This window comes from Mastigoproctus giganteus, chromosome 2, assembly GCF_048544385.1.
Source record: "Mastigoproctus giganteus isolate SK-2022 chromosome 2, ASM4854438v1, whole genome shotgun sequence".
In the NCBI taxonomy this organism is placed as follows: domain Eukaryota; kingdom Metazoa; phylum Arthropoda; class Arachnida; order Uropygi; family Thelyphonidae; genus Mastigoproctus; species Mastigoproctus giganteus.
Genome location: NC_143576.1, coordinates 34196488 through 34457054, shown reverse-complemented (window position 1 = coordinate 34457054; position 260567 = coordinate 34196488). Strand labels below are relative to the sequence as shown.

Here is a 260567-nt window from a genome sequence, read left to right as displayed (position 1 = left end):
TTAACTTCTTTAGACATGAGGTCCGTACATTTTTAATATGATCTAGGAAATTTAACTTGTTGTCTAGGATTAATCCAAGAAATCTGATGTTGCTGGTGACTGGGACAACGATGTTGGAAATTTGAAGTTCGGGATCTGGATGAAGTTTGCGTTGTCTACAGAAATGGATGGCAACTGTTTTCTGCTGTGAGAGCCGATACCATTGAGGCTCGCCCATTGTTGAATTTTATTAAGTGCTATCTGAAGCTGTCTTTCAATAGACCTCATGTTTTGAGAATGACAGGAGATCGAAAGGTCATCTGCATAAAGGTAAGTCTCAACTGTATTTGGAAGCTGCTTAGTGATAGAATCTATTCTCAGAGCAAAAAGAGTGGCACTCAGTACTGATCCCTGTGGAACACCTTCTTCCTGGATGAAAGTTGTGGAAAGGGCATGTTGGTATTGAACTTGAAATGATCTAGTATGTAAGAAGTTCTGAATAAATATAGGAAGGTTGCCTCGTAGTCCGAGAAGGTAAAGATCACTAAGTATACCATACCGCCAGGTGGTATCAAAAGCCTTCTCTATGTCTATTGAAACCATTACTAGATGTTCACGTTTGACAAAAGCATTACGTATGGCAAATTCAGCCTTGACCATAAGATCTAAGCATGACCTGTTTTGACGAAAGCCATATTGACTATGGCTCATTAGCTGTTCCGACTCTATGATCCAGACGAGTCTTCTGTGGATAATTTTCTCAAGAATTTTGCTGAGGCAGCTTGAGAGAGATATGGGTCTATAGCTATTCGGGTTGGATGGATCTTTTCAGGTTTCAGGAATGCCAAAACTGTACAGTGATGCCAAGAAGCTGGAAAAACATTTTCTAAAATATGCGATTGTAAAAGACCAGGAGGCAGCGCAAAGCTTTGTCATCAAGATGTTGTAGCATGACATAATAAATCCCATCTGGCCCGGCAGCACCATTGCGGGCAGTTTTAATGACATGTAAAAGTTCAGAATATTGCAGAGGTTTGTTATATGGGAGAAGACGGGCAGTTTGAAAATGAATAGCATGCTTTTCTTCAGTGTTTTTAATTCTTTGGAATGAGGTAGGATAGGCTGTTGCTGCTGAAATTTCGGCAAAAGTATTTCCCAAAGCATTAGCTATATCTACTGGATTAGAGAGATCTTTCCCATTCCAAGAGAGGATTGGAGAAGGTATGGTAGGAAACTTACCAGACAGCTGTCTAATTTTTTTCCATATTATTTTGGAATCAGTATTTCTGTGAAAACTAGAGGCAAAACGGATCCAGGATTCTTTCTTTGCTTGCTTTTGTATGAAGCGTGCTTTTGCCCTTAATTTCTTATAGTTAATAAGATTGACTGTGCTCGGACATCGCCGAAACAAATTCCAAGCTTTATTTTTTGCTCTCTTTGCTGTGGTGCATTTGTCATTCCACCAGTAATTATGATGCTTTCGGCCCGGGGGATTTGATAGTGGTATTGTATTTTTAGCCACATTTAGAAGATGCGACGTGATGTAATCTGTGGCATCATCAATATGTTTGGAGGCGGATTTTTTCCTCATCAAGGTCGATTGACGATTGAAATTTTGCCCAGTCTGCTCGGACAAATTTCCACTTTCTGCACGGTTGAATTGAAGGAGTCTTTGCTATCAGAAAGTTGCATACTATTGGAAAGTGGTCACTGCCCATGGGATCATTTATTACATTCCACTCTATGGTTGGACTAGTACTGGTGAACAAATTGTGAGGTCTATTGCTGATGTGTGTCCTGCTGGGAGCTGTACGTGTGTCGGTGCACCAGTATTGAGTATACTGAAATTTAGTGCCTCTAAAAAGCTTTCAATTAGTCGGCCACGTCTATCCAATTTGGGAGAACCCCATAATGGGTGGTGCCCGTTAAAGTCCCCTAATATACAGAGAGGTGGAGGTATCTGTATAAACAGGTCTTCAAGATCTCTTAAAGAGTAAGAACGGTTTGGTGGTAGGTAGATTGAGATAAGTGTTATTGCACTATGGAGAGTTATGCGAACAGCAACAGCTTCTATTTCAGTTTGGATTGGGATATGTCTAGTTGGGATCTTCGAGTTTACTAGGATTGCTACCCCACCATGGGCAGCATTAGCGGTATTTCGATCTCTTCGATAAAGGCAATAGTTCTTTATCGAAGGAGAAATTTGTGAGGTCAGGTAAGTTTCCTGTAGACAGAAGGCAGCTGGAGAATATCGGTTAATTAAGTATTGAATATCGTCAGTGTTGCAACGAAAACCTCTGCAATTCCATTGTAAGATACTGTGGTTCATTTAGGTTTAGTTGAGGATGATTCATCAGACTGTTTTTTGTTTGAGCACTTTTTCCGGTCTTTTTTTGGGAAGCTGGGGCGCCCAGTATCCATAGTGTCATTTGCATGAAGTTCTAGTATGGGTTCCTCAAGATCTGAGTGTACATCTACTTCCATACTATTGGTGGATGATTCAGGTTTCTTGTTGTCTTTGGTAGTTTTTAATTTTTCTTTATCATGCGAGACTGTCCGATTATCAGTTGGGATGCTGATTGGAGTGTTGGTCGATTCACTGGTTTTAGTTTGATGTGTGTCTTTTCCTGAATTAGATAGTGTATTTTTAACCCAATTAGCCATAGATGTGCTGGGGGGTATTGATACATCTGTTTGTACTGCTGTTGAAATAAAGCTTCGAGTGTGAGACGCATATGAACGACTGGGCATGGTCAACATAACCTGTCTGCGTGCCTCAGGGTATGTGACTTTGTGTTCAATTTTATACTTTTGAATTTTCTTCCCTGTTTTCCACATTTCACAGGATTTTGAAAATGCTGGGTGACTTTCTTTGCAGTTAGGGCAAATGGGACTTGATGCTGAACAGTCTGCTTGTGTATGTTCCTTGGAACCACAAATAGGACAAATAGCTTCTCCTCTGCATGCTTGTTGGGAATGTCCATATTTTTGGCATTTAAAACAACGAATCGGGTTAGGAATATAAGCCCGAATTCGGCAGTTTAAATAGCCAGCTTTTACTGAGGATGGCAAATCTGGGGTACTGAAGGTTAAAATGATTGACCTAGTTGGGACGAGATTTCCATCTTTTTTGGTCATTATGCGTTTGGCGTTGGTTACTTTTTGATTACTCAGTTCTTTAACTAATTCCTCTTCTGATATTGTAAGTAGGTCCCATTCGGTTATAACGCCTTTCGAGGAATTTAAGGTGTTGTGTGGAGTAATAGATACTGGCAGGCCACCGAATGTAGTTGTTTTGAGCAGCCACTCGGAATGTTTGGAGTTGGCTGTTTCAATTAATAGGTCTCCAGATTGCAGTCGTTTAACCATTTTTGGTGTTCCAGCAATCGATTCCAGAAATCTTTGGATGACGAATGGTGATAATTTGCCTACAGGTTGGTTGGAGAGAGAGTGTATCACCAGAAAGTTTGGCATTTCATTGCACTGAACTTCTCTTCGGAGCCTTTTTGCTTGGTTCACGTCTTCATCATTAGGTTTGTCTAGCCTTGAGTTTGAAGGCTCTAGAGGTGGATATTCATTTTTATCCATCGTTGCTCCTTTTAGCCCTGGGGGATAACTTTTCCCCCAGATTACCGGCCCCGCCACGGGGAGGCAGGAGCAGTGCCGCTCGGAGGCCAAGCGGTTGAAGTGTTAGTTGGTTAATAGAACAAGAAATATAGGAAAAAGAAAGGTGTGTTTCCTTTCTGTGTTCTAACTTGTGGTTTTCAAGTATAGAACTAGTTATAAAAGAAAGGCTTTTGGTAGAAACGTAGGAACTTAAAAGGAAATAACTTCAATCACTTTAGAAGAGCGCTCTATATATCACCAGAATATCGCTTGGCCTCGAAATACGCTTGGCACCCGGGGCCTCAATAGGAGGGAGTAGGGGACGTTATAACGTAGTAAGAACTCGTGATAGGGACGCCAAAAGTAGTCACGCACGCCGTCTCACAAGATATCACATGCGATCGTGGACACGCCGCGCATTATTCGCAAATGGTTAAAAGAAAATCCACATTAAGTTCTGGAAATGCTTCTTCCCATAATGGGCAATTTCGTGTGTGTGTGTGTGTGTGTGTGTGTGCGCGCGTTCCTTTTTTTTTTTTTTTTTTTCTCTTTTTCTTCGAACACCATTTACTGCATTATTGATGACCCCGAAGTGTTTGTGAATTACGTTACTCCGTGTTACCAATGGAATCTGAAATGGTGGTCACATCACTCCGAATAGCATATTTTGTTTATTTTAATTTAGGCTCTGGGAATTTCGGAATTTTGTATCGATGCTCCAAAACTGGTTCACTAATAGAGTTAGTTAAAAAAATAAAAAATAAAAAAAACAATATTGCACATAACTACCAACTTGGTGACCAAACATTTTGCAATAATGTATCTTTTTCTTTGACAAATCCTCACCTCTGTATTGTCTGCATTTTGGACATGTTTCTGTGGCAGTTAAATCATCTGCCTCAACCTGGTACGAAGACCTTCAAGGCATGGGCGGTGCTTTCTGTTTTGAGAAAATGCAAGCATACAGTCACGCCCACACCAATCTCACCAGCAATAAATCTGATCACTCTGAAGGGGCTTTTCGTCTCCAAACAAGAATTAGTTAGGGTCAAAGGTCTTTCCATAAAAGTGCACGTTAGCCCAGACAGATTCCTTCTATTTATTATGTATATCTGTAGTCCTTTACCTACCACACACGTTCTCTTACACATTTAAAAAAATATGGGACGACTGCCTTCGCATAGGCCTGGAAATGGCATCACATTGAACCAATATAGAAAGCATAAAAACCGAGACTTGGAAACACCACAACAAACCTAATACAAGGCAAATTTTCTATTTTATACTCCGGGATGAGCACACGGTCAAAGGAGTTCACAAAATCCAGAGAATACAAGAAAAAGCACTTAGTAGCCACGGGCTTGAACCAAGGTCACTCAAAGAATGTGTATTTATGAACCTTCTCGCCTGACCACTCGGCTACGGCAAAATATCTGCAGGATTCAAGCAGCTACAAATATAAAATCCCAAATGAACATTTTATCGCTAGACATGAAATCTGCCAGTTACGAGATAGCAATTCAATCGTTCTTTCAATCCCTGGAATGCCACTGTCTTATTCCACTGCTATCACATTTCTGCATTAACTATTAACGAAGAGATTGACAATGATTCAAGAAGACATTAATTACGCACTTTTTTCCTCTCCTCTTTAAGAAGAGTGGGGAACGTACTCCCGAATTTTTTCTGCTCCGATCCTTGACCTATTCTTTACATTCCACATCCTTTTTCCTGCACAAATTGCTTAAAAAGCAATCAGGCAACAGCGTTGCCTCACGTAAAGTTGCACTGAGATTGAATTTCTTAGAGCAGGCTTCCAATGCAATTAACTAATCTTGAAATCCATTAAAAACAGCACAATATCCTTTCTTTAAAAAAGGGAAAACCATAAGAAAGATAAAAATCAATGCATAACCCTCTCACATCCATCAACGATAAGACGAAGTCACGCTCAAATAATCTGATTTCCAGTGAGAAAGGCTTATCCCAGCCATTCGAAGATAAGGCAGAACAGGAACATCCATTCCCAAATGGACATTCTATCTCTAGAAATTAAAGCTGCTAGTACCAATTTCGCAATCTGAGAGGTGTTTCAATCCCTGGAGTAACACTTACATTTCTGCATAAGTTATTAATGGAAACAAACTTTCGAAGATAAGTCGGGCTTCCTCCCTTTATAGACACCAGTGTTCCCAATTATCCCAGAATTCAATTTTTGAATATCGCAATTTTGCATTTAATACGAACCAAAACAGTATGCGGTGTTTGTTCTCGATTTCGAAGTAACCTGGGATGACCACCTCCCCTCACAACACTTCACGATAAGAAAAATATTAGCAGCCCTGTGATGCACCAGACAAGAATGGAACTGCTTCTGGAACCTGGTGAAGAAATACATCCTCAGGTTTCCCTAGCAACACTATATGCTTCGGCGACATGTCCATCTTAAAGTAATGGATTTTCAGGTGGCTAAATACTAAGCTCAAACTCGGTCCTCCCGATACATGGGATGTTTCCAGCCAATGCAACAGATATCCTAAATTACGTCCAAATAGAGTGTTATAAATTCTGTTATTATAAGTCCTACAAAATTGATATTTTACAACATCCGACTGCTAGAGACTTCTCAGTCCAGCATATGTACCTTGTTAAATGTAAATTGCCTTCAGTTCTTATACATTTAATTATAAGATTGTTTGTGACAAATATTCCTTTAGTTGAAACACTGATAGGGAAGGACATATAGAATGTCTAGAGCCTTGAACCGTTAGCGTTTCATTATTTGAAAAGTATCTCTGATTAAATTCGGCTCTGTAGGGAACCGAACGTACCGATATTTTACTTAGGATCAGTAAATTTATAACTACTGAATAGCGATTTTATTTCTCTGTCAAATTGCAAGGAATTTTTATGCAAATTAATTATCTAATTTACCCATTCCCCTTCCAGTTTATTATACTGACCAAGAGGAGGATGCTGATTACTACTAGCTTCACGCGAATACAGGGTCGGGTCGTCAAGAAGAGAACGGTTTTGAATGGCTCTATTTTTTTATGTTTTGAGTTTGCATTGGTGGTTCGGTGTTATTAAGCACTGAGAACAGAAGTGTTTTTAGCAGTTAATGATGTATCAGGGGAAAATTATGTAAATAAAGACTGAGTACACTACTGGGTGCTCTTTAAGCGAAAAATTGTTACATCTTTGAGTTCAGAGTGATATTTAATTGCAACATCATTGAGGTAGCCATACAATATCAATCACGAATAACTACATTCTCCGATAACCGTCTTCTTCGTCTTCCTTTTCATTCAGAGCTACGTGGAGTGGAAACCTTTTTTGCATGAACAAATTCCAAATGGATTGGACTTGCTGTGAGTAGGCCCTCGCCGAAAATTTCTCTAAAACGCTAAACAGGGGGGCAGCTAACAAATACCGACGATTAAAAATGTTCCACACCAAAGTTACGATGGCAGGCAATCCCCACATGTTTCCTACTGAGTCGCAGTTGTCTTCCACTCACGGAACCACAATTAATTATATCTCAGAAGTGCAAATGATTAATTGGAGAAATTCTAAAAAAATAAGAAAAAAATAGAAGTGCGATGTTAATTGCGACAAAGAAACCAGGATATGGTAGAGGTCCCATTTTGCTTCCCGGTGCTAAACAGTGGTGTACTACAATACTTAACTAGTACTCTTTTAGAGTTCATAAAACATTCTTTCTGTATAAGTGGCTTTTAAAGAGGAACCCGCTACTCGAATATCGCTACTAAGTTTGTTTCTTCCATGATTTTATATACATAATCCTACCCAAAACCATGAACATTCGTAGTTCCGCTTCAATGTACCGTGGAAGACTAAAAACTTCTGGTAGAAATCTGGTGTTGTTTTCCTTTAAAGCATTCGTGAGCTACACAAACGAAGGACGTTTTTGGCTTTGCCTTATTTCTGCATTCCAGTTCGCCTCAACGCTCTGTTCTGGCCACTGCAATACTCCGATATCATTCTCTTCAAACCATATTCACATTTTTTGTGGAGCGCTGTCGTGCTGGAAGGTGTAAAGTTTGCATCCATAAAGTTTGCACAATGCAACACACACAGAATTGTCGAAACCATCGACGTAGGACGTAGAATTCATCGTTCCACTGACTGTGACCAGAATGGACCTAATCCATATCGCGAGAAATATTGCAGACCATGATGCCCTCTTTCAACTTCACAGTTTTGATTGGTTGTTTGGGTTTTTTTTTTTTTTTTGGCACATCAGCGACTAAGGCGATATTATGCGCCAAAACCAGGTCATATAAAAGAGATTTATATTCCTAAAAAATTAGGTCACTTCGTCAAGATGTACAGAAATAAAGATATGTAAAACCTTTATAAAAACGGTTAACTTTTAAATACGTGTAAAAATATTTAAACTTTTAAATTTTAATAACTAAAAACAGGTGATAAATCCACATTGTCGGTTAAAATCTAACTTAGTGTATAAGGCTCAGTCAGATGGCTAAAAGCAGTAAAATATAAACGACGTTCGTGCCCGTAAAGTGGGCACTCGGATAAAATATGTCTTATGGTTAAAAATATGTCACATTGCTCACACATAGGAGAGTCATCCGCCCTCAGCACGAACTAATGAGTAAGATGACTGTGTCCAATGCGGAGGCGAGCTAGAACAACTTACTCTCGGCGGTTCCTGCGCAGACTCGACTGCCATAGTTTAATTACAGGCTTTATCTGATAGAGCTTGTTCGTGACCTGCCCGTGCCAAGGTTGTTGCCACTGTTAGAGTAATCTTTTGTGTATTAATTACCTGTAGTCTGTATAGGGACTAACAGGCTACGGTTGTTCTGGGGTCGTGACCTGGCTGCAGCATCAGTCAGTTCATTACCCTTAATCCCAGTGTGGCTAGGGATCTAGCAGAAACGGATGTCAAAAACGAGAATGTGACATCCACTGAACCCGGGTCAGGAATGGGTGAGGATTATATTTCATCCCTGATAAAGCCTCTAGTATGCTTAAAGAGTGTGTATACTATACACCTTGGTAATTGTGGGTTTTAATGTGGTCCAAGGCTAACTCAATTGCATACAACTCTGCTGCATTCGTCGGGTATCTTCTTAGATATAGTGTTATTTGGGAAGATGGTGGCAGACCAGACTGATAACTCCAACTTTGAGCCATCAGTGAAGACAGGCAAGAAGTCAGCGTATTTGGATCGGTGGGCAGCATAGCGTTTGGGTAGACAGAGTTCGAAGTGATGGGCTTTCCTCACTTGTTTCACAGTTTGACTACACACTGAAGTAGTAAGCGTTCTCCAGGCATCCTCCATAAGAAAACACATCCATCAGACCGGAAGAGTTGAAGTATGACTCGTCGATCCACAGGGCAGATTTCAATTGATTCATAGTTGAGGTTTGGCATGTCATGCGCCAATAAGGTGTATATATGTGTTTTCGTTTCTTCTATCAGAGGCTTGTGAGCTAAAGCTCTTCCGTGGAATTCATGGCAAGCAGCTTCGTAAATGTCGTGGGCTCCCAGATTTGCCCGAGGTCGCTCTCAAATTGAAATCGATATTCTCTAAGGCCTGATTGAGAGATGAGGTAACTAGCATTCCGTATGCGCGTCAGCTCCAGTATTTGAAGCCTATCTGCACGTTTCTTCTGCCCGGTAACTTTGAAGTAACATTTCTTCAACACATTATCAATTATCGACTCGGGAATATTTATGTGATTAGCTTGGCGCTGGCAACGGAGCAGTTCATTGCAGTAGTGGGTACTTAAATTTATAGATGTGTTTAGTTTCCTACGGATATCGATGTTCAATGGCAAAAGTTTAGATAATCAGTCCTTGCAAAAGCGAGGAAGAAATAATGTCGATGTCAAACGAAAACAAGCGACAAGCAAAACAAAAAAATAATAATAAAAAAACTTCGATTATATCCATACACATATGAGAAACATCTTCAAACTTTACCCACTAGTGTAACTAACCACTCCGTTGTTACAGCAACGGACGATAATGCACCATGTCGCAAGGCCAGAATTGCACGGAACTGGTTGAAGGAACATGAGTAAGTTCAGCCTGGTACATTGGCCTGCCAGTCTCCAGATCTTAATCCAGTTGAGCACCTGTGGGATGAGATGGAACGAGTAGAGCTCAGCAGCCACCCAATTTTTGAAAACCGTGGTAAGAAATTAGGTCAACATGGGCCAATATGGTGATTGTGAAGACTATGACAAAAGCCTCTACATGCAAATGGAATGGGCAAGTAAGCGTCAATGTCTTATTATGGGTGATTTCAATTTGCCTCTAATTGATTGGAGTAAATGGGAAGGAAACTCGACATGGGGAACAACATTTTTAAATCAACTAGATGACTGTTATTTGTATCAACATGTCAGGGAAAGTACTAGAGAAAAGAATATCCTAGACCTCATCATCACACATGAATCAGATGACATAACAGGGCTGACAGTAGAGGAACCAGTAGCAGGAAGTGATCATGGAGTTCTACGGTGGATGATGACGAGAGAGGTAGCAGAAGTAAAAGGCAAAGGAATGGGTTTTAATTTCAGAAAAGGAAATTATGATGCCTTAAGGTACTACATGGCCTCTATTAACTGGGTAGATATCGCTCAGAGAATGAATACAATTGAACTGTGGTACGCTTTTAAAACATTAATCACAGATGCCTTGAATGCGTATATACCATTAAAAAAATACTCCACGAGAAGGGTTCCAAGTTGGATGAATAGTGAAGTTGCCACATTACTTGAGCAGAAAAATGTGGCATGGAAAGGTTACAGAGCAATAAAAAGTACTGAAGCCTATAACAGCTACAAGGTGATGTGTAATAGAGCCACAGAAAAGGTTCGACAGGCAAAGGCAGTTTATGAGAAATCACTAGCAAACAGAGCAAAGAGGGGGGATAAAGAATTCTTCACATATATAAATGCCAAGAAGAGCAGGACAAACCAGATCGGACCTTTACGTAAGGGAAAGGGGATAGTAATAAATACACCAGCTGCCGTTGCAGATGAACTCAACAGTTATTTTGCATCGATATTTACAAATGAAAAGCCTTTTGTGGCAATGGGAAATTGTGGGAGCGAAGTTAAAAAATATGTAATTAATGATATTGAAATTTCGCAAGATTATTTAATGAAAAAACTTTCGAGCCTACAGACCAGTAAGGCTCCTGGAGTTGATGGAATATACCCTATAATCTTAAGAGAGGCGGCAAGCGAGTGCATTGAACCATTGAGGCTAATTATGCGAGCATCACTAGACTCTGGGGAGATTCCCTTGGATTGGAAAAGTGCAAATGTATCTCCCATACATAAGGGTGGCTCTAAAAGTGAAGTGGGTTGTTGTTGTTGTTGATTTGGGTTTTATTGGCGCACTAGCAACTAAGGCTATAATGCGCCAAGACCAGGTAATATCTAAAAAATTTAACATCTCGGTGACCTAATTAATTAGGCCACCATGTCCAGATCTGAAAACATAAATAAACAACAATAACATATAAATTTTAAATACGATTAAAAACCTTTATTGCTTTTAAAAAGCTAAAAACAGCAGACACATTGTCATTGTCGGATAAAATCTGACTGAGTGTATAAGGCTCAGTCAGATGATTAAAAGCGGTAAAACGGGTACTGCTAAAATCTGGACAGTCAATTAAAAGGTGTCTGATCGTTAAGATTGTGCCACAGGACACACACATAGGAGGGTCATCAGCCCTCAAGTGAAGTGGGAAATTATCGACCTGTCAGTCTGACTTCAGTAGTAGGGAAAATCATGGAGGCAATGATCAAGGGTGGAATTCAGGATCATTTGGATCGAATTGAAATTCTCAAGGATACTCAGCATGGTTTTGTAAAGGGAAAATCATGTTTAACAAATCTGGTTCGCTATTTCGAAAGGGTCACTCACGAGCTGGATTTAGGGAATAATTTCGACATTGTTTATTTAGATTTCAGCAAAGCTTTTGACTCAGTCCCACATGAGCGGTTGCTTTATAAGCTGGAACAGGTTGGAATCACTGGGAAAATCCTTAGATGGATAGAAGGATGGCTTCAGGGCAGGAGGCAGAGGGTTGTGATAAATGGCTATTCCTCAGATTGGGTTGATGTAAGAAGTGGGGTTCCCCAAGGATCAGTATTAGGACCACTGTTGTTTTTAATTTTCATAAACGACATTGATGAAGGGATAGAGGGCGTGATGTCTAAATTTGCAGATGATGTTAAAATTGGTAGAGTAGTTAATGATCACTGTCAAGCTGAGCTTCTTCAGAGAGACCTAGATAGACTTCAAGAATGGTCAGAAAAATGGCAGCTGTGCTTTAATCCAACAAAGTGTAAGGTATTACACCTGGGAAACAGTAATCCCAAAATAACTTATTCACTTGGTGGAGTTCAACTAAACCCAGTACTGGAGGAAAGGGACTTGGGTGTTACGATACGGTCAGACATGAAATTCTCTGAGCATTGTAAACAGGTTGCAAGGAAGGCCCATGGTGTCCTATCGATGATCTATCGAACTTTTGCAAGTAGAGATAGGGACGTGATAATCCCATTATATAAGGCTTATGTTAGACCACACTTGGAATACTGTGTTCAAGTATGGAGACAACACCTAAAGAAAGACATCGAGCTTCTTGAAAGGGTGCAAAGACGGGTAACTCGCCTGGTGAGATCGGCAAAAGGGCGTCCTTATGAAGAAAGACTTCGAATATGTGGGTTGCAGAGTTTGGAAACTAGACACCTTAGAGGAGATTTGATTGAGGTGTTTAAGGCTCTGAGAGGCATCAGTAAAATTAATGAGGACGAAATTTTCAAGATTATAAATGATGCTAGAACTAGGGGACATAAATTCAAGTTACGGGGGGAAATGTTTAGATTGGACTGCAGGAAGTTTTATTTTAGCCAGCGAGTTATAAATTATTGGAATAAGTTGCCTTCATGGGTGGTAGAGGCCGACAGTTTGGGGAAATTCAAAGGTCATCTGGATAGTACTTTCGGGTAAGGGAAGCGCATAGGATGATAGGATTAATTTCCTTTTTATTTATTTTTTATTTCATTTTATTATTTTTATTTATTTATTAATTATTATTATTTATTTAATTTTTGTTTATATCATTGTTTTGTTCGGATTTTTTTTTTTTTTTTTTTGGCTGGTGCAGCATAAGCCATAGGCTTTCTTGCACCATACGGCCGTTACTAATACTAATACTAATATCCATGGGAGACGCTTTCAGTATCTCGTTGAGAAGAATACAGGCTGTTCTGAGGTCTGGAGGGGAGGAAAAGACGTGCTCGCCATTAAGTAGGTGTACTTAATAAAGCGGCCACTCGCATATATTGATGAATAAGGATTGGTGAGGGAACAAAGGGATCCTTTCTTTAAGAAAGGCTAAGTTCTGCAATTTGCAGTGTCTGGAGACTAGGCACCTGCGAGGTGATCTGATTGAGGTGTATAAAGCCTTGAATGGGTTGAGAAGGCTCACTGCTGATGGGATTCTTCCTCTTGCTCAGATTACGAACCTGAGCGGCTATAAATTCAAATGGAAGAAAGACAGTTGTAGGATAGATGTGCGGCAATTTGCCTTTAGCCAGCGAGTGGTTGATTGTTGGAACAAACTTCCATCTGTCGTTGTGAAGGTTGACAACTTAAATAAGTTCAAGGCAACAGTAGAGAACATTTGGAGTGAATGAATGGGTGAAATTGGAAGGATTTTTTTTTTTTTTTTTTATTAAAATTATTTGAACAGGTGACTAGTTTTCTATACGTCCAGAAAAAAGTTTGAAGTATTGTGTTCACTATACGTACAGCTTCTTTCTGCAGTCAACGAATCTGTATTTTAAAACCGAGCTCATTATGAACAAATAAAATTTCATTACAAAAATAAGCGCCATCTACAATCTCAGTTCGCTCAATTCTCCAGATCATGTTCTAAAAGAACAAATGATACCCCAACCATCTAACAGACCACCGAAGTTTATTTCCTATTTGTCAAGACTAGATAATCCAACCATACACATAACTAATTACCATAACGTTATCTGCGTAATTATTTAATGAAAACTGGAAAATTTAAACTTCCACAGTGACGCCCTTCGCATGGAGCGGTCGGCTGGCTTTGCAACATTAACATTTCAGGCCATATGGCCGCAATGTATTATGTTTGAGGCCAATTTGCGTAATGTGCAGCCTGAAAACTCCAGAATAACTCAGAGAAAGGAGTTTAATGGAGACTATTCTCCATTTTTAAAAAGGGCCTTTAAGATATCCTCTAGTCTTCAAGGGGACTTGAACTTACCTGAAGAGTAAGAAGTAGCGAAACCACTATATGGTCGGGTAGAAACATATAGAGTGACAGACAACTGAAGCCTTAGGGTTCTCCTGAAGGATTCGATAACAATCCTTCCCAAGTGCTCCACGTAATGTTTGGCCAAAAACTATCACTTTATCTACATTTTGAAAGAAATACTATATTGTTTACTAATTAAAATAAAAATATTTTTACTTATGAAGCCAAAGTTTCTCCATTTTTGTACAGAAAGAGAATGAACGAAACAAATTTTGTTTGGATTCGGTGATACGCAAACTTCTTGCCCATTTCCAGTGTTCCGTTATTCAAAAATGTTTTACGAAGTTATGGGGTGGGGAAAGGTAGAATTACAACGTTCGTTCTCTCACAACCGAGACTTCATTACAGTAATGTACAATTAGAAATTAATTTGAAAGATTTCTACAAAATAAATTATCCGAATAATGAACCACACTTAAACACTAAAATAAGGGATGCCGAATGCATACCTCAACGGAGCATTCCGAAAGAATTTTGGCGTCAATTATAAATGAATAACTGTACGTTTGCTTATAAAATGCCCTCAACACAAACTCAAAATAACGTTTTCACATTTTGCCGATATTCTCCTCAAATCTCCATTCTATAGAATAATCTCCAAAAGCTTCTCTTCCAAAGTTAAGAAATTATTTTTGAGCTGATAGAAAGCATTTTATTAAAGCGAATACCTACTCGCTGCATTACACAAATATCGGTTTTACAATCAGTGGATTTTGAGACTGTTTTTGGGAAAGTATTTACCAGTCTCAGCACTGGTTTTGCTTAATGAAAGAACAGAAAAGCTGCCTGCCGCGTCTGATAACAGGTCATGAGAATTTACTTCAAAACGATTTCTTTATTCACTTACCTTATGATAAAGGCTGAAATTGGTTGCTGAGGTTAACCAGACACTTTTAAACTTTGCCTAAAACTTTTATCACGTGTTGAAATTATCAAAATAAGATACGGACCTTCGTGACGGTGAATTTCAACTGTATGGGTGGTTTCCGAAGTGTCCCCTCCACTTGTGGCAAAAGATGTGCAAGCGGTGGCGCTGTCTTGTAGGCAAAAGTAGGTGGGTTTCTCTTGTCTTCGGTTAATGACTCCACAAAAAAAATTAATTCAGATAAATATTTTTATTTTAAAAAAGACAGTGATACGTAAGAAATTATATCGTATTTTGCCAAAATATCTACCACATTATTACGATACCTAACGACTGAATATTAATACTTGATGTGAATCAACCGAAAGAGCAAGCAGGCTTTAGGACAGGATTCTCAACTGTGGATCACCTTCACGTAATATCACAGCTAATGGAGAAAGCAAATGAATATAAAACACCATTATGCCTGGCATTTGTGGATTATGAAAAGGCATTTGACTCCATACAGCATAAGGCAATGTTTCGGGCACTGGAAAGACAAGGCATAGATACCCCATATATTATAATTTTGAAGAAAATATATGAGAATGCTACCTCCTTTATCAGACTAGACAAAGACAGTAGCAAATTTAAAATCGAGAAAGGAGTTCGACAAGGAGACACAATATCTCCGAAGCTGTTTACTGCTGCCCTTGAGGAAGCTTTCAGAAGATTAGACTGGTCGCAGAAAGGAGTCAATGTGAACGGAGAGTACCTAAACCATTTACGATTTGCAGATGACATTGTGGTCATAAGCCACGATCCCAAAGAATTAGAGGAAAATCTTAACCAGTTATGCACAGTTAGTAAGGATTTTGGACTAAAGTTGAATATGGATAAAGCAAAAGTAATGATGAACAAGTATGCCACGGAAAGGAAAATAATGATTGAAGGAGCAGTAATTGAAAAGGTGGAGTCATATACTTATCTGGGACAAGTTATTAGCTGTAATAATGATAAATGGTTGGAAGTCAAGAGAAGAATAAATTTTGGATTGATAGCATTCAGGAAATATAGTCACATACTGAAGAGCAATATCCCAGTTTGTCTGAAATGTAAAATAATGAATCAATGTATTCACCATGACATAAGTCAATTTGACATGGTCCCCAACCATGACTTATGGAGGCGCATTATAGCCAAAGTAGCTTATGCGCCATCAAACCCCCCATATCAACAACAAAAAACAACATGACTTATGGAAGTGAAACTTGGGCACTCACCAAAAGAATGGAAGAGAAGCTGAGAACTACGCAGCGAAGAATGGAACGAATTTTATTGGGAATCAGACTGTTAGACAAGAAGAGAAACACGTGGATTAGGCAGCAAACTCAGGTAAAGGACATTCTTATCAAAACTAAAGAACTAAAATGGTCTTGGGCAGGACACATAGCTCGAAGACATGATGACAGATGGACTAAGAAAATAACGGAATGGTACCCAAGAGGAGCTAGAAGAAAACCTGGAAGACAACGGCGGAGATGGATAGATGAAATTCATGAGTTTGTGGGTGGTAAATGGATGCCATTGCACAAAACAAAACGAACTGGAAAGTTGCTGGAGAGGCCTTCATCCTGCAGTAGATTGAAAATGGCTGATGATGAACGACTGATTGTGCTAGATTTAATTTTTTTTTTGATACCTTACATTATAACTTATATCTCCTTTATATTCTGTCACACGAAGATAAACCAAATTAAAATTACACGCCACCAGGGGCGCAAATTTGGTGATTGGTACTGATGCTTCTACCGAACAAAAAGCAGTATTATTCCGTTTTGATAGTAGATGACATCTCTCCAGAAAACATTCACCCAAGTATCAAAGAAGTGTACTTGAACAACCGAACGCCATGCTCATAAGCGGCGAATCGTTACTGCAAAACAGAAAAAGCGGAGAATAACCCTCGTCTAGTCACACAGCTGTCACAGAAGAAATTGCCACCTAGAAGTCATCAAGGTGGACCCGTGCACGACAGTCAATAATATGGGAGATGGTATCAGTCGTGGTTCTGCTTACACTGTTACCCACGCTGGATTGCAGTACAGGAAGGTCTGCGCATGGTGCGTTCCCGAGTGTCTTGCCAATGAACAGAAATGTTTGTTAATGGGATTATGTATGCAGCACCTAATGCGATATGAAGAGGAAGAGAAAAGCTCTTTGGTTGCATTCCTCGTATATGGGTGGATTTTGTACCACAGACAGGAAGACAAACGACAAAGAATGCAGTGTAAACATCGGTCACGATCGAAGAAATCCATACATTTTGAAAGCAACAGAAAGGTTATCCTCATGCTGTCCTTCGACTCACAGGGACTGCTGCCGTGCCATTCCACACGTAAAGGTGCTCACAAAATTGCACACGAATCATTAAAGTTTATCTGCGACGTGTCATCAAAAACAAAGAGATCCGAAAGCGTGATTTACTGTGTCATTTTGTTGTATGACAACAGGAAAATATATGGTTTGCATACCGAGTGGCTCAGCACTGAATGAAAACCATACGAAAATGCACTGAAAAGTCAATGAGAATCTTCCGTATAGTCCTTTTGTCTCCCTGAGATTTTCACGTTTTTAGAAGACATTAATAAATGAGCTGACAAAGACTTGAATTCCACATGACCGACGAGGTGAAGGAATTCAATGTTATTAAAAATATATAGGCATCGATATGAGAGAACTGCCTAAAGTTTTTGAAAAAATTAAATACAGTACCAGTGATTTGGTAAAAAAAAAAAACAATTCTATCTTTCATTTGAAACCCTCTTATATGTGTGCATCAATAAGTAATGCACATTACTAATCGAGCTAGAATCGGACAATACCATACCATACTTAGACACCTTTGTCCGACGCGAGTGCACGCGCTTGAAAACAACTGTGTATCGTAAACCAATGTGTGCTGGCCAATTTACCAACTTACGATCAGCACACACGCGCAGCCATCTTCTTGCCACTGCACGAACCTTGCTAACCCGTGCCTGGACCCACTCTAGTTCTGTAGATGAGAGGCGCACCAAGATTGCTAAAGTCAAGGCGGATCTTGCGAGGTGTGGCTGTCCCACACCTCGCAAGATACGCCTTGGTACCCTTGACAGGTGTGACCTACAGACACATGACCACGTAGCGACTAACAGGAACATCCAAGGTAATGACTCAACCGCGAGCGCCTTTATCCAATACTACCCAAACCTATCACAACAGGTTTCTAGGGTCCTAAAATCACACGGGATAAAATGCGTACAACTCCCAGGCAGAAAGTTACGATCCCTCATCTCTAAAGTGAAAACACCGGTTCCCACCTTACTACGAAGTGGTCTAGTCTACCGCATCTCTTGCCGTGACTGCACTAGCTGCTTCATTGATGGAAACTGGGAGACGGCTCGGAAAGCCTCTTTCGGAACACGAAAGAGCCATCCGCTTAGCGGACAAAGAACACTCGGCCATTGCCGAACACTTCTGGTCAGCCCACCACAACATTGACCCACACCGCGATGTCGTGATTGTAGATAGGTTTCGCCACTACCGGCGAAGCGCCTGGTTGGAGTCGTTGAACATCACATGCTCTAATACCTCAGTCAACAGGAGCAGTGGATGTCGTGTCCACTCTATCATTGAAGCAACCATTTTGATGAATGACAAACGTTGGCAACGTTCACAGGCGTCAACATCCAACAATTAACCATCACATCACGCAGTTCATATACATGACTGGCAGTAAGTGCCCTCATAACTGTCAGTTTGACTGATGAAGGTTAACCATCTAACCGAAAGCTTTTGTATGTATCTAATTTAATATGTGTGTTTTCCAATTAATATTAAACTTGTCATTATTTATTCAGTCTCCATTTCGCTCTGTGTCCGCAATAATCCACAATAGTAATAATGAATCCAGTGCGCACAGGCCTCTTTAATCGTAAGTAATGCACAATTACTCACACAAGCACATGCATAAGGATGAGAGGGGAATTTATGATGTACTCTTGTTGTACTACTAATTACCCATTAGCACACTAATATAATTTTTATAACATTTTTAGATCCGAAGATATTGATGGACAACCTATTAGCCGTTTTTGGCAACGGTGTATGATGAAGTTCCTGCTCAAATCAAGTGATCAATTGGCCACATGTATCCATCGAAACCTCCTGGCAGTCTATGGGGACCAAGCAAATGTTCGAAGTAATGTCCAGAGGTGGCTCCAAACCTCAGCTATGGTGATTTCGATATAAAGGAATAACCAAGAGCCAGAAGCCCGACGTCTGTCACAAACAATAAAAACGAAGAACTCGTTGACCAGCTCATTCGAAATACAGGTGCATAACCACCAGACGAGTGATGGACGCTGCGAAAATGGTCATCATCAACAAACTAAAATACAGAAAAATCTGTTCTCGGTGGATGCCAAAGCTGCTCCCAGGAGAGATGATGGCTGCGAGGAAAGAGATCTGTGAAGATCTTCTGGAGAGTTTGACGCTCTGAGTGCTTTAAAGGAATCAACACATGTCATGAAACATGGCTCTTCCATTATGACCAACAAACCAAACGACAATCCATGAAATGGGCACATCCGACATCACCTGTAAACAAATAACTAAAACTTTCCAAATCATCGACAAAATGTATGGTCACCTTCTTATGGGATCAAAATGGCATCATTTTAATCGATTTCTTGACAACCATCAACAAAGAAAGGTAACTGCTAGTCCCTGGAAAAGCTTAGAGACCTGAAATTAATCGCAGGTCAACAAGTTTCGCCAGAATAACGCAAGGCCGCACATAGCACTGTCAAAGATTGCCCAGCTGTGGGGAAACATAATGCCTCACCCACCCTATAGCTCTGACATTAAACATTGGTGTAAACGTCAGTTTCCTGATTTCCACCAAAGCGCATTCACTGCCTGGAAAGAACGCTGGACAAAATGCTGTGGTCCATTTTGCTTCATTTGTAGAGGGGGAAAAAAACAGTTTATTCGTACATGGTATATGAAAAGGAAGTGTATATCTGAATCTGTATAGCTTTCTTAAAACATATAAAGTATTTTTCTTAAAAATGTAAAGTTTCATATACGAGGGTACTTCAAATATGAATGAGAATTTTTTTTGTTACTTATACATTAAGAAACACAGGAAAGTCAACCAACTATAAACACATCATTGGATGGAGAAGTGAACATTAGTTACAACCGGCACCAAAAAGCTATTTTAATCGGTAGCTGGCATCATTCTGTCATTGATAAAGGTTTCTCTCTGTATGTCGGTTTTGTTCGATGAAAACTTTATAACAAACTTAAAACGGAGATGAACGTTCGTCGTAAACATGTGGGCAATCGGTGCAAAGCCTTTGGTGAACGTTGGAAAACCAGACAAATGAATACTGTCCTCGAATGGCTGGGATGCAAAAGATGTAGTTCCTTGTAAGGCAGAAATCTATTAATAGGACCTGATAACACAAGTTATTGAGGAAGATGAAGCCAGTAACGTTGACAAAGACAGGGGTTCGCATTCAAAGGCCTTTTTCAATACCAACCCTAGCACAGTGCGATGACAATAAATACCCTGGGGATCTGAAATAAGAGGTGATCTCTCACCCCCTCCCTATATATTCCGGACTTAGCACTTTCTGATTGTTTGTTTGTTTGTTAGGGCCAATAAAAATAATTCTTAGTTGGCGAAAATTCTGTTTCCGATTACCACAAATCTTCCTCCAGTAAACTTACTCAAAAACCATCAGAATGACCATCGAAATATTTAAATAAGAGCAGGAGATTATCTGTAGAAGTAATGATGTTCGTATTATTGATAATTAATAAAGAAATATAAGATACTAAATAGAAAATATTTGCGATTTAAAATATCTGAATATTTAATGTCTTGAAATCCATACAAAAGGGTTAAACAATTTCTTTGGAACATGAAGAACCACGCTAAAAATAGCTGGAGAGGATCTTCTCCTTTGGCATGCCATCTCGGAGTATAAACAGTTATATTAACTTTTTTTATTTGTTTATAAACCTATTTATTTTCGTGGAGTGTAATAATCAGTGTTTCCATAAATAAAATGAATATCCGATTTTATTCAACCTTCCCGACAAGCTTTAATGTAATCTCGAGAAAATAATTGAAAATTTTGTTGATAAAATATTGACAAAAGAATCCGGCAGGTTTATCTGTCAGATGTACCTAAATATATAGAAATCTGAAGCGATATACAGTACTCTGGTTTAAGCAGAGACTCAAATCTGCTATGTGGAACACTCAACAACGTTTTAATAATTTAAATAGGAAGGAAGCGCTGATACGTTTTCTGCCTATAATGGAAAGAAGAAAGCTAATGCAATTATATACATAGTTCATTCAACATATTCGCCTTTCAACTCCACACACTTTCTACAACAATATTCCAGTATTTGTAAACATTCTCAAAGAGAAATCGGAAAGTGCTCCCCAAAGTAGTGTGCAAGATCTGATTAAAACGGGGAATGATGAAGCCGGAAGCCTAGTTCAGTCAATTTGTAATGTGTTAAATGTGTTTGGTGTGTGTCGGAGCCTTGTTCTGCAAAAACGGCATTCCTCGGGTGAGCTTCCCGCTGCGTTTTGCCTTCAGTTCTTCCTTCACTTTGTCTGGAATGAAGAATAATGCTCAGCAGTTATCGTTTTACCCCTTTCCAGGTAGTCGATAAACAAAATCTTACCCTTGTCCCATATGACAGAGGCCATGACCTTCCCAGTAGACTTCTGTGTTCAGAACTTCATTAGACGTGAGGAGAACCACTGTGGATCATAATGAAACTTGTTGCATTATGATCCACATCATAAAATCATTGGCACCGTGCTCAAAACGGTGAATAATGGCGGTGGATGACAAGACACCCTGTCGCTTTTGATCAGCATTTGGACATTTGGGGATCCATTTGGTAGAAAACTTCTGCACGTCCAAAATGTCACCAACAACATATCCAAAATGTTCCCTGAACACGCCTAGAGTCTTGGTATCAACTCTTTCATGCACTTTCGTAGGAACTGGTATCCTGTTCTCTGCGCTCTTAAGTGCCAAAAAAAAAAAAAAGATTATTTTGAAAATCGGTCGTAAAATTTTACTTAATTTTCTTCCCTCCACCTATTGCAGAAGGAATCACGTCAAAAGTTTGTGTTATTCAAATTCAAAGAGCGTTCCGGAAGGAGGGACATAAGCAAATTATTATAAAGATAATTTCCACACGTCTCAATTTCTTTTTGAAACGTGGTTATTTAATATTCATACCGAACATACAATTATATCAAAAATTTACAATTTATGTTTAAAAATCTCCAAAGGATTGAGAAAAGTAGACGTTATTTTTTAAACATTCTGAGAAGTAAACTGTCAGTCTCTCGTTTCAATTAAAAACCTGAAAAACAGATTTTTTTTTCTGTTTTGGAACTATGGAGAACTTCCTTTGAAGTTTAGTTCACAGAAATAACCCAATTTCCGACACCTATACCCAATTTATAACATCATAGGGGCATCGGCAACTTAGGCCATAATTGCCAAGGATAATATGTCTGTAAATTGCTTGTGTTCCGTCGTGACGAGTCCTCGTGGGTTGCAAGCACAGTTGGTAGAATCACAGTCCTTCCCACAACGGGTGGAAAACACATGACTTCCAATCCCGTCGATAACGGGGGAATTTTTTATGGGCCCTTTTCACAATGTGGCTAAGTTAAGTCGGTCTCATGCGAGGATAGCATGGTCTTTTCTCCCGGAAACTTGGGTTTTTCGTCCAACAGACAGAAAATCGACTACAGAGCACACGCGATTTACAGACAGTATACACGGAGCAATGTGGTCTTAGTTTATCCTCCTAAAACCCTACCACAATAACTGTCGTTATTTGCTATTTGCTGGAAAAAAGCCTGAGGTTTTGGGAGGAAAACTATGCTCCGCCTGAGACTGACTAAGTCAACCACGTTGTGAAAAAGACCCATAATATTCCTCTAGTCATTGAGGATTCGAACTCAGGTCCTTCCACCCATTGTTGGGAGGACGGTGATTATATAGCTGCTACCCACGAGGGCTTGGTTAGGATGGTCACATAACAGATTCAGTCGACTCCTCCAAAGAGTATAAATTACGCCCATTTTGTTTTCGTGAGTGAGCTGTGGTTCTTACTCGGTAACTCATTTGTCACTGTCCGTGTTATGTATTCTTTCTAAGAAAAAAAAAAAAAAAAAGGGATCCAGTCACGTAGATCATTCACATTACTACTCTATGTATGCATCGACTGAGTGTTTGATCAAATACGTCTGAGAGTTTAATAATAAAAACGTAGACTAAAACGCATATAAGAAACGCATTTTAAAAAACGGATGAATAGACATTTTTGGTGACACGTCGCCTTTATCAACCATAAACTATTCAAGCGATGCAATCAACTTAAAACATATCAACATGTCTCGGGCGCTGTTTCTAAAGCAATACGAAAGTGGCTCAGTAAAAAGCTTGACGTCTTTGAAAATGCAACGATTAGGTTATAAATGAAAGAATACCAAAAACCTCGCATGTGTTTATCTGCTCTGTATGTAATTTCATAAAAATAAAATGTAGTGACACTTGGAAAATGTTTCCAACTTAAAAGAGAATCAAGTGTTCAGAGATCTGCTTTTCATTTCAAGTTAGAAATGTTATTTTTTTAACAACGTCAGAGGTTTGTTTGTGGTAATACATGAGCGAATCCCTGTTGCCTATTAAAAATAGCATTCCTCAACATTAATTAAATATTTTTTAGCGCGCACTGAATATTTTTGAGTGGCAATGATTGTATCCTTTTAACAACCCTGATACCTTCAGAACTCTTCGACTTCATCCGTGTAATTTATACACATAAACAAAGTATTAACGGTCACACCGAATGAAAATGTCAGCAAATACATCAAATAAATACCGAACCTAGCGAGCGTCTAGTGTTTCTATTAATTTTAATACGAAGTGGGAAACCCATATAGATCATGTACGCAACGAATTATATATTCTCACCGAGGTACATTATACATAATTCATAAAGCAGTTCGATACAAACTGCTTTATGGACTATTACTTAGATGGTTTAACAGTAATAATTGCTCGCCAAACAGATTATTAAAGGTAATGAATATCCTGACCAGGATCATAAAACAGCAGCTAAATTTCGTTAGAAAATATTTAGAATATAAAATCGTGGTCTAACAGTGTACTTGGAATTGGATATTTTTGCATTAAAACAGGGTTTGCAACGAGGACAACTTTAAAATTCTGGTTAGTTTTGGAATGGATATTTTTTTAAAACTCTAAAAGAGAGGAAGGACCCCATATAATTTATATTATATTTTATTCTTCTAGAATTTGAATGCTATTCCGGGATGGATATGACCTTTATTAAATAAATAAAATTATCACTTTTAAACCAAAAGTGAAAAAAAGGAGAGGACCATGAGTATGGTTTGTAAAATAAATACCGACCAAGTTCTGCTTGGTTACTCAGCCCAGCTGCCGAGAGAAAAACACTTGGAGAGATCTTCGCAGACCTTTCTAAGAAACGTACTCACAGATCCAAACTTATTTGATTAATGAGTTCTGGATGACACTCATCAATGAGATCAGTGCACCGTGAACACAGCGATGAACAGAAGCTTAACATTGGCTTTCTAGAAGTGTCAGAAGCTACCGCCAAAGCAGAGAACTAAACATTACAGCCAGATGGAAGGACCACTCTCAGACATCGTGTGGTAATTAGCTAAGGTGAGCAAACGTACTCAAACACGTAAGTGAATCGTAACTTTGGGGCTGTTATTATTGTGTATACGTTTGAGAATTGATTAACTCTCATTATGATACTCTCATGGAGATTTATTATAATTAATTTTTTATTAATTATCCTCTGTACACTTAACGATCAAAATCTCTCACCCATTTCTCTGCACAATACAAGTTACATACTGTATGAGTATATTCATATATGAGGAATATGCGTGTATATTCATCGCTCAGTGATATGCATTCATTTCATTATCGCGGTTTCCTTTATTACCACTGAAGGTAACTTTTCGTCCAGGGCTTCAATGTATATTGTGTTGATAATGACGATCCTCATAACTGTGTCCGTGTTACTGTTCCAAAGAAAATTTCACACACACTTTTAGACGTAGTCACATTGAACATCTTTACTGAAACAACTACATACATTGCTGTACAGTGTACTGCACATTACATCACATTCACCTGACTGCTTACCCATGAGTACACACAATGAAGTTGGTTGGGGTGGGGTATGGACGTAACCTGGAGGTTACGTGACTAGCAAACATTATAAACCTGATCGGGAATACACTAGATAGACAACATGATAACTATCTACCTCCATTGGCTTGAACCAGGTGAAAATCTACAGATCGTTCGACGCAAGTTGACTAGGACCCAGTGACAGATGGGATGTGAAGAAAACCATAAATAACAAATGGCGACACTTGAACGCTGTGACTGATCATTAATCACGTGCAGTTACTTGGCATTCTTGATGTAGGAGGCATTTCCGGTGAGACACTTCTCAAGAGTAGCAGTCTTCCAAGATTTTCGGCGACTTCTCTTAGAAAAATGTTCTCTTCAGTTGGTATTTGACAGTCTTCGGGTCTGCTTAACCCAAAGTCAGTATTCTAAAACGTTCACAGAATATAAAGACGGGCGTTTTTTTTTTCTTCTTCTTCACCCCTTTTCAATATAACTTCTTTAGGAACAAAAATGTCTTAAATATCCCGAACATAACTTCGTACTTTAGCAGCGATTGTAAGAATAATGTAGTATCTATTTACAACATTATCTCAAACTATTCATTGGAGCCATCATCTTTCTTACTGTCTCTTTCACTGTGCAATGAAACGTATAACATCGTTCTGGATAAAACTCGTACGTTACTGTGGCGAGGATAACAGAGGACTCACATTATAAGGATTTCGACCAGCTCAGTGCGAAAATGAAAAATCAATGAGTATCAAACAAAAATCTGTTAACGTTCAACTACTCGGATTCTCTTGAATAAACTGATTCGGCACGCAATCTCATTTCGAGTTACTTCCTTCGTAATAATTCGGTTTTCGAAGAAGGCCGATATATTTTTGATTGCTACTTACACCAAACAGCCATCTACAAAATACAGGTGGAGATATTGTTGCCGAGCAACAGGATACACTAATAATCAGGATTATACCGGCTATTGTACACGCTTTAGGCCTATTTACAGGCAAAAACGAAATTAATGAGTGGGTGGGTGGGTTCGTTTCCAGACAGAATAGATTTTTACATTTTCTAACGGGCTTTCAGAGATCCTACAAATTTGGGAATATAAAACATCTTCGTTATAATCTTCCATAGAGCGTACTGGACTCGAGGGACTGTGTGGGCTTTTTTTAAATAAATTAATACACGCTGTTAATTGGCAGAATAATTAAGGAATTAAAATATCGGCTTGTTAACTTAGGAGAGAAAAATAAACGCGCGTAATAAAGAGACTAATGTGTTCTTCAGAGTTAACACATAACATTATAACTAGAATCTAACAAAGCTATCAATGTATTTTGTTTCCTAAAAACCTATCCAACTATCTCACTTACTTCTATGGCAGTTAAGTAGTTCGTATAAAGTTTCTTCAGTCGGTGCATTTAGGAATCTTCTGAGAGGAAAGATTGAGCTGTTGTAGACTTTGACTAGTACCTCGATGATAATGGTTAGAATCTCCAAAGAAAACGCATTCTTTATTTATTAATGAGACAGTGGTTATTTTTTAAACTGGAACCCTTCAATCATGGACTGGCATTGCTTTTTTTGTGCATCTTACTGGTGGATTCATCATTTCTAGCAAGTATTTTAAGTCTTAAAATTCTCGGTCCATTTCGGGGACAGTTGCCCTTCATCGGTGGGAATTCAAAGTGTAAGCGATTACAGCCCAGTACTAAAATATTTTCAAAATATGAGAGATGCCAAAGGGTGTATATATCAAACATTTGCAGCCTTTCGGGGAAATTTTCCATAGACGCTAGCATTTAACCAATTTATTGTCAAAAGAAACAAAACCGCTTTGTTAAGATATATCCTTTACTACTTAAAGGAAAAGAAAGAGTCGGGATAAACCTTAACAGATCTAATTAAGTCTCACGCAATTCAGAGCAGCTTTGTTTAATTGGAGTTTTATTATAAGAAAAGCCAAGAAACAGCACCTAATTTGCCGCTACACTTTAAGTGTTCGGAACAATGGATATAAGTCGAAGTGCTACCAATTATGTAGAGAACTACTTAATATTCCTGAAAAAATTTGGCTCAAGCTTCCAGTGCTTGGCTCTGCTAGGAATACGATAATATTCATAGAAGCAATAACATTCTTTGTTCAGTTCTTCCAGCGATACAGAAATACAAAATGTTACACAATCATAAAACAAATGGATGATGGCCAACTTTGGTTCATAAATATAAAGCAATTTGTAACCAAAGACCTCAGGCATCGTTGCAAATCCACTTTGAAAGAAGTGGATAAATTTACTTTAACCCCAATGACTGTTAGTTAATCTAACTGGATGACTTCTTTACATGTAATACGTCTGTCACAATAAATTCGATCCGAGTTAAAGGCTGTTGTTGGTTCAGAATTGATTTACCAATCTCTCAAATGCATTGCGTTAAAATTACATCCCAAATATCGATCTCATTTTATATGCGGGCATTGTGGAAATTAAATTACAGTATCTTCTTTTAAAATTGATGCTGCGTATTACTCATGATTTTGCAAAGGTTTTCCCACCAAGATTAGAAATTTAAGAAATAATTTGGACAATAGAAGGTTGAAAGTTTTGATAAATGGTAAAAGATTTTGTTTTTGCATATTTAAGGGCAGGGTAACGATAAGATAAAGTCGTTTTCATTGCACCTTTATTTTCGCGGAAGGAATCTTCTGAGAAAAGTGCCCTCAAAAGGAAAAGCATCGAGGTCCCAGACCTCAGACTTTCAAACTGCGACTCTTAACCTCCCTTTTTGTGCACCGACTGAAGAATCTTTGGGAAGGGGGGCAAGGAAGGATATAAACATGAATAGTGGCTGACGCGTTAGGCATGCATACATCAATACGTACATATACAACGGACGTTAGGTTTTGCAGTTTCTCTGAGTAGACCCACGGAGGGTGGGGTTCGTACACCTAACTGTATCTCTGTACCGGCTAGGTCTATGCTGGGCTGGAGTGAGTAGCTGTAGTAAGTGGGTGGGTGGTAGCTATGTCTATTTGTTCCCTGGCTCGCCGTAGTTGACAAGGCTCGAAATTACCGCAAGTTAAAATGGTCTGGAGCGAGGAGTTAGATTGTCCATTCGGTTTTCTAGACAGGAAACTTGGTAAAGGAATGCTCTTTGGTGATTTATAAATGGTCCCCTCTAAATCAATGGCGCTATGCGTAGGTAAGTCCAGCGACGTTGTTACCCTGTGTAGTCGTTTAGTCCTTGAACTGTGGTCATCAGTAATTTCGAGCCGACAACATCTGAGCCGTAACACGGATTCAACACATCACATTGGGACGCCTTACAAAGACATGACGGGACCAGGTGTTCTGTCCGTGGGAAGGTGGTACACTTCGGCCTTCTTCCTTTGTGCAACAGGACGCGAAGGTCATAAATTTTGGCGTCGGCTGCTGCTACATCGTCTTGTCCTTCACCTAAACACGCTCATGGATGCGGTGTGCTCCAGAGCTTTCCGTCGTAGAGAAGCGATGCTCGTGCCGCGCCATACGTCGCTTGTGTCGGGTCCTGTAGCGTGGCCCATGCCGCCCATTCCCATACTACAAGCGGCAGCCAATTGCGGAGGGGACGACGAGCCGGAATTGGGCGGAGTAGCGCCGGAGGCGGCAGTCATACCGGCAGCAACTCCAGCGGAAACAGGCGCGAGGCCCGGTGGTGGAGCTACGCCCGAGGGAGCGCCGAGGGAATTAAGGCCGCCGTACGGAGACTGGTAGACAGCGCACGCGCTCGTTGTGATAGACGGCAGGGAGTTTGGAGATAGCGGAGACGTCACTTGGTTGATGCCGCCCATCGCGGCGGCGGCAGCTACGGCCGGTCCTGACAGTGATTGACCTAGGCCGGCTTGGCGAGAAAGTGTAGGACCAAGAGGTAATCCTGGGCCACCCATCTGAGACATGCTGGCCGTCATGGGCCAGCGGGTGTCTGGGGACGGGCCAAAGGAGCAGAAACCGTCGCCCATGGATCCAAATGGAGGCAGACTGTGAGATGGTAGAAGAGCTCCCGGACTGCGGAACACATTAGTGGTCTTCTTGCGTTTTTTCCACTTGGCTCGGCGGTTCTGGAACCACACCTACAAGAAACAAAAAAAAAAACAAAAAAAACAAAAAAAAACAGCTGTTTAGTATCAGGTTATTCCAAAGTTTAACAAAATTTACACGCATTATAATTCTCAAAAGTAAAAGCATGTTGAAAGAAACATAGAAGTTCACAATAATTTCACAGCAGAAAACCCAAAAATGGAATCGATTATCACATTTAAATATATCTTGTGTCGCGAACTATTCTAACAAAGATCTTCACTTCAGTATAATTACAGGGATTTATATGAAAATGAACATGCGAAAGATTTTGTCATTTACATAGTGGAATGTAGTTATTAAAGGTGTAAAACTGGTGAGAACCCATACCTATTGGATTACTTTTGCAAACAGAAACCAAATTGTATCGATATTGGTTTCAAAAATTCCCATACTTATTGGGCGTTTCGTAATTCTACACAGGGGAAGGGGAAACACAGAGACCGGAGACTAGATGAAAAGGCGTTGGTGGTGGTGGTGGTGACGGGCTCAGAGCCACATGAACAGTTTGCTGAAATGTGCGATAGTCCGAAGACATTTAATTCTTTTGCAGTCTTGTGACGGTCATCGAAGAATACTAGAACTCTGCCACCGCTGAATCCACAAGATAAAGCCGTTCTCACAATAACACAATACTACCCTGCAAACAGTGTAAATTCTTACGAAACTCATTCAAATCTTGGAAAACTTCCTTTCTTCACGTCTTTGTTCTCGCTGTACGTATCGATGTATGCCAGACACTCTGGTAACAAGCAGGAAGAAAACTGTCACTTGATCAAATCAAATTTCCACATCATGAGAGTATGTAATCATTGCTTTAGATATGAATAATCTCATCGATCGGCAGTTTTTATTTAATTTGCATCTTCCTCATCGCAGTAATCCTGACGTGGTTCTGATGGAAGGAAATGCCATCAAGTCAGAATAATTCATCATACAGCGGAACTCTAATCAAAGCTTGCCTGACGTAACACCAAACTTCAGTGATGAATTTTTTCTGCGTTTATAGCTGCAGAAAATACGTCGCTTTAATTGGGAGGAACTCGATTTCATGGAGACGTTCTCCACATGAAACGGAACTTACGTTCGCTAATAATTTTACTTTTCATTTTCACAAAACGCCTTAACATATTTAAACATACAATCACAAATGTTGAAAAATTAAACTATGCTCCTTTAAATGTTTTTCGAACCTGATATTGTTCATTAAAGAGCAAATTGTGGAAAAACAGGATTTCCAAATCGATACACCATGGTTTTTTTATAGAGCACATTTGCCACATCACCCGAAAAATCCTGACAGAGTACTTTCAAGGATAAAGCATTCTCAGGTTGTCAATGATCACCCCGTTCATTGAATTCGGCGGTATTTAAACTATGGGGAGCAATAATTACCCGTCCCCCCCCCCCCTTCGCCAGTGAGATCGAGGAGAAACGAAGAAATATTTCACAGGAGGAATAATTTTACGTGCTTCCTCAGAAACCTTTCATTCTTCGAAATACGCCTCAAAGATATCCGTGATCAGAAAAGATGCACGAGAGCTGTCTGTTGGACACAGAGACAGATTCTGCGAACCGAATAAACTGTTTCTGTGATTTATCAGCCATCGACGTGGATAAATCAGAAAAATCAGGTCATAGTAGATCCTCTACGGCAGTTAGAATCATGGTTTCTCCACATTATTTATTTATACCCACTTACATACAGACACCGGATAAAATATTAGTCACCTGTGTGATTTTTCAATTAATGATATGTAACTCTCCTTCAGCATGAATCACGTCTTGGTAGGTATTCTAACAGATCCCTTAAATAGTATATATCAATATTAAGCCATTATGAAAAAACTGAACCCGGAATTCATATTCAGGCTTCGTGGATACCTTGTTGTGTTTTCACTTTCCGTTCAAGATAATTCCATACGTCCTCTATTTGGATGGCAATTTAAATGTCCTACCATTCCCTCGAATGAAATCACGAAGTGACCAAACTGTTTCTCAAATGTTCAGCAAAAGGCACGACCTGATCATCGTATATATCCAGCCTGATTCATCCCGGTTAGTGGGGACCTGCTTTATAATAATTAAAACATCACGAAAGCATCACTGGCTCACCACACGAAATGTGGTGAGCTTACAAAAAATGTTGCATTCAGTCTGGATGAAATGCTTTCATTGCTTCTCCTACTAACTTGGTGTCTTAAATCATTAAAACCATATCTCAGCTTTCTAATGAACAACAGCCCAGTTTTTATAACTTTTAGCCCATAGTAGCAGGCTTTTTTTCAAGCGCAGCCGATGTCGACATTGGTCTTTTTCGGGGACTCGACTCCAGATATATATGTTATGCAATCCTCTTCGCAACGTCCATTCAGAAATCGGCTGATGATGTTCTTGGTTAACTGTTTGCAGCAGTTCTTGTCTTTTTTTAAATGATATTTTGTTTACTAGGTGGGATATTCGTTGCAGATCATGACTTCGACTCGCACCATTCCTTAAAAACTCTTATTAATGTTCTTTCTGAAATGCTAGCAAATTCAAATTTCTTTTACAGGATACTACAATCTTTTTGCCGCTCACTAACATCTAACTTCTACCCTTTCGACCTTTCGTGGTGAAAATCCTTGACTCTTTAATTAACTTTAGTCAAAGCTGGTATACCTGTAAACAGAGAAAATAGGATAGCCTTTATACTCTAATTTCCATGCAGACAACCGTAGAAGATACATGAGTTCAATCTTTTATAAACCACAAATATCACGAGTGTCTAATTTTATGTCCTGTGTCTGTATACAGATATCATCAAGGACCTCTTGTGATATACATTTTTTTTCATACGTAATTCAAGTTGTGTTGTTTTTAAATAATTAATGATAATTATTATGTGCACGGCTCCCAAGCTAAATATCTGTATAAGTACATTATTTCTGTAAAAGTGTGTGTTCACTGGCTATTTTCATGTTGTGAGCAATTAAAAACTCGAATAAATCACGAAAACTTTTTTCCCTCTGTGATCAGTGAAGTACACCCTCAATTGAAAATTGAGGCTGTACTGTGAAACACAAATCAAGCAAAATTAATAAAAAAACAAACGTATGAACGATAGGATTAAAGAATCAGTATGACAGAAAAATATTGCTAAATAACAGAACCATCATCAGCGGTATTAAAATTAATAATAAATCGGGTGGCACTGTCAGACTTTTGAAACACGAAGAGAAAATGTAACACCTACTGCGCATAACTAAATAGATCCCAGCAACCAATGGTGTCATTCAGAAGATGCAGTTCAAACGAATAATTTAAATTTATATTACAAACAGCTTACATCGAGTGAACAAGTCACTTCTACTTTTAACTCATAATGGTGAAGTTGTAGGGCGCCGTCTTTTCTGCAATGCTACGAAATTTTCAGCTGTGCTGGAGAAGACGAAGTTAAACTGGAATGTAGTACAGCTTTAATAGTTACTGTTGTCAGCACCGAGCTCATTCATTCGCTCTTTCCGGTTATGGCAATACTCGCATAGTGAAGTAATTACACGTAAACAAATAACTCCATTACTTGGCGTCATATGCGGAAATGCAATACGTTTTATGTTGGGAGTGTTAATGCGGGTGAAACGCTGCTTGGGTTTCTCTGTTTCTGCAACATTTCAGACGGAATGAGAGCTTTTATTGTCCTACAAGTTAATACAGCAGGCAGATGAATTATACGAGCATTTAAGGCGGTTAAATATTCAGAGAACTTGTCACCAGGACATGGATAGATGAAATTTTCTCGTAGGAGAGTGAAAAATAAAGGAAACAGCTAGAGAGTTAACTGTCACTTCCTTAGAGCCTCGCAAAATTCGCATATTGGCCATTAAAGGGGAGGAGGGAATTACAGAATTATGTTCATTCAGTTCTTTTCATCATTAGTTACACGTGGTAATAAACACGAACGTACATCTCTGAACGATTTCGTTAAATTGAGGATGGGAAGATGATTTCCTGCTCAGTTTCGCCTTTTCAATGACACAAAATACCATTCAGGTGGACACAACCATCAAGATCAATTGAAAACGTAAAATATATGTAAAAACTTTTTCCAATTTCGGTTAATTTTTAAGGAGTTAATACTGCCACTATCGAGAATAAATAAACCGACCGAAATTCGCGTGTTTATTTATATATGAATACATGGATCTTCACCGGGTGTTTGCAAATTTATTTTTAAAATTAAGACGGGCTGTTTCTTGTAACAATATCTACAAGGATCCAAGGGAAAAGAAGACGTACGTAATCAAGAGAAATTTCTTTCTTTCTGTCATCTTCATAAAATAAACACTAGTAATCGCTTCAAGCATATTTTTCCTAACTTTGCAATTACTGGAAATCTACGGCCACAACAGATATCTTGCAATATCGCCCTTCTTAGCTAAAATGTCAGAGGTTAACATGATAGGAATTAAGACAACCTCCTAGGACTAAGAGTAAAACAAACATCATTTGGGAAGAGGGTAGGGTTTAATTAAATCTTCTCTTTCAGTTACATCTCTTAACTAGAGAATTCTAAATTTTCAAAAGTTATTGAGCGATTTATGAACCCAACAAACAATTACACCGATTTTAAATATTAAAATTAAAGGATTTTATAGAGAAAAGTTCAAGTCAGTGGCATTTACGATTTTAGGCACTCCAGCTTTAACTACAGTCGCTACTTATCGGTAACTACTAACTTCTAAGATATTTCCAATTATTATTCAACTGTGTGGATGAATTATACAAATAAAGCAAACTAAATGAATATTTCTATTATTATTTGTTATAAAATTACTGTCACCAGAATAAACAATGTGACGCCTCTAAACTTACGCATAAACATCATTAGAAAAGGCAAACTATTCAACCATGAACATCGGTTCAGATTTTCATGGCTAATGGCTGACATTGAACACGGTCGATTTTATGGAAGCCCCACTCCCTAACAGTCAGCGATAAGAATGAACGGCACGATGGAATAAGACTGCGCCAATGCACAGGACAAAGATCAATAAGCAATTCCCGTATATTCATGGTTACCGGGATGGCCAGCCAAGACTGGCGTAATATTTACTTATTTGTTAGCGGTTTCGTAATGTAACTTAAACGCTATTTTAATCAGTCCTAAGCAAGAATTAATGCTAGCATTTCTCTCTTTATTATGAAAGAGATTCTAACGTCCAACTCTCTCTGTTTGGTCTTTAAAGCACTTGGGTTTGTTTGTTTTTTTTTAATACTAACAGAAAATTGCATTACGTACTGGTACAAATGCATACTCTCAGTTCAAGAAGATCTAAAATGGAAAAATTGATAGGAAAATGTAAGGTATTAATGATTAAAATAGAGGCCCATCTCCTGAAAGATAATCTCTGTGCGTATTTTAACAACTTCCTTTCCTTCACAAAAAAATCCATTTTCATAATGGAATGGAAGATATCCAGTGTCTAAGAGACTTTTTACAACCTTGAAACAAATTTCATGCATAGCGTTCATATCGCATTTCTCTCTCTCTCTCTCTCTCTCTCTCTGAAAATAATAGAATGCCCGCCCTTTAATCTTCCATAAAGCTGTGTAGATGATGACACAAAAAAAAAAAGGATGGGAAGTGTGCCAGCTGTAATTTCCAACAGCTGACTGAAAGGATTCTAGAACTTTAAATCAAATAGCCCTACCGAAATGACCCTCCTAATAAAAAGGTCACTTATATGCAGTTGTACGGGAGCGCGCATAAGTATCAGCCCTTCTCTAAGTGACCATAAGTACTTCTGTGAATGATAGTACCACCGTGGCGAGATGATTTCCGGCATAGCATTAGTCATCGACAGTGAAGCCAATGCACATTTATTGTTATCTATACAGGGTGTTTCAATTAAAAGACACCGGGGTCTACACGCTTATTTTCGGATTTGAGCCATGTTCCTGACCTTTTCACTCGTTTATAGACTGAAATTTTTGAAGATGATGGTGAAACTGGTCTGAGTATTACCATTTGGACTTTACAATTTCTAAATTTAAATTTTGCCTAATCTGCTTTTGTTTGCCTTTCTCCTCCCCTCTCCTCAATGGAAAATTTGTACACCATACGCGGTTCAGTCTGAAAACTTCATCGGTGCTTCTGTGACAAATACTAACCAATTTTATATGTGATGTTTGCTCATCAGTACACGCATTTAGCTATGTAGAACTGCTGGCTAGCTTTGCGAGTGCAGTTGTATCGCCCGAAACCATTGTATTTGTGTTTCATTCAAATAAATAAGTTTAAATTCACTTTGGATGTACATCAATGACATTTTCAGATTAAACCGAGGATGGGTAAAATATTTTCCATTGATAAAAAAAAAACAGTTTAGGCAAAATATTTAAATTGTAATATCTAAATTATTCAGCAGTTTCTTAGTGGTTTTTCATAATTTTTCTCTTATTTTATCAAGTCTTGCTTAAAAACTCGGAATAGATCAATAAGCAATGAAACTGTACCAGAGCATTCCCCGTACATTTAATTAGTACCTATGAGTACTGTAACTCATTCGATGACCTAACTCTAGAGAATTTCTTTGAAGATGGTGTAATTAAGAAAGAGGTTATAAAGTACATAAGTGAAATGTCTCAGTTTTAATGGCTTGCAGTCCTCGTGAGCAGCAAAGTTGCTAGGATAGCAGTCCTCCTCACACCAGATGGGAAAGACTCGGGTCCCGAAGAATTGTTATGGGCCTTTTTCACAACCTGGCTGAGTTAGTCGATCTCAGGCGAGAGTAGCATAGTTTTTTTCTCTCGGAAACTCGGGGTTTTCGTCCAGCAAACAGAAAATCGACCTCAAAACACGCACTATTTACAAACAATACAAACGGAGCAATATGACCTTAGTCGCTGATGCTCCTAAAACTCTACTACAAACAACAACGATAATGTCTTGCCTCAGAACCAACAAATAAATCTCGAATTAGACAAATTTACACCTTCCCACTTGCTACTCATTCCAAAAGACATTGTTCAAAGGAGTTACTTCTTATATGAGACTCGACTTCACCTCCTGCTGATTTCATCAGGCTTTCTGAAAGATTATTTGCAAACACTGGCAAAATACGACTGAACAACGAACCTTACAATAGAAGTCTGTTCGTTTTTCTGTCAGTAAACGTTGTTGAAGGCTAACGAATTGATCAGATAGAAGATCGTAAAGAAAGAAAGAAAAAAAGGGATTCAGAGTTTGGTATTACGCCTCCACGATGGTAAAAAGCACACGTTTTAATTCTCTATAATTAATTTCCTATATTGTGTCACGGGGAGACCCCGAAGTAACCTGGTTGTATCATGTTTGTAATTAAGTGTATTCCCAAGGGTTCCGTGCATAATCCAGGCTTAGTCCTTCGAGGGATATTTCTTTCTCGCTGTGAAAGGGTAATGTGCTTCACGTTACCCTTTCACAGTGGATAAAGTTAGATCTCGGTGGTAGATATTACAGCACTGATAGAAAACCCTCTTGCATTTCCACACGCAACAACACTTCTTTTCACGCGATGCTCGGATTCCATTATTAGCTTTCAGCAATCATGGAATCATTCCGAGCTAGTCATCATAATATGGTGCATGCACGATTCAACACTGGTGCCATGGAAAATTCTTTCGTTGAATTTGCGTGGAAGGGCCTCATTATGTAAAACTAATACACTTCTCAGTAAGGCATGCCCTCTTTTTCCCAAAACAATTGAGCGTGTCTTCTTTTAGTGCCATATATGTCATATTCCATGCCAGAATATTGCGTGAAGGACGCGTCACACCTTTCCTTCTAAAGGTGTGACACGGAATGGAACTTATACGCACCGATATTTTCAATATCAGAAAAAAAAAAAAAAAATCTAATAAAATGTTCGTTCTACGGACAAATTTTATTAGATTTTTTTTCTGATATTGAAAATATCGGTGCATATAAGTTCCGTGTCGATTTTTTTTCGAAAAGCTTCAAAGAGCGGAAATAAAAATTAATTAAGCGAAAAGGCCAAATTTAAAAGTTCAAAGTACCAACGACTACTTCTCAGTTTGGTGTTTTTGGTGTGTCTATTTGTAAAGATTAAATTAATGTAGTAATCAGATGTATTTATGCATTTAATTGTTTCTGTAACATTCTCCATCTAGTGGTGATGTCTTTTCTGTTCACCATCATGATCAGCTATGAGAAAGAGTTTCTTCCCGCTATGCATGCTGTTAACGAAGCCTGTCCACCAACTGAGGTAAATCTTCTGATTTCAAGAAGAAACTCGTCGTTTACGATTCGTGACCTATTCAGATGCGAGTCTCCCTTTCTCCCAAGACGAGATTCTTGTACTTGTAGAAAGAGATCGAAGAGCAAGCGACATAGCTTCTGCAGCGATCAGCCACCTGGGAACTCTTTCTCCTCTCGGCTAAACCATGCTGCGAACTGCACTGTCTCGGTGCGATGGGTTTTGTTAAATTAACTTATTTGGTTAAATATCAGCAGTTTAAAAGCAAAATGTTTCCTCTTGAAGATGGGACAATCGCTACCAAATCTAATGTAATCTTTTTCAATGAAACTTGGCTTTCTGAGAACCACGTTGGTTTAACTGAGCATTGCTTACAAGTTACAATTGCTTTATTAATAACAGGATCATCGCCAATGACTACCTTGGTTAAATCGGAATGTTTTGCAATTAAAAAAAAAGTTTGCTACTTTCTGCCTAGTTTCAAGCTTTACACGTTGAAGTGCTGTGCGTACAGCTTTAATTTTATCCCTCAGTCTAACCTTAAAATGTATAACGAATTTTCAATATGGTTCATTTCTTCTTGTAACTTAAAATTACCTACTCTAATACACGAAGACTTCAATCTTGTTTTATCCCTGTGTCATCAACTTTGAAATCTGATTGACAACGGATTCAACTCTCTAGGCTTACTCCGAACTGTCAACTTTCCTACAAGAGAAAAATCAAACTCTTAACCCTCTTTACACTAATATTACATTCATTTGCCCTCTCGTAACTGACGTCGGCTTTATATTTGATCATTGCCCCCTTTCCTTTATTTTCCACATTGAAAAAATCCACCTCTGCTTCTCTCGCGTGTCAGGATGTCTCTCGAAGCCAGAAAGGAAGAGAATTTTCTTTCCTAAATTGGCAAGCATTGACATGGCCCTCGATCTCTTTCAACTCTTCCCCTGGGATCTTTTCTCTTCTGCTTCTATAGATTTAGCACTGGCATTACTATCCATCTGGCTATCTTTTATGGCGAAAAGACCGTTCCTCTAATAACTTGTATTTCTGCTATCTCTAATTTATGGTGGGATACAGAGCTTAACGAAGCCTTTAAAATTAAACAGAATTTTTGGAACAAAACAGACTTCGAATTCACCGTGATCCAAAATTATTAATAAGGAAATTCTAATTACTCCAGTTTTAACAATGATAATCAAGAAGAAAATGAACGGAAACAGTCAAGAAAACCAAGGGGTTTATCAAATAGATATTTTCAGGACGATTGAGAGAAGCTGCTTTCGTAATTTTTAATTTATCAGATGATCAGTTCAATTTTAATTCATTGCAGTTTCAGTTGACAAATTTTCTTGCTTACATAATGCAGTTTAGTTGGTAATAAGAAAGTAGTTCCTTTATATCAGTATGCTTATTTTTTATTAGTGTGTATTGCAATGATCATAAAATGCAAGAAATCCAAAATAAAAAAAATCCAGAAAAAAACTAAGTTTTCTCAAATCCTTACATTATTTCTAATGCCAGAAAGGGCTCATCCATTCAGTCCCATCTCGAATATTGCCAAAATATCCTCCTCAATCACCATGATAGGTAATTTATTCCAATCATCTATTGCCTTCTGCATTTGTACCGCCGCTATAAACGATGTTGCCTGTATAGGGAAGACTCCAGTTGTTTTTGAGTTTTAAGTCCATTAGCGAATAAGCCCAAAATGCGCCACTGTGTGCTATGTTCCCGCAATTGGGCCGATTTCTTGCTGTGCGAGCTGAAAATCCAAAATAATTCACAGGGATCCTCCTCTCTCCGCCTAAGATCGGTTAATTACAGCCTCGACTGAAAAATCCTTTAGTCATCAACGAGACTCGAACCCAGACGTTTCCAAACGAGTGACAAGGGGCTGAAACCACTATACTGTCATGGAGGACTATACTGGGAGGAAAAGAACTCCGGACTACTAAAGAAGAGCCCCCACACTTAGGTCGCCTAACTGAAATCCAAATGAAAAGGCCGTCAGAAATTCTTCCAGTTTAAGAAGGGAACCCAGACCTTTTGAAACTGGTGGCAAGTGTAAGCAATTGTACTGATACGGAGATAACGTGACTGCATAGATAGTAAAAGGTAGGCTGAATTTTGGTGTCAAGAGTTCTCAAGGAGCAGTGCATTATGGGGTATAATGCATCAGCTATAAGGCCTTTTCACGCAGTGAAGAACTACCTGTACCAAAACCACCGGAAACTTATAATTTGGATGAAGAAGAGGAAAACCACATGATTTTCAGTTTGATGAGACTAAGAATGACTATGGAGAAGACGAGCAAATTAGTGACCTCGCATATGAAGTGGCATGTTCAACCTAGGAACCACACTTAATATCGCAAAAGGAACTAAATGATCCGGTTTGTGATCTGAACTTTCTAAATATCAAATTGAACTTTTGGCTTCTAGAAAAGAATGGAATCTCCTGCAAGAGGACAACAAAATATGCTATTTTCGAACGTCAGCAAACATTTACACACATTTATTTTCTCAAGAAGGCGATTGGTTTACTGCAGTGATGTAAATTCTCTAATGGAAACTCCAGGACACCCTCACAATCCAGCTGAATGGCAGTTATTCATCGATTCCTCAAAAGCGAGTTTGAAAGCAGTGTTCCTCCATAACGGAAATGCATTACCATCAGTACCCTTAGCATATGCTGCATAAATGAAAGAAACCCATGATAACATGAAACTTCTCTTGACAAGCATCAAGTAAGAGCAGTTTTCTTGGAGTATCTGTGGACACCTTAAAGTGGATTCTCTTTCGCTCGGCTACAACTTGGTTATACCAAATATTGCTGCTATATTTATGAATGGGACAGTAGAGATAAGAAAAAACCATTATGATAAAAAAAACAATGACCTCAAAGAAAAGAACTGATTCCAGGAAAGAAAAATATAGCACATAAACCATTTGTTACTCCTGATTAAGTTTTATTACCACCATTGCATATTAAACTTGGTTTAATGAAAAATTTTGTTAAAATCAATGGATTTAAATGGAGCAGGTTTTCTTAACCTGAAAGAGAAATTTACTGTAGTCATGGAGAACAAAATAAAAGAGAACATTTTATGGGATTTCAAATAAGAAAACTGATGAAAGATTAAGACCAGTTAAATGAATTTGAACGAATTGCAGGGAGCTCACTTAAAAGAAAAGTTATTGAAAAGTTTTTAGGAAATTTCAAGGGTGAAAATGATCAAGAAACAGTCAGAGCTTCTCAAGGCCTGTGAAGTTATGGGATACAACGTGTCCCTAAAGATCCATTTTCTTGGATTCACATTGGCACAAAAAGTGTTGTTGTGTCCATATTTTAAACGAAATAACGTCAAAATTGTGGATGATGGTCAAAAACTGATTTACTATTTGAAATCAGCACAAAAATGCTCTTAAATTCACTTACTTTTATTTGTGTGACATAAAGTATTTTCTTTTGTTTATCAATGTCATTAATGTATACAGAATTTCTGCTTTAAAAAAAAAACAGCTGTTTAACAAAATTGGAACGAGTTTATCTCGTATACTTCAATAACTGTTTACTCCAAGTCGCCACTGAAAACATTTTTTTTGTGTGTAAAATTATGATATAATTTCTAAAACCGTAATAATATAAGCAAGATGATGTGTTTCCAGTGATGGACCGGTTTAAGTTTTCTCGAATGGACCACTGGCGAATTCAAATCTTACACTCAGCAACTTGATTAGTGAAAAATATAACGACAGCTTTGCTTATTTTAATTGTTATTACGCTTTTAACTGACATCACGAGTTCATTCATTGATGACAACGTCATAACCTACCATATACACTAAGTGATCACTGAATTATGACCACCTACCTAATATACGTCTTAAGTCCTGCCCTTTTGCTCTCAGTACAGCAGCTATCCGACGTGGCATTCATTCAACAAGATGTCGGAAGCGTTCGGGAGGTATGGCCAACCAAGTTGTGTGCAATGCGGCTATGGAGGTGGTTGGTGTATCCAGACGCCTGATATGCCTTTCCACAGTGTCCCACAAGTGCTCTATGGGATTGATATGGGGGGAGGGGAGTTCGGAGGCCAATCGATATGCTGGAAATCAGAACTGTGTTCCTCAAACCATTCCTGCACATCAAATGCCCCATGGCTCGGCGCATTGTCATCTTGGAAGACACCATCGCCATTCGGGAAAAAGTGTAACAGAGCGGGGTGTACACAGTCAGCAAAGCAGTTGACGATAGCGGAGACCACTGATATGCTGTTCCACATGCACGAGGGGTCCAAGTTCCTGCCAGTGAAACATGCCTCACACCATACAACCGCCTCCACCGGCCTGCACTTCTGGTACCATTCACCATGGATGAAGGGTCTCATGTTGTTGACGCCAAATCCGTATGACGTAACCATCCATTGTGTGGAGTAAATAACGTGACTCATCCTTCCAGCACATCTTCTTTCAGTCTTCTAACGTCCAACTTTTTGCATGCTCTTTGCACCAGGCGAGTTTTTTACGCGATGAACCTTGGTTAGGAGAGGATGCTGTAGGGGGTCGTCTGCTGGTATAGCCCATACGTGCGAGCGTGCGACGCACGGTAATGCCAGATATTGTTCCGGGTTGGCCCACGTTGTATTGGGTAGTCAACTATTCAACAGTGCTGCGCCTGTACGAGTCGTTGGACCTGGCGCTCACCTCTAATATCAACCTTTCGCTGACCTTTGCAGTTCTACCGCCGGGTCGTTGTTTGACCATTTTGACGCCAGTCCCGGTACACTTTAACTATGGCGGCTCTCGAACACCCCACCAGTTCATCCGTTTGGGAAATCGAGGCACCAGCTCGTCGAGCTCCCACAATCTGTCCTTTATCAAAGTCCGATAAATCCTTCCTTTTACCCAACACGTTTACTACCTACTGAACCACTGGCAACTTATCTATGCTACGTAGGCCGACTAACTGCTCATTCTCGTAACTCACGTGGTCAACGGGTCGCATTCAGTTTTCATAGGGGGTGGTCATAATTCAGTGATCACTCAGTGTATATGACAATGATATAAGTCAATGATTTCAAACCTGTGGGCAGTCTTCGATGAATTCTAAGGTTATTAGAACTCATCGAAACATTAATGTAATTTTAAGCTAGTTAATATTAAAGGTTCAAAAATGTAATATTTCCAAAAATAGGTTTATTGAAAAATTTTTTCCCATTTTCCAGAATTTGCACAATTTTTTAGCTCAGAAAATATTTTTAATCTTGATAAACATTGTTATGCTTATTATTTTTAGAAGCAATGCCTAACTATTCTTTGGTTACAAAGGGGAATTCATTCAAAAATAAAAACACCAAGGAACATCGGAGTTTTGCTTGAGGACAAAGTAAAAGGAGAAAATTTCTTTCGCCCATTTGGCATAGGAAGATCTCGACAACAAAGACAACCTTAATCTCAAAACTAATATCACATATATGATGAATAAAATTGTAGAGTATTTGTATATGCAACAGAAACGTGTCCATAAATGTTAGTGCCAATACATAAAGTAATATATATAATATTCAACAGCATTTAAAGAAATAACAAAATCATATGGACTGGTTTCTGGCGGAAATTGAGGGTGGAAAGGGCAAAAATGGAATTTGTTAGGAAAAAAAAAAAGGAATCATATCATGTCACAAAACGTGCACAGAACCAAAACCGTTCTGGTAGCAGGTTTTAACACTGATGTGTGTGTGTGTGATATGCCTTTCATCAATACTCTTTTATCCAAAGACGGCAACTATGGTACCATACCAACAGCCTACCACACAGTTTACTTCATTACTCCAAGAATTTCTCACTTCTGACGTATTATTGCATGTTATGTGGATTCTTTGTGATCGGATGATTTCGATGGATTTCCGACTGCCTCTACCCTTCACTTAAAACTCCAAGACTTTTTTTTAAAAATGTACCTTTGCAAACAAACTCCCACAAGCAGAAACGTAGAGATGTGGGGGGAGAAGCTGTTGAGCTGCCCTAGGAATGATAGACAAAAACCGAGGGATTGTTTAAAATTACTTTACCATAAGAACTTTCACACTCAAGATTGAAATTAGCCGGTCTCCAGCGCAGATGTAGAATACTTCTCCTGGATTTATTCATTTTTTCATCCAGCAAACTTACAAATCTACTTGGGAACATACTAATTTCCCGGATTCAGACATTTCACATGCTAGTATAGAGTCTGTATGGTGTGAGATAGTTGGAAACAAAGGTACAATGCGAGTAGGAGTAATCTATAGACCAGGTGATTGTGAAGATTGTGACGAAAGCCTCTACATGCAAATGGAATGGCCAAGTAAGCGTCAATGTCTTATTATGGGTGATTTCAATTTGCCTCTAATTGATTGGAGTAAATGGGAAGGAAACTCGACATGGGGAACAAAATTTTTAAATCAACTAGATGACTGTTATTTGTATCAACATGTCAGGGAAAGTACTAGAGAAAAGAATATCCTAGACCTCATCATCACACATGAATCAGAGGACATAACAGGGCTGAGAGTAGAGGAACCAGTAGCAGGAAGTGATCAAGGAGTTCTACGGTGGATGATGACGAGAGAGAGGTAGCAGAAGTAAAAGGCAAAGGAATGGGTTTTAATTTCAGAAAAGGAAATTACGATGCCTTAAGGTACTACATGGCCTCTATTAACTGGGTAGATATCGCTCAGAGAATGAATACAATTGAACTGTGGTACGCTTTTAAAACATTAATCACAGATGCCTTGAATGCGTATATACCATTAAAAAAATACTCCACGAGAAGGGTTCCAAGTTGGATGAATAGTGAAGTTGCCACATTACTTGAGCAGAAAAAGGTGGCATGGAAACGTTACAGAGCAATAAAAAGTACTGAAGCCTATAACAGCTACAAGGTGATGTGTAATAGAGCCACAGAAAAGGTTCGACAGGCAAAGGCAGTTTATGAGAAATCACTAGCAAACAGAGCAAAGAGGGGGGATAAAGAATTCTTCACATATATAAATGCCAAGAAGAGCAGGACAAACCAGATTGGACCTTTACGTAAGGGAAAGGGGATAGTAATAAATACACCAGCTGCCGTTGCAGATGAACTCAACAGTTATTTTGCATCGATATTTACAAATGAAAAGCCTTTTGTGGCAATGGGAAATTGTGGGAGCGAAGTTAAAAAATATGTAATTAATGATATTGAAATTTCGCAAGATTATTTAATGAAAAAACTTTCAAGCCTACAGACCAGTAAGGCTCCTGGAGTTGATGGAATATACCCTATAATCTTGAGAGAGGCGGCAAGCGAGTGCATTGAACCACTGAGGCTGGTTATGCAAGCATCACTAGACTCTGGGGAGATTCCCTTGGATTGGAAAAGTGCAAATGTATCTCCCATACATAAGGGTGGCTCTAAAAGTGAAGTGGGAAATTATCGACCTGTCAGTCTGACTTCAGTAGTAGGGAAAATCATGGAGGCAATGATCAAGGGTGGAATTCAGGATCATTTGGATCGAATTGAAATTCTCAAGGATACTCAGCATGGTTTTGTAAAGGGAAAATCATGTTTAACAAATCTGGTTCGCTATTTCGAAAGGGTCACTCACGAGCTGGATTTAGGGAATAATTTCGACATTGTTTATTTAGATTTCAGCAAAGCTTTTGACTCAGTCCCACATGAGCGGTTGCTTTATAAGCTGGAACAGGTTGGAATCACTGGGAAAATCCTTAGATGGATAGAAGGATGGCTTCAGGGCAGGAGGCAGAGGGTTGTGATAAATGGCTATTCCTCAGATTGGGTTGATGTAAGAAGTGGGGGTCCCCAAGGATCAGTATTAGGACCACTGTTGTTTTTAATTTTCATAAACGACATTGATGAAGGGATAGAGGGTGTGATATCTAAATTTGCAGATGATGTTAAAATTGATAGAGTAGTTAATGATCACTGTCAAGCTGAGCTTCTTCAGAGAGACCTAGATAGACTTCAAGAATGGTCAGAAAAATGGCAGCTATGCTTTAATCCAACAAAGTGTAAGGTATTACACCTGGGAAACAGTAATCCCAAAATAACTTATTCACTTGGTGGAGTTCAACTAAACCCAGTACTGGAGGAAAGGGACTTGGGTGTTACGATACGGTCAGACATGAAATTCTCTGAGCATTGTAAACAGGTTGCAAGGAAGGCCCATGGTGTCCTATCGATGATCTATCGAACTTTTGCAAGTAGAGATAGGGACGTGATAATCCCATTATATAAGGCTTATGTTAGACCACACTTGGAATACTGTGTTCAAGTATGGAGACCGCACCTAAAGAAAGACATCGAGCTTCTTGAAAGGGTGCAAAGAAGGGTAACTCGCCTGGTGAGATCGGCAAAAGGGCGTCCTTATGAAGAAAGACTTCGAATATGTGGGTTGCAGAGTTTGGAAACTAGACACCTTAGAGGAGATTTGATTGAGGTGTTTAAGGCTCTGAGAGGCATCAGTAAAATGAATGAGGACAAAATTTTCAAGATTATAAATGATGCTAGAACTAGGGGACATAAATTCAAGTTACGGGGGGAAATGTTTAGATTGGACTGCAGGAAGTTTTATTTTAGCCAGCGAGTTATAAATTATTGGAATAAGTTGCCTTCATGGGTGGTAGAGGCCGACAGTTTGGGGAAATTCAAAGGTCATCTGGATAGTACTTTCGGGTAAGGGAAGCGCATAGGATGATAGGATTAATTTCCTTTTTATTTATTTTTTATTTCGTTTTATTATTTTTATTTATTTATTAATTATTAATTTATTTATTTTTTGTTTTTATCATTGTTTTGTTCGGATTTTTTTTTTTTTGGCTGGTGCAGCATAAGCCATAGGCTTTCTTGCACCATACGGCCGTTACTAATACTAATTTACAGAGATATTACACACAAAATTTCAACCAGTCTGGTCTGCATTCGAGCCCAAGCCCGTTTCCACAAAGTAGAAAAGACAACGGCATAGCCAATGTGCCACCAAAAAGGGACACTGGTATGTGTGCCCTACATTCGTAATAGGATATCACCGTTCATGCAAGTTTCAAGGATGTTCAGTTATAATGCATTAGCCACTAACGTTTTCGCATTCCCTACAGAAGAAGACTCCCTCATGTCTCGCGATGACGAGATAACAGTCGTCGAAATGATTGCCAATAATTGCATTCTTTTCGAATTCAAATAACAGTTGTAAACTTTTGTAAACTGAAGGTTTTATCCTCGGCCTCCGTGCAGGCTCTCTATCTCCTTGTCTATAAAGGGAAGAAAATGTTTATAAAATTTAATTAAATTCTGAGATTCTGCCTCTGATGAAGCGACAATGGAGACCCAGGAAGCCTGTAATAGTTTTGAAAAATGAATTTATTTTATTAAAGAATGTGTTATACGGATTAATTATTCTAGGGGATGTGTAAATTTAACTAGTGTACTTAATAATTCAATTCAATTTTCGTATTAATGCTTGATTAATAGAAACATTAATTAACGATTTAATTATCTAATAACGAACAATTTGTGCTAATGAGAGAATAAGCGCCCAAATTAAGTTTTTGAATGCATTATTCTGGTGTGTGTGTGTTTAAAGCAGTAACATTTCAGTGCATACTCCAAACAAATAATTCTTAATTGACATTTTAACTAAATTGAGATTTCTAATCATGAAACGTAAACAAATTCCATCATGACAGGATTTAAACCCATCAAACTTCTCCCTCACTTTACTTCTAAAAGCTAATTCCGAACAGTGTTTCAATCAAGAGTGGGGAGGTCACAAATCTAGCTAAAAGGGCTTCTCTGTCTAAATAAATGATGATCAAAGCTTAAATACTACACAGACAAAATGAAGGAAAGTCAAACTTACTTTTCCTAATGGGAACTCGTGGCACATCTCCCGCAACCTGTTTTGTGCGGACTGAAAACCCCAAAAACACATGCTAAAACACTTTCATGCGTGTGATTATTTTAAGTAAAGCATTTCCGTGCTTTTTTTTTTTTTTTTAAATCGACACACCAGGCCTTTCCGTCCGAAGAGCAGTTTTCTGAAAATTATTTCTGAATATTAAAGTGGCGCAATCCCACAAAAGGTCGCATCCCCTATCCAACTAGATTATATCGACAGTTCAACAACATTTTGCATATTTGAATCAGTTTGTGCAGAAAGACAGTTAACGAAAATTATGCTTGAGACAACGCTCTCACTCGCAAATTCCTTTCATACCATTCCCATCGCTGCTGTTTTCCCTCCCTTTTGCAGAAGCACCCACCATAGGTCCCCAGGCCGGCACTAATCACAGTCTTGACTTGAAAAACTTGCGTTTGGTAGATCCTCCTCGGAATCACATCTATTTTATATGTTTTCCACCACTTCCTTCCCCCATATACACCTTGGTCGTTGGTCCTCTCGGCAATGCGCTGGCAGAACATACAGTTCCTATGTGAGCCACAGTTTTCACGCCTGTTATTCTGTATAGACTCACCTGCTTTGTCTAATAACTGTCTATTGTTCTTTCTTCAAGTAGGAATTTAACGAAGAGCTCATTCCAGTGTTTATAGCTTTCTAACCTGCTGTCCGATGATCTTCTCATTCTGAATCTATTAATTAATTTCGTAATTATTATTTTTGGATAACTTTGCTAAACTAGAAGGCAGAGGCAGCTGAGCTGGTTATATAGTGGCATTGCCATAATAAAAATACCGTTTTATATTTTGGTGTTTATTACTGGCTTATATTCATTCGTTGGATAAGCATAAGAATCCTGTATAGTTTCTTTACGTTGAACTATGCATAATTCAAATCCATCATCACAAGTTCGTCCTGACCTTGATCAGCTTTAAGCACCTTATTATAATTAACTTATAGGGTAAAATGGGTATAGATGCCCCACTTTTTGTAAAATGGGTCCTGCCGAATTTCTAATCAACAAAATTGATTCAACTTTTAGCCAAGTATTTTATACCGTCTTCTTTCTCTACTGAGGAATTTTCGAGAAGTAATTTAAAAATTAATATGAAATGATGCATTAAACTAAGGCCAGTGGAATGTCATCCTTGCCCATATACTGACCAAAGTTTATTTATTAATCTATGCTAATATTCATTTACCATTAATAATCCACAAGTAAATCTTGCATAGCCTTAAATTAAAAATTACTGCGGAATGATCTGCCAATTATATTATAGCAACTGTTTATTTGTTATTATGAAAATATAACAACACATATTTATTGTACAAATATTAACTGATGTTAAAATTTAACGGCTCGTTACATACATATTATTTTCAAAATATATTTTTGCTAAACAAATTGCAAAGTCTCTGGAAGTTGACGCCAAATTCTACAGCTTAGAAAATAATAGAAAATGAGGAAGAAGACTCATTTTGATTACGAATCCCAAGATCAGCCCATCTGTAACCCAAAACTAAATTTCAAAATCAATTTACAATATTATCTTTAAAAGAAAGATTTACGATACTGAAAGAATATCATGGTCCTTTCAGTGTTTAGATGAGGTATGTAATTTGAATAATTACGATGAACGTGAACTATTGCAACTATTAAAAATTTGCAATTAAAATTGACTGATGGACATAGTAAGGAATGTGATACTGATGGTCGCTTTGAGTCGTTCCCATTATTGTGATTAAAAATTCTAATTTTATATTTATTATTGAGAATTAAAGAATATAGTAACTTAAAAAAATATATTTGAGGAGAAGGCGCCTTTTTACTAATTCGCACAAAGGCGACGTATAGGCTAGTGGCGGCCCTTCTTCATTCGTCTTCATTTAGGTTTACTACAAATGCAGGTTCTGGAATGCAATCTGAATGAGGCCTATATGGAAATATTCCTCTGGTGTGGAAAGCATTATCTATATCAGCTGGCTTCTCCTATTAACCTTCCAAAATTGTCATGTAATTTTTCTTCATTTATTAACCACAAACCACCTGTTGCTAGCCTGATTTAAAAATTCCCCTCAGAGACCTAAAATGCTTGATCAAAAGTGACTACAAAATGCCATCCATTGCAATGCATTTAGATGCATAATGCAGTAATTCTTATACATTTGTGTTTGATGCGTGATCAATAATTAAAATAACTTTTGTGTGTGGGATTGAAGTGTTCTTTTAACCCCTTTTGCAAATGAACTTTGAAGTCATGTATACGATTATTAATTCAAATAAACCGCTTGAGGCATAGCTTCTTTCAAGTCTTGTTTTCCGTTTACAAGGAGGCAAACAAAATCTTCCTACATTGCATCAAGTATTAACTGTAATTGTTTCTCCTTTACTCCTTTACCAATCTATAAACTTCTTTCTTTCAGCTGCAAGGACTTCCCAACTTTATTAATCATATTTAAAAAATAAATAAAAACGCAAACGGTTTATCAAACAGATCCTTTTCAGTCGTTCTTCTTAAAAGTAGCGCAAAATAATTGGGCGAAATATGACGACTGCTTCTTGCTTGAGAGCGTGGTATACGCGGACCCTCAGATATCCTAATTAATCTCTAAATGTCTTAAAACAAAGGATCTGGAAGTTTATCTAACTTTCTTTTTAATTAACCTACATTTGTACTTTCAATTAATCAAAAACCATTAAATTAATTAAACAATATACTACATTTATTGTACTCTAAATGTCCATTAACTTGTTTTCAAATTATGTATTAATTAAAATGTAATAATCGTAAAATTAAAACGTTTTGTTTGATCAAAAAGAAAAGCAGAACAAAGAATCATGGAGCATCTTCCACCACGTGATTAGGCCTTCACCTACAGCTGGTGAAAATATGCCCAAGGTGGTCACGTGATTCAATACTCAGTTTTTTCAAATGCATCTTCGTGTATGTAATGTCACAAAAAAACTCGAGGCCCCTTTAAGCACCAGTGATCTACCAGTGGTACAGGAATCCCTGGGTGAGAGGAGAAAGCCTGTCTCTTAGACCATTTAGTGTAATTTAACTTTTTTTTTGACATTACGTACACGAAGATGCATTTGAAATTGAGCCAACACGGAATCGAATGATACGCTGCCTGCTTTATGGAATTAAAAGGTAAAGGTGGTTATACTTCATTTGTGAATGAGTTTTCACTAAAAACCAAAACGAAGCAAACCATGTGCTAGACGTGGACTTGACTGCGTACTAATCCAACATCTGTAGTAACGATGTCTAGTACACAAAAAGGTCTAAAATCTTTCAGACCAATGACATTTCAATAATATTATTTGTTGTCGTTGTTATTAGAGGTTTTACGAAGCAAGGACAACCAAAAGCTATAATGCGCTAATGAAAGGTAGAAATGACATTTCTGTTCGATGACATTTCTGTTTATGTTTAGTATCGGATATTGTGGAAGGGGAGTTGCGTTAACTCTCATTTATCACCCAATAGGGTGATAAATGCAGGGTAGAAGTGAATTGGGGGCAGTTTGCTTTAATATGAACGCAACCTGACCAACTCTGTTGGATCTATTTACGCCAACCGCAAGCAGCACGCATTCTGAGAATGGACAAACTTGTGACATTTAAAGTAACGTGTTAAGGTTTGGAATGTTACTATACGAGTTGGATAACCTGATTTGATGGATGTTAGAGGTATGGGCGTACGTATCAAAGGTCAAAGTTCCCGGAGCCAGAATATCTACTTTGGTAAATATGCTTTTTATATGGACAATTTCTGGTCCTGTAGTCAGTTTTCATCTTATTTTCTGTTAAGATCTGGTGTTAAATTCAGACGGTGATTTTTGGAGCTGCTTTGACTGTCTTTCCTTTAAGACCTCAGCAAGCAAGTCGCCACACCTCAGACGTTTTGTTGATTTAATTTAGGAGGGCCTATTTGGTTTTTGGTTTTGGATTTTAAAGGATGGAATGCATTAGAAGTTACATGGGAGCTCTTGATTCAATGGTGTCGTTTCTGATGTTTTGCACTGTGTGAGTTAAGGGTCTTTCTTTCTAATGACAGTCTTATAGAGCAAAAGAGTTACTCTACATTTCGAAGTAAAGAAAAATTGTATTTAAAACTAAATAGATTTGATTCACTTTTCAAAAGCGCTACCAAGATCCATGCTAAAAGCTTGACCACACTAATAATCGCAAGGTCAGCGGTTCAATAAAACAATCCTCCTAGTTCCCGCACTTTGTTCAAAAATGTTTAGACATTTCGAATTTTCCCTTGGTTACTTAGAGACATCTGATGGTCAATATGATAAAGAAAGAAACAAGGTTATTAGTCCCAGCTAACGGAATGACGCACAACTTATAATATGAAGGTATTATTTGCCTTTAATACTCTGATTGCCCAATCAAAACTGTAGTAGCGTTTCTCAAACAGGGGGTCTACAGAAGTATATCAGATAGTCTACGCACTATGGCTGCAATTCGTTATAAAATAAGATAAATTTTCTGTTTATACTCCTGGATGACCACATACAGCCAGATGAGTTCAAGAGATCGAGAGAATACAATAACATCGCCATATTTAGCAGTATTTTTTAAAAAATTAAATTCGCAACATAAAAACAGTTACCGTCAAATGAAAAAAAAATCTCGTTAATTTTGATGAAAAATTTGTATTCTGCTACGATCAGTTTAATTAAGAAATATAAAATCACCAGCCAATCGGTGTATCACAACAAACGACAGCACCAACCAAATAGAACTTAATGACAAAAAAATAGATGAAAACATTGTTCATCTTGAGGTCCTTCAAAGTTTTCATGATTTTAAACGACAGTCTTAAGGTCCTTGCGGTTTCAGTATTGTTAAATACATTCAGTTAAAATCCATTTAATTGCATGTATTTGACTATCTTCCATCAAAATATCCTTTAATAATTTACTATTGATTGGTTGGAAGTTTCTTTGGACATGGACGACTTTGGTCAGACTCCGAAATCATATGGCCCAACATACGACCTTTTTTTGTATGCACGATGTCTGTACAAGTGTTCGTGTTTTCGCCCATTTTCATGTTATGCGGACTGAAAAATTCGGAATATAAGACAGGAAGAAAACTTAATCTCTCCCTCAGTCTGAGATCGGATAACTAAAGCTCCGATTCAGAAAACCGTTAAAAATTCCCACAGTCTTCGACGGGATTCGAACTGTAGCCTCCCAAAACGAATGACAAGTGTAAAACTCGCTATATTATTATTATTATTATTATTTATCCCTGATTGGGGGTTCCACCTCGTGACGGGTATTGCTACCAACCAGCAATACAGGCGGTTGTTGTTATGTCTGGTGTTACTGTTGGTCGAGGAACTCTGACTATCCTACAGGTGCTCAGGATTGCGACTTTCTAGAGTTCCTTGTAGGTGTTCGCTGGGAGACCTATTGCTGCTAGGCTGTTATATAGGGTCTTGGCACCATACCTGTGGTTGACACGATGATCGGGATGGTCGTTACTTGTTGCATATGCCACATCTCTTTGATCTCCTGTCTTATGTTCGTGAACTTCCTGATTTTTTCCGCATGGGTTTTCTGCAGGTTGCCAGTGTTGGGCACCGCTATGTCAATCAGATAGGTAGCCTTTTCCTTCTTGTCCACAGGGTTATGTCCGGTCTGTTGTGCAGGATTGTCCTATCCGTTATTATGGCGCGGTCCCAGTACAGCTTGTGGGTTGGGGTCTCTAGTACTGCCTGGGGTTCGCACTTGTAGTACGGTACACATTCTTCGATTAACTGGTATTTCCTTGCTAGCTTCTGATGTATTATTCTGGCTACCTGGTTGTGTCTATGAGCGTACGGTACTCAGTCTGGGTGATCACCTTGCATCCCGCAATGATGTGTTGGATCGTTTCTGAGGCCAGGTGGCATCGTACACTTCGGGTTACTTGGCGATGTATTTTCTATAGTTTCTGGTGTTGATTACCTGGTCTTGGATGGCGAGCATAAATCCTTCAGTCTCGGGGAAGAGTGTCCCTTTCGTAAGCCATGCACTGGAAGCAATTTTATGTGTGATCTTGATGGAGATCATTGTAGTGTCTTCTCTGCCCATCTTTCTAGCTTCGTTGGTGCCTCCTGGTTGGGAGGGGACTCCTCGCTTAGGTTGAGCGGGGTATACCGCTTGTCTTTCTTCCTTATGGCCTGCCTGGTGGAGTGCTGCTGTGTGTTTCTGAAGTAATCCTTCAGGTTAGCAATCGCTGTCTTCTGTTGCTCAGTGAGGTCTATCAGGCTCCTTCCTCCTTCTTTCCAGGCAATTGTCAGTCTCTCCACGGCAGATTTCCGGTAGTGTTGGCGGCTCTTGGTCATCGTTGTCCTTCTCATGATATCCTCCAGCTCGGTGTTAGTCCAATCTATGATCCCGAAGGAGTATGTTAGCACTGGGACCGCATAAGTGTTTATGGCTTTAACTGTGTTCCCTCCGTTCAGCTTTGCTTTTCTCTGATGGTATTTTTCGATCAGGCAGATCTTAATTTCCTTGTGCTGTAACTGCTGAGCCTGCATCATCCCCAAGTATTTGTAGACTTCTCCCTCTGCCATGGCTTCGATCTCTTTACCAGTCTGCAGCTGGTTGTTCCGGTTGACTAATTTTCCCTAGTGAGTGCAATCCGTGGGTCTTGCATTTATCTAGACCAAATTCCATCCTAATATCATTTCTGAATTCTTCGGTGATCCGGAGCAGTTGCTGGAGTTGCTTCTCGGTTCCCGCGTAGAGCTTGATGTCATCCATATACATCAGATGGGTGAGGGTGTACAGGTTCTTCCTTCCTTCTTTGAGGTTATATCCGTACTTGCTGCTGTGGAGTATGGTGGATAGCGGGTTAAGTGCTAGACAAAACCACAGTGGGCTTAGAGCATCTCCCTGAAAGATTCCTCTCCTGATGGGGATTGGCCTGGTTGTGATGTTCTCGATTTTAATGGTGGTACTCCATCGTTTCTCCTAAGAAGTTTGTCACTATCGGATTGACTTTGTAGATGTTCAGCGCCTCTATTAGCCAGCTATGAGACACGGAGTCGAAGGCCTTGCAGTAATCGATGTAGGCTGTGTACATCGGCGTTTCTTGTAGGCTTGCTCTATAACCGCGGCATCTATGATTAATTGCTCCTTGCATTCTTTGCTCAGCCACTTTCATCCTTTCTGCTGTTCGGCCATTATGTCCTGGCTCTCCAAGTGGTCTGATATCTTCCTAGTTATGCAGCTGGTCAAGATCTTGTACATTGTTGGGAGGCAGGTGATTGGCCTATATTTCGCCGGGTTTCTTGTATCTTCGTTTTTAGGCTTCAGATATGTGATTCCTTGAGTGAGAAATTTAGGGATTGTCTTTGGGTGCCTTATCATTTGGGTGAACTGCTCTGCCAGTTGCTTGTGTGTGCAAATGAGCTTCTTGTACCAGTAGTTGTGGATATTATCTATTCCTGGAGTTCGCCAGTTGTGAAAGTTCTTGATCGTCTGTTTTACTTCTTCCCGAATCTCCCACTCCCTCATCACTTGCACGTCCTTGATTTTCTTGTGTTCTAGTTCTATCCAGGGGGCTCGGCTGTTATGTCTTACTTCCCTTCTCCATATGTTTCCCCAGAACTCCTCAATCCTCTTCTGTTCGGGTGGTCCGTTTCCTTCTTTCCCGTCTTCTCCGAGACTCCTGTAGAAGACTCTTTGGTCCTCGTCGAAGATTCGGTTGTTTATTTTCCTCTGAGAGCTCTCTTTGTATCGTCGTAGTCTCTTGCTGAGTGCGAGAAGGTTCTGCTTCAGTGTGTCCAAGTACTCTCCTATTCTCTGATTTTTTGTCTCATGTTTTCTGTGGACGCTGTCTCTCTTGAGGAGGCTCTTCACTTTTCCAATCAATTTCTTATTCCTATTACCCCGCTGGTACTGGGTCAATTGGCCTATCTTGACTCAATTCTTAATTTTCTGCTGAAGGCTTCTTTCCCAAGCCGGTGGTTCCTTCTGTTTTCGGTTCTTCTGCTGCTGGTCTCGTTTCTCTTCCTTTAATCCTAGTGGCTGCTATGGCAACACAATACACGGCTGTGTTGATGGCCTCCAGTGTTGCATTGGAGGCCATCAACACATTATTATTATTATTCAGTTATTTAAGCTTGATTTCATCCCCTGTACAGCTGGTTAGCTAGAAGGGTATATTCCCACGGGGAACATAATTAATGTCGGAAGTGAAATTAATACAATGGATGTAATAGCATTTTGTACAACTCTTATTTTCCCTTTATAAGGCACGCTATATTATGTGTACATTTTTCATCCGATCGAATTTGAAAATATTGCACATTATAATTGTTTTAAATAAATGCATAATGCGTGTCACTTACAAAGATTGCAATAAATATATTGAAATTCATGTAACTGATACAAAACAGGTATTTAATAGAAATATATAATGGATTTTGAAATATAAATATCTTCATTAAATATGTTTTGCCTTTCTTTTAAAATAATGTCCGAAATAACGGAAAGCTTCAAAATGCTAAATATATGAAAAAAAAAAAAAAAAAAAAACCTATCCATCGGAGTAAGAACCCAGCATGCAGGGAAACTCCTCTATAACAACACTAGATTTCAAGAGAAATCATCTTCAGCTTTCATAACCTATCAAGATTTTCTAATTTATTAAAATTTAAAAATTTTGAAAGTTATTAAAATTTGAATTCTTGAAATCTCACAACTTCAACATTTATGAACTTCCAGTTCACCAAGTAGTCTCTGGATCTTTCTTGATGGGCATTTTTTCGTGCTCAGCCACGAAATACAACATGGCTCAACCAATAACGATAATGATGATCGCCATAGTAATGACCATTGGTTTCCCGTGAACTTTAACTGTGAACAAGATGCGTTCGGGTAATTCCTGTCCAGGTCGCGCTCTTGGTAAGTGAACTTGCGCATTAGTTTAAGTTCCGAGAGGGGACACGACGCTGAAGGGTCGAAAGCAGAATATGATTCAAGGTGTCCGGGTGATAAATGCCGAGAAATAAATATAAAAATCAATACTGGATCGATTGTCTTTCGGGTCAACAATAACTGCACGAGTTCGGGCAGGAGATTCAGCTTGAAAAATCAGCGGCAGTCCTTTGTCAACCAATGGACAATTTAGGTCAAGCTGCAGCGGATGTCGCAGAAAGCAACATCCCCATAAAATTGGAATGAGGCTGAAATTAAGACCTCTTCAATTTAAATGGACATTACGTTATATAACAAATATTTTTCTGTTTATATTTAACTGTTTCTTACATGTGTTTTATGTGCTTAATCAATGGTGTCATTTATTTTTTTCGTGTCATGATTTTGGTGGCGTTTGAAGATTTTGTGATATTTATTTTTATTTTATTACGTGCAAACACCTGACAAGAAATTATTGACCGGTGTGTTTTTTCAATTAATAATGCGCAGCCCCTCCTTTACCAAATCAACCATTGAATTCTCATTGAAGGAATTCAACAAGATCCCTTAAATAATTTAAATAAATATTAGGCCATTCTTAAAATAACCGTTACACGTAATTCAAGATAGACCCATACTTTGTGTACAGGATTTAAATTTGCTGACTTAGTTTGGCCAATATTTGAATAGCAGTCTGATTCATCCTGGTTGGTATTTCAAGTAGGAGATCCAGTTTTATTCATAATAAAATGCTCATAAAAATTCTTCGCGTCACTGACGATATTCGAACTCTGGTCTTTTCCACCCGGTCGGGGGGCGACTATACCAGCTATGCATTTCTCGTCAAACCACTGACGCTATGCAAAAGCTAAGGTGAGATTCGGAATCTTCCCACACAAAACAGAACCTTATGAAAATTTGCATACATATAGAGTATATGTATGCAAATTTTTTTGCATACATATATTTTTAAAAATTTCAACATGCAGATTAATAGAATCTTTTTGTATTAAGTCAACTTAATACGTTGCCTAATGAGGTAACTTATACAGAAATGAAAGATTCAGACTAGAATTGTGACATTGAAATAGACCGGGGCAAAGCATCACTGGTGTAATCATTATTGGCTGATTGATTGATTCATTCATTTATTTATTACAATAATCAATTGAAAACTAAATAATGAATAGAATGCATCGCGGTTCCCCTTAAAACTGACAGCTCCATGTACAATTATACCCATTTCATCCATATTTCTCCAGCTGTAGTCATTTGAAACATAACTTAATTATTCATTCAGAAATTACTGTTGAATATAGTGAATATCAACAGCAGGTTATTTCCACATATCTGCGGCATGATATTTATTCTGTTCTTATTTTCACCTCTGTGGCGGCGAACATTTATTTTGAAGTGGATAGTTACTCTGTCTTGGATATTTTACCAAAAAAGTCTTAAAGATTATTTATTCAGAAATATCACTCGAAGTACAAACTTCTAAATATCCTATTCGGTTTAAATATATCTATTAATTAGATTGCACTAAGGAAGTTTTAGGAAAATAATACAGCCATTGTTAAGAATAATTTTCCTTATTAAAAGAAAAGGAATCTGAGCAGATTTTTTGGGAGACGTGTAGTAGTCACGAGTTAATGATCGTGATGGCTGACCTAGTTACTCGCTCTAGGAAGTTGCCTTGTTCCTTTCAAGCTAAAGGAATCCTTCCTTCATCTTTCCTGCGCTTAAGAATTGATGCCAATGCATTCTTCCACTTACGCTGATAACCTTACCAAAGAATACTTTAGATGAAATTTTAAGAAACTCCTCTCTTTGAATCGATGGAGAATTTGAAACCCTGCAAAATACGCCGCAGGATGGGGGACAGCATCGTGGGTGTGATTTGAGGGCTTAGCTAGCACTCAAAGGTTGGCAATGAATGAGTTTACATTATAACAAATACAAACCCTTCTATGTGGTTTTCCCGGAGTATATATAAACAGAACATTTATTTATTTAACTCTGTTTTCACTCCACTTTTTAATCAAAGAAGAAAAATAAATAATATTATCCATCATTCGCAAGGGAATAATTGAATAGCCAATATTAAGCGATGCATTTCTAAATTATATTCTAAAAGCCTCATGAGAGTTATACCTCATGGCGATACACGCATGCGCTGATGTTCATTGCTTCCAGTCCACCTGCAGACTAACTTGGCAAATGATTTGATGAACACTGACAAGAGTAATTATGGTATTTTTAAGTGCCACAACGTTATGTTTTCTATAGTACTTTTGTATATTATACGGTATATATATAATCTTCATAATCGCACAAGGTTTTAAGAAAACTGAAAATCATATTTTACCCATGAGAAAAGCCGGGTTTCTCTTCCTCTAACCACCATTTTACTACGTAGCACGAGTGATATCATTCAAGGGTAGGAGAAGCATTAAAAGCAAGGCCTAAGAACTCTTCCATTTCTGACTGCTACGCATCGTACTCTCAAGGATATTCCTATCCTCAGACACTAGTGTAGATCCCATCCTATATTCAGTATAGAAGCAGCTATAACAATGTCGAGGAAGCACCACAGATATCGATAGTAGTGGGTATGGGTCACAATGCAGCTGAGTTTCAAAGAGTTTTGAGAGCCGGATGTCGTATTAGCCATTTATCATTTCGTATCATTGCTTAAGCCTCTCAAAATCAGATGAAAAATGTTTTCATACAAGAGCTATGAAAAGAGATCCTGTAGGCCAAAAGTTCATGGAGAGTGCGGTTATGTACCGCGATAGTGATCTTTGCAAACAATGACGTCAAAGGCCCAGGCTTTAGCACGTCTGTCTGAACCTACTATCCCTAGAGATTTGCACAGTTCACAAGATCAACATAATGCCAAAAAACATTGCTGTGAGTTGTGGGTTGTCGGTAACAAGTCTCTATGGAGGCAACGAGCAATACTACACAATTGTTGAACATCTACCAAATTCTCTCTCGTTCTGAGCATCATTTGTCTCCTTTAGTTTCTGCCGCACTTCCAGAAGATCATGGTGTGGGGGTGGGGTTTTATCTTATATGTTTATATTTATTATTATTTTTTGTTGTTGTTTATATTATTACTATAGTACTTATTATTATTTATATTCTTAAAATTCCCCACTTTGCATCTGACTTGATATCTCACAGAAGAATTCCGGTTCTGGGGGAGTTTCTATATTAGTGCACTCCTCCTTTGGGCTTTGCTGTGTGTTCAGAAATGACCTAACACTATTTTCATTAAGTTAGATACAATTAGTTTATTATACATACTTACAAATAAAAGATAAGACAAATCATTACACATTATTCACTTCATAAATAGGTACAGGGCATGGATCACGTTCCTGGTCATTAGGCTCTCCCATCCATCTTCTTCTTACTATACGCCCACTAACATCTCGTACAATCAGTTTAATTTAACTTTTTCTTAATTACAATTGACATTTATTATTTATCTATTTATATCATTCTTTTTCATACCTATCTAGCACAATCCTACATTCTTCTTCATGGTTGAAACAATTCTTCTTCTGGAATTATGTCCACTCTATAAACTATTCTATTCTATTCTCTCCCCAGCACTTTAAAGTTACATGTTAATGGAATATACATGGGATTATTTGTTTCTTCATTCCCTCAGGTAAACTTCAGCATATAGCGACTAATATCTCTACTTCAGTAACATTATATAAATAACATACAACTGTACCTGCTCTATAGGCTAACCCGTCCAAAATTATTACTTTTCCTCCATTGATTAATCAGTAAATAAATCATAACTGTAAACCATCCTTCATTAACTATTTCTATGATATTTCCTTACTTATCTATACCTTAACTTAACTCTTAACTGTATGCTTCCCTAAATCTCACTTAATATTTATCTAATCTTCCCTGCAGTCCTTTGCAATTACATAGGGGTAAATTCGTTGTTTAACCACTTACTTCTGGGGATTTGGATCTTACCGCTAATACAACGTGTGGCCAGTGACTTTCTGCTCTGCATCGGGTCCTCCATTGGTTTGGGAACGTTCATCTGGAATGCTAAACTCTGCCAGGGACACTTTTCGCTTTGCCGATCATCCTAGTCTCGTATCCTTCTTTGCTGTGCCGGATCATTCAGTAGGGGTCGCTTCCCATCACTTTATTTCCGCAGGACGGTACGGTGTTCTTCTCGCTGTCCTCCTTTCAAATATATCTCTCGGTGGACGCTTTCGGACTTCTATGTTTCATCTCGAGAAAGTTCCCCTTTCTGTAACTCATCTATACTTCATTAAAACTATCAGAATTTAGTGAACTCACCATAACTGGTTCTACTGGTGGATCGCTTCCGGGGACTGTTTCCTGGGCCTATCTTTCCAAAAAATCACTCTCGACGAAAACTTTATCATCTTCCGAAAAACTTTATTATCTCCAAAAAAACTTTATCACATCTCGAAAAATCATCTCCGAAAAACTTCATCACATCTCTCTTTTGCGCGCGCTCTTCCCTTTTTATTTCACAAATCACGTACGCCTCTCCTTTCTTTCAACCAATCACTTCTCTTTGACCACCATCATCTTCATTCTCATTTGCCTGTGACCCATGACACGATGGTCGAGCCCCTTCCGGTGTAGAGAGGACTTCCGTTTCTAGAGAATTCTCGAATATTCTGGAAGGTGATCGAAATTTCGGAGCTCAGTATCATCCAGAAAACACCTGCGCCCATTTACTTGATTCGTCTCGCCACGCCCGCTCTGTTTGCAGTAAACAAGAGCGCCCCCGCTGGTATCCCTATTGTCATCTCTGGACCAAACCGTCCCTTGCCATACTATCAGTTGACCCCCCACTGTTCCGTCTTGCTATCTTCGCTTGCTGTTTCCGGTGTGGGCACTGATTCAAAACTCTTTCTAATGTTTATTTCCACGGTATATCTGCCTTTACATTAACTTTAACCTTCTCTTAAATTAATTCCATTAGCGCGAGACCCATTATCTTAAACAATATTTGTGACTGAGTGTTTTCTTGTAAGGTCTATAATATCGCTCTATCTAGCGTTCTATCATAAATTATATAGACTTTTAATTTAATTTGTAAGACTTTGTGTCTTACAATGGGCAATTCCCACTTTATACGCCACTTGAACTGGAGTAGCATTTAATTTTACCTAACAAACAACAGATTTTATAAAAACCTTAGTTTAAGAACTTGGCAGAAGCAAGAGTAGAATAATTCGCTTCATAAGTGGGGAAACCATGTGTAACGAACTCACTCCAGCGATATACACATTCTTCATAATTATGAATACCTCCCTGTAGCACTACGATGGAGATCCACGGCCTTCGATAGGTAAACACAAAGTATCCAAAAATTGTTCACCCTCATATGTCATATCTCGGTACTTTCAAAGTACTGTGGACGATTGCATTATACAATCTTCGCGCTCATCACAAAATGCCTAACTGCCACATATACCAGAGGTTCACGTCACTTCGAGAATTTAATGAAAGTATTTCCCCCATTAAACAAGCAATAAAAATTGTAGAAATAAATATTGAAAATTTAAGAAAGCATTGGGCGTCTATTTGCAGAATTCCATCCGGATTTTCGTCTTCCTTAATCAGTTTCCAATCATTTGACATATCCAAACCAATTTATATGAACTAAACAAAATAAAAACAAACATATAAAGGCATGCATGAAGTAGTCCTACATTCACGTGATTAAGACGTCAGAGGAGAATAAATAAATATATTTTCTGTTTTACGGTTCTTCACTACTCAAGTAGACTCGGATAAATTCTCTGTTCATACTCTGGCTTCACAGGGACTTTTCCCAAGACGGAGTCTACAAGAATATTACCGTATTATGTGAATTCGAACTCGCAGCGAGCTTAACTCTGTTCTGGTACACTGACCACTCGTCTCCTACTGTACTGTTATTCCATTCCGATAGATTAGTGGAGTCCAAAACAAGGTAGAAGAAAAGGCCAAAAAAGTGAATGGAGTCCACTTTTGGTATTATGAATGTGCAGTGTGGAATTCCGAAAATTATATTTTCATTCCTTCTAGGATGAAAATTTATAAGAAGAAACTGCTATCTCACCAAGTAATAATAAATGCTTTTATAAAATAGAAAAGAGAGCCTCAGAAATTAAGGATCTTGCACTGCGAAAAATAGTTTTAACGATCCAGTAACCATGACAAAGGATTCTTTCTTTTCACCTTGGAAACAACACCAATAAAGCAGTAGTGCGGAATTTCCAAATATCTCTGCTCTAGGTAAGGATTGAAGGATTACGAAAAACGAATTATAGTAGTACCGATAAAAATGAAACACATTCCAGGTGTATGACAACTGAGTCTGAAACTGAGAACGTAGATTTTATTAAATTAAACATGAACTCCTCCAAGTCGTGTTTATTTTTATAAAATCTGAGTGCTGTCATTTTTTTGTCATGCAACGAATCCGTCCTATCTCCAATTATAATCAAAATGCTATAATTAGTCAGCGATGACCAGTTCAAATAAGACTTGTTAAGAAGGTGGTCAAAAGAAGTCCTGAGAACAGACTGTATAAAATATATGAATAAAGTATAGAATAGGTTAGTTTGATAGTTTAATTTTTTATAAAATAACAATATATATGTGAATGTCCTATGCAGTTCTAAAATTTAGTTCATGTTGCAAGGTGGAAGAAGAATAAAAAAAAATCCAGAAAATGTAGCATCGTTCAGTAATCAAATTTTTTTGGGAGCAGAAATGTTAAAGAATATCCACGCAGGAATGACTGGAGTATTCGGGAAAGAATCATCCAGTTATACTGATGTTGCAAGAGTTCAAAAGAGAAGGGAATCAGTTGAGGATGATGCAAGGTCAGCCATGGTTGGCCATCGAAACTGCGCATCAATTCTGAAACAACTGCCATCGCTGAAGAAAAAACTTGATAACAGAAGAATAACTTGAAAAAAAAAAAAAAAAAAATACTTAGTATATCCAATGGAAGCATTTAACAATAATACATGAGTATTTGGGCATGACCAAAGTTTGTGTAAGATGGATTCCCAGAAACCTTTCCACTCGTAACAAACACAAAGGGTGGAGTCATTAAAAGAGAATTTAAAATTATCCCTTTCTAATCCAAAATCTAGAAAAAATACTATTGAACTCTGGCCGCAATCTCACCATCTCCTCCATTATGCCTGTCACTACACAATATACAGCAATTGTAATTGGAAACTAGCTATCCAGTACGAAGGATTTCGGTTAGAAACAATATCATTTTGAACCCAAATTACCTGCTATTAAGCAGGTAATTTGGGTTCAAAATAATCAAATATTTTGTTAAATTTTTCTAGTAAAATTTAGTAGCAGCCGAGGAAGATTTTTTAAGTTTAATTTGTAGTAACTTATCAGATAGTAAACTGTTATTTTGATGCAGACTGATTATATTATTATGTGGCGATTACAGGATTTACTCGTATATACTGCCATATTGTGATGATTGCGTTAGTGAACTGAACGTTGAATTTATGACATATTTCGTGGTTAAAAATATTGGAACGAACTAATTGCTTTAGATTAATATTTTTAAGGAGACTGAGATATATACTATTTTATGAAAAGTATGGAAACACTCATATGAATAAAAGCACTATTTTAATATGGTGTACTATTTTAATATAGGTCCATATTTTACTTTATTATAACAGATATTGTAAGTTCTAATGGAAATAATTCGCCATTCTTCACGCATTAAACATTTTAACGCAATTTGTGAAGTCAGTCCCCATAGTCGATTTTTCAAATGCTTTTCCAATGCATGATCAATGGGATTAAAACTAGGATTATAAAAGTGGCATTCTAGTAGCAGCACTTTACGGCAAGAAAAATTTCACCAGCACAGGAAGTGCAGCATTGTCTATATCGCAGCAGGACAATTAATTCCCTGTTCAGCCTATAAAAGTCATTGACCCAATGCCATACCAGAGAAAGCATGTCCATACCATGCTTCCACCACCAAGGTATATGCCAGAAATACGATTCTGTACCCACCACAGTGGGCATGGAACCGTTCTGACTCGCGCCAGATTCTTCCATCACACATTGAAAAGTGTACACTATGATTCACCGCTCCAAAGAAAGCATTTTCTATATTCCAATGTCCAATTTCTCTGTGTGTGGAGGGGGGGGGGGTACCGCTGCGATCACTGCTGAGCAGTTTGTGGTCATGGGTTTGTACAGCACCCTCTTGTACATGGAAATCATCTTGCTGCCATGTTCTGCAGGACCAACATAAATTCCCTACTCTACAAACTTTTGTTATAGCAGTTTTTAAACGCAGGAAAATAATGTACAATAAGGTAAATACCAATTTGAAGGCTAACTGTTCCCATTAATGATGCAAATGGTAATGATACCATTAATTTCAAATAATTTTGATTTGCTATCATTAAGCCGATCTCGCTGTCTTTAAGCTTATATTTGTTATCTTTAAACATTATTTATGAGTTTAAGTTTGTTACTACTGTTTTTTAGATGTGGGGTAAATGATGAAAAATTCTGTTTATGGGGTCCTTAGGAGTTTTTTTTTATAATACACCCTCCCCTCTCTCTGGAATGGGCCCCCAGAGAATTATGCTTCACCCACTGGTATGGCACTACTTCTTGTGGATTTAGTTCGTCTCAAAATTGAGACCCTGAGAGCTATCTGCTCTCAGGGTCTCACTCAGAAGCAGTTTTCCAGCAGATTGCTGCCAAGTGGCCAGAACATCACCCAAACAACTAAATCACACGCCTGGCCCATTGACAATAGTACTATACTTCGCAGTGACACCAGGCAGAGTTGAACTGACATTCTAGGAGCCGACAATTTCAAAAACACATGTCCGCTTGGTATCACATTGAGTCTGTCGGCTTACGCTCTTGGACCTCTGAATCGGTTTGCTACAGCTGTAGCGTTTGACCGTTCTAAGGCTCCTTTCTGTAAAAAGACGCAATCGACCACTTTAGGATTCAAATTTTCGCATCTGCTTTCGTATGATATTCCAAACAGTGGTCAGTGTGAACCTCAAACTCCGAAATGTATTTACCATAAATTCCTACAATATGGCACCCACCTATTTGTCCTTTGAACTCATTCAGCTCACCTTCGCGTAGAATTTCACTTGAAACTAAACACAATGCATTCTGTAATTTGTTGATACCGTACTATAACATTCTCTACAGCACCTTTGTTATTTTGCATGCAGTACCAGGTAATTTTCAAGAATTTAAGTGGTCAGTTCACTAGATTGTGGAGGATACAAAATCCAATGGGCTGTGTCCGTTCTGGCCAATTTTGGTTTGATCGATTATCATTTGTGTATGATGATTATCCTATGAAGTCTCGATAATCTGTATAACCTAAGTTATGCAAAATGATGAAGTTCAATTTATTGTTATTGTAGTTTTTAGCGGTATGCAAAAATTACTTCTATAGGATTCACATATCAAAGAATTAAGAAGCAAAATTAATATGTTAAACAAATAAGTAATATTACAATCAATTTCAATAATATTTGATTCTTATCAGTAATTCTTTTGAACCGAAAACTATGGTTTCAAGATGAAATTCTTAACTATTAAAAGATCATATACTTTTGTCTCTTTTTTTAATCTGATTAAAGTCAGTTATTACAGTTTTAATTGCGAAGATCGAATTTCTGTAACCTTCTGAATGCTTAGCATATTTTTTTTATTATTCAAAATTTCCCATACCCAAAAGACTCCTTTGGCAAATAGACGAAAACATTGATCAGAAAAGTTTTGAATTCGTCTAGATAATTGAGTTTTCTTGCCTGCATGCTTTATTCAGTAAATTTCCACCAACAAATTATCACTCTTTATTGATCCTTCTTATTACGAACATCAGTGGGGACACCTTATCCCACGAACTCAATTCACATACTGTATGTTTTACGATTTTTGAAGTTCAAGAAGAATAAAGTTTTGAAACACATTTTCAAGTCTTCGGTTCTCTAAATTGTGGAGGATACAAAATCCAATGGATTGAGTTGCGTTAATTGCTGACAGGCTAGCAGACGAGTACAGCCTCGTCCTATAAGAAAAAAGTTATAAATTCTTTGGACTACTACCGAAATTGAACCATACCAGACCAATGTTTTCTAGTAGTTTCGTTGCAACATGTTTTCCTGAACCTTTTACGTCCTTACCAATTATAAGCTCCTGATTAGAAACGTTAAGTCAGTAGATCCAAGGTGGCTTGCCCTCATATTCATATTTCTTATAATCTGAAAATTCCTCTGACCCGCCTGTGATACAGGAAGATTTATTTATCTTTTCATATGAAAAAATGAATTCATTAATTGCTATAATTAACATTAATATTATTGGAAAAATAATACAAGGGAGTAAAGCTTACACAGCATTATAAGACCCCCCACCAAAAAAAAACGTTTCCCCCCTTAATTTGCACATTCTTTCTAATAATTTTTCCAAACCAAAGAAACTTATTTAAACACTCACTTTCACAACACCAAGTGGAAGTTTATTCCAACAATCATTTACACTTTGTCCGTACATCTCTTCTGCAACAACCAACCTTTTTCAATAAAAAAATTAATCCAACTGTATGCGTCATCTGTGAAAGATTGAAGAAGCATAAGCATTTAGTTCATTAACCATTTGAAGCCTCGTATACTTCAGTCAGGTAACGATACAAATGCCTAGTTTCCAGACCGCAATTTACAGAACTCCAAGTCCTTCTTTGTATGACCCAATTAATCGTGTTTCCCTTCTTAGCACTGGTTCTAACAGTCGATAACCTTCCTAAAATGAGGTTTACGAACCTTTACATAGTATTCCAGATGTAGCCCCACTGCCTTGTGGGATAATCACCTTTCTGGCAGAGTATATCTGTAATGCCATTGATAAGCCCCATAAGCTGTCCTATCATCCTGTCTGCACTGATCACAGAACTTCATGCGATCAGATCAGAAAACTTCAAATATCTACAATTATTTCTAGCCCTTTTACCTTATTAAATACTTGCCCAAATAGTATGTTATTCTAACATCACGTACTTCCACCCACATGGAGTATCCTACCTTCATCAATGTTAAATCTCAATTGCCATTCTTCGGCCCATCCGCCTAGTTTATTTAGATGTTGAAATGTCAAACTGTGATTAACGTCATTAACCACCCTGTTCACCTTTGTATCATCAAACTTAAAATTTCTATATAAAATATCGTTATATCATTTTAATATAATAATTTTTGCTTTACAGTTCCCTTCTCTCTAATTGGCTATCCAATTCGGCCCATAATTTTGTTTAATTCATTGTATCACATAGGATATTCAATTCTTTCCCACGCCTTCAATATCTCCAATTCCTGCTATCCTTCTCCTATTAGTTTTGGCATTTTGTGTAATTTAATCTTCGCACTTTTCAATAGATTTACTACTGCCCCATATATATATATATATCAAAAATAGTAAGTGGAACCACCAAACCGAGCTCTGTGGTTGCTTCACTCAGCATTAGTCCATGAAGAGTAGAGGCCATTCATAAGAACCCTTTGTATTCTACTACTTAGTCACCTCATCCAGAGGAGTAGCATGTCCCTAATGTCACACTGATCAAATTTATAGAATATTCGTTCTTATGGAATTGAATCAGGCTTTTCTGAAATCTAAGTGTATAATGTCAAAATTATTATTTTTATTTTATTTATTTTGCATCCTGTTGCATTGTAACGATCTCAATACAGCTGCTAATCAGATTGATCAAGCTTCGGCTATCTAAATTCAAAAATAGCAAAAGCTTAAATTTCCAGTACTCACCTTTGATCGATCTGAAATTGTTATGGTTTGAATAATAAGAGATTGACTAACTTTAAGGTGATTGGTTTATTAAAAAAATTAAGGGGATGAATAAGTGGTAATTACGATGGAAACGGGATTAAAATATGCACAAGGAAGTAGAAGTGCACGAACTCCGTCCTTGGTTGTCATGAAGTTGATTAAAGTTGAAATTCTAAATAGTGAATAAGCCAATAGTCGTAACGATGAACTTTCGTTAAAACGTCTACAGTTGGCAAGTTAAGTGAAAGGGAACGCGTACTGTATTTTAAGAAGAATTTTGTAATCCCGTGATGCACTTTTCCACTTGCGGGAATCTCAGATTGGTGAGATTCGAAGCCGGAGAAAGATTGAAGGGGAGTTTCGCATTTAAAATGTTTAGATCGGAGTGGTGACGGAACCATTCTATAATGAGGGCTTCGTATTGCAAGATTTTGTAACTGTTTTTTAATTTTAATATGTTGATAACTGAATCAACTAGGGGGTATGGTTGTTGGAGCGTACGTGTAAAGTAAGTTCAGTGCTGGATCGTCCTGTTCTGAAGCTATTGTAGTGATAATAAGCTCTTGTATTAGATGACTGGGTTGAACCGAATTTGGTTGTAGTACAATTTTGTTGACATTTAATTAAGTAAATAATATTATTCATTTCGCTTGTTGGATATTTATGTGTTTCTTTATATTTATTGAAAAGTGATCCAAGTTTATTGCAGGTAGAAAAAATAAGTGTAATGTCCGTGCCTGCAAATATTCGCCGAAATTGGCCTACAAGATAAGGTAGAGATATGGTAAGGGAGAACGAGACGTGTTTTTCTATTTGTAATGCGTTTTATAGGGTTGTTAATATTATTTTTTACGATGAAAATAGTGTGTTGAATTAAGTGTTGTGAGTAATTTCTGGCTATGAATTTTTTTTGTGAGGTATTGTAACTCTTTGGATAGGTCATCTTGTGAAGTGCTGTTTTTAATGGCATTGTGGATTTGGTTATAGAGAACAGATTGTTACGTTAAGAGGGTGGTGTGATGTAAAGTGTAGGAATTTCCCTGTATGCGTATGTTTTCTAAAAATCTTAGTTCCTAGTTTAGTACCTGTTTTATATATGGTGAGATTGAGGAAGTTAATTTGTTTATTAGTTTCTATTTCGAATGTGTACTTTAGTCTGTCGTGAATTGAATTAAATTTTGTGAAAAGGTTATCAATTATAGTTTTATTTCCTATTATGAGTATATCATCGGCATATCGCATGTATAGCTTTATCTCGGAAGGATAAGGTTGTAGGATCTGATTTTCAACTGTAGCTAAGTAAATTTCAGATATGGGGCGGAAATGCTTAAGCCCATTGGTAAACCGAATGTTTGTTGAAAACTCTCATAAAATCTAAAATGTCTGGCGTCTAATAATAAAGAGGCGAGTTCTAAAATATTGTTTATAGAAAGGGAGGTACGGTTGATAAGAGTATTGTCGGTGGTTAACTATTCATGTAGGGCTTGTAAAGTAAAAGGCATATGTACATTGGTGTATAGTGATACAACATTGAAGGATGCTAAAATGTCATTGTCAGTGATTATGGTAGTATTAATTTTCTCAAAAGCTTGGTTGGCGTTACTGATTTTAAATTTAGAAAACCTGGTAGTGGGGGATATGATTTTAACTAGAAAGGAAGATAAGTTTGCGAAGGCGGATTTACTGAAAGAGATTATCGGTCTTAGAAGGTGGCCTGGTTTATGTAGTTTGGTGATTCCAAACATATCGGGGAGAATATTATTTCGTATGCCAATCTGCTGTAAGGTATGTAGAGTAATTTCTTTGTTAGCCCTAAGTTTCCTAAGGATAATATGTCAAGCTTATTTTTAGTTAGTTCTTAGATTTTTAGAAAACATACGCATACAGGGAAATTCCTACACTTTACATCACACCACCCTCTTAACGTAAAAAAGTCTGTTCTCTATAACCAAAATTCACAATGCCATTAAATACAGTACCTGACAAGACGACCTATCCAAAGAGTTACAATACCTTAAAAAAAAAAAAAAAAAATTCATAGCCAGAAACTACCCACAACACTTAATTCAACACAATATTTCCATCATAAAAAAATAATATTAATAACCCTATAAAACGCATTACAAATAGCAAAACACGTCTCGTTCTCCCTTATCATAGTAATCTTGCAGGACAATTTCAGCGAATATTTGCAGGCACGGACATTACACTTATTTTTTCTACCTACAATAAACTTGGATCACTTTTCAATAAATATAAAGAAATACATAAACATCCAACAAGCGAAATGAATAATATTATTTACTTAATTAAATGTCAACAAAATTGTACTACAACCAGATTCGGTTGAACCCAGTCATCTAATACAAGAGCTTATTATCACTACAATACTTTCAGAACAGGACGATCCAGCACTGAACTTACTTTACACGTACGCTCCAACAACCATACCCCCCTAGTTTATTCAGCTATCACCATATTGAAATTAAAAAACAGTTACAAAATCTTGCAATACGAAGCCCTCATTATAGAATGGTTCCGTCACCACTCCGATCTAAACATTTTAAATGCGAAACTCCTCTTCAATCTTTCTCCGGCTTTGAATCTCACCAATCTGAGATTCCCGCAAGCGGCAAAGTGCATCACGGGATTACAAAATTCTTCTGAAAATACAGTACGCGTTCCCTTTCACTTAACTTGCCAACTGAAGACGTTTTAACGAAAGTTCATCGTTACGACTATTGGCTTATTCACTATTTAGAATTTCAACTTTAATCAACTTCATGACAACCAAGGACGGAGTTAGTGCACTTCTACTTCCTTGTGCATATTTTAATCCCGTTTCCATCGTAATTACCACTTATTCATCCCCTTAATTTTTTAATAAACCAATCACCTTAAAGTTAGCCAATCTCTTATTATTCAAACCATAACAATTGCAGATCGATCAAAGATGAATACTGGAAATTTAAGCTTTTGCTATTCTTGAATTTAGTCCAATAAAACAGTACTTTAAGACATTCTATAACTTCTAAAAGCTTCAGCTATCTTCAACAAATCCGTGCTGTGATTGCCTTGTCTCCATTCCTATCAAGCTGATCCCGCATTACTTCTTTAACTTTTGACTGCATTATTTTCCTCTAACACAGAAGTCAAGCTTACAGGTCTGTAGTTACCTTATGAATAGGAAATGCATTTGCACATCTCCAATCTGTAGGGACTTCCCATTAATCCAAGGTTGCTTCCAATATTGATATTATTGATTGGACGTTATTGCAATATTCAATGCAATCTTTTCTTTCAATAAATCCCACATCAATACACTATGATTACTGCTAACTTATTGGTTCCTTTCCTTGAATGACATCTGCATGTTCCATTCTGTGGCAAACACTGGTACTGTTTGTACCAGTTTTCTAAACATGGTACCATCAGTAGATAATATCAGCACTTGAAGACAAACATTACTTCAAATTTTTCCAATTTATTTACTACAGAATACTTATAGCATTAGTGTGCAGGCAAGCAAGTAAATTGCCTGTTTTTGTTTACCTTCTTAACACACAGCCCGTATAATAGCCATTCCCATGTGAATACCTCCAGCAGTTCATGAAACCGTCCCTATTTCCCAGGCTACTCATATCCCAATACAAGCAATGCAAGAATTAATCAATCTATGCTTATCGTGGCTGCCATTAATTATCAAGCGTTCCAACCCCCTTCTGTTCAAGTGTAAACCAGTCCCGTCTGTTAACAAGCACAGGCCACGCTGAGAAAATTTCTACCGTCTAAGTATGAATTGATTAACAAGGAGTACCGCTACTATCACATCTTGTCAAAATTCGTATTTTCCTATAATTCCTTCATTTTTAAGTGAATTAATTTACTCCATCTCAGGCTTAAACTTTAAAGTAATAACGTTGCTAAGTTTCAAGGATACTTAGCTGTATTCCTTGTAATCTATGCTTCCAGGGCTTAAGGTTGAGGTTAAAGTGCAACATCCATCGATCTCGACCTAATGTAAGTGTAAAGTGTGTTCGTGTCAAACGGCACCAGGGGTTTCCCCCATCTCCGCGTGGTTTTCTTTGTGGGTGTAACAGATCACTGTTAAGGCCAGAGATTTAAAAGTGTATGGGATTTGGAAGTATTGTGTTGTGTATCGTTGTTCCTCTGGCCATTTAGCCGCTAGACCCCTGCTGGGGCCCAACGTTGCCCACACTCAGCCCCGTGGAGGCAGACCAGGTACACCCAGCATAATTATTTACTCTGGCAGGCCCTGCCACCTAATTTCCTGAGATTTCAGTGGCTAGGGCCTAAAAAAAAAAAAAAAAAAAAATAGTAATAATAAATAATAATAATAACGCGATTTTAGGGGGTGGTTCGCTAATGAGGTTAAGTTTCGGAATTGATGCACGATTTGGCTTATAATTTGGAAGTTTAAGTTTTTGTCGTGTGGGGCGTACACTGTGATGTATAGAGAGAGAGAGTGGGGGAAAGACTGAAGACTGGAGGGGAAAGACAGAAGTATGAGGCCAATAGGGTAGACGACCCCAGATATCAGTGTGGCATGCCCATGCCGCACCAGGAGAAGTAAACGGGGGAGACGGGGGAGGGGACGGTCCCGGCCCCTCCCACCGCCAGGATATGGAGAGAAAGTGGGCCAGACTAGGTGTCCAACCCAGATCGCCAAAAGGCGAGGCAACAGCGTAGCTGCAGTCACAGTCATGGTTTTTGGATGTTCAGTTCAGTGTTGCTTCAGGTGGGTCACAGTCTTGGTTCAGTCTCACTTGTCTCGTGTTCATCTTATGGGATCAGGAAGAGGAGTGATGACTCTGGTCAGTTTGTAGTACTGCTTTGATGTCAATTCAGGTAGTCATATTCGTTGAGAGCATCAGTCCTGGCCATTTGCACCAGGTCATGAATGGAGAGTTATCTTTGTTGGTAATTTCTTCTGATCGGTTGTAGTCATGCGGTATGTTCATGCTGTAGTCTTGAATGTCTCCTCCTTGGTTAGTTTCAATGGAGTTCTTCTATTCAGATGTTTCCATATTGTTGCGGATAGCGATTTCTGTTCTCCTTCTGTTAAAGATGTCCTGGGCGTAGCGGCTGAACGCGGTGTACTCGTCTTCCGAATCCAGGAGGTGATGCTCATTGTCTTTTGGTACAAATTTTATACTGGTGATGAGTACTGATCTTTGTTCCTCATAGCATTCACATTTGTGCATGATATGTTGCCACGTCTCCATATTGCCACAGGTGCAAGTTGGGTCCTCGGTCAGTCCGAATGAATTCAGTTTTGCGTTAAAGGGCCCATGGCCCGTCAGGAGGAAGGTGGTGTTCAGTCCTGGGTAGAACCATTTGGGGGCTTTTGGATAGGTCTTGTCTACGTAGGGTATAAATTTCCGTGTGACTTCACCCTTGGTCGTCTCTTGCCATCTCCTCTGCCAAGTTTCTTTCAGGTGTTCCATGATTTTCTGTTTTTCCATTCGGTGGTTGTTTGTAGGGTCCAGTGTAAAAGTGTCAAACGTGGTCGGTGTTCCCTTTGCCAGGTAGTACATCAACCCACATCTCGCCACCTCCAGGTCCAGAGGGAGAGTTCCCGCCAGGACCTGCAACGCACAGGTACTCACCGTGTTACACGCCCTGGTGATGGTGAGGAGTATTTTTCGCTGTATTGTATCGAGGATTCTTTTATTTACTGCAGTTCTTGCTTTGACGTACCATATTGGGGCTCCATAAGTAATTGCTGGGACGAAAATTGCTTTATAGTAGAGGGATAATGTTCTTTTGTTTAGTCCCCAGTCTCTGCGTGTTACTCTGACTACTAGTGCTGCGTATTTTCTCAGCTTCTCCTTCAGATATAAGAGGTGTTGTTTAAAGGACAGGTTGGAATCTAGGATAATGCCTAGGTATTTCATCTGTTTTGCCAGTTTGATTGTGCTTCCCCTTACTTTTATCTGGGGCGGCCGTCTGATGTTGAGTGTTCCTCTCAGTAGAATTGAGTTCGTTTTGGTCGGGGAAATCTCCAGTGTATGCAGGTTTGCCCAGTCCTGGAGCACTTGCAGTGCATGGTTTGCACGGGCTTCTAACTGTGATCTAGAGCTCGCTGCCACCGTTAGGACGAGATCATCCGCGAAAGCTTGTGCGTTGACATCACCCAAGTCGAGTGCCAGGAATTCATCAAAAACAATGTTCCACAGGAGCGGCCCCAGGACAGATCCCTGCGGGCAGCCCCTGCGGACCGATCTTGTCAGGCTCCGGAACGGTGCCATTACCCTGATTTTTCTATCTGAGAGGTAGGATCTAATGCAATTATATAAATTCATGGGGATTTTTGCCTTGCGGAGTCTGCCCAGGACGCTCGGCCACCAGAGGGTGTCGAACGCCCCAGCGAAGTCGACCGCAATTACCAGGAAGTACTTTTCATTACATTGTGCTGCGCTTTCTAGGAGGTTCCGAATTGCTTCAATCGTGGAGAGTCCGGGTTTGAACCCATATTGTCTGGGTGACTCTAGGTCAGCTTCTTTGTAGTGGCTGAGTATTCTTCGATGTAGTATTCTCTCCAGGAGTTTACTTAGTGTTGATAGCAGCGCTATAGGACGGTAAGAGTTTGGTTGTTCAGGTGGTTTAGTTGGGTTTTTCAGGATGAGCTTGAGATGTGCTGTTTTCCAGCTAGTTGGGAAATGGCCCACTCTGAGGCAGCAGTTGAATAGGTGCAGCAGGGGTTCCGGTATGTGCTCCACCGCCCTCTTAACGAGTTCTGGGTCCAAGAGGTCAGGGCCAGGGCATTTCTTGTTGCGCATTTGTGTTGCAGCTTCCTGCAGCTCATCCATGGTAATTGGCGGCTCCATTTGTTGGGTGTTATAGGTCTCGTTTGCCTGTATGATAGCTTGTTGGTCTTCCGTGAGTATATTCGGTGGGTCTTTTATAATGGTGTTCAAAATGTTGGCCACCGAGTCGTCCCATGTTGTGGTGAGGGTGCGTTGCGGCGTTATAGTTGCTGTGGTTATTTCCCCCCTGGGGAGTTTATTTGTTGTGATCTTGTAGACCACTCCCCAGGGATTCTCATTACCTTTAGTTGAGACCAGTCGTTCCCAGGAGGACTTTTTACTTTTCTTTATACTCTCGGTATAAGTATTTCTCAGTACTGTATATTGGCGGCGCAGGTAAGTGACCTCAGCGGGTGGCCACGACCTCCGTGCTCTCTGATATTCCTTCCTTTTTTGTTGGACTAATCTCCTTTGTCGTTGCAGCTCTGGGGTCCACCAGGGCATGGTCTTGCTCGAAAGCGTTTTTCTTTTTATGGCAACTTCAGCTGCCTTGGTTATGATGTTTGTTATTATTTGTTGCAGTTCGTCTGGGTCCTCTCTTATTTCTTGGCCATACTGTCTGGTTTGCCCAATTCTATCATGTTGGGCTCTACTAATAAGCTGTTCTCGGTAGAGTTCCCAATTGGCTTTGGAGATTGCAAATCTGTTTAGCATCGTCCTTTCTGTTGCGATTCTTGCTGTGGTTCTCTGTATCCGGTAGGTGATGGTACGGTGATCCGACGTGGTCCAAGCATTTTGCACCGTCCAGTCGGTCACGTGGGAATCGATATTTCTTGTGATTAGGGTGATGTCAATGGTCGCCTCCCAAAGTGTATTACAGAAGGTTGGGAGGCAGAAAGGTTGATTTTTAACCGTCAATATTGAGTTAGCCAGGAACTCTTCCAGTCTTTGGCCGTTTCTGGTGCCTTGCCGGTCCGGCGTGGCGCTGTGCCAGACTGGGGATCGGCAGTTGACGTCGGCACCTATTATGATCCTCTGTCCTGCTAGGGTAGTTTGGACATCCTGGAGATATGTAATGGCGAAGTCAATCTCGACGCCAGGTCTGCAGTAGAGAGAGACTGCATATAGGCAGCCGACAGAGCTGATTATATGTGCACATGCTGCCCATGGCGTGCATAACTGTGGGACCTTGGTTACTGTTATTTCTGGGTTGCGGACTATAATTGCTGCCCACGGTGTATCTTCGTCACTCTGTACTATTTTAAACCTGAGCGGGTATCCCCTAACCTTCTTCATGTGAGTGTAGGGCTCTTGAATAAGGATGAGATCAGCATTGTCTTCTTCTGCTTTTAGGCATACTTGGGCGACCACTGCTTTCGCACGTTGCGCATTTATTTGGTGAATTTTTAGCACTCCATCGTTATATTTTTTACGTTGCGTACCCATAATCGGTTCTGAGTTGATATATACACTTGAACTTTTGATATGTCGGACATTTTGGATCTCTTATGGAATGCGTATGATCTAGCCTTAGTAGCTTGCAGTTGACGCATACAGGGTCTTTTGCTTTGTTTGGGCAGCTACTGAAGTTGTGCCCCTTTTCGGAGCAGTGGCCGCAGGTTGGTTCCATTTGATTACATGTGTGTGTCGTGTGCCCATATTTGCAGCACCTAAAACACTTTACTATAGCCACGTGTTCTCTGTACCTGTGGCTACTCCACTCTATATAAATTGATCGCTGTTCCCGAAGGACTTGCCAGGCCTCTGGGGCCAGCTCCACTACCCAGTTACAGTTTCCGCTGCTTCTGGCCCTTGTTTTATACTTGGGCATTACCATTAGCTTTTCATCCCTCTCTGGTAGTCCTCTCTGTAGGTTTTTCCTATAGATTTCCCCGGTTAGAGTCTCGGGGGTGATGTCTTGGTCCACGTCAAATATTATGACAGATGGCCCTTTTCTTCTTAGGGTTTCCGCAGTAAGGCCCAAGGTTGGGATCTTTGCATTGGACATGATTATTTCCGCTTCTTCCTTGGTCTCCGTTTCTATTACAATCCCTGGGTTTCTTGTTTTCCTTATTGCTTTAATTCGGGTAGCTTCGAGGTCTTTCCGCAGGTTTTCCATTACCACCTTCTTTATTTCTTCGCTTGTATGTTCATCTTGTCCTGTTGACTTTAGGATGACTATGTTGGGTGTTGGTAGGAGTGTTCTTCTCGAGGACACTCTTGCAGGTTTGGCAGCAGGTTCATTTATGTTTGCAGTGGTGGTTTTGCTCCTCAGCGCTTCTGAGAAGGTCGGGGCACGCTGTGGCATTTCTCTTGCCCCGCCTTGCAGGTATGCCTCTAATGTGGCGTTTATTTTTTCGTTCTCTATGTGGGTTTTGTACAGGATAGTTTCCAGTTTTGTCCACAGTGAGACAATGTCTGCTCGAATCGTTGTTGTAACTCGATTGTTCTGCTTTGCAAAAATTTCCTCCAGTGCAGACCTGAGTATGAGAATCTGGTCTGGTACTGGGCCCCCTGGTAAGGTGGGGTCTAGGGTTTGCGTTTCTTCAGTCATCTCAGTCAGTTGGTTTTGTTGTTCCAAATTACTTTTGCTCAGGTCAGATTGCGACCTGGTTTCCCGTTCGAATTTCGGGACGCCCGGTTTCTTGTTCCTTTTTTTTGAAAGTGGGGTCGGTTTTTGCTCCTCGGTGTCGTCCCTATTGCCATCAATCAGGATGGGTTCTGGTTCTTTTCCGATGTTTTCTTCGGTTTGGTTGGGGTTTTCCGAAGGCATTTCTGGCCAGATCGGAAAATCGGAGTATTCGGATTAGCGGGGTTCTGTTTATATATTCTTGTAGCTGATTTAAAAAGACGAAGTTTGGTGGGTCACACAAGTTCGTGCGTTGTATGGTTGTCACACAATACCCTGGCAACGATTTCAGCTATCCCCAAGGTCAAATCATTGGGGGGGGGAGTCAAGTGTTAAAATGCCCCTAGAGCAGTGGGATTACCTCCGCATGGGGTTTCCTGTGACATCTAAAATATTGAAATAGGCACGTGAAAGAAGATTCCACAACATCATGGAAGTTTATGGCGGGGGGGAGTCACTAAAAACATTATTCACTGTCTTTTAAAACAGTTGTAAGCACAGCTTGTTAGAGCAGCTTTTGCTCTGGATATATCACAGATCGTGGCACCCTCCCCAGTCAAGTACAAGGTACCAACGTGGCTTCCGCGTTAAAATCGGTGCCTCTCTATATCCCTGCTGCCAGCCACATGGTGACCAGTGTAGGTCTGGCAAACAAAGGAAACAGATAAAAAACGCTGGTAACTTGCAAAATTCCAGTTAAATACTCAAAAGTTCCTCACCTATAGAGTCCACTGTAGTTTATAAATCACTGGACATACTTTTCCTGAAATAAAAGCACTAAGAACTCATAATTTAATCCATAAATCGCAGAGCGCTGTTTCAGCGTGGCAGTAACAACGGCAGCCATATTGGCGATCTCGACCTAATGTTCGGTTTGTGCATCACTTTGTTCAGCCACTATTTAGCTGACAAGACCTGAATTTGTTGAGGTGGAGCCGATGACCATATAACTGCGCCGTACATAGCAACCGGATGAAAACGCCTCTCCCTGTATGTAATTATTAAATGAGGCTTCGTCAGTCCTGTCGGGTCTTGTTTGATAGCCCACCAGGCTTTGTATAAGTTTCTCTTTAATTCCTCTATATGCTTGTTGAAGGAAAAAGTTTCGAGTCCAAATAAGGCCTTGATCCTTATGGTGGGAAATCCTATCAATAAGTTCCCCATTGATTTTTACTTGGAAAACAGTTGGCTTCTTAATATGAAAATATTCCCTAAGAATTTGCCCAATGACATCAGAATTAACACTGTCACAAGCTGATAACACTTCCAGAAATACCACATAGCACCGTGCTTTTTAATGAGTGCCGTCTAGATCATTTTAAATATTGCCAGCAGATTTTTAGTTGTGGATCTATCCTCTTTCACTGAATGAAGAGGTTGTGGTAATGTCAAAAGCAATGGGCCGTGAGCGCCGGCTTCATTGCTTTTTCCAAGATTTTTTGGCAGAGAATTACTAATTGATATTGGTCTAATATCTTTCATTTTGCGGCGTTTGATTTTTGGAATGAGTATAACCGCTAATTTCGTCCACTCTGGTGATTAAGAGCCACTTTCTATGCGCTTATTAAATATACACTCAGTGATCACTGAATTATGACCACTCCATCCGTTATTGAGTATGCCACATAGCTTGCAGTATAAAAAGCTGAACAGCTTTGTATGCTAGAGTAATTTGTATCCGGTCTTGCAAGTCAAAGTGACAAAGCAACTAACTACGAACATCCACCTTGCGTCGGGTGCTTCCATATCGGAAACGGCACGTCTTCTCGGTTGCTCACGACCCATTGTGCTTAAGGTGTACAAAGAATGGTGTCTAACAGGTCAAGCCACCTCCCAAAGGCAGAACTATAAAGGATTACGCAAGGTTCGTGGTGAGCTAAGGATGCAGCGCATTGTACGGGCTCAGCAGTAAGTCACTGTGCAACGGTTGACATCGCAATATAATATGGAGAATACAAGAACAATATCCTAAATGACGATGCGCCGCACACTGCGACGTATGGAGTCCAACAGCAGACGACCCAAGAAATACCCTCTCCTCACCGCTGATCATTGTTGTCGGCGAATGCTGTGGTGTCAACAACATGCTGGCTGGACACTGCAGGACTGGAAACAAGTGTGTTGGTTGGATAAGTCCAAATAGCTGGTGCAACACGCCGACGGACCCATCGTGTGTGGCGCAAGCATCACAAATCCATGGACCCATCGTGTACTGTGCCTACTATCCAGGCAGATGGCGGTGGTTGTTAACATGGGACATGTTTTGCTAACAAGAACTAGGACCCCTGGTGCGCATGGACCAACGTTTCACTGGTGCGGTCTAGCGGCAGCTCTTAAGGGACCATGTGCACCCACCGTGTTGCATTTTCCTGGACAGAAACGGGATCTTTGAAGACGATAATGAGCCGTGTCATAGGGACCACATTTTGCACGAGTGGTTCACAGAACACAGTGAAAATATCCTCCATCTTGGTCGGCTTCCAGATTCTCCTGACCTCAATCCAATTCAGCACCTGTGGGATGTTTTGGAACGGGAAGTGAGTCTTATGGACACGCAACCATCATCTATTCTGAAACTGCGGAATGCCTAGGCAAACAGCAGCTGTTATCCGTACGAACGGTGGTCCAACACGGTATTAGATAGGTGCTCATGACTCAATGATCACAAGTGTATACAGTATAATAATATTTCTGTAATGAATGGACTATAGATCTTTATAATAAATAACGAAATCTTGTCGGATCCTGTGGTTTGCTTATTTAGCAGTCCGTTTATGATTTTAATCAATTGTTCTTTATTTATATTGATGGATTACAAAATAGTTCCGTTTTGATGTTCAATTGCAGGCATGTTGCATTTTTTTATCACTCAATTTCTTTTCCCTGCTAGCTGCTTCAATCCACATTGTTATTAGGTTCTGGTAAATACATTGTTTCCTCTCCTCTCTTTTATCTGTAATTTTTCTCGATTTACATAGCCTTATATAAACGTGATTATTTAATGCCTGTCTTCTAAATTTAACTCTTTTGCTTCTTATATTCCGTTAGATCCTGAACGTTGTTTGTTCGGTTCCACTGTCGATATGCCCTTTCTTTTCTCTAAATTGCGGCTTAAGCGAGCGCTCTGGAGAATCAAGGCGTCGAAAACTGCCCAATATTGATTAGCTTCGATGCTCCTCTTCTTGCTATTGCTGCCATTTCAAAAGTTGGTAATTTGATAGCCTCATGAAGTTCCAAATGTAGGAGACTTTCCCAACTGTAGTTACTTAACATTGATATAATAACTCCTTGGTTGAATATACCCTTTTCAAATCCTTTTCTTTTTCTTCTATTTCCACGTCCATACAAAGCATACTGGCCCGTGGTCTGACTTAAATTTGCATTGTTGTACCCTGACTTTATGTTTGGAAAATTATGAAAGAGGAGATTGAGGATATTACCTCCTCTCGTTGGAACACTGACTACCTCCTAAGATGTAGGGTTCCAAGGTCCCTATCGAGTTGTGCTCTCTCAGCATCAGTACCAGCACCTGGCAAATTGAAATCACCTGTAATAATACACCATGAATCCTGTCTAATACTGTTAACAATGCAAGTTCGTAGCTCAATTGTGGTGCTCCCACTTGTTTTGGTGAACAATAATGAATGGTTTGCAACTTTCTAGGCATAAGCTAAAAGATGGTATTCACAAGATCAAAATTATTCGAATTGCTTTTATCACAGCTTAAGAGTTCATATTAAATGTAATAACTATCCCTCCTCCTTTCATAGAATCTAGATTTAGCTGTGGCATTAAATGATGCAGTGTACTAAAGTTTATCCGGGTCTTTATTACTAGAGAGCCAGGTCTCACGAAGATCTTGCTATTCTCTCTCCTCACGCCTGAAATTGTTCTAAATTCAGTAAAGAACAGCTTTATTTTTACCCCTTTTGACCAGGCTTTTTTTAAATTTCTTTTATAAACTGTTTCTAAATATACTTAAAGAAATTATTTCTTTCCACGCTTAAAATAAGCACGTTCGACTGAAGTGCACTACTGCGATCGCCACAGTAGAACAGGAACTCAAACTGGAAGATCACCAGAAAGGTAAATGATTCAATTGCTTGGCGCAGTTCTTTTCTTTCTTTTTTTTTTTCTTAGGAATTCTAACGAACATAAATCAAGATTAATACCAGTATCTAAGGTCAATTAATAAGCTTTTCAGGTTCCAGCATGTGGCTAGACAATGATCATGTGACAAATTTAGTAATAAACAGATCTTCTCTCGCTGACAGAATCGTTGAGAGAAAAACATGATAATTTGAAGAAGAGGCAGCAGCTGTGACAGAGAGGTTGCTGACAGTATTCAGCCACCTGGATAATCATTACGGAGTGATCATTAACTCTGGTTGAGATTAAGTTTCTACCCTAAATATTAACCGTGATTACCTCTCTTTATCTGCCTTGATATTTCTTAGGCGTCAAATATCAATTGCGGCGTTACAACCTTTCCAAAGACGCTGTTTTAATTAAAAGAGGGCTTGGGGTAATTTTTTTTTAACGAGTTCAAGACTGGAACCACAAAAAAAAAGGCGTTTACGCGATAAGTAGTTATATAGGTGAATTGATTTGTGCAGCCAGTTGGGCAGAAACGTATTTGACGCATTTAAAAGTAGTCGTGACTAATATGTGGTAGAGAGACGGGGTATAAATAACTGAAATCGTTAGAAAACATTGCTACGCAATCATTCCCTGATATTCATTATCCTAATGTGATTTCTCGCGTTTTCATCAATCAGAAATATCCGTTTTAAATGGCATAATAATTATTACTTCGGTGGCCTTGGCCAACTGCGATGATGTTTATGTAACTTCACGCCTTTAAAAAAGAATATTTACGACTACACCACTTCGAACTCTGTCAAATCGCGTGTTTCACCACGATAAACAACGTTCGTGGGTTCTTAACTAGAGCCCACGTGAACTGTGATAGCCTTAGAAGACATCGCGGGACAATCCGGGTCACCAGGAAAGGCAGTTTCTGATTTTTTCTATTGGTTAATTTTAAAATAAAATACGTCTACTTTATGTTCTCCAAATCAGCGTTATCAAATTCAAATTACTGTTTTAGTATTTTAAAAGCACTGGAACTTGCTCATATTCACAAGATGTGTGTTTACTGGCCGATGTTGCTGGAAACCCTGCTCCTTTTGCCAAAGATCGTATAACTACACAATCGATTGAAGAGGACTTTAGAAATTCCTCCATCATCGACGGGAATTGGACCAGATCTCTCCAAGCGAGAGGAAGATGGCGGTTCAGGTTAGTATAATCCTTAATATCCGATGATGGAAGTCATCGGATGTTAAGGATAAAATTATACAAATTAACATTCGTCCAACTATGGTGGATGTGATTAACATAAATCTATCCATCTATTTGGAAGGCACTGCACTGCACTGTACTTTACTTTTCCGACAGTTGTCGAATTATCTCATTCTGTTCTTCCAGTATCATGTTTTTACAAATATTTACGCTATTAAATTAATAATATTCCACGCGTAAACAGAGTAAGATAAAAGCGTACCACTTAAAAGGTGTCAGCAAGATCTCAAAATAAGAAATCAACAAAAATGAGAAGGAAAAAAATAAAATAAAAATTTTATTTGCACTAAGATTATCACTTCTTCCTTCCAGCTAATTTAATTATTCATTTTTATTATTTATTTTATTTGTAGGCTTAGTTTCTATTTAGGAAACAAAGTCCTTTATTTTTTGACCTTTCGTACCCGCTTTTGTACCACTAACTGTTATTTAACTTTCGCTATCTTTTGTAGAGTTTTGAAGACACTCTTTGGGGAAAGCGCTCAGAGAATGAAGTCAGCGCAGACGCTTACTAAAATCAAACGCAGCCATCACCCTCCCTTCAATATTTGCGATTTTGATAGCAGCTATTTCTTGGGCACCCACAGCTATCGGGAAGTTCCGCAATCTCGAACGACCACCCGACGTCACGCAGAGCTATCTCTAAAGCGACCTCTGTAGTGATATAAACTGCATTACCTATACCGAAAGACTGGGGGTTATCGTTCATATATTCGACTGAAACAGTTCGCAAAGTCACACGCGAGCCAACAGACGAGTCGCTTTACTTCATATTCATCTCTCCCTATTGCAAAAGAATAGGGAAGGGTCAGAAGCCTTAGTCACGGTTTGGGAACGAGTGACATTCCATACACACGATAGATTCTGTTCTTTTGAGTTGAAAGTCGCAGGCTGCTGTAATATACGCTGGACAGAAACACTTTCAAAGCATGTGGCCGTTTCCACTGGAAAAAACTCGGAAGAGAGTTGGGAGAGACATTGATTGTGCATACATGGAAATTATTGCACACAAGCAGAGAAAACTTGGCAACTTAATATCATTCAGAAGCAGTTTATTAGAAGATTTCTATCAAAGAAGCTAAAATTATCACCTGCACTTCTTTGTGTATTTGAGAACCCTGATTATCACAGAGAAGACTAGAGAAAACCAGATAATGAAACACTGGACATTATACATTGATGGATAATAAAAACATTGCACATGGATGCATGATTCCCTACAGTTCTATGGCTTGTGTCCATTTATTTCGTACTGAGAGTTCCACATATCAATAAAAGATGTTTGGAAACAAGAAGTCGACATCGGTGGTTATAACCATAATTCTTAATGAAATTTGAAGGAATGGCAAAATTCGAGAAAGGTACTACACTAGGAGAACATTTCTGCTTACGAAATATTAGTGAGCTATTATGCTATTGCACTGGGCTGAATATAATCATAATATTTTCAAATTAATAAAAAAAAATCGTCCATTGATAATGGGCAATTATCCTGCGCTAAGTCCTCTTGTCCAGGATGCTTAGAAAGTGAGCCATCACTCGCCCACATAATGGAAATTATGGGAATTTTAAGTGTTGGGAAATTAAGAATTGCCGTTATGTTACAAGTTTAATTAAACAGAAAGGTAGTGGTTTTGTCTCTGATACAAAAAAAGAAAAAAAAAAAAGGATTCAAATATCATGGTCTTCAAAGAGGTCAGAATTAGACAAAGCAGTTTCAATATTTTTATATTAATTGCCATTTTCATACGCACTAGTTTCAGCCAGCCTGTCTTGTTGAAGCCTATTCAAAAGAAGATCAATGACATTCCTCGCAAATGTTGGCCTAAATAATCCTAATCCTGTTAACTTGAACAGAAAGCAGTTTACCGCAGCAGCTCGGAGATAATCCAGGATATGATAGTACTGCATTGTCAATTGTCCCATATGCAACATTACTGAGAACATCAATTGCGAAAATCGATTCCTAATTTCCACATGATTATTTTGAAAACGTGAATGCAAAACTCAATTCCTTCCAATGAGAAGCAGGCATTTATATTCACCATAAACATGGAATTGGATCCACAGTGTTTATAAAAGTTGCGTGCGTCGTTAAGTGTGTGTTCTTTGAATCTTTCAAAGAAGTATCAGTCATAATTCCGATTTTTAAATGGCACGAGAGTAATTTGCTGTGTAACATTCTAACATTTAATGATATTCGCACATATATTTTCTAACAAAATATCAAACAATATTTGTAAGATTCCTCTCTTATGGCATATTAGCCAGAATTAGATAACCTTTGGCATTAAATAGATACCGAAAGGTCTTTTTTAATGCCACATTAATTGCTAAATCAAGAGAGAAAGGTATAGCACGTTTGTGTCGTCTGAGCGACAGAAAAATCATTAAGTTCTAAATGTAAATTGATGCAAATTAATTAACTGTGGGTTGCAGAATAGCTAATTGTCTGCGGCAGCATGTAATATGTGGGTACTTTAATTTGCTTTTAATATTAGCAAACGGTAAAACCTTTAAACAACAGTTTGTATTAATTTCATGCCTTCGTTTTCAATGCAACTGATCACCCTGCCACGTATCGGCTCGAGTTGACAACTGAAAATTATTTAATGATATTTTTATCAGTACAAATAGAGCCATACACTGAAAGAATCACTGAATTACGTAAATAAATAAATACAGAAATCCGAATATAGTAACTACAAGTACAAAGATGTCACGTGACATATTTCAGCAGAATTTTAGTGCCTTCTATCTTTTTTTTAACTATTAATATTCTGGAAATACATATAGAGCACGCGGATAAATACGTAGTTTGAAACTTAGATAACGTTCATTTAAAAATTATTCTTTTATCACTTGTACGTTAAAATAACTTGATTATGAAATTCCTTTGAAGGTGCATTATTCGGCACGAAGACTGGTATTGGTAGAATCCCGAAATGTTGCCAAATTGTCTTGTATTTCGAGTTGAACTCTGAATGGATGAAGCTGGGTTAATCCACGTAAAAAGATACGTTCTTGTGCAGACAACTGAGTGCTGTTGAAAAAAAGCACTCTTTTTGTGTGTGAAACTGATATAAGATTGATTTTTGTATGTTGAGTCCACTGGAGAGTAGGTGAAAAAGCACAAATACAGACCCTGAATGAAAATTTGCTTTAAGGCCTGTGTTTCGAATACAACCAAAATATCTAGTATAACGAAGGAGCAGGATTAATCCTGGATCACAGGGTTTAAGAACAACTTGAAAAATTCCATCAGGACCTGTAGGTAACAAGATTAAAAGGGTGCAGGTACGGATGAGCAGAAGCAACTTGAGTTGCTTCTGCTCATCTGTACCAATTTATTAGGTTCTGGAGCTCATAAATGTTATTCCAGCCGAGACAGAATTACTACCATATTCGAGAAGGTAATAATAATACATCTATACATGACTCCACGTGACTCACACCTCCTTTTAAACTTCACTGTTCAATCGCTGTCTTTACGTGCACTAGTGGGTAAAAATAGCAGACAGAGACCGAATTAGCCGGTCTCTCAAGGGGATTGCGGTTTTTTTTTTCCCGGAAAAATTCGAGTTATCACTTCGTTAAACAGATAAATCAATCACAGAATGCACACAATCTACAAATTGCTTTATTAGCATAAAGCAATTTGGTGTAAGGAAGCCAAGCATTGCCGCCTTAGCATCAACCTTACTTTTTTAAATTAAAAAAAAGTTCGAGGTATCAAAACTAGTCGTGCCGCTCTCGAGTTTCAACAAGAGAAGTTTCTACCCTTGGACATTCTAAAGTTAACTTTTGATCGCGTATTGTTTGCACTTACTAAAACTTTTCTGGATAACGCTGGCAATCAGGTTGAAAAATCCTCCTGATTGCAATCTGTTTTATTTGTATACCGATAAGCCTTCGCCCGTTTCAGAAGCGTTAAGGGTTGAATGGGAAATAAAGGAATTTCATTACTCTGAAAATTATTTCAATGATACAATCAGAACATTCATTAAAATCAGGAGATTTAAAACAGCAGTCCAAACAAGTCTTTTCCAATTACTTGGAGAAAACATGATTGTCTTCGTCTCATTCGTCTTTATTCTAATGATAAACAACACGAAAAAGGCTTCATTGGATTCAAAACCAAGTTATGATCAGAGGTAACGTGAGAACAGTTAACTCTGCATCAAGAGTGTTGAATGTTGGTTAAGACTCAAGGAATACGGAAATACAAGAGTGAAAAGCATGTTACATAAGGAACAGAAGTCAACGTTAGGGAGATAATTAGCATGTCAGACTCAGAGCACAGCAAAGAACTGTGGAGTAATCCACAGGATGGCAATAAACTTTAGGTGGGCAAGGAATAATCCGTTTAGATTTCTAAACGTAGGTGGAGTTGAAAGTTTAATTTTACGCTACAGTTTATTGGGATAAACGCATTGGTCTACTAAAAGTAGGGCAGAAAGTTCCACATTAACTGAACGATGCTATCTTGTTGACACTAATAATATTGTTTAAGAAAGTGGAGGTTTCTAAAGACCTAATCAAAAGAGGCCAAGAAAACCTTGTACAGTAAAGCAATGACGAGAATGCTTCTGTTCACATATTTCCGATTGAAAAAAGATCAGCAGTGACGAGTGCGATTTTTGATCTCAATTTTTGAGCATTACATAAAATATCTTATCAGGGCCAGCAGCACTGTTCCTAGTGTTGGTAAGAGCATGCTGCAGTTCAATCATGGTGAATGGTTGATTATATGGTAATGCACAGTTTTCAGTGAAATTCAGTTTGGTTTCTCGGTTACATCTTTAACTTTTTGAAATGATTGGTCATAGGCATTTGAGGAGGACAACTGAGAAAATACGGATCTAGTGCATTTGCGATTTCTGCAGGGGTAGAGAGTTCCTATCCATTCCAGTTAAGTAGTGGAGGAGATGTTGGAGGAAATTTGCCATTTAACTGTTTTATTTTACTCCAGATCAGTCTGATATCTGTATTTTTATTAAGAAGCGAATCCAAGATTTTTCCTTTTTTTTTTATTCATTTATTTTATTTATTTATTTTTTTTGCTTCCCATCTGATATAACGGGCTCTTGCTCTAAGTCGCGCTTATAATTAATAAGATTGGAATTGATTGTGTGTTTGCGGATTGATTCCATGCTTTGTTTTTCTCTCTTTTTTTGCATCGTTGCACTCTTCGTTCCACCACTAATTTAATTTTCGCCTTTTCCTGACATGGTATTGGGGAATGGCAGTGGTTGCAGCTGCTAGCATTTGGTTTGTTATATGTTCAGTAACATGGTTGATGGAAGAGGACTGGATAATATGATTGTCGAAGGAGACGAGCCTGCTGTATTTTATCCGGTCAGCCTTTGGAAATTTCCATTTTACTGGATTATCTCTTGGTAATGAACAGGAAGTTTGAATATTGCATATATTATTGGGAAATGGTCGCTGTTGTGAGGATAGTTAAGAGTTACCCAATCGATACTTGGATAGAGCACTGGAAAGCAAATGGAAAGGTCTATTGCGGAGAATGAACGTGAGGAAAATGAACGTAGATAGGAGAGCCAGTATTCAACAATGTTCAATCCTGTCTGTCGATCGACATTTCAATAAGCTTTCCACGCCTGTCTAATTTGGAGCAACCCCATAATAGGTGGTGAGCGTTAAAGTCGCCTAGTAAACAAAATGGAGGTGGTAGTTTCAAGAGAAGAACTTCGATTTCCTGAATAGAACATGGACGATTATGTGGGAGATAAATTGAGACCAAAGTAACAGTGATTCCAATTACTATGTTCCAATTACTATGCGTGTGGAGCTTCTAAGGAGGTTTGCAATGGAATGCGCTGGAGGGAACTCTTGAGTCCAACAGGATGACTACTCCTCCATGAGCATTATTAGTGTCAGATCGATCTTGTCTGAAGATAGAATAATTTTTGACTGCAAGAGAAGCTTGGGGTGTCAAATTTGTTTCTTGTAGGCACATGGCAATAGGATTGAAGTAGCAAATTAGTTCATCGAAATCATTGATGTTACTACGAAAACCTGTACATTTCCATTGAATGATGTGTTCCATTATTTGGTTTTGTTTGTGGAAGATTAATCTGACTGCTTTTTATAAGCTGATTGTTTATGACGGTCCGGTTTTGATTTTTATTTTGTAGGAAATGTGGGACGTCCTGATTCATTGCCATCATCCATATCTCATATTCAGCGTGTATTTCAAGCAGTTCTTCTTGACCGTTAGAATCATCTGTATCCATGCTTGTTAGGCATGATTGTCTCGCCTCAACAGGATACGATTTTTTCGAATTTTCTTTTTTTTTTTCACAATTCTATCCCAGAGTCCACATTGTAAAGTGGACTCTGGGATGGAATTGTGACTGGCGTATTATTTTTTTGTCAACTAAGTTCGGTTTAGATGGATGCTGGATACTTATCGAGCCAAGTCTGAGATTGATATTTTTGGAGAGATGGACACTTCTGTCTTAAATGCCACTGATTCGTGTCTGTGAATGGTAGAAACATAAGTGCGTTTTGGTATACTGCTTTGACAGAAGATCCAAAAATCTACCGGCTTCTGCTTTGACAGAAGCCGGTAAATTTTTGACGTTCGGCCATAAATCCCAAATCCGCTTAGATGTTATAAATGTCAAAATTTGGCCATTCTCAGACGGCATGCCGCGGAGATGCTACATGTCCGAACTGTGGGTGCAATACTCACACCCAAGCAGAATGCAAAGCACCAACACCACAGTGTTGGTGCTTTGCTCTATTTGTTCCTCAGAAACATTTAATAGATCCCACTCGGTGGTCAATCTCTTGGTAGATTTCAGTGTGTTATGTGGGGTGACCTGAATCGGAATTCCACTTAAAGAAGTTAGCTGTAATGATAACTCAGAATGTCTTGAGTGAGATGTCTCTATTAGTAGATCTCCTGATTGGAGACATTTAATCATTTTTAGTGAACCTTCAGCATTTTCTAGGAATCTCTAGATGATGAAAGGGGATCTCTAGGAATCTCTAGATGATGAAAAAGCTTACTCACAGGTTGGGATGAAAGAATGTACATGAGGAAAGTGAGGATTCCTACTTCCTTGTGTCCTTTTTAAGTCTTTTTGAAAGAGAGAAGTCGTAGTGTCATTGTAGTGTTGAGAGCTCTTTGGATCTAAACGTGGAAATATATCAGTTTCCATTTCTGCTCCTTTTAGTCCTGAGGGATGCATTTTCCCCTAGGTTACCGGCCCCGCCACGTGGAGGCAGGGGCTGTACCACCAAGGACCAAGCGGTTATTGAAGTTGTTAGAGTGGTTAATGTTTGATATGTAGACTAGGAAAAGAAAGGTGGATTCCTTTTCTGGGTTTTTACTTCTGACTTTGCAAGCACAAACCACTTGAAGTAAACAAAGAAAGAGAAAATCACACAAGAAAATAAATAAAACTATATAATATTTTCAAAGAGTACTCTATAATCCGCACTGAGAAAAGTCCTCTGGGCCGTAGCCAAGGAAACATCCTCCAATAGTAGTGGAAGTTCGTTTTGCAGAAATTCTAGGTAAATGAAGCACGATTTTGTAACACAACAGGCCCAATCTACTGATTGTTGATGATACCGCACCACACGTTTACATAGAAGCGATGTTGAAAATTTGTTTCTACAGTGGCATGTGGATTTTCTTCTGATGAGAGTTACGGGTGTTGCTGATACCGTGACGGGTGAAAGTAGCTTCTTCGCTAAACAGAATTAATGGAATTAATCGACGATTAGCATTTATCCACCGACAAAATTCCAATCGTCTCCTGGTTGAAGTTGTTGTACCCGCTTAATGTGAAATGGATATAAACTGTGCTCACGTAATGTTTGTAATACTCTTGTCTGTGGAACATGGATACGCGTAGAAATTCTTCGTGTGCTAATAGTAGGACTACGTTCTATTTCATCGACATTTTGTTAATTGCACATTCAGGAGAAATATCAGCGTTGGGAACTGTACCAGTCTCACGCAGTTTGGTGTGAACACTCTTGGATCCGGTATTCTTGATGGATATCGGTAAGAAATCCGAAATGTCACTTTAATGTATGTAGGCGAACAGCCTAATAAACTATATTATTAATTTCACGTGGTATAAGAGTGGTATTAATATAATAATAATAACTTTGATGGAATGACTAATATTGAGCGAAATGCCTGACAGTCGTTTTGCCTTGGAATAAATAGGTTTCTTCGTAACATAAAAATTCCAAATGTCATTCAAGCTGTATTACTTTCACTCTCACCTTGGATGTTTTCAGATTTTCAGTCTGAAAAAAAAAAACCTTCCTTAGTTTTTTTTTGTTAGTGAAGGACATTAGGAGAGATTCCATCAGGATATACAATCAGTGGAGTACAGGTGCCAAGGAAGGTGGGATGAAGGTAAGCACACCTTCTTCAAAAAAACCTACATTTTTATGGAATTTATATTTGTTAACCCAAAAAGGGTTTCTACATTTTAATTTGATTTTTTAGGTTGTTTACTAATAGCAAAGATGAGCACTATATTCTGTAGAGGTTAATAATTTCTAATAAATCTGATATTATTATTGCATATATACTTTTAAATTAAATTAATTTTTATTGAACAAAAGGAGATATACACCAGCCCTTCACAGCGAGACTCTAGAAATTTTACATGATAAGACAATTATTAAGCTACACAAACAGACAAAAATTTAACAGGAAAGATACTGTGATTAAAACACTAAACGGATAAAAGAACTGAGGAGAAAATACTGTCAACAAGTGGAGGCTTCGTCTCAGGACGTGGATGTGAACAGCTTCTTCATAGTTCTGAGTGGGTTCCTAGCATACAGTTCTAACTGTTCATAACCTCACCGATCACGAAGTCCAAAATGTAACAGGGAACGGCTGGAAGATCAAGAAGTGGTCACAAGGGGATGATGAAGGGGTTGTTTAGCCTCCCGTATCCTCGTAGAGAACGGGCCTCCTGTACTTAGTGTTGGTGACAAGCTAAGGAGGTCGCAGTCCAACTGTTGAATTCTATTCAGATGCTGAGCTTGTAGACATCACTCAGAAAGCACAAGCCTCTTGTTTTGTACCAAAAACGTTGGTGAGGACAGTAAGCGCAGTGGAGGATATGCCAGGAGTAGATGTCCCATCTGTTAGGGTCACTAATGGGAGAATTTTTCCTTGAAATACTAATCGCTGTTCTTAAATTAGCTCGGAAGCCGAATCACCCATCGATTCTACCTTTGCAGTAGTGATCTGTGTTGACAGAGTAAGCTCAGCTGTTGACCATGATGAAAGCAGCCAATATTCGGCAGGATAAATTCTCTTATGGATGGCCGAAGCTCAATGCCCCTATTTCTACCCTATATATTATAGCCGTTAGTGCGTATGTAGTTTCATATAAGTTTATAGCTGTTAGCATGAAAAAACTGGTCCTTAGAGCCACCTACGGGGGTTAATTTTTTGTCGGAGGGAATCCCTCTGTTCATGGAATTGTACTGTAGTTTGCAGTCAAAGATGATTCCAAGGTCAGATAACCGTTTACATTCCTGATGGCACATCCTTCAATTAGAGAGTTTATGATGGTAGGACACTGCTTCAAAGAGAACGTAATTTGACCTGATTATACAGGATTAATCTTTAGGCAGAACTGTGAAAGGTAGTAGTTATTGAGTTCTTGGAGCTTGTGGCTCCGTACTGATGATACGTTTGACGCTTATGGTAGTAAAAATTGCCAAGTCGTCGGCATAATTTAAGATGTCAGAACCAAACCGGCCTGTGACAAACGGAATTATATTGTTCTCAGAATAACAACACCAGACAGAACACCACCTTGAGAGAACCCTGGAGTGTTCGGATGCGCTGGATCGTTTCGTTCTTGGTTTTAGTTATGATTGTCCTCTTCATAAAAAGGCTTTTCAGGAATAATAACAGGTCGACATGAAGATTGTAATATTCTTTAAGCGTGTAGGAGGGAGAGTGGGGGAGGGGGATGCTTATGATGTCGAAGGCAGCTTGACTGTCCAGGTAAGTAACTAAAAAGCTCGCATTAGTGATGAAATAGCTGCAGTATAGCACTAATAGTTGCAAACAGGTTGGTGATAATAGTTGATTCCACAGTTGACCTGTGGAAGTTTACGCTCCATGATTCGAGATGAGACAGTTGGTAGAAGTACTTTCTCAAAAAGTTTTAGTCGACCGGAAGAGAGAAACATCATCCTACAGGCCTGAATGTCTGTACTGGTTGATTTCTTGGCAACAGGCTTGACCGAGAGTAATTCCTGACAGAGTGTTTCCAAGACCTTATTGAATATTGAATGTATAACTTCATTCAGAATGAAGGAATTCATACATTTGATGATAAACTGAAGTACACTATCCACTCTGGATTAACAAGTAATGGAAGAGCGTTCACCACTTTTAAGAGTTCTTGCCGTGTAATCGTGGTTGTGTTCTTTCATTTCTGGCTAAAAACTTTGCAATTAATGCTATGCAAAAAGTGAGGTCATATTCGAAATCGGCCTACCGAAACTCATAGAGAAATGCGATAAACAGAATCTTGTTAAACCCATAGCATTTCTGCTGTTATGGAGTAGCATCAGTTGTCAATGTAACACCACATTATTACTACCGATTGCAATAAAGATAAATAGATATATAAATTTGTTGACAACTGAAAGTCTGTGGGCGATTTAAAAACAAAAAATGAGTAAGTCATTGAAGGTTAACAACCACAAAACTTCTCCAAAAGAAAAAAAAAGGCATTCGGAAATTAGCAAACAGATGAGAAGTGTTTAAGAAAAGAGTGAGAATATCTCAAGAAGTATCAATGGGTTCCAATAAAATTCTATTAAAAACTTCTTATTCGGAATTGAACCATCCGCTTTATGTTATTGGGCAATAATCATTGCCCAATATCACTGCCCAATGGGTATTGGGCAATGATTATTTTTCACCTCTCTCACTCAAATGGAATGCAATCGTCAAGAGAATATTTTTATTTCAGTGTGTGAAAAGCAGTAATGACCACCGAACTAATCCTTAGCAGTGGCAAAAGGCAAAAAATAATGTTGCCATGGCTGCAAATCTCTAGCAGGTCTTCAATGGTATCACCTGTGCTTGCAGGATACACGTTCCTCGAAGTAGATGACTCTTTTGTACAAGGGTGTGTGCGTGTGTTACCCCACCGCGAAAAAAGTTTTGCAAATGCTGAAATTTCAGCGATCTGTGCTCATTAATGTTTAGCCGCTGAGGGATGGGGTGCTGTTCGAAGATGCAGCCCATAAATGCTCATCACATCTGTTTATTCGCTTCATTACAAGTTCCGAAATGCTTCTAACTGCCTCCACTGCCGGTGAGCAGTGCGAACCTGGAAGATCGCTTCCGTTTTTGGAGTAACAAATTAAAGTGGTGACAGTTAAACTTGTCACTTAATGCGACTTCGATATGACTGTCGTCGATCGTATTTCACCCAAAAACAGCACCATCAAGCGGTTCCTATCGGATGGCCATTAGCGAACCATTTAAACGTTAAATACTTCTAAATTAAGCTTCTGCGCTCGAAATTGAAGGACGAATGATAAAGAATTAAACTTTCAACACTGTTTGGAGCGGACCATCTCCCTTATTCATGGACGTGCTTCGCTCGCCATCTTCTTCACTTCATTAGCTCCACCTATCTCGGGGAATATATGACTTAAACATAGGCCCAAATACTGTATATTTACTCGAAGGAAAAATTTAGAATTTGATACAGTCTGGAGTTTTCTAAAATGCTGTTACGTCAACCGATGTGTCGTGTGGAAGGAAGCCATGGACGTTAACCAAGTACCCAATAGCCTGTTCCGTCCCATCGGTTATGTCTTCGATGCACTAATACCGGGAGAAAGTGTCTTATGCTTTGGTAAGTATAAAAAGGTAATAACGACCAGTAAAAGGGATTATTAACGGTTAAGGTACTGCTATTTGGCAGTTGTTATTCATATGCCGATAGCATCCTCCCTTTATGCCATCAACGGCGCAGTCTAAGCTACGATGGCGTTTCAGCACGCGAGCACTACGTCGACGAAATACTGGGATCCCAGGGGAGGGTGGCCATCGTCAAGTCTAACTGAAGCTCCGCCGCAGTTTATAAATTATCCATGAAGCCGTTGACAGAGGAGGCTGAAGTAGCGCTCGCTTCTCGCGGCTACCAAGTATACCCCAGAGGATCGTTAGGACGCAAGCAATCTCGGCGTCTCATTCGACGCCCGCGCAGAAACGGCTCCCAAACAGTGGCGCCTACAACGAACTCGCATTTGATATTAATGTGGTTTTGCTGTCCCATTAAAAAGTAATCTGTCCCTCCGAGACCGGGAGGATGGTGGAGACGCCCGGGCACATACGAAACACACGGGCTTTCTGTCGTCAAACACAGGACGGAAATTCAGCGGTTCCGTATGGAATGACGGCGACTGAGACCGCCAGATGGAGGTCGGTAAAAGTACCGATAGTTGTCAGTGGACTAATGTAAGGATCACGAGGGATGTCAAAATGTCATAGATGGCGGAGGTTTGTTGTGCTCCATCTCCGCGTTCGCACCAGAAAGTGGGATTGTTATCGCCATTAACGGGAGCCTACTGACTACGGTTTTTGTGTCATCCTTTGTTTCTGCCTACCACTCCGTTGCCAAACCCCATATGGCCGGGGATGCTCAAATATTAAACGCCCTAATGCACAGAGAATTGTCGAGGAAGGAGGAAAAAATAAGAATAAAGCAAAACGAAATCTTCAATTACACGAAACAGTAAATGTATTTTAGTTGCCTTTCGGTCCATCTTTTTTTTTTTTTTTATTTTTATTGTATTGATCATCCATTCTATTCCCAGTTTTCTCGCGATATTTCTTAGCGACCGAATCCCCTACTAAATCTAAAGAGGAAAAAAAAAATAAATAATAAAATATAAATAAGAAATCGAAAGTGGACAAAAAAAAAAAAAAAATTGCGGCGCAGGCTACCAACCGGCGAACAACAAACATACACCTCTTTCCTCCAAAACGCCTACAAATAGTATCCAAACCACCACAACGAAAGAATTGATCGCTTCACATCTTTCCTGAAGGCGTCATCTTGTGGGTGTCAGAAAGAAAATTTATTGATCGAACGTCGTGGAGACGGACGGCAAATAGTCTGGTGCGCTGTCACTTCGGTGCTCCGAGATGCCGGTAAACAGAGATCACTGGTGGTTCTTGTTTCAGCTTTTCCTCCTTCTTTAAGCTTTCAGAAGCAGCAGATTCTGTGCAGTTGGTACAAGGGTTGTCAGCGAGTACTGCGGTGGAAACAAAAAGGTTTCCTTCGTTGTCTGGTTATTGTTGGTAGTGCCAGCTTGTGTTTATTCGGCAGGGCAAGTTGTCTTCCCGAATATTCCTTCTGAACACTGCAGAATACCTCCTCCAATCCTCAAGTGTTGGATGTACCACTGAAGGTTTTAAAAATGGGTAGGAAGCAATGTGCCTTATTACTATAAATCACGAGCAAAATACATTTGAATTGTTTTGAGCAATGGCTGGATGAAAATCATTCAGCCATTGAAAATCATAAAGTTTCAAAACTTTTTACTGTAAAACTCAATAATTGCATAGTAATAACGAGTTTCTTGAATAAATCAAGGAGTTCCTACACTAATAAAACAATGACCATGGAATCTGTTTAGGTAATAAATCAAGTTTCAATACAGTACAGCGGATACATATTCAGTGATGCACGGAATCCTTATCTAACAACCGTTGAGGTCAACTTGCGAAATTGCATTAATCGAAACTTGCGTACTTTTCAGCCAACTTTTTTATTTCCCCTGTTTTGGCAATACAGTACTTCTGATAAACCAAAGAGGAAAAGCATCCATACACGTGAAACAGATTTCAAAGTACATATAAAATGAATCAGTAATTTGCTATGGGGAAAAAAATATGGTAAAAGAAACTGTTTTTTTACGGAACTTTTAATTGTAAATAAGTCCTGCGCCATTAATAGTGTTTTGGTAACAGCCTGAAGAATCTATATCACGCAGAAAAAAAATGGAAAAATAAAAAAAATCTTCCCTCACATTATTTTGTCACTGTTCTCATTTAGTTTTTCTTTTCCATATTGTACGAAAAACCCTTTTTGCTGAATCATAAGCCTATTAACCAATTTTCTAATTAACGGATTCATTCTCCAACAAATGCCTAAATTAACAGTTAGAACTCCTTCAGAAGCGAAACACTTTTTTTTTTTTTCTGATTGCGCCCTACACAGACAACCCCATTTGGAAAAACTTTGTTACAGACGAAAAGAGCAAAAATTGAATGAGCCCTAACTTCGTTTTACGTTCCACCCTGCTGTGACCTATTCAAATAATGGTGAGGAAAGATCCACCTATTGGCAAAACATTTTTATCCATTTTTGCATCCCCCGGGGTATCATCATACATCTTTTCTCGCTCCATCACGTCACCCCAGCGAAGTGATTTATACAAGGAATAACTTCCTGCCAACCAAGCAGTTTAAGAAGCAAAGAAATGCGTCTTATAAAGACACTTCTGTTGGCAATCTTCAAGAGCGCGTTCTACTTGCCCTTCGCTACAAGTCATTGAAACCACCAACCCAGTACTACAGCAAATAGGAACATAAGAATTACGTAGTACTAGTTCACGAGAACGTTCTTGGTTCTTCTCGCTGTTTTAAATCAAATAATACTGAAGAACATTAGCACTATTCAGAAGTTAAACATTAATAAATCCGATATAAAATTATGATATATTTACTTTTATTTCATTTCTGGGCAGGATTTCCGATCTCTCTCCGGTTTGGGCTTCCGGTGGTACGGGATTTTAACTGTCCCGTCCACTTGGTAGGACAGTACGTGCACAGTTTGTTGCCCGCCTCCTCGTGGCATGACGGGTACTGAGAAACAGCCTTCCTGCTAATCGCTGCTTCGTGGTCGCAGAAATACCAGACACAATTAAACAACACCGCATTTCTGGCCATTGTACAGAATTATGTGTCATCACAATCTTATGAATCGTATACTCTCTTCTGCACAGAAGTTAAACATTGTTAATAAATCTGATACAGTATTGTTGAATATTTACTTTTATTTCATTTCAGGGCAAACCATTGAAGGTATGCAAAAACTGAGGTCATTCAGAATCTATAAAGAAACACCAAGTTCAGCTAAACAGAACCTTTTTTTTTTTTTTTTTATATGTTCATTGTATAATTTTAACTCATTTGTCGTCTGGGTTGTCCTGATGTAAGGTGGTACATCGATGTCTATTAGTGATCCATTATGGGCAGCAATATTCCAATGCAAAGCCCTCCCAGGTGGCACAGTTATATCACTACCTTCCCAAAACCAAGGTGGAAAATGTGTTTGGGTTCGAATCCCGTCAATGGACTTTTTCTTTTTTTTTTTATGTGGTTGAATTAGTCGGCTCGCGTGAGAGTTGCATGTTTTGTTTTGTTTTTTTTTTTTTTTTCCTCACGGGAATCTCGGGTTTTAAGTCCAGCAAATATACTGGTGTGCAAAATTTAAGGACCAGTTAGGTTTTCACTTATAAAGCATAAGCAAAGCATAGCAAAGGAACCTCGTGAGGTACAGAAATGATGAAGGGAACAACACCGACACAACATCGGAAACAAAACGGTACAGAGGGACTTTTATTCAAAAATGGCAACATAGCACTGGCTGCCATGATAGATTCATTACTGCCAAAGATGGAACAAAGGAAAGAGGTGGTCCTCAGTAGGAGATATGGCTACCCCTAATGTCGATGCAGGTTTTGCACCGCCTGTCCATATTTAGAACAATGTTGTTGATAAATTCTTGCGGCAACATCGTCCATTCCTCTGTCAGCGCCATCTTCAGCTGGTGAACATTTTCTGGTGTGTGTGGACGTGCCGTTAGGCGTCTCCCCAGAGCGTCCCATGTGTTCGACGGGATTTAGATTGGCAGAACGGGCAGGCCAATCCATAAGAACAATGTCCTCACTTTCCAAAAGCATATCAACAGCTGCAATGCGATGGGGTGTGGCGCTATCATCCATAAACACGAACTCGGGGCTAATGGCACTTCGAAACAGACGCACATGGGGAAGGATTACCTCAGTACAGTAGCGTGCACCAGTTACAGTACCGCCTTCTTGTATCTGGAGTTGTGTACGTCCATCCACGATAACGCCTCCCCAGACGAGAACACCTCAACCGCCATATCGATCCCTTTCAGTGATGTTTGCGGGATGATACCGTGGGGGAACCTGTCGCCAGATTAGGTGACGTCCAGAATCGTTGCTGAGACTGAATCTGCTCTCATCAGTAAAGAGTACCTTAAGTAAAGATTTTGTGGTTGTAACCTTTAGAAATAGTGTTGGTCCTTAAGTTTTGCACACCAGTGTAGCTGCTTCGGCGCTTAAGACACTTACACATTCTTCGAAGCAAAGATGCCTTAGGACATCAGTTTTTGGATCAAATTCATGACATGCATTATCAAAAGTTTAAACCACATCCAGAAGGGCAGCATTGATTTGAGTGCCATTATTCAGATGAGCATGGATGCAGACGGGTTGTTCGTATTTTAATGCCATTTGGTGTATAAGCATAAAGCGTTTACGTGATCAGATTTTACGAATTTAGCTGGGAGGGGAAGGGGGTCTGATCCCAATTCTGCATTTCGCGTCGATATCGGAAATTGAATTATCGGTTATGGAATATTTGAATGAAAGAAGAATTTTTTGTTTTAATAGAAATAGCAGTAATCCGTATTTAAAAACAGTGTTGTTCTCCCCAAGCAGTGTCTGGCAACAACGTGCCTTGGTGTGTCACGAAAATTTCTGAATTTTTAGGAATAAATTGAAACCATTACGAAAAGTGAGGCACGCATGACTTTCCTGACAGATGAGAACCTTTTGTGTGTCGTATGAGACTGGAATAGCGGTCAGGTGTAATGACCATGTAAAAAACAGTTGAGCTGTCCATCATCGTTGACACACGATTGTTTGGTTGGTGGTTGTTGTCGGGGTTTAGGCGCAACAGCGACTTAGACCATATTGCGCATATTGGACGAAAAACTCGCGTATCCAGGGGAAAAGCCATGCTACCCTCTCCTGAGACCGACTAATTCAGCCACGTCGAAAAAAAGGACCGTAAAATTCTTTTGATCACTGACGGGATTCAAACATGTCTTTTCCACCCGCTGTGGTGAGGACGGTGATAATATCAACTGTGTTACCTACGAGAGCAGGCACACATACAAAATTGACTGTACCAGAGTTTGAGCCATGGTGAGTAGCGCATTTGGTAGAACCGCCGTCCTCCCCACACCGAGTGGAAAAGACCCGAGTTCGAGTTCTGTCGATGACGTGAGGAATTTTTATGGGTTTTTTCCATAACGTGACTGAGTTATTCGGTCTCAGGCGAAGGGAGTATGGTTTTTTTCTCCCGGAAACTCCGGTTTTTCGTCCAGAAAACAAAAAATCGACTTAGGAACACACGCAATTTACAGATATAATATATACGGCGCAATGTGGCCTAAGTTGCTGATACTCCTAAAACCCTACAACAGCAACACCGAGAGTTTGAGTACAAATGCCTAAAATAAATATTATCAGTAACCACCACATCACTAAATTATTTTCTCTTCATGTCTGTGAGAAGAGTGACGCGTCAACGTAAATAAGTATCAAATGCTACAAATTGATTGGATCCCTGAAATTGTCATTTGGAATTATCAAATTGGATTATGGAGAGGGTGGTACAAAATTCTGTCTGTTGGACGAGTGCTAGCTTTTTATCAGTCAGAATTTTGTACCACCCTCTCCATAATCCAATTTCTTCGTATTGACTACAATACTCACTTCGTATTGTAGTCAATACAGACTGCTTACTCCAGCTACAAATGACCTCTTTTTGAATCGTCTATTCCATAATAACCATTTAGAAAGATGACAACCGCTCATCACTGGAAATTACTCATATCACTCACTTGGTACGCTTGTAATTGCCCCCATTTCATATCTTTAAAGTAATCAAGAATAATCTTAGTAATCATCGGCGCATTTTTGAAAGTCCTATACTGCATCACAGTCCCTCTACGACCTCTCTCTCTCTCTCTCTCTCTCTCTCTCTCTCTCTCTCTCTCTCTCTCTCTCTCTCAGCCTACAACCACTTTCAATTTTTCGTCCCCTTTTCAATCCAATCTTCACCATCCAACCCGTACATCGCTGCAATAACACAAGAAACAAATATTCCATAAAAAGTCAGCCCACCTACCCTCTCCCTTCAAAATAAATCACAGTTCTCAATTTTTATTTTTTAATTTAGGATAAGCAGATAGCAGGTCACATTATAAGGACTTAGACTCCATTCTTGACTCAGACTTAAGTTTCAACCAATGCTCAAGTAGCAAAAAAGATTCAAAAACCATGTGGATCATTAAACAAGAAACATCAAACCACTTAAAGTTTCATCCTGCGGCCCTTAGATAATCAATGCACCAAATATCAGCCAAAGCAACACCAAAGGTCCTGCTATAGACAATTCACATAGTCACCTACTTTTAAGAAAACGACTCAAGGATCCACCAAATGGACAGGTTCTTCCCCAATTCATCATTACAACTCATAAATCACTTCAAAATCGACTATATTTTTCAGTACTTAAACATCAAAATCTATAGATAAGATATCCTCAACCTGCTTATAAAGTTTGCCAGTTGAAGTGCAAGGCAAATTATCAAGGTTGTTTTAATCTTTCGCGAGAGGTCAAGAATGCGGTGGATTCCGAATCTTCCAAACAACTTGAAACAGAAGCAATTTCTCCTGCAGAATGATGCAACCCCTCCTTCTCCTAATAGAATACGATATCCTAAAGCTAGAGATTTTTCCAAAAGATTTTGTATTATTTTCCTGGTATAAAAATTATACAGACATTTTAGCTAAGAACAAACTCTTGAATGCTATTACCAACATACCAATTGGCTTTAACCAATTTACCTTAACCCTGTTGAGTGGAATATAGCTATGTTTCTCAACTTCTAGTCAACAGTTGGCACCACGGAGTATTCCTAATTTAGGAGGACCACCACAGCATATATACACACACATAATCTTCAGCCATCGTCAATCCACTGCAGAATGAAGGCCTCCTCAACACGTTTCCAGCAACTGCGGTCATGCGTTTTCTGTTGCCATTATACACCAGCAAATTTCACAATTTCATCAATCCATCTCGTCTTTGGTCTTTTTTTTTCGGCATTTAGTGTCAATCGGTATCTATTTCAAAATTCGTTTGGTCCATCTGTCACCAGTTCTTCTTGAAATGCGACCTGCCCATTTCCATTTTAAGCACTTTGTCTTTTCAGTTATGTCAGAGGCCTTGGTTTTTTGGCGAATCCATGTTTTTCGCTATTTTGGGTATGTTCAAAATTCGGCACTCCATACTTCTTTGTGTAACTGTCAGTCTTTGTAAAATTTTCACATTCCATGTCCATGTTTCACAACCATGTTAGGACAGGGAGGATACATCAATCGAAAACTTTTCATTTGAGAGAGAGAGAGAGAGAGAATAGGAAGTTTGTCTTGAAGACTATATTAAGCTTTCCAAATTTTTGCCAATCAAATTTTATGCGCCATTCAATTTCCATCTGTTGAAATTTCTTGTCCAAGGTAAACATACCTTTCCACATCTTCTAGTTCTTGTCCATCGGCCATGATTTTCTTTGGACTGGTATATTTGTTGAACATAACCTGTTTTCTTGATAATCATCTTCAAACCGAACTTCTTGCTTTCATGCTCCAGTTCTTCAAATGTTTTGCAGCAATTCTTCCGGATCATTGTCAAAAACAATGATACCATCTGCAAATTGTAAGTGGTTCAGATAATCTCCAATTATCTTGAATCCTTTATTATCCCAACTTATTTTGCAAAACATTTCTTCTAAACAGGCAGAAAATAGTTTCGGTGAGATTGTGTCTCCTTGTCAGACGCCTTCTTCTGTGATGATCTGAACTTGATCATTGTTGACCCATATTGATGCAGTCGCATTTTCATATATTGCTTGGAGAATGTTGATGTAAGCTCTGTGAAGTTTGATTACGGCATTGATTGAGACTTTGTAACTGAATCGAATGTTTTTTCATAGTCATTGAAGGTTCTACATAATGGAAGTTTGTATTCATTGTGCCACTCTATAAATTGCTGCAGTATTTGTATGTCATCCATTGTACTAAAAACTGCTTGTTCTTTGGTTGTACCGCATCAAGTATTGTGCCTATTCTTCTTGAAAGTACCTTTGTGAAAACCTTGTAGACAACTGGCAATATTGGACAATAGTTTTTTTTTAAATCTGCCTTGTCACCTTTTCGGACAGTAGAATGGCTTCTGCATTTTTTCATGCTGCAGGTACTTTTTTTAAATAGAAGGCATTATGACAATAGTTTGGCTAGAGCTTTATATACCGGCTGGCCTCCAGCTTTCAACAAGTGACTTCATCGAGTTCTGCTGCGTTACCATATTTCATAGCTTCTTCTTCTACAAAAATTTCTGGTACAGCTTCTGCATCTGATATTGGATCCAGTTGTCCTTTATCTTTGCGAAGATTTGAATAAAATTCTTCCACTCGCTTTAGTATATGTTGTTGGGTTTTCGATGTTGAGCCAACCTCAAGCTTCGAAGCAAACATTTGACTCTTGCGTGTAACCATTTTTCGTTTTGCTTTATTTAGCCCTAGATTTTCTTGTAATGTTCTTCTGACGAGATCAACGTTAAACGCATGCATCTTTTATGCGCTTTCTTATGGTTTTGCACATTTCTACATATTCTACCTTCTTGTTTTTTATGTTGCCGCTTTTTCAACATTGCAATTGTTCTCTTTAATATTATGGTTGGTTTTTCTTGTTTTACATAGGCGAAAGGGCATAGGCAATGTCTACAATAGGCTTAATGATTTTGTCATTATCGGTTGAAAACCATTGGACAGTTCAGTTCAAAGTTTCGACGATTGTTCAATAGTTAAGGTTGATCTTCTTCCCTTTAGTTGACTTGACCAATTTCTTTCGTTCTTTCTTGCAATCAATTTTGATTTTTGCTCTCAGTAACCGATGGTTGCTTCCAACATTAAAATGGTCGAAGATTGAGCAGTCAGTGAATACAGTTTTATTGTTTTTCAGTATGAAGTCAATTTCACTAGTATTTCCAAGAGGGCTCTTCCACGTCCATTTTATAGTGGCAGTCGTCGTGCTTGTAAAGCCGCAATACATCATAAAATTCAACTTCAACATCACTATAACTATATGCAGGGGCATACGCTTGAATAATTTAAAAAGAATAGCGACTATTTAGCTTAATAGCACAGCAAGCAATTCCTTCAATAATAGTTTTTACTTTTATGGTTGAATCTATTAGTCTTTTGTTGATTAGGAATCCAATTCCACCACGCCGTCCATTATTTGTTCCTTTGTAGTGCAGCCAATGACCATCTTCTAGTTTGACCAAATGTTTACCTTTTCTTCAAATCTCACATAAACCGATGATGTCCCAATTCAGCTGCTCTAATAGTTCTTCTAGGCCTGTCTGTACCCATAGATCGAATGTTAAGCGTACCAATGTCTGAATTCCAAAGGCAGCCTGATCGAGCACGATGATTCTTAGCGCCCTCTGTCATTTCAACTGGTGGTCCTGCTGCTGTAGATAGTAGCTCGCAGACCTCCGGGGAATGAGGGCCGTTTATTTTGCTGTGAAGCTACGTTGAGGGAATGGACCATAATCTGCCACGCTGGTCAAGTGCGGGTTGGCAGATTTTGAATCGATTTAGTCTGGTGTCTGACTTTTGATCTGTCCATCGTGTGTGACCCTGACAGGAATATACACTGCCGATAGCATAGTTCTCAACTTCATTGACACGCGCAAACACTCCCGCCGCGATAAGGCATCGATCCATGGGAGTGATATATGTATATACTGTATTTACATTTTACTATATATAAATATTACAGTAGCGTAAAATCAATCCAGAAAATAAAATAAAATATGATCTCACTCACATTTATATAGACAATACTTGTAAATAAATTATGTAAAAATTTATTGCTCAGCCCAAGTGATGAACACTCTAAAAGGTTAAAAAAACTGGAGTACAGCATACTATTAGATTCTTGATTTACTGTAAACAAGACAATCCCATAAATCGGCAATCTGATACCTCACCAGACAACCATCTCTCGTTTGTGTCAACAGCCAGACAAGAGTTGAAGAAATAGAAGGTATCAACTTCTACTTCTTCAACTAGTACAAGAAGAAGGTATCAACTTCTTCGTGCCCTCAAAGAACTCGGGGGTAAACAATTTTTACGCTTAATAGTAAAGTGTTTTTGCAATGGAACTTGCTAAAAATCTTTAACGCCATCCGTACGCAACAAGCCTTCCTGTGTGAATGGAACAAATATGCTGTCATGTTTCCTCCCTTCGCCAGGAAAACTCACTAAGCAGTACAGACCGATTTCTACAGCATCGACACTTCTCTGCTCAATCCAACAGATCTACATTCGCTCAATTCCTTGCAGTTCAAACTGTTGTTTTAAACGCACTCGAAGCAAAATTGGAATTAGTTGGGGCATTCTAGCAGATAACTACTATATATGGGTTGAACACGAAATATAAAGATTCGACAACCACATAAGAGATTCTACTCATTAAGCTAAGTAGTCTACGATGCAACACCTTATACCTAAAGGATCTCAAGACCACTATGAGATATCTACAAACGATAGTTTACCAATATTTTCGTGAGGAGCAGAAATATGGATCTTCTCTGCCCTGAAGAAACCAATTTATGTAACCGATCAGTTGCAATTGTTTTCCTGTGTTTGACACGCCTAATCACCACTTCCAAGATGTTTGAGGGTATGATAAACTTCCTTCACGTTTGGGAAGTATTCCAGTAGCAGAACTCCCGAGCAGCAGCCCTCTGGCCCACTTCTTATTTCCTTCCTGATATGTTGCATAAAATCTAACAGAGTGTGTTGTAAGTTTTAGTAACGGGTATTTAAAACGTATTTATTTTGAATCATCTTAAAGTATGATTCAAAATTCGCGCGATCCAAATATCAGTAATTAAATTTTATTAATTCATTTTCGATCAAATTACGCAAGTAAATAATCTGATATATAATCAAGTAATGTAATGATTATAACAATCGTGAGTAACTATAAATTTAATTAATCTATGTATAAATATTATAATTTTGCTTTGTCATTCACACACTCGTGACATAATCACCGTCTGAACGTGTTTTTTGTTTAACTATAAACGCACGTTCAGATCGGGAATATGGCATGATGACCTCGAACAAACCATTATGGATGAGTCTGTAAATGTAACCTAACCATCACTGCTCTTCACACGAAAGTATACAGCGTTTCTCCCATGTGGTTTTGTAAGAATTGAGGACTGTTACAAAAATGAGAGAAATCAGCCCTTTCATTTTGGGTTGAGCGAATTCTGAATCACCTTGTAGATATAAGGGCGAAAATAATAAGAAAGAATAATTGCCGAATTTCTATTGGCCCGATTTTAATAAAATTTTGAACAGTTAGTTCTGAATGTGGGAAAAATTCTGTCAAGAGTAGTCTAGCCCGATATGGTCTGCCATTGTCTGTGTTCTTCAGATCGAGCTCCCTTTTTGTTTGGAACTAAACTTCTGTACTCAAAGGTCAGAGTGGCATTTCAGAGATCTGGGAAATATCGCAAAAAGTATTAAGAGAGATCACAAAAAAAAAAAAGACTGTCGAATGCTTCCAACAGTGGCAGAATTACTGGATTTTCTGTGTTAAGTCTCAAGGCTGAGGAGATAAAAATACCCTTCTCTCACAAATAAGGGTGTTTAGTGTTAGTAATGGCTACACAGTGCAAAGTAGCCAGATGCTTTTGCTACATCAAAAACACACATACACTAAGCTATGAGTTTCCCCCTCTCTCCATAGGTAATCAGGCCACTGAGTTTCCCCACACAATCACCCAACCTACACACCTATTCCAATGACTATCAACTCACTTCAACAAAGATCTTCCAACAATTGTAGCATTTTAATGCAGTCCAGAAACCTCTCGCTCATACTTTAAACCAACTGACCCTAAATCAACTCGTGATATTCAAGAAAAGATTAAATGTCAGACCTCAATTATGCTTCATTTGATACATCCCTGTAGATAGACAAGACGAATATATCGGTAATAACCAACCTTCACTGAATTCGTTCCATAATTCAAAAACGCACCAGGCCCCTGCCCTTAGTGTTCTCGTACTCGTTGTCGCATGCATGCAGAACTTTCTCTAGCTGATGATAAGGTTTTCGTGTGCTGAATTTTATGAGTACGATGACCTTAACCCTTCGGTTGTGGCGCGCAAAAATACCCATAAAATGGGCCTCCAAACCATAACAGTTGCTATCGTTGATATTGGATCGACCCAATGCCTTCTTGATACAGAAATGGAAGATCAGCAAACACAAGGTCCCACTACTGTGCTGGCATGTATACAGAATTACTTTTAAAAATTAATTAATGTAAACCACTGCGCTGAATTATGATAATATATATCGGAATAATTCTTACCCATAAAGATTTCACATCCACATGCTTTTTTTTTTTCCAGGTTTTCTACTTAAATTATTATTCTAATTACCCAACCTACACACCTATCATCTATTCTATTAAAATTCTATTACATATTATATTATAAATAAATTATTTATTCTAATTATTTTATTTTACTTACACAATCACAAGTAAAGTCTCAAGAACGAGTGTGTAAACTTGTAGGTAAGCTATCCGTTTTATAACATTTTCAACTACATGATGTTTCGTAATAGAGTTCTTCAACTGAATGATTTAGGTTTTTTATTATTTTTTTTTATTTTCAAATTATAACATTGCCAGTCATATCGCCCTCCCGGATAGCAGCACAGTGGGTAAAATCACCTTCCTCTATACATCGGGTGGAAAAAGTCCATGTCCAAATCCCCTAAATGCATCGAAGACTTTTTTTTTTTTTTTTTTTTCGCTATATAGCAGAGTTAGTCAGTCTCAAGCGAAGTTGCATGTTTTTCCTCCTGGAAACTAGAGGGTTTTTCATCGAGCAATACAGTATTTCAATCTCATCCAGCAATTCAGTTATTTCTCTTACGAAGGGACCTGGATCCCTTCATAAGAAGTGCAGTAGTAGTAGCGAGAACGTCCATTATCAGATAGCAGGAAGAGTGGAACACCAAAAATCAACATTCGAAAATATTCTACGCCAATAAAGTGTGTTTAGGGTCAAACGGCATCATGGGTTTCCCCCATCTCCGAGTGGTATACATTGTCTTGTAATACAGAACATTGTAACGGCCAGAGATTTAAAAGTGTATGGATTTTGTATAAGTGTAATGTTGTGTACTTTTGTCAACGAAATCTTTTGCCAATTACATAACTGACTGGACCACCACAGACCACCGAGCTATCACTTTCGAAATGCGGCGGTCCATCCACCGAATACCAACAAACAACCAAAAGTTGCACCGTTATGCAGTCCACAAAGCCAACTGAGACAGCTTCAAACAAGCCATTACTAGAAATGCAGTCTGCTCACCAATAACCTAGAAGGTCAGAACCCAGATCTCCACCAGCAAGTTGTTTCTGAAGCAATATTCAATGCAGCCAACCAAACAATCCCAAAAAAAATTCCACGACTGGGTGCGGTCCAGTGGTGGTCCCGAGAGCCGGAAGTTCTCAGAAGACAGGCTAACCAGAAAAGACGTGCTTTTCAAAGAGCCAGGCGGTCCTAGCCCCTCCCAGAGGTTGAGTATCATCAGCAACAGTACCAGAAAGCCAGGAATGCCTACACTGCAATGATCAGGCAGCGGAAAAAGCTGTCCTGGGAGTACCTGGTTTCCACTGTGGGAAACACTGACCGATGGGGTATCATATACAGGATTACAACCAACAAGCTACCCAGAGGGGAGGTGACGACATCTACAAAAAAACCCCTGAGAAATATGACCAAAAACGCAGGAATCCATAAACAAGATGGCCAAGACACCCTGGAACAACAGCTGCTTACCAATGCCAATGACACTTATCAATGTGACCAGACAGAGGAACCATTCACTCTTCTAGAACTCCAAACTGCAGTCAACAAAATCATAAACAGAAGAACACCTGGGATAGACATGATAGAGCCAGAAATTGTCGTCAAGAAGGTGGCAGAGTACACACCAAACCTTCTTCTGAATCTATATAATCATTGCCTCCGCTCCGGTTGCTTCCCAACGAACTGGAAGGTGGCCAGCATTAAGCTCATATTTAAAAACCCATCCAAGCCGCAACACCTACCGAACTCCTATCGTCCAATTGCACTCCTCTCTGTCCTGAGCAAGGTGATGGAACACATGCTTAGAGAAAGAATTGAGGCACACTACACCCGGGCACAACTGCATGCATCAAACCAATTCGGTTTCAAGCGGGGGAGATCCACCGTCCACGCATTGGAGAATATCCTGGGTCTGGCCGAAAACTGTGATAAGATATACCTTTTGGTCATCTCGGTAGATTTCGCGGCGGCGTTCGACATCTTATGGTGGCCGAGCGTCCTCGCACGGCTGAGAGAAGCGAACCTGCCGGGTAATCTCTTCGCCTGCCTCCGGAACTATCTGAATAACCTAAAAATCACAGTACAGGGCCCCTACTGCAGAGCGGAAAGATCAAATTTATCTTGGATGTCCGCAGGGCTCTGTTCTTGGTCCACGTTTTGGGGAATTACGTCCTAGACGAGTTTCTTCTCTTGGATCTTGGAAACGTCCATTCGCAGGCCTATGCAGATGATCTCACTTTGATCCTCGCCGCCAACTACAGAGCTCAGATGGAGAACCTCGCTAACGGAGCTCTAGGAATCTTCCTGATGTGGGCTGAGAAGCACAAATTAACCATCTCTCCGACCAAAACCCAGTCCATATTATGAAAAGGCTATCCAACTCCAACAAGACCACCACAAATAAAAATTTATGATAGGACGATCAGGCTGAAAACTGAGTTAAAATACCTAGGCGTCATCCTGGATAGAAATTTATCATTTGTCCCTCATCTCAAAAACATCCATGCAAAAATAAAAAAGTACACAGCAATGGTCGCCAGGGTCACTCGCTGGGACTGGGGACTGAGGAGGCACACCTTTGCGCTCTTCTACAAGGCAGTCTTCATTCCGATCATCACATACACATCAGGTGCCTGGTACCGTAAATCTTCAACAGCAGTAAACCAGAGAAGACTGGGCATAATCCAAAGACAGATCCTTTTGACCATAACGTGCCTGTAACACGGTGTCAACTCATGCTCTTCAGGTGATTGCTGGGGCTCTACCCCTAGAGCTGGAGGTTGCCCGTGTGGGCATGCTCTACCATCTGAATCGTGGAACCAGCACTACATTCATGAACTTTACCACAGATCCTGCCAATAACCGATCCATGGAGAAAAGGAGACTATAAACCTATCTGATGACCATCTGGCAACAACGTTGGACAGACTCCACAAAGGGAGAAATTACACGAAAGTTCCTGCCAAGTGTACAAATTACATATCCACAGTATCCGTCCTGGTTCTCCTCAGGCTTATATACAACCTACCTCCTCACAGGGCACGGAGCAATCCGCTGCAAACTAAATCTACTGGGAATTACTATTTATGACCCAAGATGTGCCTGCGACTCCCTAGAGTCCTGGCACCATTTTATGTACGAGTGCGAGTTGTACGAAGATCTCCAGGGTTTACTTGTCACCCAACTTCATTTTATACTTACAAATCAGGAGCATTACCTACTGGAGGATGAAATCACCTACAGAGCCTTTTCTGAATTTGCCCAAAAGATGTTTACTAGACGCCAGACATTCCGCCACCTGCTGATCCTAACCTACTGGATCCACCTTAGATATAACCTCAAGCCCCGATCAACCTACCGCGAGGAAATCACACACCCTGGAAGAAGCAGGCTGTAACAACAAAAGTGCAAACCAACTAATCACTACGTCATCGTCACCACAAAGAACAGGTAGTCGTTCAATCTGTGCCAAAAGTGACCATCAAAACCAGACCAGACTCACTGAACGGATTCTCTACATTTTAAGTGACAATTGGACAGGACAGGCGTCCCAAGCACTACCAGACTCAACCATAACTAGGACAAACTGGAAGATAGATCATCGTTCCCATGAGTGACATTTCTTATACCGGACTGGACTCACTGAACAGGAACTCCTAAGAAGACTTGCCACAGCTTTGATGTTCAAGGCCATCTTGGCTCTCAAACCATGCTCCCTTGCATGGCCCTTTCTTCCCCTTTCCTCCCAGTGGGGGTGAGCTGACGGTCTCTTTGTCTCCTCTCTCCGCTGATCCCTCCTTCCCTCTGGTGGGGCATGGGCCTGCCCCACTGACACCTTGGGGTCGCCTTCTCTATTGACCCCATATTTCTGGCTGTTTCCCCCAGCCTTCAGTCTCCCCCTGCTCTCAAAAATTTACAAGACTAGTGTTCAAACCAACCCTTAGTAATCGTACCCCACATTCAAAAACTTAACAAAATTTTTAATTACCTCGGCTAACCCTATTTCTTCTCCCCCCCCCCTTTTTATAGGTCCTTGCCACTGAAATCTCAGGAAATTAGGTGGCAGGACTTGCCAGAGTAAATAACTATAATATTGGTGTACCTGGGCTGCCTCCACAGGGCAGAGTGTGGACAACGTTGGGTCCCATTAGGGGGCCCAACGGCTAAATGACCATAGGAACAACGGTACACGACGCTACACACATACAAAATCCAAACACTTAAACCTCTGGCATTGACAGTGTTCTGTTTCGCACCCACAATGTATACTGCGCGAAAATGGGGGGGGGGGGAACCCTGGTGCCGTTTGACACGAAGCACACACTCTATACTCTACCGTTGTTCCTCTGGCCATTTAGCCGCCAGACCCCTGCTGAGGCACGACGTTGCCCGCATTTCGCTCCGTGGAGGCAGACCAGGTACACCATTAGTTTTTCCCAACCTAATTTCCCAAGATTTCAGTGGCTAGAACCTCAAAAAAAAAAAAAAAAACTCTGTCAAATTAACCTATTAATTATTTTACTCAGAAATATTCTGAGAAAAAAAATTTAACTTTAAGATACTGCAAGGGAATTTAAAAGTTAAAACTTTAACTATATACAAAAGCGTTTAAAAGGATAGCCGGTGGCAAGTAGTCATAATGAGACTACTGCCACAGGAAGCATGTTGATATTCGTCTCTTCGGCTCCAAGATACACAGCAATGAAATGCATCTTTACAGTCTTCCACGAGAAGAGGTGTACTAGAAGTAGATGATAAAGCCAAATGCATCAACAGGGAAACACATTGGAAAGAAAAATTAGACTTTTTCTCTATAAAGCACTGATTACCATGCAGTCAAATTCAGGAAAATTTGATCAAAATTTAATGGTGATGTTTTATATGAACAGCCATAATGAGACTGCCAAAGTCCATTAATATTAGCTGGTCCAAAAAGACGTTGCTCAACTTGAAATATCAACCTTACAAGAGACCACAGCCACGGAAGAACATAATGATACTTGTCATCCTCCCAGTCAAAGGTACTCAACAATTATAAATCTTGCTTTTCAATCTTCCACAGTAGATATGTACTGGATAAAGATGACAAAACCCTAAAGCGTTACTGCAAACCTCAAGGTGTGCAATAACGCGACCATTCCCAAGCCGGATGGACCATCATTAATGACTACCCAAGCATGTCAACAACTGAAACCGGGAGTAAAAGAAAATCGCCAAAGGCGTCTTCAATGAGCTGACTTGAGAGAGAGAGAATTGACAGAACTGGGTTAAGTGTAGTATCAACTCATATTAAAGAACACTTCCCAGAATGGGTTACCTCGATCGATCGTGTAGCTGCTCGTAATCCAATCCTGGTGCAGTGAATGGACGTACTGGATATTACAACACTGTCAAAACGTGATGTGGGTAACCACTCATAAAAGATAATTGGACGTCAGATGAATCTGCCTGGGCGTGGTATACTGGTTATCAATGAAACCACGAATAAAGCTGCTCATCACACGATCATTCTGAATACATTGTGGCAAAGTCCATTAATATTAGCTGGTCCAAAAAGATGTTTCTCAACTTGAAATATCAACCTTACAAGGTCTTTGGCAATTTTTAACCAAATGACAAGGCTCGCTCTGTATCAAAATCACGATTCGTGTAGTAATGGCTTGAGAAAAAAAAATAACGCGATGAGCCTGTTATTTCCAGCTCAATCTGAATTCAAATGAACGCCTTTGGGATGCTTTCCGAAAAAACTCAGAACCAAAAAAAAAACAGTAAGACCACCTGATTCAGGTGGAGAGAACTAGCCACGGCGCCTTAAGGGAGGAGTAGTACAGGATTCCTGTCTCCAGATATCAAAACCTTGTAGAAGTACTCTCCCCCTCCCCCCGAAAAATAATGGCATGGGCTTTAATGACATCAAAGATCACTGGTCCGAACTCAATATTAGGAATTTATTTTTTCTAACCGTGTTTTTCCATTTAGTGTTCTAATACATTTTGAGGGATAGCGTATCACAAAAATGCATTAAAGAAGCAAGAACTTCCTTATCGTAAAAATATATCTGATTTCTCATTTAAAAATAAACTCCATCTGAAACCAAAATCAATAACATTTTAAACAGAGTTTTATTCGTTTATTTAATTTTCACATTCTTGAAACCTTTACTGTACCCAGTTTTGTTTTTTTTTCACTGACGTCTTGCCTCTTCTCAGACACATCGCACTTAAAGCCAAGATAATCCATTGGTAGTCAATTCGGAAGTGTGGTTTGAGAACACAGAGGACTTTATCCGTTCCATCTTGCAGACTATATGTGACCCAGATGTAAATTTCTGAGAGTAGCAATAATACAGCTTGTATAGCTTGCACAGGGCTGTAAAGGAAACAGTCGTTGAAGTACAGCACTTGGACAATAGGTTTCTCGATTGAGTTTTATTTTCACAGAGAAACCTGCAGTTCAACGGATGTTCTAATCGAGAAAGATGGTGTTATTCTCCAAATACTCTGTTTCACCTTGTTACTGTTAGTCAATACTAACGTGATCACGTGTGGTATCTGTGACCACAGTTGCTTCCCTTCAGAGTATCGATCACTGGTTGAGAAATTCCTTTAGAGATTTCTCGGCAAATATTTTTACACTGCCATTTTCTAACTGTAAAAGAGAATATTGAGGGTGTGTTGCTATGAGAACTATTTTTTTTTTCCATCATCAGCCTGTTTAAGACAACCTGTTTCAGGTTAATGTCTTAATCTGGAATTTGTTTTAGATTAAAAATCGCGAGCCAAAATATCACAATCAAATATATTGAGTTAAACCGGCAACTCTTTGTAGTTTGAATTTCCCAAATATTATTTCGTGCGATATTCCAGGAGGAATGAAAACTGCTGCAAAAATTCCTCTCGAAAACAATTGAAAGAAAAGATTTTACATCCGGTGAAAAGGGTTTTCTTCGTTTCTTTATCGGTGTGTAACATTTCTCTGTAGACCGAAGTATTTCTATCTCATTGTCTTTTTGTTTTCCGAGAAATCGATAAATGGATTGCGTCTCTCCACACTTCGATCAAAAAGTGCAATAACTTCAATAACGGAATATCAAACGCTTTCAGCCATCGTGACAATAGCATTTGGCTTCCTTCCCACACACTTTGGCCAAGCGCTGGAATCGCTGATGAAATGTAAAAGTTCTGTAACCAATGCTAAACCGCTAAATATACAGTCCCGAAGATCCACTGTGACACAAATGGGGAGCTTTCCTCCACTTTTTTCATAGAGCAAGCCCGCCGTATACACCCAGTTTGTTTCTCCCTCATCCCACACTTATCTCGTTGATTTTGGACGACAACTAAAACTGTTACAAGGCTCTAACGGCAGTCTGAAGACCACCATTGCGCTGCACCATTCTTTATTCGTGTCATAAGAAAGTAAAGGCCATTCGGCTGCAAACCACATGATGTGAAATGAAATGGCGAGATGGAAGAAAGAAATTTAACGATTCTCGGAAACGATAGCCACTTCTCTTGAAACGAGTGTTGCGAACTAGAGGTGCGTATTTTTATCGAGTCCAGACCATTTTAACATCATTTTCCTCGCTTTTAACTTTTAAAAATGCAGTAACTGGCCAACTAGCATATGAGGGGATGGGGCTGAGAATGTCGCTGATATATATCTGAAAAATCCGCGGATATTTATGTAGCAACTGCTACACTGATGATGATGCCAATTTAAGTGTAATTGAAACGTACGAATAGATGTAATGTTCTATAACTAAAATTTCTATAATTTTTCATAGAGCAGTCCTGTCGTATACTCCTGCTCAGGGTAAATGCTAATGATCGCAGGTATTTATTGATTGATAAACATAACCAAGTAATAATCTACAGCCTTCATCAACTGTAAAGAAGAACAAAATCTTAGGAATAAACAGGATGAATCTATTGAAATTCCAAGTTAATTGTGAAGATATTGCATACCAGCATCAACTGGACAGCGTTTCTGATGAAATTATCTTATTCTTTCAATTCAATGCACATACAATGAATCGTATGTGCATTGAATATTTCTACCTACTAACTGCCCTCTTCAACTAATCGAAGTTCTGGAATAAGTCCCTGTTTTGTTGGTGAGGATTAAGTTTTCGTTCAACAGAATAAGAGCATCTTATTAGATTTTTAAATATCATTCGTGACCTCGCACTTTTATACTCGCAATGATTGCATCATCAGCATCGGCTACAGCGTTTATCTGCAAAAAGAACACACTTCCTATGCTGCTACCCATCCTAACCATGAAGGTTAGATCCGCTTGAAGGAACGGGGCAAACCTTATGTAACAATAACCATATCAGTAGCCTTAAAAACAAACGAGAATTAAATTTTGTGCGTATTCAATGCCGTGTATATTGCATTAATTCTTGGCGAGCAGGAAATTATTTTGAGATGCTCCAAAGGATGTCTCATTAATTACCAAAAATGCTCGACCAATAGGACATCCCTTTCTTCCAATACAAAGATCAATCCCAAACTGAAACTATTTCTCCAATGCCTTGGAAAAACCACATTAATTTAAATTTTTATATTTAATAATGTGCTTCATTAAAGCTTCGGTTTTACTGAATATGGTTCCCTTTTATTATTATTATTAAAACCTGTTGATTAAGTGGATAATTTCTAACACCGTCTGAACAGCCACAGACTAGCAGTGTCTACCAGGAAATTGATCTACTCGTATGATACAGATGGCAAGTGCAACTTTCTTGGGGACAATACATTTCAATACTGTGTGTAATATCTGGATAATGTATTTTATGTTGGGATCATTCCTCAGCAAACATTCTGGTTGCATCACGAATGCTTGTGGTAATTCTGTTCACATATCATTCTTGCATGTGATCACGTGTGTGACAAAGAACTGTGGCCGAGTCATACTTGCTGTAATGAATTAAGGAAGCCTACAGTACAGCATTAGTAAATTTGCAGAATAAGTTTGGAGTCCATTATATCATAACTGTTGCGTGTACGTTCAAAGTATCACCAGAACGAATTTGGGCGTGAAAAAAAAAATACTGTTTTTTTTTTTAATGGCACTCCAACTCACGAAGATTTGCCATCATTAATTCGGCTGGTTTCATTTCGCTGCCTGCGCATGTGATGTAGATGGCCTCCTCACTCCAGTGGAATGGTTTGAAAGTAAGTCGAGAAAGCGTACAGAATTCGATCTCTTTTATGATAGGAGTAATATTTTGGACGAGCCCCTCAGGGAAACAGAACCTTTCGAACGGGGGATTTTCTGGCCTTCAGAATAGCGCAATTCACATATTCAGTACACACATGTATTATGGCTTGAGTTCTCTGTCCAAATCTAAACCAACCAGACTGAATACAACTTAATTTTTATTCCTGTAGATCAGTGCTTGAAGATTTTTCATTTCAGAAAACAAATTGAAATAAAAAACATAACACCCTCAATACTCAGGAAGTGGGATGGTTTGAAGGTAAATCCCAATTGTGCAAATATTTTTATGTATTAGGCGTTATCTAATCGAATTCCTCCTCATTAGAATTTTCTTGGCCTGTCCCAAAATGAATCCAATTATTCGTCATAAATTAAACTGAGGAAACCTCTTTTCTATAAGAGGTTTCGGAATTTTATAAATTCCTTTACTTCCATGCCCCTCATCCAGTGTAAAAAAAAAAATAATAATAATAAAAAGAATAAAGAACAGCTGCGTCACGAATCAAAAGAATTCTAAAATTCTTTGCATTAATTTTTGCAGCTCGGGATGTCGTTGGGATACGCGTCAGGCTTGGGAAACTCGTGAAGTTTGGTGTAGTTTCCCGCTTCCGAACTGGATGGACTAGTGATTTTTCCGTGCGCGAGACAGAGAGCGAATGAAAAGACTTTTTGTTACAAGGAGACATAAACAGCCGTTATCCAAAAACTTTCTTTGATCCACCTGAAGGAAGAGGTTTATTCTCTACTTTCAACTCTAGCACCTAATTCCTGGGGTCCCCTGAAATTCGTTACAGTCACGACACCATCGTACCGGCTTTATCCAACGATCCGGGGGACACAGGACCCGATGCATGGCTGACGGGCTTGCTGCTTCGATTCGCCTCGGAGACGCGGTAATCACATCCATTTGTCTGTATTTAACGGAACTGCTACAGTTAATGAGGTGTCTCCGAGATTAGCGGGGCGGATGGCGGAGAGGAGGATCACGTGACCGTCACGGGGGACAGCAGATCCGCCATGTTGACGGAGCCTAATAGACGGCCGAGCAAAATGTCACTAATATTTATGGCATTTCATTCGCCCTCCTCCTGCTGTTAATCTCTCTCTCTCTCTCTCTCTCTCTCTCTCTCTCTCTCTCTCTCTCTCTCTCTCTCTCTCTCTCTCTCCTTCCCTGTTCCCCTCCCCTCCTCTCTGTTCTCGTCTCCCGCACAAACTGCTGATGGAGCTGAAAGGTTAGCTATAGATACGCTCTCAGAGTTGGTGTACCTGTTTTAATCTCTAACCCAGATGAGTTTTCCTTCTTAATGTGAAGGTAAAAGTTGGCGGAGTGAAGGAACCTGAATGTCAGTGAAGTGAGCGAAGGGTAAGCCGTGCATGTGATTAATCACTGCAAGCCACCTATTTTTGTAAAAGGAACGTGTCGGTCTGACTGCAAAAACTGCGCGTGTGTCGAAGTTATTTATTTTAGCGCGATACACGTAGTTTGTTCTCGAAAGAACGAAACTTGAAGTTGAAAACTTGATACGAGTAGAGGTTTCTGCACACGCTAAAGGTTACTAAATGATATTTAAAGGTAACAGTACTGTCAAACATTTCTATCGGTTAGTAACCGTCCCTCCCATGCTTTTATCGTTTTAACCGTTGACCAAAGATGGACCAGACTGATCATAAACAAGCAGACATTGTCTGGTTTAAATGTCGGTCCATTAAACAACAGCGCACCAAGACAATTCCTAAACACTGTTCGAGGCCCTCCACCTGAAGATCGGGGCCAGCAACATCAATCGAGAACGGGATATCACGTCACCTTAGACTCTGTTGCCTCGAAAGACTCTTTGGCAGCCCTTTCAGGGAAATGAACTATGTGGAGCAACCATATGTGTACCGTCTGAAACATGGATAGAGTAACTTTACCGATTACATCAAAAATGACTGAAAGAAAGACCAACTAATAAATTTGTTACGCTGGGAAAAAGATACGAATTAATATTTATTCATTTCGATAATAATTTAATCGGTTTAATTATGTTTCACTCCAAAGCAGCCACAGTGGCTACACAGCTTATCTTTCTAGGGATTTACAAAATAATTAACTTGACATAAATATAAATTTTTTTCGGTATCCTAACAATATCAATGGTTTTAAAGAAATTTTTCCACCACTAAACTAGAATTTTGCATGAACTCTCATATTAGCTTTGAGCAAATATGACTCCGTTGTTTCCAATTAGCTGGAATGTATTTCTATTCCAGGAGTCAGTATCAAATATGACAATGTTTCATAAAATAACTATTTTTAACCATCGGTTGAAACGGTTATTTTTGAACGATGGATAAAAAAAGCAGAACAATCCTCTCTTGGTCAAACTTCCATCCCCCTTTTTTTCTCCTTTACAGTAAAATCCCTTTTGAACTATTGGATGACAAAAAATTCAGAAAGAATATCCTGGAAGACTTGCATAGAAGCCTTTGCCTACAGTAAATCCTGACACGATCGTATCACTCCATCTACCAGTCCATCACATGTCATCTATTGACGCATACATTCAGGAACTCCTGTACTGTACTTGAAGACTTTGGCTGTCTTTTTAATAGAGTGTAACTGAATTCATATTACAAACTTAATTTTCCTGTGTATAAATGTTCAAACATAAGTTATCTTCCTCATGTTAATATATATATATATATACTTAAACCATACCAACTCCAGTCAAGTGCATCGTCAAACACCGTCAATCGTCCTTTTAATGTATGTGTTTATCTAATTATGTTTTAAAAATCTAAATATGATTTTAAAATTCTATGTACACCCTTCTAGCCAACCAGCTGTACAGGGGGTGAAGGCAAACTTAATAAACGGAATAATAATCCCACTTGAGTCCAGGCATGATACTTTTATGTTATGCAGATGATATAAAGCTCCTCACACCGATTTCTCCATATGATGATCTTCTCGTGATAACAGGATCAATTAATAATACACTCATGGCAATTGAAAACTACCTCAACCAGTTCGGATAAAAAATAAACCCAGAAAAATCCAAATTTATGACATTCTCTTTAAAGAAAACACCTTCTTATATTCAGCCAATTCTGTGTAATTCTCCTGTTCCCATCGTCAATAAGCATACTGATCTCGGGGTTGTGTTTGATCCTAAGTTCTGCTTCAGTTACCAGATAGACAAGCTCCTCACCCTGGAAGCTCGACTCCGATGAATTGCCAAACAGCATTTACATTATATTAATGAAGTCACAACTACTAGAAAATATATAAAAACCATAGTATACTCTCCGCTTTTATATGCTGTAGAGGTACAGGAATTCGCTGCCCCTAGCACAATCAGGCCACTTTTTTCTGCTGAGTTTTGGCTCTTAAAATGGGCCATAAACAAACAAACCTTCCACCTGCTAAGAACAACTGAAATGGCCAGTTTGATTCAAATTCACAGGCTTCCCACGCTGGCTAGGGTGAAACGTCTTACCACGACTATCAAAATGATCGTTGGCGAGATTTCGATACCATCATTCTGGGACCTGTGCTCATGGAGAGTCCCTCAGAGCGACTCCAACTCTGCCCACATCTCAGCCGTCTCCACCAATCCGATAGGTTCCTGCCTTTTCAGCTATTTTCATGTGCCCAGTCTTTCGATGCTGACCTTAATAAGTTCGCTTGCAACAGGGAATACAGACGCCACATCCTTGAATTGCACTTCTTTGTCCCTGATCCTTCCTTCTCCTCGAAGCTCGTTTTTTTTTTTTTTTTTTTGTTTTTTGGTAGTTGTTGGCGCATCGGCTTCTGTGGCCATATTGCACCTCCCAAGGTTTTTGCAGTACTTCGATCCAAGCCCGAGGCGAGAATCGAACCCGCGACCTTTGGGTTGCCGGGCAGGTACTTTACCCACTCGGCTAACCCGGTCGGCCTCGAAGCTCGTCTTAATGCGGCAAGCCAATAATACACCTGATATGAAAATGGCATTCTAACTTTTCAGTATGAGAGTGAGTAATGATGAACTAACTACTTCTGTTCAAAGCAAAGAACGTTGCCTGTTTATTTTACTATATGTATATGAAATTATCTTTTCTGTATATATTGTAGTGTAAATAACTGTATTATACTTGGACTTTTGAGCTGGTCTTCCACATATGTATTTCCTTATGTATTTACTGTTAACCCCTGGCCGGGTGACCGTGAAGGGCAACATTGCAATGCATCGAATTGTAATATTATCATTATTATTGCAATAAAGATATAGGGATGAAAAGCTGTGGTACATATCGAACTGAATTAGACCATAATCGTTCGTATGGAAAACTCCACGTGGATGGTGAGATCCGTATTTAAATATTAGGATCCTTCACAAATTTCACATTTGAAAACCAATACATTTTAGACGTATGTAGACTTTGAAAACGATTCGTTGCACTGAATTTTTTTTTTTCAGAACGATTTCACTCAGACGAGATGTAAAAATCATAAGGAAAGTCGGCAAGGACATAAAAATAACTTTGTTATAATGAAATTTTCGTTAAATCGATATTCTTTGTAACTGGGTATCAATTACAAAATGTAATATCTTTGAAATACTTTTTAATATTTAGTTTTTTATTCAGGTTGTTGTCGCTGTACATTTAAAGAAATACTTTTTAACACACTCGTGAGGAGAATCAGTCTTAAATTCTTCAGTTCATCCGTACACATGTAATAAAGTAAAACACGAATATCATTTGATTTGAGTACGATATAGATAGTTTAAAATGTGATAGTTATCACAAGCTTATTACTTGTTAAAGATAGTTATTACTTGTTAAATCACCTAATAATGTTTACTATTTGAAGAATCTCTTCGGTATTTGTGTGATTCCTGGTAAAGTTAATGTCTTTTACTCTAATATTTATTCCACTCACTGTATATATAATTATTTATATACCGAAAAAAAATAATAAAAATTTCTAAAGCAACTTTCTGCTTCTTAATAATCTTCGGTACCAGGAAAAAATTATTTACAAAATAAATGCTATTAAAAAGCATCTATGTTACTAGCATTAAATGAGCGATGGGGAACGCCTAGAATAAGATGAAAATGAATCCGAAATTGCTGCCTATCCTATTCTTTTATACATTTCTATGTCAGCACTGCCTTGATCTTGGATGGCCAGATGAAATTTCTGTTGCTCTGCTACTCACTAAATCTCCTTCAAGTAAGTCAGGTGACAAGCTGCCATCACTAGTATAAAGAAGATCAGCTCTGTCTAGCAAATCAGATTTTTGAATATATGGTCCAAACTGATCTTCAATGCAAAAATCTGTACCATCTTCTATCTGTCTGGATTCTATCATCTCAAGCCACTGACAGTTATGCCAACGAAATTTTTCGAGCTGAAAGTTTTTTTTGCCCATTCTTCATCGTGCTCGGCAATAATGTCCAATGTACTATCACACACTATCCTAATTTCTGCATTTTTATAATGCATTAAATCATTCAAATAAGCTGGGACTTGAGTGTCTTTTATCATCAAATCTCTTACAGAGGAATGTTTGATCATGTGATGAAAAACAGACTATTTGCAGGACTACCTCACCATCTTCTTGCTTTGCATTAAGAAGGTCTATGACTGATTTTACTATTCCTGATTCTGCTAACAGTATTGCACATACTTCAACTGCTACTGTTCCAATCAGAATAATAAATTCCAGAACAAGATCATCCTCATAGGTTTCTGGATGATTTATTCTTCATCTACTGAATTAAGTTATATTCCAACAACAACCTCTCAATCTAGATCTGGTATAGTGAGGTTTCCCAACACTTCGACGTCAGTGTTGTATGAAAAGAACACCGACTTTCCATCGCCACCAACAATTTATGTTGCAGAAAAATATCACTTTTAAGATGAGGTGAGATGAGATCTCCATTACAGAACGTCCAAAGAACAGAAGTGTCTGCAATCATTAAATTAATTCTTATAATCCGACTGATTCTTTTCTTCTCAGCTAAACAACAAAAAAAATCCACTTCGGAAAAAAAAAAAAAAAAAAAAAACGTAAGAAATAAGTTGACTGGAACTTGTATTAAAGATTTAAACCACAGGTTTCCACCAATTCCCTGCCACCACAAACTTCATTCTAAAACCTGGTAAGCCCGTAGAAGCATACCACAAAAGCAACCTTCTAAGTAGGCGCGAATACCAGATGTTTATTTTCTTTCAAAATGCACTATCCTCCTTTAGCATTTACAATGCCTGCAGAATTACAAGCACTCGACTATCACCAGCTCTAATCTACTTACACGAAAATAACCAATAAAAAGTAGAGAATGACACTGTTCTCTGTCTTAAATTGCTGGGTTAAGGAGAGACAGAGAGTGCGGTAAAAACATCGCAAACATAACCGACTCCACATAAGTAATCACCCTGTAATGAAATCTGCGTTGTTATCTTCAGCACACACACACACCGGCCAAATTGTCACTTCAATATTTATTATAATTCTTTTCGAAGAATGTGCATTGCCCTGCCACCGCATAACAGTTCATCAACTGAACAGATTACATCATAATGGCATTGTGCCTACGAGTGATTACTTGATAATAAAAGCATCGCGCTCTTTCTGGGCGTTATATTTTTTGGCTCCAGTTACGGTGTAGCTGTATAATCTCAGAAGTTTAATACAGATCCCTTCGCATCTCATCACGCCACGCCTAAAACCACCACCTTATTTACTAACTCAAAATTATCCTTCGAATTACGCAATGCCTTTGCCTTCTGCGTTTTGTGGGGAGTTGTTTGGTTTCGGAGAAATACTCGCACTCTATTGTACGACCAACTTTCCATTATTTTTCGTACAGAAACCGAGGAGTAATTCACGCGAGATAATTTAACTACAAGACACCGGTGCTGCTGCAAGGGCGGAAAAAACTTTAACGAGATAAGACATGATTTGCATACGAAAAAGTCTACTGATAGATACTAAAAGAACTTTTTTTGCGTTATCACCGAGCAACCGGAATTCATTTTTGTAGATGATTCCATCTTCTCCCCAACGGGATAAAATTGACACCTTTATTTGTGTACGTAAACTTAGAAGTAACTAGATCAACTGGGTGATGAGGTATTGCCTTTTCTCGCTCCTTCGCCGATCACCAAACACGGTTATTAGCGCGTGAGTGGTAATTTTGGAGAGGACAGATTATTCAAAGAGATACTTGGCCTTTTTATCTGCTCCTTCTTAAAGAACTCAATTCGGACTATTTGCTTGATGAAACTAGGAGTTTTCTCCATCTAAAAATACACTTCGTGAGATGTTGAATAATTGTGTGGCTGGATGATGACGTACACAGTGAAATGCAGTTAACTGGTGAGTATTACCACTTCAGAGGAAACGTACTGTAGAGGAAGAATACTCAATTACAGAATTAAAGAGAACAAATATTAAGAACAATTTAAAATTTGAAAAAGAAAAAAACTCTGTCAATTGCAATTGAGTACACCAGCGGGGCAAACTAAATGCACATTCGAATTGACCTGTGTGCTTTTCTATATGAAGCAGCAGCTTGAATGAAGAATCAGGGACTTATCATGCGCCATTTTCCGCAACGTTTAATGCAAAAAGTGGAGCATGATAGGCTGATCTTTGGGAATTACATTATAAACTGATTTAAGCGATTATTTAACATCGAAAGCAAATAATTTCAGCCTTCTGTGAACATTTGGAGTGAAATCAATATTAACGGAAGAATATTCAAAAATATAATTCATAGAAATGCCGCCTGGCTGGGTACCCTGTTCTTCCACATTGGGTTGGTACGTAAAAACAGAGCTGGAGTTCAAATCCCGTTTCTATGGCAAAATTAGCTTGCATCTCATTGTTCCAGGAGACACTGCTATTCTGCGCAGAACTGGCTGAATTTTTTTGGTTTGTTTTAAGAGCTTCAAACCCTTCTCAGAATAAAACAAAAACACTGCGACATAACTCTTTGTTGCAGTTCTTTTAACATGTTAAAGTTTTCCAATTACAAATTTGTTTCTAATATCTGCAATTTTTCTTCCAATACCCCAAATTAAATCTACGGATAAATTCCTGTAGTCTCGTAAACTTGAAAAGCTTCTGTTTCGAGACCCGCTAGGTATAGCAGGTTTCAGAGGAACAGAAGCTTTGTTCGGGTGATTAGATGAAAAAGACAGATGACGGAAGGTCCGGATATATCGTTGGAAATAACGTGCAATTTAAACGCGTAAATGCAACCGTTAAGCTCTTTGGAGTAATGAGGTCACCGAAGAATTCTTCCAACGCCTTCGTAGATTTTTCAGTAGGCTCAGTTTTCTTATTTTGCCAGAAGTAACAGCCTCCTTCAGCAACTTCCAGTGAGGACTGTGTTATTAATTCCTCTTATGGTTCTGCATTTAACGTTTTCCTGAAAACGAAGTCGAAATGAAACAGCTACCAGTCTACAATTTTTAAGGCTCGTGAAATTTGTGAGGATTTATGGTACTCCATATTCTACTTGTCAAGCTGTTTACGTATGCACTCAATGGAAACCAGTCCTTGCCGAGGAAACTTTCTTAGCATTACATTTAATGCCAAAATATAAAAGAGAATGGTCAAATTACGAAACTTTTCACTCACTCTGTACCTTTTTAACAGTTACTGAGTGAACTACCTCCACGGACAGCATAAGTTAAAGTGGCTTGAACATAATACGCGTTAAGCCTCGGGAACACTTGCTTTAAATTCAGCAATAACTCGGACGATTGTCCGGACCATCCCTCCAGTTTTAAAGTGTTCGCCATTTTTATGTTTTTGCCTTTATTAGATCATCATCAAGCTGGGTGCGTGTGACAAAGAACAGAGCTTATTCTTCACTTCCGGAACGATTACTTTGGGTCCCACCTCTCCTTGGGGGATGAAGGAGGACTCGCAGCTAAGGCGGTTGAAAGTGTCTCCCCCGCATAAAAACCTGAAACTTAAAACTCGGCATCCCTGTGAGAATTTTATTATTTTATAGCGCCATCTTAATTCGCTGGTCCTCATCTTTCAATATTATCCTAAGCTGAAGATTACCGATTATTACTGCTAGGTGGGAAGCAAAAACCTTACATAATTCTTTATCTTATAAAGCGATCGTGTTACAATAAGCTTAAACTGTTTTGTTTTTTTAATGTTCTAATAAAGTATGTATTAAATTAAATTTAAATGCTAATAACATGTACAGAAAACTACACAGATACAATCCGAAACAGGTAAATTATATTCGTATAAAATGCGTAAGCAATCATACAAAGCAGACCTTACTGGAGTTGTTAACCATCATCATACAACATTTAAACCTCATCTATGTTTGCAAACCTGAAGTTGATAAAAACGAACGGTGCGTAGAATAATTATCCAGAAGTTAACTAATTTCTATGCAAACGAATCACTGAATTCTTCTGCAACCAAATTTTTCACGAAGCCCCAATGTCTTTAAAATCCCAAGGATATAATTCCCGTACAAATTAAACAGATCGGTAATAAAAACTTAAAGTACCCTGGGACCCCTTTAAGGAATACTCAGGTTCAGGCCACATGTTAAAAATCGCTGGTCTTTTCTTTAAACAGTGCTATAATCGAAAAATGTTGAGACAACTAGAATGCTTACTGGATACAAAAACAAAGATTAAATATAATGAAACGGATCATAAATAGAAAGAATTTTTCTGTTTATGCTCTGGGATGACCAAGTACTGTCAAAGGAGTTTACAAGATAGAGATAACAAGGATAACACGGTATTTAGCAGTGACGCAAGCTCAAAACCATAGTCAAATCAAATGTATGTACTGCTCTACAACGTAGCCACTTGGTTCCATCAGGCTTTTTATTTTCTTTTTTTTGTCAGCAGACTTTATACATCACTTTTCATTGGTTCTGATTAATGGGACTCGGACTAATCAGGAATATATGCTATAAACTGTAATCTGCAAAGATCATATTAATATTTTGGAAAAACTTTTCTTAGAATTTAATTTAGAATTAAACACATATCAATGGAACGGCGTTCCCGTCCAATTCGAGCACCGCCTACGTATGGCCTTTAAAGTAAATATACTGGAAACAGAGATCAGGAAAAAGTTTGTCGCTTCCGACGGACACACCCTTAAATGATTTCTACTGACGTCGCACTTCTCAGTAAATTACTTCACGCCACTGTTCTCAAGATGTCATGTTCGCTTTACAATCCTCCCCCACCCCACAACCTTCCCTCTCTCTATTTGAAAGATAGGAGGGTGGGATCACTGTTCCCATATCTAGTTTAATGGGCGCGTGTGTACAAAGAGGTCAACCAGCTGGACATCCATGACACGGTGCTGATGTGTAATGTTAATTACAGTGCCGCCCGGATGTTGGAGAACGTAGGAAAACATCAAAGAGAGACGCCCAACAGGAAACCGATTGTAAACAGCACAAAACTACACCTCTGGGGATGCAATTTGTCTTAGCGACACCAGAAAAGTCTCCGTTACTTTTTACAGAATGAAGCAACTCAAACGTTTCATTTTAAGACGACTTTCAGTGTAATTAAACGGAAAGATTTAGAAGACTTCTCAGATGTAAAGCAATAGAAAGATCCGATTAGGAAAAGGTATTAAAAGGTTTTCAAATAACAGTTTCTGAACCTAGTAATATTCCTAGCAAACGTCAAATCTTTCTTTACATGATACCCCGACTCAAATTTCATGCGCTTCTTAAATTCATTGGGGGGCAAGGGTAGGTTTAGGTTATTTGGATACCTACACTCAAAATTAATCTTCCTCGAAAAACGAGCGATCTATCAGACCAGCAGTTCCCTCCCACGCTCCTGCGATCTCGTGGTTCCAGTTGCAAGCCTGATTGACTCTCACGTCAAACTGAATTCTGGTTCTAGCAATGCGTCTCCCCATCAATGCCAACCTAGATAAAGGGTACGTGGAATAAACCATTAATAATCAAAGGATCTTTCTTGTGAATCCCAGGTACACACTTTGAACATTTGGATTCGCCACGAAAACTGTTAAGAGTAGCAGCCACCACACAATAAGGCAGATGCTTTTCCATGTTTGGATCTAAAGTTACAATTAACTTACCTTCAATCAAAATGATTGCTTTATTCATTTTCTAACAGTAATTCCAGTATGTAATCGTGTTTAATGCTATAAAACTGCAATGCTATAATCATGGCCAACAAACTTGGCTACTACATAATAGAGCAATGTCAGGCAGCTGGTGGAGATGATCCCAATTTAACTTCTTTTTTTTAGTTCACCATAGTACTAACCTACGCGGCTACTAAATAGAGTGTTGTTCTCTCTCTCGTAAAGTCTGTTGACTGTGTGGCTGTCTCAGTCTCAGAGTATAAATTCCACTATTGCCTTTACACAAAAAGAATCGCATGTGATGCTTACTCATGTTCTACAGAGAAAAGCTAAAAAATTTTGCAGGAATTCAATTTCCATTTGATCTAATGAAGGCATTCGGGTTAACTTTGATTCATTCAAGCGGGGCCTCAACATCTCTTCAACAAAATTCCAAAAGTTCAGGCTAGTTTGATTCACGAGTCTACCGATGACTTAATCTCAGTTTCTCCAACATCCAAGAGATATAAAACTAAATGATTTTCCGAGTTTTGCTTCGGCGTTACCCTATTTTCAAATAATGGTTTTTGTCATCTGGAACAAATATTTGCAAATATATTATCATTCGTTGCTTGGAATAATAATAATTATTATTATTATAAAGAATTATTATTTCCTGTCCAAGTCCTCCAAAGTCGCAGAAATAAACGAATACAGAAAAACAAAACCCTAGAATTTTACAGCAACTCCCAAGAGGACAGAACACAGAAATGTCAGAAAAATGTAAGAATCCTCACCAGAGAAAAACAGACCATCAGCAACTTAGGCCGTATTGCGCCATAGTATATCATGGGTGTGTCTTCAAAGGCCAATTACGCGCGTTGAAGTTGATTCGCCTGAAAAACCTCAAATAATTCAATAATTATAAGGGAAAGAATCTTATACCCTTTGGCTGAAATCGGATAACTACAGCACCAACCTGAAGATCAAATAAATAATCTTTTAATTGCGTACAACAGAATTGATAAAATGGCTCCACCAAACTACTTATGCAAGAATTCACTTCTTTTCTATAGAGTCGTGAAATAAATTTAAAAAATATTAATAGAAAATGGAAATAACTCAATAAGTTGAAATGAAAATTAAAACAGTTTCCATGAAACTCTCACGCTCTAAGCACCGTTTCTTTTAAGGGAATGGCATAAATTGCAATCTGTCTGATACACGGCATAAACCCTTGCACTGAAAGAACATGGTCAGTAATTAATGGTGACAGAGTTCGAACCAGAACTATTTTCATTACGCTGAATTGTGTATATTTTTAGACAGGGCAGAAAGCAGTTTCATAGTGACAACAATTGAAGAGCAGCAATAGCATTCATTAAATATGGTGCGTAATATGGATTTTTTTCAGAGAAGAAACCCTGGTAATTTTGAAGCATTTCCTTGCATCGAAATAATTTTTGCAATGTCAAAAAACATTAATAATAAATATCCACACAATCCTTATGAAATAAGACGCAAATAACTACAAATGCAAATAACGAGAACTACATTCGAGGCTGATGAATATATTCTGTGGTGTATGACCACTTTGTCCAGTCTACAATAGAGTGGACAGAGTGGTAATACACCACAAAAGAATTAAGAAACCTGGGGAGGGTCAAATCTCCCCACACAAAAAAAACACACAAGGGATGGGTAGCACTCGCGCGAGGTGTATAAAAGATCGAATTGAGATAGTTGGCACGGTGACTCCAAGGCCACAAAGTCACGGGGCCCCCGAAACAAAGAAATTACCCTTGCGATCTTATTGATAAGTCCTTTAAAAATGTGAGCCAGGGCCCCAAACTACTTAAATGCAGCACGAGGTATATATATATATATATCCAGATAGTTCTAACATTTATATCCTACATAACTAAAACGTATTTATGGCCGGTGAACTATGCTACTCAAACAAAAATCCATTTACATGTATTGCAAATTTTCTTCTCCCATCAGAACAACAACATGTATCATATTTGTTATCTGATATCTTGTATGATTGGTCGCATCAAATTAAAAACCAAGACGAAAATAAAGTTAAATTTTCTGTTTATACTCAGAAATGTCCACCTATGGTCAGAGAAACTTACCGAGACTACAGGAACATTATCGTATTTAGCGGTATCATGTCGACTCGAACACGAGCCGTGGTTGTCTTTATTTAGTGGACATTTTGTTCGTAGATTCCGTGAATCATTACCCAAATTCGCTTTACAACATTGACCTCAAGAAAAAGGAGACACACTAATAAAACAAAGTATTATCACTGAAATGATCAAAATGATTCGTTATTGAAGAGCATTGTAAAATTATCCATTTTGCGATCCTGTTAGATTTCTCGATATCACTGGGGTGTGTGCACGATATGCACGACTAAGATTCTCGGTACCGTGTGTGTGCAAGGTCTATACAGACACCACTAAATATTTTCATTTTCATGGATGATCATTCTCTTCCACAGAGAGCTGGTCTGATTTGAAGATACCTGAAAAAGTAGGGAACCATTCGGGTGGCATGCTCGGCATGACCACAAATAAGGGGTAATCTATCTTGAGATAGGTTACCCCTTATCTTGAGATAGCTTACCTCTTACTAAAAGAAGTAAGAACTGTAAAATTTTGAAAGCAACCACGAAAGCTTGGACTTCAGAACATAACATGCAATTCTCGGATTGGAAAGGGGAAAAAAAAGAAATTTTTTTCCTGAAGTGAATTGACTAAACCTAACTGATCAATCAGGATAACTGTCTGCAATATTTGTAACCAGTGGTGGGTCCAATAAATGCAAACCAAAATAGGGAACCACGTTTCGTACGGAATATCAACCTATAGTTTATGAAGGAAGAGTATAATAATGGACGATTATTTTTTAATTTATTTATTTCAATCGATCTAAAGTAGACAACTTCCAGAAACGATATCATATTTATATAAGATTGATTAGAAGACTATGAGGGACATCAAAGAAGAGCGTACAAGAGACAAGCTAGATCTACTCAACCACACTGTTCACAGTCATGTTTCAATGCAGGATTCCCACCCCCCAAGGAGGAGAGGTGGAAAATAAGAACAATCTACGAGGGATGTTTGAAAAGTTCGTGGCTGGAGTATGAAAGGCTAGTGGTAGTGTTGAAATTTTCTGTACTTAGCGTATAACACTTCAAATAGCAGCCACCAAGTTTCAGGCAGTTACAAAACATCTTTTGTTAATTACAGGTCCTGACATCAACAAAGGGACTAACACCAATGAAATTCTTGAGGTTACAATATTAGGGAAAGGATGCTCCTTCCTATTCCGCGGTTATGAAGTGGGTAGCAGAATTTAAACAAAGGAGGGAAAACCTGGAAGATGACCCATAACGATGGAAAACCTGAATGTCCATCACTCCAAGAAACTGCTGACAGTGTATATAGTCTGGTGAAGAGTGATAGCTCGGTACATTGCCATAGTCTTGGATATCTCACTTGAACGTTTGTAACACATAAGAGAGGTTACAGCTATTAAAAAAGCTTTAACTTCTAGCACGATGGGTCCTAAAGTTGTCAGCAGAAAAAAAAAACTTCACAAGAACTGTTAAATAAGTGAACGTTTGCATCGTTTTCTAGCAGATCCAGTAAATTTCCTTCCAAGAATTGTGACCATGGATGGATGAGACGTTGGTCCATCACTTTCTGCCAGAGACAGAGGAGTAGTCCAAACAGTGGAACACACCTCTTCTCCCCCTCCAACGAAACTCAAGAGGATCCCTTCTGCTAGCATTTTTGTGGTAAGCGTTGCCAGTAACAGAACAGTATTACGCAGACTTTGTAACACGTTTTCATGAAAACATAAAAAAAAAAAAAAAAAAAAAATTTCAGGAAAGGAGTCTTGCTCCACCAAGACAACGCGCCTGCTCACAAGTCTATCATTGCCATAGCTGCACTGCATGAAGTGGCTTTGAAATCTTGCACCATCGGCCTTTCACATTTCCTAATTTGAAAAAAAAAAAAAAAAATACCTTGCTAGTATCCATTCCCCCCCCCCCCCCCCCCGCTGGCAATTACGTCATTTGTATAGTGGCGCATTCCTGGAGGCCCAAGAGAAATCTTTCTTCACAGCTGGAATCATTGCAGCATTGGTGGCAAAGTGTATTGACTCCAAAGGGGACTGTGTTGAAAATTAAAAAGTAAAATGTTACCAAACTTCTCATATAAACCTTTCATGCTGAGGCCACGAACTTTTCAAACGCCCTCATAGAATGGGCTTGGATATCTTTCATGAATAACTGTATTCCATCTTCAACGTTCAGCCTGTGAAAAAATCTGAAGGAACATCCTATGAAAGATGGTTGCTTTGGACTGAAAAGGCAAGTTATTGCTTCTAAGTCATGCAAGACCCTCTTGGCGTGATGAAGTTCCAAGTATGGCCCTCTGTCATACTTGGGACTTCAATCCTTTGTGAGAGCAGCCTAGCGTAAGTGAATGTTTATTTTGATCAGATGAAACTGCCAAGGTTCCCATCCTAGGGTGATGTGAAGAATGTTCCTATAAATGGTGTGATAAAAGGATCTTCCATAATGCGGTTCAGCCACTATAGGATTCAAAATTCCCGGAACAATTGTATGCTACGACTGTGCAGTAAAAGCTCAAATAACAAACACAGCGCGCTACTGTGGAACACGTACGTTACCACGTTTTTAAGCGATTAGCGTGAGATGATAGATGCCACTCAGTTCCTGTTTCGCTCTCAAGAAAACAGCCAAAGATTTTCTACTGGAACTGGCAATGTGTTGGCGAAGGGAAGCCAATCATCCCAATGTCTTCATGACGCTAAAAATTGACCATTTAGGAGGAAAAGACGTTGATCTTCTGATTTATTAGTGAAGATTATTGACACGAACAAGCTAAATTGCAAATCAAATAGCTTTGAGAAGTGCAGTTAGCTATGATATCTGCAGAGAGGCATCCTTGGATGATTCCTAGGCACTCTGAACATTCTGTTGTGACGCACATCTTCCAGTTGAGGTACTTGCAATGAGAATGGAAGGATCAATGGCGGCTGCAAAGAGAATGGCAGAAAGAACTCCGCTCTGATACGCCCTCTATTCAGGGAGAATTTTTTGGAGCCTCCATCATGAGCCACGGAATTTCTCGGTAATTGTCAACACATCAAAAACTAGTAATTTATATTTCAAAGAAGAATTTTTACATTTATTAAAAAAAAGCACAAAAATAAAATAGCATGTGTTAAATAAGAGGTTTGCGAATATTCTTTTAACGTTGCTACATCTAATTACATATTAAAATAGACAACATATTGAAATAACAAAAAAGAAAAAAAGTGAGTGAATAGCAATATCCAGTTTATTCGAACTCCAATTTTTTAATTCCTAATCCAGTTCAGCCACTGTTTCCAATAAATGAGTGGTCCGTGCTGTTATTTACTGAACAAGATACAAAATCTCTCTTATTATACAGTATGGTTCAAAATATCCTGATATAAAAATGCAGTATATTACTAAATATAGTACTTCAAGTCGCGTGGTTTGTAAACGTTGTAGTAACTGAATTATGATGTCAATAGTTAATGATGCTTGGCAGTTCGAACAGTAAAAATGAAAACAAAAGAGAAACATTTATCTGAAACCATTATGTACTTTTATACATAAATGTACTTTTTGTTGTCATTTTTCATCTTGTGAAATTGTATTATAAGCGCGTATTGAAGACGCATTTCAATTTGAAACAGTTTGAATTAAGATCTGGATTTGGGAATCCAACTGGTGGGTTTACACACTTTCTTCTTATCTCTCCACTTCTCCAGGAACACGTGTAGCTTGCTGAGATAGGGAGGAGAAGGTAATGAAAGGGGCCGAAAGTGTAGACTGAAGCAATATTTACAGATCCAAATGCGCCGCTGACCAGCACGGACAGGAAACACGGGGAAAACGGTTTGCGCCACATTCACTAAATCGTTATGCCGTAGTGCGAAATGTAGTGGCCATGTGATGAACTCCGAGGTCTTCCTCTTCCCGTTTAATGATAGCATTTGGATCTAATTAAACGGTGAACCGGCAAAGGAAATGAGACTTGGCATGAAGCAGTTTTAACCTAAAAATCGCCACATCTAACCAGAAAGCCGTAAAGTGTCCAGATGTGGGGTTATTGTACGATGTGTACTAATGGCCTAATGCAAGGACTCTCGTTTTTCGGAAGAAAATTGCGACCACCGACTTCCTGTTGAAAACCTTCTTGGGGTTGCTGTTTCCCTTCTTCTATAGACAGCTCATTAGCAGATTACTGTGGGACGTGACGATGGTGACTGGAACTATAGTTTTATTGCCGGACGTTCCTCGTCATTATCGAGTTCCGCAGTGGACCCATGGAAAAACAAATCATACGCCAGAAATTTGTTGTCCAAATTTCACCTTCTCTTTTCATTTATATATACAGATTCTTTAGAGTTGAAGTGAAAAATATGCAGTCTGGTCCTGAGTATTAACTGCCTTCTGTACAAATCCTGACAAGCGTTCCGTTTCGTAAGATTTTCCATTTGCAGCCCTAGTAACGCCCGGACATCTAAACTAACATAGATTTCCGTATGGAGAAAGAACTGGAACTTCAATTGATCTTAAAGCCTTCCTAGGGACTAGCAGAATCCACTATGAATATTCAGTGTCGATCTAACTTTTCTTTATTGGCATTATATACAGTAGACACTCGATTTAACGGACAAAAAATTTCTGTCCTAAAGGAAAAATTTAGAACCTATTTATATCTGATAGCATCGCACATCACACAAATGTGCTGAAAATTGCTTCTAATGAAATAAAGGTTGTTTTACTGCTATATAATGCACCTGTTCACCCTAATGCTGAGAGGTTAGTTAGCAGGGATGGGAGAATTAAATGTGTTTTTTTGCCTCCTAACACTACTTCACTGATACAGCCGATGGATAAGGTGTAATCGTTGCTTAAGAGTAAGAGGTTGTATAAGAATAAGTTTTTGGAAGAGGTGATGATTGTTTTGGAAGAAACAGAAGACACAGACGAAGATACAAGAGGCACCAGGACACTGCAAAATTTACATGCATACAACATCAGATCTGCTATCTTCAACTTAGCAGCTGCGTGGAAAGATATGAAGATTATTACCTTGGCCAATGCTTGGAAGAAGATTTTGAACGACGTAGAACCTGAAATGGACTTTGAGGGAGTTGATGCGTCTAATTTTCGGGACACTCTTCTGAGGGCCGGCAACAAAAATGCAACTGAGAATGGTGTGGAACAGTGGCTCGAAAATGATGAAGGTGATCCGGGCTATCAAATTTTTTTCTTGGGGGGAGATTGCAGAAAATTTTCTTCATGGAGAACAAGAGGACGATGATGATGACAAAGAATCAGTAGCACCTCATCCTAAATTGTCTGTTATAAGACAACACATGGATGACGCCATACATTACATTGAATCATCATCAGACCCTGATGTGCTTCCTTATTATGAACATTTTAGAGAATTTCGATCTACGGTAATAAGGAAGCAGCACCAAGGGGTAAGCAACGGAAGCTTGATGCTTTCTTCAAGACCACTTCATCAACTGGATCTGTTTGACCAGAATCCTCTACCAGCAAGGAATTAAACACCTCTCACTCCATATGACAGTTGTTTCTGACTCTGAAAATTGTGATTCTTTCAATTAAATTAATATTATGTATCTTTTTTTTTTAACGTTTTTTGTATGTTTTTTATTCAATGGATTTTAAGAAGAATTTTAAAGTATTTTTTCCCTCTAAAATGTATTTAAATGAAAAAAAAAATAACAAAACGTGGAGGAAACACTCCATTAGTTACAATGTACAGTTGTGGACGTGTTTAATTAAAATAAAGTTTGGTTCCTGTAGTAAATTTCTTTTTATATATTTTTAACAAATTTTTTAGTATAAATTACTCAATGTACATTACAATAATATATTTTATTTATACATAATAACATTTTAATACATCCTGTAAATTATTAATTTAAAATGTAATCGATTAAACGGACTTTCAGCAATAGTGGACACCACTTACCCCAATTAGCCCGTTAAATCGAGGGCCTACTGAATAAGATAATCCGAGGTTTTACCAAAAATCAAGAATTACCCAACTGGTAATCTAGTTGCATTTGATCAAAGGTCGCTTGGTACCATTCATCATTAGTGTATACGCCATTTATTTTTAAATCATTCATTTAGGTTATGTTTTTCTTCCTACTTTTAACTATCTCTACAACCTAAATTAATTAATTCAAACGCAAACTGGTGGTTGGTAAATGTGAGTCAACGTTCCGATTTTCTCTGTTCCTGCAGCTTTTGTATTATCGGTTCCAAAAGGCCGGAGTAGTGTGAAATCTTCCACGCCACGTAATCTCTTTCAATGCTAGTAGGAATGCTCAAAGTACCTTAAACAACAAGTTGAGCAGTTATATCAGTAACAACCCAGTTACGATTTCTGTGGTCATTACTTAGAAGATACTCGGTCATTACGTTAAGAAACTTGTTTATCTCTTAAGTATGCCAAACGATCGGGCATAAAAACGGGTCAAAGTTTCTTCGAGTAGAGCGACCAATAGCTGTGCCATGAATGGATATAGTCAATATGCGCAGCGATGAAGCCATCTCACAGTCCTGCTGCTTTTCTTTACAAATATGCTGGTTCACTAAATCTCTGACCCGCGCTACTTCAATAGCTTTACCTGCTCATAACTTTGCCAATAAAAAGGCACTCCAAGAGAAGAAATGAGCTCTCCGGCTGCAGACGTTCTACATCCCTTCAACTGCGTAGTGTGTATAGAAGACACGCATACTATATAGATAGATATCCAAAGAGAGATTCACAGAATTCTTATCTCTATCGCGAGGCATTAGGTCTCGTAAAATTCCGACCAGAGAGAAAACCATTGCAGTAAGATTTATTTCCTTCGATATGAAAACAAAGAAAATATGCCCCGTTGGGTACTTCGACTGACCTAAATGGTCGACTGTCTGTGAGCCGAAGACCTTACTATAATAGAGATTTGGCCGATTGCTGATATTTGCATACACAATACTCTATGGCTACCGGCAAAATGAGAGTAATCCTGAAGGAAGGAACGTGGGACTATCGCCATATTCGCTTGATACTCAGTTTTCGCAAATAAACGCGATTCCGATAGCGTAAAGCAGTCGCTGAAACCGATTTGCCGAACTAAATTTCATCCAGTTAGCGACGAACAACCATTCATATTATATCCAAGTTCCCTCCATTATATTATATCCTTGTCGATTTCGTTATCAATTCTCGTACTGAAGATTCCTTCTTCATACGGTGATGCGTATATCTATCGCAAGTGTTAATCATTGTGCAATCAGATGAGCATTGACTAAAATGCTTATCGAAAGAGAGAGTTATCCGACTGCACTAGGAGCGTATATTTGTGGTAAGGTGCCATAAAGTACACACAGTAACAAAATCCATTCACATAATTAAAAATAATGGAACTGTTTTTAATATTATATTTCTTAAAGAGATGTTTGGTGAATATATATATATATATATATAAATACGCCTGCATAGGTGTCTTTAATGGCAATATAATAAGACCAAAACCTCCTTATTTCTAACATCCACTCTCGAAGCCCAGCTTTTGCTAAATGAAAGCTTGGGGAAAAGTAAAGGTGGTATTACTTTTTTCTGAGTTTTGAATAAGCAAAGCATTTATTTTTCCGGAAGAAACTATTTTGAATAAGGCGAGGAACTTTACAGCTTATATAAGGAAATTGCTCAGCTTTCTCAAGCTTATCCGTTGGTACAGAGCACGGGTTTTCAAGCCTTTTTTTTTTTAGCAAGCGCATCCTTCTATCTGAAACTTGAAGCTTTCTTTTATTTTATGAAAAAGATGGAGCACACTCCATTATTTACATCCAATTTGTAATTATAATTCTGAATACCATTAGAAATTGATTCGGATAACAATCTGTACAGATACAAATTGCTGTAATAATAATAGTTTGGTTTCGAACAGCCCAAAAAATCTATCCCTCCACATATAGAATAATGTACGAAACCAGAATCGTTCTCGTGGGTAGCACAGCTGATATAATCGCCTTTCCCATCCCACCGGCTGGAAAGGATTGGAGTTTGAATCCCATCAAGGACGCCAAGTTTTTATGGACCTTTTCACAACGTGGTTGAGTTAGTCTGTCTCAGGTGAGATTAGCACGGTTTTTTTAATCCCGGAAAATCGGGTTTTTCGTCCAGTAAACAACAAATCAACCACAGAACATGCAATTTACAAACATTATATAGGCGCAATATGTCCTAAATTGCTAAAGTGCCTAAAATAACCCAACCCAACAACATGAAAACAAAATTTTAGATTTAATATCTTCGAAAAGGCGTAGCAAAGAAGTTCAAAAACAGTGCACTGCATCAACGACTGAACTTCCGAATGATATAAATCTCCCCATCCCTCAAAGTTATCCAGATGATTGTACAGAAAAAAAAACTGTCGTGCACCTTAAGTTATGAAAAAAATAAGTGTCATTTTCCTTAACATTTCATTGAACTAAAACTTGGCTAATTTCAATAGCGGTAGGTTGTGCGCTTCCATTAAAAAAGTCTTATAAAGTGAAAACCATAGCAATCATAATATGCACACCCGAACATAAAATGTGAAACATTCTAAATCATCGGAAAGCAATGTAAAATATACGCATGTTTTGCATGCTTCATGCCCTGAACTTTTATCAATTCCAGAATAGGTATTATTGATCCCACAGTGTTTAAGAAAGAGGATTCGTTAGTTCTTTTATTAGATTACTTAATTTCTCCTTGAGAACAGAAGAAAAATTATTAAAATATGCGTTATTTAAGTTACACCACAAAAATTTTTAATGTACTACATTCAGAGGTGTAGAGAGGAGGAGGAGGATGAAGCAAGAAATAAGCTAAAGACACCCGAATGAAGTGTAAGTGGCCAGGTCTTAGCAGTAATTTAAAAAAGGGGAATCCCTGACGGGATGGATGAATGCCGCTTGATCCATGATGGCTTTCGACACCCCTACTTATATTCTACAAATATCCATATACAAATATGAGAAGCGCTTTGAAAATAACATTTACAGGAATTAAACTTATATTGAATTCAATCGTAAAAGGTTGTTGAAACCTGTTTCGCTCTAGTATCGTGAATGGGTTGAGAAACTGAAAAGAAACTTAACGATTTTTTGAATGAACAAGACACAATACTGCTGTAATTAATTTTTATGTAGGAATTACAACACCAGAATGAGTATTATATTACCGGATCTATGATAATCACTTGATAACATGAAATAATATACTCATGCAAGTTGGATTTATTGCGTGTGTTCTTCAGCAAATCTCATGTTTCTTTTTAAAAACGTATTGAATTCAAGCAGTCTCCATTTCAGCAATTTTGTACACCCAGTGGGAGATTTAAACCTAAGGGACTGCTCAGCTACTCAGAATTTAGGGGTCCCAAAATTATGTAGAATGAAGTATAAGAATTAACGCTCATCTACTGAAACCACAAAGATTGTCGAATATACTAAACCCACTTTTCAACAGTCACACGTGGCTGCAAATGGTTATAACCAATAATAAAAACAGATTTCTTCGTTTAATATTTTTCCAAAATTCTAAGGCTGCGTGTAACTTATACCATCTGTGAAACCTTGAGCTTGTTTGAAAGCTCCAAGGATTGTTCCTTGATGTACGGTACTAGTCACTCATGATATTCCATATGGCACGTACTTTTCTTATTTCGATAGTTTTCTTAGCAGATTTCACTGTAACAAGCCTTTGGGTTCTTTCAAAATTGTTTGGATTTCTGTGACAGCGTACAATTTCGGTTATAAGCCGTTAAATGGAAAAGCACAAAATGTCCACCCTGAACCTCTTTATTTTCACTTTCTATAACGTTAAGCAATATTAAACCACTTTTTTAATGTATAAGTAGTTCAAATACACTGCACTGCGCAAGAAATGGAGTTTTTTTAGTAGAATAGACACCAGAGACTGAATATCTTAAAAAGAAATTATTGAAAAGTTCCTCAAATCAGGCACGGATTCGAACTTGGACCTACTCTCTTAGCAAGAACACGTTATTAACAAAATTGAGACCAGTATTAGATGTTTATTATCTCAAGTTGTCCTTAATAAACACAGTAACTTTAGATAAAAGGACGATCCAAAGGAATTCATTACCAGTTCAACAAAAATTTCCAAATCAAATTTTAATGAAAACAATCTAGCTTTAAAAACTTCAAAAAATTGCTTATGATAATGAAATACATATTATAATACTTTAAATATTTACTGACACTGGTTAGAAATTCATCCTCACTAAAAACAGGCGTATATAACGCGCAATATATTTTATAGACACGCAACACATAACGTTACAAATACTTTCAGCCAGTTTTAGAAAGACATGATAAAATGGTTGCAGTTTCATATACAGGAAGAGGAGTTAAACAACAGTTAACTACTATTGAAGACGCTCAACGATACCTGAAAACTCCTTTTTGGATTAGGAGTAAATGTGTCCGAAGAAGACTTTTCGATAACTATCACGAGTTCAAAACTGCTCTAATTTCTTAACTCATTGGCGAAATGGACGGATCTATCGTGATCAAAACTAAAAACACGAGTCCACTTCAAATATCCATCTACCAGACCATGACACTACACTTTATTATCTCTTTTCTGTGTCACGAGATGTATTTTGGAAGGAATGGAAAATTTTAAACTATAACCGATATAAAAAGAGTGGTTCTATTTCCGTTTTATGTGGTAAAAACTATTCCCGTAATATATCAGTAAAATCTGGAATTGCAACACCATTCAAATATTCTGGAATATCTCAATAAGTCTAAGATAAAGCTAACTATCATTTAAAGTTATATCCAGTAACGCGCTGTTAAATTTTCACATATTTCAAGTTAAACTCCATTTCTGAAACCACAAAAAGAGAGTCAAACCAAACAAAATTGCTAAGATCTCCAACAGCGGACTGAATAATTTAAAATAATTCAATTTAAAACAATAAATGTCTATTAAATATCCCGCAAAATAAATGCAATAAACAAATGGTATATAATGAATCTGAAAAACGTACCTTGTTTCTAAAACATTTGCATTAATCTGAATAAAAATTTCACCAACAAAAAAGTAATCTTTAAAATTCTATCGCGTGAACTCATTCAAATCAGTCATGGAACAAAGTGGAGAAAAAAACAGTTAATTCCGATTGATGATGATTATTTTCACCCACTCTCGCTCACTGGATCTCTCTCTCCAGTTGTTCCAGATGAGACTGATGTCAAGAAAGCATCGCGTGCCCAAAAACACGAATCCGAATAATTTAAGAATCGAAAAAATAAATGAATGAAAAGATGATGAAAATGTAAAAGAAAGGGCAAAAAGAGAAACTTTACCTGCACACGGGACTCGGTAAGGCCAATACGCATGGCCAATTCTTCCCTCATGAAGATATCGGGGTAGTGCGTTTTGGCGAAACTCCGTTCGAGCTCCTGAAGCTGGGCCGGGGTGAAGCGAGTCCTGTGTCTCTTCTGCTTAACCGGCTTCTCTCCGTCCCCCGATGGCTGTCCGGAACCTCCGCTCCCGCCTGCAAGACCGCCAGGGTTATGTGCGTCCAGGACCTGCAGAGTCCCGCCGTGGCCCGCACTGCCGTGTGAGTCGACGCCCCCGTTCGGCTTGAGTGCATCTCCCGCGCCGTCATCCTTGGCCACTGCGTCAGGGATAGAAAAGAGCGTCGCTGTTTATAGCGTCCTCCTAATTTCTCTTTCATTAGTTTTAATTTGCGCGTGCAGTGATCTAAGCGCACATCGATGCTGCAGCGGGGCACGGGCGACCATCAGATGACCGCCGCAAAAAAAAAGATAAATAAAAAAAAAAAAGGGAAAAGAGCGAACGTCGCACGAATTTTTTTGACAGTCCCGAAAATTACGCGACACCAGCCAAAATTTTAGCGATTCGGGTAGTGTCGCCACGCGCCCTAACGTGGGCACTCGGCTGGCCCGAGCCCACAGTTCTTTATTTTGGGGAAGCATGCAGAATTGTTCCACGCCTTTAGATCTGCGCCGGAGCAGCGGCACTGTGAACGTGGCAAATTACATTTAGGAGGCAGCAGAGAATAGGCTGGCAGTAAACTAGTTAATCCCTGGTTCACAAATTTAATCAGGAGCAAACCTATCAAATCAGAACGAGCTAATGAAAGAGCGAAATAACTCAATTAATTGTCTTTCCCACAGCGATGGGAGTACGTGCACCGTGAAATACCTTACCTAGGGGAGTCGAGGTGCCGTGCAAGTTGTTCAACATCTCGGCCTCCGGCCGTGCCCGAAAAGCAAAGGTAGGGAACAGGATTGCGATCGTTTGGATATCTCGCTGTTTCTGAGACTCAGTTATCAATTGCGGCCCGTAGAATTTGCCAATGCGTTTAAAACACCAATATACTCAGGCGGTCCTTTTGTTCTAGGCCATCCACCACGCGCAAACCTTTCGCCAGCCAATCAGAGGCCGCTTTACATGAGCAGCGCAAGCCTCGCTCGGTTGTTAACTATTGTCACTGTGGATCAGACGGCGAGCTCTCCTGGGCTGTCTCCAACTGTACTGGGCCTGCGAGCTGCTCTGACACCCTTGCCTGCGTTGGACGCTGATGATAATCACACGTGCTTGCTGACAGATCCAATGACACTACGAGTCGCGTGTTCTCGGAGGACGCCATCACATAGGGCCAGGGGTAACCTGAAGACGGTACGGAGGTGAAAATGACAGGTGAGACCATCTGGGTCACTTTAAATTCGGCCTAAAAGTGCTCGCGCGGTAAAAGGTTACCACAATTAGTCGCTCGCAGTACACACCCACCCACGTAGCCACCTCTGGTGTTTCCACCTTGGTTATTGATTGTCGAAAACATGGATGGTGTGTTGTCTTCTTGGCAGGCACAAATGTTCACCAGGTGTGTGTGGGGGGGAGCATAAAAGACATATGCTTTCTCTACACACCTAGCATTAGCACACGTCTTGGTCCCCTTATGATGCTCGTGGGATAGATTTTAATTAAACTAATGACAGTGTTAATGTTAACCGTTGTTGAATATTATCAGTTAAATTGCTTGTTTCTTGCAGATAAGAAAGTAAGTTCCTTCTATTAGTTTAATCAAAAGTTGCTTTTTCAATGTCTAACATGTATCTTCAGTTTAGTGGTGTTCTATCATCTTTCGACAACCTGCCCAAGCATGTTTTTGATTATTATCGCACTCATATTATCCTACAATTATACTATCACAGATTATAGTCGCACATCTCTCATTATTACAGATAATATCGTTCAAGATAATTATTTATTAAAGTTCTATAGTGATTCACAAAATATTAGAGACCAGGACAATATAATTATGTTTTAATAAGCTGTTAATCGTACTCATTGGTTTTATTAAACGATTTTTATTAATAATTCATACGTTTCAGTGGTTTAATATTTAAATAAAGTATTAAAAGTCTGTTTATGTTCCGGGACAGCTGCATACTCTGCGATATTCCTAGAATGTACAAATTAACGGGAGTATGGTACATTATGATGCACTGGCAAGTTTGGGCTTTGTCAAATAAGTGGTAGCATCAATTTTCAAGATGCAGTCGCTTTTAGAAATATGGAAAAATTAATTCAAATGAGTTAAATAGAAGTGTTTAATGGAGTGATGATAAACTAGCCAAACCGGTAGTTCATGCGTTTGAGTTGACAGTGGTTTGAATCCATGACCGATAAATAAGACTATAATGAATATTATCAACAGATAATATTAATTGTGAAAATGACTGGTGGTAAACCCCCTCTAACTTTGTTTTTTTTTTTTCTTTTTTTGAGAGGAGGAAGTTCGAATCATTTGGATAAAAGTGTATGAAAAAAGTTAACATTACAGAAAAAACTGATGTACATGAGAAGAATGTATGAGCCAACTTCTGCCACTAATCCAGTCGGAGCTGGACTTATGTGTTATAGACAAGTCAATCGGTTGGGTAGAGCAGCGACTCAATTGTAGATAGAGAGGATACAAGTACATCACCATATTTTGCAATCACGTAAGTTAGATCCACGATCAACTCGAAGCGCGTGTATCTCTCGCGCTTGAACAATCATTTGCAATGTTCAAATATTGCATTACTGTTCAGCAAAATAAAATACAAAGTTTTTTTGTTAAGCTTCCGAATATTATAACCAATGAAACTGTTGTGTTCGTGTGTTGATAAACTTCTGAAAAAAGATTAATCTTGTTTTTGGTGCGAAATATTAGCGTTTGCTGTTAATATTTTCCAATTCCAGCACTGAGTAGAACTAAAGTGGAGACTAAGAAAGAAAAGTTCTGTAAAGGCTCAAAATGACCTCACGTGATTTCTAAGGTTCAGTTCTGTAATGTTTTATGCATCGTCCATAGATCAAAAATACTGCAACCAGAAAACTCAAGAGACGTGGTTGGAAAGCAGGCGCATTGTCATGGTAAGCATGGATTTCGTAATTAATTTGATATTTCACCAATCTTTTTTACCACCTACAACTAGACTTTTTTAAATAAAAAAGAAAGATAGTTGACGTATTCTTTTAGAACAAGGTAACTTGGACAGTCCACAACAATTCGCGCTGCTATAAATGAGAGCAGCATTTCTCAACTGGTATCGTGGTAGAAAATATCTTTATAAGAGGACCCAAGGACATCACTATAATGTAAAATGAATGTGAAATATAAACGTATTAAAAAGTGACAAGATTTTTTGTTGTTTTGTTTCTGGAGTGTTTTCTTTCCGCCTGAGCTAGGCCTTGGGCAGTACAAGCAAAGCATTCTTTCGGACACTCCACTTTTCCTCTTCTCGAAGAGAAAGAAATCGTCCTAAGAATACGTATCAAATGCAATTCTAAAATACGAAAAGAAATAAATTAAAGGAGTGGCCAATAGCACATCTGCTCTCGGCATTAGGAGTGACATCCGGTTGTAAAATTCAGGTTGCTGCCATCATTACGTCTGGAATAATCTGTGAACTGCTGTGAAGTAGATTTGGTACGGCCTATCATTATACCTATGTGCCCACTGCCAACTGGTTAAGAACAACGATGATCCCAATCGGAGCTAAATGTGAAACGAGGTCCTCCCAACTTTAGGAGCTACATAATATCAGGTTGTATCTCCATGGTTTCGAGTAAGTGAAAGGACTGAGGTCAAGGTCCAAGGTTATCCCTCCCCCTATAAACAGGCAGAGTAAGTATCAATATTGGTTGAAAAGACATTTAAATATTAAAAACAAATATCTAGACATCAAAAGTTCCAATTTCTTTTACCGGACTCAACCTGTCGTGTAATGTAAGTCTCCAATTTAGGAAGAAGACACCATTCAAACCCTTGCAATTCAATTCTGCACCTTGGAAATTTATTAAACTGCTCTGTTCTTTCCTATTCATCTAGTTTCTTCCACCTGAGGAGTTTCATTCTGTCGTCTTTGACTTTAATGAAATCAAGTGAAATTAATCACCAGTTACACCAACAAACTACCAAGTTCATTTCCCTGCAGACTGTGCACTCCTTTGCAATGAAGAAATAAAAATAACTCCATTAAATCACCTCCACATGTCACTGCCACTAAGCAAAGAAAATTATTCATAATTACAACTTTTTCTCTTCTGGGAAATCTTTTAAGTTCTCCCATTAAAGGTTTCCCACCCAGTCGTTGACACCTCTGCTACCTTCACCATCCTCGCCTAGTCTTCAGCAACTCTAGCACACTGATACAAGTTCGAATTAATCAAGATTGCAGATACCGCATATGGTCAGAGACGTTTACGAGATATACAACAACATTACCGTATTCAGCGGTCACATGGGGTAGAACCACAATACTCTCGAATGCGCGTACTGCTGCACTCCCGATTGATCTGACACTGGCTACGTCATCCAGGATCCATTTAAAGAAATTCTGAAGTCCAATACGAACAAGTTTCTTTAGTTCCCTCAACTGATCCTCCGTAATGGACGCCACAGGTTTCAACAACTTTTGTGTTTGAGGATTCTGCAGTGCTCAAATTCCCACAGTAATTTATAAAGATGCAGAGTATATTTAGGTTTTTGAGAGTTTTAATCGATTTTCCATCAAATACTATAGTGTTAACAAAAAGCGAAATATATCTTGGCAATTGAGATATTGCGAATACCAGTGGGATGCGGCCTTTAAAAAAATCTAGCAGTCATTTAGCTTAAAAATTTTGTTAAAGTTCTTCACATCAATAATGGAATTCGTCTACGAAGCTGAACAGATGCGAAGGAAGAGGAGGACAAATCCACTCAGCTAGAGAACCAGAAATAAAGAAGGAAGAAAAAATGAACAAAAAATGGATGAAAAATGGAATAGGAATAATAATATTAGTACAAGAACATCCCTTTCCCACGGCCCTTTTGCCACGGTTCATTCCCACAGTTCATTCAATGAATGAATGAACAGGCATTTTTCTGGGGGGAAAAAACCATATGCAATCCTTGCACGAGACAGACACAGATATAGATATTAATGGAAAGTGTTCTTGAACTTCGGCCACGGACACCACACTGACGCTATCCACCTCGCTGCCTCAGAGGCCCTTCATTAACAATTCACAAACTATCTTTAACTTGTGAAGCTAAACTATTCGAGTAAAATAAAGAAAATTAAAAATGAGGCAACGAAGTCCCTTTGTTTTCCAGTCATTTGTACTAATGATTATTATTGTTTGTAAGGATAATTCCAACAACCGTTTCTTTGCTTCGTTTCTTTGAAAGTCCTGAACTCCATTAAATGATATTTTAACTAAAATGTTTTATATCAATTCATTTGTAATAATCGGAATAAGAAACAGTCCTATTTGTAATCACATATATATTTATCTAAAAATTCAAACAACAATAATAATAATTAAGTAGGTAATTACCGGCCACAAGCATGTTTGACCGGTTCTTTCGAACAGGGCCCCGCGCTCAAATGGTCAAAACAATATTGTTGATTAATGTATTAAATATTATTCGTATTTAAAATTGTTGTTCAGTATAATATTAAAATTATTTAATTACGTCTTAATGACTGTAAAATTAACCACTATTACAAAAACACCCCGCATAACTTTTGCACAGGACCCTAAGGCCGCAAGTAATTCTTGAACAGGGCCGGCTCTGGCTAGGTTTAATAATATAAACTTTATAACAAATTACTGGTTAATCCCTTTTAAACTTCTTGCATTTATGCCATATTCTAAGCTGTGAATACCTACTTGTTCAAGAGAAGAACCATATTGTCATTGCCGATTTCGTAATGCACAAATTATGGTGATGTGCTTAATGGTCTCTATCTTATAAACGACCCCTCTGATCCCCATGTGTCCGCCCCAGAAGATAAACAGAAAGTTAATCATCGATATATGCTTCAGCGTGTACCCTAACTGGCACGATGGGATTACGTTTGATGGCATAGTGTTTTGTGGAAGGCGCCACCGGTGGTTTCCCACATCTGCATTGTGGTACTTCAGTTAGGTTTGAAGGTTGACACTTCAAGCCAACCATATACAGTACCTCAATATAGCAAAGTGCTTCTTAATCAGTACAGTCGTGCAAGTTTTGCCAGTTGACATAGATGACCTTGTCAATCGGTCAGGAGTACTCATGTACTCGAAAGAAATTTCCAACCAAGCACCAAATCTTTGGCATGGCAACATTACTTCCCCACCCCCGGAAGCCGCTATATAAAGCAGCGAAAGTAATTACTAAGGCGTGAAAATACCTACTGAACAAAGAATAATATCTAAAATGTTTTAAATAAGATAGATAAAATTCGATAAAGTTTCCATCGTCTCCCATTTGAGAGATGATTGCAAGAATATCAAAGTAAAGCTTGCAATCACTTCAAGAATTCTTGTTTGTTGCCATAACAGACGATGATGGCAAGATGTTCTGAGGGTAAGAAGAATATTTAGTCTTAACTGAGTCTGCAGTAATGTCAGGAGTGTTGTCAATAAAATGGCTGAATTTGAACTCCTGGTTAGGACAACTAACCAGGAAATTTGGGATGATGAGTTCCAATATGGTATATACAATGTATTTAGAGAAGATAGAAGGGGTGGTGGTGTCATGCCTCTTATCAAAAGCAGCCTGAGCGCGAAAAGAGCGTTTGCTGAGTTTAAAGTTACCTCTGCCAGCACAGAATGTGGTGTGAGTTAGTTGGAACCAAATGTATAATGAGAATGGCAGTAATTTACAGACCAGAAAATTGCGAAGAGTATGATGAGTCTTTACATGCAAATGGAACGGGAAACCAAGCACAAATAAGCGCGAGTGTCTTATTATGGGTGACTTCAATCTGCCCCAGGCTGAGTGTAACAAGTGGGAGTGAAACTCATCTTGGAGAATTTTTTTATAAATAAACTAGACGATTATTATTTGTTCCAGCATATCAAAGATAATACTAGGGGCGAGAATATTCTTGACCTCATCATTAACTCACGAATTAGATGACATCACAGGGCTTAAAATACAAGAACCACTGGCAGGTAGTGATCACGCAGTCGTCAGTTGGAAGATAAAGAAAGATGTTGCAATAGTTAAAGGTGAAGGCACGATTTTAATTTCAGAGGAGGGGACTTGACAGTTGAAGGCGATATATGGCATCTGTGAACTGGACAGATTGCAGAGGGATGGCGGATACATCTGAATTATGGAATATCTTTAAAGAAAAATAATCACAGAAACCACGAACGCATACACACCTTTAAGAAAATATTGAAGGAGGAGGATGTCGAAATGGATGAATGCGGAGCTGACTGCTCAAATAGTGCAGAAAAAGATAACATGGGACAGTTACAGAACGATGAAAGGTACTGAAGCTTACAATCTGATTTGTAATAACAGTACCACAGATAAGGTAAGAGAGGCAAAGGCTGCGTTCTCATATGCATGGAGACAAGGAATTTTTCATGTATGTGAATACAAGGGGGAAAAAAAGCAAATTAGATGGACCCTCGTGTACTGGGTGTAGGAAAGTCCTACACAACCCAGCTGATGTTGCAGATGAATCGAACAGGTACTTTACATCTGTCTTTACAGAACAATAACCCTTTATGCTGAGAAGAGACTGTGCAAATGAGCATGAATCATATGAAATTAGTGATTTCGAAATTACGGATGACTGTTTGTTGGAAAACTTTCGAGCATAAAGGTAAGTAAGGCTCCTGGAGTTCATGGCTTATACCCAGTAATTTTGAATGAGGTCCCTAGGGAGTGTATTGAACCATTGAAATTAATTATGAGGGCATCTTTGGACTCAGGAAAAATTCCTTTGGATTGGAGCAGTGCCAACGTATCACCAATACACGAAGGCTCTTCTAAGACCGAAGTTGTTAACTACAGACGAGTTAGTCCGACTTCAATGGTAGGGAAAATATTAGAAGTGATAATGCAAGTGCACTCCAAGGATATTTAGATAGTATAGCATTCTGACATGGTTCTGTTAAGGGAAAATCATGTCTAACTAACTTAGTCAGCTATTTTGACACAGTTACTCATGAGCTGGATGTATAAAACAATTTCCGCATAGTTCATTTGGATTTTAGCAATGCATTTGACTCATTCCGTTACGAGAGGCTACTGTTTAAGCTGGAATATGTTGGGATTACTGGAAATAGTCTAAGATGGATTGCTAGGTGGCTGCAGGGCAGAAGGTTCTGATTAATGGATATTCTTCAGAGTAGTGTAGAGTCAGAAGTGGGTCCCCCAAGGGTCGGTTCTTAGACCACTGTTTGATTTTCTTAAACGACATCGACAATGGGATAGAAGGCTTGATATCAAAATTTGTAGACGACGTAACGATTGGTACAGTCGTTAATGATCAGTACCGAGCTACGTTCCTTCAGGATGACTTGAACAGGCTCAAGAATGGTCAAAAAAGTATCAGTATTGTTTTAATGCAGCAAAATGCAAGGTCTTACACTTGGGGAACAGCCATACACAAATAAATTAATACACTTGGTGAGGTGAATTAAAAAACATTGGAGGAGGAAAGGGATGTGGAAGTTATAATACGAGCAGATGTAAAGTTTTCTTACAGTGTAAAGAAGCAGCCAGGTAAGCTTATGGTGTCCTATCGATGATTTATCGAACGTTATCCTGTAGAGATAGGGAGGTCATAATCCAACTGTAAGACCACATTTGGAATACTGTGTTCAAGTATGGAGACTTCATCTGAAAAAAAGGGTTTGAACCCTTTGAAAGGGTTCAAAGCCGGGCATGGTGAGATCGGCAAAAAGGCGACCGTATGAGGAAATATTGATTATGTTGGCAACCAGGCACCTCAAAGGTGACCTGATTGAGTTACCTTTGAGGTGCCTGGGCATAAATTCAAATTACAGGAGAAGAGGTTTAGACTAGATTGTAGGAAGTTCTGTTTTAGCCAGCGTGTCTTTGATTGCTGGAACAAGTTGTCTTCGCTGATAGTTGAGGCTGACAGTTTGAAGAAATTCAAAGGTTAGCTGGATAGTTACCTGTGTGAAGAGGTTAGCAAATACAGTCAGTCCTCGTATAACACGTGTTTACACTACACGGATTCGATCATAGCGATTTATAAATAGCGGGACGATATCTTAAATAACACGAACCGAATTCGCTTATGCACGATTCGCCTTTGTGTTTACAAGAAATGGCAGTCGAACGCAGAATCACCCCAACCGAACGCAACACGATAGGAATGAAGAAGATTCTGAAAATGTATTTATGTTTTTTATATCAGTGAAGGGGAACACATTTTACCATAATAACGTAAAAACCAACACAATTCCAGCTATCGGTATAATCACAAATGCAATTAGATCGAGTTGACTACCAGTTTACAACAGATTCCACTAGCAGAAACGCAACTGGAAATTGTTTTTATTGTTTTATGGTAGTAACCCCTAGAAGAGTGCTTTAGTAAAATGTGAGGTGTTAATTAATAGTGTATCTCTGCCTTTACGATGTTGTTTATTCAGTTGCTACACGGGCGCAGCTTTTTTTTTATGTGTATCAAGCATGCCTCCTCGTTTTGTAATTGTGCTTTATTCCCTAAAAATGAGTAAAATACTTAAAAGGTGTGAAAAGGAAGCGTCCTGGTGAAGACACTGTACATTCAGAGAGAAAAAGAAAAGCAATATCGATAAACAGATTAGAATTGAGACCACCCGGTCAAAAATTCTTACCCGGGAAAATTTATAGTGGCCTCATACTATGGTTTATGGCCAAAATCACACCGGCCCACCGGGGTTTCCCCGGTAAGGCTTATGGCCAGTCCGCCTCTGTCGATAGAGAAAAAATATGAAATTGTGAAACGCTTTGAGCGAAATGAAAGACCATGTGATATTGCACGTGCTACAGGCCTAAATGAAGCAACGGCGAAAAGCACATGACAATTGCAAACTTGACAGGTTGAAAATTGAAAAGGGCTCAATTGTAAAGGGCTTAAAAATTTTAGAAAACATAGACTCCAACGAAGAACGCGTTATAGCTACAAAGCAAGGAATAAAAAAATTATTAGCTTGCTACGAAGAAATTCTGCGTGAAAAAAAGAACGCGCTGTGTCGTCAGACGAATTTGTTAGATTTTATGAAGACATCGACATCGAAATAACTTTTTTACGTAAGTCATTTGTTTTTTTAATACATATTTTGTATTAATATGTATAAAGAACTGCAATTTTATTAATATTTTTCTTCTAAACTAGTGTTTTTGTTAGTCCTTGGTCCCAATTAAACAAAATGTATATGTATTTATATGCAAAGTTGTACCCCGACTTACACGAATTCGACTTAAGCGATTTTCGTACCCACCTATCGCGTAACTTCGGGGTATTACTGTATTTGGCTGACTTTATAACTAGGAACCAATAAAGTCTAATTTTTCTATTTATCTCACTTTTTTGTTTTTTTTTTTTAACATCTACGATTGCAATCCATCAAAATGTTTAAGCCAATACTTTACTTCCACAAAATCAGTAAAGATGCATTTGTTGCTAAAATATTTCCCGATCATCGAAACCATTTTTAACCTGATAACAGGATTTCGCAGCAAATTCAAAAATGTAGTCACTCAATAATTTTAGTAACAATACACTCTCAACGGAAGAGTTTATGACCTTGAAAAATTTATAAGCTAAAATTAGTTGTGCTCAAGTGGATTAATGTTTTTCTTTGTTGAAATTCAAAATCTACCACGAAATAGCATTCCCTTCAGTATTAATTCGCTGTGATTCTCTAGGTGTTAGTTGCCTTGTTCATAAAGGCTTGCAAATCTAAAGTCAAAAATAATTCGAAATTATGTGACAGAGCCAAACTGTGGAAGATTAGTGGATCCAAAACATGGCTTGGCATTTTAATGATTGCGTGCTAGGTTTAATCTAGTGTAAAGAGTTCGGAGTCGGGTTTATTCCCGTGTGGGAGCTGATACCATGGCGAATATTTGATATCAGGAAGGTCTGCTGCGGGTGTATTCAACCCCATGTAACTTGCCATAAGTGTTATGGAGCGCCCGAGTTGAAATTAGTTGAAATTTGCAAATACTGTAATAGTTTCACACTGAAATTTGAAATTAAATAACCAGATTTTTCTGTCTTGCTTTCTTTTATCTTCCTCAGTATTCGACAATATTTCATAACCATTCAAAAAGAATGTTAGTGTTGTGTAATAGGTGGATTTTCGTTTCGAAAAATGTAATTAGTGGTAAGGCACTTCTTGCAGCCTTCGCCTTCAGCATTATCTGTTTTGGCATCGAGCCAATAAAGGTTGGACGCCCCTGGTCTATTGTTTAGAAAAAGTACTTGCTGCTATTTTTAGCGGGTTTACCCAGCATGAATCAGGGGAACTAAAATCGCATTTAGCGCGCCTTCACTTTGAACTGGAGCAAGGGCACTTGTCTGTGTATGGCGACTTTCATGGGTCATTACTGGAATAATTAAATAAAGTCGAATTTTGGCCATTCAGGGTTAATCTCGATGCCGCTTTTGGCAGTGGGTGGACCCTTGCAACAGAACATCATTCCAAGCACTCCTCGAATAAGTTAGCTGTTAATGGTGGTCGATTTTAATGCAAAATTCAGCAATATTCCATATTAGGACAATTTACTCTATTAGAATAAATTGCTACCCGTCAAAGCAAGCAAGATGTAATCGAAAAATCTTGAGCTTTCTTCAGATAAAAGAAATTTAATTAAATAGTGAGTCAGCTGCTTATAGAATACGTCGAACTGTAAAAATAAATGCTGCGCAATTTTTATAAATTCCTATTGGTGTTAACAACATTGCGTAAGTAGCAGTGTACGCGTGCACGAACACGCTCCTGCATTTCAATTGTTTTATGATAATATTTAAATAATCCAGACCTCATGGATTACACAACATAAAATAATAACAAGGTGTTGGTAGTCTAAGTCCCAATTGCGTCTTCCAGAGCTCTAATGCACCACCAGACTCAAGTAGGTGTTATCTTAAAAATGGATGTTTGCGAGCTACCATCATTACAATCTGCCATTGTATTAAAATCCTCAGTTAGGAGCCTGGTTAAAGAAACAACGGATGTGCTACGTTCAACTGCTCATTCTGTAAGAATCAAATCAATTCTGTAAGAAGGAAATCCTTCCTTTCATTGAGCTGCTTGCGCATAAAAAAAAATAACATTTTACTTTCGTTTCATTTATAAATAACTCGCGTGTTATGGCAGCTAATACGGATGTTTAGGAGGGACCCGCGATCGGGGTTATGACAATTAGTGGCTCTCGTGATGTAATCCCAGTGTCTCTCTGACAGAAGAGGAAATAGAAAATGCATGCTAATTGGTGTCAGGCGATAGGTGCACTTGCTGCTGATGGGATTAGGGAAGGCATCGCAAGGACCATGCGTTGTTGATACAAGCAAAGGGAGTTTCGTGGACCAGATACTGCTTTCACGCGCCAGGATTAGCTGCGCTGAGTTTTCTGAAACGTAGTCGATGGACACATTGTTTCAAAATAGTATTGTTCAGCTGTTCTGGAGCCTCTTTACAACTGGAATTAGTAGTTCCAGTTTAATTTAATTGAGTTTATTTATCCGGTAATATAAAACCACAATACAGCGTACTAAACAAACATTAGCTCTCTTTAATTTTCCACTTTTAATCATCGCCTTGGAGTTGCAACGTTCTATTAGAGTTTGCTTAAGTTGTTCGAGGATATAAAGACCATTCAGAATCAATTTGACTGCTGATGAAGAAGTTCGAACATTAAAAATCATGACAATGTCTTTTCCATACAGTAATCGCGGCCTACTATGTTCGTATGTACACTAAGTGGCTAATGTATTAGGTACACCGAGCTAATAGCCAGCTGCGCCTTCAGAACAGTCTCAAGCGGTGGGGGCGGACTGCACGAAATATCGAAAGAGATCCGCAGAGACGCTTGGTCCGTGAAGAATCGATAGCATCTCGCAACTTGTTTCGCCTCACCTCACAAATGCTTAATCGGTTGACATCCGGCGACTAATCGAAGCAATGAAGTATGGTAATGTCGCCCTCATAATACATTTCACACTTCCGCACACCATGTTGACACCTGGCACGATGATACATCGATTCATGATGCTGTTGCCATACCCTTGGTCCTCCTGTCAGTATGCAACTGGAACCAGGATTCGGCGGACTAAGCAACCTTTCTCAACATTTCAGATTTTCTATACTCATAACTGCTATACGCCAGTTGCCGGTCCCTACTGTAGTCACTGTTGTGCAAAACCGCAGCAGGGTGCGGATTTGCTCAACAATGGCAGCGTTCGTAATTCTTGCAACGAACATGTCTGATGCCAACCATCATACCTAGTTACTTGGGTTACGCCGCGTCCAGCTCTCTCGCTGAACTGCACTGCCCCTCGATTTCCGACATGCTTTATGTAGCATAACACGGACACGTGACAGTCCCTGAATATGTCGATTTGTTGCATGATGAGGTGTGGGGGGGGAGTGTATTTGAGATGTAAAACTTATTTTTTATATAATTCGGTTAATGAGATGATTAAGTACTTTGAATTGTTAGAAGAGGTGCGTTTTTGAGTCCTGACCAGAAACGCAAATACTGAAATGTTTAGAGGAACCAAATATAAGCACTAATTATGGGACTTAATATAATTAAGAGATCAAAGGGTTGGGGGAAGCAAACAAAACAATTTACTGGCGGATTATCCTTCTTTTATCAGGAATAAAGGAAACGGATATTGGTTAAACCTTGTTTATCGATCGTAATATATTTCTTTTTCAACTAAGGGCAGTTGTTATAACTACCACTAAAGTTGTTAAATCTTAAATATTTACTTCCATCCAGCACTGTTGGAACACTAAGAAAAACATTCTACAGTTTGAAGAAAAAATAATCAAACTCAGTGATAACCACTACCGTTAATGGCCACAGTAATCCTGTTGAGGGCACTCTCAAGTTTTTCGTATGGAATTTCGCACCGCTCATACCTCAAGGCGCGGCCCCTTCAAGGAAGTTGTGCATTTCAATCTAGCTTGTGGACTGTTTTTGCTACTTCAAAAACATCGCGGGGTGTGCAATTATATTGAGATCGGGCTTTCGGGTAGCAAAAGCAGATTTTTCAGGGCATCCACCTCATACTACAGGATGATTGCTCGAACTGTCTAGAACAACATGTTTATAAATGGGACAATCCTTCACTGAATTTCCACAATGTAAGGAGGGCAGAGGAAGGAAGGTATTCGCAATTCCGGTCTCGAATGGAGATGCACAGCAACCAATCAGACAGGCAAATGAACAGAAATTTTGAATCTACAGAGAGCTTCGAAGACATAGCAAATAAGTACCGCTGCAGTTTCTAAAATTCGAACAACCGGTTCTACCTCACTGAATCGAACCGGCTGAGTGACACCACTGATACTTGTGGTTCTACACAGGTTCACGGGTTTAGTTCAACGTAATAAATAAAAATGGATAATATAATGAAGACTTTGGAATCATTGCTACTTACCACAATAAGGTTAGTTTGGGGAGGAATCTCCAATATTTTAAGTAGGCTTGGAGTATGTTCCAAAATACATTCATCCAATTTTGATACGTTTCAGGTTTGCATTTAGAGCAACAGCGTGGATATCTTTGTGGTAAAATACTCGGCCACTGTTGTTTCTCAACCTTCCCATGGGATTCATTGAGAAATTTGTCTCGAATACCATCCGTAATCTTACCGAAAAGATGGTAGCCTGATGGCGCGAGATCGGAAGTGTGAGGGGGGGGGGAACACAGTCCACCTGATCTTACCAATCACTTCCACGGTTCGCAGACCTTTGTGGGGTCGAGCTTTATGTGCTGCAACGAAACTCCTTGTATAGCACTGCCGTTGAACACGAGGAAAAACAATGTGTTTACGTACGCCTCCGAACTGATGGTTCTTTCTGGCAGGCTGTCCAAAGGAAAACCCTTTTTATGTCACAGAAAACAGCTGCCATCTGGCTGAAGGTGAGGCGTTTAACTTCTTTCGCCGTGAAGAAAGTGCACGATGCCACTCTACAGCTTGTCATCGCTTCGAAGTACTGTAAATAGATTTCATCTAAGTCATATTGAGTGCCAGAAATTGCTGTCCGGTGTTCTTCGCTGTTCCTTATTGTGTGTATATCAATCGTCAAGAACCCTATCTAGCGTAGACCATTACATATGCCAACTGTAAACTCCCTACTTGACCAGTGCTCAGTTGGAGAGAGAGTTTTTCTAACAGTTATCCAGCTATCCGCCATCCATCATCTTCGACGTTGGCTTCCATCTCTACTGATCGTGGCCGTCCACTGCAACTCATCCATGCAGCATGCTCACTTCTTACCGATGTTTAATACAACCTAACGAGCATCATCCCCATACATCTTCTGCAATCGCTTATGGATGCTTCCAATAGTCTCCTTCTCTCTCTCACACAAGAATTCGATAACAACACACACTCTCACTCAGGTTTTTAGAAACCGAAAATGTTCCGGGTTAAGAAAATAAAAACTTCAGACATATTTCGGATTTCTAATATTTTGTGTAGTCAGTGCACATCAGCAGACAATAACGGTGCGAAGTTGTATCCAAAAAACCCGTCATGAAAAGTGATCCACTGCCTACCAGGATATAGAGTGTACACATGCAGTGTCCTGGTAAGATAAAGCGGAAGCAAGATCGATGAAGGGGTCGGGATGGTAAATTGTGATCTATAGATAGGTTTTGAGGTCCACACACTTAAGATTACGAGTTTCCAGAGGTAATGACCCTGCTAACAGAAAAGTGTCACGGGCAACACAAACATAGTAATGCGGCATTTTTGTGTTTCTAAGTTGCCAAATTCATTTCGACTGCAAGTGGAGGAGACTTCTCTGCAGCAGAAATCATTTTGAATCCAAATATGGGGTTATACTCGAAAGCTCCATAAATAATGGCGGATGATAAAATTTTTTCCCAGTTGACCAAATAAAAGGGAAATGCGCGGAGAAGAGATGGTTAATTTTAAAAAGTTTGAAAGCAATTCTATTTAAAGATCCCTTAACTGAACATTGCACTGAAAGTACGAAGAGCGGACAATTGTTTATTTACATTTGTAAGGCAATCATTTAATGCAATTTAACTTCGAGGAACAGCAAAAATGCAAGGGGTGGGTCACAAAATATTTTAAGATAAAAGTTCAAGCTAACATAAAACGCTAATACAGTAAAAATGTATTTTCTAAACTTCTTCATTAGTTCCAATTTTTTGTCAAAGTCTTCCGAGAATATTATTACAATCCTTTGATTTGTGCTAAGCGCTTGGACAACTAAGGACATGAGGCATCAAAGTATATCTGCAGCTGTGTGTATTTTTTGGTCTGTTTGCAGGGAGAACACCACGGTGTACGTGTGGATTGAGTTGTGTTACTAAAGAAGTGCGGAGGAGGTCAGGGTCAGAGTTCACAAGATAAAGAGAATACAAGAAACAGCACCGTATTTAACAGTCAAGCGGACTCAAATCACAGCCAATCAAAGCATGTGTGCTTATTGTGCTTCGCGCTAACCACTCAGCTATGGCACCTTAATTAACTCTGGCACATGATCACAGATGGTGTGAAATCAAGAAAGAAAATTTAAAAAATTATAGACAGTCAGAACATCTTTTCTAAAGAAAAAAATTGTTCATACATCGGGACATAAGCATAAAACTTGCGACTCACTAAATCATATATCTAGTTTAACTCTTCTACACTAACGTACAAAAAGTCATGTAAAGCTTGTAGTCATGAAAAAACAGGTCTTCAGGTTATTTATTTATTTGGTTATTTATTCAAAGAAACCAATTGCGTGATGCCAACTTTGGCAGCAATGACTGTTTCAATGCGTTGTGGAAGATTTTCTACTAGTTTATAATAGAGAGTTGGTGTTGTGTTCCGTTCCAAATTTAAAGCATTCACGAGTTCCAATAACGAAGAGGGCCATTTCGACCTTGGCCCAGTTCTGTATTCCAATTCATCCCAAAGCCATTCGGTTAGATTAAGGTCGGATCTGTGTGCTAGCCACTACAATGCGTGCACGTGCACGTTCCTTGCTCTGTGACATGGAGAGTTGTCGTCCAATGATGTGTTAAGATAATGCATATTCAACAAGTTCCCGGAAATATATCAACACCAACAATACCCAGATATCGCGGGCACTTGAAAAAAAAATCATCTGGAACGCTTACGTGGTTAAAATAACAATACACTTGGGATTCGATGAAACCATGCACGAGTCGTGAAAGTACCACTGACCACTGCACAAGTAATCGCCCCTCACCTTCAACAAACGATGCAAATATTGAATGCGCACCAGACATTATTCGAAGTGACAAAAGAGTGGAAGTAACGCAAAGTTGGTAAATTTGTAATTCGGCGATGGCCCATTTCGACTAACGGACATATGAAGTAAGATAGCGGAGAAAATTCTAAGATGAACTGCCGCCATTTTAAGAGAAACGGGATGTTATTAATCCCGTATGCAGTGCCGAATACACTGACAGAAATGGAAGAGTGAAAAATGGAAGAAGAAAATGGAATGACAGAAATAGAAATTTACTAAGAAGCAAACGTTGCACGAGAGGAAAAAGATGCCCCAAATACTTTCCATGTATCGCCCTTTGAATAAGTCTCTCCACCCTCTGCCTCAGATGTTTTGTGGCCACTGTATACCCTTTCTATAGATGCTTCCATGGGCACAGATTTTCTGAATTGGCTTCTATAATTCCGCTCGCTCTCTCTCTCTCTCTCTCTCTCTCTCTCTCTCTCTCTCTCTCTCTCTCTCTCTCTCTCTCTCTCTCTCTCTCTCTCTCTCTCTCTCTCTCTCTCTCTCTCTCTCTCTCTCTCTCTCACAAACCAGCCAACATCCACTTACTCTCCAGCTTCAAACTTACAGAACCAACTTTTTTTCTTCCTCGTTAAGAGAACAATTTGAGTTGCTGAAGAAACGGGTGCTTGCCCTAGAAAAGATGTAACTGGGAGCTCGTCAGAAACTCGAGTATCTCGAGTCAAGTGAGGCGTCCCCAATTCGGGTTTCAGAACAGAACAGTCAAGTGCAAAATGCTCAATCTCTGATTGAAGATGATTTCGTTTTCATGGGAGACTATTTTCAGAGAAAGAGACAACGTTTTTTTTATAATAAAGATTGGTGGACCAGAACCAGGGTGTTTGCCAGGAGCATCAATTGATGATGTTACCAACAGACTGTCAGATTTTAAGGAGGTGTGTAAAGAGAGTATTATTATTCATGAAGGGAGAATTTTTCCCCCCAATCAGCGTGGCCTGCACTTGCAGGTAGAAGGAATCTATTTTGTAGAGATGGTATTAATTTCAACAAAGGTGATGCGAGGATGTTGTTGGTATTAAGTTTAATGACACAAGGGTTACTGAGGCCAAATTGTGTCAGTTCATAGTTTATTTCGTATATATTATAACAATTGAATTATATACGCCAGTACGCTTTAAGTATGTTATGGGTTATTCTATGTTGGCATGATTTCCAAGAAAATGGGATAAAATCTGGTCCTCTAAGTAAGTGCTTCAGTATAAGGTAATGAACACCATCTGCAGCACTTTTGGAATATCTATTTAACGATTCTTTCAGTTCTACTAACGTAAAGGGTTGATTATACGGAAAGGTGCGATGCGTGAAGTTGATTTAATACCGTTCAGCACCAGCTTTGATGTTCTGGAAGGAGGAAAGATTATAACAAGCGATTCTGCTAGTCCATTAGCAACTTCTTCAGTAGTAGACACGTCTTTCCCTTTCCAATGAAGTATCGGAGAGGGCAGGCGAACAAATTTGCCATTTATAGCCCGTATCCTTCCCCAGATGAGACGTGCCGGTGTCTTTTGTGATGGTTGAAGCAAAAGCAATCCACGATCACGTTTCGTCTAATTTGTCTTGCTTCAGCTTATAGTATTTTATAAGCAATGTGGTTACTAGTGGTGGGATAAATACTTGCGGAAATTAATCCAAGCGCGGTTTTCTCCTGTTTGGCATTAAAGCGTATTCACCAGTGAATTCGGTGAGTTCAATGTCTTGGATTTTGGAATTGAGGCATTGGCCGCAGTCAGAATCTGATTGATGTAAGTATTCACATCATTGATAGGTTGTTTTGGAACATAGTCTGTCTAGTAGTATTTGAGCAGAATAGCTGTCCCAGTTCGGCTTTTTAAACTTCCAAGTGGATCGTTGATCAGGATTTGGAGTTACAACCATTTGTAATGAGCAAATTAAAGGAAAGTGATCACTGTTAAAAGGGATCGGTTAATACCGACCATGTCATGATTGGAAAGATAAATAGTGGACAGATTGACAACTTAATCACAGAAGTCGATCCAGTAGGAAGGTGGGTGTGGATATAGGTGGCATCTCCTAGTAAATTAAGATCATTATTGTTCATAAATTCGTCAATCAATATGCCTCTAGTGCATTGTAGTGGATCCCCACAATGGATGGTGGTCATTAAAATCACCGAAAACACAAATTGGAATTGGGAGTTATGTAATGAGATTGTCGATTCTACATGTGGAAAAGGTGGAATACAAATGGAAACAAAGATAACTGAAATACTCACTGCCTCAGCTTCTAGGGCGGTTCGTAATTGGATGGGCCTGGAATTGGGTGTGTTAGAATTAAAAAAAAAAAAAAAAAAAGCTACTCCTCCACGTGCAGGAGATTCTGAACTCTTGTCACGTCTGCACATGGTATAATTTGAAAATTTGGCGAGACATGTGGTGACGAGAATGCTTCCTGTAAGCATACACCTATGGGATTTAATCGCAGGAGTCAATCCTTTAGGTCATCAGAGTGACTGCTTAGCCCTCTGCAGTTCAATTGTATGATGTGCATTATTTAGGTTTAGCTGAAAATGATTCTCCTGACTATTTTTTGTATGCGGAGTATTCTTTCCGGTCATTTTTTAGGACGATGGGTGTACAAATTATCCACAGTGCTGTTCGCATGAAGTGCTATTATGGGTTCCTCATAATCTGAGTGTACATCCACTTACATAATAGTCTTTAGAAGTTTAATTTTTCAATGTCGTTCGAGACCGTTGGAGTATCAGTTGGGATACTAATTGGAGTGTTAATGGCCTCGCTGGTTTTAGTTTTAGGAGGGTATTTTCCAGAGGTTGACAGAGTTGCTTTAACCCAGTTCGCTAGAGAGGTGTTGGGAGGAATTGACACATCTGTTTGAACTGCATTTGAAAAATAGCTCCGGGTGTGAGACGCGTAGGATTGACTAGGCATGGTCAACATAACTTGTCTGCGTGCTTCAGGATATGTGACTTTATGTTCAATTTTGTATTTTTGTATTTTTTTTTTCCCCCATTTTTGCACATTTCATATAATTTAGAAAAGACACGAGGCATCCGTTGCAATTGAGACAAATGAGAGTTGAGGTTGAACAGTCTGCTTGTGTATGGTTCTTTGATCTACAGATTGGATAAATGACATCCCCTCTGCATTATGTCTCTGCACGCCTCTTGAGAATGGCCATATTTCTGGCATTTAAAACAACGAATAGGGTTCGGAATGTAAGGTTGAATTCGGCAGTTTAAATAGCCAGCTTTTATTGTGGATGGCAATTCTGTAGTGCTAAATGTTAAAATGATGGATCTAGTAGGAATGAGATTTTTCTTTTCTTTTCTTTTTTGGTCATTATTTGTTTGGCACTGACTGCTAAGTTCCTGGACTACTACTTCCTCGGGGACTAAGCAGATCCCACTCTGATGACACCTTTTGATGGTATTGTACAGAGTAATCGACACTGACAGCCCACCAAATGTCTTGTTTTCAGCAGCCATTTAAAACGTTTTGAGGTAGCTGTTTCAATCAGGTCTCCGGATTGTAGTCTTTTCACCAGTTTTGGTGATCCAGCCGTGGATTGTCTTGAATTAGAAATTGTGATAACTTTCCCATAGGCTGGGTGCATAGGGATTCTATTACCAGAAAGTTTGGCATGTTATGGCACTTTGCTTCCCTTCGAAGCCTTTTAGGTTAGTTTTTTTTTTTTTTTTTTTTTTTGTAGTTGTTGGCGCATAGGCTTCTGTAGCCATAATGCACCTCCCAAGGTTTGTGCAGTACTTTGATCCAAGCCCGAGGCGGGAATCGAACCCGCGACCTTTGGGTTTTTGGGTTGGTTCAAGACATTATCATTGGATGTTTCTGGTCGAGTTTGAAGGCTCTAAGAGATGGAAAGTCATTTAAATCCATGGTTTTCCCTAGAGGATAACTTTTTTCCCAGATTACCGGCCCTGCCACGTGAAGGCAGAAGCGGTGCGAACCAGTGAACAAGCGATCAGAAGAGCAGGAAAGCAGTACTTTGCTAGCGAAAGTAGCAGTAACGTTGAGAGCGGAGGAAAAGTTTTGAGAAGCTAGTAACTCACCATAGAACACACTAGAAAAATCTCTTGGAAACTATAACTTGGCACTCGGGGGCCATGATGCCACGAATTTTTCCAGTACCATTGAGAAAGGTCCAGGGGAAACTGTTGGTTCGGGGGGTAATATAAGCCAGCGTTTATCTGATGATATGGGTGAAAGTAATGGTTACACACAACTCAAATGTTCTTGTTTCTTGCCAAGTTTCTCAGAACATCTTGCCAAATCGGCTGCTGTGCCGATTTGGCAAGATGTTCTGAGGGTGGCAACCTTTCAAATGAGCGCGAATATAAAGTTAGGGAAACAATCCTGAATAATTTCAATGGATATGTCAGGATAGTAAACTATACTTAGTCTTACCTGCTGTACAGTAATGTCAGGAGTGTTGCCAACAAAATGAGTGAATCCGAACTCCTGGTCAGAACAACTAGTGCTGACATAATAGGGCTGACAGAAATGTGGTGCCGCCCGGAAACTAGAGACGACGAATTCGATTATGGTATGTATAATATATTTAGAATAGAATGAGAAGACAGAAGGAGTGGCTGGGCCATTCTTATCAAAAGCAGAAAAGAGCATTTGCTGAGTCAGAAGTTACGTCTGCCAACAGAGTCTGATGGCAGAAGTAACTTCTTGGAAGTTAAGTATAATGAGAGCGGGAGTAAACTACAGACCAGAAGATTGTGAAGAGTATGACGAGAGTCTGTACACGCAGATTGAATGGGCAAGCAGGTTCGAATGTCTTATTAAGGATGACATCAATCTGCCCGTAACTGATTGGGAAGAGAAACTCAGCATGGAGAACAAAATTTTTAAATAAACTTAATGGTTATTATTTGTACCAGCATGTTAGAGAAAATACTCAAGTAAGAATACTTTTAGTTTCTTATCCACTTTTTTTCTTTTTTCTTTTGGCCTGTGCAGCAAAAGCCTGTGGCTTCCTTGTACTATATGGCTAATACTAATATCAACTCCTTCAACTTCCGTTTTCTGAATCAACCTCCCCTGACAAGTATTTCCTGCAAATTACAATCTACAGAAGTTCAAGTCTAATGTCAATAAGTATCTTCTTCTGCCTTTCCAATCCTCAATCCACGCCCGGTACTAAGTATCGTGAAAAATTATTTACTGCAGGTTCTAATACCTTTCGTGTTTGTGGTTTTCGTAAATCAATCCATTTTTCACACAGTGAAAAACTAATTATGGACTGAGGTTCAAAATTGCACCATATTTTTTCAAACAGTTATACACGATACATGAAGGCATCTGGGACAAATTTTTGTTCTCCTGTTCCGTTTGCTTTCAGGCAAGAAAAGAGTGGATTCGATCTTAGAGCAGCTATGAACCGCATTTCTTTCACCTTTTCCACATTGACTAGTACGGGATAAAAAGCTGCTACTTTATGGACAAGAAGATTCATACGCTCGCCAACAAAGAAGTTTTCCACAGTTACTAGTAGAAATATGGTTAGATGACCGTGAAGCAGTTTCTTTCGAAAATAATTAAAAATAAAAACATTTAATTGCTTAATTTATTTTCTACTTACTTTTCAGTATTATAAATCTTCTTCCTCTAGATGCCAATTTTCTATAAACAATCACTTGTTATTAATTGATGATATTAATATAAGCGATCTGTCTGTATACCATTTACTAATTTTTAGTTTTTTATAGGATCATTCAAGTTTTTTTTTTAAGGTCAATGCGGGATCAATACGAAAACAAGTTTTCGTGGTGATTCAACGATGAAAGATGGCATTCAAAAAATAGAAAGAAAGCGGTTTCGAGCTGCAAAATAGGAGATCTAGTCTGAAGCGGCCGAGTGGTCAAAGCCAGAATGAAATAGTACAAGCGATCGAGTTGAATGTGATTCAGGACCACGTGACCACTAAATACGGCGATGTTCTTGTATTCTATTTCTGGTAAACTTCTCTGACAGTATGTGGCCTATCAGATACTTTATTATTTGACCGGCTAATATAATTAAAGCGATAGAACCTGAAGCAGGAATTTCCACGGGCCATGCCCAATGATGCCCTAGATGGGTCTTCTTTGCCCATGTGTAAAGTGTACAGCACCCACCATGTTCATTAGATCTCGCACCACAAGAGTTTTCAATTTCTTAGAGGTAAAACAATCAATGAATGACACACGCCAGACAGACCGCTTTTTCACACTACGACCAAAAACTAGGGGCACGACAAGTTTATAATCTCTGGCACAAATGTACAATTAATAAAGGGGTACCTCGAGGAGGGGTCCGCTCAACGAGCCCATTTAGCCCTATCTCAGCTCACTTCTTATGCAAACGACATAAGATTTTTCATAATATCAAAAGATGCCAAACAGCCTCTACGGACAGAAAGGGGCAAATCACCAAATACAGTCCAGTTGCTTCAGAATTATTTACCTCAATTGATCTTAACCCAATGAAAGTCGCTCAACTGGTACTGCCAAAAAAAAAAAAAAAAAAAAAAAAACACGACATCCAAATACGCGGAACCTTAGTGTAGAAAATTTCCTCCCACACGGACCTGGGCCTTACGTGGGACGAGGGCTTAACATTGGGAAGACACTTTACATAAAAGTCAAGAAGTATGCAGCCATGTAAGCCCCTTAGGCAAGAACTAGTGGGTGTAAGGGATCCTAAGCTAATGATACAATCCGTTCAAAGATGCCTCTTTCCTATCCCTCCATTATCTGGTCTTCAGCAGATACTGTGGGCTGGAACACTGCATCATGAGGTGGGTCAACCGGTTAACGGGGCGACTGTTTACAACCTCTAGGTCGATTCTTCACACCAACTTCGGCCAAACCCCGTGGAAAATACAAATTTCAACATCAAATCTCTCCGTGCTAGCAAAACTCAGAGGGATCGTAGACGCACCCTCAATTTCAAGTATTATTGGATGCAGAAGCCAGGCAGACCGAGAACTAGGATGCACGAGACTTCCACTCCACACTACCGTTAACAATTTAGTGCTTCTCAAAAGTATGTTCCATTCAACCCAACTGGTCTCTACAATGCGCTCGCCATATATCCCTACAAATTTTGCAAAGAGAACTGGAAAGACGCACTTGAGAACGCTTATCAACTCATTGAGACAACACATCAACCACTGCCAATATTCGACAAGAGCGAAGTAACTGTGATGACCAGTTTATCATAACAAAGTGGCATCCTCCTGCTAAACTTCCAGCATTCAATGCTGCAGTACGCCTCGCATCCTCAAAAAATAAAATAAAATAAAATAAATAAATAAAAATCATTGGCACTAAAGAATATTTTATTGTCCCTCTATAAAACCGCGTACAATTCCAGCCTGAATTTTTAAATACGTTTATAATTAGTAAATAAATACTGAAGATATCCCGGTGTTAGTCATAAGTAAGCTCACTGAGATGGATGCATGCCCTCCTTGCTAACTGGCTGTGTACGGCCAAAACCTTACGGTTAAGTAAACCGATGACAATAAAATAATATAACTAGAAATGGCTATTTCTAGGATGGCAAGGCTTGCCATCCTAGAAGATTAAATAATAAAATATGTTGCTGCTAAAAGATACAACCTTGAAGGAAAAGTTTAAATGTAAACATTCCCTCTGTCGTGGTGGGGGCTATTCAGGGAACTTTTCCAGTGTTAAGACACTCTCCTGGTTTCTCGTCTCGTCAGAAACGAACTGGTTTGCAATTCTGAGATCCCTTGCCAATACTAATCGGATCTGTGTCTCTCGTGCTCTTCACGTAATTCATCGTCCCAAGATGCGTTCCCGTAGTAACCTCCACGAGGTACAGTCACTTATACAACACCATCTGCAATCAGCTGATCAAATTGGTTGATAACAATCCCTTTCTTCGGCTGAATATTCCTCCGATTGGCAATCTAGACCAGTTCCATCCCCTTCTCTTAACGGCGTGTTCCACAATTAAATTTACCGCGTTTATTTCATTCTGTCATTCAATCTGTGGCTATAAATGGCGATTAGCCACCTTTCTCAGTTGAGAAAAGCGGCTAATCGCCACCACCTTTAAAAAAAAAGTGGATTTTTGCCTTTTTTCTGATTTACAAAAAAATGACATCGGTAACAACAAAGAGTAATTCGGAAAAATAAATATTTCGGACACAATTAAGAAATACACTTGTCTTTCTCTCCCTAAACGTTTCCCATTTGTCCCTTCGGAGAAGTTAAATTGCATTCTTGCGTGCTCTCAATTAGATGCTTTTTTGCCCAATGTGGCAATATTAATAGATGAACGTTCCATCGTGTCTTTCAGAATCCAAACTTATTTTGTTTCGCGAAGACGTCTGAAGCAAAAATAAAGGACAGAAGCCCGAGCTAAAAGTAATAATGGAAGAAAAACTGACTCCCCTACGGACAGCGTTCCTCCAGCACGGCCATCAACAACCCCGGTGACTTCAATAAATATCCCGCTGGAGATGGATCTCTCCATTTCGTAACCCGGGCCGTCACGATCCTTTGTTTACTGCTACGGCCACGTGCAGCACCCCACAGGCAAACCCACGGCAGACACAGCGGGTCCACAGACGCTGGCTGGACATCGCTAATTAAATTGAGACCGCTCCATCGCCGTCTGTTCCGTCCGTTCTGCCGTGATTGGTGTCTTTATTGCAAGCGCCACGTGCCGTTTCAGGTGTGTCTCGTTCTCAATTAAAACGTCACGTTCCATTAATGATCATTAACCCGGACGGTTTGTCAGCACCGGTGACCGCTATGGCGGTTCCTCATTCGCCTTCCGGCCGGAAAGAACGCTTGTCTGTCACTAGTCAGCAAAAGACTGTACCTGGTGACCTGGCTAAGCCTAACAATAGTCCAAGGGACAATTCTCCCGACTTTGATCAGCGGGGAAATAGGCGGGCAACGCGAATTACTTCTACCCCAAGCGCGCGCGCGCGAGAAAGAATGGTGAATGGCAGAGAAATTGTTTTGTTTAATAATGGTGTCTCATGATACGGCCACGTGCGTTGCCCGATCACATTGTAATTAGAACCGTGGGTGATTTAGAGGTTGAGGCCACTTAGGGATGCTTTAGTAGACGAACTCGCCATGAGAAATCGGGGATGGGGAGGGAAGAGGAAGTTATGACTTATACTATCGTAATTAACGGATGTACCGTATATTTCGGAGTATACGTCGACCTCTGAAACGCTAAAATATCGTATTTAATTATAAGGTTCGGTTTATACTCCACTATAAAACCCAATGAATTAAAAGCACGTGCTTTCGGTTCGAAAGACGTGAAATAATACATTTTTACAGAAATTTGGGTTGCTGCTCACCTTTTAAAACCCGAGGATTGGTCCATTTTCTTCATCAGACGAAAATAGTTCACAGAATTCGTCGCGAGTTACGTCTTCGGATTTACTTTTTGAGAACTCGGAAAATTAACCAAAAATTTAAGCCTCTTAAGATGCGAGTATAAATTTAATCCCTATCTCCTAAAAAGGGGATGAGTTCAACTTATTCGACTAATATGTGTTTAAGCACAAATCTTCGGGACAAAAAAATCAGCAGTGGATATGCAGTGGATCCCGTTATAGCAATTTTAAAATTGATCTCTCTCTCGCTCTTTCCCCCCCCCCCCTCCATCAACTGTTAAATCTGCAAAGCAAATCCAAAATGAAGGTTGGACGTGTCGGTGGGAGGAATTTGTTAAATGTTCAAGCTCTAAATATCGTTCTTTGAGTGTAGTCCTTAGTCAAAAAAATAGTGCCCTAAAGAATGATTTAGAAGGGTTATTTTTGGAAAACTTTACACAGTACGGTGGTTAAAGAACAACTCTAATGGTGACCGTTGAAGGTGGTTAATTTTGTTGGTATTGGGTTTAACGGCACAAGGGCTGCTGAGGCCAAATAGTTGAAGGTGGTTTTTATTTTATTTTTCCTTTTGCAATAAATCTATATAATAATTAGTTTATGTCCCTCCATCCGAAACGATCTTGGAACTTGAAAACTCAAAGACTAACCGAACTTTTGACCTGATTCCTTTTGCAATAAGTTTATTTTGCAGTAATGACGGAGGGGGGGGGGGGAATGCTGTTACTTGAAAGTAAACTTAAATACAACCCGGTGCTTTCTGTACTCTGTACTTTCTGTAAAAGATTTTGTAAAACAGAGATTGTGCTCTGAAGTATCGGCCATGTTTAGGAATGGCAGTGAATTAAAAATGAATGTTCTGCCTTCCATCAAAAAATACAATTCAAAGAGTCTCATCTCTTGAAATCAATGTTTCCCTCCAGAGGGATATCAAAGTTCGAAATGCAGATTCAATAAATTCCTGGGATCATCGACAAGATTTGAATCTTTTAAGAGATTATATTCGAATCTAAAAGAGTGGCGAAACCATTAAATCTCTAAATCAGTTCCGCTCTTAATTGTCTCCTAACTCCTAGGGACCCGTTTCTGCTCTTGTAATCTTCCCCTTTTCTCCTACCACTAAGGTCATCTCCTAAAGATGCTTAAATGATGCTGTTTCCCTTTAACGGCTACCCGTCTTTTTATACAGATGACAACACAATAGCCACGTGCGCTCATTAGGCTGGACACTGGCCATGGTAAAAAACCTGATCCTCTTGCTTATTTTTGGTAAGCAGAATTCTAACGCGAGCATCAAATAATGTACGGCCTGCTGATGATTAATACAATGATGTATTAACTTCCTGATATCCTCCTGAAGCCAACTACAAATACGTTGTAGAAATAACCTTAACTTACTATTTTATCAAACTTTTTTGCACGCAATGATTGCATTTCTTTTGGCAGAGGAAATTCAAAGTAATCCGAAGAAGTAAAGAGATAAGTAATCTCACGACCATGGAGTGGGAGATCAACAGGGATTTCAGAAATAAAACTGTCGGATAATTATGTAATCCCATCATCGGAGTGGTAGCAGCTGAACTCCCACATACTCTTTGAGAAAGATGTTTGCGATTAAAAACATGCGAAAATCTTCGCTATTCAAACACCAAAATAATATTGCGAAAGAGTTATTCAAAGTCCATTCAAAGTTATTCAAAAACCAAGTGATGATTTTATTTTTACAGCATGAGAGATGCCAAAAGGTGTTGATATTAATTGAGATGCAAGTTTTAGGAGATTAAGTTTGCTATTTCTGGCTACGTACAAAAAGATCCTTTTGAATTATATTCAGTTCTAAAATCATTTAGAACTGAATATAATTCAGTTCTAAACTACACAACCATTGTAGTTCTTTTTTTGAATAATTAAATCAAATACTGTAGTCAATTTTTACAGTTTCATACATAATATGAAATGTATAGGATACTACAATAAACTCTGCAACGGCACATTTTATCAAAAACAAGTTTTACAATCCAATAATCGTATGTGATCGCATTTGTCTTTAAGATCCATGCAAAAAAATAAAAGATAATAATCAAAGGTGACATTTCTGAACTTTTAAGACGCTTGCAGAACTATTTTTCTTTAATCAGTTTTTTCAGCCAGCAAGATTTAAGCTGGATAAACAATGCAGTGGTCTTAATTCGCAACAGAACGCCTTTGAAGAGTTGCCCTAGTATTGCACTCAAAGTTTTACGAATTAAGTTCAGATGTTAGTACGCAATATTCACTGGAATGTGATTCTCTAAAAATAAGCTATTCAGCCAATAGGTCGTCATCATCGGCCATTTTCAATTCAACTGCAGGATGAAGGCCTCTCTAGCAACTTTTCCAGTTGCTTCTGTTTTGTGCAATGGCCATCCATTTACCCGCGAACTCTTGAATTTCATCTGTCCATCTCCGTTGTTGTCTTCCAGGTTTTCTTTTAGCTCTCCTGGGTATTGTTATTTTCTTAGTCCATCTGTCATCATGTCTTCGAGCTATATGTCCTGCCCAAGTCCATTCCACTTCTTTAGTTTCGATAAGAATGTCCTTTACTTGAGTTTTCTGCCTAGTACATGTGTTTCTCTTCTTATCTAACAGTCTGATTCCCAATATAATTCGTTCCATTCTTCACTGTGCAGTTCTCAGCTTCTGTTCTTTTCTTTTGGTGAGTGCCCAAGTTTCACTTCCAAAAGTCATGGTGGGGAGTATATTGCTCTTCAGTATGTGACTATATTTCCTAAATGCCGTCCATCTGAAATTTATTCCTCTCTTTGGCCGAGTGGCAAACCACTAAGGTATACTTCACCAAAAGTCACAAAAACTCAAATACTGTATTTAAAAATCACCTTATAAATTAAATTAAGATCTTTAACTGTATTTAATTTTTACTTATACCATTTTAAAATCGGTTATTTATTTAACACGTAAGTCTGGAAGGAGGATTATCCAAAATGGATGGAATACTTCTCTTGTAGATTTTTTGGGGGGTTTTTTTGCGTCTGTGCCAAAACTTGCTTTTGGTTCATAATAGCTGCTATGTTCTGCTAAATTCAAAACCCAAACTTCAAGATGGAATTAATTTTTGCTGGAAAGTCATGGAATCTGACACTAAAAGCAACCCGGCGCAAAAAAGCATCAACTTCCAGTGGAGCATCCCTTCGCTATTTAGAAATTCCGGTGGCCATCTGTACATCACAAACACCCAGGTACAAATTTAAAAAACGATCTCTCTCTCTCTCTCTCTCTCGTGATGTCTCTCGACACGGTTCCTCCAAATTGAGCAATTACCAAGTAACTTCGTTACTGTGGCAATCCCATCAACGCACTAAAAACTAAATACGATTTTTTCCATTTTTTCCACTATTAAAAGCGCCAAGTGCTGGTTACGAACTTATCAATATATTATTTGGCAACTTTAATCCCCGGCTGTCACAGAGAATGAAAAGGGTAATAACCGGCTGTACATACACGCGCTGCAGAAATAAAAATAAAAAAAAAAATAATAAAAATAAAAAAACGCCAGAAAAGTTTGAAAAGTTATCAAAATTACGATGATTTTCTTCTAACAGTCCAAATTAAAAGCAGCCGTTTTCTTAAGATTCCCATACGCAAAGAGCTTTTTAACTTTTCGGCTTCTTACTTTTTAAAGCCACCATTTCTCGATCTAATTTAGCCGTTCCCGCTGTACTGTCTAATGTCATTACGTGTATCGTAACGTCCCCGGCGACTCCGACCGTAATGTTGCATCTTTTATTGGTCCGCCGTAGCACGTCTCCTCCTTTAGGCCAGGACGCGTAAGGAACGAGGAGTCTCCATTACAGAGGCGGGGCTAACCCGCAGACGCTCGCTGCGGAAATGTGCGTGTGCGTGCGTGAGCGTCTGTTCGAACCACGTGCGGGAGAAGAGGGGGGGGGGAAACAGCGGACGCGTACGTGCACCAGTTATGGATGCGATTTCCCGTTCACATTTCCGATGACAACGAGGTGCCCGTGTAGCTTTGCGTTCCACGCCCGCCATGACGGCCCAAGGTAAACGTTCGAGTTTGTTACCTTTTCGATGTCGCTCACGGAGCCGATGGATCGTGGTGGAGAACGGCAAGCTGCGACCATTAGAATTCAGCAATTTCCGCCCGGGGAGATGGATGGTTTGCTTCGATGTAATACGAAAATTCGTTAGATGCGAGCAGTCGGGGAATACGCCGGTCTACGGGGGATTAATCGCAGTTCGCGCAGAGATTTAAGGGAAACAGCGTTATGAGGTAGCGCGATCAGTTGACTGATGGAGGAGTAGGATGCTGCCAGTTGACGAATGAAACGAGTACCGTGCGTCCCTATCAACCCCTGCGTTGGACGTCAGAATGTTTTTTTTTTTTTGTTTTTTATTGGAAGTCGAAAGCGGATTGTATTTTGCATAAGGGAGAATACATCTGCAAAGATGCTTCACTTTCCTGGAAGAGAGAGGAGGAGGAGGAGGATGTGTCTGTCTGAGGTGTGGAAATTGGCGCGTCGTGTTACATATATTGACTCCAACACTGGTAGTTGATATTCATCTTTTGCAGTCACATCTTCGCAGAAAAGACCGGTGAAGTCGAATGGCCAAACGCGAAAATGCAGTAATATACGTGTTTCAGTTGCCCCTGTTTCGAGCCTTCGTGACTACTAAATACGGTGATGTCCTTATATACTAATGTTCCCATCTTTTAAACTAACCAAACGGCTATCGTTTTTCATTCAATAATTAGCGCACTTTTCTCCGATGAAACGTTCCGTTGATTAGACTCAGAAGAATTCGCAATGTGTTATTTGAACGAGTAAAACCTTTTTCCGGAATTAAACATAACCACACATCCACACGCAAACGCTATATAATTTGAAAATATGAAAAGAAAAAAAATCTGGCTTCTCACTTCTCCATTAATGCTGGTGTTCCTCAAAGTCCAGTTCTTTCTCCCGCTCTTTTCTTCTTTGCATCTTAATGACCGTATTCGATTGATACGAATTCCTATCCATAGTTTGCAGACGATAGCACATTACATTCCACTTACAGTTTGAGAAACCTTGTCCAAATTAAAACTTCTTGAACATCCAATAGCAATTCTTCAAATGCTGATCACCAGGTAATTTTCCAATGGGCAAAAATAATTTCATTTCTTTTATTTGAAAACTCAGTTCTGTTTTATACCTCGCAAAAAGGATTCTTCTGCTGCTATGCTTATGTTTGGTGACACTCCGATTTCTAGACAAAATGATATCTCTTTTGGGGATTACCCTGATTTCTAATCTCTCTTGGCACAAGCACATTACAAATATTCCTTCCTCTGCATCTAAAAAACTTGGTTTTCTCCCAAATAGCTGTTCACCCTGTATAAATCGCAAATCCGCCCTACCATGGAATATTGTTCCCACATTTGGGGTGGTGCCCCCAAAACCTCTCTCAGGCTTCTTGATTCCATTCAGAAGAGGGCAGTTAGGTTAATTAATGATTCATCTCTAACAGAGTCTGTCCACTCGCTGTCTCATAGACGTACTGTTTCTGCTGCATGCCTTTTCTACAGATACTTCCATGGGCACTGTTCTTCTGAATTGGCTTCTCTACTTCCAGCTCTCTCTTTCAAAGAAGTCCGAACACGCAACCAGTCAACATCCTTTTACTGTCCAACTTCAAACTCACAAAACCAACTTTTCTTCTTCTTCCTCGTTCATTCAACTTCCATTATCTGGAACTACCTACCTTTATACGTATTTCCTGAAAATTACAATGTACAGAAATTAAAGTCAGTCTAATATTCAGATGCTGTAGGTATGAGGTACCCGACTTACCACAAATGAGGTACCAATAAGCATCTAACCGGCGGTCTAGAAGATGGAACCTTATTTCACTAACATTATACTTCTCTTTCCAAGAAACATTATTTGTCAATGATACAAGATGCGGCACCTGGTGGTGGTGGTGGCGGCTTTACAGTTTTTGAGGGATTGAGGCCTTTAATAAGGTTGTCTTTCCTTGCTTATATGATGCTATAAAAACATGGATTTTATAGAAAAAAATGTGAGCTTTGCAGAACAGGCCAGAGCAATTGTTTGCTCATTCTGGAAAGTTTCCAAATCACGTATAGGATAAACATCAAGCAGTTCCCATTTTCCCTTCCTCCCAGACAGGCGAATTACCCCTCAAGAGTTATCCCCACATGTTGAGAACCACAGTTTGTAATTTAATATTGAATACGAAAACATTGTATATTGTGATAGTAAACGTTCATTTTTTCCTGATCACACACAGGAATCAAAAAGAAACTCCGATTGCCACGAAACAAATCAAGAAATTTATACTAAAATTAGGGTCATGATTGGTAAGATTCAAGTCTGCTACTTTAATACCAACTGAGAAATGGTAAAGTTGCCATCAGAACTTAGTTTATCAACAACTTAAAGCCTTAAACATTTCAATAACATCATCATAACGCGCAGATACTTAGTTTCTAGACGCTTCAATTTACAGAATCGCAGTCTTTCTTCATAAAAGTAATTTTTAACCCCAAACTAATCTTGTTGCTATACCCTACAGCACCGATCTGTTGGAAAGGGTGCAGAGAATGTGGGCAGTCAATGATTAGCGGTAAGAACCTTGGCATATCGTAAGTAAAAAATAGAGATTTCACAAACAAAACTACCATAATGAATTCATCCAGTCCATGCACCAACTGCGCTAATTTTTGTAAGCTTGATTGTCTCTTTGGGGTGAGGATGAACAGCGTATATATGAATAATCGCTTTTCACATCATAATAGAAGTTTTCTATCATTACAATCAATTCTTGCTGCGATGCATCACTCAAAGGGCTTCGCACCTGCTCGTTACCATTTCTGGTAAATATTTGCATTCTATTAAGTTCCGGTTTAACTACGATCCTGTCCCAGTACATGACGCCTCTGTCGACAAGGTCGCTAGAGACCATTAGATGACTGACCCTAAAGAAAGACCACATACGCAACCGCCCCCCCCCCCCCACCGAACCAGAAACCCACACTCCCTCGCAGCATCTTGATTGGAAGATTTCCTGTCAGTGTTTATGGTGATCAGTCAGATCAAGGGAGCTTTCTTTTATGTACGGCTATCTAGCGCAGGAAGCACGTGCCAAGTTAGGACGAGGGTTAACCGAAGGCTGGTAGCCCGATATTGTGTCGTTAAGCCCTGAATGACTTCCCTCGTGAAGCCGAGATCGGGTCGTCAGAAATCGATGGTGCGCGCCAAGAGGCAATATTCCACCACGGGACCCAGCTCACGTCTGCCCATAACGCATCGTAGGGGTTCTGTCCGACCGTCATCGGCCTTCACACTATGCATCACGTGCGACAGATGAACCCCCGGCAGCTGGACAAAAACACGCTTTAATAAAGGCGTGCTTAACTGGCAATAAGGAAGACGTGACCAACATCCAAGCATCCCCATGACACGAAAACACCCAGAGAGAGAGGAGGCGGATCGCGAGATTGAGACATCACACACCACAGCGAAGGCTAGCGTACGTTCGCCAAATGATTCGTCACCTGCCACGCCACGCGTATCTTTTTATTTATTTATTTTGCCTTCTATTTTTTCTTTTCTTTTCTCTAACAGAGCGGATAGATTTTCTAATTAAAGTCGCCTTAAAATTTATTGCGCTTCTTTCGAAGTGAAGCACGAAAGGAATTTTTTAATGAGAAAATTGTTTGAAAGATCTACCCGAGCGCGATCGCTACTTGTTAAAATTAAAAGAAAAACAAGTCGACGTGACACACACTACGAAACAATTTGGGAAAAACAAGATCCGCACCGTATTTTCCAGTTTGATTTCGTTAAAATAAAAGTCAATTCAAAGACTTTCTTTCTAAGTAATCGATTCTGAATTTGAACTTTGAACTTAATGAGATTCCAGTGTAACAGATTTATGGGTGGTTTCTTTCAGTCCATGTACAGCACAGCTTGTTTTCTTGCCAATGATGGCTTAGCCACCTCTCAATCATTCAGCAATATGAACAACCGCTTTAATCTAATATACGATTGGAATATAAATTAAAGATGGGACACATTTTTATAGGTCTTGACCATGTCCGTCCGCAAGTAATAACTCAACTTCCAGTGGACAGATTTTCATGACATTTTATATCTAGGCCTTTTAGAAATATTTTTCGAGCGATCCCAAATTTCATTAAAATCAGACAGAAATGCTGCGAGTATTATTTCTTTTTTTATGGAAAAAATAAATAATTAAATGTGGTTTTAATGTGGTATTGTCAGCTTTATTTTGTGAAGAGAAAGAAAGACTTTAAAAAAATAAGTATATGGGAGAAAAGTAATAAATATTACAAAGCTATAACTAAGCTGAACGACTAAGTTGACATAACATAAAACTAAAGATTTTATTAAAAAAACTCCTTATTTTTGATGGTCCCTTCGCTCTGACATCGTTCATTAATCCACAAGTAGAAACTGGATTTCCTTTTGGACCATAGTAATGAACTCGCGCGATTAAAATTACGTAGATACATGAATACCACGAGGTATAATTAGAAGCGGGCATTTCAAATTTAGTGACACCGAATTCCTGAGAATGGAAATAAGAGGGGAAAAAATTGTTGGCGAAATCGATAAGACGAAGGTAGAGAGAGACTTGTATTTTAGTTTAGGACACGTAAGTGTTGATCGCTCTAGAGAAACATTAGCCAAAAGCCAGCGACTTAAGAAAACTTCCGATTGCGCATTTTACTGATGTTACAGTATAAACGTTTCTTGCCCGAGAATCACTCTCACCTCCTTCCTTCCCCATCGCCTCGTGTAACACAAAATTTCTCCATCATTCCTCTTCACCCGATACCTCTTTCTTCTGGATTGTTCACCTGCCAAACCAATCACAAAGAATGAACACAAGCTGTAATACCCCGGCATCTGCTCTATATCGTGGCTATTTACTTTCGGTACCAGCGGATCATCAAGGGCGTTGTGCAGGGGGAAGGGAGACCCGGGAAGAAATTGAAATAAGAAATCTTTTCTGCGTGTCTTAAATTTTCAGTCTTTGAGTCGAGAATTTTGCTTTCTTCATTTCGGCGAAATCTTTTTCTGTAAACGAAGAACGTTATTGAGCACCCCGAATGGACCATATGTTGATGACAGCAGTCACGTGTTTATAATAGTGGACAGATGGCATTATGACGCTGGCACGTGGTCAATATTGAGTAAGAAAACGTGTTGCATTAAGCAGCCGTACTTCGAACTCTTCCCCATTCGGGAAATTTCTCTCTTCTCTTTCTACTGCACTTGTTCCCGAGGAGAAATTTTATTTTATTTGCTTTTTCTTTTTGTTTCAGTAAAGTGACAGCCAAGAATTAATCAACTTCATCTTTCGATATTTATTTTGATGCAACTTTGACGTTTATTTTTTTAATATTAAAAAGAATTAAACAATATAAACATTTGGTAATCCAACAAGTTAGTGCAAAGCATCATGGTAGTTCGTAGTAAATCACCGAAGTAGGTAAATTGGCATCGTTTTTGTTACATCTCATATTGTGAATGCCTTCACAACGAGTTTCCCTGATATTGCACGATCTCCAATGGAGAAGACTAAATGTTATTTATTCTCAGCGAATACCACCACCCAGGGGCGGTGGTATCTGCCTAGAATCCATTGTCCATTCGAAAATCCATTGTCGAATCGTTGCTTATTCGAGGTAATTCAATATCAGGGCAACTCGCTGCGAAGGCATTCATCTACTTCGATGGTTGTGAACAGTTCTGAATTACTTTGTTGCTCTGTTTATTGTAATTGTGACATTAAGGTATGTTGAAACTCCAAAGGAGCTCATTCTTCCAACTTAGTAATAAGTTTAATGAACAGAATGTTAAGAAATCTTCAGTTTAATAATGCTCCCCATAGGCAGAATAAAATGTTTGTAAATTCTGAAATAATACTTAAAAACCATCTTTAACTTATGTATGTGTATCTTTTCATTTTTATTTGTGTAGTTAATATTTCATAGCCTTAGATCACTTTCCCTTTTAAGAAGTTTTCCCTCTTAAGAAGTTCTAAACCTCCAGTCCCTTGAAAAACTTCTATCCGGGTTCTGCTGTAATTAATTAATGTATGCGCGTGTGTGTAAATTATGTAATAACAATTTTCAATAAGTTTTAATAAGAAAATGATTGAATGGGACGTCTTATTTGGCACAGAGTTCCGTTTTCAGGTGTTATCTTCTTATAGGTGCAGTCTCCACGCCTGAATACAATATATTTTGTAAAATCATTGAGCACAGTTATTTCAATCATAATCGATGTATTCTAGTATTAAATTATAATCTCTATTTGTTAAAAAAAACTGCTGGTTTGAACTGAAAACTTGCCAGGAAGCTGTTGCTGCTGTCAGAAGCTGAAATATTAAACAGCAGCACGAAACAAAATATAAGAACTTTGAAAAGAATTTTCTTGAAAGCAGTAAAGAACGAAAGAACAAATTAATTACTCTAATTTCGCCGTGTCAGTACTGCTCCAGTATTATGATGCGATCTGCGACAGTTTAATAAAAAAACTGAAAACTAATGCTGCATTAATTTGCAGCATTAGTTTCGCGCTATATTTAGCGCCCCTTTTTCTACAACATCCTTGGAGTAATAACCAAGTTTGTTTTTATGGTACAGCTCAATCTCATTAAATAATTAAATAAGCATCAAAAGCGTTACCGGAAGAGTTAAAACCTACAGCACCTGGACGCTGCTCCAGATGCTTTTGAAAATAAGAAAGAAATTATAGGGGTAGATGCCACGAAAGAAATTCCTCTGTTGACAAAAAGAAATGCACCTAGAACTAAATTAACGAATAAAGAACTTTCACTAGAAATCGTAAACAACACTAGAAAATGTGTACCCTTCAACCTTCAGTAAATATTTGCGCAATGATTAAAATAAATAAAAACTGCATTGTTTTTAAATAATCTTAATTAGTCATATATCGAGGAATCTTGAATTCCTAATTCTGTTCTACCTTTGTGGCAGATTGTACCAAGAAACATTTTCTCAACAACGACATTTATTAGCACAACGTTCAGGTATATTCAACCATTCCTTCATCAGTTGTCTCTAATGACATTAATAACTAACATCGGTTGTAAAGAATGTTTTTTTTTGTGGCAGTTACTTTTGCAATGCGCTACTTACTCTACCGAAACAACGTTAGTGACTGAGTTAGCATTAAGGATGTGACGTCATTTCCGTCTCGCATTTTCGTTACATTACATCGTTAGGTGCCACTATAAATGTTTTCACATCAAAAAATCAATGAAAATTATTTCGTAATCAAGTTACATTAGAGACAATCACAGTTCTGTTTGATGGACAAGTTTCTTTATACCATTAAAGCAGAGCAGTGTCGGGATCTCCACCAAAACGTTCATTGCGTTCTTGGAGATGTTTATAAGTTCTAGTAAAGATATGAAACACTTGCAGTAAATTCGTCTGATAATGTCAGCACTAAAAGATGTCTCCTATTTTTGCTTTCTCCACTCTGAAGGAAAATGAAACCGTTCACACCTTTCTAAACTTGAAAAAAAAAGAAAAACTCATTTCGTAGATCGTCGGGGATGTTTGTTCATAACTATAAGTGGCAGAAACTATTCATCTGCTACTTCCGTTCATCAGCAGCTGGCTAGAAGATTGGCGACGACGGCCGCATGACCACTTCCCGTAATGTACCCGCTTCGCTTAGCCTCTTACGGCCACGGTTCGAGGTCATCATTTGCGCTCGTACAAGGCAAGATTCCGCGGCTATTGGCTGAAGTATGTACACCACTCTGTGCCTAATAAAAATGTATTACGGCATGGAAGAGCGAGCTGTCAGACTGCATTAGGCCCACTATGTGACACCATCATCGGGCGACGCTATGAAATTTTTACTCCGTAGCCAATTCCGCCCGCAGTTCGCACCCCATAAACTGTGTTCCTGCAAGGCGCACATTCCGACAACCCATAGTCTCCAATCATATTTATGGCCGGAATTCCCTCTGTATCATTTTATCCAATTGACATCGTATTTCGAGAGCCTGCCGAACTTGTGTCCATATCCTGTAGACAGTGCGAACGAATCAGACCTATTTGATCATATTTTTTCAATCACGCCGTTACGGCGCTTGCTGCGGATCGGCTCTGCTTGGCAGAAAGCCGAAAGATCTTTCTTTGTTAACTACTCCGGGTTTTTCCCCTTTCTTTTATAATTTACAACAATTTCTGCAAGGCACTCTTCATTTTAGCTTATCGATTACCCGAAAGTACTCTTCTTTTCTCTCTTTAAGGAATAAAAGGCGTCAGATTTTAAACTGGTCACGGTGTCAACCAATGTAACTCCTGGATCCGTGTAAACATGAATGATCATGTTGAGCGAGATCCAACGTTAAATTTTCCTGGCTGTGTTGGTTTTTCCTTTGGTGATTTTTTATACATTTAGGGCTCCCAAAAGACTTTAATATAGAGAGAATGAATTACAGCAGTCGTATTCGAGAGAAGTTGCACGTTGCCAATATTTTAACTCCAAAACATTAATGATGAAAATTAATGCCTGTTTTGTAACCGAGTAAATTGCTTGAGGGGAACCTTTGCGTGTGTGTTGACAATGCCAAAGGGAACGTGGAATTGAATAGAAAGAATCTACAATCAAGAAAAAATGTAACTTAGCCCTTTGGTGTTTGTACTCAACTACCGAATCATTGCCCTCTAGGATAGTACAGTGGAAATAATCATCGTCCTTTCCACCCCGAGTGGAAGTGGTCTCGGTTCGAATCCCGTCAGTGAAACTAAGAATTTCTATGGGCTTTTTACTCGACATGGCTGAGCATTTCGGTATCAGGCGAGGGTTGCATGGTTTTATCTCTCAGAAAACTGGATTTTTCATCCGCCATACAATACAGGCCATTTGCAGACTATTGACTCCACACAGCCTTTAGTTGCCTTTCTCTCTCTCTCTCTCTCTCTCTCTCGTTGTGAAATTGTACAGGTAGTTAACTTGCTAATTAAAAGAACAATCCTTTTCCGTTTTAACATGGTCGACGCACCCAGACTCAAATTGATGTCAATCAAAGGAAAGATTGGATTGCTAAACTATAATTTCGAAAATATTCCTAAAAGTCATTTAAACACCTCATTATAGTAGACTTAATGTTTCAGCCATTTGGTTAACACGATGTTGAATTACAAAATCGATTGAAAGTCTAATTAAAGGGGAGGGGCTAGTGGTTTTATAAATCCAAAAAATCCTAAATGGTAGATTCGATTCTTTCAGGAAAATTTTAAATACATCTTTCCTTTTAGTTTCGAATCATCACATACGAGCAACCATGAAGAAGGGTACCACTCCTTGATGATTCGCACTATCGAATTAAAATCGACATATCACATCAGCTACATATACTTTATTTTGGCGAAATTTCAATGATGGCAAGAGCACATTAGTCCCTTGCAAAGAGATGCCACCAAATTACGGATATCCGCGCGAATTCGAATTTCAAGAAAAGAACTGATGTGGAATTTTGCTAATTTCGATTCAGGTAATGTACAATATAATTGAATACTATTATTTCTTCTAACTATTCCGATCGAAGGTATTTAGCGATCACGTGGGCCCAAACCGCAGTAACTCAAACGCGTGTGATACTCTTACCCTCATTGACGATCGGCTACGTAGACATTTTAGAAATTTCACTAATTAATCAGCACGATTGTACAGTAGTACGCACGTTTGAGTTGACCATGGTTCTAGCCCACCTGACTGTTAAATACGGTGTTATATTCTCTAACCATGTAAAAGAAGAATTTTTATGGGATATTTTTTTCACTATTGGTCTAAGGCGTGGACAGCAAGATCCTTCCCCAGAAACTCCAGGTTTTCGCCCAGGAAAAAAAAAGGCAAATCGACCCGAGAAACACCCTCAATACATGAATATATTACATATAGGCGAATGAGTTTGATCTCGGGTAGCTTGCTTTTTTTTTTTTTTTTTTTTTAAATCTTGTAAACGCGTCTTGTCCGATGTTGTCATCCATGAGAATAAAGACAAACAGAAAATTAAGTTATTTATATGGGATGGTCATGCATATGAAATTCGGCTTATCTTTTCCCACGAATATGTACAACTTTTTCATTGAGTCAACTGTTTCATTTCATGTTACATTGAGCATCAAACACCCATAACAGCAGCGCCTCCGTAGCCAGGTGGGAAGGAGCAGCAGTGCATAGCACACGCTTCTTGATTAGACCGGGGTTCGAGCCCGTCACCACCAAATACGGAGGATGCGGAAAGGTCCTTCAGGGAATGACCACCGCATATCCCGGAGCAATATGGCCTTAGTTGCTAATGCTCCTAAAAACCAAATAACAACAACCATAACAGCAATAAAGCTAGAGGTTTAACATGAGGGTTTAATATAGACTCTAGGCCAAGAAAGGTTATTAAGAAAATTATGTTGAGCGTAACTTATTTGTAAATGTGAGAAATGTGCTCACAGGCCAACGCATATTGTGCGGGCTGGAAAACCCAGAACTCACGGGAGTCCCTACTACAGCCTCGATTGAAGAGGGCTTTGGAAATTCTTGCAGTCTTCGAAAAGAATCGTACCCAGACCTCTCCAAACGAGTAACTAGTCCTACTGGACAGTAGGGTGGCGAAAACACTTTACTGTCACGGAGGACTAAGCAAGAAAGGTTGTCCACAAGTGTATTATATTTGTTGTAGACGATGTACGAAAAGTCGGAGTTTCCAGCTAAAATCCATGCACCCATCGCCCTTGACCAACTCACTCAGCAACCGAGAGTAAATAGCCTGTAAAGGCTTTTCCCATCCCGATGAGAAATCCTCAACTTCCGTTTCATCTTAGTCTTCGGGTTGTGTGTGGATTCACAATGTAAATGTTCTCGGGGCACTTTGATATTAACTTCATGGAGTGATCACTAGAAATAAAGTTAAAACTAATTGAAGCACTAGAGGTATGGAGGTGTTTGGGAGACCAAAATGAAAAGTGAACATTTAATATAGCCTATGAAAAAGCAAATGAAATCGCTGTGACCAAATAGTTGACACGATAAGCAACTATTTCTCCGCGTATTAATGTCTCTCAAGAGTACATTTTTGGATCTGCCACACTTCAGATAGGATATAGGTGGGCAAACGGATCTCCTTAGCATTTCTACCTGCTTTGCTAATTACTTTACTCGCACTGATTTCATATACATTGCAAACAGATGTACTTGAAGATGTACCATCCATCTCGTATAAAATAGCTAGCAAAAGGTATAAAGTTGTATAAATAAGTGGAGAAAACATAAGCTGAATCTCATATGCATGACCATATGCTACATGTCCAAATGATCACTCTGGGCACTTCCGAGGCATCCAACGGACTCGTCTGCCACAGATGTATTCACTGCGAGACACAAAAATATGTCGTCCAGTACAGCAGACTGAAAATTAGATCGTGCGTTTCTCCATGAACAGAGTTTTCTCTCGTTATATTTGTTCTGGACTTTCTAGATTTTCGATGGATCCATGTATACAACTGTTCTGAAAAAAATCCTTAGTGTAAACGCACCTTAAAGATATCGGAAGTAACCCAGAAATGGATACAAACGTCTTCCACTTAACGCTCATAATTGAGGCCGTAAAACCATAACGCTAAGCGAATACGCGTTAAGCGGGGAAATTCAGCCGCTTTCTGGTTTCCAGTCGATTAAACCCGATTAAAACAAAGGACAAGTATTGATAGCAGCAGTAATTAGTGACGACTCTCGTATACAGCATTTAGCAAATCCGTTTCTTGGGAATAGTTATTGATTCTCACTTAGGAATAACGTTTAACCCTTATTTAAAAGCAAATGCTGGTCCCCATGGGTGTCTATAGGTGACTTACAAACTTGCAGTGTTTTATCGAAATAAATCAGCGATTAGAAGACATTCCACTCATTAACCCACTCCTTCTCTCCAGTTGCTTTATTCATAAATAAGTAAATGCCCTCTGGTGGCGAGACTACATATATATTTTAATTACTGTCCATAACCTGTAAGTCTAACGAATGATAATTATTTACAGAATACCAATAATATTAAACGCCACACATTCCAGCTAATGAAATATTTCAATCGATCGTTTAAAAACCCACTAAGTGCATGAAATTGTGGTCATCAATAAATAACCAAAATTATAATTTGAACGTAGATTCATTATGGTATTTGCTTGCACGTGATACTAATAATAATAATGCACTTAACCGATAAAATACAAACAGGAAGTATTAATTTGTGTTTTTTATGTACTCTTTTTCGAATTCATGAATGACGAAGGTCGCTGGCCATTGGTATTTGCAGAATACCAACGAAATGTTGCTACAGATTCGAACCCATTCAGTAACAAATGTTACTAATCGAAAGCTTGCCTTCTTATATTTTGTGATAGCTTGTAATGTGTTATTTATTTTTTTTCTTTTTGAAACTTTAATTATTATTTTATTCATTTAAATATTTTCATTCTAAAATTGTTAATTAATGCTACAGGAAGCTCAAATCTGCTCGTACCCAGATTTGGGCTTACTGGATATGTGAATTGCTGGCATCCACTGGTATTACACTATTCCAGTGAATGCAGGATTGTTTGTGGTCACCACCTTCCGTGAATATACGACATGTTCTTTTGTAAGGGACAGCAACCAGAATGTCTGTTCAATTCCACCTCGTACCTCTGTGAAGGACAGTACCTCGGTAAGAGGGCTAGAAATTTGAGTGGTGTAGGTTTATGTGTGTGTTCTGTTATGTTCTGGCCGCTTGGCTACCCAGAAGTATCAGTCACATGGAAAGATGATCCTGGGTACTCGTTCACACCAAGGGAAGGTGGGCCAGTTCCAGTAAAACTCGTGATGTCTCAATTCGAGACTGACTCACCTGATGTTGCCAAAAGGTGGCTGCTGCACCCATACGCCTTGCGCTTCTTCCTGTGGGTGCTGGTAATAATACGTTTTGTATAATGTGTATAGTTGTGGCCCGCCTCCTCGTGACGTGAACGGGTACTAGGAAGCAGCCTTCCTGGTAGCTAAGTGGCCAGAAATAACTAAACAATACACACACACTGCACTCATTTCTGGCCATTGTACAGAGTTTTGTATATCATCGCAGAGAACCACGGCGGAGTCGAACTAACGTTTATGGGCCGCGTTACATAAGACAACACCTGTCCACGCATTTTGTGATAGCAGTTGTATTCCACGGAAGACCCAATTGCAGCCGCAACGACGAGTTAAAAATAGTATTCATCTTGGCCATGTTTCCCCATGAAAGACCACAAGTGAGAAGTGGCTGGATCAGAATTAAAAAAAAAAGGAGAGACCTGTCCAATGAGGATACAATCTACCCCGGAAGACAATAATCGCCAATGATGATATCTTGTTTCTAATGGTGATGATTTGTTTACTCCGGGAAGGTTTGTGTCTAAAACACGCCTGGGCAGGTTCAACTACTACAGAAAAATTATAAATGTCGAAGCTTCGGGATCGATGCGCGTGCCTCAGATGAAAGCTGAAGGAGTGGAAGAAGAAGAGAGGAGGAAGGCGTACGTCTAAAGACTGCATCCCGGGATGAGCGATCCCCAATAAAACTAAGTTCAAAAATAATTGTAATAAAATAAAAAAATTCTATATTAAGGATATTTTTAAAATTAGATTTTTAAACTATATACTATATTTGAACAGTTTTTTTTTTTTTTTTTTTGTCTGTTTATATACCAGACCGGCCATAAGGGTGACGTTTGTTTGTTTATGGGCTTTACGGCGCAGGGACGGCAAGACCATAATGCGCCTGAGTATGGTGATATTAAATACACAGTTTATGTATATAAATGTTGTTGAAGTTCACACTGCGTTGTACAGTTGTATCCGTTTAAGGCAGTGTTTCCCAAACTTTTTTAGTCACGGAACACTTTTGATCTTACAATATATTTACGGAACACAAGTTTAGCGGAAGCCAAAGAACTATTTGCAAATATTTTATTACATACGCCACACTGTGCATCAGGAGCATCCTTATTTCCAACATACAAGAGCGGACAAAAAACTGCACCACCTTAAATAAAGTAACATTTGTAGTGAAACGTATAAGATATTGTTTGATTACAATCATTTTGTTTGTCGCAAAGCAATGGTATTGCGTCAGATAACGCTTCTATTGCATCAGCCGTTTCTATAAATACGGCGTTGGAAGGGTATACACGCTCATTAGTATCCTGTTTTTCGGAGGTGTAAGCATGGCTCCATATGTTCAGTTGATACCAAGAAAAAAAAAAGTGCAGCTGTTGCTCTATCCCAGAAAGGGCTTTCTACGCGTACTATCGCTGATAAAATAGGCTGTCAACAGTATACCAGGTGCTGAAATTAAAGCGTGAAACCGGTGATGTGAAGAGAAGACCTGGATCAGTACGTAAGAGAGCGACTACGCCTTCCCAAGATCGATATTTGAAGAGGCTATGCCTTCGTAATCGCCATGCTAGTGCTCCTGATCTAAAAGTGGATTTTGAGATGGCCTCTGGTGTTGAAAAAAGTGCACGAACTATCCAAAGACGGCTTTTGGAATGTGGTCTGCATGCTTATCGGTCAAGGAAGAAGTCTTTGTTGATCCAACAAATGAGGAAGAAGCGACTTGCTTGGACTAAAACGCATGTTTCATGGACAAAAGAGCAATGGGACACGGTCATCTTTTCTGACGAATCGAAATTCAACCTGCATTATTATTATTAGTGGTTTTTTTGCGGATTCTAGGGTTTCCCCCATTCACCGCTTTGTGGTGAGGAAGCGCCATCGCCGGCTGTATGTGCGTAGTGTTGGAATATGTGAAGGTGCGATTTTTTTTTTTTTTTTTTCTCTGTGTTGAGTGGCCGGCGTCAGGCGATTTAGCAACCAGGAGACAACAAACACGAGTTTGGTTGCCCTCGGTCTCACATCTCTAGCTGCGTAGAGGCAAGCCGGGTTCATCTTTTAGCTCCTGCTTGGCGTACACAGAACTGATGGTCTGGGGAAGCCCGTTGAAATATAGAAAAGGGGAGTGGATGTATAGCAGGGAGAAGATGTGGAAGGAGGGCCTGAGGGGAATATAGTGATAGAAAGATGGAGATGATAGTTAGAGGCATCCACATAGAAGTAGGAAGGAGGAGTTGTTAGTTAAAGTGATAGAGTAGAGCAGCATGGCTCGGATATGTCAGAAGACGAAAATCGGAGGCATACCATCCTGACTGCATAACACCGACCGTAAAATTCTCTGCCGGTCAAATGGTCTGGGGAAGCATAACAAGCAAGGGGTGGGTGGAGCGAATTAAGTTTATTAACGGAACGGTAAATGCAGAAACCTACACTGCTATCTTGGAGGAGTGCCTGAAATCCGTTATTAGGGATCACCACACAGAAGTCCAAAACTGCATTTTTTAAACAGGACTCAGCACCTCATCACACAGCAAAATTGGTGAGTTTTATGCTATTTAGATTTAATGATGAGTTTGTCTTCTTGTCTCACAAGGCTTAAAACATATGTTTTCCCTCGTTTTTCCCCCTTAAGGTGCAGTCATACCTCAGAAATTCTGTTCGACTGGCCCGGCAGCAGTCTAGACTTGAACCCTATTGAAAATTTCTGGTACATAATGTCGTCGAAAATTGCTCAGCAGAAGCCAACAAGTAAGATTCAGCTGCAGGAGAGCACTGTAAGGGTGTGGTACCACGAAATTGGGCAACCGTATATCCAGAAGTTGATTAAGATCGTTGCAAGGCTGTAATTGCAGCTCGAGGAGGAACAACAAACTATTTGAGGACTTATTTTGCTGATTTACAGTACATAATACTATTACGTTAACTTCTCATTTCAGTTTGTACACGTAAATGCAATAAAATGTATGTTTGGTTGTCATGATTGCCATTTGCATGATTTCTCATATTTCTATTAATTACGCATGTTACTCTTTGGGAAGATAATTATGGCAGTTAGGTATATCAGGTGGAGTCTTTTTATTGGATTTCATTCACAGAGATATATATCCCATCTAACAAATGCATTCAAACATTTCTGCAACCCACAATACAGCGCAAAACACATTATTTGCAAAATTCACAAGTGATGCAGTTTTTTTGTCCGCCACTGTATGTAAAGCCGAAATTCAAATAACTGTCATCATTCGTTTTTCGTCTTTTTGTTCCTGCTTTTTCACTTCGGATTTTTGGGGGGAAAAAGGCTGCAACTGTTCATCCTCACCTTGAAGTGTGACAAAGTTGTGTTCATTTTCATCGACTACAGTTGCAATACTAGGAGTTTCACATCGTTTCTTTATAATGTACTTGTAGTCAGATGCAGGTGTAGTGAAGAATTGATCTATAGGATCCGTAGAAGTTTTGGCGCTAGGTCGGCCTGTTCGTTTCCAGAAATTCCAGCGTGACCAGGGATCCAACAAAAGAGAACTTGTTGCTTCTTCTGGTTTAATTTAGTCAGAGTATTCTAGATCTGTCTAAGTAAGGGATTATCATTCTTTGTATTGTGTTGTATAGCTTGGATAGTACTAATGGAGTCGGTATAAATAACGCTGTGCAATCTGGTTCTTAAGAGCGTATAAGGCTATGTGGATAGCACACAGTTCTACAGTATAGCTGCTAGGTTCAGTGTGGAGCATTTTGGATATGGTAATGTTAGGAAATACTGCTGCTGCACCAACATGCTTGTCAGTTTTAGATCCATCTGTGTAGATTGTGTGTACTGCCCGTGCTGGGTTCGCAATGCGGCATGCATTTGTAGTATGTTCTGTTGGGACATGGTGTGTTTTCCCCAGGCTGTGAATGAAAAGTCACACAGCAGTATATGATACGTCCATGGTGGGATTGTATGAGAGATAGTAGGCTGTATCTTACCCAGATCAATTTTCCAGTCAGCTTGTAGTGAGCGAAGAAGTATCCCGGTTGGTGGGCAAGCTCTATAGAGGTTTCCCCCATTTAGGAGAGAAAAGACCGTTCCAAGTGGGGTGTTTTGGATGCCCTTTGATTTTTGCGGAATAATTTAACAAAAGCATTTGTCTGCGTAGCTGCAAGGGTGTTTCTTGCGCTTCAGCATATAGGCTCTGAACCGATGATGTGCGGTATGTCCCCAGCGCAAGACGAAGAGCACTGTGGTGTACAGGATCAAGTCAACGTAAAGCGTTTGGTCTAACAGAGCTATACGCTACAGAACCATAGTCCAGACATGACCGTATTACTGCATGGTAGAGATGTAGTAGCGAGTAACGGTCGGCCCTCCACGTTGGGCCTGATAAAACTCTTAAGATGTTAAGCTTTTTAAGACAGGTAATCCGGAACGTTTTTATATGTTCAAGGAAAGTAAGTTTTTGGTCGAATATCATACCAAGAAAGAGGACAATAGGAACCGCTGGTATGACTTGATTTTCTAGTCGAAGTTTCGAATGTTGGTATAGGCTACGCTTCCTACAGAAATGCATCTCAACTATTTTTTGGTGCCAGAAGGGTGAGTGCAAGGATAGAGATAATGCAATAGCATTTACCACGAACTTGAACCACGGTCAACTGAAACGCGTTTATTGATATACCATAGGAGCACTCATCTAAAGCTGCCAATTAAATCCGTGGCACTATCGATTCTAAGATAGGGTATTATTGTTATCAGAAGCCATTTTGATGAAACTTTGAGATCAAGGGCAATAGTGGAATTCTTAAAGTAGTCTTCAGTCGGGGCTGTAGTTCTTCGATTTTTCGCCAATTTGAACCCTTTCGCTCGCAGTTTCACATTTTTTTTCAATGATATCGCCGATTCTTTGTTTTTCACCAGCTGTAACTGGCGCAGTCCTCGATGGCAGTCGCCACAGGAGGAATGAGCCAAGAATGGTGTGCTGATTGTGTAATTGAAAAGAAAATCACAGCAATTCTGAAGCATTTGTAGTTTTGTTTAATATAGTTGCAGTAGGTGAAAAATTTTATTATTCAGCAAATTACACTAATATTTAGATAAATATCAACAAGGTGGTACATTTTATATCAACCACCAGTAAACAGGATTCTATGTGCACAGCTCTGCCCAAGTTTCTATATACGTTTCTGAAATTTTGTCCACAAACATTTGCAGCACTTCTCTGTATAAGAGGCATTTATAATTTTGCAACACCCACGAATCAAAGAATTGGCATTGAAGCATCTTAATAAAATCCAATGTAGAATAACTAATGTTCAAAATAAATTACTGCATTTTAATTGAAGATTTTTAAGCTCAACACTGCTGAAGAACTTTAAAATGCACCATGACCGCATGGTGAATCGTTTATCTGTCGCTGGGGAACTTCCTTCGTCGAAACAAAGTTCTATTTAAGAGTTACAAATTCAGTTGTGATCTTACTACACAAAATTTAACTGCATCGAAATTAACAACGCCGAAAATCCGACGGATCCGTACATTTAAGTGGCAGAAATATCACAAGGTTCGTGTTAAACCGGCTGAGCGAAGTTTAAACTCATAAGGTAACTGTCATACTTCTTAATTCTGTGAATTTTCCCTCGAAGCACATTATCGATTTCCTTCTTGAAGTTTTCAAAAACATCTTTACGAACTTTACCTTTTCTTTTCGGGTATCCGGCCACCGTACTCCTCGCCTGGGTGTCAGGAAGCGAAAGGATGGAGCTAATGGTGCCGTTAGACGGGAGTCATCAGCTAAAGCGTTAGCAAAAGTACATGAGCAGGCTGCCTGGAGTGCGGAAATAATTCAAACTTAAGTTTATCGACTGTGCGCAGTCATCAGAGTTGAAGTTAAAACGCCGAATCCGTTCTTCTTGTCCCTCTCCCACAAATACCCTAATATATTCTCAGTCATCCTTTAAAATTATTCCGTGAAACTTGTGAAAGGCGTAGGTAAAGTAGAAGAGAGAATCCCCGAGCTAGAACATGGAAATAGCATTAGGTGGTGGAAAAACTTCCGTCCGTTGACGACAGGTCATCATCAGTCTCCGGTATTCTATCTGAGCGAGAAGAGTGCTGCTTTATTCCTGTGGTTTACACAATTTGTTAAAATTTTTGGCGACTGCGAGAAGGAGCGAAGGAAGTGGAGTACACTTGCACGAGACACATATCCAGAAGCTGACCAGTTGTCCGCAGTGGGCGATAGAGGGAGGTAAAGATAGTCATTCGTTTTCATCTGCAGTCCTACGTGAACCGCTCACAGTCTGACATACAAGTATGGGAGATGTCTGATTTACCTGAGATGGTATGTAGCGACTTGTTGGAGGCCAGGTGAAGACAGATTCTATATAGACGGATAGATGAATGTGTAGAATGGGACAGCAAGCTGATTTGTCATCTTCGAAAGCAGCAACACTTTTATTCCTTTTCTGAAAGACATTGCTTGATAGCACGCCCTGTTACAGACGCTTTGGGAGTCGTCATAAAAATGCTACCAGTGCCATTGTAAGGACGAGAGGACTGTTTGTGGAAACGGAGGATCTGTTTCAATTTGTAAAGAACAAATGCGAACAGAGGATACATATGTACAACGGCAAAATAGTTCGCATATACATATTCCTTCAGGGACACCGCGAAGTGAAAGTTATGAATAAAACTAAAGGAACTCCTGGTTTCGATTAAGGAAGGCATTTTCCAGCATCTGCGAATAATTTTGATCCTCTAACTACACATTCATCAAATCAAACAGAGCAGCTCGTGTCCGTAATTAGTGTTCATCTCCTTTTTAAAGCTGTTAGTATTTATTGGACTTAAACATGAATTTTAATTCCTTCGAGTGCCCATTGCACAAAATTAGGATGGAAGGATACTTCAGCTAGACTCAACGTTAAACTGATACTGGGACACTTATGCGTAACTGAAAAGTTATAGGGAATATGCATAGAGAAATATCCGATTGCTGAAGAATAAATATGCAACGCGTGTATTTGTGAAATGAATATAACTGAATATCTCAAAATGTCCAATAATTACGCAAGGTAGAATTACCAGTTACATTGAGAAGACATAACCGACCGAAAGGATGAATATTTATTTATTTTTTAAAAATTTAATGGGCATAATGTGGTTTCCACATTCGAATAAGCGCTAATCGAGAGATTTCAATAACTGAATGATGAAATCGAATCATTTATCAAAATCGACCGAATCATTCGAATGACATGAGTATAACTGAAATAATCGTTAAAAGTGTAATAAAAATTGATACAGTCAGCAAAGTTATGGTGAAACGAAATTACGCTTTAAAAATAAATAACCGCAGTTGATGGCACTGCGAAAGAGACAGGGTGGGGTTCAGCGGATTACACAGGAGTTTGAAAAGTGTATCCTTCTCAACAATACTTCAATTTATGAGCTGAAACAGCAATTCTTATAAAGAAGTCAGAGGCTCAAAAATTGGTTCACATGTCTTAAAGACTGTTATATACCACGGTGTATCAAAAAAGTTGCCTTCTTTTTACCAACTATTCTTATCGAACAAAACAGGACTTTTACAGGTGGCTGAAGGTGAATTAACTCCCAACAATCCGCCAATTTAATTAGGCACTGTCATAGATTACAGCCAAAACTTCGACCACTCTCTAGAAAGTTGCATCATGATGCCTAAAGCCACAGTTCACTGTTGAAGGTCCTCCAGTGGAAGTTGAAGGCAGCAATTCGCGAGAAAAGGTCTGCTTTCAATGGGCCGCCTACTGCTCCATAACAATGCACAACGTCATGCGGCACACCAAACAGAAGATATAAAAACCTTAAATTAGAAACTCCTTGATTACCCCACTCAGACTTCAATCTGGCAGAAAAAGCTTTATTTTATTCTATGAAGTATCTAAATAAGTGGAAGATTCTGTGGGAAAACAGCAAGAAAGGCAGAGACTTTTCTTTGATATGTTCTCGTACCAACACAACGAGCGTTAACTGAATACTTTGAGTAATGTATAAGCTATGCTAAGATGTATTTTACACTGTTCAAAAGCACCTAAAGTTGAGAAACATCCTTATATTTCAGGAAAATGTTCGCTGAGCATTAACAGTTAATTTAGATGCATACAGACAGCTTCGCGAAGGAAATCAGTCAAAATTGAAACAAACCTTTATGGGCAAACAAAGTGATTAGTAATAATGGAAGAACAAAGAAATAAGAAACAAAAACAAGACAAGAAATGAAATAATGTGGATAAAGATGCAGAAAGAAGCAGGAAAATAGAGACGGAGGAAATACTGTCATGAAATTAGTTATAGGAAGGTTAAAGGAATGTACAAAATAGAGTAGAACGCAGATAGAAAAAATATAAGGGAAAAAATAAGTAATAAAACGAAATGCAAGGGAGCAAATAATGGTACAGATATATAGATAGAGAGAGGAAAAGACAAAAACAGAATGGCAGCTAAAAAGCAAACAAGTGGGGGTGTGTGTGTTAGAGAGAGAGAGAGAGTATTAGTAATAAGGACTATTTGGCAGGCAGTGTCTCGTATCGGTACGGTTAAAATTCATTAATTAAAATGGTTTGATACTTCGTCTCTTTCGGTTTCTTTTAAGAAGAGACAATAAAAGAGGGTGGAGGGGACAGAGGATCTCAGTGGTCCGTGAACTGCAAATATTATCCTAGAAGGACAGAAATAAGAACAACTACAGCGTGTGACACGAATAAAGTGCACTTTTTATCGCTATTGATCTGTGTTTGGTGTGGTGTCACAAGAGTGCATGCTGTGCCCGCAGTCAACTAATTTGCCAACCTGGCGCTCGTGTTAAATGGAGGGAAACTGTCATAATTCTTCTTGTAAAGAAAATATTCTCTCCCGAATTTGCTAGATTTATCTACGAACAATGTAAACCTCCCTTCCAGAGGCTGACATCTCTCATCTGTTAGATGCAGGTGACTCTGCCCAGACACACAGGTGTTCGAAGAAAGTGGAGTGCACTTCGAGAAAATAATAAGAAAACCGCTAAGTTTCTCCTAAATAAAGGTGGCCCAACTCCACGAACAACTGATGCATTACAAGTTCGCTAATTGTTTCCGGGGGGGACGCATTATTAGGGCATTTAAAAGGAGTTAGAACACCGAAGAAGTGTTAATACAAAGTTCAATCACTTAACGTCTCACTGCGTGGCAAGGTTGTTATGGCAAATAACTTAAGACAAATTGAAGATAGCCTGACAGACGTTAAGAGTGAAAGATAGCTTTAAAGACTACGCGGACAAGACTTCGGTAATTACTTTAGTTCCGAAGACTCGAAAAATGAACACATTTGGCAGATGCCTTCGTGTAATTCGATTAATGATGTTTAGTAATTCATAAAACTCGATAATGAAACGTCTTGGAGGAATTTGAAATTTTAATGCGTTTTAAACATCTCTGCTCAAAAGGCGTTTGTGTGGAGTCACTTGTCGAATCGGCTTTGGCGAGGCCATAAATGAAACAGATGCAACGCATCCACCGCAATAAATGTAAATTAGGGAGATCTAAAGCTTAAACCATGTTCGAATATTGTTATAATGTATTCAAAATTGGTTCAGTTTTATACAAAATGCTTAAAGGTGCTTCTAACGAAACTAAAAGCACCCATTACTGTCGCGTTCAAGGAACAAGGGTTATGTGAAAATATGCACGAGTATGAAATGAATTTCAACATTCATTTTAATAACACTAGTTACCACCTCCCATTTCGCTGAGAAACCCTTAAAGTCAGAGAGCACTCCGTCGCTGAGTGATCAAGCACGTACACACGTTTGAGTTGACCATGGTTCTAGCCCACGTGGCTGCAAAATATTGTGTTGTTCTTGTATTCTCTTTATTTTGTGAACTCAATAGGGTCAGAGGAGTTCAGAAGATAAAGGCTTCCCCGGAGTATAAAACAGAAAAGTATCGCTGATGTTTTTAAGAATTTCAGCAAGGACTAGAATCTTAAGTTAAATTTTCATAAATTTAATAGAAATTAACTTCTTTGTTGGAAGTGACTGCAGGCAAAACTAAAGTAACCAAAGTTCTTGGCGTCCAGTATTTATGTTATTTTTTGCTGGAAAATGAATCGCTTTATATTACTATTTCTGTAATTTTAATGAAGTAACATATAATCAGCACGGTGAGCACCCACGTTGGCAAAGGATTACTTTACCATCTGGCAAAGGGCACCTCAAGGACCTCTACGCTCACCTTCTGCAGGTGTGGCAAGAGAGATGGACAAACTCCCATACAGGGGAGATAACCAGAAAGTTTATACCTGACGTCGGCAGGGTCTACCGTAAGTTTCCAACGTGGTTCTCACCTGGACTCCATGCGGCATACCTTCTCACCGGACATGGCACCATCAATGCCAAACTTTTCCTTTTGGGAATTGAAGAGGACCCTACCTGTATTTGCGGCGGTCTGGAAAGCTGGCAACATCTAATGTATGATTGGCAGCTTTATAACGACCTCTGCAACATCCTAAAAATGAAGATCCTATATTGTCCTAGAGGACGGGAGCACAACATACTGGATACAAAACAAGAGTACCTGGCTTTCTCCTGCTACGCCCAAGAGCTCTTCGCAAGAAGACGAGTGCTCGCTGCAATGGAGCACAACTGAACCCTATACATGACAACCAGGAATAACAACTGAAGCTACTTAATAAAGGACAAGAACTGACTTGACTAAACTGGACGGGACCTGGTTCCATGAGTGATATCACAAATGGGAACACCAATACCACTGAAGACCAACTGCAGCTTGCTGCTGGCCATCTTGGCTCTCAAACCATCCTCCCTTGCATGGTCCTATCTTTTCCCATCTCTCCCGGCAGGGGACGGTATTCCCCCTCACCTGCTTGCCACTCCTCTCTTCGCCTGGTGGGGCATTGGCCTGCCCCACTGATTATCTGAGGTCGCCTTCTCTATCGTCCCCATATTTCTGTCTTTCCCCCCAGCCTTCTGTCTCACCCCACTCTATCTAATACGCAAATGTATACCCCACATAACTTAAAATTTAATAATGACTAAATTTAATTGCGTTCACACTAAACTCATTTGGCCTTTCTACTCAATTTTCTTAACCCCCACTGAGCGAATATTTTATTATATATATTTTTAGGTCCTAGCCACTGAAATCTCAGGAAATTAGGTGGCAGGACCTGCCACAGTAAATATTTCAATACTAGTGTACCTGGTCTGCCTCCACGGGGCATAGTGTGGACAACGTTGGTCCCCAGCAGGGGTCTAGCGGCTAAATGGCCAGAAGAACAACGATACACAACACTACACTCATACAATATCCATACTCTTTTCAATTTCTGGCCTTTACAGTGAACTGTTACACCCACAATGAAAGCAACGCGGAGATGGGGGAAACCCTTGGTGCCGTTAGACACTTATACACTATAAGGATAGAATTCTTAGAATACCTGGTTCCTGGACAACGAGTTGCTGTCACCCCTCTCCCTAGACAAACCAACCTCTTAGCAGGTATATAGGTACACTGCATTCACGTAGATGATAATTCGATGTCAGTATGGATAAATGTTGTGAGTTACCGACATTGAAAGAGGGATGATAGTAGGTGCCCGACGCATAGGTAACTCTATCTCGGAGGCGGTACAGAAATTGCACTATTCCCGTTTGACAGTATCAAGAGTGTATCGGGAATACGCCATCTTCGGAATAACATCTCATCGTGGACAGCACTGTGGGCGGAGAAAGGTGGTGGATGAACGTGGCCGTCAACGTCTGTCCACCAAGACCATGAGGCGATCATTAGCTGCAATAGGTTACGGGAGCCTCCAACTCATCAGAGTCCCATTACTAACACCACGAAACAGGACTATGCCTCAACTGGCCGAAAGAACATCGGCACTAGACCTTGGGTGATTGGAAACGGGTCTCCTGGTCCGAGGAGTCTCGTTTCCAGTTATTTCGAGCGGACGAGAGGGTGCGTATCTGGCGGAAACCACATGAAGATATGCACCCGTCATGTCAACAAGGAACTGTTCAAGCAAGTGAATGGTCGGTAATGGTCTGGGGCGTGTTTAACTGGCACATCTAGACCCATCTTTGAACGGTCCAGGTTACGCGTCCATTCTTGCAGACCATCTACATCCCTTCATGGTCATCGCGCACCCACAGGGCAATGGACTCTTCCAGCAGCGCCTCGCCACACAGCCGTGGTGACTAGAACATGGTTCGAAGAGCATTCCGCAGATTTTACTACCATGGAATAGCCTCCTCGTTCACCGAATATGAACCCTATGGAGCATCTTTGGGGCGCTGTGGAAAGTCTGTTCGAGCTTTGGATCCTCAACCCAGGAATGCGACGGAATTGTTGACAGTGGCAAGCATGGATGGAAATACCTGTGGAACGCTTTCGTGAACAAGTGAACTCAATGCCTCGCCTTGTGACTGCCCTTATCCGGGTAAAAGGTGGGCGTATCTGTTACTAGGTAGGTATCCCATTATTTTTGTCCACTCAGTGTAATAACATAATCTAACCCAAAAAAAGAAATATTACAATGGTCGTGCCAATTTTGTGCCATCTAAAAGATACTAACTTTGCAGTCGTGGCATTTTACTACAAAATAATAATAGTACTTCAATATGGGGGAGTGTTCTTTATTTGAATTAGTGTAATACCTTGGCACCTCATCGCGAATGCAAGAGATTGATGCAACCGCGGATTGTGTTTTCTACTTTTCATCTGTTCCAGAGTAACGCATCAAATTTAATAAACATGGTTTGTAAGCTTAATACAAGTTTGATATTATGGTTGATGAGTGTGGTTTATTGCAACGATATGCATCCCTTAGACATTAATTGAGCGATATAGCTATTTAATTGTGTAATATAAATCGGGGGATCAGTAACTTAAAGTCTCAAGCCAGACCAAACTATGACTGTCATTTTGGCCGCCCAAGAGCTTACTTATCTGTTTTGATTTTGATTTGGTAGTTGTTGGCGCATCGGCTTCTGTGGCCATATTGCACCTCCCAAGGTTTTTGCAGTACTTTGATCCAAGCCCGAGGCGGGAATCGAACCCGCGACCTTTGGGTTGCCGGGTAGGACTTATCTGTTCGTGCGTTATATATGTACATAAATTGCTTGCGTTCTCTGGTCGATTTGTCTGAGCGAAAAACCTTTCTATCTACGCCTCAGACCGAATAACTCAGCTATAGAGATAACGCCGAAAAAATCCCGCGCGTCATTAACGGGATTCGAATCCGAGCCTTTTCCACTCAATACGGGGAGGACAATGATTTCAACCAGTGTGCTACCGAACAGACAGCTAGTGTGACCAGCGAAAATTTGTATTTCTTACAGACTGTCCTCCATGACAGAATAGTGGTTTCACCATTTATCATTTCTTTGGGTTTAGGTTCGAATCCTGCTGGAAACTAGAAGAATTCTTTTAACATTTCCAATCGAAGTTGTAGTTAGCAGATCTCGCTGAGAGGGAGAAGGGTTTCCTCGATGTGAAAAAGGTCCATAAAAATTCCTCAAGTCATCGACGGGATTCGAACGCAGGTCTTTTCCAACTGGCGTGGGGAAGGATGGTTATCCTACCAACTGTGGGCGAAAAAGAAAGAACAATTTGCAGTTGATCTGTGTTCTAATAATATGAGTGATAATTCATTGTGAGATTTCTTCTTGGTCTGAACTTTTAACATGCACAGGATTATCGTTGTGTACAGGATTCGAAAACTTTACCTGCTTGTTACTTTTTATTCTAAGGATTTAAATGCAAATTTAATCTAAGGATTAAAGTTTACGAAATGTCCTCTTCATATAAAGACACTGGATTATTTCAATAGGCAATGTAGTGCTCTTATAACAAGTTATCCGGTAATAAAGTCATTGTTGCTACCAGTGGGTTGTTGATACTTAAACATTAGGCAAGCAATGATAAATTTAATTGCGCTCAGTCGTTTTTTTTTTTTTTTTTTTTTTTTGGAATTTGTCATCATGATTGTCATCCAGTCAATCACAATTCTATTTCCGTACCCTAAAATAACATTTGACTTCGAGGTTCAAATAAGATGAATTAAAGAAGCATTCTTGAAACCTGAATCCTAGTTTTGTCCCATTTCTTAGCAGGTTAAACAATTTATAAAAATATTCAGGGGCTCTTTAGGAACACCATAAAATCACATTTTACTCGTTGCCAAGGGTCTTCCCTTGATACCGATATCCTCAAAGCCTCTTACATTCGCTACAGCTATGCTATCGATTGAAATTCAAATCATATTCTTGCCATATTCTACATAACCATCGATGCTTACAAAGATGCATCGCCTTTGATTACTGATTAGTGTGAAAGCCGGAACCAGAAATAATTCAATATCGACGGATACGTGAATTGAATTTTAAATCTTGATTTGTGTAAGAATATAGCAAATTAAATTAGCCATTACGGTTGGCCACGGATTGAGAAGAAAAACAAATCGTTAGCTGATCATAAGGATCCCTCCCAAGAAGATAACGGCGTTCCTGACGTCACTGTTAGAAATACAAAAAAAAAATATATATATACAATAGTATAAAACAAAAATTATTCCAGTATTGAGAGTTGTTTAGCATAGGTGAAAAATTCAGCAAAGGAAGTAACAACATCAATCCAGAAGACTTTTACAAAGAACTGTTAAAACAAAATGTAGACGGTTTAGCTAACACGTGGAACCTGTATTCCTTATCGTGGATAAAGCAGTCAAGTGAACTCGAACCACAGTACTGCAATCTAAGGTCCACGCAAGGAGACGCTTATAAAGCTGATTGTCGATCGGCAGAATTCTACGCAGTAGATCTGTCTGAAGTTGACTGTGGCAACCGAAGCCTGAAATTCATCAATACATAGGGTTGCGATAAAGACTGCCGAATAAAGAAGTTATCTAATTGTGGCAAAGTCACAAATGTGAGGAAAGTGCTGTTTCATCCTCCAACGTACAGTTTATCCACCTTCTTACTGTATCCATATGGCGATGGAATCGCAACCTAAAATGAAAGACCACTTCCCAAATCAGTGTGGTAGGTAACAGCCGGAACAAGTGCTCCTAGAAGAGGCAATTGAATTGGCATGTATGCTGACTTAAGATGATTTGTGTCGTTTGATAGGGCTGATTACAAGCCAAATTGCAAAAAGGTAAACAGATACCTAGGCAAGCTTTCGGCTAATGGTAACTAACTGAGGAGCTGTTATCTGATGAGCCAGTAATCTACCCATGTTATTCTAATACCTGTTATCTGGAACAACCTTCCTTCTTTCTAGATACCCTGAGGATTACAGTCTTCAGAAATTCATGTCCAAGGCGATGATGCTGCTTCTAACTTCCAAACCCTCATCTCATCCACGGTACCAGATTATTACAACTTCCTATGTTTGGGTTCGCCATAAAAAAAAGTATGCAAGTCTTATATCTTTCGAATAATCTTCGTTGTAATTACTAAAAACCATTACCAAACTCGCATGAAAAATGAATTATCAAAGTTTACTTCAATTAAATGGTAACTGCTTTGTCCATTTAGTAAACAGATGGCCATTAAGTATATCGTCCATTCCTCTAAGATTATTTCACCTAAGAAATTATAGCGCGAATGCAAAGGCGCTCTATAAAGAACTGAAAGATTCATTCCATATTAATTACCTTTGCATTAATCCATTTCGTTGTTAATATTACCAATTAATCTTAGTACTAAGATTTATTGGAAACAATGAAGCTGGTTTACTTAATTTTGGCGAGTGATTGATTAGTTTCCAGTTCCAATAAAGGTAATAATATGAACCCCGAACTGTGGAAACTTGGATTTATTTCCGTAGAAAATAAATACTATTCTACGCTTTAAAAGCGCGCATCTGGAAACACGCTCGTGTTGGCTACAGGAACGCGCACCCCATACTTTTAATCATCCTCTCCGTAACTGTTCCGAACAGAGTATAAAGAGATCGTGCAGGTAACTTTTCTATCAACCATCTTTTACCAGCAACCGTTCAATTTTTCCTGGGTCACTAAGGTAACCCATACCGAACAGCGCTGCATCTCGCAAATCCCTGGTGTTCGGAAGGATGTAAATTCCCGCCCACAGCCCCGCCTCCCAGCAGACAGGACAGCACATGTAATGGCGTCTGGTGTGCTAGTACAGGCGTTTTATCAGGCTCGAGGATAGACTGGCGTATTGTCGCTCCGGTCTTGGCGCATCTTCTCATATTGAGATAAAGCCAGCAAGCCACTTGAATTTTCTAAACAAAATACCCTCCCCCACCCTTACTGCATTCTGGGAAAGATGGATAAGTACGACCATTTTAGAATCTTTTCTTCATTTTGTTGTCAGAAATAAAGCGGAAAATAAACCATTACACGAAAAGAAGGAAGCTCTGATATGTTGCCGAAATGGAAAGAGGAATTCTATAGAATAGGACAGACATATGATTTATGGAAGGTCCTTGTATGGCTTTCTGCGATTGCTTTTTTTGCCTTTTTTTTTTTCTTCCTTTTATTTGCAAAGCGCGAACAACTACAAAGAATGTTTAAAATAACTCACATTTATGTCATTCAGAAAATCTGCTCTGACTCCTCAGATGCGAAGAAGACTTAGCAAAACTTCGATGCTGCCTTTATCCTCAGGTGCTATTTTCGTCTATTATTCGAAGTGCTCTACCAAAACGTCATCAAAGTTTACATTAATAGTTATTTATGGATGTTATCAATAACAACACACGGAGGAAGCTAAATGAAAATAGGAGTTTGGCACAGTTAAAAAAAAAAAAGTTTCCTATTTATCTCTTTGTTTTTCATTTCGTGTCGAAACCTATTAAATTGAAAGATAAGGAAAAATGCATCAACTCTGAAAAAACTTTATAGAAAACACTTATTGAATAATTAGGACTACTCTTCCTTTTATATATCGAAAATGGTTATTTTTATTACTGGACTATAAAACTACACTGGTGCCTAAAAGTTAAGTTACACATGATAGTAGAAGTGCAACACTTTTTTAAATAATTTATACTACGTTGTGACACAAGCACGGTGGACGAACTTAGTAAATCGTGTAATTTCTGAAATATGCAAATAAGCTCATTCTTAACTGAAAGTGAGAAGAGGGGCATATGATTACCATTGAAAACCAGACAGCACGAGAGCCTATTGTGAATGCTTTCTCGCTGTCAAGCGTACTCCTTCCCATTATGTTCAAAAATCTCCTCTGTTGAATACTCATTTCGGTGTGCATGACACTAGTGAATTATTTGCATAATTCAGTAATGTCATACCCATTACTGCGTTATAACATAACGAACTTCCATGCCAAATTTCCTAACTTGGATCGATTATTTTGCAAATGACCTCACTTGTCTGTGACTCAAACTTTTGGACACTAGTGGAGGTTATAAAAGACATGTGACCCGTTTCAAGAGCTGTTTTACAATATGCTTTTTAATAGTAACAAGAGAAAGGAAGTCAGAGAAAGGTTGTACCAATTAGTTCAAGGAAGAACTATGGGTACGCACTGGTATTTCGCATTGGATATTAATCATATTATTAAGAAGTAATTTTTCCGCACATCTGAGGGAAATGCATCTTCTAACAATGTTTTCCTTAAAGTGGTCTCCAAACGGTAGTCCAAAGACAGTGAGGTCCTGCCTCACTGTCTTTGAACATCGTGGCAACTTAATGAAGTTAAAATGAATCCGATTGCAATCCATTATGCTCTCTTCTATAATATTACAAAATGTGGGGTACAGATAGATTCATTTAAGAACACTGTACTCGTGTAAAAATATGAATTGTGTTTTAATTCTTCGATAGGATAGCAAAGCTGACGCAATTCAGCTAACGGAAAATTTGTGTCACCCAGAAATAGGGAACGATGTGATAAGTACAATGTATTTAGGAAGGACAGACAGGAGAAGGGGGAGGGGAAATCTTGTTACTTGTTAATAGCGCAACCAGAGCATTAGCAGATTTGAAAGTAATTCAGTAGGAAGAAAAGGGAAAATGATGGTGGGTGGTTGCCACAGACCATAAGAGAGTATGAAAGCCTCTGTAAGTGGATAGAATGGACAAGAAAGTCTTGTTATGCGAGGATTTCAATCTATCTGTTGTTCATCAGAGCAATTTATGAAAAAGACTTACTATGGGTGGGGTGTGGGTTAAAATCTACTAAATTATTAATGAATTAATTAAATTCGAACAGCACTAATTAAACCATATGAGTTGTTGAAATCGAGTGAATTTTACTGCGTAAAAAGTATTACATTAATTTAATTAAACTATTTAAAATAATTTAAAACTATTTAATACAAAAAACTATTTAATAATTGGCGACGTTTCCAAATTCCATATTGAATCCTGTCATCAGGCCTAATCAGGAAATATTCGGCAGTTGTTACAGAATACAAAGGCCTAGAGTCTTCTGACCTGTATAGTTTGTAACAGTCGCCAAATCTTTCCTGCTTAGGCTTGATGACAGGATAGTTGTATGTGTCGGAGAAGGGAGTACCAAAGCAAGGGCGAATGTGGCATTAGTTCTGGGCGAACTTATACTAGGGGCGCAAAAAAATCAAATTTTAAGTTGTGGGGAACACAGTACGAACTGTTTTCCTCGGATGCTTAATTCGCTAGGCACAGTCCTGTGTGGGAGTTCAACTTGCTTAATGTAATACTTTTTACACGATAAAAGTCACGCGGTTTAATTACTGAGAAGTACTTGAGTGAAAGAACATTCTGGATGCGATAATCACTCCCGATTCTTATAGTATCGCAGAGTTTACAATACAAAAAACCCTTATGGGGTGGGATCATGAAATGCTAAGGTGGATGATGTGTAAATGAAGTTTCGGTTGAAGATAGGAGCAGACTACGACAGTCTGAAACGCTGCATGGTCTCTGTCAACTGAGGAGGAGAAATACAGGCGAATTATATGATAACTTTAAATAAACCAGAAGCATAAAAGTTTGGAATCGTAGCGTAGAACAACAGCAGCTATAGTTAATTTTTATTTATTTATTATTATTTTATTTATTTTTTTTTTTTGAAATTAGCTATGACAGTATAAGGTTTAATATAAAAAAACAACAACACTACAAAGTATTTTAAGATTTTTTATTAGGCATTAAAAAATATTTGCAGAAAAAAAAATTGAAATGATTAATATTAACAAATATAGTGATTTATCATCAAGATATCCTCCACGTGATTTTATCACTGCCTTACGCAGAAGCGCCATTCTGGCGATTAATTTTACAATGGTGTCTTGACTAACATGATTCCAAGCAAGGTTTTCCATAAGTTTTGTGAAGATGGGCAGACTCCACGGATTTGACGGGTCTAGATGACCCCATAAAAGCTCTGCTGGATTTAAATCTGGCGATTTGAGTGGCCACACCATAAATTAAAATATTCCCGCCTGTTGTTTAGTTGCTAGAAGTCCATGCACAGGTTAGGGCTATGCTTCGGGCCACTGTCTTATTGTGATATAAACTTTCTTCCACAAATTCGAAGTCTAGAGGATATTGCATTATGTTCAAGAATGTTTAAGATAGATAGAACCACCATGCTTAACTGTAGGCACTAAACAATGTACCACATTTCTCCTTCAGTTGCCCGTCTCACATGAACTCTATGCTTGGATCAAAAAATTTAAAATTTGGATTCATCCATCCACAGTACATTTTTCCACTCTTCAATTGTCCAATGCTGATGGGCCTTAGTCCAAGCCAACTGTTTATTTTGATTTGCCGGTTTTAATAAGGGTTTTTGGACCGCTACACAAACAAGAAGTTCTGCTTGTTTAAGACGAAGTTTTACAGTGGATGTAGACACGAGAGTATCTCTGTTCCTGTTGAACTCAGCTCGGATTTCAAGTTCAGTAAGTCGTCGACTGCGTTTAGAAATCAGTGTTATGGTCTTATCTTGTGCTTCAGTTATACGCGCGATCGTCCTAATCGTAGTTTGTCCTTTAAACTGCCACTCTCCTTGAATTCGTCGAATGGTAGTTTGCACTCTTTAAAATGAAAACAACTATTTTTTTGCCAATACGTCTCATAGAATAACTTTTTTTTTTATACAGAGATATAATAGCACATCTTTTTTCAACACCCAGTTCCTTATTTCTTGCCATGTCATCACGAAACATACAAAACTTACTCTTTCTGAATGTGGGATGTTTGATTTTATAAAATTGCAAAACATCTAGAATCATCTAAATCTTCTATAATATTGAAATAATACTCCCACGTTCTATAATTGTCTACAGTTCTACTACAGCAAAGATTGGGAGATTGGTGACCGCTGCCAAGCAGCACTTCTTCAAACGACTTAGGCAGGCTTCAAGGATAGCCAAAAGTTCAACTATGTTTTAATACAAGATTTTAAACTGAAAAATAACAATCTCAAAATACATTTGAAGGCGTTAAATGAATTAAGGAAATAAGAATTTGGGGGAAGAAGAAGAGGAAGATTGTGATCAAGGCAGGCGTGAAATTCTCTGCACAGTGCAGACAGCAAGGGCCCATGATATTCTATCAATGATTTATCGAATAATTCTTGGAGAGATCTTATGATTCCATTGTGTAAGATCGCACTTTGCAATATTTTTCCCGGATATAGAGATAGATTAAACCTAAAGATATTTAGGTTTAATCTCTCTATATATCCGGGCACAAATAAAAACAGCATCCGGTTTCCTGAAAGGGTCAAGAGGAGCAATGCACCTGGTCAGATTGGCAAAAGGGCGCATGCATGAGCTAAAACTTTGAAATACAGAACCTGGAAACGTGATACCTTAGAGGGAGATCTGATTGAGGTTTAAGGCTCCAATGATGAATAATCAGATGAATGAAGGTGAAATTTTCACTGTATTAAGTGACGTTAGAACGAGGGAGATAATTTCAAACTAGAGAAAATTTACAGATTGGATCACAGAAAGTTTTTCTTGCGCCAGTGGTTTGTTAATCAATGGAATGAAACTACCTTCATTGCTAGTTGAGGCCGATGCCTTGAGGAAATTCAAAAGCTTGCTGGAGAAGTAAAATTATCTTATTTTTATTGTCCACAGCCAGATACAGCATTCAATAAATATCCATCACAGTCTACAGGATTAGCTTTTTGGACAAGTTATGAATACATCAGCCTACAGAGTGATATAATAAGGAAATTGGGAGAATTAAGACTAACAGTAGCGGGCTAGACATGTCAATCACTGCTACTCGCAACGATCAATCGATCTACCAGATTGCGGAGACTAACCTAAAATTGAAGGATGGAATGCATCTTAGTTGAAAAGTGATGCATTTACGTCTGTCCATTTCAATATTTAATTAATCTTCGAGGCTCCAAACCAGGGCGCTACTTTGAGTTTCACAATTGACCGGCAGTCGGCGACCATTCAATATACTGCGCTCTGTTTACAACTCCCAACTATTCGCCCATCTCCAAAATTTTAATAATACAGATACAAGAAAAAGTAAGGTATCCAGTTCACAAATGATATGCCCTGGAGATCCAAAAGGCATTTAAATATATCATAATCTGCAAGAGGTAGACTGATAGCGTAATAATGCGAGTAGTATGTACAGACCATTCAACAAGCACTCATGGGGATTTCTACAGAAGCGGGGGGGGGGGTTGCATCATTCTGTTTTTTCTCTATTCAAGATCATTTCTTCTCTAACCCACTGGATTTATTCAGTTCAGTTTTCTGCCTTTCTCATAAGACACGTTAAGAAAATATTTATCAGTCCTACCGAAACTGCATATTTTCATTAGAGTTTGTATTGATAGAAGGGTGTGGACTGGAGAAAAGGAAATGAAGAAAAGATGTATCCAAACATTTGATGCCGGCATTCTTACCTTCGCTAACTTGTAAAACTGAAAGCCAAAAATTCAGATCACTATGGTATCTGCCACATTTAAACTGAATTTGTGATATTCCAGTACAACAATTTGTTGTTCCAAATAAAAGCGACATACACAAAAGATCGGTCCACATGGACGTACCACTCAGTTGTGGACCAACGATCACCCGGACGACATCCAACTGCAGTCACCTTTAAGCTAGTGCATTAAAAATAAAATGTTTTGTGTACTCATAAAGTGGGGTACGAATTACAGAAATATTATCGTATTTCTTGGTATCACGTCGATTCAAACACAAGATGGGTACTGTCTACTTAAACCTAATCGCTGGCTACCATCGTGACTATCATCCAACCTTCTCAATAATCTAAATCAATATTTCTTAAGCATCGATCGCGATCCCCGTAGGATATCCAAATGCACTGTCTCTTATGGAGATTGGTTTTCGCGACCTTCCATTAAAAACGCAGAACGTAGTAGCCAAGAATGTTGAAGGGGAGTAAGGTTGCCAAGACATTGAGGAAGTGGGTGGCTGCTGCAGACAGTACCGGATTTTGATCTGCTCAAAGAGGCTGTAAAAAGCAAAAAGAAGAAATTATCTTCAGAATTTCTTATTTGCTTTGGTCATAAACGTACACTTGAATAACACAAAAGAAAACACAAAAGAAAAAAGCTTTCACATAAAGTTTCTGCTTTGCATCATTTATTCCCCCACACACACACCTTGTTCATTAGTGCAAGCAGCATATTGTCAAATACCTCTAAACTTATCGGCTATCACCCTCACCAACACCAAAAAAAGTTACAGTACGCAATCTTTTCTAGTCCGCAGTGCATCAGATGCATGGCTCTATTTTAAACAACATTATTTTAGTCTGCGCACGTAGATTACAAGAACTTTTTACAATATATTTATTTTATACCTATATATGATATTTACTCGACTCCAGCAACTGGAATCTCCAACCTATCTTTGAGCACCAGTATTTTACATCCCACCTACTTTGTAGTAAGTCCTTCTGCCAGTACCCAATTCTGTTGTCGAGCGCCATTGACGAAGGCAAACTAAAGACATGGGCGTCAAACAGAAAGAAGGGGAACTTACTTCCCCCTTTATTTTAGACAACATTACATTATTTATTTATCCACTTTCATGTTATTTCTTACCTTTAGCCTTTCAAACACACAGTGGCTTTCACAACACGTATCTGCAGGCTTCTGTCGGGATTATCTTCGGGCGTCAATGCAGCAAGCTGCACCTCCTCTGCTGAACAGAACGGTTGTTTCGTACTCGGAAAGGAACAAATCGAAAGGAGAAAGGTCGTCGATGGACCGTGGAATTTCGTAGGACCAGCTACCAACACACGAGATGCATTTTGAGCCTCACCGGGAAGAACGGCACGGCAAGTGACTAGCAGAATATCGATAATTTAGGCAACTGTGAGAATAACGGCGTCCTCATTAAAGCCATTCCTGGCTACCAATACGAGGATTATATTCTAGATATTGCCGTCTTGTCTTTAAACTTCTGAACCACTGGCACTTTAGAGTTCTTGACATAAATTCGTCACCGGAGTGACCTTACTCGAACTCTCTAACTGCTTAACGTTTATTATATGCTTAAAATTGAAGGCGAGGACGCAGATGAAATAAGTCAACCCCTGACTTGTAGTCGTGAAGGGTGTTGTGCGCCTATGTATGCAATGAAGAGTTCTTTTCTTCTTCATATCCCAATATCCATCGTAAAACTGCCCACAGATTGCTCCTGTCTGAACCATAACTCAAAAAGCTTGAGCCCGCGAAGAATTCTGTTCATGTTCGAAATACTTTTCGCTGCATCTTAAATTATACAGGGTCTCAATAAATTATTCACCTGATTATGAAGGGCGATTAAAATTTTATTCTAATAGACACTGTAAATCAATTTGCTGCACTTAACAACTCAAAGAACTTCTTATCACACAACCGCACTTCAGTAAACCTCCACATGGCACCTTTCATAGCACGTAGAATGTAAAGACGTTAGCCGATTTCATTCCAAGCGTTTTGAAGCATCTCTTGAGAAATGGAGGTCACTGCCTGTTCAGTCCAGTCTTTTAACTCTGTGACATTTAACTTTTTTTGCATACACCTTTGTCCTTTACAGCCTCATACGAAGAAATCCATAGGAGTGATATCCGGAAAACGAGGAGACCATGGAATGGGACCATCCCGACGAATCCATCTGTAAGGAATTTTTTTATTGAGGAAATCGCGCACATTCAAGCTCCAGTTCAGTGGTGCCCCATCTTGCTGATAGAGCATGTGGCTGCATATCATCAACCTGAGCCGCAGAATACAATTGGAGAATATCAAAGTGATTTGTGGTATTTGCAGCTGCAGGCTTGCCCTACGGATATATTTCCAAAACTCTACTGATACACTAGGCCTACCTGCTCCTTTTGGTGCAGCACACTGCCGGTTTTTTGAAAGTATTTCAACCATCGCCTCATTGATAGTTCCATAGGTGGATCTTTCTGGAATTCACGTTGAACACATCTCTTTACAGTCACTGGAGATTTGGTATCCTACAGCCACAACACGCACATTGCTTTCTCCTACACTGTCGCAATGCTTGCTGGGATCAAGCTACCACCCGCATGAGTAAAAACTCATTGAGTTGCTTTGATAACTGCAGCAAACCATTTTAAGATACCTATTACAATAAACATTTAATCAGGTGAATAATTTATAGATACCCTGTTATTAAGAATTATATGGATTTAATAATTACTGCAGTACAATAAAGACTTTGTTTTTTATTTAATTAAAAGCCTTTGCAAGATTATGTAAAAATGGCTGTGGTACAGAAAGAAATCGTCGGGAAAGTTTTAAAATCACAGGAAGGGCAGACGCAGTGCAACTAAGACATTCACGACTGATAAATTCAAGGGGGGGAGGAGGGATTGGCAAGATTGGACAAGACAGGCCTGGTAGGTCATACCATACCGTAAAAGAATATCCCAAAAGAAGAGAATATAATTCTCCTTTGAATGTTTAAAAGGAGCACTTTGGAAAGCTGAGTGACTTAAAGATGAATGAAAGTAAAATAGTAAGACGCGAATATTATGAGCATCTGTTTCGAAAGAATGGTAAAATGCAGCAAAAGCCTGCGGCTTCCTTGCACTATATGGTTAATACTTCTAAAAGAAAAACGCAGTACGTTGTCCACGTATTCAAAATGTAAATTAAAACAACGAAATAAAGTGCATCTTTTCTGACGAATTCACGCGAAAAGTTTCTTAGAAAAAAAAGCAAAACCAACAAAGCAGGAATTTATCTATAAACCGCACATAAATGCAGAGCCAGTTACGTAATATATGCCTTTTTCGCAACATTTTGAAGCAGTATCTTTAATGGCATGTCATCTTTGCGAAAATAATTTATATCCATTGATGTGTATTATTCGAGCTACTCTCCTTGCAGTTTCATCACCACCATGACTGCGTAATATTCAAAAGGTGTGCGTGCGTGATGAATAGGAGTTTATTACTTATTCATGAATCTGCGGAAACTATAGGCCTTTAATAGGGAACATGGCGACACTTCATTGCAAAGAGATAGCGAACAGAAATGATATATTTAAGATGATGATGATAAGGTACAGACAGGGAGAGAAGCTCGCGCTAATACTCTTGTGTTTTGCTCCTAGAAAGGGATCTCAGCGCCTACGATAGTCCAGCTGAATATGCAAAATTAAAAGTTTATTATCCGCTTAGTTTGACTACTCACTAATCAGCCTCTTTGAAATCCTGATGTTGAAGTGAGTGGGAGGAAATACTCGTAACATGTTGCTTAATACCTTATTTTACTACTTGATCTATTTAAGCAGGTTTAGTTTGAATTATGTGTTACAGCAAATCACCCTTACTTCCTTAAAAATTACTGGTTTTATCGATTTTAATCACCAACTGATTACTGAGTATTCTAGAGAATCAGTCCTTGCTAAGAAAAAGAAGTATGTATTCATTTGAGGGGTTATTCACCAACTTATGTAGCGTAGAAAGGGTTGTTATGAAGCGTGGGGGATGTTCAAAGAGTTAAAAAAATCGCGTTACGCAATTTGACTCCCCAAGCATTAACTGATTTATCCAAATACCCGATCTACTTAGATAAATTGTAGAATATCACATTTTGCATTTTAACAAAATAGAAAAGTGAATATATAAATAAAAAGCTTTTCATTTATTTTTAGGCACGTTCGAATACATATGCTAAGCACTTATTGTCTTCATGTCCGTCCGCATGTAACAATTCAACTTCAGTAGGCGAATTTCATGAAATTTTGGGTTTAGTTCTTTTAGAAAGCTGTAGGGATATTCCAAATTTTACTAAAATCTTATTACAATAGAAATCCGATAATTATTATTTTCTTTTTTTCAATATTTGTATGAAAAAAATAAAATCATAGATTAAACCTAATTTTATGAATTTCGCCCAGTCCATGAACATTCCGCGTATATAAGACTCGTGAATTTTATGTAGCTTGTGGAGATCCATCATCATCATCATCATCATCAGCCATTTTCAATCCACTGCAGGATGAAGGCCTCTCCAGCAACTTTCCAGTTCCTTCTGTTTTGAGCACTGGCCATCCATAGAGGGAAAAAAAAAAAATCTTAAAAAAAAATAAAAAGAGTACTGTATACGTGAAAAGAGAAATAAATATTATACAGTTGCAATTAAAGCGAACAGCTGAGTTTAGAGAACCAAAAACTATCGAGGTTTATTAAGTGTTCTATGAAGTTGTAATCTTAGTAATAAATGATAAGGAGACAACTATATTTACTTATCACTTCTAGTAATCACAGAAGAAGAACAAGAAATTTGGATTTAAGAAAAAAAAAATGGAACGCGCCTGAAATGTAACGTTGTTTATTGTTTCATATCTCTTATAACAAATGCAGTTTTAACGTTTTTAATTAAAAATAAACGCATTCACTTTGCTTTTTTCTTTTAAAAATCAGAAATGAATCATAAAAATGAACGAAAAATGACATTCCTCAACAGTATTTTGCTTTTTTTTTTTTAAACCAAGATCAGACTCTTTCAGCTGGGGAATTTCGCGTCAACTTGTCGCCATCACATTTCTAGAAAACGCTGACTTTAAGAAAATAGTCAAGATCATCACCAGGAGAAGGAAATAATGGAGTGGAGGAGCAACTCCTGGATAGGCACTACTCCATTCTCTGGAGATTCATCTGATGGATGCGTGACATTTGATAGATTCTAAAACACGGAAGAAATTTGGCATGTTACAAGACTACGAAGGAAAGGCTCATAAGAAGTGTTTCTCTCTCTTTTCTGCAGAAGAAAATATGATAGGCGATTAGAAAAGAAAGGAGATATGATGGGCGATTAGATTTGAGCTTCAACAGAGCTAAAGGGTGGAACCAGCGAGTTAATAATGCAGTACACTGTACGATGAATTTTTGACATTTATTCAACCTCCTTTTATTGTTTATTCATTTATTTTTAGTTCTTATTCTTACAAGGGTTGTCAGATTTATTCTCAAAACACGAGGAAAGAATTAAACCATGATGGAATTTTGAGCTTCTACTAATGGTTGACAGCAGTTGATAAAATGACAACTTCTGCAAGTTCTTTTATTAGTATTGAAGGTAATTGAAATATCGAAAAATATTGTAGAAATTGTAACGACTGAATATAAAAGAGGGCGTTAGCTTACAACACTTAGGGGTTTGGTGAATAAGAACGCCTATTACCAAATGGAATAGTTCGACCTCAAATTTTTCCCACCTCAAGAAATCCTTGGGAGGGAAATTCGCAGCATTTCTAAAGAGTACTCGAGTTTTAATTGATTGGAGGATTTACTAATATGGCATCTGCGATTGCTTATGAGCACTTAAGCGTACCATGGACCCAGTTAGGGAATTACTGTTCTAGGATTTCCCAAAGTGTGGGGCGTTCCCCATGGGAGAGGTACTTATTTGGGGGGGGGGGAGGCGTGTTATTTTTATGAAGCATTTTTCAACGAAATACGGATACATCAACCCACTAAACCAGGGGCGAAGCATATTTTATTTCGTTCTTGTTTTGGGATTAAATTTAATGAACTATCTATTAATTTATAAAAGTAAAGAAAAAAAAAACTTAAGTTCATTAAATTTAATCCCAAAAAAAATGAAATAATTTTCATTCTTAATTTTCTTAATCATAATTTCACCCCCCCCCCTTCCTGTTCTGGAGGGGGGGTGAAATTTATGAAATATTTTAAGAGGAGCGCAAGATACAAAAGTTTCGAAACTTCTGCAATAGTGCAATGACAAATATACAAGTTATAATATATATATATATACACACTGTCCAATCAAAACATCATGACCACCCCACGTGTTTTTAGCAATTGGTCGTTCCTCCCCGCCTGATGACATACATGTCGCGGCGAGAACTGGTGAATGTGATATTGCGGTTCGCGGCATGTGGTTCATACGAAGTAGTTGATCGACATGGGCAAGGGACGTGATCTCACGAACTTCAAAAACGGAATAATTATCGGGTACCGGTTGAAGGATGACAATGTTACAGAAACTACGTCGGCTGTTGCGAAGTGCAGTAAAGTTGCTGCAAGACTGGACGGATAGTGGAGAGCCAGGCGTGAGCACGGAAAAAGGGCAGGCGCTCACGCCTCATCAATGGTAGTGATGAATGTAGGTTGTCCTGCCTTATGAGAGACAATAGATGGAAAATGGTGGAACGGCTGACCATGGACTTGGATTGACCTGGATGCTCGACTGAGGATGCAATGAAAAACTTATGACAGCTGCCCAGACCAACCAAGAAACCTATCTGCTGGCTATTTCAATTGACTTTGCTGGTGCCTTCGATACCTTATGATGGCCCAGTATTCTCAGGAGAATATGCCAGCCTTTATTTCCTATTAACCATTAGAAAGACACAATATGTCCCTAGCAGTCTATCTCGTTAAATTTCATCACAACAACGCCAGCTTGGAATTCCCCACCACACCTGTATAATTGCATAAAGGATTATCTTAACGATAGGAAAATTACAGTGAAAACTAGATACCAAAGCCTCACACGCAAAGTTTCCCGTGGTTTCCCCCAGGGTTCAGTGCTGGGTCCCTGTTTTTCGAATCAGGTGCTGGATGAATTCCTGGGAGTGGACACTGATCACGTTGACAAGGTCGCCTTCGCAGACGACCTTGTTCTCCTGTTCAAGATTAACAACAGGGCAAGCTTGGAACAACAAGCTAACCAAAGTCCTATACATCCTACAAGGAATGGACCAAAACCCATAAACTGGTAATTTCTGGTATAAAACAAAATCAGTGATGCTGAAAGGAAAATTATATACCAGATGATCACCGAAAATAAAAATTTCAGGATAAACAATGGCCCTTGTAACTGAATTAAAATACTTAGGTGTTACTGTTTGACACAAAACTAGCGTTCTACCCCCCATCTCACACATGTTAAAAACTACGCTGGTATGATTGCTAAGGTCAGTCGTGCTGACTGGGGTTTAAAAAGCACACTTAGACTTATCTATAAGACAATCTTCTTCCCAGTTATCACTTATGGTGCTGGCACTTGGTTCTCTAGCACTGTTCTAGTTAAAAACAGAACAAAACTAGATTCCATCCAGCGAACTGGCAGGGGCACTCTCCCTTTATCTAGAAGTCATAAGAAGAGGACTCAACTACAGACTCAAGAGGCAAATCCCAACTGACATCCTAGGGATCGCAACAGACCCTGAAGCTAACCCGAAACAGGAAAGAAAAAGAATTTATTCTCATTCTATCAGAAATGGCAGACACCAAAAGGGGAAGTCACTAGGAGATTCCTGCCCAAAATAACCCTAGTTTCCCCCAAACTACCCTACCCCCTGGTTTTCCCCAGGACTGTATGCCACGCTTTTGCTTACAGAGCATGGTTCCCTGAATGCGAAAAGTTGTGTCAACTTGGTACTACCCAGGATCCTAAATGTACCTGTGGAGCTGATGAGGATTGGCCCATGTCAGGAGAAATAACCACAGTATGGTTACTTCTCCTGACTGTGAAGCCCTGCCCTACATAGTCAAGCACGACTACCCGATTATGACATCCTCTACTTTTGACAACCTAAAATGAGACCGGCCTGTTGGAATGTGTTTCCCACCCAGTCAGAATGTTCGTTAGAAGTTGATCATTAGTTAAAAGGTATAATTATGTTTATCTGCTTTAGTAATTATAAATGTGTATATGTCATTACACGTATGGGTTTAAGTTCATGAGCGTAAGTACGTTTAAATATATCAATGCGTACATGTATTTTGGGTGTACGAGTGTACAGCCAAGCTCCAGTAAACTCACGTCCGCATTGCCGGCCGTGAGAGAGGGCTTGTACTTGTGTGAATGTATGCTGATGTATGGACAATGATAACTTTCCTCCCGAAATATGTTTACATAATTGTACGAATGGCAGTAAGTGTGTATGACAGTCTATGATTGGGCGGAGCTCTCACTTATGTCCGAATTGCTGGACGTGGTTGAGAGCTTGTACCAGCAGGATTGCCCGATGTACAATGATCACTCTTCCTCCTCAATGTGTTTTTCCATTCCGTAGTGAGTGAATGTCGGAATGTGTGAAAATGAATGCAAGAATGAATAAACGTTATTGTTCCCCGTTCTATGTATATGCAATTAAACAAATAAGTAAAAGATTATTTAATTACATATGCGTACAAGTGTATTTCAATGTGTTGTATAGGTGTGGATGAATGTATTCGTATGTACGTTTGTATACAGGCGCCTCCGTAGCCAGGCGGGCAGGAGCAGCAGGGCGTAGCACACGCTTCTTGATTAGACCGGGGTTCGAGCCCGTGATCACCAAATACGGAGGATGCGGAAAGGTCAGGAAATGACCACCGCATATCCCCGGAGCAATATGGCCTTAGTTGCTAATGCTCCTAAAAATCAAAATAACAACAACAACGTTTGTATATGTGAGAACGGGAGTGCATGAGAAGACATGTGAAGGTCTATTTGCGCTGGGTGAGAAATGTATCCATTTAACCTGCAACAAAAAAAAAATATATATATATACTGTACATTATATAAAAAATATTGTGTTCCCCCTCCAATTCAGGGTACTGTACTGAGTGGGATAACTGTGTGTGTGTGCATGAGAATGTCTAATAGGCGTAAATTGTGTTTTTGATCTCGTTATTTTTCGACACGAGAGGCTTCTTCGGTGGCTTCGAAGCTTTTCTTCTTGCATAATATTATTACCCGCTGCTTACTCTACCGAATCAATGTTAGTGACTGAGTTAGCGTCATTGAGGAAGTGACATCATTTCCGTCTCTAAATATAAACGATGCAACGTTTTATTCTCACGCCCGCTACTTACTCGACCGAATCAACGTTAGTGACTGAGTTAGCATCATTAGCGCCATTTAGGAAGTGACGTCATTTAACATAGAACAGCCACCTAATAGGAAGTGACTTCATTTCGTTACCAATCGGTTTTACTCCAGTGCCGCCATAGATGTTTTCACATCAAAAAGTGTGTATTATGTATGACAGGTGTGAAGTATGAGTATGAGTATGACAGGTGTGAAGATGTGTTCTCTACATGCAGAGCGTGTGTATTGTTCTTACAGACCCTCCCCTCATTAGGCTGCTGTGGAAACTACCTATCAGAAATTCCCCCAACAGCATTGCTAACGTCATGCCTTCTGCTCTGAGGCATGGCGTGGGATCTGCAGACACTGGTTTCAGCTGGCCTGGCCAGCGTGGGATTTGAAGCAGAGAAATACTGTAAACTATGTCTACAGTGCAATCACCTTCACCCCACATAGGGCGTCCTATGAATTTACGTATACCTTTATATATACACCTATATCCCCCCACTTCCCATCTAAACCTTTCGCCTGGTGGACCGACCACCACAAATCTTTCTCTCTTCTTAACAGTCGTCTCCCCCACCCTATCCCTTTAACTTTCGTTTTCCAGTTGGAAGCTTTCCTATCATCCACCATCTTTATTTTCACCTTTTCTTCAATGCTCGAACTAAAGCCCGCGCTCCTTTTCCAATAAAAAATCTTCCGGAGTTTTTTTTTTTTTTTTTTTTCCTTAGGGGTTTACCAGGCAAGCTCAGGCGACGCCCAGGGTTCGCCTCAGCCAGAGACTTTATCTACACCCGGCCTACTTCCTCCTGGTGATGGAAGGCAATGGGGATCCCATCAATGGGCCCCGCGGCTAAAGCCCGGAGGAACAACATGCCAACGCATCCGAACACTATGCAGACTACACTAAAACTCACACTATCTCTGGCCTTTACTATTGCGATACAGCGTATACAACGCGGAGTTGGGGGGAACCCCCGATGCCACCTGACAGTAAACACTGTGCACTATGACCATGGTCTTGAACCAGCGGTGTTTCTAAGACCACAATCCAACGAACACCTCTTTATGGGCGCTCGGAGTAGGCGCTCGGTCAAGGTAACCATGCTTGCAGCCACCCATCTCCAACGACGCTTAAAGTTTGCAATGAACTGCATCATTGGACCATTGACGACTGGAAAAAGGTTCCTATTCCGACGAATCACGTTTCCTGCTGTACAATAGATAGCGGGTACAGCGACAAACTGCAAAGAGGAATCACTCCGATGTACTGATCCAACAGAAACAGGCAGGGGGCGATAGTGTTTTCGTATGGGTGACGTTTTCTTTTGGAATCTCTTGAATGGAACAAGGGTACGAGTGCTCCAAGAAATTCCATCTCTTGGAGCACCCCAAAAGTGGAATCTCTTGGAGCACTCATACCCCTAGCCCGCACTTTGAAACTAAAAACTACGTATCCATTGTTGTTGATCAGGCATAATCCCTTCATGTGACTGTCTTCCCGGATGGCAAAGGCGTGTTCCAGCAGGACAGTGCGCCCTGCAGAGTTGCCAATATTATTCGAGAGCTGTTCGCCGAACACGAAAGTGACTTCCTGTTGCTTCTTTCATCTGTGAATTCCCCGGAAATGAATCGCATACACTATTTGAGGGATTACGAGAATCGACAGATACGGAGATTGGATCCTCCACTACAAACTATCGTAGATGTATGGGATGAAATCTGGCGATATGGTACCACATACCTCCTGTAACGTTCAGAAGCTTTAAATGGATAGATTAGAAAAGACAAGGTCAGACAGGTTTGAATTCATATAATTCTAAAGTGAGAAATAATATGCATTTGAATAAAATATATATGAAAAATAATTTAAGTTTACCGTATTAATTCATGTTTTTCTACCGCTTAGCCTTTGATGCCTTTAATTCAAACTTAGGATTTTATACACTGATTGTAGTCGATCTTTAACTTTTGCTTTAAAGGTCAACTTATACGCCGGAATACGATATGTATTAAACTATACAGAACTTCCTCAGACAACAAAATATTTCATATAGACTAGCATCTTCTATTTTTTAAACGGATTACTGATGAAACATTTAAGGCAAAATTAAATTTAAGGTAGTTAAAAGAAATCTTTTAATCGTGGAGAGAGAGAGAGAGAGAGAGAGAAAGCTGAGCATACATTGTTGAGATGAAACAACTGATGTTATCCTTTTAAAATCTTTTAGTATACTGAATGCCAGAACAAAGAAATCAATCTCCTAAACGCAAGAGATAAACATATTGCAATTGAACCGAGAATAAATTACTCAACTTTCTTTCTTTCTTCCATCATCTTGCCATTTTATTAACCTTCTGCCCGTGAAACGGAGAGCAAATCACATATTAGGCTATATTTGGTGTATGGTTCCGTGAAACTCTAGTACTTACCGGTGGATCCATTATATATGAAGTCCGTTATGTAGATATTGATGAAACCCATTGCTCGCAATTATCTGCGCTTTGGGGAAGCCTTGCAAATGAAACTATTGACGCATTTCCCTCTTCCTGAAGGGTTAAGTGTCCACCAAGTTAGTCGGTCTGCGTGTTACAGAGAGAGAGAGGAGAATCCTTAGAAAGACAAGACAATGCGTACTATTTCAGTCTTGTTTTCGACTGCAGAGATGGTCTGAACATCTGATGTCACAATAGCAGCACCACAGCAAAATATTTCATTAACCAGGAATAAAATTCCTACAACTCAATCAATATTTCATCATTTGGAAAACTCTTAGTTTATAACGCTTTATTTTCTCGTATATTGAGATGGAAAGTTAAAGTGAAATCCATAAATTTGCTTCTCAGTCTCTTTCTTTCTTTTTTTATGAGCCACCTCCAGATTTTACACGAAGCCCATTTGCAACTCCACAAAGACGATTGACCAACTTTCTTCAGAAAGCCAAGACACAAATGTCTTGCCTTTCTGAAAAGGAAAAAAGATAAAAATTCTTAAATTAGTTCGCGACCTCATGTATGAGCAGTTCACATTTCCTTTATTTATTTTTTCTGCGAAACCAAACCTTCGCGGAAGAAACTCTCGAAGATGGTGATCGCAGTTCTGGTATGAACATTATTTGGATTACTCTGCTACTAACCGACATTTTAATTCAGAATAGAATTGCACACAGATATATTTGTAATTAATTTCATTTATAATATAAATTTGGCAACAATTTTTTTCTGATAAAATTAACAATCTGTGTTTTTAAATTTTACACCAATAATGGCTAATTCCATTTCTGTATTTTTTAGAGTATTCAATGGACGATATTTTCTTCCACAAAAAAGAGTTGGGAAATTCTTGCTAAGTTTTTCACTTCGGGCTTCATGGAAAATCACACTTTTCCAAGGAGAATAATTTCTATGACTGAAATGAGTAACACATTCTTCGATACTTCAACCACAAGAGAGGACTGTCCAGAGAAGAGCAAACACCACCTGATCAACCTACTGCAAATCTATGTCCGGATTACAAGACTTAATAAAAGCATCGTTATGTGTTGAACTATTCAGTTATGGTTTATTTAGAGATTATAGAGGCAATTATCCGTGGTATTTTCTAACTCTGCCACCCTTTGTTTAATCCAATAAGTATAGAGAGCTTGGAAGAGAGCGAATTCATTGACAGCAACATCAAAAATTCCGCATAGTTATGAGATAAAAGGATGTACACAAAGCTGATCAAGAATCATCTCAACCCACTCTCAAAATAAATCCACTAGATTCAGCCAACGACAAACAGTAACTATAGTGATACATTCTTCTTTTTCTGACAATTATATTTACTTAGAAAGATAAATATCTGAAACCAGGGATTACATCCTACTCTTTTATCTTTTTGTTACATTAATAATTGTTACCTTTCAGAAATAGTGTACTACTCACTGGGGTTCAGTGCATATGTGGTAATGTATAGCTCTCTCTCTCTCTCTCTCTCTCTCTCTCTCTCTCGTAACAAGCGTGAAACTCCAGGGATGTGACATATTCGTTGTATTCACGGTGTCGCACGCGTGCATCTCCCGGGAAATGTGTAGCAAGAATGCTGGAAGCCGCGGTCGTGAGATTCAGAGCCATGGACCAGGGCGGTTGTAATACGGGTTAGCTTTAGCCGAGTAACAATAGACAAATGAAGTAGCGCGGAACTCCATAGACGTTGCTCCGGTTTCCAAAGCACGCGGTAGCCATGACGTCTCTATGACAATGTTGCATAAGTGATACTTTCAACCTTTACTGTTAATATCGGATGTTTAATAAATCCAGAATCTCTTTATTGAGTACAAAGTGTCAGCTGCGTTGCCCTCTTTAATATAAACACCAGGCAGACCTCCCACTGAAGTTACTCTTCATACAGAATTTTCATCAAAGGGCTAACTTATGTGCTAATACAAAAGGGCAGCGACATTACGATAAATACAGATCGGATGCAGTTATTTTCCTTTTTTTTTTTTTTTCTTTCATTCGGCAGTCCTATTGGGAACACACTGCTTTAATTTTCATGTTTCCTTTAAAGTCAGTTATCATGATGGAACACGTAGGCAGCCATGAATGAAAGTTGCGCGAACGTAGCTTTATATTTTTTGGTCTCTTCAAATATTTGTACACAAAATCTGTTTTACGCAACGTATTTAAATATAGCAAAAATTACGTTTGATTCTATTTAAAGGGTTTATTTATTAAAGTTTTTATTTTCAGCAATCGGAAAAGAGATTTAAAAGTAACATAAACACGCTGACATAAAGAGACATCTTAGGATTAAATGTACTCATTTGATGACTGAAATCTTTAAAAAAAAAAAACAGAATTTACCCGAATTTCATTCATTAGGATCGTTGAAAGAAAAGAAACATGATTTAATTTTTATTTTAATTTTCCAGTCGCTTTATAAAATCTAACGCTTGGGTTTCCTACCTCACAAAGTAATATTCACTCATCGTTTTGTAATATTTATGTATTTCTTCCTTGATTCTTAATAAAAATTGAAATGCAACGAGTATCTCACGGATCTTACGCGATTTAATAAAATAAACTAACAGCAACACGTATTCTGATCGTAGTATGCAATCAGCATTTTTGTAATGTACTTTACTTATTTTTTTGTACGAACTCCTGTGTGCGCGGTAGCACAGTGGTATTGTCACCGTCCTCCCCACTTTAATGGACTTTTTTTCACTCCGTGGCTGAGTTAGTCGGTCTCAGGCGTAGATAGCAAGGATTCTTTTGTCCAACGAACAAAACAGGCAAATCGACCAGAGAACACACGCAATTTACAGACACAAATACAGAAATTACTGGTGAACTTAATATAATAATTTGAATTTATACGAACTCCTCAACAAGTAACCACTTCATATGCTCAAACAGACATTTCTTTTCTACACATACGTCATACTGCCCATTCATTCCCTTTAATCTGGACATTCTCAACTGTTGTGCCACGGCGCACAGTTTTATTTTTGTCTTCGTGGGTAACACAGTTGTTATAATAATCGTCCTCCCCATACGAAGTGGAAAAGACCTGAATTCGAATTCTATCAACGAAGCGAAAAAATTTTATGGATCTTTTTCACAAGTGGCTGAGTTAGTTGGTTTCAGGCAAGAGTAGCATGGTTTTTTTTTTTCTTCCCGAATCTCGGATTTTGTGCTTACAAACATATATATGGAGCAATATGGCCTAATTTGCTGATGCACTTAAAACCATATAACATGGGTATATAACATATATACCCAGTTACAAAAAAACAGTTGGCAAACCATAAGATGGAAGCTTATTTAGAACTTTATGCCAAACGCGATTAAAAGCATTTGAAATGTCAAAAGCAACTGCTTGAGTTTCGTCAAACGTTTCCATTGAATTTGTCCATAGACGGATAACATAAGCCAGAATATTACAAGTAGATCAACACTGACGGAATCCATATTGGCAATCATTGATCAGATGGAAAGTTTCTAAATAGTTTATGAGTTGGGAGTTAACGGATTTTTCCATTACTTTAGAAAGAGTAGGAATAAGTGCACTGGCACAATAATTGGATGGTAGGGATTTGTCACCCTTTTTAAGAACTGGCTGGATACGAGCAAATTTCCAAGAAGGAGAAAACACTAGTGGAATAAGAACGAGTAAAACGGCGAAGGTGTTAAAAAAGCTCAGGAGCACAGGTTTTGAGAAAGTGGAGTAACATCATCAGGACCTGGAGCTTTCTTCACATCAAGGTTATTCAAAATTCTTGAGATCCTTTAGACGAACGACCACAGGAGGCATTGAGTGGAGTGTACTGGAAACGGTACGCGGTGGTTTACCGAGATTGTCAATACAAGATGTATTGATGATCAAAGGAAACAGTATGATTTTGTAAAAGGAAAACATTGTTTAACTAACCTGATAAACTATTACGATAGTGTCACTCATGAACTGGATGAAAGAAATAACTCTGACATTGTTTATTTGGACTTCAGAAAATCATTTTACTTTGTCCCCGATGAGAAATTATCGTAGAGTATAAGCCATATTGTCTGAGATCACTAGCAAAAGCTTTAGTTAAATTACTTTAGTTAAATTAAATTAGTTAACAGAATGGAAGTAAACAACTGAAGCTGTAATTAATTAATTTATTTAATGATTACTTTTCACGGTGGAGTAGGTGAAAGTGGGGTCGAATCGGTAATGTTATATAAATATTTGATTATTAAAAATAAAATACTTCATTAACGAGTTTCCGTTTCGTTTCGTAAAATTTTCTGTTTTTAACCCCTGGACACAGGGGTTAAAAAACAGAACTTGTTTTTTATCAAACATCTGCCCTGGTGCAAAATATTGTTTTAATATAACATTCTCATCTTTTAGTTTCTTTCCCCCCCCTCCTCACACAAACACCTCCGATCCCTTTGCAGTTGTACCACCAGCACCCTAGGATGATACACCGCTGATTAAAATGAATCTCCACATGGAGTTACTAAGAATCAAGCATTCTTCCCAGAAAATCAATGGTTGTTTCTGATCAGGTTTTATGTATAGAATTTAAAATCAATCCTAAAAATTTCTTATCACGTCTCAGTTTTAAGATATAGATTTAAGATATAGTTTTAAGATAACTGGTTGTTGTTGTTGTTGTTATTGTTATTTTTGGCGCAAGGGCTGCTCAGGCCATATTGCGCCGATCAGCGATGTGAACGATACTCATGATGACTGTTTTGCAAACAGTCAGAACTGATCGTATAAGTTTATCCGTTTGATAAATGAGAAAAATTCTGTGAGATTGGCATTATTACCTATGATATGACAGAGGTTCAAAGATTCTTTAAGATTAGGAAGAAAACTGAATGAGAGTTGCCGGGCATGCGAGTATAAGGTGCATTCAACAAGAATGTGCTTCATTGTGAGTTGAGAATTGCAGTGTGTACACTGAGGAGGATCATTGCCTGTGAGGAGGAATAGGTGGGTAATGTGACTGTGACCAATTCTTGCTCTGGCTAGGATTACTTCTTCCTTTCTGTTTTCCCGGAAGCTAGAGGCCCATAATTGTGGATCTGGTTTTATTTGAAAGAGCTTATTATCTGGTTTATTTTGCCATATAAGTGTCCATTGTTCCTTACATATTCTTTGTATATTAGATTTGTAGTCAGCATATGGAACGAGAGCACATGATGAATCTGAATTAGAAGGATGTTTGGCGGCATAGTCTGCACATTCATTTCCAGATATCCCAGTGTGGCTTGGGATCCAGCAAAAGATAACTACAAGCTGGCGTTCCTGAGTGCGTATCAACATATCTCTTATAGTTTTTAGTAAAGGATTCTTTGGTGAGGAGGTGTTTTGTAGGGATATAAGTGCACCCTGCGAGTCCGTATATATTATACTCTTTTTGATGGACAGATGGAGAATATTTTGTAGGGCAAGCTTGACGGCAAATAACTCAGCTGTATAACTGCTGCATTCTGTGGGAAGTGATAGAGAGATGGTGTTAAAAGGGAATACTGCTGCAGCACCTACTGCGCTATCAGACTTTGATCCATCGGTATATATTTTTGTAAAAAGAGGATAATTCTCTGTGTGAGCAGTATGGAGTTGTTGTATATTGATATTTGCCAGGGAATGCTTCCCCCAGTTTAGGAAGTAATTGTCGCAGGATGGTATAGTATAGGCCCATGGGGCGACTGGACAGGTTGGATCTTGGAGGACTTTTTCGAGATGGACATTCCAAGTTTCTGATAGTGCTTGTAATCTGATACCAGTAGGCTGAACAGCACTGGGTTTATTTCTATAAAAGATTTTAAACTGTGGGTCAGTAAGTATAGGCCAAATTGGATGGGTAGGCATGCTTCGAATTTTAGCTGCATAATTCAGAAGTAACACCTTTCTTCTGAGACAGAGTGGAACTTCATTGGCTTCAATATAAAGGCTTTGTACTGGCGATGTCCTAAAAGCTCCTGTAGCAATCCTGAGGGCAGAATGTTGAATAGGTGCAAGGCGTGTAAGTACGCTTTCCCTGGCAGAGTCATAAACTGGGGCACCATAATCAAGACGAGACCTAATTAGAGATCTATACAATTGAAGCAGGGTATAGCGATCTGCACCCCATGTTGTCGAAGAAAGAACTCTGAGTATATTCATTTTTTTCTGGCAAGTAGTCCGCAGATATTTGATATGTTCTAAGAAATTAAGCTTACTATCAAAAATGAGGCCCAGGAGACAAATACTTTTCATGACTAATATAGGATGATTCGTTAAGTGAAGCTCTGGTTCAGGATGCATCTTTCGTTTGTTACAAAAATGAATGACACTGGATTTCTGATGTGATAGTCGGTATCCATTCTGTGTCATCCATAATTCAATATTGTTAAGAGAGGTTTGTAGTTGCCTTTCGATGAAGTTCATATTCTGTGAACTGCAGGAAACAGTCAGGTCATCGGCATAGAGATATGTGTTTACAGGGACTGGTATGCATTTGGTTATATTATTTATTCTTATTGCAAATAAGGTAGAACTCAGAACTGAGCCTTGTGGGACTCCTTCCTGTTGTATATAGATTTGCGAGAGGACTTGCCGATAGCGGACTTGAAAAGTTCTATTCTGAAGGAAGTTTTGTATGAAATATGGTAAGTGGCCTCTGAGGTCAAGGGAATGTAGATCTTTCAAGATGCCAAAACGCCAAGTGGTGTCGAAGGCCTTTTCTACGTCAAGGCATACCATAACGAGATGCTCGTTTCGGATAAACGCATTCCTGATGTTTGTTTCAGCTTTGACCATGAGATCCAGGGATGATCGATTTTGCCTGAAGCCAAATTGGCTATCAGATATTAAATGTTTGGAGTCGAGATACCAGGTCAGTCGGCGGTGTATCATTTTTTCCAGGGTTTTGCCCAAGCAGCTGGTAAGAGAAATAGGTCTATAGTGGTGAGGGACAGAGTGATCTTTCCCTGGTTTGGGAATTGCCAGTACATAGGAGTGATGCCAGCATGTGGGGAATGAATGTTCAGTGAAAATACGATTGTAGAAAGTTAACAGCAAGGATAATGCTTTGTTATCTAAGTGTTTAAGCATTGTATAATACACTCCATCTGGACCAGCAGCACTGTTTTTTGAGGTATGTATAGCTTCTTGAAGTTCAATCATAGTGAGGGGCCGATTATATGATAGACACGATTTGGTTTTGAAGTTTAATCGAGATTTTTCAGCTGAGGCTTTAATCTTCTGAAATGACTGGTCGTATGCGGTCGATGCAGACAGCTGTGAGAATACAGAGCCTAAAGCATTTGCAATTTCTGCAGGAGTACACAGCTCCTGTCCATTCCAGTTGAAAATTGGGGAGGATGGAGGAGGAAATTTGCCATTTAATTGTTTTATTTTTCTCCATATTATTCTAGAATCTGTATTTTTATTAATTGAATTTGCAAATCGGATCCAGGAGTCTCTTTTTGCTTTTTTCCTGATATGGCGAGCCTTGGCTCTGAGTTTTTTATAATTTATAAGATTATTGGTAGTAGGATGTTTGCGGAATATATTCCAGGCTCGGTTTTTTTCTTTTTTGGCACTTCTACAGTCTTCATTCCACCAATAATTTATGGATCTACGGGAGCTTGACTGTGACTGTGGAATGGCAATAGACGCAGCTGCTAGGATTTGTTTAGTGATGTGGCTGGTGACTATGTCAATTGGACAAGATTCAATTATCTGATTATCAAAGGATACATGATAAGTATATTTTGCCCAATCAGCCTTGGAAAATTTCCATTTCATGCAGTTTTCTGAAGTCACAGAGTGTGAAGTTTGAATTTTACAGATTAGTGGATAGTGATCACTGTTCAGTGGATCATCCAAAGCTGTCCACTCAATACAAGGAAAAAGGATTGGAGAGCATATAGATAGATCTATTGAGGACACAGTTCCTGTTTGGAGATGGATGTAAGTTGGTGAACCAGTATTTAGGATGGATAAATTCTGCCTGTCAATGAGCATTTCAATAAGGTGTCCCCGTCCATCTGCATTGGGAGAGCCCCACAATGGATGGTGTCCATTGAAGTCGCCCAATAAGCAGAAAGGGGTTGGCAACTGCAGTATTAGATCTTCAAGTTCATGAATGGTGCAAGGCTGAGTGGGCGGTAGATAGATAGAAACAAGTGTTATAGTGACTCCAATTGCTATTCGCGCAGCAACCGCTTCAATAGAGGTTTGCAAAGGAATACGTCTGCAAGGGACTCGTGAATCTATGAGAATAGCAACCCCACCGTGAGCTTTATTTGTAACTGGTCTATCTTCTCTGAAAAGAGAATAATTTTTGATCGAGAGAGATACCTTAGGAGTTAAATATGTCTCCTGTAAACAGATGCCAACTGGATTATGACGTTTAATTATTTCCTGGATGTCATCAATATTGCTACGCAAGCCTCTGCAATTCCACTGGACTATTTTATTCATTGTTTAGATTTAGATGAGGGAGCTGAGTCTGTCTGTTTTTTAAAAGTCTGTTTACCGCGGTCAATTTTGATTTTATCTCTTTTTGAGAAAACTGGTCTCTTGTCTATTTCATCTTCCGGATGGATCTCCAGAATGGTTTCTGTTTCTTCCTGACTGGGGATTTCATTGGTATCCATAAGGACGGAGTCAACTGGCTGTTTGCTAACGGGATCTGGTTTATCTGTTTGAACGGATATTACAGGGGCTGCATGGACAGCAGGTGGTATGGTGATTGGCGTGTTGTTAGCCCTGCTTGATATATGTTGCTTTGATGATTGTGGTGCAGAAGAGAGCAGGGATCGAGCCCATTCAGCAATAGAGATGTTTGGTGGAATTGATGTGTCAGTTTGGATGGATACTGAATGAAATTTTTTAGAGGCTTCGGCATATGTACGTCGAGGCATCTGTATTTGCAGTTGCTTTCGTGCTTCTGGGAACGAGACTTTGTTTTCTATTTTATATTTCTGGATTTTTTTCTCGTATTTCCACTGTTCACAATTTTTGGAGAAGGCTGGATGGTTGCCTTTACAGTTGGGACAAAGAGAAGACTGGGCATTACAATCAGTTTGGGTATGCTCTTTCGATCCACAGTTTGGGCATACTGGGTCACCTCGACAGACTGTTTGTGAGTGTCCAAATTTCTGACACTTATAACATCTTATTGGGTTTGGAATGTATGGCCGTATGCGACAATGCAAATACCCTGCTTTCACTGACGAAGGTAAGTTTGGTGAGCTGAATGTTAGTATGATGCTCCGAGTTGGAGTTAGCTCGCCATCTTTTTTCATCATGATTCTTTTGGCCTGTGTGACTTTCTGTTCCTGCAATTCCTGTACAATTTCCTCCTCTGAAACATTCATTAGGTCCCATTCTGAAATTACGCCTTTGGATGTATTTAGTGTGGCATGTGGGGACACCTTGACTTGAATTCCACCAAATGAATTGAGTCTAAGTAGAGACTCAGAGTGTTTAGAGCTTGTGGTCTCTACAAGCAAGTCGCCAGATTTTAGTCGCCTCACCATTTTCGGGGAACCAGCTACATTCTCAAGACATTTTTGAATTAGAAATGGCGATAGATTGCCTAAGGGTTGGTTTGTCAGTGAATGGAGAATCAGAAAACTCGGATGTTCAATTCGATGAGTATCCGTTTTCATTCTCTTTGGATTGGTAGAGTCGATATCAGGCTGATGCAAATCCGTATTATTCAGATTTGCAGTCTTAATCGGGGGGAAGTTGTCATATTCCATGTTTTGCTCCTTTTGGCCCTGGGGGTTTGCTTTACCTCCCAGGTTTCCGGCCCCGCCACGGGGAGGCAGGAGCAGTGCCACTAGGTGACCAAGCGGCTGGGTTAATTGGTTAGTACTGTTAGAAATAGAAACAGAAAGGTGGCTTCCCTTTCTGGGCCTTTGCCTACTTCTTGTAGTGCGAAAGTGCTGCAGTAATTTATAAATAAAGAAAACGGTAGTTGGAACGAAATATAATTTGTTCAAAGGCTCTTTGGATGTAACGCTTTTTGGAACGCACAAAAATCACTTGGTCACGGAACGCTTGGCACCCGGGGCCAAGATAACTGGATTCTGTACAAAGATATCATTACTGTTTGAAATACAATTTTTAAACTTATTAACTTTTGGTTGGTTTTGTTTATTGGGCTAAAAGGTACAATATAGTATATTTTGATGCACTTTTCCAGACAAGTCAGTATTTTTATTAAACCATTCAACTGTTCAATATATAGTGTACGATAAACTACGCTACAAGAATTCACCTTCTGTTCAAATTTACCAGTTGCTTTTACATTTTTTTTAGGTTAATGCATTGTTAAGATGGAGAAGACAAAGCACAGAACTTGCGTCAATCACCCAGACAACTTCTGCTATTTAATTCTTCTTGTTCATAGAACAAGAATTAAGCGACTTGATCAGAGACTTGGGCTTACCCAAAGAGAAGGTTGAATTACTTGGATCCAGACTACAACAGTGGAACTTATTCACCAAAGGTACAAACATTACAATATACCGAAATCGAAATGAAGAGGTTTAAGATATTTTGCAATGGAAAACAACATGTGTATCTGCAAAGACGTCGTTGGTCTTATGCACGAACTGAACATTGATCACAATACCTCTGAATGGCGTTTGTTCACTGATGCATCAAAGCTAAGTTTGAAAGCAGTTTGATTGCTTCATAATGGCAACACTTTACCATCAATTCCTCTTGTTCATGCTGTTGGCCTGAAAGAAACTTACGATAGTACGTTCCAGATTCTTGCTTCTATACGTTACAATGACTATGGTTGGAATATTTGTGGTGATCTCAAAGTGATTGGACTGCTTGTTGGGATGCAAAGTGGTTTCACTAAATACTGTTGTTTCCCGTGTTTGTGGGATAGTCATGCAACAGCCAAACACTACGTCGTACAACACTGGGACAAGAGAGATGAATATATTCCAGGGAAAAGCAATGTAAAGTATGTTCCATTGGTTGATCCACAAAAGGTTTTTCTTCCCCCTTTACACATCAAGCTTGGACTGATTAAGAATTTCACTAAGGCACTGGATAAAGAAAGCGGAGGATTCGCAAATTTACTGAAAATTTTTCCAAATTTATTTCATGCAAAGCTGGAAGGAAGGAATTTTCATAGGTCCTCAAATAAGAAAGCTCCTAAAAGATGAATAATTTCAAAGAAACTTGAATGATGTTAAACCAGGTTGCATGGAGATCTTTCAAGGCTTTGGTACACAGATTCCTCGGAAAGAGAAAAGAAGAGAACTATGAGCAACTGGTGACAAACTTGCTGAAATGTTACAAGAACATTGGAAATGCATTTTCAATGACATTTCCAAATGTCATTGAAAATGCATTTCCTTCATTCCCATCTGGATTTCTTTCCTGAAAACTTAGCAGATGTCAGTGATAAACAAGGAGAGCGCTTCCTGCTGATATTGTATAAAAACAAGGAATTTAAAAAATGCATATATCTTTTGATGCAGAGGTGACAGAAGTAAAAGACTGATATTTTCATAATCAGGACATTAATTTTGTTCAGAATAACAAACTTTCGTTCCATATTTTTTAAATCTTTCATAGCACAAAAAGATAGACTAGTTTTCATTTTTGTATGAACTGTTATGTATGTATGTATAAATAATGAACTGTTTTCTTTGTTTCTGCAATAGATATTTTTAACTCTTCGCTCGTAATTTGAATTTATAATTAAGCAACTCTTTCTAACGTACTTTCTCTTCTGCTTTTTTAAAGTGATGCTTCCACAATTCCCAGGGGGGGGGGAACCAACGGACTTAAAAGATAAACAGGATAATAGTTATCCAAAGAAACCTGTCAGTAGTCTACTACTGTCAATCAGAACTAAAATTTTAATGAGCGCAAAAGTTTTATAACTAATTAAATGACACAGTTATACAAGTAGTTGCATTTTAGAAATGCCAATCTCCATAACTTAACCTTAAAATAGTTTAATCTACACTGAGTGATCACTGAATTATGACCACCTACCTAATACCGTGTTGGGCCACCGTTCACCGGGATAACAGCCGCTATTTGCCTAGGCATTGACTCCATTAGAAGTCTGAAGACTTCCGTAGGGATCTGCAGCCACGTTGCCTGCAAGGCTTTCCACAATGTCGGAATGGATGAGGGTTGCGTGTCCAGACTTCTCACTTCCCCTTTCAATACACCCCAATCAAGATGGGTGATATCTTCACCTGGGAGAAGGGGGGGGGGGGAGTCCTAGCTCTTGCCAGCAAAACATGATGCCTCATATTTGTTGTTGTTGTTATTTGGTTTTTAGGAGCATTAGCAACTAAGGCCATACTGCTCCGAGAATATGCGGTGGTCATTCCCTGACCTTTCCGCATCCTCCGTATTTGGTGGTGACGGGCTCGAACCCCGGTCTAATCAAGAAGCGTGTGTTACGCACTGCTGCTCCTTCCCACCTGGCTACGGAGGCGCCTTGATGCCTCATATCAAGCAACCACCGCTACCTGCCTGGACAGTGGGCACCATCCAAGATGGATCCATGGACTCGTGTTGGTTGCGCCACACACAAAGGCATCCGTCGGCGTGTATTTTACCAGATATTTGGTCTCATCCGACACACTCGTTTCCAGTCCTCCAGTGTCCAACCAGCATGTTATTGACATCACAGCATTCGCCCTAAATCAGCGGTGAGGAGTAGGTGTCTCCTCTGGAACCCCGTACGTCTGAGTGGGCAGCGCATCGTCATTTGGGATAATGTTCTTGCATTCCCCATATTGTATTATGACGTCAATTGTCGCACAGTGACTTGCCGTTGAGCCCGTACAACGCGCTCCATCCTTCGCTTACCACGAATATCCACTCAGCGGTTTGACTCGTTCGACACCAATCTCTGTAGACCTTAACCACAGTGGACTGTAAGCAACTGACAAGACATGCTCTTTCCGATATGGAAGCACCTAACGCACGAGTTCCCACAATCATGCCCTTTTGAAATTCCGCGATATCTTTACTACGTCCCATAACAGCTACTTTATTACTTTGACTTGCACGACCTGATGGAAATTAGCACTACTCTAGCGTAGGAAGCTCTTCGGCATTTTATACTGCGAGCTATGCGGCAGAGTCGATTACAGATGGGGTGGTCATAATTCAGTAATCACTGAGCGTGTATCATCTTTGTATATCAGAATAGTTTTAAGGGAATTCGTGTAAATTGTTCGCAGAACAAATATTCCTCATTTTTCGAACATTTTGCACTTTATTATCTCAGAAACTTGTCATGTAGCCAACTTATATATCGAGACAAGAGACTTGTTTAGATAAACTAGTGTTGAAGTTTAAAATTAAATGAAATGCCGTAATGAAAAAACTTAAAGAATTCCGAGAAGAACCCGCAAATACCACAATGATCCTACTGAACGACTGCCAAGCATTTAGCTCTGAAATCCATGATTTAGAAAGATAAAACCATAAAACGGATTTGAACTCGCAATGAATTGTACTACTTTTCACACAGCGGACGCTTTGTTTTACATTTTAAAAGGCGGCTTTCATTTTCGCTGTAAGGAAATAGCAAATACAGCTGTAGGATTTTAGAAAACTGGGAATTTCATGAGCTGCAGGTGGAAGGGGAGGGGAATCAGTGGCTTGCACTGTCTTCTTTAACAATTCAGAAGAATAAATTTCTAAGGGTTCTCAAGAAAAGTTCGTCATGCAAAATTTTAAGGGATTCTAAGGTTTTAAATAAAGAAAAGCAAATTTAAAAATAATTTTTAAAAACGCCTTTTCGGTTGAAATTCCAACTTTGCAGTAGTTCCTCTTGATCCACTGCAGTAAATATGCAAATAAACTTGCACATATAAAAAAAGTTTTACTTATTACTTTGTCAGGTTTTTATCCTGTGTTAAGAAATCCTTGAATGAAATTTTTAGTTTGTAGGATTCCAAAAACTTAAACAGTGGGTGAAAGCGCTGATATACCACAATTGCTTGTGCTGTATTCTAAATTTCCGAATATTTTACATATTTAAGATAATTTCTTTCAATTTTATTATGGTTAAGTAATATTTAATGAAATCAGTATTCTTTTAATTAAAATGATAAATTCTCTTTCGCATTACATTAAATGTTTAATAATATATTTGTCAATACCTGGTGGGGGGATTTTTCTATTCCAGCGTTCGATAAAATGAATAAAATTTTCAAGATTCAAGCCATATTCATCCTTTACCATATTGTTCGTTTTACTAAGTAATGAGTTCTGCTTTCTTTTCTTTTTTTTTTTTAATTCAGCATGGTTAATCATGAAATTATGAAATAATATTATGAATGATAAAATTAGAGTGCATTAAAAATGAAAGGCCGAGAAACAAAAGAGGAAATATTTTTATCTTAATCTGCATTAAAACTTAAAAGAGAGAAAAAAAAAAAAAAAAAAAAGGGAGCATTGTGTGTGAGGGCGTGTGCGTGCACGAGCTAGGATGGATGTTTTGTTCGCTCCTCATACAAAGTAATGCACCGCATATATAAATTCGTTAAGAAGAAGAGAAATTTCACGCGATGGTTTTATGCACATGCAGTTTCTAATTTGGGCTCCTATTTTGCCTTCGTAATAAGAACTAGAATGGAGTCACGTATACTGTACTTCCTTTTTTTACCCCCCCCCATCTCTTTCTCTCCCCTAGTCTACCTAGGACTCACAGAAGAAAGGATGCAGCACTGACGGTGGCGTGTGCAGCCTCGGCCGAGCAACCAGAAATGACATCAACCGACCAGGTATTTGTCATCGAGTGTGAGCCGCTGTGAAAGTTTAATGCAACGTTCGTCCCTCCGGACATCGTTTCCTCCGTTTACGAGTGGCCGCGCGGGTGAGAGGCCAACCCAACACCGCCATCCGTCATCATTCAGAGCGGCGGCCCCGTCCGCTACCGCGCCCGGCCCACGATTTGTCACAGACGCCCTAGGTCTGTCTGCCACCCCTGATGCTACTGCCAGCCCGCTTCGTGTGGTCGGGGATTAAAACGGAAGCCGTGTTTTGTACGGCCCAGGCCCACAGTGGGACATGAGCAAATGTTGCTAGCACCAACAGTAAAGCTACCAGCGCCAGAACCAAAGATGAAGTTTACCAAGCAGAAATAGGGACGGTACAATGTGGCAACGCGAGCCGTTCGAAAATGCGAGAAAAATCATTTCTGCATACCTGGCTAGAGAAGATATAACAAAAAGTAACTCTCTCTATTCCTTCCTTCGTGTATGTGTGTGTACGCGAACTGCCACATGTTATTTGTATATCCAGATGTTACTAGTGTAAGAGAACACTGCAAATGAACAGAACTCTTGTATACGAATCTGCCTTTGAGCTCTACTTCATACTATCCATGACATCGATATAGAAGGCTAAACAGTGAATTAATATAAAAGGATATGTCCCTACGTTATTTCTAGCTTTGTATATACATAATCATTTGTCAACCAAAACAAGTAGGGATAACGCCCCAATACAGACCAGCTAGAAAAATTTACATCAGATAAAAACCTAATAATAATACATAAAATAAGCAACTGAAGTTTTAACAGAGGAATAAAATAAGCAACTGAAGTTTTAACAGAGGAATAAAATAAAATAAAATATAAAAAGCTCGATACTGGAGATAATAGGTCTGATAAAGTTCAAGGTTTAATATCAGTGAGTCTAAAATACTTTTTTTCTGTTCACTTTGTAACCGGAAACTATACAATATCTACATACCTGGCAAAGAGCTGATGCTGTATAAGTTTGCTTTCTTGCACCATATGCCTCTACTAATGCTAATGAGAAGTTAAACATTTAATCAACTTTAATGTTTAAGTGTGCTGATGGTACAAAGGTTGACAGGGTGGTTAATGATAGGAACAAAGACTACTGCAGCAGGACCCAGAGAAATTAGGCAGATAGGCCGAGAAGTCACAATTGAGGTTTAACATTGATAAATGCAGAGTACCAGTAATCCCAGAATATGATCCAATTAGGTAGCACCACATACTGGAGGAGACTTACAGATGGTTGCACACAGCCCAGTTTACAGGCTGCTAGGACAGCTCAAGATGTTTTAACAATGATACAGGGATTTTGCCAACACGAACAACGAAGTGATTATCTCGCAGTATAAAGCAATGATTAGACTGCATTTTGAATATAATACTGCATACAGATATGGAAGCCGCATTGTAGGAAGGATGCGGATCTATTGGAACTGGTCCTTTTGTTGTTCAAAAAAAAAAGCAACAAAATTAGTGAGGGGAACAAAAGAATACTCTTATCAAGAATGACTCCAGTTCTGTAAATCGCACCGTCTGGAAACTATGCACCTTCAAGGGAACCTGACTGAAGTGAGGCTTTAAATAAGCTAAATGCTGATTTATGTACTAAATGTTCAGTAAGCTAAATGCTGATGGCTTCTTTACTGTTTCTCCAACACAAATAAGGGGACATAAATATAAACTGAAAAAGGGCGAAGATTGCAGGACAGATATGTGAAAATTTTCTTTCGGCAAGAGAGTGATTGTTGAAATTAATTTCCATCTTGCGGTGGGGAAATGGGTAAATTGAATAAAATTAAGGATTAGACAAATGTAGCTAGTTTTTTTTTTTTTTTAATTGATGCTGTATGAGCTTGCTTCCTTTTATCACATTAGTGGCATACCACTAATGCTAAATTATAACAATATCTGAATACAAAGATTTCAAAAAAAAAAGCGAGGAATCTCGATTAATAGACCTTTATATACACGCGTGCGCACACACAAACACTTGCAACATCTGAATCACCCTCGGATATAATAAAATTTCAGTGCTTATTAGAATTACAGATAAAAGCAAGAAAATGCATATCACAACGATATACAGGGGAGGAGTCCTCCTTAACCGAGGATAATTGGTTCCAGAAAATTCCACTTAAAACGGGGACCAAATTTTCGTAATGTGTATTATGTACTACATAGTAACTGAAAAATGAGACAATTATTTTATTAGACATTTTTTATTATAATATGTTGAATAAACAACCCCAGGGGTTCATATCTGGTGGGCTTGGCACACCCAGTCCTGAGCTGGATATCACTATTCTTCTCTTTCTTGGTGATTCCCTTCTACTTTTGACTCTCTCTCTCTTTCAGGGTAATTCGGAAATTTTATTTCGGCTGGTACAGCATAAGCCTCAGGCTTCCTTGCACTATGTGGCTAGTAATAATGCAATATTAAAAAAAGTTTATTGAAGTTACACTATTTTTCAGTTTTATGAATAAAGAATGAATCCAGAGGGTTTTTTTTTTTTTTTGCCGTATTTTTTTTTCAGAGAAAATTGTGTAGTAGCATTTAGTTATGTCTTTAACTTCGCGCTTAACTTTTGCTGCACTATCCTGAAAATGGTCGTTCTCACAAAAATATTCACGTGCTCGGTCAATTTTCTCAAGGACTTCCTTTAATTCTTTAATTTTCAAATCCTCCTAACTGAGGGGACTCGGATGTACTCAACAGTCAACCGAAAGCTGATAATCAAGTGGTTAACGATATAATTACATTGAATAATTCTGGTAAGCAAATATCAAAGCACTCCCACTGAGCAGGAGTATTTTCAAGAAAATAAGAATGTATAAAGAACTGAAGCATTTCACGAGCTCTAGTCGCAAACTGAAGTAAATTCAAACAGAACAGTTGAGTGACTGTTCCTGAATTATAGCTTAACCAATACTGTACGATGATTGGATTTGGCCAGGGTGGTCACCAAATTTATGAGCAACCGGTTTCCTTCGAAATTCAACTGCAGTTTTTAAACCTATCGCATACATACACAGGGTGTTTCAAAAATGGTGGTCAATAATTTAAATGGTGAAAAGTACAAACTAAAATAATCAAAAAAGTCCCAGTGAACATCGGGCCGCAAATGAACCGTTTTCGAGATAATGCACATTTTCTGTTAAGATCCGCCACTGACTATGGAAGCACTAGTTTAGCAAAAAGCCGTGAATCATTTGCTAAGTGTGGTTTTATTAAACATAAGATACAAACTAAAGATACATTTTTAATTTTTGGTTTTAACACCACAGGATTTTACAGATGTTACATATTACAGGATGTTCTTTCTAACACCCTGCCCTCAGTATCAGGTGTTATGCTTCTGGGCCTACCTGCTCGTACTCCATGTGCAAAGCGCCCATGTTCTCTAAGGCGCTGGTGTACCCTGATGAATGTTTGCCTGTCGGGCTGCCTTCGGTGGGGAAATGCTTCTTAGTACAAACGTGCAGCCTCGAGTGCACTGCCGTTGGCTTTACCATACATGAAGTGCATGTCCGTATACTCTTTGTTGCTGTAACCTCTTTACTTGTTGACTATCCTTTGACAAGTACAGTCAGTCCTCGTATAGCACGATATTTGTGTTCCTAGAAACCCTCGTACAATATAAACAACTGGCCCTATGGGAAAAATAGGGTTAGGTGCCGACCACCCAAGACTGAACACACATTTGTAACCAAAACATTACAAAACAATAAATAATCGTAATAAAATACTTACGTATTTTGTTACGACTATTACGTAATAAAATATTGCTAATGCTTTTCCTTCTATCGTAAGCAAACTTGTTTTTTGTTTTGTTTTCTATCCAAACAGATGACAGCCGTTCCATCTCTTCCAATTCTCTGTCTTAATCTAATGGATTTTAATTACACTTTGAGTTGTTCCTGCTGTGAAAGTTGTTTTTATTTTCTCCGTATTCTTTGTAATTCTCGGCGTTGCCTATTTAGGTCTGTAGCACGTGCAAAATCACATGGTCTTTCATTTCGCTCAAAGCGTTTCACAATTTCATATTTTTTCTCTATCGACAGAGGCGGACTGGCCATAAGCCTTACCCGGGAAATCCCGGTGGGCCGGAGGCCGGTGTGATTTTGGCCATAAACCATAGTATGAGGCCACTATAAATTTTCTCGGGTAAGAATTTTTGATCCAGTCCGCCTCTGTTTAACGATATTGCTTTTCTTTTTCTCTCCGAATCTGCAGTGTCTTCACCAGGACGCTTCCTTTTAACACCTCGTAAGTATTTTACTCATTTTTAGCGAATAAAGCACAATTACAAAATGAGGAGGCACGCTCGATACACATAAACAAAGCTGCGCGCGTGTAGCAACTGAATAAACAACACCGTAAAGGCAGAGATACACTATTAACACCTTACATAGCTCCTCTGACCGTTTGGTCGTCCCGGAGTATAAACAGAAAATTTATTTATTTTTATTTATTTTACTAAAGCACATTTCTAGGGGTTACTACCATAAAACAATAAAAACAATTTCCAGTTGCGTTTCTGCTAATGGAATCTGTTATAAACTGGTAGTAAACTCGATCTAATTGCATTTGCGATTATTAACCCCGGGGGCTCACATCTGGTGAGTATGGGCTTGGCAAACCCAGTGTCCTGAGCTGGATATCATCATTCTTCTCTTTTTTGGTGATCTCTCTCTCTCTCTCTCTCTCTCTCTCTCTCTCACACACACACACACACACACACAGAGGGTAACTCAGGAATTTTTTTTTTTTTTTTTTTGGCTGGTGCAGCATAAGCCTCAGGCTTCCTTGTACCATATTGCTAATAATAATAATACCGACTGCTGGAATTGTGTTGGTTTTTAAGTTATTATGGTGAAATGTGTTTCCCCTTCACTGATATAAAAAACAAATACATTTTCAGAATCTTCTCTTCATTCCTATCGTGTTGCGTTCGGTTGGGATGATTCTGCGTTCGACTGCCATTTCTTGTAAATACAAAGGCGAATCGTGCGTAAGGAATTCGGTTCGTGTTATATAAGATATCGTTCCCCTATTTATAAATCGTGTATGATCGAATTCGTGTAGTGTAAACACGTGTTATACGAGGACTGACTAACTGTACTAGTAGGCCTGCTACGTATCAGAGCATTGAGAGAGGGGGAAACGGAGAGAATGTGCAGAAAGTCAGTGGTGGATCCCAACTCTGTACAGTTCACTTTGTCAGTGGTGGATCCCAACTAGAAATGTGCAATATCTCGAAAACGATTCACTTAAGGACCCATATTTACTAGGCTTTTTTTTGCGTATTGTAGTCTGTTCAGTTCACCTTAAAAAAATAACCCCAGGGGCTCACATCTGGTGAGTATGAAAACCCAGGGTCCTGAGCTGGACATCATCATTCTTCTCTTTCTTGGTGATTCCTTTCTACTTTTCTCTCTCTCAGGGTAACTTGGGAATTTTTTTTTTTTTTTTTTTTTTTTTTTTTTTTGGCTGTTGCAGTATAAGCCTCAGGCTTCCTTGCACCATATGGCTAATAATAATAATAATAAATTATTGACCATCACTTTTGAAACACCCTGTATTTGTTATCGGTTTCAACATTTTTTGTTAAAAAAAAATTTCACTCCAGTTTTATATTTATTTAAATGTTTTCGCTAACTACTGCCAGTAAATCATATTTCATGTATCAAACACACACTCGTTATGTGACCCCAAATGGTTTCCTAAAACCCGTAAACTGGTTTGGCGACACCCAACAATGATTTGTTCTTCTGGTCATAAATTCCTTTTTCGCAAAGATCAAATTCAGTTTTCACTTTAAGTAAAGTTATTTTCCTCTTTAAAAAATCTACAACTCTAAAACTATAGGCTCTACCAGGGAATCGTTTTTGCGTTATCATCACTACGCTCGGTAACTTTTTAATCGAAGAAAAAAAAAAAAAAAATCAGAAATGGCCTATGAAAGCGTACGGATGGAAAATTGAATATTTATTGACAATTTAATAACGATTCTCCGATTCACATGCATTTTTATTAAGATTAATCTTAGAAGATTCTAAGAAGAAGAAGAAAATTACTCTCAAAATATTAGTATTTACTTGTCAAGATTAATCTTCCAACATTGGTGTCGCTCGTTAATTCCTTCCAAAACATATCGGCACCTATAGTATTCGAGTTACCGTATTTCCCCATGTATAAGACGCACCTTAATTTTGGGGCCCGAAATTTAAAAAAAAAAATGTATTACATAAAGTTATTGAATTCAAGTTTTATTCATCATAAAATTCATACAACTCCTCATAACTTGAATCACTGTACGAAAAGATTTTCGTGCAGTGATGAAAATCTTCTCATCACTGTACGAAAATCTTTTCTGAGCCATTTCTGGGCAGAACGTGGCAAATCGTAACCTAATATACCGCTAACAAGTGCGAAACAATGAGCGCAAAGACAACAAGCGCGAAAAAGCGGGAAATGCAAGCAAAAAAATCTACAACCACTGTATAAGACGCACCCAGTTTTTGACCCCAAATTTTTTGAAAAAAGGTGCGTCTTATACATGGGGAAATACGGTATATATTTTTCATTATAGCCAAAGGTTTTAGAACCAGTTCAAAAACATTAACTTAATTTATTTGTTCTAACTTGAATACGTTCTGCTTTTATTCCGCATAGTGTAATTGCTATTCTTTATATTTTATTATTTTACTGCTTTTATTGTACAATCAGTGTGTTTTATTTTATCATTTTAATTAGATGTGGTCTTATATTATTTCTATTTTAATAAAATTTCAGTTATACGGTTGGCGTATTACATTGCAGTTATTATGAATCAGAACTTTCCCAACCTCAGAGGCCTATTTGAATAAGACATTCTGAAAATCGGGCAAATTAATGAATATCCTTTTCTCAAAGATATAACAATTTGTTTTTTTAAGAGTATAACCAGGGTCGAGTTTATACATTTTAGCATTAGTAAGCATCAGGCAAAAAAAAAAAAAAACTCCCATTTTCCCCTCCATTCATTCCAAATGCCTGTCCAGCTCAACCTTAAATTTATTTAGGCTATCAACTGTCTTTCCTCAACTTGAGACTGTGCCCCCTCAGGTTCTTAATCTGAAAAAGAGGAAGAATCCCATCAGCATTGAGCTTGCTCAAATCATTCAAGGCCTTATACACCAAAGTCAGATCACCTCACATGTACCTAGTCTCCAGACACTGAAATTTGCAAAACTTAAGCCTTTCTTTATAAGAGCAACTCTTTGTTCTATTCACTAACCTTGTTGCCCTCCTCTGTACTTGTTTCAGCAGCCCTACATTCTTCCTAAAATGAGTCCTCCAGACCTGTACACAGTACCCTAGGTGTGGCCTGACCATTGCCTTGTATAACGGGATAATCACCTCCCTGTCCTTGCTAGCAAAATTCCTATATATCATTGACAAGACTCCATGACCTGCCCTGGCAGCCCCACTGCACTGCTCAGCAAACTTCATATTTTACTGCACAATTACTCCCAGGTCTTTTCCACTTTCCACTCCCTGAGTGTAGTACCACACATTGGTACATTTCTCTTCGGTTATTGCTACCCATATGCAGTACTTTGCATTTGTCAATGTTAAACTTCAGTTGCCACTTTTCAGCCCATTTGCCCAAATTACCTAAATCCAGTTGGAGTAGCATACTGTCCTTAACAACCCTGCCAACCTTTGTATCATCTGCAAACTTGGACATTAAACCTGATATACCTTCATCAATATCATTGATAAATATACAAATCAACAATGGGCCCAATACCGAACCCTGGGGAACTCCACTAATAATCCATTAATATCCTCTAATGTCCATTGATAACCACTCTGTCGTCTCCCACTCAACTATCCCTTTATCCATTGTTGCAACTTATTCTTAATGCCATACCTCTCCAATTTGAACAGCAGTCTTCCATGTGCAACAGTATCAAAAGTTTTCCTGAAATCCAATACGATATCAACATGATGTGGCCCTAAGACAAAGCATGTTATGCGACCCCAAAATATGTAATTATACATTTAATCTTCACAAAAGGAAACGAGGAAATCTTCACACCCCTCGGGTAGAGAGGCCCAAAGCTATGGCTTATTCCTAAATCCGGCCCTGAACACAAAGATTCATGAATGAGATCAAGTTATTCTTATACCACACACATAAATGTAATTTTATTTTATTATGTCATAAAATAAATGTCACAGAAATGTCATTTATTTTATTTGCACAAAATGAATAATAGGTGAGAATAATAATAAACTCCTATGCGGAGTTTATTATTATTCTCACCTAGAGCGTACTGCAAACAACGATCTACATGGAACTATTTATCCTTGTTAATTATACAGTATATATACATTGGGAAAAGCATGTGTCACAGTGCATGTTGGGACCTGAATTGGTAGCTGGGCAAGTGGACAAATTATGGCCCCATGCCCAGGCCAACCATGCAGACACAATCCCGTAACTATTTAGCCAGCGTGGTGTGGGATGCAGACACTGGTCAGTAGGGCTTTACTCCTGGCCAGTGTGGGATAGAGCACCAAACAGGCACTCCAACATAGGGTTTTCTTTCCCTATGATCTTTCACTCCTGTAGATGACTTTCATCAACCGGTGAAATACCACCACTTTGTTTATTGGAGGCTTGAAGTGGTGAAACCCATGTTTAGTCTCTAGAGCAAAGTTTCCGGCATTCCCCTCTCCCCATCCTTCCCCTTCAACCCATGCATGGTACTAAGTACTATAGATTTTGATACCTTTCGTGTTTGGGGTTTTCATAAAAAAAAAAAAAAAAAAAAAACACCTGGGAAACAGGCAGTGGGGGTAAACCTGGTGGGTTACCCCCACTGCCTGCTTTCAGTTCCCACCCCTGGAGCAGGATGGGTATCCCGTCCAGGGGTTACCTGCTATCCCCCCTTTCAATCAGGTGGACGCCTCTACTACTGCCCCCTCTATCTTCTATCTCTTTGTACGCCCACTACCTAGTCCACACTATATCTTTCTAATTTCACTTTTTTTTTTCACTGGGCTCTCTCTGCTTGTAGCCTTGGCTACCTCAGGGTTTGCCTTGCCAGTGCTTCATACTCCCTACTGGCTGGCCGGCCCGCCTCTTAGTGATTCTGGATGGTCAACTATTATTATAAATATCATTTTATTTCCAAAGAAATGTCCCTTTACAGCTATAGGACACAGATTATCTTACATGATAATACATGAGTTAACGTGGTTACATGAATGAAAAATGGCATACTATATTAGCATTAGCATTAGCAGTAGTAGAGGCATTTGATGCAAGAAAGCAAGCTTATGCAGCATCAGCCAAAAAAAAAAAAAAAACCCACTTCCACTTCACCCCTCTGTTCGTTCAAAATACCTGTCCAGCTGAGCCTTAAACTTATTTAGGCTATCAACCTCCACCACAAGGGATGGCAGTCTGTTCCACCAACCAACCACCCGCTGGCTAAAGGCAAATTTCCTCACGTCTATCCTACATCTGTCTTTCCTCAATTTGAATTTATGCCCTCTCAGGTGATTTTTCTGAGCTAGAGGAAGAATCCCATCAGCATTGAGCATGCTTAAACCATTCAAGGCTTTATACACCTCTATCAGATCACCTCGCTGGTGCCTAGTCTCCAGACACTGTAATTTGCAAAACTTAAGCCTTTCTTCGTAAGAGCACCCCTTTGTTCCATTCACTAATCTTGTTGCCCTTCTCTGTACTCGTTCCAGCAGCTCTATACAGCTTATGTACGGAGCAGTCAGGCAGGTTAACACAATACATAGCCTTAACTCGTTCCAGCAGCTCATATACAGCTTATGTACGGAGCAGTCAGGCAGGTTAACACAATACATAGCCTTAACCAGCCTCTGGTTTATATGCACGAATACGCTAATGATTGCATTGTAGATTCAAAGACACAATCTCACCTAGAGCTTAACGAGGGCATACATATCTACGAGAGCGGAAGACCTGTAGGTTTTGTCATTGCACTGCTTCTGGAGGTCTATGGATAACGAGTTAAATATTTCTGTTCTTTTCTGTATTTATAAATGATATTGATGATGGTATATCAGGCTTAATGTCTAAGTTTGCAGATGATACGAAGGTTGGCAGGGTTGTTAATGACACTAATGACAGTACACTGCTGCAACAGGATCTAGAAAAGTTGAGCAGATGGGCTGAGAGGTGGCAAAAGAAGTTTAACATTGACAAATGTAAACTACTACATATGGGAAGCAGTAATCCCAGAGTAACATATAACTCTGTGGTATCTGACAGTGGTAGAGAATGAAAAGGACCTGGGATTAATTGTGTAGGCAGATATGAAGTTTTCTGTGCAGTGCAGACGGTCTGCAAGAGTAGCTCATGGTGTCTTGTCAATGATATACAGGAATTTTTCTAGCAGCGATAAGGATGTGATTATCCCCATGTGTAAGGAAATGGTCAGGCCACACCTTAAGTACTGTATACAGGTCTGGAGGCCTCATTTTAAGAAGGATATAGAGCTGTTGGAACGAGTACAGAGAAGAGCAACAAGATTAGTGAATGGAATAAAGGGTTGCTCTTACGAAGAAAAGCTTAAGTTTTGTAAATTACAGTGTCTGGAGACTAGACACCTGCGAAGTAATCTGATTGAGGTGTATAAAGCCTTGAATGGTTTGAGCATGCTCAATGCGGATGGGATTCTTCCTCTTGCTCAGAATAATCGCCTGAGAGGGCATAAATTCAAATTGAAGAAAGACGGTTGTAGGATTGATGTGCGGAAGTTTGCTTTTAGCCAGCGGGTGGTCATAGTCCTCTGTTGCCAGATTTTACCTAAAAAATTATGAACAGTGATACTACTAGGGGAACAAGAATGCATTAAAAAAAAAAACCAGGAAACTTGTAAATTTACTTTAAATTACATATTCTAATCTCAATGATCATGAACACAATCTGATCTCAGTGATCAAGAGTGTGATCACGAACCAGTTTCACTGAAGGAAGAACTTGAAAAAGCCATCAGAAAACTGACGTGTGGCAAGTCACCTGGAACTGATAAAATCCCAGCACAACTGATTAAAGGTACAGGTGTGAAAAGAAATCCAAAGAAAAAATCAGTCAAGAAACACTTGTCATGATGAACCGAAGACAACAAATGAAGAGCAAGAAAAACACTGACAGGGAAAAAATTTGAGTATACTGAGTTATGCAAAACCATTAGAAAGAGACTCAGAGAGGACATAAGAAAATTTAACATGAGAAAAGTAGAACAAGCATTAAGGGAAAACGAAGGATTTAAATCAGCAGTCTTGAGCAGTAATACAGAAGGACAAATGATACTGAAACTGAAGAATAGCAATGGTGTACTACATATGGGACATTGCTACAATAGTGATGGTTTACTACATATGAATAGCAAAGAAGGCAAAATTCAAATAGCAGAAGACTACTATAAAGAGTTATACAAGGAGCGAGGGAATGATGCCAGCAGTGGGGAAGATGGATCACAAATTAGAAACACATACAACATACCTGATATTCTTCCTGATGAGGTAGAACATGCGTTTAAGAAAATGAAGAATTAGAAAGTTCCGGGGGAAGATGAAGGAAGTTACTGTAGAGTTGTTAAAATTGGGAGGAAGAGACATGACACAAAAACTGGCAAGACTCTTCACAAAATGCATTAGAAAATGTGTGACACCTAAGGAGTGGAATAATGCAATCATAGTCTTACTGCATAAGAAAGGAGATAAATCAGAAATTGGAAATGATAGACCAATTAGCTTGTTATCTCACATTTACAAGTTGTTCACAAGGGTCATTACTAACAGATTAGAAAGAATACTTGATGAGAATCAACCGAAAGAGCAAGCTGGCTTTAGGACAGGATTATCAACTATGGATCACCTTCACATAATGTCACAGCTAATGGAGAAAGCAAATGAATATAAAACACCATTATGCCTGGCATTTATGGATTATGAAAAGGAATTTGACTCCAGGCAGCATAAGGCAATGTTTTGGGCACTGGAAAGACAAGGCATAGATACTCCATATATTATGATTTTGAAGAAAATATATGAGAATGCTACCTGCTTTATTAGACTAGACAAAGACAGTAATAAATTTAAAATTGAGAAAGGAGTTCGACAAGGAGACACAATATCTCAAAAGTTGTTTACTGCTGCCCTTGAGGAAGCTTTCAGAAGATTAGACTGGTTGCAGAAAGGAGTCAATGTGAATGGAGGGTACCTAAACCATTTACGATTTGCAGATGACATTGTAGTCATAAGCCACGATCCCAAAGAATTAGAGGAAAATCTTAATCAGTTGTGCAGAGTTAGTAAGGATTTTGGACTAAAGATGAATATGGCTAAAACAAAAGTATTGATGAACAAGTATGCCACAGAAAGGGATATAATGATTGAAAGAGCAGTAATTGAAAAGGTGGAGTCTTATCTGGGACAAGTCATTAGCTGTAATAATGATAAATGGATGGAAGTCAAGAGAAGAATAAATTTTGGATGGATAGCATTCAGGAAATATAGTACATACTGAGGAGCAATATCCCAATTTGTCTGAAATGTAAAATAATGAACCAATGTATACTCCCCACCATGACTTATGGAAGTGAAACTTGGGCACTCACCAAAAGAATGGAAGAGAAGCTGAGAACTACACAGCGAAGAATGGAATGAATTATATTGGAAATCAGACTGTTAGATAAGAAGAGAAACACATGGATTAGGCAGCAAACTCAAGTAAAGGACATTCTTAAAAAAACTTAAGAACTAAAATGGTCTTAGCAGGACACATAGCTCGAAGACATGATGACAGATGGACTAAGAAAATAACAGAATGGTACCCAAGAGGAGCTAAGAGAAAACCTGGAAAACAACAACGGAGATGGACAGATGAAATTCATGAGTTTTTGGGTAGTAAATGGATGGCCATTGCACAAAACAGAAGGAACTGGAAAGTTGCTGGAGAGGCCTTCATCCTGCAGTGGATTGAAATGGCTGATGATGACAGGTGTGAAGGGCACAGAGTTTTTTTTTTCATAAAATGATTGTAAATATTTGGGAAATGGGAGAGTGGCCATCAGATTGGAAGAAATGTTTTCATTTCCTTACCAAAAAAAAGAAGATCTGAAAATTTGCTCAAATTACAGGACTATTAGCCTAATTTCTCTAGCAAAATTCTTCTTAAAATTATACTAAACAGAGTTTCAAGAAAATTTGAAGAATAAATGTCACAAGGGCAAGCAGGTTCAGAAAGGGCAGAGGAACCTGAGATCAGATCTAAGTCTGCAACTGATTATTGAAAAATGCAAAGAATTCAATGTTCCAGTTATTTTGTGTTTTATTGATTATTCAAAAGTATTTGATTGTGTTCAACATGTGAAACTATGGGAAACAATGACTAATATGGGATTCCCACTCCACTTTATTCAGCTGATTAAGCTGCTATATCAGGAATAGGATAGAACTGTAAGAACCAACATGAGAAACAGATTTTTTTCAAAATTGTAATGGTGTCAGGCAGGGCTGCATTTTGTCACTCCACCTTTTTAATCTTTATACCAAAGATATCATGCATGAAGCTTTGGAAGAAATAGACACTGGCATCAAAATTGGAGGAATGAAGATAAACAACCTTTGTTATGCAAATGATACTGTGCTAACTTGCAATTCCAAGGTTCATCTTAAAGAAACTCTGAGGAGAGTAAGTGAAGCAAGTAAGAAAAAAGGACTGTTTCTGAATGTGAGTAAGACTAAAATTATGGTGATTGGTGATTATCTCAGTTCCAGTAAAGTGAAGGTTAATGGACAAGATATTGAAAAAGTTGATGAATTTGATTACTTAGGGTCAAGAATAAATTTAAAAATGGTGACTGCTCAAATGATGTAAAGAGATGACAGGCAATTGCTAAAAGGTTGGTCACTGATCTGACGAAATTATGGAGAGATCAAGATCTGTCCCTAAAGATGAAACTAAGGATCATTGATTCATTAATTTTTCGTTTTGCCACTTATGGATGTGAAGGATGGAATCTGAAAATTGTTGACAGGAAGAAAATTGAGGCATTTGAAATGTGGTGTTACAGAAGAATACTACATGTTTCTTATCTTGATCAAAGAAAAAAATGAGTGGGTATTGAATAAAATTGGCCGGCCTAAAATTCTTCTTCATAGCATCAGCAGAAGAAAACTCAAATTTTTTGGACACAGCAAGAAGGGGAAACTCTCTGTTGAAGAATATAATGGAAGGAAAAATTGAGGGGGAGAGCAGCAGAGGAAGACCTGCAACTAGGTGGAAGGATGGGAGTGAACTTCTGGGCATGACAGTTTGCAATGCTGCTCGTAGTACACAAGATCGATCAGTTGGAGGAATTTGTTGGGGCCACAACAGCTCCTCGGGGAGCTACGTGACTGGAAAAAGAATCTCAGTGAACACCATATTTTGAACTCCAATCCTATTAATTTAAAACTTCTAACAAAATATTAAAGAAATAAATAATCTTTACTACAGTAAAGATTAGTTGTTTGTAAGGTACATGTGGGTACCATGACTTTGCAAACCCTTCACAGCAACAAGCCAGGGGTTAAAAAGCTAACTGAGAATTCCTACTCTAAAATAATTTCTTCTATCTTTATCATCCCCAGTTCTACATATGATTTTCAACTTTTTGATTTTCTTATCTTGATTAAAATAATAAATTTTCTCCTTTTAAAAATCCACAGGAGACATTCACCTGATACTATAATTCCACTTTAAAAAAAAAAAAAACTTAACCAATATGTAACAACCAGCCAGGAATCATTCTTTGTCCAATTACAAATTCACTGAACTAACTTATCTTCTTCATTTATTCCATCTATCACTGTTCTCAAGCACCCATTACTGGGTATGTATTTGTTTCTTCTAACCAAAATCCATCCATAGTATTAGAGTACTATAGGTTTTAACACTTCACAAGTAAGATTTCCTTTTGAAAAAAAAGAAGAAATCTATCATAATGCAATATTTTGTACTGAAAAACTCACATAATATAAGGAAAAATCGGTGATATGTTTTGATTACTTGCTCAATAAATTGCGCATTGAGCATACCTTCAGTCAACATTTATGTAGATTACCAATAGGCAATTAACCTTCATTGTTATGGCAAAAGAATGTTGCTATTAAAGGAAAAGAAATTAGTATTTACAAATATTTCTGAATATTATGTAACCATATAAAGATCTAGAAGCAATAACATTTCATTTATAATTACATTATAAATGAATAATCTGTTTATTTACTTTTAAAAATGTATAATTTTTCTAAAATGTATTTTCTCTTGGATAAAAATATGTTCTGAAATGCAGAAACTAGTGATATTTCCTGAGCTAGGCTTTGCTATTACCTTTAATTATCCAATAAGATCATTTATACAGCAGCCAGCACTTCCTTATTTAACCTGCCACCAGTAGCATGAAGGTAGAGATTGGATTGTTCTTCCTCTAGGTGCACGAGATCAGTTTGACCTACACATCATTTAAAAAATCAGCAAAAAATAAATAAATTCAAAATTATTCACTTTTTTGATGCCATCTTTATTTTCAATCTTCTCTGAACACAACTATGAAGAATCTATTTTTTATATCAAAACATATTTTAAATTAATTTTTGAAATTAAAACTCCTTTTAGACCTATTAGCAAGTGAATTGCAAATAAAAAATTCATGCACTTTTATGAACAGGATGTCAGCCTGTTAATAATGGGAGCACTCACTGCATGAAACTCATGATGGGCATAATTGAGAATTCATAATTGAATATTAGAACGTTATACTGAGAGAGAGAGATTAGCCATTTGGTTAATGTTAATTTCGTGTTTTTGACTCTTTTTTATGAAACCTCAGAGCAAAAGGTATTAGAACATATAGTGCTTAGTACCACAAGCATGACTTGAAGTTTGCGAAGGCAGAAGATACTTGTTGACATTCAACTTGAATTTCTGTAAATTGTTATTTTCAGGAAATCAATATGAATGGAAGTTGTTCCAGAAAACTGAAATTGAGGGGATAAATGAGGAAGAAGAAAAAATGCTGGTTCTGTGAGTTTGAAGTTGGACAGTAAATGGATATTGACTGATTGTGGCAGGTGCTCAGACTTGTTTGGAAGAGAGAGAGAGGGGGGGGGGAATTATAGATGACAATTCAGAAGAAGAGTAACCATGAAAATATCTACAGAAAAGGCATGCAGCAGAAACAGAACATCTACAAGACAGGGAGTGGAGAGACTTTGTAAGAGGCGGTTCATTCATTAACTCAACTTCATTCTTTTGAACGGAATCTAGAAGACAGAGAGATTTTGGGTACACAACCCCCAGATGTGGGAACAATATTCCACGGTAGGGCAAATTTCAAATTGGCATAGAGAGTAATTGTTTAGAAGAAAAGTATCGCCAGGAGCGAAAGAGAAAAACCCAGTTTTTTAGATGCAGTGGAAGCAACATTTGCAATGTGCTTATGCCAAGAGAGAGAGAGAGAGAGATCAGAAGTTGCGATAATCCGCAATAGAAATGTGATCTTGCTCCTTTTTGCAAGATATAAGACAGCACTGAGCTTTAAAAGGATTTAAATTAACTAAGTTATTTGTACCCCATTGGAGAATTACCTGGAGAATAGCATTTTAGGATTTGGTGGTGGTATTCGAGAAGTTGAAGCTGTTTCTGTAGAAAAAGGTTTCACAAACTGGAAGGTGGAATGCAATGTACTATCAATGGCAAAACTATGGAGAGGATTTCCAGTCAGTGGAGGAAGATCATTAATATATAAGACGAAAAGAGTGGGAAAATGGACTGAACCTGCAGAATACCATAATTAGTAGAGAAGTTAAAAGACAAGGAGCCATCTACCATCACTCACAGAGAGCAGTAAAAGAGAAAACTGGAAATGCAATTGCAAAAAACAGTCAGCAATCCATAAGATGGATTCTTATTTAGACCTTTATGCCAAAAAATCAAAAGGCATGTCAAGAGCAACTGCTTGAGTTTCATCAAACTTTCTATTGATGGGTAACAGGAGAAAAAATAGCACCAGTGAACTGACCCTGATGGAATATATATATTATTGATCAGATGGAGAAATCTTATTATTGATCAGATTTCTCCATCACTCTGGAATGAGTAGAGGTAAGTGCAACGGAACGATAAGCTGGATGGAAGGGATTTCCTTTTTAGGGACTGGCTAGATATGAGCAAATTTCCAAGCAGAAGGAAAAACACATTTTTTTTTTTTTTTTTTAATTTCATAATCAGCTATTTTAATAATCAAAGTAATCAATTACAGTTCATTCAATTATGCCATCACTACATGAATTGTGAAGTGCATGCATCAACAGTTTGATTCCAGAAGGTGTTTCAGAATCATGAAGCCAGAGAGCATTACAGATTAGAGGAAAGCCCTTGTCAATCAAGACAGCCCGCTGTTAATAATTGTGACAGATGCAATGCAACATGTGCATATATTAAGGTTTAAAATTTAATTCCTGAATTTTTCCTAAAAGTGTGATAATTAACAAAGATTTCTGGTATTTTTCAGTGGAGAAATCAAAGAAAACATTTTAAAAAAACAGCTATTAGGAGTTTCAGCTGGTGAATGGAGAGCAAAAATCGCTGGAATATTGTTTGGGGCTCATTAACCCAGTGCAACAGCATTAAAGAAGAACTAATTATTAGAGTAGTGGTTTTCAACCGGGATGCCACATAATTTGGTTAGTTAATTTTGTTTGGTTAAAAAAAAAGTTTAAGTTACTTAAACTTTTTTTTTTTTTTTTTTTGTAATTTATATGTTTATTTCATTATAAAAAGTTGTACGGTATCTTTTTAAATTTTTGGTGATCTATAATTTATGTTTACTTAGTACATCTAAATAAAGAATAAAATTATATACACATATATATATAATTTGTATTATGAATTGTAATTTTGTTTACAGTTATACTGTATTATTGTAATAACTATCACATAATATATTTTTTAAATATTATATATATACAGAGAGAGAGACAGATCTAACAGATAGAAAATTGAGTAGGGGTGCCACAAAATAAAATAAATTACTTAGTGGTGCCATTATTAAAAAAAGGTTGAAAACCACTATATTAGAGGGTTGAACAGGTGATGTGAGTGTGAGAAGTGGTTATTTTATTTTATTTTTTTAGCTGATGCTGTATAAGCTTGCTTACTTGCATAATTTGATATTAGCAATGGTAGTGGCATATGATGCAAGAAAGCAAATTTATACAGCATCAGCAAAAAAAAACCCTTCCCATTTCACCTATCCATTCCTTCCAAATGTTTATCTAGCTCTTCCTTGAATTTATTTAAGCTATCAACTACCATAACATCTTGTGAGTATGGGCTTGGCACACCCAGGGTCCTGAGCTGGATATCATCATTCTTCTCTTTCTTGATGATTCCTCTCTGCTTCTGACTCTCTCTCTCTCTTTCAGGGTAACTCAGGAATTTTTTTGGGCTGTTGCAGCATAAACCTCAGGCTTCCTCGCACCATATGGCTAATAATAATAATAACAGATGGAACTTTGTTCCAGCAATCAAACATCTGCTGGCTAAAGGCAAATTTCTGCATATCTATTTTGCAACTGTCTTTCCTCAATTTGAATTTATGTCCCCTCAAGTGTGTAATCTGAGCAAGAAGATTCCCATCAGCATTGAGTTTCTGCAAACCATTCAAAGCCTTAAATATCTCAATCAGATCGCCTTGCCAGTGCCCAGTCTCCAGACACTGCAATTTGCAGAAGTGAAACCGTTCTTGGTAAGAGCATCCCCTTTATTCTCCTCCTCTAGCAGCTCTACATTCTTCCCAAAATAAGGCCTCCAGACCCGTGTACAGTACTCAAGGGATGGCTGACCATTACCTTATACAAAGGGATAATCACCTCCTGCTATAAAAATTCTTGTATATCGTTGACAAAACCCATGAGCTGTCCTGGCAGCCTGTCTACATTGATCAGAGAACTTCACATCTGACTGCAAGGTCTTTGCCCCCAAGGTCTTTCCATTCTCCACTATTCTGAGTGTAGTACCAAACGGTTGGTACATTATTCTGGGGTTAATGCTACCCATATGCAGTACTTTGCATTTGTTAATGATAAACTTCAGTTGCCACTTCTCGGCCCATCTGCCTAACCTTTCTAGATCCTGTTGCAATAGCACACTGTCATTACTATCATTAATAACCCTGCAACCTTTGTATCATCTGCAAACTTGGACATTAAGGCTGATATGCCTTCATCAATATCATTGATTAAGGCATATCAGGGGAATCAAAGGGTGACAGAAGTAATTACAGGTCTGTAATTACTCGTGTCACCCTTTGAATCCCCTTTGTGAACTGGAGATACATTCGCACATATCCAGATCATGGGGACCTCTCCTGAATCAAAGGATGCTCTCATAATTATGGCTAAGGGTTCGCTTTGCTTACTTTCTTCGCTGCTTTCCTTGATTGGATTGATCCAGTCCAATCCAGATGCTTTTCTTATGTATAACTTTAACAATTTCACTTCCACTTTTCTCTCAGTTATTACAAAATCATTTAGTTCCCTGTTAGAGTTTAATATATTTCTTGTCTCCACTTCCCTAGAGAATTTACCCTGTTCTTCAAGCTCTCATAAAGGCCGATAACAATGCTGAACTGGCATCTAATATCCTCAAACTCTTTACATCAAGCACACACAAAGACATCCCTTTTGGCAATATGTCCATTCCTGATAGTCTGCAAACATCAAACAAGCAGAACATTTCATAAGGCTATGATTCAGAGGACAATCCCCCCGTCAGTTCTCCTCCAAGCCATGGCACTCCCATTAACTTGAGCCTTTTGCCTTGCTGCTCTGGTCTGAGGCATGATTTCGGTTCAAATTCAATACTACCTAAACTTGTATCCTATTGCAGTAATAACATTATGCACCAGTTCTTCTATTACTAATACTATATTAATATCAGCAATCAAAACGAAGAAATCAAAAAACATTAATATAAAATAACATCTATATTGGCTTATCTGCATTTTTGTAATCTTAATTAAAACCATAAAGATGTTTAGAACTCTAAAAACCAGAAATTTGCATCTTTGATGCTAAGAGTCAGAAACTTTGACACAATGTACAAAGTGGCAGGGGGAGCTTTTTGATCATTTTAATTCAGGAATTGGTACAAGTGAAAAAGTGGGAAAAGATCATAGCATTATTATTGGCAAACAGTGCAAGAAAGCAAGCAAGCTTATGCAGCATCAGTGAAGAAAAAAGCACTACCCATATCACTTGTCCATCCCCTCTAACAGTTTGTATAGTTTTCACTGAAATTGATTCAAACTACCCACTTCTACAACACCAGATGGACAGATGTTCCAACAATCAACTACCCACTGGCTGAAGGCAAACTTCTGCACAACTATCCTAAAACCATCCTTCCTATTTGAATTTATGCCACTTCATATGTGTAGTTTGAAGTAGAGGAAGGATTTCATGATCACTGAGCAAAATCCATTCAAAGCCTTAAACACTACAATCAGATCTCCTCACAAATGCCTAGTCTTCAGATGCTGCAATTTGCAGAACTGGAGACTTTCCTGGCAAGGACACCCTTCTGTTCCTCTCACTAATCTCAATGATCTTTCTGTACCCATTCCAACTGATCCATAACCTTCCTAAAATAAGACTTCCACACCTACATACAGTACTCAAGATGTGGTCTGACCATTGCCTTATACAATGGGATAATCACCTCCTTATCTCTGTTAGCAAAATTCCTGTATATCATTGACAAAATTCCATGAACTGTCCAGACAGCCTGGACAGTTCATGTAGTTTTATACATTGCTCAGAGAATTTCATATACATCTGCACAATTACACTCAGGTCTTTTTCATTCTGCACAACCCCAAGTATATCATCACACAATTGGTATGTTAATTTGGAATTACTGCTTCCCATATGAAATACCTTACATTTACCAATATTAAACTTTAATTGCCATGTCTCAGTCCTGCTGCCTAGATCTTGTTGCAGTAGCATATCCTGATTACTATCATTAATCACTGTGCCAACTTTGTATCATCTGCACACTTAGACATTAATCCTTATAAGCTTTAATCAATAAATACAGAAAACAACAATGGTCTCAGCACTGAACCCTAGGGGTCTCCATTAATAACATTAGTCCAAGAAGAGTAGTGCCCATTGATAACTACAGTCTTTTTCCACACAACCATCCCTATATCCAAAGCAGCAACTTGCCCTTAATGCCAAACTGCTGCAATTTGTACAGCAGTCTATTATGTGCAACGGTATCAAAAGCTTTCCCGGAATTTAAATATATGACGTCAAAATTATTTTTTGCATTTACTTCCTTTGTTTCTGAGTCCAATCAGATTGGTTAGACAAGATTGTCCCCTTAACATGCTATAACTTCAGCATTTTCCCTGGAACAGGTCTGTAATTACTCACATCAACCTTTCATCTCCCTTTGTTAAATGACAATATATTCAGAAGGACCCCTCTGAATTCAAACATGCTCTCTTAATTATGGCTAACCATTCACTTACCTCCTTAATATAATTGGATCTGCATCCCTTAATATAAATGGATAGATTCCATCTAAACATGTTGCCCCTTTATGTTTAGCTTCAACAATTTCTCTTCCACTTTCCTCTCAGTTATCACAAAATCATTTATTTCCCTGTTAGAATTGGTTAAACTTCTGGTATCCCCACCTCTAAAAAATTCCTCATGGGTGAATGTAGATACAAAATACCTATTCAGTTTGTCAGTAACCTGAGCAGAATCATCAAAAGTAAAGTCATTCATATCTAGTGGACCAATGTGATTCATCCCCTTTCGTATTTCCATAAGTAAAGAAGCCTTCGCTCCTTTGCCTTACATTCTATTCCAGAAACCTCTTGTAACCTGCCTTGGCTTGCCCAACCTGCTTTGTGATTTAATTGCAGACTAGTTTATATCTATTATACTTTTTGTGAAACATCCTTGAGGGGGGGTTTGTTTTTTGGTTTTTAGGAGTATTAGCAACTAAGGCCATATTGCTCCGGGAATATGTGGTGGTCATTTCCTGACCTTTCCACATCCTCCTTATTTGGTCTGGGGGGGGGGATACCTACCAAGTAAATGTGATCGGTCACGGAAGTGACGTCATCCACGGCGTCTGCCAGAGGCACTTCCCAAGTTCACACCACTAGTTGCGTGGAGCACTCACTAGTAGTATGATTAGAGAGCATTATGTATTTTGTGTGACCAGTACGATATCTGGAGTTCTAACTTTTCAGAATTTTTTAATAGTACGATGTCACAAGCATACGTCCTGCAGTTACTACTGCAGTAAGTACGATTGCAAATATTTGTCATATGACTGCAACAATACAAAGATTTATCAACAATTTATTTTTTTTTTGTCTCACATTTTCGCATACACGGCTGTTCAAGGCACGTAACATTCCATTGTTAGGTGCCCCGAACAACTGCGTATGTCGTTTCAACTAAGGTCAGGTACCTCAATTGATGCTGTTTTCAGAGACATTTAGATACATTGCAGTAGCAAGTATACGTCTCTTACTTTAGTTATCATAAATCCATTGTATATTGTCTTCCAGAAATTATGGAAATTTGTGAATGATCAATAAAATATTTACAATACAAAAGCTCTTTTATTTCGTAATCAATATATATAAATCGAAATATCTAAAAGAAACGTGAAGGATGTTTCACATAAACCATCTACTGCTCGTGCTCGGCAGATGCACGATGATTTTTTTTTTTTTTTTTTACAAATAGGGATATATAATGGATACATTTTTTCATAAGATTTTAATATTGCGAATAAAAAATAACATGAAATATTTCCCATATCACACATAACAAAAACTATCACAAAACATTCCACAATATAAAAAATATTATATAAAAAAAAAACTATTCTAGAAAAGGTACACAAAAATCGCAGATTACATGAAAAAAATTACACAAATATTCAAGAAAAATTTATTCTAATTCTGGCTTTCTATTTCTATTTCTCGCTTTCTTAATTGAAGAGGGAATTTTCACTCGATTTTAAAGATAAACTGTCTTCAACGAAATCTATAAAATCATTAATTTTTATTTCACATTTTATCAGAAAGCAAATTTCTTATTCAGTTTTCACAGTCTTGCCACCAAGACAAAAGTTCTTTTATATTTCACGATTTCTGGTAGCATATGTTTAAAATTTCTTTCAATGGTATGATTATTTTCTTTATTTAATTTAAAATCACTCTGTTGCATTAATAATGTTGTTTTATCCTTTAAGGATAAAACAATGCATTTAATAACCTCTCACGTGGTAATTTTTTAAATGTGTTCTTACTTTCGATTCCTTCAAATTCTTTCCACTTCAACATGCTCTCAATTTTAGCTTCATAATTTCCTTCAGAATTTTTCAAATTATCAATAACATTGATAGTTCGAATAATTAATTTATCTGCTTTTACCATAGTGAATCTGCAAAGCTTCTGAAAAGTAAGAGAGCTCCTGCAGGATGTCAATCATTAGTGCTAAATGGATAAGAACTTCCAGATTTAAAAGTCGATTTAATAATCCGTAATATTTAACTTCTGATTCAAAATGTTTGCACAGTGCAGGATAATTCTTTTAACCCGCAATTGCCATCCGCAAGCTACAAGCTGCTCATCATAGACCGAACACACGACCGATCCTTATAGTTTCCACATCAAGTTCTTCAGCGATTATCCTTAATTCGCAATGGTTTTTTGGAGATTGTGATAAAATGCAGTTTTTTTTTTTTTTTTTTAATTATTGCCTGCATGCCATTATATTTTAGAACATTTTCTACATGGTGAAAGCCTTAACAAAATTTCAAAATCTGTCAACATTTCATCTTCGTAAAGTTTATATAATATCTTAGTTGCCTCAATCCCCCCACTCCCCTCTACATTCCAACTGCCACTAGTTCTTTGAATATTGTGCAAAATGTCGGAATTACACGGATTGTGACCATGTAAACATAGACAGGAGAAATTTACTGGAAGGCGTGAATCACTTCTCCAAAAAAACATATGACATCTTGTGGAATAAAGTGGAACCACAACACAGGTTGACCAGAGGCTATTATCCGTGTCGGGAATCTTCTTAATCCTCTGACATATTGACTTGTGCGACTTCTCGGTATATGACTGCATAGGTTTTAGGGACACCACTAACATTGTGAAATGGTAATCCCTTTCACCCTTAATTCACACTTTCTAATTGCCTAAAGACCCGAGGTGGGAACAATGCATACAAAGTTGTCTCTTGTAATCCGTCATTATATGGAAATTTTCTTCGTTCAACGGAAACTATTTTAAATGTAATTACCAGGAGGAATTTTAAAAAATTCGCTATAAAGAAGTTGGTTAAACAGAGGTCCGATTGTAATTAAATCAAAAATGAAGCAATTTTAAAATATATAACAGATCGATTGTGCCATTTAAAATGCTGGGAATGGGGTCCCACTCACCCCACCATAGTTTCAGCCCTGGATACTCAATAATTGCATTCAGGATTTCATTTGTAAAATAAAGGATCGTCTCAACAATGGGCTTGCAAATTTTCAAAAAAAATAACAATGGGCTCTCGCAAGCCCACTACAGCTCACCTCTGTGGGACACCCATTTAGGTCTATGCATTGACCTTTATCTCTTAACATAAGAAGTCTAATTGCTTCTATGACAACATCCCTCAATGCTTCCCATTTAGAATTTACTACTGGTAACTTCATCAATTGGTGGCCCATTGCACAGAATTTAAAAACTGTTCCAAGATTGCTGTAGTCACCTTTACGATAGCAAAAGCCCTTTGTCTTTGACATTAGTTACATCTTTAAGGAAATCTCACATCAATACTTTGCAATCATTGCCACCTATTAGGTCTTTTATTTGAAAATTGTTAATGTATGAAGGGTCACTGCTGATAACCAGATCACAGATATTGCTTTCCCTTGTTGCCTCTCTAAAATGCTGGTGTTGGAAACAATCGTACAATTGTTACTGCGAGTGACCAACCCACATGGTTCATTCAATATCTGGAAAGGTAAAGTCCTTTATAAGACTTTCTGATTTACTGGTCTACACTATTTCTCTGAATAATCGCTCATTCTCATCACAGTCATATGCCTGTAACACATATGCAAAACTCTTACCCTCATTTTTGTTTTCCTGGTGGTTATATCACACTAGTAGATGTTTTACCATTTCAAATTTCATGTTGGTCTTTTAAATTTAAAAGAAAAAAATTTAGTTCTGCAAAATTATAAAGTATTTTTTTAATTTTGCAGAACAACAGGTGCCATAATGCAGCCCATAGCCTATATGCTGTGAGACCCTAATATAAATTGTGGGTCTCAATAATGGACAAATCCCTTTTTCTTTTTAATTAGCCAGTCCTAGCAATGTGACCCAACACACCACACCACTGAGAACCAGTAGGCAATCTTCAATTGTCTGCTGTGTTCTAATTGAGATTGGAATATAATTATTTCTGTGATTAACAACTTTATAGTGAATTCTGATTGTCTGTTATAAGTATATGTTGAAAAACCATGTAAACATAGCTGATTTTTTATTTTAACAGCAACTGTTGTAGTACAAATACACTCCAATACTATTGAAGTTATAGAAGAGTTTGGTATCAAAACTACTATATGATCTGGTATGGATTCAATGTAAAAATTTTACAGGGCAGTTTCTCTGATTTACAAAAATATACTTGAGGTATGGCTGCTGATTGTTGTAAGGGTTTTTACCAATGTTGTATGGATATGTGTGGGACTATTAAGATGGAGTCATTTTACAACTGCAGGCCAAGTAATCTTAATAAATTAGTTCTGAAGTTTTAAACATGTGAGCTTCTCGTCATATTGTCATTCTAATGATAATTTGGAAATATTGTTTGTGGGTCTGAATTTCAGTATCCCTGCCATTTCCTAATAAACAATTTATTTAAGCCTGTGTAATTTTTTTATACATTTTCAAGAATATAAACTCAGCAAAACAATATGTAATGATGAAACATACTTTGATAACTCTGCTATGTCTTCACTAGACCAAGTGGCTTATTTGACAGGTATAATTTTGATGATTGGAGTTTTTCACTTTTCATGATATTTTACATGATATTTAAATAAGCATTTGTAAAGAAATCTGTTTGAAAATAAATATAAAATTTAAAAAAATGTACTAAAAAAAACTGAAATCTATTCCTTTAAGTTAATTATGGGCATAATCATATGATTATTAATCGAAAGATTTCAATAACTGAATAATTAGTAACCAATAGATTTCCATAATCAAATGGATAGTAGTTATTAACTAATAATCATTCCATTACATAACTTAAATGTTTTTCATAATCAAATGATTTTCCATAATTAAATGAATCATTCAAATGATTTGAGTATAATCAAAATAATCAATTATAACTTCTCGATTATGTCCATCACTACTTTATTTCCTAAATGTGGGTCTCTTTTAACCATTGGTTGATGGCAGAGCTACTAGAAGCTTAAGTTAATGTAGCTGGTTATCACTGA

General features: G+C 38.7%; 1 protein-coding gene across 1 annotated transcript; it reads right to left on the bottom strand.

Annotated features, from left to right (window-relative positions):
• Window positions 1–27757: 27757 nt before the first annotated feature.
• Window positions 27758–172057, bottom strand: LOC150089262 (homeobox protein orthopedia-like). The gene is made up of 4 exons (XM_090389925.1): window positions 171997–172057; window positions 141464–141777; window positions 28751–29222; window positions 27758–28660 (listed from the first exon to the last, which is right to left on the bottom strand). The coding sequence occupies exons 1-4, from the start codon at window positions 172055–172057 to the stop codon at window positions 28566–28568; spliced, it is 942 nt and encodes a 313-aa protein (XP_090246051.1). The 3' UTR covers window positions 27758–28565.
• Between the last annotated feature and the right edge of the window lie 88510 nt (window positions 172058–260567).

Coding starts and splice junctions, on each gene's coding strand:
- LOC150089262 (XM_090389925.1), bottom strand. CDS start 172,057: ATGACATTAGACAGTACAGCGGGAACGGCTAAATTAGATCGAGAAATG. Junction 141,778..171,996: donor AGAAATGGTGGCTTTAAAAA/GTAAGAAGCCGA, acceptor TCCCTGACGCAG/TGGCCAAGGATGACGGCGCG. Junction 28,661..28,750: donor CGGTATGACTGCCGCCTCCG/GCGCTACTCCGC, acceptor GCCACGCTACAG/GACCCGACACAAGCGACGTA.